The 270175-nt window shown below is 39.3% G+C and overlaps 5 protein-coding genes across 7 annotated transcripts; 1 reads left to right on the top strand and 4 right to left on the bottom strand.

The window, feature by feature from the left end:
• Positions 1-52263: 52263 nt before the first annotated feature.
• LOC108042177 lies at positions 52264-81974 on the bottom strand. The gene is given in 9 exon segments (XM_044460547.1): positions 52264-52314; positions 52316-52685; positions 52744-53154; positions 70358-70474; positions 70541-70782; positions 78885-79004; positions 81059-81205; positions 81330-81441; positions 81645-81974. Coding segments are annotated over 6 exon segments (1212 nt in total). The 5' UTR covers positions 78906-79004; positions 81059-81205; positions 81330-81441; positions 81645-81974.
• Positions 81975-101098: 19124 nt separating this feature from the next.
• LOC108043473 (osmotic avoidance abnormal protein 3) lies at positions 101099-256030 on the top strand. Its single transcript, XM_044460656.1, has 6 exons — positions 101099-101170; positions 183976-184200; positions 212277-212891; positions 212946-213766; positions 250173-250374; positions 255986-256030. The coding sequence occupies exons 1-6, from the start codon at positions 101099-101101 to the stop codon at positions 256028-256030; spliced, it is 1980 nt and encodes a 659-aa protein (XP_044316591.1).
• On the bottom strand, positions 201224-201826 carry LOC108043472. Its single transcript, XM_017122197.2, has one exon. The coding sequence runs from the start codon at positions 201824-201826 to the stop codon at positions 201224-201226; it is 603 nt and encodes a 200-aa protein (XP_016977686.2).
• Positions 219547-220026, bottom strand: LOC108049491 (high mobility group protein D-like). The gene has a single exon (XM_044460639.1). The coding sequence runs from the start codon at positions 219918-219920 to the stop codon at positions 219582-219584; it is 339 nt and encodes a 112-aa protein (XP_044316574.1). The 5' UTR covers positions 219921-220026; the 3' UTR covers positions 219547-219581.
• A 3172-nt stretch (positions 256031-259202) lies between the features above and the next one.
• LOC108040057 (polycomb protein PHO) lies at positions 259203-269266 on the bottom strand. 3 transcript variants are annotated; one of them, XM_017117289.2, is made up of 7 exons: positions 269031-269266; positions 268602-268858; positions 261715-261883; positions 260916-261655; positions 260553-260850; positions 259664-259783; positions 259203-259610 (listed from the first exon to the last, which is right to left on the bottom strand). In XM_017117289.2, exons 2-7 carry the CDS (start codon positions 268789-268791, stop codon positions 259460-259462), a joined length of 1668 nt encoding a protein of 555 aa, XP_016972778.1. In that variant the 5' UTR covers positions 268792-268858; positions 269031-269266; the 3' UTR covers positions 259203-259459. The 3 variants fall into 3 exon arrangements, with proteins under 3 accessions (XP_016972778.1, XP_044316581.1, XP_016972779.1); XM_044460646.1 differs by having other exon boundaries at positions 259203-259607; XM_017117290.2 differs by having other exon boundaries at positions 260916-261652.
• Between the last annotated feature and the right edge of the window lie 909 nt (positions 269267-270175).

Raw genomic sequence — 270175 nt, 5'->3', positions numbered from 1 at the left:
AATACCCTCTGCAAGGGTATAACAAACTTGCCTCCCGACATATACTCCCGACATAAACTACTTCATCAGAAATAAGTGGTAAAGGATTATTTTCCGCCATGATACTTGCGTTTAGTTCCCTGTAGTCAACGCATAGGCGAACTAGCAAAAGGGAACTACTCGGGCGTATAACTTTGGCAGACAATAGCTCGTCTATCATTTTTCTTACATTGGCCTTTTCTTCTTCACTTAGCCGGCTCACTAAGACGTATACTAAGTAGACCTGTTGTTACTTGTCTGTGTAGAATGCATTCAAAAAAGGACTTAGAATGTTTTCCCAATATTTCAGTTAATCTTTCCTTTTTTTATTCACTTAAATCATTATTGAAATTGATTTAATTTATTAAACTAAAATCGTACGACACCGCTTGAACTATTTTTAATTTATGACTTTCGAATTTATTTGCTTCGATTACAACTCTAAAGCTTTGTCTTAGAATCTCTCGTCCAATAAGAATATAAAAATTTAGAAACTTATACATTATAACATGAAGCATTATTTCTAGAAAATGTTCGTTAATATTAACATTACAAAGGATCTGCGTCGTACTCCATACAGAATCACTCCCAATACCCTTGACCACTGAGCTAGACAGAGGTTTTCCTTGTAATTTTCCCGCTAGGTTCTATGGCCACCAAGTTCACACGTTTCCCAGCTTCAACTTCTTGCAGGTTTTGACGATGGATACGACGATATCCAATTCAATAAAATTAAATTTAGAGACGTCATAAGGCGGCTATCGTATATTCCAGCTACCTGATGGGTTTCTTATCAGAGTGACTGTTTCGATTGGAGAGCTCAGATTTGGGTGAGCCCTCCACAGAGGATGTTTTGTACTGGTTGGCGAAAGTTTTCCGATGTACCGCAGTTGTGCATTTTCAGTGTCTTTCTTCAGGGCTCAGTTTAGTGTGCGAGTTGCTTCCTTAAGACGTTGTTTTGAAGATGGCGATCTGTTGGTTTTTTCCAGTACAAGCTGTTCCAATTGCAGATTAGTTTTGAAATGGTTAGTTTGCACGTCCTTCAATTGTGGTGTTGAAATAGTGGCTGCTGTCACGAGTACATCTTCAAGAGCATCAGTGGATCTTTCGATGTCCGCTTCGATGCGGGGTTAGTTCGATGTGGGAACTTACATACATTATATATTTTAACTAGTTTGTTCTATGCCATGTCACTCTCTGGGGGTGATCTGTAGTTTCTGGGCTTTGAAGAAGAGTTATTAGCACTGGCGAATGGTCAGATGAAAGGTCCGAAAGCGCTTTGGCGCTTATTATATTGCATGGAATGTTTTTTGTCACCGCAAAATCTATTAAGTCTGGGGCCTTTCTGGGGTCTGCTATCCAGTATGTGGGGCTACCTGGGGAAACATAGTCCAATTTGTTGCTCAGGCTTAAATTTGCATATAATTGCCTTCCTTTGGGAGTCACGAGGCGTTATAATCTCCTGTCGCTCTTTGATAGACGTGGCCTGCAAGTAATTAGTTGCCGATTCCGCCGTGGGCTTTACCGTCTGGATGATCTGTGCGGTAGAAGGTAGCCTCTTATTTGAAAATTGTATTTGTTTGTGAGGTGCGTCTCTATCAGTAGCATAATGTCGATATGATTTTCATTCAGGAACTGTCTTATTTTATGTTTGTGCCGGGAAACGCCATTGGCGTTCCACATGGATATTCGTAGATTTGCCATCATTTATTTGGACTGCTTTGCTGCAAGCAACTGTAACACCATGTTCTGGTTTTGAACCAGTGTTTGCATGGTCGTTTTCATGAAGGACATAAATTCCATCATACTTTGTTGCATAGTAACCATCATAGCTTCCAGTGGGCTTTGTGACTGTCCTGGGACCTAATGAACGTTTCCTAGATAAGACTGGAGTTGGTTTTCCGTTCCTGTTCAAAGGGCATCGGCGTATGAGAATCCCAAATGAGGATCTTGCAGCCGTCCCGAAAAATATTTCCGGCGTCGTTTTTCAGCAAGTGTACACGTTTTGAGTGTTTTGGTGGCGCGTTGTTGTCACTTGTCGCATGCGGTCTTTCAACTCCTTGTAGACCACACAGCCCCTGTAGTTTGCCGTGTGATTTCCACCGCAGTTTCCACATTTCTTCTTTTGGGGTCTTCTTTGTTGGCAGGACAATTAGCGGAATTGTGAAAGTCTCCACAAACTACACATACTGATCGAAGTGTGCAGTATTTTCTGGTGTGTCCATACTCCTGACAGTTTGTACATTGGGTTGTTCCTTTTATGTGGTTCTTCCACCTTAATGTTTCGGTGCAAAAGGTATGGCAGGTAATAGATGGGGTGCACTTCTTTTTTCTTCAAGACTCTGCTGTCCGGCTCCAGCTCTACTTTGAAGAGTGGTTGCGGATTTTTGTTGCCGTTAATGATGTTACTAACGTTCCTAGCAGAAAAACCATTTTCTTTGAGTGCATCAATAGCTTCATTGGGGGTTACGTCGGGCTCGATCCCTTTTAGTCGGGCTCGATCTCTGCAAGCCTTTGCTGCTTTTTAGTTGGTACATGTAGTAAATTTTCTTAGCTTCCTCCAGGTATTGAGACACGGCTCGGAAATGTTCTTCGGATTTGGTCTGAAGTTTGGTTTCGTGAACATTCCCTTTAGTGATCGGAACATTATGAAAATTTCCGTCTCCGACCAGCGCAACAATTTTGTTGACCATTACCTTCAAGCTTTTTTCCCTAATGTAAATTGGTGGGGTCTTTGGATTCGGTTGGGTCCATTTACCCAGTTCTGGTTGAGTTTCAGCTAGGAGGGCAAATCTGTTGTTATTGGATCTCCCGGGTAATTCGTTGTCTCTTTGGACTCGGTTTATTTTTGGCTTATTACCCACCGCGGTGTTCTTCGGGCTAAGCTTACGCTTAATTTGGATGTAGCGATCCATGCTGGTATGTATGGCCGGGTCCACTTGTTGAATATTTACTTGGTTTTGTTTTGTCATAATTTTATTTGACGTTATATTTGTCGATTCCGCGGTAAGAGCCGTTGTTACTTTTACTTTTGGTGCGATTGCAGAAGTTTTACCACTGCATGTTGCTGATGTGCCAAGGGTCGATTCTGATGGTGGGGGCGTTTTACATTGAGAACTCCACGCCGTTGGAGTGGGAGTAACAGTGAGTAAAGAGGGTGACAACGATCGTGCTCTTTGGGTATCGACTGACAGTAGAGCCGGGTGGGTCTTTGTAGACGTTTTTTGCACTTCACTATCGCGCGTAGAGATATACGAGAAGTACCCGTCTCTTCGGCACACCGAGCTTAAGCGCTCTTTATTTGGTTCGTCGGTCATAAAACTTTTAGCGTGGCACTATTATAAAATAATTTGCACTTGATTTAATCATATCACTGATTTTTTTTAGCGTCTTTTTGCCTATTTTGTCATACACCAATTTAGTTTTTTTTTTTTAAATTTGATTTGTCTTTAATACATCCACTTTCTTCAACTTTTCCCGGAGCTCGCGCAAAGCACGTCTGCTCTCTTCGGGTCTTAAATTATAATATGAAGTACAGACAAAAAATATTTGAAGTGATTTTCTGAAATTTGTATTACTATTTTAAGTCAAGAAGTAAGCCTTTAATGATTTTTAATATATTTAAATTTCAATCGAAAACAAAAACAATGTAAAAGTTTATTTATCCAATTTTGTTATTGGTAGGATAGCATTATAAAAAGGATAATTTTCGTATGCTATGTTCTTTTCGAGCGGCGAAACAGCTATTTTTGTTTCTGCCAACTCCCCTAAAATTCAATCGTCGGTAGGGTATGCAGGCACCATCGGCTCGCAGAACAACAACCAAAGCGGATTTGGTTTGAAGTTTTCTCAGCCACTAAGCGCAGACACCGACTGCGATATGCCCTGTTCCTATCTCAATAGATTGATTTCTATTAATTAGAATACATACATATATGCAAAACATTTTACTGCTACTACTGATTTCAATTTGTAAACCGAAATGAAATTCTTGCCGCTTCGAATTAAAATAAACGCACACATGCACCCCTGTATAAGAATGCATGAACACGCATACATATAAAGACCAATTCAAGCGCAGGCGCAACCTTCTTCAAAATGCGCCTCTCTGCGACTGAACGACCGAACTCGTGCAATGAGTGCGCGAGCATCAAAATGAGAATAAAAATGAGAGCGCAAAAAACCCGAAGGCACACGAAGTGTCCGGGGCCTGCCCTACACAGGGACTGAATTTATACATTGTAATTGTGTGTCGTAAGTCAAGTGGCACAGCGTCACAAATATTCGTCAAGAGTCCGATACTGTGGTATAAGCGAGGTGGTATCCAAATGGTTAAGTTTATGCATTAAGGTGCGTTGTACTCTAATTTGTATGTGAATAGCCTGCAAAACTAACCTTTGTTGATCAGTGAATTGATATCCAAACGATTGAGCTTGGGCGGAAGAGAGCTTGTACTCTTTAATGTTATGTTAAAGGATTATCCTGCCAAGTTAACGTCTGATGAAATGTTTAGCGGATATCCAAATCGATGTATTTGTGCGGAAGAGAGCTTGTAACCTAGTAAACAAAAACTGTGAATGATTAGCCCGTCAAACTAACATCTGAGAAATTATAGAAATGTAAGCAAATTTGTTCTGGAATATTAAGTTAAATAGCATAAATAAAGAGGTCAAGCGTTGAACTGAAAGATTTTGAGCAATGAATGCCATTCTAATGATGTATTGACTAACACGAGGTCGTGTTATAGTCAGGAAGGCCGTGTCGGAGATTATATTGAAATATTAGATTAAATTATTATTTGCAAGTCTCTCAGTGTATGAGTTATGTAAAATAAATGATGATCAAAAGAGATTGCAGAAAGATAGATATTTTGTGTAAGAGATCGAAATCCCTGCTGAGCGTGGCGCAATGAGGAGTAGAGGAAAAAGAGCAAAGGTTCGAGTTAACCCTTCTGAGTGAAAAGACGAACATGTGCTGAGACAAGCCCGAATTAATAATGGCCGAGGAACCTGACCCTATATCTCCTACATATACACCTCTAAAGTTACTGGCCTCTATCTTGTTACCTTTCTTGTGGAGAGGAATTAAAAATGATTCCTTTCAATTATGGGGAAATTGGGAAGTGTTATATATGAGGTAAATAATTTGTGAAAGGGCTTGCACTAGACTTTAGCCTATACAAATAAACGCAGCCAGACATACCATCCGGACCTTACGAGCAAAAAAGAGAGCTTTCGGTTAAAGTGTGACATATTTCTGCATAGATAGCCTCAGAAAGTCTGCCTTGCGAAAACTTTGTATTCGTTTGGATGAACTCGTTGATTTCTCTTATATTACGGACTTGTGTCTATTGTCACTTCGATTTAGGGTGATATGGATCTTCAGGTTGTGTAAGTACCCTGGACAGAATCACACCTTCAGGATCTGTTATAAAACACAAGTCAAGAAGGCGACCTAGTGAATTTCGAACATGGTTTACCTGAGATAACTATGAGCTATAGGTAGTAAGACACTCAATCCATTCTCTGTGGGCCACGTAACTCCAGGTATATTAAAATCTCCTAAAACTACCAACTGATCCCTATTCGAATGCTTGTTTGCAACAGACATCATAACGGACAGGTGGTTTAAATACTCAGGAAGTTCAGACAACGGGGGTATATATGAGCAAGTTATGTTTATAGAGTTATCAGAAACCGATAACTTTACGCACATAATTTCAATAGTATTGAATTGGTGAAAAAATAACTCCGGAAGTAAAGTTTGAGTCCACTCCAATTAAGACTCCATCTTCCCGTCTAGAGGGACGGTCATACGTATATATTGTGTACTTATCAGGAAAAACTTAAGAGCATTGGGTTTGGCTTTAACCAGCTTTCTGTAAACACAATAGTATGAGATGCAAAGAAAAGGCTATCAGAATACAATTTAATTAGCTTGTTTTGAAGATGGTTCGCTTGGTCTCGACTGGGAGGTCTTACTCCCACGGGCCGTTTTTTTATCCCAGCTTCGAAGTCTTTTAACACCATATTTTCGGGCCTTCAAAAAGTTCGATTGAAACAGTGATCTTAAAATATGAAATGTTTCCAGCTCAAGAAAAGTTAAACTTTTCCATCTTCTCGTATTATCATTGGCTTTAGTTTTGTCATGTATATAAGACAATACATCAGAAGATGTTTGATCAAGAGCAAGCCGAAACACAAACTTTTGTTTCTTCAGTGGAACCACTGAAGACGATTTTGGTAGAGCAGACATTGCTTCTGCAGAGCCAACTTAAGCAGGTATGCCGGACTCAGTAATCCTTTGTGGGGGTGTAGGAATATAATGAGGGAAAGGTGGCTCCACTAATTGAGAATCCACAGCGAACAAATCGGAATTCTTAGAGTCCCTGGTTGCATACATTCCACTGTTCATTTGCTTGAGATTGCGGGTTGTTCCCCTTTTGCTATTTCCCACCGCCTGCTTATTTGCGCTTAGGGGACTCCTCTTACGGCTATTAAGCTTCGAGTTCAGCGCAGAGAGGACTTCATCAGCTCGGCGAAAACTATCTTTAGCAACTCCGAAATAGCTAATCAGTCCAGCGTGACAACAGAACTTTAAGTTCTGAAAGGTACTTACTTCTCCAATCAATATCGCATAGATGGATAGAAAGGGGGTATCCTCATAGGTACATGAATTCATCTTTTTACACATATATGTATGACCTTGCATTTGTTAACCTGATCATAAAGTATTACCACTTGAGCAATATATAAAACATACAGCAAAGACTCAGACTTAAATAGTACAGTAGAATATTTGTTATCCAGAAACAAGCTATATCTATCAATGAATTCGAGCAAATATATACAGAGGATTTAGATTTGCCCCTATTAAATCATTGTACTAACACTCAAAAAGCAATAGTTATATCAGCACTGTCATTTATTCAGTAATCGTCATTATCAGTAATAAAAACAGATTCCTTTGTAGAATCACGAATTGGTAATTGCACAACAATAGCCAAATAAACATACAACGAGGTTATCCCATCTGTCTGAGCTGTCTGACCATCGGATGCTTCTACTTTGGCACAATGTCTTTGTAACAAAATTTCCAAATATTCTATTTAAGTTTCAATTATTGTTACCAAGGCGGAGCTGGCGCAAATTAAACAAGAAAGGAATGCTAATTTCGGGCGGAGCCGAAGTTGATATACCCTTGCAGAATATTCTGTAAATTATATTCTCCAGAATTATTCATATGATGCACTCTTAAAACTCATAAAAAGTCCCAACTTCCTAACTTTAAAAACACCAAAGTTATGGCATTTGCAATCGTTCAGTTATATGGCAGCTATAAGATATATATATATACTTTATAGGGTCGGAAATGTCTCCTTTACTGCGTTGCAAACTTTTGACTGAAATTATAATACCCTCTGCAAGGGTATAAAAAGGAGTACATTATTGTACAAATTAACGCCATCACAAAATTCGTCTATCTGAAATTTAGACTCTGTAAATTGCATTCAGTCAGTGAAGTCCGCAATATCGATATTTTGCAAGACTCTAAATTCAAAGGACCATTTGTTATTGTTGAACTGCTTGATGATGAACGTTATATGTTTAAGTCATTAACTACTAAGCGAATGTATAAGTATCCACATGATAATATACGAAGTCTACCTGATGAGCGAGAGACTTGTGAGTTGATGGAAGAGCTTGACTACGTCGAAAGAGGCGTACGTACAAGCACTAACCATACAACATATAGACTGGTTATTTCATACAACGAAAATGGACACAAAAATTATTTTGCGACAGGTCCCCGGGCTAGTAGCGGCAGGCCCCGGACACTTCGTGTGAATTCGGGTTTTTTCGCTCTCATTCTTATTCTCATTTTGATGCTCTTTATATGTATGCGTGGTCATGCATTCTCATACAGGGGTGCATGTGTGCGTTTATTTCAATTCGAAGCGGCAAGAATATTTTGTGTTTTGATACTTTTCAGAATCAAAATGGGCGTATGCACCATTGGGTTAATGATTAAAATAAGAATATTATATGTTATAATATATTTTTAATATTTCAGCATACATTTTATTTTGGTTTACAAAATTAAAATCAATGGTAGCAGTAAAATGTTTTGCATATATGTGGGAATATGTCTGGCAGCTCCGTTCAGCCCAACCCATCTCTTATGAGGAGATATCAAAAAGTATTCAGGAAGAGAAAAGAAGTATTGAACGAGCATTAAGATCGAGAGAAGCGAATAAGCAAGACGTGCGAAAAAACGAAGTTAAATAACGACGCGATCGACCAAAAAACGCAGTTTAACACGATTTAAATTCATTAAAATACCTAAAATTATTATCAGAACTACTTATCACTAATTTCATTTAAATAAAACGATCAACTTATTATAATAAAACAACAAATAGTGGGACTTCTTATTTAAATAGGAAAACCAATCCCACAAATATGGGGGCTCAACCTACGTGAAAAGTAGAACGACGTGTGCTAGAAGCAAAGATTTACAACGACGAAGCCTGTGGAAAACGAAAAGAAAAGCTTGCAAAAACGACGTACGAGTGTGTGAAAAAGACGCTACAAACACCACGGTAATCTGCACTATACATACTTTTAACGACGCGTATGTGTATTTAAGCGACGAGTAGAGACTGTGAGTGTGAACGACGAATACGAGTAGAAGGAAAAACAACAAGTACGAGCAAAAAATTTAAAAAAAAAAAAAAAAAAATTGTATTTGCAACTATGTCGACCCTTGCTGACTTTGAATCGGTTTTACAGGCGTTGAAAACTGAAAAAAAGAAGAATGTAGACCTTTTGCACAAGTTTGTCTACGAATATGACGGTGATCGACATAATCGAAAACGGCTACGTAGTTTTGAAGGTTTTGATTTTGTGGAAAGTGATGAACTCTTCAACCAAAAAGTGTCTTACGTTGCGCAAAATTTGTCAAACAACGACCTTGCCATAATTTGCAACATTTTGGGCTTGCAACACGACAAAAATGATCTGATGCTTCACATTTTCCGAAATTTGCGTGTTAGAAAATTACTAGAAGACGCTGATGAAGAGGACTCGGAAGATGATGAAATAGACGAACAAGAAGAGAATGACAAGGACAACGACGAGAAAAGTTCGAACGATGAAGACGACGAGTTTCGTTCTGTACGCAGCAACGCAGAAAAGCAGGCCATAGCGAACAACAAAAACGCACAGGCTGGTACAGTAGCGTCGAGGAATAGCGATTCCGCTTCGGTACAAAGTTTCGCTGTGAATTCGCCGCGATTTTCAGTAAATTTCCGAGATGTTGAAGATTCTATTCGGCCATTCAGTGGGGATGATACCCTTGCAGTTGAGGTGTGGGTTGCCGATTTCGAAGACATGGCTTCCATTATGTACTGGGATGACCTGCAAAAATTCATTTTCGCGAAACGTTCTCTAAAAGGTCTCGCTAAAATGAACATTATGAGTACGCGCGGTATAAGAAGTTGGCAAATGTTGAAAAACGCATTGATCAAAGAGTTCAAAGCCGAAGTAAATGGTGCACAATTACATAAGTTGTTATCCGAAAGAAAAATCAAAAACAATGAAAGTGTTCTCAAAATGAAAGAAATGGCTTCCCGTGGCAGTGTAGATAACAGTGCTCTTATGCAATACGTGATTGATGGCATCAATGATTTGAGCGTCAATAAATCGATATTGTACAACGCTAAAGACTTAAAGGAGTTCAAGAAAAAGTTAAAGTGCTACGAGAAAATTCGTGAAAAATCCGGAAAGCCAAAATATCAAGACGACAAGTTGAAATATGCGATTGGCAAAGACAGTGCAGCCCATAAAGACGTATCCATGCAAAGAAAGGTACATTGCTACAACTGTGGTGTAATTGGCCATACATCAAATCAGTGCCCTAATCGAAGCAGCGGTCGGAAATGCTTTAAGTGCAACAATTTCGGACACATATCTGGAGACTGCCCCACAGGCAAAATTGAAACGGTTGAAACTCCGAAAAATACGCGCAAAGTATCGGATGATAAATTGTCGATGTGTAAAGAAATTTCTATGAAAAACAACATGTACACAGGCAGCAAATACAATATTATCAGTGAAAAAACGTACGTAAGCTTGAATAAGCCTGAATTAAGTGCAGTTAACATTTTTCTTGTCGGTTTTGGTAACAACAACAGGGTGAAACCATTCGGTTCTTTTAAAGAAGAATTCGAAATTGACGATCATGTGTTTGAAGAAAATTTTCTAGTCGTTTCATCTTACTTTTTTGATGTACAAGTTGTGTTAGGCGCAGAATTTGGAGCAACGCCGAAATACTTACAAATCTTGACGGAATAAAAATACAAAGCCGAGACATACAAAACACTGAAAGTGAATTAAGTTTACTAATGAAAATCAACGTCGAAAGTGCCGAAAGTGTAAACATAAACATTGACGAGAGTGCAACCACTCAAGCAAAACGCGAAGTTTACGACCTGATCAAAAACTATAAGCCGACGAGTACAAAAACAACAAACGTCGCGATGCGTATTGTTTTAAAGGACGATACTCCGGTGCACTCGCGTCCGCGTAGATTCGCGTTCTCCGAGCGGTGTATTATCGACGATTTTTCCACGTTAATGTAGATGCAGAAAGCCGCAAGTTCACGTCCTTTGTTACTCACAGTTCGAAGTTTACTCGAAGTTTTCTTTACCGACAAGCCAGAAGCTTTCCGACAACTAAAAAGCTTTCTGGGTCTGGTTGGATATTTTCGGAAATTTATCCTGAACTTCTCCATCATAGCCAAGCCTTTGACTGACCTGATGAAGCACGACGCCAAGTTTTATTTTGCTGACAGAGAGATAGATGATTTTAACATGCTGAAGACTTTTATTACCCAGAAATCAGTTTTAAAGATTTTTCATCCGCCACACGAAACAGAGCTTCATACAGATGCAACGATTTTGGATCAGTTCTGCTCCAAAAGTCGCTCAATGATAACCAGATACATCCGGTGTACTACATGAGCAAGAAAACAACCGACGTAGAAAAAAGTATTCCAGCTAGAGATCCTGGAAATTCCGAGATTACCTTTTAGGTATGAATTTCAAGTTGGTCAGCGATTGCAATGCTTTTACAAGAACGATGAAAAAAGAGGAAGTCTGTACTTGAGTCGCACATTGGATCCTTGCACTTCAGGAGTTTGACTTTGAAGTTGAACACAGATCAGGTAAACGCATACGTCATGCAGATGCTTTAAGCCGTTATCCTGTTATGATGATCTCTGACGAAAGCTTGCACAGCAAACGAGCAACTAAAAGCTATAATTGACATCCTTGCTGAAAAATCTAGCCACAACAATTTCTTCTTGAGGTAGGATCTGTTGTCCAAATTGGTAAAAGACGATGAACTGATAGTTGTACCACCAGTCCTTCAACGCGAAATCATTCGACAGGCACATGAAAAAGGACATTTTTCTGTGAAGAAGACCAAGGAGATCGTCGGAAAGGAATATTACATCCCAAATCTCGAAGACAAGATTCAACGACAAATCAAATGCTGCATTCCATGGATTATTTCAAACCGCAAGCTTTCACATCGATTTTTTGGGGCCTCTCAAATCGACTCACAAGGCATACAAGCACATTCTTGCTGTCATTGACGGATTCACCAAATTTTGTTGGCTGTATCCCACAAAAACAACGTCTTCCAAGGACGTCATCACCAGACTGGAGGCTCAGAGCGCAATATTTGGCAATCCTGTTCAAATAATATCCGATCGAGGCACAGCGTTCCCTTCAGACGACTTCAGAAACTATTGTAAGAACGAGGGTATTGCACTACATGCAGTTACTACAGGAGTTCCAAGAGCAAATGGGCAGGTTGAACGCCTCAACGCCACAATTGTTTCCGTTTTGTCCAAACTGTCCATAGATGACCCAAGCAAGTGGTACAAGTTTGTGGGCCAGGTTCAGCAGACAATCAATTCCATTCGAGCTTCTTGTAGGCATCAAGATGCGCACTAAAGCTGACATCAAGCTGAAGGCAATGATTTAGCAAGAACTAATCCAAATGTTCCTGGACAATCGAGACGTGATCCGTAAAGCTGCCAAGCAACAGATCCTTGTCATGCAAAACGAGAACAAACACACGTATAATCTCAGACGTAGACCAGCAGCAACATATAAAGTCGTTGATATTGTTGCTATCAAACGCACTCAACTTGGTGGAGGGCTTAAGTTAAAACCTAAGTATTTGGATCCCTATCGAGTTACAAAAGTCAAGGCTAAGGACACTTACGATGTTGTGAAAGAACCTCTATCTTCTGACGGGCCAAGATGCACTACTTCTTGCTCCCAATATATGAAGCCATGGATTCAAATATCCTCCGAGGACGACGACGATACATTTGGGACGAATGTTTAGGAAGGATGGCCGAGTTGTGGGAATAGGTCTGGCAGCTCCGTTCAGCACGACCCATCTCTAATGAGGAGATATCAAAAAGTATTCAGGAAGAGAGTATTGAACGAGCATTACGATCGAGAGAAGCGAATAAGCAAGACGTGCGAAAAAACGAACTTAAATAACGACGCGATCGAAATATCCAAAAAACGCAGTTTAACACGATTTCAATTTATTAAAATACCTAAAATTATTATCAGAACTACTTATCACTAATTTCATTTAAATATCAACCTATTATAATAAAACAACTTCTTATTTAAATAGGAAAACCAATCCCACATATATGTATGTATGTATTCCAATTAATAGAAATCAATCTACTGAGATAGGAACAGGGCACTTAAAACACCGACTGCTTTTAAGTGGTTCAGAAAACTTAAAACAAATCAGCTTTTGTTGTTGTTCTGCGAGCGGATGGTGCCTGCATACCCTACCGACGATTGCATTTTAGGGGTGCGGGCAGAATCAAAACAGCTGTTTGGCTTTTGTTTTGTTTATTTTTTAGGACACTTGTTTTGAATGTTATGTTTAATGAGCTTTGGTTGATTTTTTTTGATTTGCAGTGTAATTATACCCGTTACTCGTAGAGTAAAAGGGTGTATTGTATTCGTGCAAAAGTATGTAACAGCTAGAAGGAAGCGTTTCCGACCCTATAAAGTATATATATTCTTGATCAGGATCACCTCCTGAGTTGATATAGCCATGTCCGTCTGTCCGTCTGTCTGTCCGTCTGTCTGTCTGTCCGTATGAACGCTGAGATCTCGGAAACTATAAAAGCTAGAAGATTGGCATTTTGCATGTAGATTTTAGGAGTTCCTACGCAGCGCAAGTTTGTTTCAAAATGGTGCCACGCCCCCTCTGACGCCCACAATCGCTTATATACGATTTTAAAATTTTAAATATTTCGGAAAAGTAAAAATGCAGTTTTATTGTGTTTATCAATACCTATCGAAATGTAGAAGAAATTTTTCAAATCGGACCATTCGTTAAAAAGTTATGCATGATCAAAGTTTCTATCTCCATCTCCCTCGCACTCCCTTTACCTGAGTAACGGGTATCTGGTAGTCGGGGCACCCGACTATAGCGTTCTATCTTGTTTTGTTTAATGTTGTTATTTAATGATCTAGTTGTATATATCCGCTGTATATAGGATGAACAGCTTCGATAATTAGTCGTCAGATGTTGTTGTTTTGCATACAGTTTTTGTATACAGATACGACTCAAGTAGTTTATGAGTGTATGTAGGCAAGTGTGTTTTGATCTTTACATGAGGCCATCGAGCCAGACTCGATCAAAAGCTTGAGATACATCGAGGAATATTGCGCTGCAATATTCCCGATTCTCAAAGGCAGTGCGGATTTCTGATGTTATTCTGTTAACTTGTTCGAATGTAACATGTCTTTGACGGAAGCCAAATTGATGTGCCGGGATAACATTGTGTGCTTCCAGATATGGTATTATGCGTGTAATAAGGCATTTTTCGAACAATTTAGACAGACACGATAGTAAACACATTGGTCTGTAAGTTGAAGGAGTTGTGAGGTCTTTTCCGGGCTTTGGTATCATTAGTAGGTAGATTTTTTCCATTGGCTCGGATAGTAGCCGAGACGTATGATCCCATTGAAGAGTTTACAAATAGCCTCAATAGCAGAGTTTGGAAGTTCAATTATAATTTTTGGTGTTATTAGATCACCGCCCGGAGCCTTTTTCGCTTTCGCGACCTCTTTTTGGCTGAAACAATGTTGGTAAGGATATAGTTTCTGATTCGATTTGTTGTAGGAGAAATGGACCAGTGGCAGGGTTCGGCTGGAAAACGCTTCGGAGATATCTTCGTCGCAGCGGGTCCAGCTACCTGATGGGTTTCTTATCAGAGTGAATGTTTCGATTGGAGAGCTCAGATTTGGGTGAGCCCTCCACAGAGGATGTTTTGTACTGGTTGGCGAAAGTTTTCCGATGTACCGCAGTTGTGCATTTTCAGTGTCTTTCTTCAGGGCTCAGTTTAGTGTGCGAGTTGCTTCCTTAAGACGTTGTTTTGAAGATGGCGATCTGTTGGTTTTTTCCAGTACAAGCTGTTCCAATTGCAGATTAGTTTTGAAATGGTTAGTTTGCACGTCCTTCAATTGTGGTGTTGAAATAGTGGCTGCTGTCACGAGTACATCTTCAAGAGCATCAGTGGATCTTTCGATGTCCGCTTCGATGCGGGGTTAGTTCGATGTGGGAACTTACATACATTTTATATTTTAACTAGTTTGTTCTATGCCATGTCACTCTCTGAGGTGATCTGTAACTTCTGGGCTTTGAAGAAGAGTTATTAGCACTGGCGAATGGTCAGGTGAAAGGTCCGAAAGCGCTTTGGCGCTTATTATATTGCATGGAACGTTTTTTGTCACCGCAAAATCTATTAAGTCTGGGACCTTTCTGGGGTCTGCTATCCAGTATGTGGGGCTACCTGGAGAAACATAGTCCAATTTGTTGCTCAGCTTTGGGAGTCACGAGGCGTTATAATCTCCTGTCGCTCTTTGATAGACGTGGCCTGCAAGTAATTAGTTACCGATACCGCCGTGGGCTTTACCATCTGGATGATCTGTGCGGTAGAAGGTAGCCTCTTATTTGAAAATTGTATTTGTTTGTGAGGTGCGTCTCTATCAGTAGCATAATGTCGATATGATTTTCATTCAGGAACTGTCTTATTTTATGTTTGTGCCGGGAAACGCCATTGGCGTTCCACATGGATATTCGTAGATTTGCCATCATTTATTTGGACTGCTTTGCTGCAAGCAACTGTAACACCATGTTCTGGTTTTGAACCAGTGTTTGCATGGTCGTTTTCATGAAGGACATAAATTCCATCATACTTTGTTGCATAGTAACCATCATAGCTTCCAGTGGGCTTTGTGACTGTCCTGGGACCTAATGAACGTTTCCTAGATAAGACTGGAGTTGGTTTTCCGTTCCTGTTCAAAGGGCATCGGCGTATGAGAATCCCAAATGAGGATCTTGCAGCCGTCCCGAAAAATATTTCCGGCGTCGTTTTTCAGCAAGTGTACACGTTTTGAGTGTTTTGGTGGCGCGTTGTTGTCACTTGTCGCATGCGGTCTTTCAACTCCTTGTAGACCACACAGCCCCTGTAGTTTGCCGTGTGATTTCCACCGCAGTTTCCACATTTCTTCTTTTGGGGTCTTCTTTGTTGGCAGGACAATTAGCGGAATTGTGAAAGTCTCCACAAACTACACATACTGATCGAAGTGTGCAGTATTTTCTGGTGTGTCCATACTCCTGACAGTTTGTACATTGGGTTGTTCCTTTTATGTGGTTCTTCCACCTTAATGTTTCGGTGCAAAAGGTATGGCAGGTAATAGATGCACTTCTTTTTTCTTCAAGACTCTGCTGTCCGGCTCCAGCTCTACTTTGAAGAGTGGTTGCGGATTTTTGTTGCCGTTAATGATGTTACTAACGTTCCTAGCAGAAAAACCATTTTCTTTGAGTACATCAATAGCTTCATTGGGGGTTACGTCGGGCTCGATCTCTTTTAGTCGGGCTCGATCCCTGCAAGCCTTTGCTGCTTTTTAGTTGGTACATGTAGTAAATTTTCTTAGCTTCCTCCAGGTATTGAGACACGGCTCGGAAATGTTCTTCGGATTTGGTCTGAAGTTTGGTTTCGTGAACATTCCCGTTAGTGATCGGAACATCATGAAAATTTCCGTCTCCGACCAGCGCAACAATTTTGTTGACCAGGACCTTCAAGCTTTTTTCCCTAATGTAAATTGGTGGGGTCTTTGGATTCGGTTGGGTCCATTTACCCAGTTCTGGTTGAGTTTCAGCTAGGAGGGCAAATCTGTTGTTATTGGATCTCCCGGGTAATTCGTTGTCTCTTTGGACTCGGTTTATTTTTGGCTTATTACCCACCGCGGTGTTCTGCGGGCTAAGCTTACGCTTAATTTGGATGTAGCGATCCACGGTGGTATGTATGGCCGGGTCCACTTGTTGAATATTTACTTGGTTTTGTTTTGTCATAATTTTATTTGACGTTATATTTGTCGATTCCGCGGTAAGAGCCGTTGTTACTTTTACTTTTGGTGCGATTGCAGAAGTTTTACCACTGCATGTTGCTGATGTGCCAAGGGTCGATTCTGATGGTGGGGGCGTTTTACATTGAGAACTCCACGCCGTTGGAGTGGGAGTAACAGTGAGTAAAGAGGGTGACAACGATCGTGCTCTTTGGGTATCGACTGACAGTAGAGCCGGGTGGGTCTTTGTAGACGTTTTTTGCACTTCACTATCGCGCGTAGAGATATACGAGAAGTACCCGTCTCTTCGGCACACCGAGCTTAAGCGCTCTTTCTTTGGTTCGTCGGTCATAAAACTTTTAGCGTGGCACTATTATAAAATAATTTGCACTTGATTTAATCATATCACTGATTTTTTTTTTAGCGTCTTTTCGCCTATTTTGTCATACACCAATTTAGTTTTTTTTTTTTAATTTGATTTGTCTTTAATACATCCACTTTCTTCAACTTTTCCCGGAGCTCGCGCAAAGCACGTCTGCTCTCTTCGGGGCTTAAATTATAATATGAAGAACAGACAAAAAATATTTGAAGTGATTTTCTGAAATTTGTATTACTATTTTAAGTCAAGAAGTAAGCCTTTAATGATTTTTAATATATTTAAATTTCAATCGAAAACAAAAACAATGTAAAAGTTTATTTATCCAATTTTGTTATTGGTAGGATAGCATTATAAAAAGGATAATTTTCGTATGCTATGTTCTTTTCGAGCGGCGAAACAGCTATTTTTGTTTCTGCCAACTCCCCTAAAATTCAATCGTCGGTAGGGTATGCAGGCACCATCGGCTCGCAGAACAACAACCAAAGCGGATTTGGTTTGAAGTTTTCTCAGCCACTAAGCGCAGACACCGACTGCGATATGCCCTGTTCCTATCTCAATAGATTGATTTCTATTAATTAGAATACATACATATATGCAAAACATTTTACTGCTACTACTGATTTCAATTTGTAAACCGAAATGAAATTTATGCTGAAATATTAAAATATATACTATAACATATCATGTTCTTATTTTTATCAATAACCCAATAATGAATACGCCCATTTTGATAGGGTACCAACTCTGAAAAGTAGCAAAAGACAAAATATTCTTGCCGCTTCGAATTAAAATAAACGCACACATGCACCCCTGTATAAGAATGCATGAACACGCATACATATAAAGACCAATTCAAGCGCAGGCGCAACCTTCTTCAAAATGCGCCTCTCTGCGACTGAACGACCGAACTCGTGCAATGAGTGCGCGAGCATCAAAATGAGAATAAAAATGAGAGCGCAAAAAACCCGAAGGCACACGAAGTGTCCGGGGCCTGCCCTACACAGGGACTGAATTTATACATTGTAATTGTGTGTCGTAAGTCAAGTGGCACAGCGTCACAAATATTCGTCAAGAGTCCGATACTGTGGTATAAGCGAGGTGGTATCCAAATGGTTAAGTTTATGCATTAAGGTGCGTTGTACTCTAATTTGTATGTGAATAGCCTGCAAAACTAACCTTTGTTGATCAGTGAATTGATATCCAAACGATTGATCTTGGGCGGAAGAGAGCTTGTACTCTTTAATGTTATGTTAAAGGATTATCCTGCCAAGTTAACGTCTGATGAAATGTTTAGCGGATATCCAAATCGATGTATTTGTGCGGAAGAGAGCTTGTAACCTAGTAAACAAAAACTGTGAATGATTAGCCCGTCAAACTAACATCTGAGAAATTATAGAAATGTAAGCAAATTTGTTCTGGAATATTAAGTTAAATAGCATAAATAAAGAGGTCAAGCGTTGAACTGAAAGATTTTGAGCAATGAATGCCATTCTAATGATGTATTGACTAACACGAGGTCGTGTTATAGTCAGGAATGCCGTGTCGGAGATTATATTGAAATATTAGATTAAATTATTATTTGTAAGTCTCTCAGTGTATGAGTTATGTAAAATAAATGATGATCAAAAGAGATTGCAGAAAGATAGATATTTTGTGTAAGAGCGTGGTAGGGAAGGAGATCGAAATCCCTGCTGAGCGTGGCGCAATGAGGAGTAGAGGAAAAAGAGCAAAGGTTCGAGTTAACCCTTCTGAGTGAAAAGACGAACATGTGCTGAGACAAGCCCGAATTAATAATGGCCGAGGAACCTGACCCTATATCTCCTACATATACACCTCTAAAGTTACTGGGGTCTATCTTGTTACCTTTCTTGTGGAGAGGAATTAAAAATGATTCCTTTCAATTATGGGGAAATTGGGAAGTGTTATATATGAGGTAAATAATTTGTGAAAGGGCTTGCACTAGACTTTAGCCTATACAAATAAACGCAGCCAGACATACCATCCGGACCTTACGAGCAAAAAAGAGAGCTTTCGGTTAAAGTGTGACATATTTCTGCATAGATAGCCTCAGAAAGTCTGCCTTGCGAAAACTTTGTATTCGTTTGGATGAATTCGTTGATTTCTCTTATATTACGGACTTGTGTCTATTGTCACTTCGATTTAGGGTGATATGGATCTTCAGGTTGTGTAAGTACCCTGGACAGAATCACACCTTCAGGATCTGTTATAAAACACAAGTCAAGAAGGCGACCTAGTGAATTTCGAACATGGTTTACCTGAGATAACTATGAGCTATAGGTAGTAAGACACTCAATCCATTCTCTGTGGGCCACGTAACTCCAGGTATATTAAAATCTCCTAAAACTACCAACTGATCCCTATTCGAATGCTTGTTTGCAACAGACATCATGACGGACAGGTGGTTTAAATACTCAGGAAGTTCAGACAACGGGGGTATATATGAGCAAGTTATGTATATAGAGTTATCAGAAACCGATAACTTTACGCACATAATTTCAATAGTATTGAATTGGTGAAAAAATAACTCCGGAAGTAAAGTTTAAGTCCACTCCAATTAAGACTCCATCGTCTAGAGGGACGGTCATACGTATATATTGTGTACTTATCAGGAAAAACTTAAGAGCATTGGATTTGGCTTTAACCAGCTTTCTGTAAACACAATAGTATGAGATGCAAAGAAAAGGCTATCAGAATACAATTTAATTAGCTTGTTTTGAAGATGGTTCGCTTGGTCTCGGGCCGTTTTTTTATCCCAGCTTCGAAGTCTTTTAACACCATATTTTCGGGCCTTCAAAAAGTTTGATTGAAACAGTGATCTTAAAATATGAAATGTTTCCAGCTCAAGAAAAGTTAAACTTTTCCATCTTCTCGTATTATCATTGGCTTTAGTTTTGTCATGTATATAAGACAATACATCAGAAGATGTTTGATCAAGAGCAAGCCGAAACACAAACTTTTGTTTCTTCAGTGGAACCACTGAAGACGATTTTGGTAGAGCAGACATTGCTTCTGCAGAGCCAACTTAAGCAGGTATGCCGGACTCAGTAATCCTTTGTGGGGGTGTAGGAATATAATGAGGGAAAGGTGGCTCCACTAATTGAGAATCCACAGCGAACAAATCGGAATTCTTAGAGTCCCTGGTTGCATACATTCCACTGTTCATTTGCTTGAGATTGCGGGTTGTTCCCCTTTTGCTATTTCCCACCGCCTGCTTATTTGCGCTTAGGGGACTCCTCTTACGGCTATTAAGCTTCGAGTTCAGCGCAGAGAGGACTTCATCAGCTCGGCGAAAACTATCTTTAGCAACTCCGAAATAGCTAATCAGTCCAGCGTGACAACAGAACTTTAAGTTCTGAAAGGTACTTACTTCTCCAATCAATATCGCATAGATGGATAGAAAGGGGGTATCCTCATAGGTACATGAATTCATCTTTTTACACATATATGTATGATTATGCATTTGTTAACCTGATCATAAAGTATTACCACTTGAGCAATATATAAAACATACAGCAAAGACTCAGACTTAAATAGTACAGTAGAATATTTGTTATCCAGAAACAAGCTATATCTATCAATGAATTCGAGCAAATATATACAGAGGATTTAGATTTGCCCCTATTAAATCATTGTACTAACACCCAAAAAGCAATAGTTATATCAGCACTGTCATTTATTCAGTAATCGTCATTATCAGTAATAAAAACAGATTCCTTTGTAGAATCATGAATTGGTAATTGCACAACAATAGCCAAATAAACATACAACGAGGTTATCCCATCTGTCTGAGCTGTCTGACCATCGGATGCTTCTACTTCGGCACAAGTCCAGTAGGACTTGAGCACTAATTTGTCTTTGTAACAAAATTTCCAAATATTCTATTTAAGTTTCAATTATTGTTACCAAGGCGGAGCTGGCGCAAATTAAACAAGAAAGGAATGCTAATTTCGGGCGGAGCCGAAGTTGATATACCCTTGCAGAATATTCTGTAAATTATATTCTCCAGAATTATTCATATGATGCACTCTTAAAACTCATAAAAAGTCCCAACTTCCTAACTTTAAAAACACCAAAGTTATGGCATTTGCAATCGTTCAGTTATATGGCAGCTATAAGATATATATATATACTTTATAGGGTCGGAAATGTCTCCTTTACTGCGTTGCAAACTTTTGACTGAAATTATAATACCCTCTGCAAGGGTATAAAAAGGAGTACATTATTGTACAAATTAACGCCATCACAAAATTCGTCTATCTGAAATTTAGACTCTGTAAATTGCATTCAGTCAGTGAAGTCCGCAATATCGATATTTTGCAAGACTCTAAATTCAAAGGACCATTTGTTATTGTTGAACTGCTTGATGATGAACGTTATATGTTTAAGTCATTAACTACTAAGCGAATGTATAAGTATCCACATGATAATATACGAAGTCTACCTGATGAGCGAGAGACTTGTGAGTTGATGGAAGAGCTTGACTACGTCGAAAGAGGCGTACGTACAAGCACTAACCATACAACATATAGACTGGTTATTTCATACAACGAAAATGGACACAAAAATTATTTTGCGACAGGTCCCCGGGCTAGTAGCGGCAGGCCCCGGACACTTCGGGTTTTTTCGCTCTCATTCTTATTCTCATTTTGATGCTCTTTATATGTATCTGTATACAATTTACACTTCGGATCTTCCAAACCCAGTTGCTCGTGGTACACTCCTGGCCACATATGCAGATGACACTGCATTTCTTGCAGCTGGTAGCACCACTACGTCTGCGTCCCGACGTGTCCAGACATTCTTAGACGAATTTGAGTGCTGGGCCTCTCGATGGAACATTGCGCTTAATGTTGACAAAACGCAACATGCCACTTTTGCTCTCCGCCCTGGCCGTTCGCGTAGCCTTTACATTGATGGGAATAGGCTCAAGCACGAAGATAAGGTGACGTACCTCGGAGTTACCTTAGACCGTCGCCTTTGTTGGAAGGGACAAATTGATCGAGTTTGTGGATCAGCAAGAACAAAACTTGACAAAATGGACTGGCTCCTTCGTCCAGGCAGCGGCCTATCCCTTGAAGCTAAGGTGCGGCTTTTTAAGGCCATTGTCCTCCCAACCTTAAACTGGGGAATCACTTGCTGGGGCACGGCCTGTGATTCGTCACTAAAAAGGGTGCAAACATGCATTACAAAGGCTCTCAGGCGGATGCTAGGGGTGAAGTGGCACCATTATGTAGAAAACCGAGTTATGTTCCAGGACACGGGAGTGCCGACGGTAACAGAGACGATTTGCAAATCCTCAAGTCGATACCGGGAACGTTTGCTCACACATGCAAACTGTCTGGCAAGACATCTTGCAACACCACTGGGTCGACGGCGTCTCCGCAGACGACACCCGGCAGACTTATGGATTCTCGGCCGTGACAGACGCGGTCGCCTTCTGTAATAACACATCTTGATTAACTTTTGACCGGCTATGACCACACCTGATTTGCTCAAGAATGGAGCACCCGTTACCCGCATTTTTTGGGATCTTTAGAAATAATTAGTCAATACACGAAAACAAGGTCCATCCTTGTGTAGCGTGTTCAATAAACTATAAAAAAAAAAAAAAAACTTTATATGTATGCGTGGTCATGCATTCTCATACAGGGGTGCATGTGTGCGTTTATTTCAATTCGAAGCGGCAAGAATATTTTGTGTTTTAATACTTTTCAGAATCAAAATGGGCGTATGCACCATTTGGTTAATGATTAAAATAAGAATATTATATGTTATAATATATTTTTAATATTTCAGCATACATTTTATTTTGGTTTACAAAATTAAAATCAATGGTAGCAGTAAAATGTTTTGCATATATGTGGGAATATGTCTGGCAGCTCCGTTCAGCCCAACCCATCTCTTATGAGGAGATATCAAAAAGTATTCAGGAAGAGAAAAGAAGTATTGAACGAGCATTAAGATCGAGAGAAGCGAATAAGCAAGACGTGCGAAAAAACGAAGTTAAATAACGACGCGATCGACCAAAAAACGCAGTTTAACACGATTTAAATTCATTAAAATACTAATTTCATTTAAATAAAACGATCAACTTATTATAATAAAACAACAAATAGTGGGACTTCTTATTTAAATAGGAAAACCAATCCCACAAATATGGGGGCTCAACCTACGTGAAATGTAGAACGACGTGTGCTAGAAGCAAAGATTTACAACGACGAAGCCTGTGGAAAACGAAAAGAAAAGCTTGCAAAAACGACGTACGAGTGCGTGAAAAAGACGCTACAAACACCACGGTAATCTGCACTATACATACTTTTAACGACGCGTATGTGTATTTAAGCGACGAGTAGAGACTGTGAGTGTGAACGACGAATACGAGTAGAAGGAAGAACAACAAGTACGAGCAAAAAACTTAAAAAAAAAAAAAAAAAAAAATTTTATTTGCAACTATGTCGACCCTTGCTGACTTTGAATCGGTTTTACAGGCGTTGAAAACTGAAAAAAAGAAGAATGTAGACCTTTTGCACAAGTTTGTCTACGAATATGACGGTGATCGACATAATCGAAAACGGCTACGTAGTTTTGAAGGTTTTGATTTTGTGGAAAGTGATGAACTCTTCAACCAAAAAGTGTCTTACGTTGCGCAAAATTTGTCAAACAACGACCTTGCCATAATTTGCAACATTTTGGGCTTGCAACACGACAAAAATGATCTGATGCTTCACATTTTCCGAAATTTGCGTGTTAGAAAATTAAAAGAAGACGCTGATGAAGAGGACTCGGAAGATGATGAAATAGACGAACAAGAAGAGAATGACAAGGACAACGACGAGAAAAGTTCGAACGATGAAGACGACGAGTTTTGTTCTGTACGCAGCAACGCAGAAAAGCAGGCCATAGCGAACAACAAAAACGCACAGGCTGGTACAGTAGCGTCGAAGAATAGCGATTCCGCTTCGGTACAAAGTTTCGCTGTGAATTCGCCGCGATTTTCAGTAAATTTCCGAGATGTTGAAGATTCTATTCGGCCATTCAGTGGGGATGATACCCTTGCAGTTGAGGTGTGGGTTGCCGATTTCGAAGATATGGCTTCCATTATGTACTGGGATGACCTGCAAAAATTCATTTTCGCGAAACGTTCTCTAAAAGGTCTCGCTAAAATGTACATTATGAGTGAGCGCGGTATAAGAAGTTGGCAAATGTTGAAAAACGCATTGATCAAAGAGTTCAAAGCCGAAGTAAATGGTGCACAATTACATAAGTTGTTATCCGAAAGAAAAATCAAAAACAATGAAAGTGTTCTCAAAATGAAAGAAATGGCTTCCTGTGGCAGTGTAGATAACAGTGCTCTTATGCAATACGTGATTGATGGCATCAATGATTTGAGCGTCAATAAATCGATATTGTACAACGCTAAAGACTTGAAGGAGTTCAAGGAAAAGTTAAAGTGCTACGAGAAAATTCGTGAAAAATCCGGAAAGCCAAAATATCAAGACGACAAGTTGAAATATGCGATTGGCAAAGACAGTGCAGCCCATAAAGACGTATCCATGCAAAGAAAGGTACATTGCTACAACTGTGGTGTAATTGGCCATACATCAAATCAGTGCCCTAATCGAAGCAGCGGTCGGAAATGCTTTAAGTGCAACAATTTCGGACACATATCTGGAGACTGCCCCACAGGCAAAATTGAAACGGTTGAAACTCCGAAAAATACGCGCAAAGTATCGGATGATAAATTGTCGATGTGTAAAGAAATTTCTATGAAAAACAACATGTACACAGGCAGCAAATACAATATTATCAGTGAAAAAACGTACGTAAGCTTGAATAAGCCTGAATTAAGTGCAGTTAACATTTTTCTTGTCGGTTTTGGTAACAACAACAGGGTGAAACCATTCGGTTCTTTTAAAGAAGAATTCGAAATTGACGATCATGTGTTTGAAGAAAATTTTCTAGTCGTTTCATCTTACTTTTTTGATGTACAAGTTGTGTTAGGCGCAGAATTTTGTAGCAACGCCGAAATACTTATAAATCTTGACGGAATAAAAATACAAAGCCGAGACATACAAAACACTGAAAGTGAATTAAGTTTACTAATGAAAATCAACGTCGAAAGTGCCGAAAGTGTAAACATAAACATTGACGAGAGTGCAACCACTCAAGCAAAACGCGAAGTTTACGACCTGATCAAAAACTATAAGCCGACGAGTACAAAAACAACAAACGTCGCGATGCGTATTGTTTTAAAGGACGATACTCCGGTGCACTCGTGTCCGCGTAGATTCGCGTTCTCCGAGCGGTGTATTATCGACGATTTTTCCACGTTAATGTAGATGCAGAAAGCCGCAAGTTCACGTCCTTTGTTACTCACAATGGCCAGTACCAGTTCTTGAAAGTCCCTTTTGGCCTTACGAATTCTCCAGGCGTATTTCAAAGGCACGTTAACGCAATTTTCCGAGACTTGACCCGATCTGGTATAGCGATTCCTTATGTCGATGATATAATATTCCCAGCTACAGACGAAGTCGAAGCAGTAGCCAATCTCAAGACAGTCATCAAGCGTTGTGAGGATTACGGTTTGGTGATCAATCTAAAGAAATGCTGTTTCCTCAAAAAGAAAATCGAGTTCCTAGGCCATAGCATTGAAAACCAAAAGATCTGTATCTCAGATGAAAAAACAAAGGCTGTGACGAAGTTTTCTTTACCGACAAGCCAGAAGCAACTAAAAAGCTTTCTGGGTCTGGTTGGATATTTTCGGAAATTTATCCTGAACTTCTCCATCATAGCCAAGCCTTTGACTGACCTGATGAAGCACGACGCCAAGTTTTATTTTGCTGACAGAGAGATAGATGATTTTAACATGCTGAAGACTTTTATTACCCAGAAATCAGTTTTAAAGATTTTTCATCAGCAGCACGAAACAGAGCTACATACAGATGCATCGATTGATGGTTTTGGAGCAGTTCTACTCCAAAAGTTGCCCAACGATAACCAGATACATCCGGTGTACTACATGAGCAAGAAAACGACCGACGCAGAAAGAAAGTTTTCCAGCTACGAATTAGAAATCCTGGCATTGGTAGAAGCATTTCGTAAATTCCGAGTTTACCTTTTAGGTATGCATTTTAAGTTGGTCAGCGATTGCAATGCTTTTACAAAGACGATGGAAAAAAGGGAAGTCTGTACTCGAGTCGCACGTTGGATCCTCGCACTTCAGGAGTTTGACTTTGAAGTTGAACACAGATCAGGTAAACGCATACGTCATGCAGATGCTTTAAGCCGTTATCCTGTTATGATGATCTCTGACGAAAGCTTGCACAGCAAACGAGCAACTAAAAGCTATAATTGACATCCTTGCTGAAAAATCTAGCCACAACAATTTCTTCTTGAGATAGGATCTGTTGTCCAAATTGGTAAACGACGATGAACTGATAGTTGTACCACCAGTCCTTCAACGCGAAATCATTCGACAGGCACATGAAAAAGGACATTTTTCTGTGAAAAAGACCAAGGAGATCATCGGAAAGGAATATTACATCCCAAATCTCGAAGACAAGATTCAACGACAAATCAAATGCTGCATTCCATGGATTATTTCAAACCGCAAGCTTGGGAAAAAAGAAGAAGAGTTACACCCATTGCCGAAGGAAGCGGAGCCGCTTCAAACATTTCACATCGATTTTTTGGGGCATCTCGAATCGACTCACAAGGCATACAAGCACATTTTTGCTGTCATTGACGGATTCACCAAATTTTGTTGGCCGTATCCCACAAAAACAACGTCTTCCAAGGACGTCATCACCAGACTTGAGGCTCAGAGCGCAATATTTGGCAATCCTGTTCAAATAATATCCGATCGAGGCACAGCGTTCACTTCAGACGACTTTAGAAACTATTGTGAGAACGAGGGTATTGCACTACATGCAGTTACTACAGGAGTTTCAAGAGCAAATAGGCAGGTTGAACGCCTCAACGCCACAATTGTTTCCGTTTTGTCCAAACTGTCCATAGATGACCCAAGCAAGTGATACAAGTTTGTAGGCCAGGTTCAGCAGACAATCAATTCCATTCGAGCTTCTTGTAGGCATCAAGATGCGCACTAAAGCTGACATCAAGCTGAAGGCAATGATTTAGCAAGAACTAATCCAAATGTTCCTGGACAATCGAGACGTGATCCGTAAAGCTGCCAAGCAGCAGATCCTTGTCATGCAAAACGAGAACAAACACACGTATAATCTCAGACGTAGACCAGCAGCAACATACAAAGTCGTTGATATTGTTGCTATCAAACGCACTCAACTTGGTGGAGGGCTTAAGTTAAAACCTAAGTATTTGGATCCCTATCGAGTTACAAACGTCAAGGCTAAGGACACTTACGATGTTGTGAAAGAATCTCTATCTTCTGACGGGCCAAGATGCACTACTTCTTGCGCCGAATATATGAAGCCATGGGTTCAAATATCCTCCGAGGACGACGACGATACATTTGGGACGAATGTTTAGGAAGGATGGCCGAGTTGTGGGAATAGGTCTGGCAGCTCCGTTCAGCACGACCCATCTCTAATGAGGAGATATCAAAAAGTATTCAGGAAGAGAGTATTGAACGAGCATTAAGATCGAGAGAAGCGAATAAGCAAGACGTGCGAAAAAACGAACTTAAATAACGACGCGATCGAAATATCCAAAAAACGCAGTTTAACACGATTTCAATTTATTAAAATACCTAAAATTATTATCAGAACTACTTATCACTAATTTCATTTAAATAAAACTATCAACCTATTATAATAAAACAACTTCTTATTTAAATAGGAAAACCAATCCCACATATATGTATGTATGTATGTATGTATTCCAATTAATAGAAATCAATCTGTTGAGATAGGAACAGGGCACTTAAAACACCGACTGCTTTTAAGTGGTTCAGAAAACTTAAAACAAATCAGCTTTTGTTGTTGTTCTGCGAGCGGATGGTGCCTGCATACCCTACCGACGATTGCATTTTAGGGGTGCGGGCAGAATCAAAACAGCTGTTTGGCTTTTGTTTTGTTTATTTTTTAGGACACTTGTTTTGAATGTTATGTTTAATGAGCTTTGGTTGATTTTTTTTGATTTGCAGTGTAATTTTGTTTAATGTTGTTATTTAATGATCTAGTTGTATATATCCGCTGTATATAGGATGAACAGCTTCGATAATTAGTCGTCAGATGTTGTTGTTTTGCATACAGTTTTTGTTTACAGATACGACTCAAGTAGTTTATGAGTGTATGTAGGCAAGTGTGTTTTGATCTTTACATGAGGCCATCGAGCCAGACTCGATCAAAAGCTTGAGATACATCGAGGAATATTGCGCTGCAATATTCCCGATTCTCAAAGGCAGTGCGGATTTCTGATGTTATTCTGTTAACTTGTTCGATTGTAACATGTCTTTGACGGAAGCCAAATTGATGTGCCGGGATAACATTGTGTGCTTCCAGATATGGTATTATGCGTGTAATAAGGCATTTTTCGAACAATTTAGACAGACACGATAGTAAACACATTGGTCTGTAAGTTGAAGGAGTTGTGAGGTCTTTTCCGGGCTTTGGTATCATTAGTAGGTAGATTTTTTCCATTGGCTCGGATAGTAGCCGAGACGTATGATCCCATTGAAGAGTTTACAAATAGCCTCAATAGCAGAATTTGGAAGTTCAATTATAATTTTTGGTGTTATTAGGTCACTGCCCGGAGCCCTTTTCGCTTTCGCGACCTCTTTTGGCTGAAGCAATGTTGGTAAGGATATAGTTTCCGACTCGATTTGTTGTAGGAGAAATGGACCAGTGGCAGGGTTCGGCTGGAAAAAGCTTCGGAGATATCTTCGTCGCAGCGGGTCCAGCTACCTGATGGGTTTCTTATCAGAGTGAATGTTTCGATTGGAGAGCTCAGATTTGGGTGAGCCCTCCACAGAGGATGTTTTGTACTGGTTGGCGAAAGTTTTCCGATGTACCGCAGTTGTGCATTTTCAGTGTCTTTCTTCAGGGCTCAGTTTAGTGTGCGAGTTGCTTCCTTAAGACGTTGTTTTGAAGATGGCGATCTGTTGGTTTTTTCCAGTACAAGCTGTTCCAATTGCAGATTAGTTTTGAAATGGTTAGTTTGCACGTCCTTCAATTGTGGTGTTGAAATAGTGGCTGCTGTCACGAGTACATCTTCAAGAGCATCAGTGGATCTTTCGATGTCCGCTTCGATGCGGGGTTAGTTCGATGTGGGAACTTACATACATTTTATATTTTAACTAGTTTGTTCTATGCCATGTCACTCTCTGAGGTGATCTGTAACTTCTGGGCTTTGAAGAAGAGTTATTAGCACTGGCGAATGGTCAGGTGAAAGGTCCGAAAGCGCTTTGGCGCTTATTATATTGCATGGAACGTTTTTTGTCACCGCAAAATCTATTAAGTCTGGGACCTTTCTGGGGTCTGCTATCCAGTATGTGGGGCTACCTGGAGAAACATAGTCCAATTTGTTGCTCAGCTTTGGGAGTCACGAGGCGTTATAATCTCCTGTCGCTCTTTGATAGACGTGGCCTGCAAGTAATTAGTTACCGATACCGCCGTGGGCTTTACCATCTGGATGATCTGTGCGGTAGAAGGTAGCCTCTTATTTGAAAATTGTATTTGTTTGTGAGGTGCGTCTCTATCAGTAGCATAATGTCGATATGATTTTCATTCAGGAACTGTCTTATTTTATGTTTCTGCCGGGAAACGCCATTGGCGTTCCACATGGATATTCGTAGATTTGCCATCATTTATTTGGACTGCTTTGCTGCAAGCAACTGTAACACCATGTTCTGGTTTGGAACCAGTGTTTGCATGGTCGTTTTCATGAAGCACATAAATTCCATCATACTTTGTTGCATAGTAACCATCATAGCTTCCAGTGGGCTTTGTGACTGTCCTGGGACCTAATGAACGTTTCCTAGATAAGACTGGAGTTGGTTTTCCGTTCCTGTTCAAAGGGCAACGGCGTATGAGAATCCCAAATGAGGATCTTGCAGCCGTCCCGAAAAATATTTCCGGCGTCGTTTTTCAGCAAGTGTACACGTTTTGAGTGTTTTGGTGGCGCGTTGTTGTCACTTGTCGCATGCGGTCTTTCAACTTCTTGTAGACCACACAGCCCCTGTAGTTTGCCGTGTGATTTCCACCGCAGTTTCCTCATTTCTTCTTTTGGGGTCTTCTTTGTTGGCAGGACAATTAGCGGAATTGTGAAAGTCTCCACAAACTACACATACTGATCGAAGTGTGCAGTATTTTCTGGTGTGTCCATACTCCTGACAGTTTGTACATTGGGTTGTTCCTTTTATGTGGTTCTTCCACCTTAATGTTTCGGTGCAAAAGGTATGGCAGGTAATAGATGGGGTGCACTTCTTTTTTCTTCAAGACTCTGCTGTCCGGCTCCAGCTCTACTTTGAAGAGTGGTTGCGGATTTTTGTTGCCGTTAATGATGTTACTAACGTTCCAGCAGAAAAACCATTTTCTTTCAGTACATCAATAGCTTCATTGGGGGTTACGTCGGGCTCGATCCCTTTTAGTCGGGCTCGATCCCTGCAAGCCTTTACTGCTTTTTAGTTGGTACATGTAGTAAATTTTCTTAGCTTCCTCCAGGTATTGAGACACGGCTCGGAAATGTTCTTCGGATTTAGTCTGAAGTTTGGTTTCGTGAACATTCCCTTTAGTGATCGGAACATCATGAAAATTTCCGTCTCCGACCAGCGCAACAATTTTGTTGACCAGGACCTTCAAGCTTTTTTCCCTAATGTAAATTGGTGGGGTCTTTGGATTCGGTTGGGTCCATTTACCCAGTTCTGGTTGAGTTTCAGCTAGGAGGGCAAATCTGTTGTTATTGGATCTCCCGGGTAATTCGTTGTCTCTTTGGACTCGGTTTATTTTTGGCATATTACCCACCGCGGTGTTCTGCGGGCTAAGCTTACGCTTAATTTGTATGTAGCGATCCATGCTGGTATGTATGGCCGGGTCCACTTGTTGAATATTTACTTGGTTTTGTTTTGTCATAATTTTATTTGACGTTATATTTGTCGATTCCGCGGTAAGAGCCGTTGTTACTTTTACTTTTGGTGCGATTGCAGAAGTTTTACCACTGCATGTTGCTGATGTGCCAAGGGTCGATTCTGATGGTGGGGGCGTTTTACATTGAGAACTCCACGCCGTTGGAGTGGGAGTAACAGTGAGTAAAGAGGGTGACAACGATCGTGCTCTTTGGGTATCGACTGACAGTAGAGCCGGGTGGGTCTTTGTAGACGTTTTTTGCACTTCACTATCGCGCGTAGAGATATACGAGAAGTACCCGTCTCTTCGGCACACCGAGCTTAAGCGCTCTTTCTTTGGTTCGTCGGTCATAAAACTTTTAGCGTGGCACTATTATAAAATAATTTGCACTTGATTTAATCATATCACTGATTTTTTTTTAGCGTCTTTTCGCCTATTTTGTCATACACCAATTTAGTTTTTTTTTTTTTAATTTGATTTGTCTTTAATACATCCATTTTCTTCAACTTTTCCCGGAGCTCGCGCAAAGCACGTCTGCTCTCTTCGGGGCTTAAATTATAATATAAAGTACAGACAAAAAATATTTGAAGTGATTTTCTGAAATTTGTATTACTATTTTAAGTCAAGAAGTAAGCCTTTAATGATTTTTAATATATTTAAATTTCAATCGAAAACAAAAACAATGTAAAAGTTTATTTATCCAATTTTGTTATTGGTAGGATAGCATTATAAAAAGGATAATTTTCGTATGCTATGTTCTTTTCGAGCGGCGAAACAGATATTTTTGTTTCTGCCAACTCCCCTAAAATTCAATCGTCGGTAGGGTATGCAGGCACCATCGGCTCGCAGAACAACAACCAAAGCGGATTTGGTTTGAAGTTTTCTCAGCCACTAAGCGCAGACACCGACTGCGATATGCCCTGTTCCTATCTCAATAGATTGATTTCTATTAATTAGAATACATACATATATGCAAAACATTTTACTGCTACTACTGATTTCAATTTGTAAACCGAAATGAAATTTATGCTGAAATATTAAAATATATACTATAACATATCATGTTCTTATTTTTATCAATAACCCAATAATGAATACGCCCATTTTGATAGGGTACCAACTCTGAAAAGTAGCAAAAGACAAAATATTCTTGCCGCTTCGAATTAAAATAAACGCACACATGCACCCCCCCAAGAATGCATGAACACGCATACATATAAAGACCAATTCAAGCGCAGGCGCAACCTTCTTCAAAATGCGCCTCTCTGCGACTGAACGACCGAACTCGTGCAATGAGTGCGCGAGCATCAAAATGAGAATAAAAACAAGAGAAACCGCGCTATAGTCGAGTGCCTCGACTATTAGATACCCGTTACTCAGCTAAACAACTTAATATAAATATGCCTTCTTGTATGTTTTTTGCCGCTGTAAATACATACATATGTTTATGCTTACATACATATACACATACGCCATTGTTTGACTCAGACCTCCAATTTGGCTAACTTGATTTGATTTGCATAGTTCTTGGGATATAGTTCGGTATTGACAAATGAAAACCATCGCAATTTCCTTTAATAGAAATCCTTATCGAGAATTAACGTTGACTCTGTTGAGCACCTTGGCCAGCTGTTCCAAAGTCATCCGTTAGATGGCGCCATGAAAGGCGGAAATGTAGGCGCTAGCCAGGCTTAAGCGTTTACTGGGTTTTTGGGCGTTAGAGTGGGCGTGGCAAACTTTTATTACGCCAATCGATATTTATTGACGAAACAAATACATTTAAATTAAAATTTTCATAATAGCATCAAAACTGTGGCCACAGCTTGTGGCTTGTGGGCGTCAGAGGGGGCGTGGCACTATTTTGAAATAAACTTGCGCTGCGTAGGAACTCCTAAAAACTACATGCAAAATGCCAATCTTCTAGCTTTTATAGTTTCCGAGATCTCAGCGTTCATACGGACAGACAGACAGACGGACAGACAGACGGACAGACGGAGAGACGGACAGACGGACATGGCTAGATCGACTCGGCTAGTGATCCTGAACAAGAATATATATACTTTATAGGGTCGGAAACGCTTCCTTCTACCTGTTACATACTTTTGCACGAATACAATATACCCTTTTACTCTACGAGTAACGGGTATAATGAGAGCGCAAAAAACCCGAAGGCACACGAAGTGTCCGGGGCCTGCCCTACACAGGGACTGAATTTATACATTGTAATTGTGTGTCGTAAGTCAAGTGGCACAGCGTCACAAATATTCGTCAAGAGTCCGATACTGTGGTATAAGCGAGGTGGTATCCAAATGGTTAAGTTTATGCATTAAGGTGCGTTGTACTCTAATTTGTATGTGAATAGCCTGCAAAACTAACCTTTGTTGAGCAGTGAATTGATATCCAAACGATTGATCTTGGGCGGAAGAGAGCTTGTACTCTTTAATGTTATGTTAAAGGATTATCCTGCCAAGTTAACGTCTGATGAAATGTTTAGCGGATATCCAAATCGATGTATTTGTGCGGAAGAGAGCTTGTAACCTAGTAAACAAAAACTGTGAATGATTAGCCCGTCAAACTAACATCTGAGAAATTATAGAAATGTAAGCAAATTTGTTCTGGAATATTAAGTTAAATAGCATAAATAAAGAGGTCAAGCGTTGAACTGAAAGATTTTGAGCAATGAATGCCATTCTAATGATGTATTGACTAACACGAGGTCGTGTTATAGTCAGGAATGCCGTGTCGGAGATTATATTGAAATATTAGATTAAATTATTATTTGTAAGTCTCTCAGTGTATGAGTTATGTAAAATAAATGATGATCAAAAGAGATTGCAGAAAGATAGATATTTTGTGTAAGAGCGTGGTAGGGAAGGAGATCGAAATCCCTGCTGAGCGTGGCGCAATGAGGAGTAGAGGAAAAAGAGCAAAGGTTCGAGTTAACCCTTCTGAGTGAAAAGACGAACATGTGCTGAGACAAGCCCGAATTAATAATGGCCGAGGAACCTGACCCTATATCTCCTACATATACACCTCTAAAGTTACTGGCCTCTATCTTGTTACCATTCTTGTGGAGAGGAATTAAAAATGATTCCTTTCAATTATGGGGAAATTGGGAAGTGTTATATATGAGGTAAATAATTTGTGAAAGGGCTTGCACTAGACTTTAGCCTATACAAAAAAACGCAGCCAGACATACCATCCGGACCTTACGAGCAAAAAAGAGAGCTTTCGGTTAAAGTGTGACATATTTCTGCATAGATAGCCTCAGAAAGTCTGCCTTGCGAAAACTTTGTATTCGTTTGGATGAATTCGCTGATTTCTCTTATATTACGGACTTGTGTCTATTGTCACTTCGATTTAGGGTGATATGGATCTTCAGGTTGTGTAAGTACCCTGGACAGAATCACACCTTCAGGATCTGTTATAAAACACAAGTCAAGATGGCGACCTAGTGAATTTCGAACATGGTTTACCTGAGATAACTATGAGCTATAGGTAGTAAGACACTCAATCCATTCTCTGTGGGCCACGTAACTCCAGGTATATTAAAATCTCCTAAAACTACCAACTGATCCCTATTCGAATGCTTGTTTGCAACAGACATCATAACGGACAGGTGGTTTAAATAGTCAGGAAGTTCAGACAACGGGGGTATATATGAGCAAGTTATGTATATAGAGTTATCAGAAACCGATAACTTTACGCATATAATTTCAATAGTATTGAATTGGTGAAAAAATAACTCCGGAAGTAAAGTTTGAGTCCACTCCAATTAAGACTCCATCTTCCCGTCTAGAGGGACGGTCATACGTATATATTGTGTACTTATCAGGAAAAACTTAAGAGCATTGGATTTGGCTTTAACCAGCTTTCTGTAAACACAATAGTATGAGATGCAAAGAAAAGGCTATCAGAATACAATTTAATTAGCTTGGTTTGAAGATGGTTCGCTTGGTCTCGACTGGGAGGTCTTACTCCCACGGGCCGTTTTTTTTATCCCAGCTTCGAAGTCTTTTAACACCATATTTTCGGGCCTTCAAAAAGTTCGATTGAAACAGTGATCTTAAAATATGAAATGTTTCCAGCTCAAGAAAAGTAAAACTTTTCCATCTTCTCGTATTATCATTGACTTTAGTTTTGTCATGTATATAAGACAATACATCAGAAGATGTTTGATCAAGAGCAAGCCGAAACACAAACTTTTGTTTCTTCAGTGGAACCACTGAAGACGATTTTGGTAGAGCAGACATTGCTTCTGCAGAGCCAACTTAAGCAGGTATGCCGGACTCAGTAATCCTTTGTGGGGGTGTAGGAATATAATGAGGGAAAGGTGGCTCCACTAATTGAGAATCCACAGCGAACAAATCGGAATTCGTAGAGTCCCTGGTTGCATACATTCCACTGTTCATTTGCTTGAGATTGCGGGTTGTTCCCCTTTTGCTATTTCCCACCGCCTGCTTATTTGCGCTTAGGGGACTCCTCTTACGGCTATTAAGCTTCGAGTTCAGCGCAGAGAGGACTTCATCAGCTCGGCGAAAACTATCTTTAGCAACTCCGAAATAGCTAATCAGTCCAGCGTGACAACAGAACTTTAAGTTCTGAAAGGTACTTACTTCTCCAATCAATAACGCATAGATGGATAGAAAGGGGGTATCCTCATAGGTACATGAATTCATCTTTTTACACATATATGTATGACCTTGCATTTGTCAACCTGATCATAAAGTATTACCACTTGAGCAATATATAAAACATACAGCAAAGACTCAGACTTAAATAGTACAGTAGAATATTTGTTATCCAGAAACAAGCTATATCTATCAATGAATTCGAGCAAATATATACAGAGGATTTAGATTTGCCCCTATTAAATCATTGTACTAACACCCAAAAAGCAATAGTTATATCAGCACTGTCATTTATTCAGTAATCGTCATTATCAGTAATAAAAACAGATTCCTTTGTAGAATCACGAATTGGTAATTGCACAACAATAGCCAAATAAACATACAACGAGGTTATCCCATCTGTCTGAGCCGTCTGACCATCGGATGCTTCTACTTCGGCACAAGTCCAGTAGGACTTGAGCACTAATTTGTCTTTGTAACAAAATTTCCAAATATTCTATTTAAGTTTCAACTATTGTTACCAAGGCGGAGCTAGCGCAAATTAAACAAGAAAGGAAAGCTAATTTCGGGCGGAGCCGAAGTTGATATACCCTTGCAGAATATTCTGTAAATTATATTCTACAGAATTATTCATATGATGCACTCTTAAAACTCATAAAAAGTCCCAACTTTCTAACTTTAAAAACACCAAAGTTATGGCATTTGCAATCGTTCACTTATATGGCAGCTATAAGATATATATATATATACTTTATAGGGTCGGAAATGTCTCCTTTACTGCGTTGCAAACTTTTGACTGAAATTATAATACCCTCTGCAAGGGTATAAAAATCGGGTCAAGAACAATGACATATCTTTCGACTGATGACATTGATAATTGGAATTCAAATTTCAGTGTCCGGCAGTGATCCACATGGCATACGGAATGTTTGGAGTGGCAGGCTAAAACAGCCACATGCTGCCGATCGAAATTCTATGCATTTTCCTTAGGCACGATAAATTAATTTTCGTTATATAGGGAAGGGGGTGGTTTTCAAAGAACCTACCCCAAATACGACGAGCTTAGCCGTCACCAAGCGTGCCTAGCCAAGAAGCAAATCCCTCGGCCCAAGACCTTTAGACTGGGCACTAATACACCGGCGTAACAATCACTAATAGTCCTGTTAACAGTAATCAATGGCAAAAGCCATGCTTAAATCGGTACATACATATATAATCAGTCTGCATTTTATTATTAAATACTTTTACTACAACGATGTGAATTCAATTAGGTTTGTGGTTGTGAACCTTCCCTTAACCAAGCCATGTTGACAAGGTGTTACCCGTCAGAAACGCATTTTCCATGCATTTACGGAAGCATCTCGTTATATACTTGCAGATATACTTGCAGGTATTATAATTTCGTTCCTTTGCACGCATTATATAACTCGGAACAGCCGGGATCGACCGTCCTATAGCTGCCTTATAACTGAACGGAAATGCCATAACTTTGGTGTTTTTAAAGTTAGAAAGATGGGACTGGCAATATCGTATAGCTGCTATATTCCTGAACAATCAGAAACGCTATAACTTTGGTGTGTTCTTCAGACTTAGCTTTAAACCTAATTTAAAATTGTTATTGAGCACTGGTACAAATTTTTTGTTAGTCATAGAATATGTCATAGAATGTGGCTATAATAGCTGTCATCATCAATAAATCAATAAAATCGATCAATAAAGTTCCACGCCCCCGAACTTTTCCTTAATGGTAATGCCAAATTTTTATACCCTTGCAGAGGGTATTATAATTTTGGTCAAAAGTGTGCAACGCAGTGAAGGAGGCATCTCCGACCCTATAAAGTATAAAGTCCAGTTATTCGCAGTAGATGGCAGAACTATGTGTCTGGCCATATGGGAGCAGCTCATCAACTATTCCCTTCCAAACCCACCAAACACAGAGCAAAACTTTCCTGGCCGACAATCCCGGCTTGGCCACTGTCTTGGACGATTCACCGGCCTTCAACCACGACCGTTTTCGCTTGATATTTTCGTATGTGATCCATTTTTCGTCGCCAGTCACCATACGCTACAAAAATGGGTCGAGTTCATTCCGTTTCAGCAGCTTATCGCAGGCGTTGATTCTGTCTAACAGGCTAATTTCGGCGTTAGCGAACTCCATGTTTACACATGTATAACTTTTCAACGCAATAACCAAACTTGTTATGAATAGCGTCGTTTTGTAGGTTATGTCAAGACATTTCAATCGATATATAGCATTGCCTGATACCGATATGTAGCGCTTTGCACAAAGCCGGCAAATTCCAAAACCAAAAAAAGCGGAAGGGAGATATTTGACAACCTGATATGTATAATTACTGTTACTATTATTTTGGCAACAACAATTTTTTAGATATTTTAAAAAGCTTTCTGTACTGAATCTGGGGAGCGAATAATTGGATGGGACTGATATTTTGAGCTTACAACTTTGAAACACCCTTTATTGCAGCTCTGGTTTGCCCCAAATCCTGGTCAATAATATCGAAAGCACTGATATCGAGAGCATGTTGGGTTCTACAGCACATTAGGAAAGCTACATCGCTTTTTTGCCGACGTGTATAAATTCATCACGCATCACGACTTCATTTAATGCTAAAAAAACATCTATTTCACGAATTTCGGCGAGAGGTATAAAGTGCTAATTTTAAAAGGATCGCTGTCTTCATAACCAAATGACGCTTATTATGCCCGCTTTTTGTTTCTGCCAGCTTCCCTAAAATACAATCGTCGGTAGGGTATGCAGGCACAATCCGCTCGCAGAACAACAACCAAAGCTAATTTGGTTTGAAGTTTTCTCAACCACTTAAGAGCAGTCGGTGTTTTAAGTGACACCGACTGCGATATGCTTTGTTCATATCTCAGTAGATTGATTTCCATTAATTGGAATACATACATATATGCAAAACATTTTACTGCTACCACTGATTTGAATTTGTAAACAAAAATTAAATTTATGCTGAAATATTAAACAAAAAAGGAAAGCTAACTTCGGGCGGAGACGAAGTTGATATACCCTTGCAGAATATTCTGTAAGTTATGGCATTTCCGATCAATCAGTTATATGGCAGCTATAGGATATAGTCGGCCGATCCTTGTGAAATTTGGTAGGTCGGATTGATTGGCCAAAAATAAAACCCATAGAAAATCCCATTTTCCTAACCTTACAAACACCAAAGAGTGCCTCGACTATTAGATACCCGTTACTCAGCTAAACAAGTTAATATAAATATGCCTTCTTGTGTTTTTTTTGTTGTTTTTTTTTAACATAATGTGAATTATAGTGACCATAGGAAAAAAGGACAAAAAGTTCAAACTATCAATTTGAATTCGGCGATCTCTTAGTGCTGGCAGCTTTACAGCACGAGCATCAGCACCAGCGCTGCTTTAGCGCTGCTTTAGAGCAGGCAGCTTTTGTCCCGCACCAGCAGCTGTGTTTAGGTTTATGTTTTTGAGTGCAATAAATTGACTAGAAATATTAAACATACATACTTATATTGGCTAAACACATACATTCTTAAATAGTATTATGTATATTAAAGTCTAAATGTTTGCACAACACGAGTAACGGGTATAGCGAATAGCTATCTTTGAAAGGAGTTATCTTTGCCGGGCAATTGCAACTGTGTACAATGTAAATACATACATATGTATATGCTTACATACATACACACATACGCCATTGTTTGACTCAGACCTCCAATTTGGCTAACTAGATTTGATTTGCACAGTTCTTGGGATATAGTTCAGTATTGACAAATGAAAACCATCGCAATTTCCTTTAATAGAAATCCTTATCGAGAATTAACGTAGACTCTGTTGAGCACCTTGGCCAGCTGTTCCAAAGTCATCCGTTAGATGGCGCCATGAAAGGATGAAATGTAGGCGCTAGCCAGGCTTAAGCGTTTAATGGGTTTTTGGGCGTTCGAGTGGGCGTGGCAAACTTTTATTAGGCCAATCGATAGGTATTGACGAAACAAAAACATATCAATTAAAATTTTCATAATATCATCAAAACTGTGGCCACAGCTTGTGGCTTGTGGGCGTCAGAGGGGGCGTGGCACCATTTTGAAACAAACTTGCGCTGCGTAGGAACTCCTAAAATCTACATGCAAAATGCCAATCTTCTAGCTTTTATAGTTTCCGAGATCTCAGCGTTCATACGGACGGACATGCAGACGGACAGACGGACATGGCTAGATCGACTCGGCTAGTGATCCTGAACAAGAATATATATACTTTATAGGGTCGGAAACGCTTTTTTTCTACCTGTTACATACTTTTGCACGAATACAATATACCCTTTTACTCTACGAGTAACGGGTAAAAATATATTATAACATATAATATTCTTATTTTTATCATTAACCCAATAGCGAATACGCCGATATTGTTAGGGTACACATTATGAAAAGTAGCAAAAGGAAAAATATTCTTGCCGCATCGAATTGAAATATACGTACACATGCACCCCTGTATGAGAATGCACGCGTCTCTGCGACTGAACGACCGAACTCGTGCAATGAGTGCGCGAATAATAAGAATAAGACTGGGAGCTCAAAAAACCCGAACGCACACGAAGTGTCCAGGGCATGATACAATAACATGATATTGTATCATGGTCCAGGGCCTGCCGCTTAGAACCCTGGGGCCAGTGCTGCCAACTTTTGAAAAAAAACTGTTTTTATCTGGAGAGGAGGAAAAAAAGCTGAAAATAATCAGAAAAAAGCGCCAATTTTTTTTTTTTTTTTAATCTTTTTTAATTTTGTTATTTATAAGATATTTAGCAAGTCATCTAATTCGTCGCGAATATTATTAGTTTCGCTATCGTACGACATGTTTGTTCCGATCTTGCAGTAGCTGCAATAGACTCTTTTCTTGTCAGTCTCATCCCTGCGAAGCCATGCCTTGAATTCGTCGCTTTTCCGAAAAACATCACGGCACTTTTGCTTATACATTTTGGGCATTGTAAAATACGTGTAGATCACCACTTACGCGCACTTTTTATATTGTTATGGTAGTTTAAGGTAAAACAGCGTTGGTGGTATTGGCAAATATTGACAAGAACATATGATAATGTTGCCACTTCTATACACATTTGGTACATTTGTAAGAAAACTGGTAGGTGTTACCGCGTTAGTACACTTTTTATCCACAGCTTCATCAAAAATTGTATTTTTTGTCTTTTCATGAAATTTGTGGCAGCATTAAAAAATCCGGAATTCCCGCATTCCGCAAATCCCAAATTTTTGCCACATTTCGAATTTGAAAAAAGCCAGATTCGACGGGAAAAAAGCTAAACTGGCAGCACTGTCTGGGGCCGGTCGCTACGAAATTTTTGTGTCCATTTTCGTTGTATGAAATGACCAGTCTATATGTTGTATGGTTAATGCTATGGGTCTTTGTCAGGAATGATTCTCCCTCTAGCGGGCCGTTCTTTTTTTGGGGAATATTTTAAGTAACTTTCAATAACCTTTTCCCATAGAGTCCATCCGTTTGAAACGGTAGGGATTTTTGACAAATGCTAAACTCCGATTCCTACAAATGCAATATCTACCATCCGATAACCGCTGATCTGGTCAAAACATAAGCAAACATTGTTGAAGTGGACTATGAAACATTGTTGAAGTGGACTAAAATTAACAATTTAACAACTATTTTGGCTGTTGTACATCAGCAAAATGTAAAGTTTTTTTTATTTTTTTTAACATTTGCATTTTATTTATTGGATCTTCTCTGAATTGAGACTAACAATAAGTATATAGAATCTTAAATTAAAATGCTATCTGACAGTCAAGGTGACTGGCGCGAAAATTATGGGGCTCTAATAACTATTGCTGAGCTGGAAGGTCATTTCGTTGCAATCGGGTCCGGATGGAAGCCCTGGCTAGGCCCCTGGCGAGCTGGTTTGGATGAGAAGTTAGCTTGGTGTGGTAGGACGCTTTTTGTTTTGATATTTCATCTTTTACGGGTAGAATGCCAAGATCAAGGTGCCCCAATGATAGTTCTCAGGATTTTTGATTGTGCTCGCTGAATAATGTCGATGTTGCTGCTGCTCGCGTTTCCTCACAATTGGGAGCCGTAGGTCCAGACTGGCTTAAGCGTTGAATTGTAGAGCAGGACCTTGAAGTCCAGGCAGAGGGGGGAGCGCGCGTTTAAAAGCCAATGGAGACTGTTTGATTTTAGTTTTAGGTGAATTTTCTTAGCTTCGATATGTCTCCGCCATGTAAGTCTCCTGTCTAGGTGGATGTCAAGGTACGTTACATCGTCAGCTTGTGGAAGTGGCGTGTTATTCAGGGTTAGCGGGGGACACGTTTGTCTGTTAGGAGTAAACGTTATGTGTTTACACTTTTGCGCATTTATTTTTATACGCCAGTCTGATAACCACCTCTCCACTACAACGAGATGATCAGCTAGTAGTGCTGTTGCCTGAGTTGGGCATTTGGACCGACTTATGATTGCGGTATCGTCTGCGAATGTAGAAGTAGTTAGCCGCTCGTTCGTGGGAATATCTGCGGTGTAGAGGAGACCAAGGGCGCTACCTTGGGGAACTCCAGCCTCTATAGCGTAGTCATCGGATGTTGTGGTGTTGCATCTCACGGCGAAGGCTCTGTTGTAAAGGTACGATTCCAGTATCCTGTGAGTGTTTCCTGGCAGGATCGTTCTGATTTTATGGATAAGGCCATCAAGCCAGACTCGGTCGAAAGCCTGTGCAACGTCAAGGAATACCGCACTGCAGTATTCCCGAAGCTCGAATGCAGTCCTTATTTCTGTTGTTAATCTGTTGACTTGCTCTATTGTTCCATGGCTTTCTCGAAAGCCAAATTGATGTGCTGGAATAACGTTGTGCTCTTTCAGATATGGAATGATGCGCGTCAGAAGGCATTTTTCGAGCAGTTTTGACAGACACGAGAGTAAACTTATCGGTCTATACGAAGCTGGTATTGTGTGATCTTTCCCTGGCTTTGGGATCATTATGATTACCGATTTTTTCCATTTTTTTGGGAAATAGCCAAGTCGTGTAATCCCGTTGAAGAGTTTACAAATAACCTCAACTGCACAGTTTGGAAGTTCGATTAACATTTTGGGAGTTATTTGATCACCGCCTGGGGCCTTTTTTGGTTTCAATTGCTCGCTGATTACTTTTGCAATTTCATTTGGTTGAAACAGAATTGGCTCCGTCTCAGATTCAATTCGAATTGACGGCGACGGTAGTGCGAATGAATTAGTTGCAGGGTTTGGCTGAAAAACATTTCGAAGGTGTAAAGCAAATGTACAAGCTCTGTCTTTGTCGCTTCTGGCCCAGCTGCCTGAAGAGTCTCTTATGGGGATTACTGTTTCGGCCGGCGCACTTAGTTTTGGGTGGGCCCTCCACAAGGGATGCTTAGTGCTGGTGGGTGAAAGTTTCTCAATGTACTGGCGTTGTGCTTTTTCTTCTTCTTGCCTTAGAGCCCTGGTAAGTCTGCGACCAGCTTCTTTAAGACTTTGTTTTGAGGATGGCGATCTGCTGGTTTGCCAAGTACGTCTCAAACGTCTTTTCTCCAGAACAAGCTGTTCGATTTCATGGTTAGTTTTGTGTTGGTGTGTGTGCCCATCCCTCCCTTGCGGTGTTGAGACTTTGGCTGCTGCGACGAGTACAGACTCCAGGGCATCGGCGTAGCAGTCGATGTCCTCCTTGATGTTGAGCTGTGGAGTTAGTTCAATGTGGGAACTTACGTACTTTTTGAACTTCAGCCAGTTGGTTCGATGCGACGTCAGCCTGCGAGGGTGCTCGATTAATTCCGGGCTTTGAAGAAGAGTTATTAGCACTGGTGAGTGGTCCGATGATAGATCCAAAAGCGATTTTGCAGATATTAGATTGCGAGAGATGTTTTTTGTCACAGCAAAATCAATTAAATCAGGTAGTTTTCTAGGATCTGTAGGCCAGTATGTAGGGCTGCCTGGTGAAACGTAGTCCAGTTTGTTGCATGTTTTAATGAGTGCATTATATAGTTGCCTTCCTTTGGGGGTCACAAGGCGGGATCTCCAGTGCGTGTGCTTGGCGTTGTAATCTCCTGCTGCTATGAATCGCTCTCCAAGCGAATTGTAGAAGTCCATGAATTGGTCTTCGGAGACTGTAAAGCGGGGTGGGCAGTAGACAGCGGCAATGGCAAGGTTGCAGTTGCCCAACTGTAGTTTTATCGATGTAGCTTGCAGATGATTTTTAGCAAACCGTTGGTGAAAGTGGTGTTTGACGCGGTCTCTTATTAAGATTCCAGTGCCGCCATGCGCTTTACCATCTGGATGATCTGTGCCATAGAACGTGTATCCCCGTATTTCAAAGTTATATTTGCTGGTGAGATGCGTTTCTGCCAGCAACATAACGTCGATGTGGTTTTCGTTCAGAAATTGAGTTATTTCAGGTTTATGCCGTGAAACACCGTTGGCGTTCCCCAGAGTTATTCGAAGGCTAGGCATGGTTTATTTGGACTGCTGAGCTGAAAGCATTTGTTGTAAGATATTTTGGTTTTGCATTAGGGTTTGCATGGTGGTTTTCATGAAGGACATAAATTCCATCATATTTTGTTGCAAAGTAATCATCATAGATTCCATGTTACTTTGTGGCTGTCCCATGGCCTGCTGGATGTTATCAATTTTCGGCTCTATGTGAGCTGTGCCTGATCTTAGAGCACTGGCGTAAGAAATTCCGTTGGTGGTAATTGAAGGGCCAAATGATGATCTGGCTGCTTTTGCGAAGAAAACTTCCGGTGTCGTTTGTGATCTCATGTAAGTGTTTTGTGTGTTCAGGGAGCGTGCCGTTGTTGCTCGTTGCATCCGACTTTTCATCGCCTTGTAGACTGGAAAGCCTCTGTAGTTAGCTGTGTGGTTTCCTTGGCAGTTTACACACTTTTTAGTGAGAAAGTCTTCCTTGTTGGCAGGGCAGGGTTCGAAGCCGTGGCAGTTTCCACAAGCTACACATACTGACCTGAGGGTGCAGTAAGCCCTGGTATGACCGTATTCCTGGCAGTTTGTGCATTGCACTGGTCCGGTCCGTTTGTGCGGCTCTTCCACTGTGATCCTACGGTGCAGAAGGTACTGCAACTTGTAGATCGGGTGCACTGCGTTTTTTTTCAAAGTTCTGCTGTCTGGCTCCAGCTCGACCTTGAAGAGTGGTTGCGGCTTCTTGTTTTTGTTCATAATGTTTATAACATTTTTGCGCAAAACCCGTTTTCTTTTAAGGCCTCTGTAATTTCGCAGGGGGTCACATCGGGTTCTATTCCCTTAAGCACAACTTGCAAACCTTTGCAACTTTTCAGCTGGTACGTGTAGTAATTCATTTTGGCATCGTTTAAGTACTTCGACACTGCTCGGAAATCGTCTTCGGTTTTGGTTTGGAGTTTAGTTTCGCTTATATTCCCTTTCATAAGCGGAATAACATGAAAGTTATCTTTTCCGACAAGCTCAACTATTTTGTTGACTAGGGCATTCGAGATCTTCTCCCGAATAAAAATAGGTGGGGGCTTTAGTTTCCTTGGCTAATTGTTCAGACTCTGTTTCAGGCTCCGCCAGAATGGAAAATCTGTTTTCATCTAATGGCCCGGGATTTACAGGACCTTTGTTGGAACGATAAATGTAAAGTTGCATCAGCTTTTATTGGCAGCCACTTCAGAGGATTGAAATGACGACGAATTGGAACGATCGGGTCAAATTTGAATTTAAAGAAATTTCCATATTTTTGCTTTTTTGTCTAATAAAAATCGGATGACTATATTAATATATATATACATTTTGTGATTTTCGAAGAATTATGACAATCTTTCGCTATTTTTTAAAGCTTGCTGAAGCTTCGGTTCTCGTTCAAATATTATTTTTTACTTAAGCCTAGTATCCAGATCGACAAACGATTACGCTAGCGTAAAAACTTTAATCTTTCCAGTGTGACCAACATTTTGAGAGTTCATCAGATTTAAGCGTGCTACGGTCGTACTGTCAATCAGCTGGGTTTGTTGACAAGCAGTTAAAATTCAAATATCGTATTTGCGAGAAAGAGCCTTTAAAAGATATTATCAAATACCTTGGCAAGACAAGTCTGCCGCTGTACAAAGAAATTAAAAAATAATACAATTTAAATTTAACAGTTGGTTTTTTTAATTTACTGATAATTATTTGCTAATTTAAAGTTCATAGCTGCACTTTTATTGTGTTTTTTCGTACATTCTGGACCTAAAAAACATTTTGCTCTGACAAGAGGCACCCCAGATAGTATTAATGTTATTTTGTCCTCACATGTAAACACCTGCAATCGACTTTTGTGAGTTTTTTGAGTTTTTCCCTCCATTTCTTATAATGTTCAGTGAGAAGCGTACGCCAAAAGATTAAATTTTTTAATCTTTTCGCTAGGGTTCACCCAAAGTTCATTTCCGCAGACTGGCAACGCTATGGAATTTTCTGGTATTTTTTTCGTCGATCAGGGGACCGACGTGAAAAAAAGGCCGACGAAAAGCTAACGCCAGCTGTTTGCCTCTCGCTCTCTCTCATGACTGGCGTACGGTTTTCGTCAATCTGGATACTAGGCTTTACACTGCATATTATATCAACAATAGCTCAGCTGTTTTAAGCGAAACTCAAAATGGCGACAAAATACGGATGACGGGCAACCACTTTTATATCAACCATTTATATCAACCATTTTATAATTCTAAACAATTAACAGCTGTTCGTAACTCGAGTTATGGTGTTAGTCAAAAGTGGACAGTATGAAGTTGAGCAATCGATAGCTGACTCTATAGAAAACTAGGGTCAGTATGAAGTCCACATATGTAAATATAAAATTCAAAAATTATAAGAATATTATTTCTACATTTTTCATACTTTTGGGTGGGCTTCTGCACTATGTAGACGGCCGCGCACGATGATGGCTAAAACGAATATTCGTTTCAAAAATTATCCAGAAATAGAAGGAGGTGCCCAAAGTTCAATATATATATATCATTTTATTTTGTTACAATTTATAATGTACACCATATGTTACAATAAACTTTTTCGTATAATTAATTTTAATATTTCGCTTTCGATTTTTTTAACACCAACCATGCGTAGACAATTTCAGGAATTTGTAATGATATTTAACTGCCGACTTATATTACCTTTTTTTGTAAAGTATTCTATTGTCTGCTTTGTATATTATTAGGTTATAAAATTCTAAGTTATTGTCTTGAAATTTACAACTATGTTTTCAGTATTTATGAATTTAATATAAGCACTACAAGCATGTACAAGTGTAATTTTAATATTGCATGCGTTTACCAGCACACATAAATCAATGTTGATGTTATTCATGATCTCTGATAAAAAATTGTAGTTTTTTTAACTTGTCGCCTTTTGTAATCAATGCCACCGATTCTACTATAATATAATCATATATGGTAGAAATAAGCTATATTTTTCCAAACTTTTTAATTATTAAAAAAAGGGAATCAGTACAACATTTTCAAATTATCATTTCCTAATTCAGGGGGTCGAACTGCATCAGAAAACCATAGTGATACGTGGCCACCAGTACGTTTGTAACATTCTTTCCAATCATGTAAAGGTGAATTAAGCTTTAATTAAAAATAAATAAATATGAATAACAAATGAATTTATGTATATTAACTAAAAATGTGTACAAATACATATAAGATTTGAAAACCAGACCATTTTAGATATAATATATCTCACCATGTGTCGTCGTACATAATTATGTTTGTTGCTATAGTTTAATGTATATACATTTAAATAGTTAATAATAAGCCAATAAAGTTCATATTTTTATTAAAAGTTTGTATAATAATTCGATATGTAAAATTTTACATGCGTTTTTGCATACATACATTAGATCTCTTTTTGTAAGCTAGCTTAAACCATCCAGGAAAATTAAAATCGACATCTTAAAAACTTGGAATAATATCATATTTGCAGCGTTTTCCAAGAAATAGACTTTGGAGTTAGATAAGTTTTACTCTACATTATTATTAACGATTGTTGGCACGGGCTTAACAATTGTGTATCTTATGTGTGTATAACGAAAGATATGGATATATTTGTTGTGCCTGAATATTTTTGGTTATTTCCGTGGGTTTTAATAGTTACATATATGCTGATTGTATTGCATTCGTCGGATTATGTATGTAGTTTTTGAGCAGGTAAGTACGAATCTATATATTTATTTTCGTTAGTATCTGGGGTGTCACAAAAATCCCTGGAGATGTTGTCGTCGGCTTATGCTTTAAAGCCTACTAGCTTAAGGTTTTAAAATTGGTTGATCAAATAAGAGGAATGTTTTTGACACCCAGTATTGGCTACAGGTTTGATTTATTTTTATTTTTAGTAATTATAAGCATCTGAAAAGTAATGTCTACTTATAGATCGTGATATGTTTTCAGTTAATGATTAGTAAACTTTAGTTTTGTATAATTTGTATGTAGGTACTTCCGTGAAAGTGGAATTCTTAAGCATTTAAACCATTTTAATAATGTGATTTCCGAAATTCCGAATTTATATTGACTGAATAGGCCCATAATATCTTATTTGCAATTGATTGTTATTGGTTGGAAGCATTTTGTTAGTGGAATTTCAAACGTAACATTACTTAGTACATATACATGTATCTAACGAAAAATATACATATGACACATATATGAATACAGTTTTTACATTGATCGACTGGCATTTTAAACTTCTCATAATACCTCTAAAAGGTGTATAGACTCAAGTTATTAAGGTGTCCATCTTTAGAGTTGAACAAAATGTAAAACGTGGTCTTACTAAAATGCTCCTAATAATAAAGAATTTAAAAAAAATAAACTTTTTTTAAATTTTTTTCGAATTATTGTTCCTGTTTAAGACCGTTTTATAGGGTAAAATATACTTTCTATATTTAATTTTACATGACAAATTTATGTTTAAAGTTGCATTGGATTTTTTGTAAAAATGTTAAATACTTTTTCTAAAAACATTGAAATAAGATAAATACAGTAAAAATATATGTTTTTAATATTTTTTGGTAATTCAAACGGTCAGACGAAGATATCGGTAAAATTTATTTTTTAATTATGTTATTGTTTCAAAAAGTATTTGGAGGGCAACAAATTATAAAGACGCACGAATTGATTACTTGACTAGCCGTAATACTTTTCATATGTGAAAAGCTATCTTAATTTCTGTTAATTTGAAGCCAAGTTTTCATATTTATATTTCATCATTTATGTTTAAAAGTATCCTTGGTCTTTTGTATTATAGCCTTTGAGAGTACATGCGATAAAATCCCTTTAAATAACAGCAAAATCGAAAAATATCAATGTGTGAACAGCATATAAAAATTAAATACAATTATTTTCTTCAATAAAGACGTTATGTATTTATCATTTGAGACGTAAAGTCTCGTAAAATATTCTGGATTTCTAAAATTGTTTTTCATTCGTTTTCTCCTGTGACGACTGACAAAATGTGCCTAAAGCTATTTGAAGTAATATACATATGTTCAGAAGGGCAATGCAATATTTGCTATGTCTTTATATACATGGACGTAGACTATACGTCTTTAATGGGGTTTAATTTCTTGCAGGGGAATAATGAGTAAAATAACACCGGTCGGAATTGTTTTGATGACTGTATGGTAATTTCCTCAACAACTTTTATTATTTAAACAACAATTTTATTTAGCTTTATATTATAAAGACTTTTTAAAGAAAAGAAAAAAATTTTAGACTTCTCAATCGATCAAACCACCTTAATATTTTTGTTTGCTTTGTAAACGCTGTTCACAAATTGATATTTTTTAAATTTGATCTTTTTTTAATTGGCATATATATTCTTTTCTGTTTAAATTAAGAAGCCAAACAAAAGACGACAATAAAGAAGACCCATAAGACTATTTATTTGCCAAAAATGCAATAATATTGTTTGAAAGAATATAAAACAATAAAAAAAAGATTATGGAATAAAGATGTAGTGGGAAACTTTGCTTAGATAAGCCTAATTTATCATAATTAATTGCCATTAAGTGTTCACAACGAAATTTTGTTGCCCTGTGTAGTCACTGGACTTTTATAACCGCGTTAGAACAAAAATGATTGTAAATTATTTGGTTTCTAAAATGGCTTTATAAAAGTGATAATACTTTAAACATTGAAATTTATTTACAATTTTGATTTAATTTTACTTAGGTGACTTTCAATTTATAATAAATAGACATATTTTTCCACAAACAAATGGAAACTAAGAAGGTACCACAGATTCTTTAATAATTATTGTAGTCGTATAATACCATCTCAAATTCTTTATTTTCTGGTTTTTGTTCCTTTATTTCATAATAATTCTCAAAAGATGTATAATAATTGTCATCTTTCGGCTTTCTGTATTGTCCAAGTATATCCAGTCGGTGGCTTAACTCATTTCCATTAGATGTAAATTTATTTCGTTCTAGTTTTGGTGTAGATTTTTTAAAAGGCCATGCTGTTAATCCCCTCAGAACGCGATGGAAATTTTCACTGACTTGCGGCTTTAATGAAGAACAATTTAAATTATTAGTTATGTTTTTAATTTGTATATTATATCAAGCTATCACACGAGTCATATTCCTGCATATTTGCATTGAGGTGGTTTTACTAAAATCGAAAATCCGAATACATTTTGAAACATAAACTAATTTAAACAAGAAAGGAAGCAAACTACGGCAAGCCAAAGTTTATATACCTTTTCAGTTATTACAAAATGACATTTCGATTGCTATGCCTACATTACTAAAAACCATGAAGCTACATATGTACATACATATGTCGATTTTGCGCTGCATTTTGGCATCGTTTCTTTGAGAGCTACATATGTACATATATGATATTGTAGTCCGATTTTGACAAAACTAAAAGCGTAATTCTGATATAGGAAATCCAAAAGGAATATTTTGATAAACAGAAAAACAGCAATATACAATTTTATTTCATCTTTTTTATACCCTTGCAGAGGGTATTATAATTTTGGTCAAAAGTGTGCAACGCATTGAAGGAGACATCTCCGACCCTATAAAGTATATATATTCTTGATCAGGATCACCTCCTGAGTTGATATAGCCATGTCCGTCTGTCCGTCTGTCTGTCCGTCTGTCTGTCCGTCTGTCTGTCCGTCTGTCTGTTTCTACGCGAACTAGTCTCTCAGTTTTAAAGCTATCGAGTTGAAACTTTGCACACAGCCTTCTTTCCTTTGCACGCAGTATATATGTCGGAACGGCCGGAATCGGCCGACTATATCCTATAGCTGCCATATAACTGATTGATCGGAAATGCCATAACTTTGGTGTTTGTAATGTTAGGAAGTTGGAATTTTCTATGGGTTTTATATTTGGCCAATCAATCCGACCTACCAAATTTCATAAGGATCGGCCGACTATATCTTATAGCTGCCATATAACTGATTGATCGGAAATGCCATAACTTTGGTGTTTGTAAGGTTAGGAAGTTGGGATTTTCTATCGGTTTTATATTTGGCCAATCAATCCGACCTACCAAATTTTATAAGGATCGGCCGACTATATCCTATAGCCGCCATATAACTGATTGATCTGAAATGCCATAACTTTGGTGTTTGTTAAGTTAGGAAGTTGGGATTTTCTATGGGCTTTATTTTTGGCCAATCAATCCGACCTACCAAAGTTCATAAGGATCGGCCGACTATATCTTATAGCTGCCATATAACTGAACGATTGGAAATGCTATAACTTTGGTGTTTTTAAAGTTAGGAAGTTGGGATTTTTTATGAGTATTAAGAATGCAACATATGAATAATTTTGGAGAATATAATTTACAGAGTATTCTGCAAGGGTATATCAACTTCGGCTCCGCCCGAAATTAGCTTTCCTTTCTTGTTTTGTTTATTTTTTTAGCTCCCAATGGGAGCTATATGATATAGATTTCCGATTTTAATTTAATTAAAACTTAATTAAAATTTAAAAATTATACTTTATAGGGTCGGAAATTTCTTTTTTACTGCGTTCCAAACTTTGACTGAAATTATAATTCTGCCCTCTTCACGGGAATAAAAATGTAGGGTTGTTGATAATATATCAAAATATCAATATATCGACATTTTTTCCTAAAAATTATATATTTATATCGTGATTTTTTATTTGCTCAAATATCGGAATTCCGACATTTTTTTTTTTTGATATTTTTTGATATTTTTGTCTTCGGTCACTCTGAATTCCAAAGCGACATCGAGTGAAAGAATTCAGGCGCGAAATAAGAAATTGAGTGTAAAATCAAACTATACGGATATAAAAATCGGAGTCCGCCATCAAATGTGTTGTGTGCGACTCAAGAAGCAGGATCACTGACGCACACATAACGCAAAGGGTGTTATTAATATCCCTAAACCATGCATACTGGTCATAAAATATACATATATAATAAAATACTATTGTTTTTAAAAAGAAACTTATTGTCTTTTTATTGTGGGCGGTCAATTTTTTCATTTAACACAAAAAAAATCAAATATATCGACATTTTTATGTGATATTTTAAATATTATTATTTTTTTTTTTATAAAAAAAATATCATCGATACGATATTTTTAAAATTTTCGACAACCCTATAAAAATGGCTTTTTAAAACAAATCAATTAATAAAAACTTAAAACAAAAATTGCTTACCTCTTTTAGAAGGGATCGATTTCTCTCTCTAAAGTGCGATTTTCGTATTGGGTATGTTCTTGGAATACCAATAACGGAATGATCTCTTTCGGTGGAATCGCTTGAAAAAAGCTTACTTGGTGGAATTTTAATGCGGCCTGATCTGTTGCCTAGACCAAAGCCATTAGTTGCAGAAAATAAGCTTTTTACTTCTTTATTTGCTTGACTTTCTTTTTTATTGTAAGAAGGCGAACTACCAATGCGACGTGTGCTTGCTCTAACGCCAGTTCTATGTCCATTTTTATTTGGTTTATCGATTTCGAAATTTTGCAGAATCGGCACACGATTAACGTCACTATATTGATAACTATTTCCGTCCGGACTTCTATTTTCATCCATTAAAATGGAATCAGTGGAGCTACCGGGGTGAGGAATATAACCTAGTATGCTGTTGATTGGAATTATTTTAGCTTAAAGTGGTTATATTGTTTTAACATTAGGCTTACTTTTTCCCGTTAGCAATTTCTTTAAGTGCAGCTGCACGTGCTTCCAACTCCTCGTCTCTACGTTGCTCTGTTAACTCTTTAGCTCTTTCAGTCCATATAAGTTCTTTGAGCTTTTGAAAACTGCCTTGTATGGCAACTGAATTCTGACTTTCTTTACCATTTGCTCCAGGACCACTTGGGACTCCCATGTATCGGTTTTTACTTGACCTACGTGATGAAGAAGAAGCTCCGTTTTGAGGTCTTGTTTCAGCACCATAATAACGAGATTGACTTGAACCAGGACCACTCGGTCCAAATTCAACCAATCTCTGGTGGTGTTCAAATGGAATGCGTTGGGGCGTATTTGGCTCTCGGTTAACAACACGGCCAAAAACTGGAGATCTGGCTCTTTCCCTTGCGCTCATCTGCACTCTATTAATTAAGTAGAATAAATGGAATTTATAAATATATTGCGAGGACATTAATTATATTAAATAGGCAAGTCCGTCAGCTTTGTTGTGTGTCAAAACGATCTTAAATTTTATAAAAACACAAGAAAGGAAGCAAAAATAAATTGCAGCCCATTTCAGGTCGATTTTTATACCCTTGCAAAGCGTATTATTATTTCAGTCAAAAGTTTGCAACGCAGTAAAGGAGACATTTCCGACCGTATAAATATACTTTATCAGCATCACCAGTAGAGCCGGTCAAGCCATGTCCGTCTGTCCGTCCGTTCGATTGTTTTTACGTAAACTAGTCTCTCAGTTTTAAAGCTATCTGCTTGAAACTTTCCCAAATGTTGTCTCTCTATTGCTTGTAGTATATACATATGTATGTATGTCGGAACGAGACGGATCGGGCGGATCATATAGCTTCCATAGGAAAATAAAAAAATAAATAAAATTTTTGTTATTTATTTATTTGTTAATATGTTTATATGTTTATATGTTAATATGTTAATATGTTAATATGTTAATATGTTAATATGTTAATATGTTAATATGTTAATATGTTAATATGTTAATATGTTAATATGTTAATATGTTAATATGTTAATATGTTAATATGTTAATATGTTAATATGTTAATATGTTAATATGTTAATATGTTAATATGTTAATATGTTAATATGTTAATATGTTAATATGTTAATATGTTAATATGTTAATATGTTAATATGTTAATATGTTAATATGTTAATATGTTAATATGTTAATATGTTAATATGTTAATATGTTAATATGTTAATATGTTAATATGTTAATATGTTAATATGTTAATATGTTAATATGTTAATATGTTAATATGTTAATATGTTAATATGTTAATATGTTAATAAATGTTAATATGTTAATATGTTAATATGTTAATATGTTAATATGTTAATATGTTAATATGTTAATATGTTAATATGTTAATATGTTAATATGTTAATATGTTAATATGTTAATATGTTAATATGTTAATATGTTAATATGTTAATATGTTAATATGTTAATATGTTAATATGTTAATATGTTAATATGTTAATATGTTAATATGTTAATATGTTAATATGTTAATATGTTAATATGTTAATATGTTAATATGTTAATATGTTAATATGTTAATATGTTAATATGTTAATATGTTAATATGTTAATATGTTAATATGTTAATATGTTAATATGTTAATATGTTAATATGTTAATATGTTAATATGTTAATATGTTAATATGTTAATATGTTAATATGTTAATATGTTAATATGTTAATATGTTAATATGTTAATATGTTAATATGTTAATATGTTAATATGTTAATATGTTAATATGTTAATATGTTAATATGTTAATATGTTAATATGTTAATATGTTAATATGTTAATATGTTAATATGTTAATATGTTAATATGTTAATATGTTAATATGTTAATATGTTAATATGTTAATATGTTAATATGTTAATATGTTAATATGTTAATATGTTAATATGTTAATATGTTAATATGTTAATATGTTAATATGTTAATATGTTAATATGTTAATATGTTAATATGTTAATATGTTAATATGTTAATATGTTAATATGTTAATATGTTAATATGTTAATATGTTAATATGTTAATATGTTAATATGTTAATATGTTAATATGTTAATATGTTAATATGTTAATATGTTAATATGTTAATATGTTAATATGTTAATATGTTAATATGTTAATATGTTAATATGTTAATATGTTAATATGTTAATATGTTAATATGTTAATATGTTAATATGTTAATATGTTAATATGTTAATATGTTAATATGTTAATATGTTAATATGTTAATATGTTAATATGTTAATATGTTAATATGTTAATATGTTAATATGTTAATATGTTAATATGTTAATATGTTAATATGTTAATATGTTAATATGTTAATATGTTAATATGTTAATATGTTAATATGTTAATATGTTAATATGTTAATATGTTAATATGTTAATATGTTAATATGTTAATATGTTAATATGTTAATATGTTAATATGTTAATATGTTAATATGTTAATATGTTAATATGTTAATATGTTAATATGTTAATATGTTAATATGTTAATATGTTAATATGTTAATATGTTAATATGTTAATAATATGTTAATATGTTAATATGTTAATATGTTAATATGTTAATATGTTAATATGTTAATATGTTAATATGTTAATATGTTAATATGTTAATATGTTAATATGTTAATATGTTAATATGTTAATATGTTAATATGTTAATATGTTAATATGTTAATATGTTAATATGTTAATATGTTAATATGTTAATATGTTAATATGTTAATATGTTAATATGTTAATATGTTAATATGTTAATATGTTAATATGTTAATATGTTAATATGTTAATATGTTAATATGTTAATATGTTAATATGTTAATATGTTAATATGTTAATATGTTAATATGTTAATATGTTAATATGTTAATATGTTAATATGTTAATATGTTAATATGTTAATATGTTAATATGTTAATATGTTAATATGTTAATATGTTAATATGTTAATATGTTAATATGTTAATATGTTAATATGTTAATATGTTAATATGTTAATATGTTAATATGTTAATATGTTAATATGTTAATATGTTAATATGTTAATATGTTAATATGTTAATATGTTAATATGTTAATATGTTAATATGTTAATATGTTAATATGTTAATATGTTAATATGTTAATATGTTAATATGTTAATATGTTAATATGTTAATATGTTAATATGTTAATATGTTAATATGTTAATATGTTAATATGTTAATATGTTAATATGTTAATATGTTAATATGTTAATATGTTAATATGTTAATATGTTAATATGTTAATATGTTAATATGTTAATATGTTAATATGTTAATATGTTAATATGTTAATATGTTAATATGTTAATATGTTAATATGTTAATATGTTAATATGTTAATATGTTAATATGTTAATATGTTAATATGTTAATATGTTAATATGTTAATATGTTAATATGTTAATATGTTAATATGTTAATATGTTAATATGTTAATATGTTAATATGTTAATATGTTAATATGTTAATATGTTAATATGTTAATATGTTAATATGTTAATATGTTAATATGTTAATATGTTAATATGTTAATATGTTAATATGTTAATATGTTAATATGTTAATATGTTAATATGTTAATATGTTAATATGTTAATATGTTAATATGTTAATATGTTAATATGTTAATATGTTAATATGTTAATATGTTAATATGTTAATATGTTAATATGTTAATATGTTAATATGTTAATATGTTAATATGTTAATATGTTAATATGTTAATATGTTAATATGTTAATATGTTAATATGTTAATATGTTAATATGTTAATATGTTAATATGTTAATATGTTAATATGTTAATATGTTAATATGTTAATATGTTAATATGTTAATATGTTAATATGTTAATATGTTAATATGTTAATATGTTAATATGTTAATATGTTAATATGTTAATATGTTAATATGTTAATATGTTAATATGTTAATATGTTAATATGTTAATATGTTAATATGTTAATATGTTAATATGTTAATATGTTAATATGTTAATATGTTAATATGTTAATATGTTAATATGTTAATATGTTAATATGTTAATATGTTAATATGTTAATATGTTAATATGTTAATATGTTAATATGTTAATATGTTAATATGTTAATATGTTAATATGTTAATATGTTAATATGTTAATATGTTAATATGTTAATATGTTAATATGTTAATATGTTAATATGTTAATATGTTAATATGTTAATATGTTAATATGTTAATATGTTAATATGTTAATATGTTAATATGTTAATATGTTAATATGTTAATATGTTAATATGTTAATATGTTAATATGTTAATATGTTAATATGTTAATATGTTAATATGTTAATATGTTAATATGTTAATATGTTAATATGTTAATATGTTAATATGTTAATATGTTAATATGTTAATATGTTAATATGTTAATATGTTAATATGTTAATATGTTAATATGTTAATATGTTAATATGTTAATATGTTAATATGTTAATATGTTAATATGTTAATATGTTAATATGTTAATATGTTAATATGTTAATATGTTAATATGTTAATATGTTAATATGTTAATATGTTAATATGTTAATATGTTAATATGTTAATATGTTAATATGTTAATATGTTAATATGTTAATATGTTAATATGTTAATATGTTAATATGTTAATATGTTAATATGTTAATATGTTAATATGTTAATATGTTAATATGTTAATATGTTAATATGTTAATATGTTAATATGTTAATATGTTAATATGTTAATATGTTAATATGTTAATATGTTAATATGTTAATATGTTAATATGTTAATATGTTAATATGTTAATATGTTAATATGTTAATATGTTAATATGTTAATATGTTAATATGTTAATATGTTAATATGTTAATATGTTAATATGTTAATATGTTAATATGTTAATATGTTAATATGTTAATATGTTAATATGTTAATATGTTAATATGTTAATATGTTAATATGTTAATATGTTAATATGTTAATATGTTAATATGTTAATATGTTAATATGTTAATATGTTAATATGTTAATATGTTAATATGTTAATATGTTAATATGTTAATATGTTAATATGTTAATATGTTAATATGTTAATATGTTAATATGTTAATATGTTAATATGTTAATATGTTAATATGTTAATATGTTAATATGTTAATATGTTAATATGTTAATATGTTAATATGTTAATATGTTAATATGTTAATATGTTAATATGTTAATATGTTAATATGTTAATATGTTAATATGTTAATATGTTAATATGTTAATATGTTAATATGTTAATATGTTAATATGTTAATATGTTAATATGTTAATATGTTAATATGTTAATATGTTAATATGTTAATATGTTAATATGTTAATATGTTAATATGTTAATATGTTAATATGTTAATATGTTAATATGTTAATATGTTAATATGTTAATATGTTAATATGTTAATATGTTAATATGTTAATATGTTAATATGTTAATATGTTAATATGTTAATATGTTAATATGTTAATATGTTAATATGTTAATATGTTAATATGTTAATATGTTAATATGTTAATATGTTAATATGTTAATATGTTAATATGTTAATATGTTAATATGTTAATATGTTAATATGTTAATATGTTAATATGTTAATATGTTAATATGTTAATATGTTAATATGTTAATATGTTAATATGTTAATATGTTAATATGTTAATATGTTAATATGTTAATATGTTAATATGTTAATATGTTAATATGTTAATATGTTAATATGTTAATATGTTAATATGTTAATATGTTAATATGTTAATATGTTAATATGTTAATATGTTAATATGTTAATATGTTAATATGTTAATATGTTAATATGTTAATATGTTAATATGTTAATATGTTAATATGTTAATATGTTAATATGTTAATATGTTAATATGTTAATATGTTAATATGTTAATATGTTAATATGTTAATATGTTAATATGTTAATATGTTAATATGTTAATATGTTAATATGTTAATATGTTAATATGTTAATATGTTAATATGTTAATATGTTAATATGTTAATATGTTAATATGTTAATATGTTAATATGTTAATATGTTAATATGTTAATATGTTAATATGTTAATATGTTAATATGTTAATATGTTAATATGTTAATATGTTAATATGTTAATATGTTAATATGTTAATATGTTAATATGTTAATATGTTAATATGTTAATATGTTAATATGTTAATATGTTAATATGTTAATATGTTAATATGTTAATATGTTAATATGTTAATATGTTAATATGTTAACACCCTACGCGTAAAGTGCAGACTTAAACCCTTGCTCGAAGTTCAAAGGACAATAGCATTGAGGATAATCAGCGCCTATAGAACGGTATCAGGATCAGCAGCTCTAGTCACTGCGGGTGTAATACCGATCGATCTCTTAGCAAGAGAATGCCAAAAAGTCTACCAGCTAAAACAAAGTGGAGTAGCGACAAGACAAACAAAAGAGCTGTGCAGAGAAGAGACCCTGAACTTGTGGCAAAATAGGTGGGAGCATGAATGCTCGGTAAAATGGACAGCTAGGCTTATACCCAATCTCAAGGGGTGGACAAAAAGGAAACACGGAAACGTTGATTACTACCTAACTCAAATGCTGACCGGCCACGGCTATTTCCGGGCCTTTTTGCACACTATCGCGAAAAGCTCACAAGCTACGTGCATTTATGAAGACGCCGAGAGGGACAGTGTAGAACACACTATATTCCATTGTGAGCGGTTTCGATCAGAACGCACCGGACTAACGGATGCCATTGGAGAAATATCGCCTGAAAACATAGTTGATCGAATGATAAGCAGTGAGGCGGCCTGGAATCACGTAAAAGCCTATGTTGGAACGATCTTAAGGTCAAAGAAAAACGATCTTGATAGACGAAAAACGGACGCGTCGTAGAGCTTTGCATTGAGACGAGAGCGCATGTCGCGCAGGAGGCCCCACTTCGAAGTAGCCAAGATGTGCGAAAGCGAAGAGAACTGGAGAGCAGTAGCCGCTTTTATCGGAGACATTCTGCGCTTGAAGAAATTAGACCTTGATGCAAGGGTATAAAAAGGGCAGGCTGGACGCAGACCATCAGACGGGCTCTGGGGATCGCCTCTCCTTGGGTGCCAATGGATATTTTCTACGGTATATATTGGCATTTAAGTAGAGGCGAGCCTTAGAGCTTTGTATGAGTAGATGAACGCGCATCGCGCGCAAGAGGCCCCACTTTGAAGTAATGCGGAAGCTTTTCCGAAGTGGATACAGGCCTGATGAGGAGGGGTTTTTAGTGGGTGCAAGCCCCACATACCACACATACGACGGTAGTGTGAGATGCAAAAGGCATTTTCCCCCCTCAGCCCAAAAAAAAAAAAAAAAAAAAAATATGTTAATATGTTAATATGTTAATATGTTAATATGTTAATATGTTAATATGTTAATATGTTAATATGTTAATATGTTAATATGTTAATATGTTAATATGTTAATATGTTAATATGTTAATATGTTAATATGTTAATATGTTAATATGTTAATATGTTAATATGTTAATATGTTAATATGTTAATATGTTAATATGTTAATATGTTAATATGTTAATATGTTAATATGTTAATATGTTAATATGTTAATATGTTAATATGTTAATATGTTAATATGTTAATATGTTAATATGTTAATATGTTAATATGTTAATATGTTAATATGTTAATATGTTAATATGTTAATATGTTAATATGTTAATATGTTAATATGTTAATATGTTAATATGTTAATATGTTAATATGTTAATATGTTAATATGTTAATATGTTAATATGTTAATATGTTAATATGTTAATATGTTAATATGTTAATATGTTAATATGTTAATATGTTAATATGTTAATATGTTAATATGTTAATATGTTAATATGTTAATATGTTAATATGTTAATATGTTAATATGTTAATATGTTAATATGTTAATATGTTAATATGTTAATATGTTAATATGTTAATATGTTAATATGTTAATATGTTAATATGTTAATATGTTAATATGTTAATATGTTAATATGTTAATATGTTAATATGTTAATATGTTAATATGTTAATATGTTAATATGTTAATATGTTAATATGTTAATATGTTAATATGTTAATATGTTAATATGTTAATATGTTAATATGTTAATATGTTAATATGTTAATATGTTAATATGTTAATATGTTAATATGTTAATATGTTAATATGTTAATATGTTAATATGTTAATATGTTAATATGTTAATATGTTAATATGTTAATATGTTAATATGTTAATATGTTAATATGTTAATATGTTAATATGTTAATATGTTAATATGTTAATATGTTAATATGTTAATATGTTAATATGTTAATATGTTAATATGTTAATATGTTAATATGTTAATATGTTAATATGTTAATATGTTAATATGTTAATATGTTAATATGTTAATATGTTAATATGTTAATATGTTAATATGTTAATATGTTAATATGTTAATATGTTAATATGTTAATATGTTAATATGTTAATATGTTAATATGTTAATATGTTAATATGTTAATATGTTAATATGTTAATATGTTAATATGTTAATATGTTAATATGTTAATATGTTAATATGTTAATATGTTAATATGTTAATATGTTAATATGTTAATATGTTAATATGTTAATATGTTAATATGTTAATATGTTAATATGTTAATATGTTAATATGTTAATATGTTAATATGTTAATATGTTAATATGTTAATATGTTAATATGTTAATATGTTAATATGTTAATATGTTAATATGTTAATATGTTAATATGTTAATATGTTAATATGTTAATATGTTAATATGTTAATATATTAATATGTTACATATCAAAAAATAAATAAGAAAAATACATTTTTTTTTATTTTTTGTTTTTCTTATGGGAGCTATATGATAGTAAGATAGATAGATATGATAGTCGCCCGATCCGACTCGTTCGGACATATATACTACCTGCAAAAGAAAGACAACTTTTGGGAAAGTTTCAAGCAGATAGCTTTAAAACTGAGTTGACTAGTTTGCGTAGAAACGGACAGACGGACGGTCGGACAGACGGATGGACAGACGGACGTGGCTAGATCGACTCTCCAAGTGTTGCTGATCAAGAATACATATACTTTATAGGGTTGGAAATGTATCCTTGCAACACAGTTGCAAACTTTTGACTGAAATTATAATACCCTCTGCAAGGGTATAAAAATAAATATGAAAAAAATGTTATTTTACTGTTTTTCTATTTATCAAAATTTTCCTTTTAGATATAGTTATTATTTACTATATCACAACTACGCTTTTAGTTTAGTCAAAATCGGACAACGTTAGGAAGGAGACATCTCCGACCCTATCTATATATATAAAAATGGTGCCAAAAATGTACGCCATCACAAAACAAGAGAACGGCTGGGCCGATTTGGCTCAAATTTTTTTTCAGTTGTTTGTAATTGCCAGAAAAAAGGTTAATACATAAGAAAATATTGGAAAAACCTGCCGGAAAAGTCGCTATCGGCTCAAGAGATGTATTCATTGTTGTACATAAAACTGTTAAAACAGCAGTCTTTGGAAATAATGCCTTCATTGTTGTACATAAAACTGTAAATAATGCCTGCTTTTAGATCAAGACTTGGAAGGCGTTCACGCAATGCGATACATTCTCAGAATGTCCGTAATAATCGAACGCAAGGCTACAATCCGAGTTATAAGGTAATGGCCCGCTTTTGTCGAAAACGTTCTCAACGCATTGCAATGTTGAGTACTGCAACTCTATCAAATCCATCAAATACGTTTGCAAATATGTGAACAAAGGGAGCGACATGGCGGTGTTTGGCATTGCTGATCCGAATGCAAACGATGAGGTGACGAAATTTCAACTTGGACGCTAAGTTAGTTGTAACGAGGCCATTTGGCGGCTATTTTCATTTCCGATTCATGAACGTCACCCGACTGTCGTGCACTTATCTGTTCACTTGGAGAACGGCCAGCGTGTCTACTTTACGGACGCGAACGCAGCGCAGTGCAAATAGCAGAACGGCCACCAGCGACAACGTTGACAAATTTCTTTTCGACTTGCGAAAGCGATCCGTTCGCAAGGACTTTACTCTATTCAGAGATGCCACGCTATTATACATGGAACGCTGCATCGAAGAAGTTTCAACGCCGGAAGAAAGGTGATGCTGTTGCTGGCTTCGCTGGTTTCTATTCGACTGATGCGCTCCCACGAATATACATAGTTCATCCACGCCAAGACGAATGCTTCTAACTTCGCTTGCTTTTGGTGAACATTAAAGGGCCTACATCCTTCGAGTCCCTGCGTACTGTGGGTGGTGTGCTGTGCGCCAGTTTTCGTGAGGCTTGCCAACGTGTTAACTTGCTCGAAAACGACGCTTATTGGGATTCAACGCTCGCCGATGCCATTGTTTCTGCGTCAACGAATCAAATCCAATCATTATTTGCAATAATCATAGCCACATGTCATCCGTCGAACCCGACCGCACTGTGGGACAACTATAAGGACCACATGGTTCGCAGGACAACAGATAATTTTACCATTACTGAAGAAATGCGCAACAAAGCGTTAATACAGATCGAAGACAATTGCATGCTCATGTGCGGCAGTCTACTAGCGACATTGAGAATGCCAGCGCCAAATCGTTCAAAGCACGGTGCTTTCAATCGCGAGCACCACTTTGATCAAACTAACCTGGCCGAAAGAGTCCGAACAAATGTGATTCTGGCAACGATTCGGTCAAGAAGTTAAATTGCGTTGGCTGTTGCATCATCTGGCATTGCTGCTACATTGTTGGAATGCGGTCGAACTGCACATTCCGCTTGGAAGCTACCCATGAATCTTCTGACCAGCCAAAGTGCACGATGAGCAAGAATTCGGCGACAGCGAAATTGATGCGAGAATGCAAAATAATCATTTGGGATGAATGCACGATGGCGCATAAACGAGCTTTGGAGGCAGTTGACCGAACGATGAAGGATTTACGAGGTGATTCGAAACTATTTGGTGGGGCTTTGATATTGCTGTCCGGAGATTTTCGTCAAACGCTTCCCGTCATCCCGAAATCTACGGCTGCCGATGAAGTTAATGCATGCTTAAAATCGTCCTCTTTATGGCGATATGTCAAGAAGTTTAAATTGTCCACGAATATGAGAGTCGCATTGCAGAATGACCCCTCCGCTGCTGAATTCTCGAGACAAATGCTGACGCTTGGCAATGGCGAAATTCCTGTTGATGTTTCGACTGGACTAATATCGTTCACAGCAAATTTTTGCGAGTTAACATCGTCGAAAGAGGAACTCATCACAAAAGTGTTTCCCGACATTGTACAAAATTATAAAAATCTCGATTGGATTAGTGAACGGGCAATACTAGCAGCGAAGAATAAGGACGTAGATAGTTTGAATTTCGTTATTCAAAGTCAAATCGCTGGAGAACTGCATTCATACAGATCCGTTGACAGCGGGACCGACGAGGATGAAGCGACCAACTATCCGACAGAATTTTTGAACTCACTGGATGTGCCAGGAACTCCGCCGCATAATTTGCAACTGAAAGTTTGATATAATTTATATTTATTATAATGCTTCGGAATCTAAATCATCCGAGATTATGCAACGGGACGCGGTTGTTCGTTAAAAAACTGATGTACAACGTGATTCATGCGACGATTATTAAGGCAGGCTTGCACCTTGTTGGCGCCCAAAACCTTTTTTTCTGGAATTTATTTCTTGGAAAGTATGGTAGGTGTGGGAATAAAATTTTAGCCAGTTGAAGGGTACAGTTTATTGAAGCTACACAATTTTTTTGAGTGCGATCCAAGCGAAGGGGGGAGGGGGAGTACCCAACAATGGCGGCATGTCCGCGAAAAACTCGTCCTCATGGCGGATTTTTTGGAATTTTAAGAAATAATCTGAAACGCAAAAAACGAATATATTCTTAGTCTGTACACTTGCTCGCATGGCTTGAACTAGAATAATTAAAAAAAAAACATAAAAAATGCAAAAATTATGAGCTTTTGAAAAAAAATCGGTTTTTCCTCATTTTTTCGTTACTCATTATTTTTTTAAATAAACAATTTTTAATATTATACATACTTCTGAGGAACATGTATAAAAAATTTCATGATGATTGCTCAATTTTTGCGGCTTGTACGACTTCCGCCAACTCGGAAAACATGGTTTCGAGAAAAACGCGTTTGAAAATTTGAACTATAATGGCAACGCGCTTGACACCGGTCCACCAAACGGCCGGTAACTTTCGTAATTCAAGAGATTTCGACTTGAAATTTTAGGAGAGTAAAATTGAAACATGTATGTATCCGAAACTGCAAAATTGATTTTTTTGACCTCACAAGGTGCAAGTCTGCCTTAAGGGCAAATTTAAAGGAGAGGAAGTTTTTATCCCACGAATTCCGATTATTCCCACAGATCTTCCATTCCAATTCAAGAGGATTCAGTTCCCAGTTCGATTGGCATTTGCGATGACAATCAATAAATCGCAAGGCCATCGTTGGATGTCTGCGGGATTAATCTGGAATATCAATTTTTTTCACCTGGGCAGTTATACGTAGCCTGTTCGCGTGTGGGAAAGCCGTCATCATTATTTATTTTTGCACCGGATAACAAAACAAAAAATATTGTTTATCACATCGCTCTTCACTGATTTCGAGTCAAATAAATTTTTATGAAATTTGAATTACCAGTGTTTTATTATTACTCTGGGGTTATATGAAGTCGTGAAATTGGGGCGAGACAAAGTTCGCCGGGTGCTCTAGATCGTGTAGCGTATCATCTTTGTGAACAAAGATTTCAAAAAGGCTTATACAATTTTTATATTCGGAGTCTTTTCCGCTAAATGTTGGAAGAGCGACGCTCGGCAGGCGACATTGAGGCGGGCCTGCGGAGCTGATTTTTCGACAGTATTTCGTTTAGCCTCATTTAAAATGGAAATAAGTAATGATTTTGTTTAAAGTGCACTCTCTTCCAACTCATCGCGAAAGACATCTTTTGCATCTCTCACTTCTATTTGGTTTTGAAGAAGTAAAGCATTTTCAATGTGCGTATAAAGGATTTCCAAACGTCACTCTAGCTCAACTGGATTAACAGACAATTTACTGTCATTTAAGATACGATACGTTCGGCCTATACTTTTCATGCAAATATCTCGTTTGTGTTTAAGCTCTTCGATATCCTTGGTTGCCATTGCGTTTTCTTTTTAAATTTATTTATTTTTGTAATCGAAGTGGTATCTATATATATAAAAATGGTTCAAAAAATGTGCGCCATCGCAAAACAAGAGAACGGCTGGGCCGATTTGGCTCAAATTTTTTTTCAGTTCTTTGTAATTGCCAGATTCTTCTGGTTAATACATAAGAAAATATTGGGAAAACCTGCCGGAAAAGTAGCTATCGGCTCAAGAGATGTATTCATTGTTGTACATAAAACTGTTAAAACAGCAGTCTTTGGAAATAATGCCTTCATTGTTGTACATAAAACTGTAAAAAATCGAGTTAGCGAATCATTGCCAAAGTTTTAATTGGAAATAATGCCTGCTTTTAGATCAAGACTTGGAAGGCGTTCACGCAATGCGATACATTCTCAGAATGTCCGTAATAATCGAACGCAAGAGGTAAGTGCAGAAATAAATGGATCGGCACGTGCCCGAATTGAACAGCTTCGCGCTGCACAAAGACCAAGCCCGACAAAATGTGAGTAGAAGAAGACCAGCCGCAAATAAAAAATTGAATCGCGCTGCATTCGCATACAATTCCGAAACACCCTACAAAGATCATAGCTGCGTTGTTATTGGTTCATTGTCTGTCGTATGTCAGCATTGCAATGCACTGAAGTTTCGATTGGAAACCCCCGGCTTATGCAGTGCAGGTGGCAAAATTAAATTGCCCGTTTTGGCTCATCTACCAGAGCCATTGTATTCGCTACTATATGGAAATTCAGCCCAATCAAACAGTTTCCTAAAGCTTGCACAAAAATATAACGGTTGCTTTCAAATGACGTCATTTGGAGCGGAGGTTGTTCATCAACCAGGCTACAATCCGAGTTATAAGGTAATGGCGTCTCTTTATTATCTCATTTTTTTCAAAATTGCATCCCAACATTCAGATTCAAGGACAAATTCACCACCGAGCAGGCGCTTTGTTACCGCCACCAAACAAATATCATAAATTCCTTCAGATCTACTTCATTGGTGATTCGGAAGATGAACTAAATCAGCGTTGTGCACCAGTACTGTGTTGACATGTACGTAAAAGTAGAAACGGAGCGTCTCAATTTCATTCGTTTCAATCAGTCGAATTTGTGCTCAGACGAGTACATCCACTTGCGTGACGCCATCGCTATGGAAGGACACGCGGCCAACATCGGTTGTTTGACCATTCTTCCAGCCCGCGCCATATGCATGAGTAGGCTCAAGATGCGATGACGTATGTCCGTAATTACGGACGCCCGGATTTATTCATCACGTTCACATGCAAACGAAATGGCCCGAAATTACGAATCTGTTGCTTCCAGGACAAACATCTAGCGATCGACCTGACATCACTGCACGAGTATTCAAGCAAAAGATCACAGTACTTATGAATTACATCGTTAAGCAGAAGGTTTTTGGCGCAGTTCGTTGTTGGATGTACTCGGTTAAGTGGCAGAAGAGTGGCTTACCACATGCGCACATTCTGCTTTGGATGTTCGACAAGATCCGACCAAATCAAATTGATTCGATTATTTCAGCCGAAATACCATTGTGACAACGAGCATGATCCATGGCCCTTGCAGAGTCCACAACCCAGAATCAGTATGTATATATAACGGAAACTGATAAAACGATTTCCCCGTCCGTTGACGGCTGAAACAATCAGTGGACACGATGGATATCCATTGTATAGGCGTCGTCCTCCAGATGACAACGGCAAATGGATCGAAGTAATGGTGAAACAAACGTAACAGTAGTCGTGAATAACCGCTGGATCGTTCCATATTGCCCGCTTTTGTCGAAAACGTTCTCAACGCATTGCAATGTTGAGTACTGCAACTCTATCAAATCTATCAAATACGTTTGCAAATATGTGAACAAAGGGAGCGACATGGCGGTGTTTGGCATTGCTGATCCGAATGCAAACGATGAGGTGACGAAATTTCAACTTGGACGCTACGTTAGTTGTAACGAGGCCATTTGGCGGCTATTTTCATTTCCGATTCATGAACGTCACCCGACTGTCGTGCACTTATCTGTTCACTTGGAGAACGGCCAGCGTGTCTACTTTACGGACGCGAACGTAGCGCAAAGAGCAGTGACAACGTTGACAAATTTCTTTTCGACATGCGAAGGCGATCCGTTCGCAAGGACTTTACTCTATTCAGAGATGCCACGCTATTATACATGGAACGCTGCATCGAAGAAGTTTCAACGCCGGAAGAAAGGTTATGCTGTTGCTGGCTTCGCTGGTGTCTATTCGACTGATGCGCTCGGACGAATATACACAGTTCATCCACGCCAAGACGAATGCTTCTATCTTCGCTTGCTTTTGGTGAACATTAGAAGCCCTACATCCTACAGAAGAACGTGTACGATTCGATATTGAAGGTTGTTGACGATGAAACGGGAGGCTTATACTTTCTCGATGCTCCTGGTGGAACAGGCAAGACATTCGTCATTTCGTTGATTCTGGCAACGCTTCAATCAAGATCTCAAATTGCGTTGGCTGTTGCATCATCTGGCATTGCTGCTACATTGTTGGAAGGCGGTCGAACTGCACATGCCGCTTTGAAGCTACCCATGAATATTCTGACGGTTGACCAGCCAACGTGCACGATGAGCAAGAATTCGGCGACAGCGGAATTGATGCGAGAATGCAAAATAATCATTTGGGATAAATGCACGATGGCGCATAAACGAGCTTTGGAGGCAGTTGACCGAACGATGAAGGATTTACGAGGTGATTCTAAACTATTTGGTGGGGATTTAATATTGCTGTCCGGAGATTTTCGTCAAACGCTTCCCGTCATCCCGAAATCTACGGCTGCCGATGAAGTTAATGCATGCCTAAAATCGTCCCCTTTGTGGCGATATGTCAATAAGTTTATATTGTCCACGAATATGAGAGTCGCATTGCTGAATTCTCGAGACAAATGCTGACGCTGAAATTCCTGTTGATGTTTCGACTGGACTAATATCGTTCACAGCAAATTTTTGCGAGTTCACATCGTCGAAAGAGGAACTCATCACAAAAGTGTTTCCCGACATTGCACAAAATTATAAAAATCTTGATTGGATTAGTGAACGGGTAATACTATCAGCGAAGAATAAAGACGTAGATAGTTTGAATTTCGTTATTCAAAGTCAATTCGCTGGAGAACTGCATTCATACAAATCCGTTGACAGCGTGGCCGACGAGGATGAAGCGACCAACTATCCGACAGAATTTTTGAACTCACTGGATGTGCCAGGAACTCCGCCGCATAATTTGCAACTGAAAGTGGGATCAATTATTATAATGCTGCGGAATCTAAACCATCCGAGATTATGCAACGGTACTCGGTTGTCCGTTAAAAAACTGATGAACAACGTGATTCATGCGACGATTATTAAGGGCAAATTTAAAGGAGAGGAAGGTCTTATCCCACGAATTCCGATTATTCCAACAGATCTTCCATTCCAATTCAAGAGGATTCAGTTCCCAGTTCTATTGGCATTTGCGATGACAATCAATAAATCGCAAGGCCAATCGTTGGATGTCTGCGGGATTAATCTGGAATATCAATTTTTTTCACATGGGCAGTTATACGTAGCCTGTTCGCGTGTGGGAAAGCCGTCATCATTATTTATTTTTGCACCGGATAACAAAAGGGGCGCGACAAAGTTCGCCGGGTGCTCTAGTAAAGTATATTTATTCTTGATCAGGATCGCGTCCTGAGTTGATATAAGCATGTCCGTCTGAAAAAACTATGGAATTACGCTTTTATTTAAATTAAAATCGGACATCTCTGTTTTTCTATTTATCAAATAGTAATTATTTACTATATCAGAATTACGCTTTTAGTTATGTCAAAATCGGACAACAATATCAATTAGCAGCCATAGAAACGATTGCTTCATTGTTTTTAGTAATATAGGCATAAAAATCGAAATGTAGTCGATTTGTAATAACTGCAAGGGTATGTAAACTTCGATTTGCCAAAGTTTGCTTCCCTTCTTGTTATATAAGCTAAAACCGTTAAGGATATTTTTTAAATTCAAACAGCAAGGGAATATTTTTGTTATATAAATAAATACCGCATAACAATTTTGAAGGAGGGCATTTAATATTTGTTGGTAAGAAGTACCTGCAGTTTTTGGGTGCATTTTGAGGGTTTTATGTAAGTTTTTCCTTATAAAATTTTGTTAGTGTCCATTGAAGAAGAAAAATACTTACGATCCCAGCATTCGTGAGTTCAAAAAAAGAGGTTCCCAAACATTATAAGTAAAAGGATCCCGATATGTTGGTATTTCATTAGTGATTTCTGCAGCTCGGGATTGCCGTTTAGAAAATCTGTGTAGTATTTAAAAAAGTTAGACTATAATCTTTGCTTAAAATTGTACATTTTGATAAACTTACATCCACATGGCGCGAAGTTGTTCGCATGTTGGCTCCTGTGAATTTAATGAAAATGTTTTTGGCACAAAAACTTCCCCAACTGTCCTTACACCACCGGAATTTACGATATGTGATGATTCTTCAGTTTTCACTCCATTGTTGTTACTCAAATTTCTTTCCCGACTGCGAGTACCAATATAGTTTGCATTTGCAATCCTAATTGTTGCCAGTATGACCAATATATCAAGTCGTATATACTTAATCTGAAAAAATATAAAAAATAAATATTTTTTCCTTCAACATTTTTTAATTACAACATTCTCAAAGACCCTAAACCTACTTTAAAGGCGTTTATATGTTAGCGACAAAAGTCGTGGTGATCGGACATTCAACATCCAAAATATCAAAAACCAAATTTAGCTACGAAACATTTTCCCATTAGCCATTAATTAATTAATACTGTCTACAAAATTAATTTCGCTAAATTTATGGATATCTAGTTATATTTTTTAATTTACAAGTAAAATCAATAAAATCAAGAAAACGCGCCGTCAACCGCGGGTGACTTCGACGAATCTGTATCTTCTAATTTTGTATACCCTTGCAGAGGGTATTATAATTTTGGTCAAAAGTTTGTAACGCAGTGAAGGAGACATTTCCGACCCTATAAAGTATATATATTCTTGATCAGCATCACCAGGAGAGTCGATCTAGCCATGTCCGTCTGTCCGTCCGTCCGTTTCTACGCAAACCAGTCCCTCAGTAAAGCTATCTGCTTGAAACTTTCCCAAAAGTTGTCTTTCTATTGCAGGTCGGAACGAGCCGGATCGGTCCACTATATTATATAGCTGCCATATAACTGAACGATCGGAAATGCCATAACTTTGGTGTTTTTAAAGTTAGGAAGTTGGATTTTTTTTATGAGTTTTAAGAATGCATTCTACGAATAAATTTTGGAGAATATAATATACAGAATTATTTTATTTATTTTTATTTTGTCAAATTAAAACTAGTATACAATACTAAAATTAATGGAAAGAGAAAATGGCACTGGAAACTGAAGTCCTTCGGCCGGGTTATTAGAGTTTATTTATTATGTCTATATTCGGAGATGGGTTTTATTAACAAAATCTTTAATTCTTTTAATATTTGATTTGGAGGAGGATTTGAGTAGGGAAGATGGGAGGGTGACGGATCCAAAAATGGAAGTGCGTATGGGCTTTAGGGCCTGACAGCTGTCGAGAAGATGGTCGGTTGAAAAAGTCCTGTCTCCGCAGAAGCGGCAGGGAGGGCAAGCAGATCCTTGAAGTAGGTGTTCGTGCGTTTCCTGTGTATGTCCAATGCGAAGGCGGGTGTAAATCCTGCGATCGAGTTTGTTGAGGTCTTTTGGAAATATAGTTTTTTCGCAGGCTGTGTTTAGCGCTTTATATCTGTGGGTAAAACCTTCCAAATCAGCCATTATCTTTTGTTTGTTGGTGGTTTTAATTAGCTTGGAGATGTCTCTGGCATTGATGGGTGTGAACTGAACGGTTGGGGCTGTGCTCATAAATCGAGCAGCCGCGTCCGCTTGTTCGTTCCCAGGAATACCCTTGTGGCTGGGGACCCAAACGATGGTTATTTTGGATTTGCTCAGGGTAACGATGTTCCGTATTTGGCTTATTGTGGGATCTGTTTGCCAGGGATTTTCCAACGCTGAGATGGTGGAAAGGCTGTCGGTGCAGATGACGAATTTTCCTTTACCTTTTGTATACGCAGGCCTGAAGTACTGCGAAAGCCTCAATGGTAAATATCGAGTTGATGTTGGGAAGGGATCCTCCCGCGATGATGTTGTTATCCTTGTCGACGACTGCGAAGGTAGATGAAGATTCGGTTTTAGAACCATACGAGTAAAGCCAATTCCTTGGGCCCAGTTGGCTTCTGAGAAGACTAAATTGGGCTTGGAAAATTGAGCTTGGTGTGTCGTTTTTAGTATAGAAGTGAAGATCCTTTTTGATGTTTTCCGATACGTCTTTCCAGGGTGGAAGAGACGTAGTTATTTTTCTCTGCTTAGGGACTGATAGCCCAATGAAAGCTGCATGCTTGGCGCATCTATGAAGGGTTGAGGGAACCCTGGGAGTCCGTGTTTTCCTGAAGGAAGCTTTGAAATTCCTTACCAACGATTGATTTGGGCTTGTGAAAAGCCTGGGTATTAGATTGCTGGTGGCTTCGGTTAATCTGTCGGAAATGCTTAGTAGCTCAGCTTCGGCCAGAATGCACCGTACTGGCGATGTTGGAAATGCATTAATTGATCTACGAACTGAGGAGTTGTAGGGTGCTTGAATTTTCTTCAGGTGTGTTGCTGCACACCAACCATATATTGGGAGTCCGTATTCGATTTTGGAGAGAATTAGGGCACGGGTTATGTTTGTTAGGATGTTGGGATGGATATGCGAAAATTTGGAACTTAGAAATTTAATTATGTTAGCCCGGACTTCAAGTTGTTTTCTTAAAGTAATACAATGTTCCTTAAAGCTAAACCTAGAGTCAAACGTGATTCCAAGTATTTTTAAATCCATGACTGGTTCGATGGTCTTATTTCTAAGCTCCAAAGTTGGAAAACAACAGTGGATTTTGCGACAAATGTTAGGGGTGAGCCTTGTGGGATTCCGTTTGGCAGGTTGGCTGAACCAGAGGTTTTGTCGTTGACTCTGACTTTAAAGGTCCTCTTCGTCATAAAGGCTTTAACCAGGTTGTAAAGTCTTGGACCAATGCCCCAAAGCTGGAGTCTTGAGAGAACTGCATGTAGTCCCACGCGATCGAAAGCCTTTTCGAAATCCGTCGCCATGATGGAGACGTGATTTTTGGTTGAAATGGCATTCGACACGAAATGTTGAATTTTGAGTAGAGCGTCCATAGTGCTGTGGTTCCTTTTGAATGCAACTTGGTTTCCGCTGATCAGTTTGTGGCGGTTAGTAAACCACATGAGTCGGAGGGCAATCATTTTTTCAATTATTTTACTTAGGCAGGATATTAGGGAAATTGGGCGATAGCCATTAATTTCTGAAGATTTTTTATTGGGCTTTGGGATGGGAATAACGATGGAAGATCGCCAGGTATGGGGGTAATTGCCAGTGGATAACATGCAGTTATATATGTCAAGTAGTCTTTGCTTAAGGCATGGAGGAATCTGTTTTAAGATGGGATAGGAAATTCTATCAGCGCCAGGACATTTGCCCTTAGCTGTTTGGAGAGCTGCCTCGATTTCATGCAGTCTAAATGGAGTGTCCAGACTTAGTGCTGTAGGAGATATTTGGGTAGGGTTGTATGTGGAGGACAGATATGATTCTTTGAGACCTATGTAAACGTTGCTAAAATTTTCATCAGCTCCGTATTTGGCCCAGACTTCCCTGAATTCTTCTGATATGCAACTGGAGTCAGTTAACAAAGCGTTTGTGGTTTTAATGCATTTTATGGGTATTTTAGGAGAGCCAGCCAGAAGATTAATGTCTGACCAAATCTTCTTGGTGGTGGAAAGGGGAGAAATACGTGAGGTGAAGTTTTCGAGGGATTTTCGTTTTTCAAAAAGAACATTCTTTTTGAAAATGGCATTGGCTCTTTTGTAATTTATGAGGTTGGTGGATGACATTTGGGAATTAAACGTATGAAAAAGCTTTTGCTTTTTATCCCTGAGCTGTTGAAGCTCCGGGCTCCACCATGGAATTTTCGCTTTATGGGGAATCCGTTTTGTTTGGGGGATGGAGGAGTTTGCTGCTGTTCTAATGAATTTCGAGAGTAGAGCGACCTGATGGTTTAGGCATCCGGCGGTCCACTTGGTCTCGAGTTCAATGCAGGTTTTGCCGAAAGTATTCCAGTCAGCGAGATCGGTTTTATATTTTGGGATGGGTTGGGTTATGTCTGGGGAGAATGGAAAAGATAAGGAAATAAATATGGGGAAATGATCGCTACCATGTAATTGATCACAAATGCACCAACTGCTACGGTGAGCGAGTATTGGTGAGATTAGTGAAATATCTATGTTGGTTATGGTGTTGTGGGTAGAGAGATGGGTTCCAGATCCGTCGTTTAGGACAACTAGGTTAAATGTTGATATAACTCGCTCAACTTTTTTCCCGCGGGAATTAGCGTGAGGCGAACCCCACATAGTGCTCCAGGAGTTAAAGTCTCCTATTAATAGTATAGGACCGGATATTTGATTTAGAGCATGAGAAATGTCGGAGCTTGAAAAGCCTTGACATGGTGGAATGTACATATTTATGATAAAAACGGGATTAGTGAGTTCAAGTTTAATACCAGTGCAGAGAAGATTACAATTTATCAATATTTGGGAGGGTGGAATTTGCTGTTTTATGAGTATAGCTACGCCTTGTTTTGCAGAAGTATTATTGGGGAAATTCCAAAAATACCCTTTAAAACTCGGCGGGCATCTAAAGTTTTTAAAGTTATGTGGTAAGTGGGTTTCCTGAAGGCATAACACGTCAGGAGAGCGTTCGGCTATAAGTAATTTTAATTCGTGATAATTATTGAAAATTCCTTTTATGTTCCATTGTAAGATTTTAATGACCATGGTTAAAGAGAATCAGGGGAAGCTGACGCGGGGTCAACTTCTGAGTCAGATGAGTTTTTACTAGAGTTACTATTTGATTTCATTTCGTTTAAGAGTTCATCTGCTTCCAATCTAAGAGAGCGACTGTGTTTCAAGCGCTCTTTATAATCAGAATACATTAAAGGGAGTGATAGCTGTGAGTGTTCACTATTTATGCTGTAGGTGGGTGAGAGAGAATTGCTTGTGCGATTGTGATTTTCGAGGTCTTCAGTTGTTTTTATGTTGGGGCTTTTTAGTACGATTTTGTTAGATGTTGAGGGTCTTGGAGAGGTAATCACCGAATGGTTATTAGATTTACTTGTGGAAGGCGAAATTGAGAGAGATTGGGATTGAGGGTCTGGGTTGGCAGACTCTTTAGAATAATTGTCGTTGTTTTCATTAATAGTAATCTCTTTTTGAGTATTACTGTTTGTATTGGGTGTAGAGTTTGAGTTTGACACAGCATGTGCATAATTAGGTGAGAGATTGGTTGTTATGGGAGATTGTTTTTTGAGAAACAGTCTAGCTTCTCTTATACTGCATTTTCGTGTAGTTTTAATTCTGATGAGTTCTTTTTGTTGTATATATCTTGGGCAAGATGGGGAGGAGGAAGGGTGGTCGCCTAAGCAATTTGCGCACTGCGTTCGTGTACAAGGTTCAGGGCTGTGAGGGGGGAGATTACACCTTTCGCACGTGGCGGAATTTTTGCAAAATTTGGTTGGATGACCAATAAATTGGCACCCCTTGCACCTCATAGGATTGGGAATGTACTCCCTTACCTTGACTGTGTGCCAGGAAACGTCAAGTTTGCTTGGTAGGTTGTATTGGTCGAAGGTTACGAGTATAACACCAGAAGGTTTTGGTTTGCCGTCTATTTTCCTAGAGAATTTATATATGGAATGCACATTTTGGTCAGCCAGTTCTTTCACAATTTCGTCATCGGGAACGTTTATAAGGAAGGGAGCATATATAGTGCCCTTGACAAAGTTAAGGGATTGATGAAGTTTGCAATCAATTTCGCATATACCTGCGAGACTTTTAGATTTCAGGAATTTTTCTGCAACATTTTTGGTTTTCACCAGAATTAGGAGGTTTCCATCGCGAAGGGTAGAAATAGATAATATTTCTTTGCTTATAATATTCAACGCACGGTAAACTGCGAAGCAGGAATATTCCGAAATGGTTTTCTTGGGGACTTTTGATGAAATAATGACGAATTTAGGGTTTTCTTTTGTTGTTTCCGGAAGTTCTGGGAACTCTTCTTGAATTTTACTAAAGGGTCTTTTCTTTTTTTTCTTGGGGCTTTCGCTAAGCGATGCAAAGCGATTGTCCCCTAATCTGGGTGGGCCTGGGCCCATGGTTACAAGAGCTTGGACCTTTGATTAATAATCAGCGGAACTTGCACGTGAAAAAAATAAATAACTGTTTATAAGCGAAGAATGGGTGTGGATCAAAACCCCGAAAAAATAGAGATAAGGCACGGGATTAGGCACGGACGTCTGCGCTCGATGAGAGTTAGTCGGTGACTGAAACACAAAATATTCTGCAAGGGTATATCAACTTCGGCTCCGCCCGAAGTTAGCTTTCCTTTCTTGTTGAAAATATGATATTATAAAACATCAATCAAAAACTTTTACCTTTTAAGGGGACCCCCCATTCTCTGTTTCAAAAAATCGATTTTTTTTATTTAATTCAAACCTATAACTATTCAAGAATGTTCCTTTAAAATTTAAAGTAATTATTTCAAAAAAAAAAAAAAAAACTTTTGAAGATATAGCCGATTTATGGTGGAAGCGTCAGGCGACTGCGAGAGCTTCTCAAAACTTTAAACGCGTTTTTTCGAAACAGTATTTTTACGACTGGCGCATGAGGTTACTCAAAAACTATTAATCCAATCGGTTGGAATTTGTTATGGGTTTTATGTTTGGTCAATCAATCCGACCTACCATATTTCGTAATGATCGGCCGACTATATCCTATAGCTGCCATATAACTGAACGATCGGAAATGCCATAACTGTAAAGTTGGAATTTGTTATGGGTTTTAAGTTTGGTCAATCAATCTAACCTACCAAATTTCATGATCTATTCATTCAATTTCATACCATATCCTATAGCTGGCATATAACTGAAGGATTGGAAATACAATAACTTACAGAATATTCTGCAGAGTATATCAACTTCGGCTCCGCTCTAAGTTAGTTTTCCTCTTTTGTTTGAACAAATTCAGCACCAAAATTGACTACTTTTACGAAATATTTTTATATTTTTAAGAAAACTTGTCCTTATTACACCCTTGCAGAGCGTATTGTAATTTTGGTCAAAAGTGAGCAACGCAGTGATGGAAACATCTCCGACCCTATAAAGTATATATATTCTTGATCAGGATCGCGTCCTGAGTTGATATAAGCATGTCCGTCTGTCTGTCCGTCTGTCTGTCCGTCTGTCTGTCCGTCTGTCTGTCTATTTCTACGTGAACTTGTCTCTCAGTTTTAAAGATATGGAATTCAAACTTTGCACACACCCTTCGTTCCTATGCACGCAGTATATAAGTCGGAACGGCCGGGGGATCGGCCGACTATATCCTATAGTCGCCATATAACTGATTGATCGGAAAAGCCATAACTTTGGTGTTTGTAAAGTTAGGAAGTTGGAATTTTCTATGGGTTTTATTTTTGTCCAATCAATCCGACCTACCAAATTTCATAAGGATCGGCTTACTATATCCTATATAATTAATTTGATCGTTATTGCCCGTTACTGTCACTCCCTTGCACCCTTCGTTCCCTTGCACGCAGTTTATAAATCGGAACGGCCGGGATCGGCTGACTATATCCTATAGCTGCCTGTTCGGAGCAGCCCGCCAGCACCTAGTCTAGTGCGCATAGGTGTATGGCTGAGCCTGCAGCGCTCTTGCGCTCTCCTCTTTATTATTTGCCTTATCTCGCTAAGCTGTCGCGCTACCTATTCAGCGACTACATTGTAAAACCCGAATTAAAATATGAAGCCAGGCTTTCGGTTGTTGCAGTGCAGATTCGACTGGCAGAATAAACACGACACGTACATAAACTGATTAAATTAAAAAGCGTTATTATTACATAACATAAGGGTGGCATTTTTGTTGTCTTCCCCCAAACACTGCCATATAACTGAACGATCGGAAATGCCATAACTTTGGTGTTTTTAAAGTTAGGAAATTGCGATTTTTTATGAGTATTAAGAATGCATTATTTGAATAATTTTGGAGAAAATAATTTACAGAATATTCTGCAAGGGTATATCAACTCGGCTCCGCCCGAAGTTAGCTTTCCTTTCTCTTTTTTAATTTTTTTGTTGTTCTTTGGGACTGAGTAATATTTAAATATTAGGGAATTACGGTTTTAATTAAATTAAAATCGGATAACAATATCATATAGCTGCACTGAAACGATGGCCAAATGCAGCGCAAAATTGAAATAGATTAATTGTTTTTAGTAATATAGGCATATTAATCGAAATGTAATCGATTTGCAATTACTGTAAGGGTATATAAACTTCGGCTTGCAAAAGTTTGCTTCCTTTCCTGTTAGGGTTAATTTTAGAAAACATTTACGCAATAAAATAGAGAATATTTTATTTTTTGAACAGCGATAAAAACATTTACACAATAAAATTATTCTGTATTTTGAACAGCTTCAAGGGTGTAAATAGTACAAAAAATAGCGAAACCGCTGAGGGCTATATAGCTTAGTTTAATATCAGATAAAAACAATATCCACTCTATTCCTATTAGTCTTATACATACCAATATGCGGCTGCAATGCATTTTCGTGTTGTTAAATTAGAATTCCGGAATGGCCACCAAATGTAATATCGCCTCCTTTATTTACATCGGATTGATATGTATTTATTTACGTGGTTGTCTCTGTCATTTTAAAAAGAATTTTAATAATATATGCATAAGAAAGTAATACCTTTATAGATTAAAATGTTTAACAAAAATCATGCAAACGGAGAAAAAACCCCAATATAAACTATTTAAATATTTGTACACCCTTTTAAAAGAAATTTCGTTGGAGTTTTTGATCTTTCTATGGCACCTATATTTTTTCATGAAATTTAAGCAGTGCGTCTAAGTATAAGGTAATTAAGTAATAATTAGGTAATTAGTACATTTCTGATAGTTCCTATAGCAGCTTTTTAATGTAGTATTCCGTTTCAGCCCGCTCCGACTTATATACCACTTTCAAAAAAAAAACGACCTTAACAAAAGTTTGCATAAAAACGGATGGACAGTCCATTTTAAAGATTAATTGCTAAAATATTAACAAAATATTTTTAATTTCCTTACTACTTAACTATTTTCAAGATATATACAGTTGTATAGATTTTTTGTCACCTCTACAACATCAAATCGTTTATACATAATTAATACAAATCTTAGGCTACCTTTACGTTTGAAAATATTTTAATATTTTTCATTGGAATATGAAATTTACAGAAGAATACTTTTTTTTAAAGCTTTTTTAAAAGTTTGTATGTGATACGAAAGCAAAATTCGGAAAGTGAACTTTATGTACCCTTGCAGATATAACTATATATATACATAGATTTGTTTGCGTTAATTAAAAAAAACATTACAGGATTGTCGATTTTCCGTTAATTTTTTAATGGGAGAGCAACAAGATAAAGGCGTCTGAATATTTTTTTAAGTAAAGCCCCATTTCTCGTGAAAAAAAATATGTTTTAAAGTCTATGCGTATAGGTTCAAAAACAAAGCATTTAATTTTCTCTCTTTTCATATGGCAGCTTCGGACGGACAGACTTACGACATACATATATGTGCGTGTGTGTTTAAAAGCAAAGAAGTTTTGTTTATTTAATTAATTTTGCGAAATTAACCATGGCAGATTTGTTCTGCAATATAAATACCGAAAGACTTATTTTCGTAGAAACGATAGGACAGCATTACAGAATTACGGGGAAAAAAAGTGTGGCACGAACTAGAACGAATTAGCGGCCCTGTATAGTCTGGAATTATTCTGATGGACCTGTTATGAAATCAGCTTAAATTAGTTTGTTGTATGCAATATGGCAACAATAGTATTTAAGAAACCATAGTACGAAGAAACTTTGCTTCTAAAGGCATTTGATTTTTGGAGCACGTCGTGAGAATTCAAAGATTTTAAAGATCATTGAGATCATTTCTCTACCATCAAAATTTTGGGCGCCACAAGTGGCTTTCACATTCTTACATTTTATCAGATTTGAGTACTTTTTATACCCTTGCAGAGGGTATTATAATTTTGGTCTAAGGTGTGCAACGCAGTGAAGGAGACATCTCCGACCCTTAAAGTATATATATTCTTGATCAGGATCGCGTCCTGAGTTGATATAAGCATGTCCGTCTGTCTGTTTCTACGCGAACTAGTCTCTCAGTTTTAAAGATATCAAATTGAAACTTTGCACACACCCTTCGTTCCTTTGGACTATATCCTATAGCCGCCATATAACTGATTGATCGGAAAAGCCATAACTTTGGTGTTTGTTAAGTTAGGAAGTTTGGATTTTCTATGGTCCTTATTTTTGGCCAATACCTACCCAATTTCATAAGGATCGGCTATATCCTATAGCTGCCATATAACTGAACGATTGAAAATGTCATAACTTACAGAATATTCTGCAAGGGTATATCAACTTTGGCTTTCCTTTCTTGTTATTTTCTAATAATGTTATTTTTTAATTTTACTCTACACATTTCTCTACAAATTGGCTTCTATCTAATGCAGGAAACAACTAATTTAAGATTTGAACATATTTTTTAGCATTTATTTACATAGAATTGCATTGTAATTTTTTTAAACTTATTTATGTGCATTTTAAAGTGCAGGTGGGGTGCTCAGTAAATAATTTATTAATGGTGCAATTAGCTTGAAAAATGTGCAAATGCTCGTGTTTCCGCATAAGTTTTTCATTTACTTTTTCCGGCATTTTTTGTATTTTCCAATTATGCAATTACGCATTTTAGGAAAGATGCATAAATTAGTCCAGGAACAAAGAAAACGTATGTATTTTGGATGCCATGTTTTATAGAAACTCCACGAGTCATGAGAAGGTCTCATCCTGCTGAAAAATACTGTATTTTTAAAATAACTAAAATAGATACATATAAAATACTTTTGGCAGTTTGTTATTAATCTTTAATTATGGACTTTTTAAGACAATTTAAATAATAACAATTTTGTTTTACCTTTAAATCCAGTTCCTTTGCATGCCCCAGCCAACTAACAACACTTTAATGAATGTTAATGCGTGTAAGTGTATGATTTTGGGTGTTTACTTTAATATTTAAATTAAAGAACCTGAAATGATAATATTATACTATAGTTTTGTAAAGGGTCATCAATGTTTTAAAACTGCTAGAAAACTGTATAAGTATTTTATGAATGAATCACATATGCTTTCGTGTTTATATATACCGTTTTCTTTAGAAAAAAGAGAATTATGTCATGCGCAGAAAAGAACTCGCGACATTTTTAAAGCTTTAGCAGGAACGAATACTTACAAAATATTATTTTTAATAATTTATTGTATAAACTCTATTAGTTGGTTATATTTACAGACTTTGTTTAAAACAAATTAAGCATACGCATTTATGTTTTTCATTTAATTTAGTTAAATTAAACAGACCATATAAACAAATTAGTTTAATACCCAAATAGGTTTTTCGGATGTTCAAGAAAGCTGGAAAGCAATTAGTAAAATGTTGTACAAATAACTGAAATCACTGTTGGGAGCAACAAGCGCGATTTAAGTAAAATAAATGGTATATTCACATATATTTAATATGATGTTTCCAACACTCGGCGTAAATTGAACTAAATGAAGCTTAACTTGTTTGCAGCTTGCAATCTAACTTTACGCTTGCGTGTGTGAAGTTGCGACAAAAGTTAGCTCTCTTTTGGGTTAAGCCCGTTTTAGCTACAAAGTTGAGAATTCTGAACTAAAAGCTTAAAGCTTACATACCTTGAGAAATAATTAAAAGAGTCGTCTCAAAAGCTATTTTTCCTGGGGTAGGATTAAATGTGAAAGTGTGTGCTTATAACACATTTTCCTCTGAATGATATGTAATGAACAAATTTAATGGTTCAGGTCTGAAATAATTAAAAAATAGTATAGTTAAAGATTATTTAATACATATTTTGGGACACTCACGGTCCCAGAGGCTATCTCACTTACGTCAAGCTTTACAGTCAAATTTCAATAGTTTTGCTTTTCTAACAAACAGTACTTCTTAACACTTTCAAACTTATATAAGTTTACACTGACAAACAGTGTTGAACAATTTCGATTTAATTTTAACAAACGGATTTCAAATGAACTGGTTTTTCAAATTGAACCGTTGGCGCGCGACCCAGCAATCCTTGTCACTTTCGCAACAACATATATAAGACCAAGAGTAGTAACAAATATTAATTTTATTCACAAAACTGCTTAACTTCTTTTTTATATTTTAACTTAAAAATCAAAAAATAACTGTAACTTCAAGAATTGTATTTTATTCGTTTCACAGAAAATAACTGTATTAGGAACATTTAAATAAACGTAAACTAATTATAAAAAGTTCTTAGATGAATTTAATTTATAAACTTTAAAATAAACGTCTTTGTAAGTTTTAAATTTCCTTTTGTAATTTATAAATTCAGAATGAAATAAAATAAAAAAAAATGTTTAGTAATGGCAAAATAATATACATATATTTATTTGCACTATTAAATAAACAAGATAAAAAAGTGGGACAAAACTTCTTAAGAATTAGCTGAACAAGTCCTATCAAAGTTGGGTTAACTATTCAGTTAGTGCAAGTGTTGATAAAAGCTAATACGTTGTGTTCTAGAAGTACTTGTGGGTTGTTACATAGCATGCAACTGATAAGTTGTCTGTTGTGTCTTTAATCATTCCAGTGTGACCAAAATTTCGAGAGTTTATCAGATTTAAGCGTGCTACGGTCGTACTGTCAATCAGCTGGGTTTGTTGACAAGCAGTTAAAATTCAAATATCGTATTTGCGGAAAAGAGCCTTTAAAAGATATTATCAAATACCTTGGCAAGACAAGTCTGCCGCTGTACAAAGAAATTAAAAAACAATACAATTGAAATTAAACAGATGTTTTTTAATTTACTGATAATTATTTGCTAATTTAATTTGATAGCTGCAATTTTATTAATGTTTTATCGTACATTCTTGACCTAAAACCCCAGATAGTATTAATGTTATTTTGTCCTCACATGTAAACACCTGCAATCGACTTTTGTGAGTTTTTTGAGTTTTTCCCTCCATTTCTTATAATGTTCAGTGAGAAGCGCACGCCAAAAGATTAAATTTTTTAATCTTTTCGCTAGGGTTCACCCAAAGTTCATTTCCGCAGACTGGCAACGCTATGGAATTTTCTGGTATTTTTTCGTCGATCAAGGGACCGACGTGAAAAAAAGGCCCGACGAAAAGTGAACGCCAGCTGTTTGCCTCTCGCTCTCTCTCCATTTCTTATAATGTTCAGTGAGAAGCGCACGCCAAAAGATTAAATTTTTTATTCTTTTCGCTAGGGTTCACCCAAAGTTCATTTCAGCAGACTGGCAAAGCTATGCAATTTTCTGGTATTTTTTTCGTCGATCTGAGGACCGAGGTGAAAAAAAACGTTGACGAAAAGTTAACGCCAGCTGTTTGCCTCTCGCTCTCTCCCATGACTGGCGTACAGTTTTCGTCGATCTGAGTACTAGGCTTTAGCAGGAATTATGGTGGGAGAAACTGTCTGCGTTGCAATCGGCCCTTAAGGCACGTTAGCCAATTTATATAAATGAACTAGCTGTACCCGGCGCGACTTCGTTTGCTTAAAATTAGTTTTGAGTACGGTTGTCTAGACTTTCCCATTTCCACACCACCTTTGAGGTAGAAAAAATGGCGCGTTTTTTTTCCACTGAAACTTTCTAGGTTTAATAATGTTAATTAATATGATTACTTGAAAACCTCTGTGTAAACAACATTTTTAGAAGATCCTTCAGGAGCGAGAATAATAAGGCTACTGGCAGAGCTAACTCTTGAGCATGCGACATAAAATTGTCCATGAGAGAAGCAATCTTCTCTAAGATCTAGTCCAGCCAGCTTCAAAGTTAGTTATTGCAAAGCAAACTTTTAGAGGGAATTGTAGCCTTTTAAACTGAAACGGCAGACTGGATGGTATTAATGGGATCCTGGGTATAAACACTGTTTCCCCCTTCGCGCACCCCGTAAATACTGTTGCTTCGATTACATTCTTATGAAGACCTTTTATCTGCAATCGTGTCCCATTGCATAACTTTGGGGGACTTAAATTTCGAAATAATATTACGGGTGCTCCAATCCTAAGAGACAGATTATGCTGAGGAATTCCTGGAGGATTCAAAGAATTTTAAAATTCAACAGGGTAATGAACAGCATTATCAGCATCAGGAACAGAGTCGACCGATTTAAAGGAGACTTCTAAACCATCAAATGAGTTTAGCAATAAATTATTAATAGTGGTTGCTCTTTCATTTTTCGTTGTCAAGGAAGTATTTTGGATGTAAGGTATTGAACGTTTTTGACTACATTTCCTAAGCGTGATGTTATAACTATTTTTCCATCAACTGTTGGATGGACGCCATTCCCAATTTTTAAAAGAGTTTCGGCAAAAATTCCTGCAGAACTGTCTCCTTTTAAGTGCACTTGCATATTTTTCGTGAGCGCTAGTTTTTTTATCTGTGGCCATAAAAATTAAGATTTTAAAAAGGCCTTTATTTCGTCAGGTCTTGTAGCTCTTGGCACAACAGGAAGGGTTTGGCGAAGGTCTCCAGCTAGCAGGACTGTAATACCACCCATCAACATAGTATTCTCATTAATATCTTGCAGGGTTCTATTTATGGCTTCAAGCCCACCTTTATGTGACATTGTGCACTTATCCCAAACAATTAACTTACAATCTTTAAACACCGCAGCCATATTACATTGCTTTGAAATAGAGCAATGAGGTGTTTCTAAATTAACTAAATCCAAAGGAAGTTTAAATGTAGAATGAGCAGTTCGACCTCCATTGAGCAGGGTAGCAGCTATACCGGAAGATGCTACAGCTAGGGCTATTTTTTTTGAACTTCGAACTTTTGCCAACAATAAGTTTGTCAAGAAGGTTTTACCTGTCTCTCCAGGTGCATCCAAAAAAAAAATTTCACCCATCTCAGCCCCAACGCTTTGTAAAATTGTATTGTATACGACTTTTTGCTCGTTCGCTTAATATTAGTTTGGAGGTAGGAAATTGGGTTGTCAGGACTTTCTTATTTCTTATTTGCGCGTTTTTTGAAAACCTTTGTGTAAACAACCTTTGTAGAAGATCCTTCAAGAGAGAGAATCAGAAGGATACTGGCAGAGCTATGTTATCAATGCAATTTTAATTTGCGCACAAATATGTATACTTGTTTGTAAATTGGAATTTGTTGTTTTCAAATTTCTTGTTTTGAATGAAACGAAAACCTTTGTACACACAGTAAAAGATTGGCATCCAATACAAAAACAGCAAAGTAACGTATTATTTTCAGACTCCACATTTGATCGATAAACGGGTATAATAAATCATTTTATTTGTATTTAAGCACATTATCTACTTTCGAATAGAAACATACACACACATTGTATGTATGTACATGTATTGTACATATAAGCAAATCAAAACATATCCAAATATACATATGTACATACGTATTTGGTCAAAAGTTCGAATCTTAAGATTAATATTTAACTTGGAAACATTTTGGCTTTGCTTACAGAATTTGTAGTAATTTTCTATTTTCTTCCATGGTGGAAATTAAATAAGGCTCTTACTTCTGCTACAAAATGAAAAATAAAACCTAAGCATTTGATCCAGAGGACTGACTATTGATCGAAAATCATCCAAAACAAATTTAACTTAAATTGCCTCTTTCCCCTCCCCTTTCCCTGCAGCACTACCCCTCCCCCTCATCAGTTTTCTTGGTTGTTGCTCTGTCGGCCGTCGCTCTCTTGGCATCCGCTCTCTGGGTTTCGCTCTCTCGACAGGCTCCCGCAAAATGCAACGCAATAACTTAGAAAATCTAAATAAATTCGTTAAAAATACTTAAAAAAATGTTAAAAACTTGAAAAATTAAACTTAAGCATTTGGGCCATAGAATAACTATTGAGCGAAAAATCATCTTGATCGGAGCAGCGGTTTAGATTTTTTAAATCGAAAAGTTAATTTTAAATGTAGCCCCCAAATTATGGGGGATATCAAAATTTCTTTTAGATTTCTAATTAGGCCTTTTCAAAACCTAAAATTCGGAAAAAACCAAATATCGAAATTCCAACCAGTTTAGAAGTTAAGCTTAAATACATCAACTTTTTTTGCTCAGAATAATGGATGTTGGAGCTGTTTGGGGCCACTGGGGGGACATATCGGATCTTAGTGGGCGCCCACGCCCCCAATGGAATACTGTGAAAAAATTTGGTTGCTCTTGCTCTTACGGTTTGGGCTGTGGCCGTATCCCCTTAAAAATCGGTCTTTCATTTTATAATCTTTAGGGATTGCCTCTTTCCCTTTCCCTTTCCATGCAGCACTACCCCACCCCCTCATCAGTTTTCTTGGCTGTTGCTCTCTCGGCCGTCGCTCTCTTGGCTTCTGGGTTTCGTTCTCTCGACAGGCTCCCGCAAAATACAACGCAATGACTTAGAAAATCTAAATAAATTCGTTAAAAATACTTAAAAAAATGTTAAAAACTTGAAAAATTAAACTTAAGCATTTGGGCCATAGAATAACTATTGAGCGAAAAATCATCTTGATCGGAGCAGCGGTTTAGATTTTTTAAATCGAAAAGTTAATTTTAAATGTAGCCCCCAAATTATGGGGGATATCGAAATTTCTTTTAGATTTCTAATTAGGCCTTTTCAAAACCTAAAATTCGGAAAAAACCAAATATCGAAATTCCAACCACTTTAGAAGTTAAGCTTAAATACATCAACTTTTTTTTGTTCAGAATAATGGATGTTGGAGCTGTTTGGGGCCACTGGGGGGACATATCGGATCTTAGTGGGCGCCCACGCCCCCAATGGAATACTGTGAAAAAATTTGGTTGCTCTTGCTCTTACGGTTTGGGCTGTGGCCGTATCCCCTTAAAAATCGGTCTTTCATTTTATAATATTTAGGGATTAATTGTAACGGTAATGCCGGAGTTTCTGATATGAGCGAATGCTCTTTATTGAAAAATCGAACTAAAACTTAAAGTTTACAAAAAGTCGAATGCATGGCCGGATGCCCGTGGTAGACCGCTAAGCACGAACAAATTGAAGAATTCATAAGACCGCTGGCCACCAATGAGACAAAGGCCCGGCCCATAGCGGCGCACTTTGCTGGCTCAGCTCTCGGGCACCGTAAGGGTGGTGCAATATTAAGGTTATGCGTTAGTGAATATAAAAAATATAATATATGTAATATATAAAATATATAAAGATGAAAAAATATAAGAATGAGATTTATTTTAATAAAAATATATAAAATGGAATTAATAAAATATAAGATTGGCTGCTTACTTTGTATTTTATATAACAACAAGAAAGGAAAGCTAACTTCGGGCGGAGCTGAAGTTGAAATACCCTTGCAGAATATTCTGTAAATTATATTCTCCAAAATTATTCTTAACACTCATAAAAAATCCCAACTTCCTAACTTAACAAGAAAGGAAAGCTAACTTCGGGCGGAGGCGAAGTTGAAATACCCTTGCAGAATATTCTGCAAATTATATTCTCCAAAATTATTCATATGATGCATTCTTAATACTCATAAAAAATCCCAACTTCCTAACTTTAAAAACACCAAAGTTATGGCATTTCCAATCGTTCAGTTATATAGCAGCTATAGGATATAGTCGGCCGATCCTTATGAAATTTGGTACGTCGGATTGATCGGCCAAATATAAAACCCAAAGAAGGTCCCAACTTCCTAACTTAACAAACAGCAGAGTTATGGCATTTCCGATCAATCACTTATATATGGCAGCTATAGGATATAGTCGGCCGATCCCGGCCGTTCCGACTTATATACTGCGTGCAAAGGAAAGAAGGGTGTGTGCAAAGTTTGAATTCGATATCTTTAAAACTGAGAGACTAGTTCGCGTAGAAACAGACAGACGGACAGACGGACATGGCTGTATCAACTCAGGAGGTGATCCTGATCAAGAATATAAATTAAGTTATTTAAATATCCCACGGGTCGTCCCTCGCAGTTGCAGCTTATCCAGGGGGGTGCGGGTGGCAAGGTTCGTCGCTGTGGTGGTTGGCCGGCTGGCCGTAGAATTCTCCAAGATGAATTACGAAGATTATGTTGGAAGGGTGACTGCCCTTCTTTACCTGCTGGCCTAGGGACTCAGACAGTTTTTCAATAATAAGAATTTAACGACGGTAGTCGGAGTATAAATTGTATGAGCGACAGCTCTTTATTCATATAAAGTCAAATCTAAACTGAAACTTAAAGCTAACAAAAAAGAGACTCATAGCGGCCGCTCCAATGGGTAGTCTTTGCCGGCTATGCACGAGCTTCCGGCCAGACGCTGTGTCAGCAATTTGGCCGGAGCGAGCCTTCGGACGATCGGTCATTGCCGTCGCCCGGTTAACTTAGTTAACTACTCCCCCCTCAGAATTAAGGCCGCCCTCGGCCGACCCTATTTGGGCAATCACCTGCCTTAGTTGGGCCGTGGATCTCCTGGCCTGGGTGACTCGCCGATAAGTGAGACCGACGTAGATCAACGCGCAGCAGATCGCTCCTGCGATTATCTGGTGTGAACGATAGCCGTTGATATCTTCCCCGAATTGTTTAATATGTTCCAAGTTACGTTCACTCAAGCGGTGAAGGTATGGAAGGCTGAGAATGTTGTGCTCCAGAGTGATGTTCAGGGAAGGCGAGCTAGCCACTCCTGGTACCCTTTTCCGGGCCACGTCGTGATTGACGTATCGGGTTTCGTTAACCATGGCACTCTCAATGAAGGTGATGAGGTGAGTTCCTCGTAAGTGGACGTAAGTGCCGTTGTCCACCCTCACACGAGCTAGACGATCGTTTATGATGATAATGCCTTCATCTACGTGGGTGATGGGATGCAAATCGCTATGCTGGATATCGCAGTGCGCAATACGCCCAGCGTGGAGTTCTTGGGCGCATGATCTTCTCAGCGCCAGTTGACAAAATGTGGCTCCAGGTGACACGGAGCAGTTTTTCACTGTGTGAATCTCTCCGTCGCAATCTGCTATGACCTTGTCCTCCAGCCTGAGTACTGTGTCATGGTGTGACACGGGAAAAACTGTGATCTTGACACATGCTGACTTAATTTTTGGAAATTTAATAATAAAATGTAAAATGTTAACGGATTGTAATATTTTGACAGACGCAACGGACAGTATATCTCTAATGGGGGTATCTGTGGGCTCCTCTATCCACACACTTTCCAGGTCTGCATGATCTAATATGCTGGGGCTAACTATATTGATTTTGGCAAGAGCTATTGCTAGCAATAAATTCTGCAGCTCCATCGCAATCATCCTATTCCGAGATAATAACATCTCGTATAGGTGTCCCGTATCAACTTGGGATTTTTTAGCCGACCTCAGAATTTGGTTGACAGTGGTGGTAATACTATTGATTTGTTCCTGTACTTTGTTGTTAATATTTATCTGTCTATTGTTTGCATTGATAAGTTGAAATTCAGTAAGTTTAATGTTTTCGAGGTCCTCCGCGTCTGGCGTTCCCGCCACTACTTTTAACGCCGCTCCCAAGAAGTCTAAACTCCTGGCTACCCTATGGTGGATGCTTAGTGATTCGAGAAGGTCACGCAGGTGACCGACATCTACGATCAAAAGCTTTTGCATGTGGGACTGGGGAAACATGTTAATCATGCCACCAGTTTCCTCCACCACGCGCCTATACTCTGAGAGATTCGCTGAGTGTCTCAAAAATGCGAATTCTTCCCATACTAAAATTCGTCCATCAATGATGGGAATGTATTTGGCTTGCGAGTAGTCCGTGACTTGCGCCGATGTCAGGGCAAAAAAGAACAGCAGAGGTATGGGTTTAAACCTGTAATTTTGGATTCGTTGTAGTATTTTATAACATTTGGGTAGTCCACCACCAAACATATGAGATAAAGCGTAAATGAGTTATGAGTACAAATAATGGTAATAAAACATGATAAGGACAAAAACTTATGCCAAGGGGCTAGAGATAAAAAATGGAAAAAATAGTAAAAAATTATCAAGCGAATGACAACATGTTTGTGTCTCGCCTACCTAAGGTTGTCCTTGTGGACCACCCTCCCCTTAATGCGGACTGTGGTCTCCATGTCCGCTTCCACAGTTTTTTCTTCGCATAACGGTGAAAGCTTGTTTCCTAGTCTCCTGTTGGATTTCACTAGAACTTTGTCGCCGACATTGAACACTCGGTTTTGTCGGGAGGTATTTTCCCTGCTTCTCAGCTTATTTTGGCAAGTCTTATCTTATCCTGTATATCGCAATGCGGGTCACTTGCTTGTGTGACTACCACGTCGGCCGGTCTCCTATCGATGACCGAATGGATAGACTTGTTGTACTTAGACGTAGCCAGCAAGATCAACTCTACAGTGTCGCTAATGCCTTTGTCGATTTTAAGGCATCTGGCAAGCTCCACCAGAGTGCTGTGGAATCGCTCCACTTGTCCGTTCGAGACGCTGTGGAGTGGCGGTGCATTTGAAATGCTAACCCCGAAGTGATTTTCCAGCATGGCCCGAATAGTGTGCGAGTTCCATGAGGGTTCATTGTCGCAGTAAATGACTCTGGCTTTAGGGAAGACGTTAAGAAGTTGTAGTAAAGCCGGTTTGAGATCCTCTATTGTTCTAGAGGGAATTGGTTGGACCATTGCAAACTTTGAAAATTTGTCAATGCATGTGAGGAAGTATTTCTTATCAGTGGAGAAAATGTCTATGTGTAGCATTTCTCCCACATGCGACGGTACTGGCGTTTCGCCGAGTTCGTGTTTTTTAGGATGCCTGTCATATTTTGCTTTAGCGCAGGTCTTGCAGTTAGTGACGATTTCATTCGCTAACTTGGTCATTTTCGGGAAATAGTATTCCGAAAGTACCTGCTTGACATTCTCCTGTGCAGATCTGTGAGCCCTATTATGCTTAGTGGTGAGGATTTCTCGTCTCTCAGCGACTGCGAAAATATCTGTAATACGGTTTTTACAGTGCCAGAATTTGGTGGCTGGGAATTGCCGGACCAATTCATCCTGTATCATTGCCAGCGTATGCAGATCGCAATGAATGGCGTTTACGCCTTTGGGGACTATAACGTCCGCGAGCTCCTCAAGCAGTGACTCCTTGCATATGAAGTCAATGCTGTGCCGTCTCTTGTTTCCGAAGAGCACGAAGCTGCGTTTAGAAGGAAAGCGTGCTTCCTCCAGAGTTATCTGGTTCTGAAAGCAATTCAATGGCTTATCCGTGGTTTCGATGGTGTGTGTGAGCGACACTTCACTGTGAATAGTGGCCGCACACGAATAAGCCTCTTCCGCCTCCACAACGTTAAGTTGCTGTCTGGAGAGGGCATCCGCAACGAGATTCTCTTTGCCGGGCTTATAAAACATTTTGGCGCCGGACTCGTCGATGCGAGCTTTCCATCGTTTGGTTTTCGCATTCGGATTGGATTCCGATACTGCGAAAGTCAATGGCTGGTGGTCAGTATAGATATTTATATCTTTTACTGCATATAAGTAATGGCGTAATTTTGCCAGTGCCCAGACTATGGCTAACAGTTCACGCTCGTTAGCGTAGTTAACTTCTCGGTCTTTTAGGGTCCTAGATATCATGGTGATGGGTCTTCCCTCTTGGGATAGTACCGCGCCAATGCCAAATGCCGAGGCATCCGTCGTTAGATCGAATGCCTTCTTGTAATCAGGGTAGTTGAGGATGACATCCTCTGAAGCCAGAATGTTACGCAACTTTTGGAAAGCAAGCCGTTGCTGTTCGCTAAATTGCACCTGAATATTTTTGGATCTGTGCCTACTGACACTTCCATGCTCCCCTTTCAGGATATCGGAGATGGGCCTAGCTATTGATGCAAAATCTTTAATGAAGCATCGGTAATAACTGGCCAGGCCAAGGAACGATCTCACCTCGAATATATTTTTGGGTTCGGGGAATTCCTGAATGGCCTTAATTTTTTCTGGGTCAGTTGTGGCACGCTTTTCTTAAAAAAACGCGATTTCTGCGTTGATACCCTCATGTTGGCGTCGTGCAGGCTCTTAAGAACCCAATCCACGTGCCGTATGTGGGCGTTTTCGTCTTCTGAGAAGACGATGACATCATCAACATAGACATAGCAAAATTTGCCAATCTGCTCTCGCAGTATGTCGTCGATGGTTCTTTGGAAGATGCTGGCAGCATTCTTCAAACCAAACGGTAGCCGGCGAAACTCGTACTTTCCTCCGTTAACGGAAAAGGAAGTTTTTTCACGGTCACGCTCTGCCAGAGTGATCTGGTGGTAGCCAGACTTCAAATCGAGTGTTGTGAAGTATTTGGCTTTGCCTAAATTCCCTAGTATCATAGAGATATTTGGCATAGAATAGCGATCAGGTATCGTCCTCTCGTTCAATTTGCGAAAGTCCAATACGAGCCGCATTTTGCGGTTGCCCGCTTCGTCAGTGCCCTTTTTGTCTACTACCCATATTGGGTTGTTTTAGGGGGACTTTGACTTTTGTATTATGCCATTTTTTAGCAACTCTTGGATTTCGTTATTTACAAAATCAGCTGCCCCCATTGGGTATGGGTAAAGCTTGACATAAATGGGCTCCTCACTAACCGTCCTAATGGTAGCTACCACCGACGTGTTGTAAGGTAGAGCCTCGTTGGCGTTTGCAAAGGCTTTTTTTCGTTCGCCGAGCATTTTTATAAAGGCCTCTCTAGCTAGAGGCGGGGCGTCCGAGCAATCAATGTTGGTAAAATTGACGTCGGGGCACGATTGGAATTCTAACTGTTCTACTTCGGAGCCCCATTTGAGGTGACCGGAAGCTAGACAAAGCGATGCCCCTGCCTGTTTTAACAGGTCAAGGCCAATTATGGCATCGAAGGAGGACAAATCTGGTAATATGAAGAACGTGGCCTTCAAGTTGAATAGGGAGACAAAGCACTTCCTAGTGATGGTGGTGACGCCATGGATAGAATGTATCGTAAATTGCGATTCTACAGGGCAGATGCCTTTCAATCCTTCGTATGGACGGATGAAATTTTTTGATGCGCCCATATCTACCAAAAGCTTCATTTCTACTCCTGCTACTCTTCGTCTGATGACGGGTAGCAGGGATTTTCCCCTAAAAAATTAATAACGTCTGAATCATATTCATGAATGGCGTCGTCATTGATTTCCTGGACCGCGCCTGAGGCTGCGGCGGTGTATTTGCCCTCGGTTTCGCCCTCGCTCTGCGCAATATTGTTAACTCTCTGCCTCTTGTGCGGGCCAGGTCGATCGGACACGGCCGGTTTCCTGTTTTGGTAGGCCGGCGCTTGAGATGGCTTGAACATCCTCGACAGCGAAGGGTCGATGTCCATGGGCTCGGGAGTATTCTCATGAGGCCTATCACCGCGTGGAGCAGAGTGGACCTGAACTTTGTGCTGCTTTGTGAAATACGGATTCTTGCTAGCACCTGTTTGCGAATTGTTTTGAGGAGTGGCCTGTTGGCGCTCCTGCGTCCTTGGATATTGTTTTTTTTCTATATCCTCCTGGCTTCTTGCAAACGAAGCCGCAAAGGAATACCTCTCGTGGTTTGCCTCCACTTCTTGGGCCAAAGCAAGCGCTGTTGGCATGTCCTTCGGCTTTGCCGAGAAGAGGACATCTGTGAGGCTGCGTTTTAATCCCGAGATGAATACTCGAAGGGCATCATCCCGGAATTTTTCGCATAAGACCCTTGCCGCCGAGGCGTCGTGCGACATGGTGGCTTTGTTTGTGAGGAGGGTCAATTTTTTCTCGACCTCATCATAATATTGTAGCAGAGAGAGATTTCCCTGCCTGAGGGTGCCCATCTCTTGTTCTATGACATGCATCGGTCGCTTGTCACTGTATGTGAAATCGAGGCGATTTATAATCGCATCAAAATTCAATACAGTGCCAAACGAAGATAGCACGGCATCAGCAGGGCCCCTAATTTTCCTCCTAATAATAATTACCGCCTGGTAATGGCGTGAGCTATTTACAAAATTTCTAAATATATAATACGCAGCTACTGCCGCTTGCCGCCAAGAGACATATGTCTCTTGTGCCCCCGTAAATTCGGGAAGGCATTTAACGGCGTCTAAGGGCTCGTTGCATTGAACATTGCCTGAGATGTCAATCGGTTCATAAACTTTAATCTGGGGGGTTTCCATCTGGGCGGGTGATATCCGCGCCTCTGCCACCTGCCTAGCTAAGTTCTCTATAGTTCGGCGCATTTCATTCTCCCTGCGCTGGTCCTCGCCAGCCTTTTCTATTAGGGCGTTGGCGATAGCCGCCTGGATGACAGCCTGGAGCTGATCCGCGTTTATGGACATGTTTGTATTGGGAGCGGCACTGGTAGCCGCCTGCCTCGGTGTAGAAGTAATTAGAAGTCTCTCAGAGTCTGACTCTGAGTCGCTATTTTGTTTGGTATCCCTATAATCTAGGAATGACATGGGCAGCAATGTTAAATTCCATCTACCAAGAGTTGCATGCCTAAGCAGCTTTACATAAAAAAAATTGTACAGCAAAGGGGCCGTGGCAGCTGGGCTGCCGCTATGGTAAACAAAGAAGCGAAGCTAACAGAGCCGAAATGTGAATGCGCGGTGTCGGGTTCGCGTACCGGCGCGGAGCGGGGAAGCAGTAAAAAAACAAAAAAACCCCAAGATTGTTGCAAAGCTAATACAGAGAATTTTAAGTATAAGCAAAAAACACAACGACATAAAAGGGCTAAATTAAATGCCCACAATTGGATGTGACAGCTCTGTCGCCAATAAAATTATTTAAATAAATTAACAATTTATTTATTTCCCAGCGGCGCTCTTGCGCCGAGGCCGAGATATTTAATACTATATTTATATTTTATGTGTCTGATATATTTATATTTTTTTAGCAATTAAAAATGCAAACAACACACAGAAGCAAATATAATAATAACGCATATAATTTCACAATTTAAGATTCCACAATGTCATCAAATAATGAGTATGTTAATTAATATTGTATTTATTTTTTTAAATTAACACCAAACAAATTATGGAAGCGGAGCTGCAGAAAGTATTCTGGCAGTGATTTACTTGTTTTATTTATTCGAGCTGCAGAAGAATATTCTGGCCGCGATTTATTTCTTTTATTTATTATAAGTTACACACAAATGCAGATGCCGGGAAGTATAAGGACTGAGGTGCTCACTTACATGATCCCTATTATACCGCTGTGGGTACTTTTGCGTTGAGCGCCAATTAAGTTATTTAAATATCCCACGGGTCGTCCCTCGCAGTTGCAGCTTATCCAGGGGGGTGCGGGTGGCAAGGTTCGTCGCTGTGGTGGTTGGCCGGCTGGCCGTAGAATTCTCCAAGATGAATTACGAAGATTATGTTGGAAGGGTGACTGCCCTTCTTTACCTGCTGGCCTAGGGACTCAGACAGTTTTTCAATAATAAGAATTTAACGACGGTAGTCGGAGTATAAATTGTATGAGCGACAGCTCTTTATTCATATAAAGTCAAATCTAAACTGAAACTTAAAGCTAACAAAAAAGAGACTCATAGCGGCCACTCCAATGGGTAGTCTTTGCCGGCTATGCACGAGCTTCCGGCCAGACGCTGTGTCAGCAATTTGGCCGGAGCGAGCCTTCGGACGATCGGTCATTGCCGTCGCCCGGTTAACTTAGTTAACTTATATACACTTAATAGGGTCGGAGTAGTCTTCTTCACTGCGTTGCACACTTTTGACCAAAATTATAATACCCTCTGCAAGGGTATAAAAACACCAAAGTTATGGCATTTCCAATCGTTCTGTTATATGGCAGCTATAGGATATAGTCGGCCGATCCTTATGAAATTTGGTAGGTCGGATTAATTGGCCAAAAATTAAATCCATAGATAATCCCAACTTCCTAACTTTACAAACACAAAAGTTATTGCATTTCTGATCAGTCAGTTATATGGCGGCTATATGATATAGTCGCCCGATCCGACTCGTTCCGACTTATATACTACCTGCAATATAAAGTCAACTATATCCTATAGCTGCCATATAACTGATTGATCGGAAATGCCATAACTTTGGTGTTTGTTAAGTAAGGATATAAGTTAGCTTTCCTTTCTTGTTATACCCTTGCAGAGGGTATTATAATTTTGGTCAAAAGTGTGCAACGCAGTGAAGGAGAGATCTCCGATCCTATAAAGTATATATATTCTTGATCAGGATCACCTCCTGAGTTGATATAGCCATGTCCGTCTGTCCGTCTGTCCGTCTGTCTGTCCGTCTGTCAGTTTCTACGCGAACTAGTCTCTCAGTTTTAAAGATATCGAATTGAAACTTTGCACACACCCTTCTTTCCTTTGCACGCAGTATATAAGTCGGAACGGCCGGGATCGGCCGACTATATCCTATAGCTGCCATATAACTGATTGATCGGAAATGCCATAACTCTGCTGTTTGTTAAGTTAGGAAGTTGGGATTTTCTATGGGTTTTATATTTGGCCAATTAATCCGACCTACCAAATTTCATAAGGATCGGCCGACTATATCTTATAGCTGCCATATAACTGATTGATCGGAAATGCCATAACTTTGATGTTTGTTAAGTTAGGAAGTTGGGATTTTCTATGGGTTTTATTTTTGCCCAATCAATCCGACATATCAAATTTCATAAGGATCGGCCGACTATATTCTATAGCTGCCATATACATAACTGAACGATTGGAAATGCCATAACTTTGGTGTTTTTAAAGTTAGGAAGTTGGGATTTTGTATGAGTATTAAGAATGCATCATATGAATAATTTTGGAGAATATAATTTGCAGAATATTCTGCAAGGGTATTTCAACTTTGGCTCCGCCCGAAGTTAGCTTTCCTTTCTTGTTTTTTTTTTATTTCTGTTAAATAAATTTATTTTTAAAAATATTTTTGTATCACTTTTTAGTTTAAAATGTTTTTTAAGTACCAAGACTTCTTCTTCACCAAATTGGTTTTGGATAGTTTTACTCATTTTCAAATTAACACCAAGAATTGTAGTATTATTGGATTACTCGAGGTCACACGTTGGTTATATTTTAATTTCTTCTATAACACAACGATTTTTTCCAGCTAACTTTTATCACACTTGCACTCATTGGGGAGGGAACCCGAATATGATAGGACTAGCTAGTTTCGTCTGCACGTCACCTCAGACTCATCAGCTATCTACGGGGATGGAAGCAGAGCGTCAGAAACTCCCCAATGTTACGATCAGTTAAGCTTTTTGCAATTGTGGGATGCCAAACTTCATTGGTTTTAACATAGGTAAAGTTCTGTCGTGAAAGCTTCTATCAGTGTGTGAAAGTTTTTAGGTTTTTCTGTGCAGTTGGACTTTGTGATAAAATTACGAATATACAGCGTATAATTCAAGCAATTGATCCGAAATGTTATCGCATTTTGATTGAATTCAAAGTATTGGTTTCAACATCGAGTAAAACAAGAAAGGAAAGTTAACTTCAGGCGGAGCCGATGTTGATATACCCTTGCAGACTATTCTGTAAATTATATTCTCCAAAATTATTCATATGATGCATTCTTAAACACCAAAGTTATGGCATTTTCAATCGTTCAGTTATATGGCAGCTATAGGATATAGCCGATCCTTATGAAATTGGGTAGGTCGGATTGATTGGCCAAAACTAAAACCCATAGCCAAATCCCAACTTCCTAACTTTACAAACACCAAAGATATGGCTTTTCCGATCAATCAGTTATATGGCGGCTATAGGATATAGTCGGCCGATCCCGGCCGTTCCGACATATATACTGCGTGCATATGAACGAAGGGTGTATGCAAAATTTCAATTCGATATCTTTAAAACTTAGAGACTAGTTCGCGTATAAACAGACAGACGTACATGCTTATATCAACTCAGGACGCGATCCTGATCAATAATATATATACTTTATAGGGTCGGAGATGTCTCCTTCACTGCGTTGCACACTTTTGACCAAAATTATAACACCCTCTGCAAGGGAATAAAAATACCAGAGTTTGAATAAAGCGTAGGGAAAGCTGCTGGATTAGTTATTCGAGCAGATGGCTTTCCTCATTATCAAGTGTTTTCGGGAAGCTTTTATAAAACTTTTGGTTTCGCACCTACATAGAGTCCTTACAAAAATTATATTAATTAAAATACATATAATTTTATCTTAGCAGCTTCAATGCGAACTATAATAAAAATTGTTAAATAAATTTCTGCTAAATACATGTTACACAAAAACAAATGTAAATGTGGAACTGATAAACCCTTTCAACTTAAACAAGAAAGGAAAGCTAACTTCGGGCGGAGCCGAAGTTGATATAGCCTTGCAGAATATTCTGTAAATTATATTCTCCAAAATTGTTCATATGATGCATTCTTAATACTCATAAAAAATCCCAACTTCGTAACATTAAAAACACCAAAGTTATGGCATTTTCAATCAGTTATATGGCAGCTATAGGATATAGACGGGCGATCCTTATGAAATTTGGTAGGTCGGATTGATTGGCCAAAAATAAAACCCATAGAAAATCCTAACTTCCTTTCATAGGGATCGGCCGACTATATCTTATAGCTGCCATATAACTGAACGATTGGAAATGCCATAACTTTATTGTTTTTATACCCTTGCAGAGGGTATTATAATTTTGGTCAAAAGTGTGCAACGCAGTGAAGGAGACATCTCCGACCCTATAAAGTATATATATTCTTGATCTGGATCACCTCCTGAGTTGATATAGCCATGTCCGTCTGTCCGTCTGTCCGTCTGTCCGTCTGTCTGTCCGTCTGTCTGTCCGTCTGTCTGTTTCTACGCGAACTAGTCTCTCAGTTTTTAAGCTATCGAGTTCAAACTTTGCACACTCCCTTCTTTCCTTTGCACGCAGTATATATGTCAGAACGGCCGGGATCGGCCGACTATATCCTATAGCTGCCATATAACTGATTGATCGGAAATGCCATAATTTTGGTGTTTGTAAAGTTAGGAAGCTGGGATTTTCTATGGCTTTTATATTTGGCCAATTAGTCCGACCTACCAAATTTCATAAGGATCGGCCGACTATATCCTATAGCTGCCATATAACTGATTGATCGGATATGCCATAACTTTGGTGTTTGTAAAGTTAGGAAGCTGGAATTTCCTATGGGTTTTATATTTGGCCAATCAATCCGACCTACCAAATTTCATAAGGATCGGCCGACTATATCCTATAGCTGCCATATAACTGATTGATCGGATATGCCATAACTTTGGTGTTTGTAAAGTTAGGAAGCTGGGATTTTCTATGGCTTTTATATTTGGCCAATTAGTCCGACCTACCAAATTTCATAAGGATCGGCCGACTATATCCTATAGCTGCCATATAACTGATTGATCGGATATGCCATAACTTTGGTGTTTGTAAAGTTAGGAAGCTGGAATTTCCTATGGGTTTTATATTTGGCCAATCAATCCGACCTATCAAATTTTATAAGGATCAGCCGACTATATCCTAAAGCTGCCATATAACTGAACGATCGGAAATGCCATAACTTTGGTGTTCTTAAAGTTAGGAAGTTGGGATATTTTATAAGTATTAAGAATGCATCATATGAATAATTTTGGAGAATATAATATCAAGAGTATTCTGCAAGGGTATATCAACTTCGGCTCCGCCCGAAGTTAGCTTTCCTTTCTTGTTAAAGTTATGAAGTTGGGATTTTTTATGAGTATTAAGAATGTATCATATGAATAATTTTGGAGAATATAATTTACAGAGTATTCTGCTTTCCTTTCTTGTTTTTACACAGACATAGCATAAGGACATATTGGTCAGGAAAAAGTACACTAACCTGGAAGAGTTTGTTAAATTTTTGAGGAAATAGTATACTAATTAGACAATTTTTAGTAAAATCATCACCATCAAAAGCTGTTCTAAGTGAATTATATCTTTGCGAAGAAAGTGGTAATTGAAAATAAAAATCTCAAAGGAATATTTTGATGAATAGCATTTTTTGATTCTCCTATGGGAGCTATTTTAATTTAATAACAACCTTAAACATTACCAAATCTAAAAGAACGAAACAAAATAATTAAAAACAAGAAAGTTATACTTTTATTTGTTCCTATGGGAGCTAAATGATATAGTTGCCCGATCCGTCTCGTTCCGACTTACATATATACTACCTGCAATAGAATGGCAAATTTTGGGAAAGTTTCAAGCAGATAGCTTTAAAAGACTAGTTTGCGTAAAAACGGACGGACGAACAGACGGACGGGTGGACGGACGGACAGACTGACATGGCTAGATCGATTTCCTGGAGATGCTCAAGAATATACATACTTTATAGGGTCACTGCGTTGCAAACATTTGACTGAAATTATAATACCCTCTGCAAGAATATAAATAAATTTAAAAAAAAAGGTTGCTCTTTTATCAGATACGAGTTTTGTGTGGACTCTAGTGCCTCTATTGTACTTTCGGAAAAATTATATTAAGAAACTACGCGGTGTGTGACCATAAAAAGCATTATTATTGACAATTTTCAAAACTTTAATCACATTTTTTCTTAGTTATGGAGTTGCGCTCCTAAACAATGACAAACTCGCGGTACTAGATTAACATTTTTTAGTTCAGGCACGAGCAGCCTCAAAACATTATTTCGAATTTGAAGCTTTACATGAGCTTCTAGTAGCTTTAGTTTAGTACCTGCTATTTCGTTCACACAATTGGACATGTTTTGTCTAACGACCAAAAATGAGCGAAAATATAAAGGTTGTAGTTCGATGTCGTCCCATGAACCAAATGGAAAATGAAAGTAAATGTGAGGTACGTTTTTAAGCAGGTAAAGTTTGCTGCTATCTTCTTTATTTTAGGAGCTGTTCATATATTACATTATTAAAGGTCTGGCGACAAAATTGTGAACTGACCGACCTAACCTCCTCGATGAATACGTAATATATGAACGACTCTTTATTAGCAGGCAAACTTATGAATACACATCCTATATTATCGATTTATATAGAATAACATTCATATATAATATTTGTGCTCGGTGCTGCAGTATCCGGGTAGATTTCAGACTTTTTACTGTTTTCGTTGAAAAAAATTTAAGTGAATCATTTAAATCAAAATATATACTCATTCATTTTTAACTAAGCTGTAAGGCCTAAACAGCGAAGGCATTAAAACGGGAAACAATTATGAAATTCAATTACTCCATAATGGCGTTCTTATACCACATTGTTGGGCATAGACATAAGACAACTCCAATGAGTAATGAATGATAATAATGTAAAAACAAAATGTTACCCAGGTTCGGTGTTTAAAAATAGTTCGATAACGTACAACCGGGGCCAATACATCAATTACTCAAATTTTATAAAAACAAAAAGGAAGAGTTTATTAAATATTAAAGGGAATAGTAGACTAATTAGAAAATTTTTAGTAAAATCTTTGCGAAAAAAGTGGCAATTGAAAATAAAGTTCACATAAAAACAAGAAAGAAATCAATATTCGGCAAGCCGAAGTTTACCCTTGCAGTTATTACAAATCGACTACATTTCGATTTATATGCCTATACTACTAAAAACAATTAAGCTATGTCGACTTTGCGCTGCATTTTGCCATCGTTTCTATGGCAGCTAAATGGTATTGTTGTCCGATTTTGATTTAATCAAAACCTTAATTCCATAATATTTAAAAATTACCAAATCCCAAAGAATAAAAAAAAAATAACAAGAATGATAAGCTAATAAATTTAATATAAAACAAGAAAGGAAAGCTAACTTCGGGCGGAGCCCAAGTTGATATACCCTTGCAGAATACTCTGTAAATTATATTCTCTAAAATTATTCATTTGATGCATTCTTAATACTCGTAAAAAATCCCAACTTCCTAACTTTAAAAACGCCAAAGTTATGTCATTTTCAATCGTTCAGTTATATGGCAGCTACAGGATATAGTCGGCCGATCCATATGAAATTTGGTAGGTCGGATTAATTGGCCAAAAATAAAACCCACAGGAAATCCCAACTTTCTAACTTTACAAACACCAAAGTTATGGCATTTCCGATCAATCAGTTATATGGCAGCTATAGGATATAGTCGGCTGATCCTTATGAAATTTGGTAGGTCGGATTGATTGGCCAAATATAAAACTCATAGGAAATCCCAGCTTCCTAACTTTACAAACACCAAAGTTATGGCATTTCCAATCGTTCAGTTATATGGCAGCTATAGGATATTGTCGGCCGATCCTTATGAAATTTGGTAGGCCGGATTGATTGGCCAAAAATAAAACCCATAGAAAATCCCAACTTCCTAACTTTACAAACAGGATTAGTCGGCCGATCCTTATGAAATTCAAGGAAAGCCAATAAACCGAGAAAAAAATGTATTTTCCCTTTGTAAATGTTCTTTAAAATTAATGTAAGCCAACGAACAAATTACTACTGTGTTGGAAAACATATTAAAACAAGAAAAAAAAGCTAGCTTCGGGCGGAGCCGAAGTTAATATACCCTTGCAGAATATTCTGTAAATTATATTCTCCAACAAGAAAGGAAGCAAACTTCGGCAAGCCTAATTTTAAAACGACTACATTTCAATTTATATGCCTATCAGAGATCTGCAACGAGTATGATCGAGTCAACTCAATCAGCGTGCCCAAATTCAATTCAGCTCAACTCATTCTGCAGAAATGTGATCGTGAGTGATGCACACCCGAAATAAAAATTCGGAGAATAATCATGCTCGTGCATCATGTTCGTGTTCGAGTCCATGAAATGAACGTTGCCGAACCCGCAATCATCTCGAACAGATCGTGATCGATTCGATTTAGTGAAGGATGTGAATGAGTTGATTGTGAGTAAGACTAAAATACTCGAGTTTTTTCTTGTTTTCATATGTAAGTTAATCACAGAAATATTTCTACATTTTTTCCGAGAAATATTGCAACATTGTCGATGGCAACATTGCAACATTTCAATACAACGGTCAAGAGCCCGAAAGTTCAATAACATAAACACACCAAGAACCCCCAAGTTCAATAACATAAACACACGCATCCGGTCAGCAGCCACAGCGCAGTACCAAAATGCCGATTCTGCAAACCTTGCAGTTTCAGCCGCTCCACCAGAACTAGGCCACCGCCGCGGTCTCTTCCGCGACGTCGACGTCGCTGCCCCAACCCACAGCTTAGATCAGTCTCAAATTGAACTCCGAATAAATCAAACGTTTAAAACTTATTTTTTGGGTTTTTATTATCCTGGAAATTTATTATCCTACTATTTAATTAAAATTCGAATTAAATTCACAAAATTAATTTAAGCAAATGAAACATTCATTCCTTATCATTTAAAAAAAAAAATAATAATTAATTTTGAAACTTAATATTTATATGAATTATACTTAACAATCATTTTTATCGTAAGACAGACCCATGAAAAAAATCTCCTATGGCCAATCGGCATAATCTTATACGACCACCCGTCATTGATTTACAACCTCAAGAACAACCTCAACATCAGCCAAAACAACTTCAAAATAATAATTTAAATCAGGTAGAACAACATCAAGCTAAAATAGTTCAAAATCAAAGACAAATTCATAGACAGGAATTACATCAGGAACACAGAGACAATATGGCAGCATTAGAGTTACAAGAAGCAGTCAGACAAATAATTGCTGAACAATTACCGGTCCTATTACAACAAGCTCAAAACACAGGATTCGATTTTGCACAGATTCCAAATCAGGAAATTTCCTATGAAAATCGAGCTAACCTCGAAAGTTTGGATAGGGTACCAGACATCGTAAAAAGCTTACGGGAATTTTCTGGCAACCCAACAGAATTCAGTTCTTGGAAAAAGGGTGTGGATAGAGTTCTTGAAACATATGAACACACTGTAGGCACATCTAAGTATTTTGGGATTCTACATACCATACGTAATAAAATCACGGGAAACGCAGACACTGCGTTAGAATCTTATAATACTCCACTCAACTGGAATGCCATTTCTAAATGTCTAATTTTGCACTACGCAGATAAGCGGGATTTAAGCACTCTTGAATACCAAATGACAACTCTATGTCAGGGACAAATATCTAGGGACAAAGCCTTAGACACTTTTGTGCGCGGACTTCGCGGAGATTTATCTCGTCTTCTCGGTATGAAGGAACCAACCGATCTTCCTTCAGCTTAACATCTTTGTTTAAAGTTAGAGAACCAAGCGTTCCGTGCAAACCATGCAGTTAATAGAGGGCAACAATCCGGATTTATAAACGTGCCTTCCCAAAACTAACCACATTCACAACCAACCAGACCACAGCCAAGCAGGCCACAGTGGTCATTCCCCATTAATAACCAGTATCAAAATCCTCTAGTTCCACCTAGACAAAATAATAATATGTTTAATCAACCACGACCCCAGTTCTACAATAACAATCAAATTCCACCAGTCCCACAATATACTGCAGTTCGACCTTCAGGAAACTTTCCTCCGACTCGACCTTTGGCTGTAAAGCCACAACCACGACCAGAACCCATGGACATCGACAGGACCATGCAATCAAAATAATCAATTATATGAACAAACCCATACGTTTCGAAGCTGGTAAAAGACCACCAATGCCTCTAAACGAAGCCGTAAAAAAATCCAGAAATTTTAATATTCAAGCAGCTCCTTACACTTCTTCAGAAGTGGAAGATGAAACACCTTCCCTTAACGAATATAACGAAACCATAAAATCACAGGACGAATCACAATCTGAATATCCCGAATCCCAAACAGAATATTCTGAATCCATAAACCAAGCCGACCAAGAATACCAATATGATTATACCTCCCTTAATTTATAGACTAACAAACTCCTCATTGCCATATTTTGAATGCAAACTGAAGAGTGGAGAAATTTTAAAAATATTAATTGATACCGGTTCAAACAATAATTACATCTTGCCAAAATTCGTAAAAAATCCTATAGAAAATAAATCCCCGTTTGACGCCATCTCGGTTGGCGGAAGTATTAAAATTACACATCACAAATCAGCCAATTTATTTAACGACCCTAATACAATAATTAAATTTTTAATATTAAAGAAAAAAAATTCAAAGCTGTAAATTTAATTATTCCTCGGACAGATCATCTTACTGGGACACAAAAATCAGATCTTAACCAACTTATTCAGAAATATCCGAATCTTTTTGCCGAACCAAACGAAAAATTGACTTACACAACAAACGTGAAAGCTGAGATACGTACAAACACTGACATACCAGTCTACTCGAAATTCTATCAATATCCAATGGCACTCAAAGACGAAATTGACCGACAAATAAAAGAACTTTTAGGCACCAATATAATACGACCCTCTAGATCGCCTTACAATTCACCAGTGTGGATTGTACCAAAAAAATTAGATGCCTTAAATGTAAAGAAATATAGAATGGTAATAGATTACAGAAAATTAAATAGTGTTACAATAGCAGACAGATACCCGATACCAGACATAAATGCAGTTCTTGCACAACTGGGAAATAATAAATGTGTTAGATCTCAAAAGTGGGTTCCATCAAATTCTTTTAAAAGAAAGCCATATAGAAAAGACAGCCTTCTCCGTGAATAACGGAAAATTTGAGTTCACAAGACTTCCATTTGGACTGAAAAACGCACCATCTATTTTTCAGCGTGCCCTAGACGACATTCTTAGGGAAGACATAGGGAAAATCTGTTATATTTATATCGATGACATAATTGTCTTCAGTCCAGACGCACAATCTCATTCAAAAAATTTAGATACAATATTTGAAACCTTAAATAATGCTAACATAAAATGCCAATTGGATAAATGCGAATTTTTCAAAAATAAAGTTGAATTTTTAGGATTTGTAATTTAAGGGAATAGAAACTAATCCAACAAAGGTAGAGGCCATCGCTAACTACCCCATTCCCAAAAACATTACGCTGCACTAGCAAAACCACTCACCACATTACTTAGAGGCGAGGATGGGAGAATTTCGAAGAAAGCTTCATCGAAGAAATCTATTCACTTCAACAATGAAGCCATTCAGGCCTTTAATAAATTAAAAAGCACCCTAATTTCAGAAGACGTAATATTACAATATCCAAATTTTAACGAGGATTTTATGTTGACAACAGACGCCTCCGATCACGCAATTGGAGCAGTACTTTCACAAAAAGACAGACCTATAGCTTTCATATCTAGAACTTTATCTCAAACCGAAGAAAACTACGAAACGGCAAAGAAAGAAATATTAGCCATTTCATGGGCAGTAAAAACACTTAGAGGATATCTCTACGGTGGAACCAAGGTTAAAATCTATACTGTCCACGAACCACTTACACACGATTGTAATTGGAAGGGAGGGATAGCGATCAAGAGATGGAAATCATATCTTGACGAATATAATAAAGAATTACTTTATAAACCCGGAAAGGAAAACATAGCGGCCGATGCTTTGTCTAGGATCCCCATATGCAACCAAATTAACTCATTAACAGCAACACAACACAGCGCGCAGAGCTCTGGTCATAACCTTATCCCCAGCGTCGAAGTACCAATAAATGCCTTTAAGAATCAGATATTTATTTACAAAGAAAACCCCCCCGACTACAAATTTACTATTCCGTTCCCCACCTTTCATAGACACGTTATAACTCGATCAGACTTTCAGAATATTGATCTTATTGAAATATTAAAAAACATTTAAGTCCGTCAATCCTAAATGGAATTTTGACATCAGAAGAGATAATGGGAGAGATACAGCGAATTTATCCGGAACATTTCGGATCCATTAAAATCAGATTCACACAAAATAAAGTAGAAGATTTGACAGAAGAAACTAAGCAGGAAGAATTAATATTAGAAACACATAACAGAGCACATAGAAACGCAGAAGAAAACAAAAACCAACTTGCAGAAAAATATTATTTCCCCAAAATGAAACAAAAAACAAGAAAGGAAAGCTAACTTCGGGCGGAGCCGAAGTTGATATACCCTTGCAGAATACTCTGTAAATTATATTCTCCAAAATTATTCATATGATGCATTCTTAATACTCATAAAAAATCCCAACTTCCTAACTTTAAAAACACCAAAGTTATGGCATTTCCAATCGTTCAGTTATATGGCAGCTATAGGATATAGTCGGCCGATCCTTATGAAATTTGGTAGGTCGGATTGAATGGCCAAAAATAAAACCCATAGAAAATCCCAACTTCCTAACTTAACAAACACCAAAGTTATGGCATTTCGGATTAATCAGTTATATGGCGGCTATAGGATATAGTCGGCCGATCCTTATGAAATTTGGTAGGTCAGATTGATTGGCCAAATATAAGACCCATAGAAAATTCCAACTTCCTAACTTTACAAACACCAAAGTTATGGCATTTCCGATCAATCAGTTATATGGCAGCTATAGGATATAGTTGGCCGATCCCGGCCGTTCTGACTTATATACTGCGTGCAAAGGAAAGAAGGGTGTGTGCAAAGTTTCAATTCGATATCTTTAAAACTGATAGACTAGTTCGCGTAGAAACAGACAGACGGACAGACAGACGGACAGACGGACATGGCTATATCAACTCAGGAGGTGATCCTGATCAAGAATATATATACTTTATAGGGTCGGAGATGCCTCCTTCACTGCGTTGCACACTTTTGACCAAAATTATAATACCCTCTGCAAGGGTATAATAACAACATTAGTCAAACAATGCAGGGTATGTAAAGAAGGCAAATATGATAGATATCCCCCCAATCCAGAAATTAAAGAAACCCCAATTCCTGAATACCCTGGACACATAATCCACATTGATATCTTTTCAACAGAAAAGAAATTAGTATTGACCGCAATAGATAAATTTTCCAAATTAGCACAGGCAAAAATTATAAAATCCAAATCCACTGAAGACATTAAAAAACAGTTACACGAAATAATATTCTACTATGGAGTACCCAAATTTATAGTAATGGATAATGAAAAAGCTTTTAATTCAGCATAATCAATTAAATATAACCATTTTTAAAGCTCCTCCCTACAAAAGTTCAGTTAACGGACAGATTGAACGATTTCATTCGACCCTTTCGGAAATAATGAGATGCCTTAAAACCAAACAAATATACAACACCTTTGAAGAATTATTAGACAGAACCATTTACGAATACAATTACACAATACATTCAGTAACGAAGAAAAGACCATTAGAAATTTTTTTGGCAGAAATATTAATACCGACCCAGAACAATATGAAAAAAGCAGGCAGGATAACATAGAAAAACTTAAACAAAAGCAATTTGCAAAAATTGTCAAAGAAAACGGGAATACAACTATTTTAACAGAAGCATGAAGGGTAGTTCATAAAAGTAATATTAAAGGTAACTAAGTCCGAAAACTCCTTAGAAAATTTTTGTCCACGTCAGTCCGAAACTAAAAAACTTAAAAAAAAAAAAAAATATAATAAATAAGATTACCTATAACGTTTACAGCTGTTGTCCGCTTGGGGTTATCAGTCCGTTCGTGAGTGATCGGCCCATAACCCTACAATACCGTTGTTTAATGAGACATTTTTGTAATTACAGGATGTTGTTTTTAATAACGCTGATACCAATGGCAATCGCGACCACCGACATAACAAATTATACCGATGCACATACCATAACAATTCATAAGGGTATAGGAAAATTACAGATATCAACAATAAAATTAATTCATGTCATAAATTTAAAACAGATTGAAACGGAACTATTACAAATAAGAGAACACACAATAAACAGATTACAAAATAGTTTACATTATCACACTCTGACACACGAAATAATTCAATCACTTTCTGCTCTAAGCACACTTACCTTAACAACAAAAAGCCGTCAAGCTAGGTCAATAAATATGATTGGCTCAGCTTGGAAATATATCGCAGGTAACCCAGATCACGAAGATTTAGTTATAATAGAAAGTAACATCAATAATTTTATTAAAAATAACAACGACCAAATTATTATCAATAATCAGCTTCAAGACAGAATAAATAATTTAACAACCACTTCTAATATGCTAGCAAATTCAATTCAAAAAGACAGATTTTTTAATAATGATATTGCGTCGAGCTTGCAAACGCAAGTTAGTCTTATGAAAGAAGAAATAGGAAACATTAAATTTGCAATACAATGGGCTAAAATTAACGTAATTAATACTCTTTTATTAAAGGAACCTGAACTTAACGAAATAAATAAAATATCTTAAAAAAATAACATTACCTCGTTTTCAATTGAGGAAACACTGGAATTTGTTGATGTGTCTGTCTTACATAATAAAACAACCATAATTTACTTAATAAAAATACCTGAACTCGAACCAACTAACTATGAAAATCTTCTTTTAAAGCCTGTCATCAGAAACCAATTAATAATACATTTAGAAACTAATGAACTTTTTATATCAAACAATGTAATACTAGGCCTACCCCATGATTGTAAAACTTCAAACTATGTTAAAATTTGTAAAAAATGAAAAATTGTTAATTTAAGTAATTCAAAATGTATTTCAAAACTAGCTCAGGGAAAGGAATCGCTGTGTGATTATAGTAACTCGGACCACATTGAAACAATAGAGGAAATAGACGATGGCATACTACTCTTAAATGACTTTAACGGCAGCCTAATTTCAAACAATATTTCACATCAACTCAGAGGAACTTTCTTCATGGTTACATTTTTAAACGAAACTATAAATATAAATGGAAAAAATTTTACAAACAAAGAAAAAGTAATAATGAAACCCGAAATCCCACGAATTCAAATTACCCCATTGCAAGCACAACGCATTCAAATTCTGTCATTAGAAGCATTGGAAGCTCTACATATCAAAAATAGAAAGCACTTACAAACCTTACAGAATGATTCTACAATAAACCGAATAACCACAGTTACATTTATTTGCGCCATATTTCTTGCTTTGATCGTATTAAAAAACTGTATTTACAGAAAAGAAAAGTAATCCTACCGCCTCCACAAATTTTAAACAACAAAACTAATATTATATCAATGCCTAAAAAAAATAATACCAGAAATTAATAATATTCCCTATTTCTAACAGCTCTTGAGGACAAGCAGGCTTTTAAGGAGGGAGAGTTAATCACGGAAATATTTCTACATTTCTTCCGAGAAATATTGCAACATTGTCGATGGCAACATTGCAACATTTCAATATAAACACACCAAGAACCCCCAAGTTCAATAACATAAACACACGCATCCGGTTAACAGCCACAGCGCAATACCAAAATGCCGATTCTGTAAACCTTGCAGTTTCAGCCGCTCCACCAGAACTAGGCCACGTCGACGTCGCTGCCCCAACCCACAGCTTAGATCAGGGAATTTTTAAATGAATAAAATCAGTCTCAAATTGAACTTCGAATAAATCAAACTTTCAAAACAAACTGTCAACTGATCCTGGCTCCAATCGGTTTCGTTTTTCTGTGATAATGTTTCCAGCCAATGAGCTGGCATTGAATGTATCTGGATCGCTAGTTTTGAAAACAAGGAGTATTTTTTTTTTTACTTTGCCACCATTCAATTAAACTAAATTTGTAGTCTATTTCAACGAATTCCTTGCAATACTTTTCAAGTTCGTCCTCGGGCGTTTCTTGGATTTTTAAGTTTGATTGTTTTATTAAATTTGGAAAAAAGAAAGCGTCGTTGTTTTTATCAGGTGCTGCAGCTTGTATAGTCGAATTTAAATCAGTTATCTCACTGCCGATAGCATCAAAAGAAAAATTTGATGTCGAAGCAAGTGAAGGTGTGGATTGACACAAAGACCCAGTTTCTGTAAGCAACGCAGTATATGAATTGTCTATCATGCGCGAAACACAGAATCTTTTAATTTCGGCGATGTCATCTGGTTGCATATTTAAAGCTGGTGGAAATAAGAAATATGCAGCTTTATGCCACAAACATAAATTGGGAACCTATATTTTATCAATGTTAACAAGGATAATCTCCTTTTATATCGAAATTGATATGACATCTTCAGAATTTGGCGCACAAAGGCTTTGAATTTTTAAAATAGATGAAAGGACATAACACAAAGATGGGGAACTACAAAGTTGAAGTTTCTTAAAAATGATTTCAAAATTCTCACACATTTCCACCAAAGCTGTAGTGGTGTTTATATCTATAGGCAGCAAAAGCTGACTGTGATCATTATTTTTTAAGACGCTGTTTATTTCACCCCAATTTTAGATTATAGATTTAAGCATTCTATAGTGCGAGTTCCACCTTGTCGGTTTTTAACGAAGTAGGTAAAAGATGCTGTAAATTCGCTTTCTTAAAATATTTAACCACCTTTTTGCACGATTCTAAGATACCTGTTAGCTCTTTGGTGCCATAAAAAGATTTGTCTAACACATTCGAGAATAAGTGGCTGCTACAGTTTAGGCGAATATTTTGTTCCAAAGCTTTGACCATATTGGAGCCTCTATCAGTAATGAACTTAATATTATCAATACTTTGAACATTAAATTCCATTAACAGGCTTTTAAGTTTTCGCAAGACATTGTCACCTGTGGATCTTTGGAAATCCATTGATTTTATGCCCAAAACAATATCGAAAAATTAAAACTCCTTTTGGTAATGAAATGTAACGCCTAGAAAATTCCTTTTTACGTAGTTGTCGGTCCACATGTCGATTGTAGCTGAGGCTCCACCGCTGCTTACAATGTTAATTATTTCCTCTTTAATATTTTGTTTTTTCGCTGTGACGCACTTTTTGACCTTTCGAGAAATTGTAGAAGGATCCGGTAATAAAAATTGTACTAGCTTAAGAAAGCCAGATCTACGCACAGCTGTAAATGGTTATCCACGATGTACATTTTTCTATGGCCTCAGACTTGTCCAAAGCGAAGAAACATTTTAAAGGTGATGTCTGCTTAGTTAATTTGCAGCAGCTATGTCTGTTTAAATTAGATGTTTGGCTTGCGGTGTACTTTAGAACCTTGGAGCAAGTGCGGCAGAATACGAATCCGGTCAATATAGTGTTGTCTGGCTTTACAATTTGTGCCAAGACATTCCAAATTAAACTGCGTCCTTTACGTTTGGCAGATAGTGTGTATGTGCCATGTGTAATTTGCTTAGCAACACTTTTCATGTCCATTTTTTACAAACTTTACAATCTAATGCGTGCCGGCGAAAAAGTCAAACAAAACGTGCCACAAAACTCAAAAAGTGGCACGATCCAAAGTCGATCAAACCGATCTCAGACGAAAAGTAGCGTACGAAAAAAACACTCATGTAAACCATCTGAACACAAGCGAACCCAAATATTTTTTATTTATTTTTTTTTTTTTTGCGCGGAGTCCCACGGCCCACTTACCCGCCCAACCGACCGAGGGGCGCAGCCGTGTATCGTACGGCACGATTCGCGATAAGATAGACGCGAGATAGGAAAATAAAGGTAAAGGTCCTGGGAAAAAAGTAATAGTTAGATCAATCTTGTGCCAATGAAGCAAGTATCAATCGTTTTAGGAGCGGCAGAGAGTCACGATTTGATATTACAGGAAAAAGTCTATTATAGTCAGAACATAATACTCTGAAAGGCTCATGCAAGGCATAGTTAGATCTACAATGATTTAAAATTAGGGGAATATAATTTCTAGTTAATCTACTTGGCACAGAAAAGTTTAGCCGACTTAACAAGTCGGGGCAGTCAATATCACCATGTATAAGGTTATAAATAAAGATAGTACCAAGCATCGTTCTACGGTTGGCTAGGGTTGGTAAGTTTATCAAAAGAAGTCTACTAGAATAAGAAGGTAAGATAAGATTTGCATCCCAGTTTAGGCGCCGTAAAGCAAAAAGAAGGAAGTTTTTTTGTACAGATTCAATACGACCAATATGTATTCCGTGTTGTGGGCTCCAGACGGGAGACCCATACTCCAGAATCGGACGGACTAGCGAAATAAATAAAGTTTTAGTCAAATAAGGATCATCGAATTCTTTTGACCACCTTTTAATAAATCCAAGCACTCCTCTGGCTTGATTAACCATGGACGAAATGTAATTAGAAAATTTTAGATTAGGGTCCAAGAGAACGCCAAAATCGTTTACAAGAGTTATTCTATCCAAAGAGCTGCCACTTAACGTGTAAGTCGCGTATATCGGATTCGCCCGATAAAAAGTCATCAGCTTGCACTTGGAACCGTTTAAATTTAGTAAATTATCTCGGCACCAGTTTTGATAATTATCTAGATCGGATTGCAAGTCTAAATGGCAGGAAATGTCCTTATACTGCAGGCACAACTTAACATCATCTGCGTACATAAGTACGCGAGAACGATGGAAGATCGTTAATAAATAATGTAAAAAGTAACGGACCCAGATGGCTCCCTTGTGGGACACCGGAGGTAACACGGAGAATTTCAGAAATTGAATTTTTAAAAAGGACCCTTTGTGACCTGCCATTTAGATAACTTGAAATCCATTTAAGCAGATCAACTGGAAAACCTAAAAGGTCAAGTTTTTGAATGAGAAGTAAGTGATTTACAGAGTCAAATGCTTTACTAAAGTCAGTGTAAATGACGTCTGTTTGAAAACTACTATTGAAGCCTTTTATCACAAATGAAGTGAGCTCTAGAAGGTTTGTGATTGTGGATCTACGTTTTATAAATTCGTGTTGACACGGAGAAATGATTGATCTGCAAAGGTGCTGCAAATGAGGAGTAATAATTTTTTCAAAAAGCTTAGGAATAGCTGACAACTTATAAATACCTCTGTAGTTACTGGCTTCTAACTTGTTACCTTTTTTGAGAAGAGGAATAACAAATGATTCCTTCCAAATATTTGGGAATTGGGAGGTTTCTAGAGATAAGGTAAAAAACTTGTGAAGAGGTTTGCACAGGGCCTTAGCGCAATACCTAAGCACGCACCCAGGAATACCATCGGGCCCTGGCGAATAAACAGGCTTAATACGAAGAAGATCCAAAAGAAGAGAGCTTTCTGTTAAAGTGGGACAGAATATGAGGTTTGACTTGGACATGATGTAAGAATAAGGCTGTGATGAATAATCTAAAGTAGAGTAAGTCGTTTGAAAAAATTGGGCAAATAAATCGGCTATTGCCTGATCTGTGGTTGCCGTCATGTTTTCGAACGACAGCGAGGAAGGAAAAGAATAAGATTTACGCTTGGTGTTAACAAAATTATAAAACTGTTTCGGGTCCTGAGAGAACTGGACCTTACAACGGTTTAAGTAACTATTATAACACTGAGCATTAAGCACGGTAAATCTTGACCGAGCATCTTGATCACAACAATCATGTATGAGAAATGTTGCACTCACAAACGATCATGCCTGCGGTTGAGAACGATCACACACGGTCATTGATAATAGGGTTGTTGGATTTTGAAAAAATATCGTATTGATGATATTTGCTGTTTAAAAAATATCACTCGATGATATTAAAAAATATCGTAAAAAAATATCGATATATCGAGTATTTTTGATATTTTTTAATGTTCAGCTAAATTTCAATAAAGGTTTCCTGTTGGGTCTTTTATAGGCCTAAGAATATGTATAATCAACCATGAACTGCAAATAAGAGCAATTAGAGCAATAGACTATTTTTTATTTAAAAAGTGAATAGAAATCATTGATCTTAAAAAAAAAAATATTATACCCACTCTCAAGCAACTCTCCAGCAAACCACTCAATCGCTTTTCTGATATTTTTAGAATGGTATCTTTTGTTTGGATGCCCTCAGCGGTAAAGCCTAGTATCCAGATCGACGAAAACCGTACGCCAGTCATGAGAGAGTTCGAGAGGCAAACAGCTGGCGTTCCATTTTCGTCGGGCCTTTTTAGCCTAGTATCCAGATCGACGAAAACCGTACGCCAGTCATGAGAGAGAGCGAGAGGCAAACAGCTGGCGTTCACTTTTCGTCGGGCCTTTTTTTCACGTCGGTCCCCTGATCGACGAAAAATACCAGAAAATTCCATAGCGTTGCCAGTCTGCGGAAATGAACTTTGGGTGAACCCTAGCGAAAAGATTAAAAAATTTAATCTTTTGGCGTGCGCTTCTCACTGAACATTATAAGAAATGGAGGGAAAAACTCAAAAAACTCACAAAAGTCGATTGCAGGAGTTTACATGTGAGGACAAAACAGCATTAATACTATCTGGGGTGCCTCTTCTCAGAGCCAAATAATTCTTAGATCAAAAATTTACGAAAAAACACAATAAAAGTGCAGCTAGGAACTTTAAATTAGCAAATAATTATCAGTAAATTAAAAAAAAACATCTGTTAAATTTAAATTTTTTTTTGTTTTAATTTCTTTGTACAGCGGCAGAATTGTTTTGCCAAGGTAGTTGATAATATCTTTTAAAGGCTCTTTCCCTCAAATACGATATTTGAATTTTAACTGCTTGTCAACAAACTCAGCTGATTGACAGTACGACCGTAGCACGCTTAATTCTGAAGAACTCTCGATATGCTGGTCACACTGGAAAGATTAAAGTTTTTGCGGTAGCGTACTCGTTTGTCGATCTGAGTACTAGGCTTTACGCTAGCATACTCGTTTGTCGATTTGAGTACTAGGCTTTAAGAGTGACCAAACATAAAATATCGGAAATATCCTCTCAAAAAATATCAATATCGAGGAAAAATATCGATATATTGATATTTTGATATATTTCCGACATCGTTAATAAATAATGTAAAAAGTAACGGACCCAGATGGCTCCCTTGTGGGACACCGGAGGTAACACGGAGAATTTCAGAAATTGAATTTTTAAAAAGGACCCTTTGTGACCTGCCATTTAGATAACTTGAAATCCATTTAAGCAGATCAACTGGAAAACCTAAAAGGTCAAGTTTTTGAATGAGAAGTAAGTGATTTACAGAGTCAAATGCTTTACTAAAGTCAGTGTAAATGACGTCTGTTTGAAAACTACTATTGAAGCCTTTTATCACAAATGAAGTGAGCTCTAGAAGGTTTGTGATTGTGGATCTACGTTTTATAAATTCGTGTTGACACGGAGAAATGATTGATCTGCAAAGGTGCTGCAAATGAGGAGTAATAATTTTTTCAAAAAGCTTAGGAATAGCTGACAACTTATAAATACCTCTGTAGTTACTGGCTTCTAACTTGTTACCTTTTTTGAGAAGAGGAATAACAAATGATTCCTTCCAAATATTTGGGAATTGGGAGGTTTCTAGAGATAAGGTAAAAAACTTGTGAAGAGGTTTGCACAGGGCCTTAGCGCAATACCTAAGCACGCACCCAGGAATACCATCGGGCCCTGGCGAATAAACAGGCTTAATACGAAGAAGATCCAAAAGAAGAGAGCTTTCTGTTAAAGTGGGACAGAATATGAGGTTTGACTTGGACATGATGTAAGAATAAGGCTGTGATGAATAATCTAAAGTAGAGTAAGTCGTTTGAAAAAATTGGGCAAATAAATCGGCTATTGCCTGATCTGTGGTTGCCGTCATGTTTTCGAACGACAGCGAGGAAGGAAAAGAATAAGATTTACGCTTGGTGTTAACAAAATTATAAAACTGTTTCGGGTCCTGAGAGAACTGGACCTTACAACGGTTTAAGTAACTATTATAACACTGAGCATTAAGCACGGTAAATCTTGACCGAGCATCTTGATCACAACAATCATGTATGAGAAATGTTGCACTCACAAACGATCATGCCTGCGGTTGAGAACGATCACACACGGTCATTGATAATAGGGTTGTTGGATTTTGAAAAAATATCGTATTGATGATATTTGCTGTTTAAAAAATATCACTCGATGATATTAAAAAATATCGTAAAAAAATATCGATATATCGAGTATTTTTGATATTTTTTAATGTTCAGCTAAATTTCAATAAAGGTTTCCTGTTGGGTCTTTTATAGGCCTAAGAATATGTATAATCAACCATGAACTGCAAATAAGAGCAATTAGAGCAATAGACTATTTTTTATTTAAAAAGTGAATAGAAATCATTGATCTTAAAAAAACAAATATTATACCCACTCTCAAGCAACTCTCCAGCAAACCACTCAATCGCTTTTCTGATATTTTTAGAATGGTATCTTTTGTTTGGATGCCCTCAGCGGTAAAGCCTAGTATCCAGATCGACGAAAACCGTACGCCAGTCATGAGAGAGTTCGAGAGGCAAACAGCTGGCGTTCCATTTTCGTCGGGCCTTTTTAGCCTAGTATCCAGATCGACAAAAACTGTCCGCCAGTCATGAGAGAGAGCGAGAGGCAAACAGCTGGCGTTCACTTTTCGTCGGGCCTTTTTTCACGTCGGTACTCAGATCGACGAAAAAGAACCAGAAAATTGCATAGCTTTGCCAGTCTGCGGAAATGAACTTTGGGTGAACCCTAGCGAAAAGATTAAAAAATTTAATCTTTTGTCGTGCGCTTCTCACTGAACATTATAAGAAATGGAGGGAAAACTTAAAAAACTCGCAAAAGTCGATTGCAGGAGTTTACATGTGAGGACAAAATAACATTAATACTATCTGGGGTGCCTCTTCTCAGAGCCAAATAATTCTTAGATCAAAAATTTACGAAAAAACACAATAAAAGTGCAGCTAGGAACTTTAAATTAGCAAATAATTATCAGTAAATTAAAAAAAAACATCTGTTAAATTTAAATTTTTTTTTGTTTTAATTTCTTTGTACAGCGGCAGAATTGTTTTGCCAAGGTAGTTGATAATATCTTTTAAAGGCTCTTTCCCTCAAATACGATATTTGAATTTTAACTGCTTGTCAACAAACTCAGCTGATTGACAGTACGACCGTAGCACGCTTAATTCTGAAGAACTCTCGATATGCTGGTCACACTGGAAAGATTAAAGTTTTTGCGGTAGCGTACTCGTTTGTCGATCTGAGTACTAGGCTTTACGCTAGCATACTCGTTTGTCGATTTGAGTACTAGGCTTTAAGAGTGACCAAACATAAAATATCGGAAATATCCTCTCAAAAAATATCAATATCGAGGAAAAATATCGATATATTGATATTTTGATATATTTCCGACATCGTTAATAAATAATGTAAAAAGTAACGGACCCAGATGGCTCCCTTGTGGGACACCGGAGGTAACACGGAGAATTTCAGAAATTGAATTTTTAAAAAGGACCCTTTGTGACCTGCCATTTAGATAACTTGAAATCCATTTAAGCAGATCAACTGGAAAACCTAAAAGGTCAAGTTTTTGAATGAGAAGTAAGTGATTTACAGAGTCAAATGCTTTACTAAAGTCAGTGTAAATGACGTCTGTTTGAAAACTACTATTGAAGCCTTTTATCACAAATGAAGTGAGCTCTAGAAGGTTTGTGATTGTGGATCTACGTTTTATAAATTCGTGTTGACACGGAGAAATGATTGATCTGCAAAGGTGCTGCAAATGAGGAGTAATAATTTTTTCAAAAAGCTTAGGAATAGCTGACAACTTATAAATACCTCTGTAGTTACTGGCTTCTAACTTGTTACCTTTTTTGAGAAGAGGAATAACAAATGATTCCTTCCAAATATTTGGGAATTGGGAGGTTTCTAGAGATAAGGTAAAAAACTTGTGAAGAGGTTTGCACAGGGCCTTAGCGCAATACCTAAGCACGCACCCAGGAATACCATCGGGCCCTGGCGAATAAACAGGCTTAATACGAAGAAGATCCAAAAGAAGAGAGCTTTCTGTTAAAGTGGGACAGAATATGAGGTTTGACTTGGACATGATGTAAGAATAAGGCTGTGATGAATAATCTAAAGTAGAGTAAGTCGTTTGAAAAAATTGGGCAAATAAATCGGCTATTGCCTGATCTGTGGTTGCCGTCATGTTTTCGAACGACAGCGAGGAAGGAAAAGAATAAGATTTACGCTTGGTGTTAACAAAATTATAAAACTGTTTCGGGTCCTGAGAGAACTGGACCTTACAACGGTTTAAGTAACTATTATAACACTGAGCATTAAGCACGGTAAATCTTGACCGAGCATCTTGATCACAACAATCATGTATGAGAAATGTTGCACTCACAAACGATCATGCCTGCGGTTGAGAACGATCACACACGGTCATTGATAATAGGGTTGTTGGATTTTGAAAAAATATCGTATTGATGATATTTGCTGTTTAAAAAATATCACTCGATGATATTAAAAAATATCGTAAAAAAATATCGATATATCGAGTATTTTTGATATTTTTTAATGTTCAGCTAAATTTCAATAAAGGTTTCCTGTTGGGTCTTTTATAGGCCTAAGAATATGTATAATCAACCATGAACTGCAAATAAGAGCAATTAGAGCAATAGACTATTTTTTATTTAAAAAGTGAATAGAAATCATTGATCTTAAAAAAACAAATATTATACCCACTCTCAAGCAACTCTCCAGCAAACCACTCAATCGCTTTTCTGATATTTTTAGAATGGTATCTTTTGTTTGGATGCCCTCAGCGGTAAAGCCTAGTATCCAGATCGACGAAAACCGTACGCCAGTCATGAGAGAGTTCGAGAGGCAAACAGCTGGCGTTCCATTTTCGTCGGGCCTTTTTAGCCTAGTATCCAGATCGACGAAAACCGTACGCCAGTCATGAGAGAGAGCGAGAGGCAAACAGCTGGCGTTCACTTTTCGTCGGGCCTTTTTTTCACGTCGGTCCCCTGATCGACGAAAAATACCAGAAAATTCCATAGCGTTGCCAGTCTGCGGAAATGAACTTTGGGTGAACCCTAGCGAAAAGATTAAAAAATTTAATCTTTTGGCGTGCGCTTCTCACTGAACATTATAAGAAATGGAGGGAAAAACTCAAAAAACTCACAAAAGTCGATTGCAGGAGTTTACATGTGAGGACAAAACAGCATTAATACTATCTGGGGTGCCTCTTCTCAGAGCCAAATAATTCTTAGATCAAAAATTTACGAAAAACACAATAAAAGTGCAGCTAGGAACTTTAAATTAGCAAATAATTATCAGTAAATTAAAAAAAAACATCTGTTAAATTTAAATTTTTTTTTGTTTTAATTTCTTTGTACAGCGGCAGAATTGTTTTGCCAAGGTAGTTGATAATATCTTTTAAAGGCTCTTTCCCTCAAATACGATATTTGAATTTTAACTGCTTGTCAACAAACTCAGCTGATTGACAGTACGACCGTAGCACGCTTAATTCTGAAGAACTCTCGATATGCTGGTCACACTGGAAAGATTAAAGTTTTTGCGGTAGCGTACTCGTTTGTCGATCTGAGTACTAGGCTTTACGCTAGCATACTCGTTTGTCGATTTGAGTACTAGGCTTTAAGAGTGACCAAACATAAAATATCGGAAATATCCTCTCAAAAAATATCAATATCGAGGAAAAATATCGATATATTGATATTTTGATATATTTCCGACATCCCTAATTGATAAGCTTTGATCGTTTGATGCAACAGAAATGTTCACTCACAACGTTCGCTCACCGCTCATACTTTTTGGATCAAGCAAAGTAATTGAATCATACCAGATAGGAGTCAATGGGTGTACCCAAAAACGTTTGACTCGTTGCAGAATTCTGATGCCTATATTACTAAAAACAATGTATCGTTTCTATAGCAGCTATATGATATTGTTGTCCGATTTAAATTTAATTAAAATTGGAAAAATGGAATTACCATTATACTTAATTATTACCAAATCAAATAATTTTTTTGGAATTCTCTTTTCCGATTGTTCCTATGGGAGCTATATGATATCGTCGCCCGATCCGGCTCGTTCCGACTTACATACAGTGGCGTGCAAGTCTGAGTACATGTTTGCAACTATTGACTTTGGGTCCGCATAAAAAAGTTAATAGTTAGGTAAATGAATCCAAATTTTTTGTGTTTTTTCTTTGTATATTTATAAACAAATCCTTATACAAAAGATAACAAAATAAACTAATTGGTTTCCATAAGAAATAAAAAACAAAATAAACTCGCATGTACTCTGTTATGCTCAATTTGAATTTTTTAACAAAAGTTGCACAGCTGATTCAATTGAAAGCTTAATTACCAAATTTTACCGTTTGTTTTTGAGAAGCTTCTATTTTAAAGTTCTTTATGAAAGAATTTAACTAAAAACATACAAAATCTCACGTGTTTTTGCTGTTTTGCATAAAAAATAAAAAAATGAAGAATTTGTCAAGAGGAAAGCTTCAAGCAGATAGCTTTAAAACTAGGGACTAGTTTGCGTAGAAACGGACGGACGGACAGACGTTTTTCATTTAAAACATGGCCCGAATTGAAAAATGCCTTCCGCTCGTAGACGAACTGGCTGGAATAGCCAGAATGGTACGAGCTAATTCGAGAAGGTAATATAAGTCCCTTGCATTTTTCCAGAATTCTAAAATATGTGTGCCATAAGCTACTGGACAGGCCAAATATTTGTCAAGCTCTATGTCGATAGCGATTTTCTCAACTTTTCGTTTTTTTACATAACTAAGTCTAAAAATTCAGCAAACATCCCTTTTTCGGAATTATTCGGGTTTATTTTATTAGTTATGTCATCAAAGCTACTATTTTCATGATCTCCTATAAATTCGGAGAGCAAATCAAAATTGTTTTCAGGCCTATTTCGGGCTTTTATGGGCCTATTTCGGGTTTTTACGGGCCGGGCCTTTTTGCTAAGGCGAAACCTGCACGAATCTTAATTTTAGGGCCCGGGCCCGCTTCGGGCCTGTGTAAGCCCGCGGACCATTAAAAAAAGCCCGGCCCGTACCCACCTTTAGCCAGAATCATTTGCTTTCCATGTTTCGACCTTGGCAGTGGACTGACTCATGAGTATACCGTCGCCCATCTCTCTGGGTCAGCATTTTTCCCGCTGCCGGCAGGTTTATACATCATGCATACCTCGCACTTCCTGGCGTGGTCTCGAGTATCTCTGTACATTTCTGACTAGTAATATGGTGCTTGGGGACCCTGAGGTCAGCCGCAAGAGAGAGAAGTCAGCCGGTGAACCGTGCTGTAAGGAGGTGTGATCCTAAAATCAGCCGTCTCCTAGGGATACCTTCAGCTATGCAAGACGGGAAGGTTAGAGGGGGAGGAAGTAGTGCGGGAACTAACTACAATGTATAGAAGCGGACTTTGATCGAATGATCTAGTCCACCAAAAAATGACTTTGCTGCTTACCACCACTGGGGAGATGCCTCTGCACCCTTAGACGGTTGGCTGCTAAGTGCCTTTCCATGGCCCGTGGCCCGTCTTATATAGGGCTCGGCGAGATCTAGTGTGCCCGTTGTCTGTGGGATATGCCGGGCTAAGTGTGACCATCTCTCTCTCGGTCTAGTGTGCCCCTATATGCGCGATCGTTGGCGCGCGCGCGTTCTCGGTTTGAATTTGAAATTAAATACTTCTTTTGTTTCATGCTTTTATTCTTATTTGTATAATTCATTTAATTCATGCATTTATTCTTATTTATTGTGCGCGCAGCGTCACACTCCCCCCGTCATGGATTCGAGTGGTGTCGTAAAATTGTTACGTAATGCTGTGGAGTAGTGGCATTTGTATAATGTTTGGTTATGGGTATTCAATGATAGATTGTGCTTTTTATGCGGTGATAGTGCATCGTGTTCGTTCTGTATTGTATTTGTTCCTACGTACTGTTTGATGTTTCCGATGTATACTCTCTTTGTTTTTCGGGTGTTCTGGTCTCTCACTGTCATGATCACTGGTGACACGAAATTGGTTACCTTCCAGGGGCCGTCGTACTTTGGTGCTAGTTTGGCGTTAAATTTTTCTGCCGCTTTTGACAGATAGTGCGTCTTGCACCATACCAAGTCCCCGATATCTGGTTTCCAGTCCCTTTTCCGTAGATTGTAGTGATGTTTTTGTTGTTCCGCGGCTTCTTCTGTATACTGCGTTGCCTCTTTTCGTACGCCTTTTAACCTGTTCCATCTTTGTTTTGTACTTTCCTCCTGTAACCCCGATCCTTTTGTTACCCTGTCGAACATCGTGTTTGGTAATCTTAACTCTTTCCCGAATACTAGCTGTGCAGGACTATATTTTGTAGATTCCGAGACACTACTATTGTATGCTAGCATTAGCTCTGGTAAATGTTCGTCCCACGTGGTCTGATCTTCTCCTGCTAACTGTGCGATCATCGTTTTAACTGTTCGATTCGTTCGCTCGGTAGGGTTCTCCTGGGGCGTGTACGGTGCCGTCAACTGTTGCCGTATCCCCCATTTTTCCATGGCCTTTCTTGTTTTTCCTCCTGTGAACTGGACCCCATTGTCCGAGATCAGAGTTTTTGGTGATCCAACTCTCGCAATTACCCTTTCTCTAAAGACTCGTAGGAATGCGTCCGCTGTAGCCTGTCTGATTGCTGCAAGTTCTACCCACTTTGAGAATTTGTCCACGATTACTAATAGTGTGGTGTTCCCGTGCTTTGATCTGGGTAGAGGTCCCACGAAATCCACACATATGGTTTCCCACGGTGCTTCTGCCACTTTTGTCAGCATCTTCCCAGCTTTTTTCTGTTGCGACACCTTGTATTTTTGGCAACACTCGCATTTCTGTATGTATTTCCTTACGTCCTTGTTCATTCGTGGCCAGAAATATCGGTTCTTTACCCTCCTCAGTGTCTTGAACATGCCTAGGTGTCCTGCTTCAGCTGTACTGTGGCTTTCCGTTAACACCTGTTGAATTTCAGCTTCAGTTATGCACAATTTCCATGGTTGTGTGTCTCTCCGATTGCTACCCAGTTTATATAGCCTGCCTGCCTCTATTTTGAATTCCGTGTTTTTTGGGTCTCGTTCCAGTTCCTTGTATTTTTCCTCAATCCATGTCTCCGTGTACTGTATTGTTTTTAACTCGTTCTGTGGTGCTCTGGATAAGGCGTCTGCTACCGCATTCCATTTTCCCTTTCTGTACTGGACTTCAAACTGAAATGGTTGTAGGCCTAGCGCCCATATGGCTACTCTTCCCGACGGGCTTTCTATTGAGTTTAGCCACTTCAAAGCCATGTGGTCTGTTATCACTAAAACCGTTTGTTAGGCTCGTTTTCAGTTGGTCAAACGATTTTTGTTGTTCCTTGGTCCATTCAAATTTTTGTCCTTTCCTGATTAAACCTTGCAACGCTCCTGCCTGTTCGGTGAAATTTGGTATGAACCGTCGGTAGTATGACGCCATTCCTAAAAAGCTGTGTACTTCCTTTGTGGATCTCGGTGCTGGTAAGTCTCGAATTGCCGCTACTTTGTCCGGGTCTGTCCGAATGCCCCGATCGCTTATGACGTGTCCAAGGTACTTTAGCTCCTTTTGGAAGAAGTGGCATTTGTCTGGATTAATCCGCAGGTTCGCGTTCTGTAGTCTCCTGAATACCTCTGTTAGCTTCTCCAGATGTTCACGTTTGCTCCGGCCAATAACCACTATGTCGTCCAGATATGCAAATGCAAACGGTTCCATTTCTGGCCCTATTATTGAGTCCAGTGCTCTTTGAAACGTTGCGGGAGGTGTGGTTAGCCCAAATGGCATAACTTTCCACTGGAACAGTCGACGTCCTGGGACTGTGAATGCCGTGTATTGTCTACTATCCCTATCCATTGGGATCTGCCAGTATCCTGACTTGAGATCAATTGTACTTATGAACTTTGCCTCTCTTAACTGGTCCAATATGAAATTCATTCTTGGTACCGGATAGGCGTCTTTTTCTGTCTTGTCGTTCAGTGGTCGATAGTCAACACACATTCTCCACTCGTTGTTCTTCTTTCTCACTAGCACTACTGGCGCGCTGTACGGGCTACGTGAGGGTTCTATGAGTCCCAGTGCCAACAACTCATTCACCTGTTCATTGATGATTGCCTGCTGTTTCGGATTTCGAGGATAGTACCTCTGTTTAATCGGTTTATCATCCTTGAGGTAAATCTTATGCTTTGTTATATTACTTGTTCCCTGCATTCCTTCAAATACTTGCCTTTGTGTCTCCAGAAAGTCCTGTACTTCCTTTTCGGATGGTTCCCTGTCGTGTCTTCTTGCTCTGTACTCGTCTCCGGTTGTTCTTCGTCGCCTCCGGGCTCTCTTATTTCCAGCTCTAAGTTTCCACACCTCAGCGTGCTGTGTACCCCTGCCAAAAAGTCCATCCCTAGCAGTATTCCTCCTACTACTTCTGTCAGTATCATAAACGACACCCTGAACAATTTTCCTCCAAATTGGACTTCTGCTGTGAATTCTTCTATCGCCTTCTGCGTCGTTCCGTTGGCCATTGTTATTTCTGCACGGGCTCCACACCATTTGCCCTGGTGTTTCAGATCTTGATATCTGTTTCTGCTTATAGCGCTCCTGGATGCTCCTGTGTCCACGACTCCTTTCGCTGTCCTGTTTCCGACCCTTATCCGGGCTACTATTTGGAACCCGTCGCAACACAACTGTTCCCCTGCTGCTGGATCTTTTGTTGCCCCCTGAGCTGCCAGCTTTATCTGCTCAGGCCTCCTGCGTGGCCCTGCCCTGCAGCACTCCGTGGTTCTCGTACCGTTTTTTCCACAGACCCAGCAAAACAGCTTCGGTGGATTGTTGCACGTGCGTGCACCATGTCCGGTTCCTCCGCAGCGCATGCATATCTCTGGTCTTAGCTGCTGCACAGGTTGGATTGCCAGTGCCCGGTCCTCTGCCTCTATTCCTTCTACCTCCTCCGCTAGTTTAAGGAACTCTGTCAACGAGTTGAATCCTGCCCTCCTAGTTTTTGTACACTCGGTCCAGTTTGGCCTCTTCTGAGAGTTTCGTGAATTGCATCAGTTTTCGTAGCCCCATTGCGTATTCTCTTACGGGCTCCGTTTCTCTCTGTTTCATCTGTGCAATCTGATTCTCCAACTGTTCCTCATACCTCGGCGGCAAAAAGTATTCTAGAAGTTCTGTTCTGAGCTGAGTCCATGTTACGATCCTGCTCGGCGTGGTGTTCCACCAATCACTCGCGATCCCCTCCAGGATGAATGGCATCGTCTGTATCAGCTGGTCCTTCCGTATTCCGTATCCGCCTGCCCACTGTTCCATTTTGCTTAGGAACTCCAGTGGGTTTGTTGTTCCTTGGTACCGGATGCTCCATCCGCGTACCCGGTCTATGACTTCTGTTTCCATTTTTATTTCTGTCTTTCCTTCCGTTTCGTCCCCTCGACTTGCTCCTTTGGTGTCCATTATCTCCTCCCTTTCCCTGGTTACCACGATCGGCGGAATTGTTTCCTTCGCCGGGCTTTTTTCTCTCCTATATTTCTCTGTCAGTTCTGCGAGTCTTTGTCTGACCGTTTCCGTATGATCCGCTCTTTTGGCGAACGCTGCCAACAAACGTCTTAAGTCTTCACTTTTTTCTGCCGTTCCTAATCCGAACTCTTCCGTGTATTTCGTTAGTTCGCTCTTTGGTGCCAGATATACCCAGCTCGACATTACTCCGCTGGTGTCGGTTTATCTCTTGCAACCACTTTAACCTGTTCGGGCGCCACTGTGACGGTTTGTCGTTGTCGGGTGGCTCAGGGATGGCCAGGATTCGTCACAAGAATTTTTTTGTGTCAGGCGTGGTTGCTGAAAGAGAGTTCCGACTCAGCCCAGAGTAGAAGTCGTGGGGAAATTACTTAGTAATTGAATTAGAACTAGGTTTTATTTCAGTAAGTATCTTGACAATTTATTAACAACTAACGAATTCACCGGTTTGGCGGGATGCCGCCCATGCAGCCTTCTCTTCCTTCTTACGCTTAGAATACCTGGTCTCGGGAGCCGTCCAGCTGCTCGATAGGACCAGCACGGGTTGGGTTACCTGAAATGAGAATAGGGTGCCTGGGGACCCTGAAGTCAGCCACGAGCGAGAGAGATCGATTCAGTGCTTGGGGACCCGAAAGTCGACCGCATGAGAGAGAATGTTTGCTTGGGGACCCGGAGGTCAGCCACAAGAGAGAGAATTTGTTGCTCGGGGACCCTGAAGTCAGCCACAAGAGAGAGAATTTGTTGCTCGGGGACCCTGAAGTCAGCCACAAGAGAGAGAGAATTGGTTGCTTGGGGACCCTGAAGTCAGCCACAAGAGAGAGACTTTGTTGCTCGGGGACCCTGAAGTCAGCCACAAGAGAGAGAATTGGTTGCTCGGGGACCCTGAAGTCAGCCACAAGAGAGAAAAGTTGGTGCTTGGGGACCCTGAGGTCAGCCGCAAGAGAGAGAAGTTGGTGCTTGGGGACCCTGAGGTCAGCCGCAAGAGAGAGAAGTTGGTGCTTGGGGACCCTGAGGTCAGCCGCAAGAGAGAGAAGTCAGCCGGTGAACCGGTGCTGTAAGGAGGTGTGATCCAAAATCAGCCGTCTCCTAGGGATACCTTCAGCTCGGCAAGCCGGGAAGGTTAGAGGGGGAGGAAGTAGTGCGGGAACTAACTACAATGTATAGAAGCGGACTTTGATCGAATGATCTAGTCCACCAAAAAATGACTTTGCCGCTTACCACCACTGGGGAGATGCCTCTGCACCCTTAGACGGTTGGCTGCTAAGTGCCTTTCCATGGCCCGTGGCCCGTCTTATATAGGGCTCGGCGAGATCTAGTGTGCCCGTTGTCTGTGGGATATGCCGGGCTAAGTGTGACCATCTCTCTCTCGGTCTAGTGTGCCCCTATATGCGCGATCGTTGGCGCGCGTGCGTTCTCGGTTTGAATTTGAAATTAAATACTTCTTTTGTTTCATGCTTTTATTCTTATTTGTTTAATTCATTTAATTCATGCATTTATTCTTATTTATTGTGCGCGCAGCGTCACAAAATCATTGTGGTCGAGAATCGTGGTTGGATCTAACAATCGTTATGGCTAGCAATAAATTTTGAATTTTTGTGATTCACTTTCTATTTATTGCCAAAATCATTTGGTATAAATGTGTCTACAAGTTCTCTTTTTTTGTTTTAATAATTTTATTGATGGTTTCGGTGAGTTGGTTTATCTGCCTTTGCTTTACTAAATTAATTAATAGTTGTCTATTATTTGACCCTCTCAATTGAGCTTCGGTTTTTCTAATTTTTTTCGAAATCTGATGCGTCCGGGGTACCGGTAACGACTTTTAATGCTGTGCCTATAAAATGGGATTGAGGGAATAGTTCATACATTCGTTCTGTGATTTCCTTGTAAAGTTACTTAAACTAGTAGAGTGTAATACAAAAAAGTTGCCATCCGCTATGGGGATATAGGGGATCACCGAGAAAAATCGGTGATTCGATCATTTGTAGTGGTCATGAGTAGAAGAATTTAATAACTATCTCAAGTTTTCTTTGTGGGCGACCCTTCCCTTAATAAGAACAGACGTTCCTAGGTCAGAATGAACTTTTTCTTCAGAATATAATGGGATAATTTGTTACCCAATCTTTTATTTGTTTTAAGATATACTTTATCGCCTACATCAAATGCTTTGTAAGGGTGCTGTGGAAGCGCTCCACCTAACCATTTGAGCTGTTATGAAGCGGTGGAGTATTGACAATGTGTATGTATTTTTGAACAGAGAGATGACTGTTTCTAAATTGAATGACGGTTCATTTCGCAATACATAGTTTTAATGTTGGGGAATAAATTGACTAACTGGCTCGAGATGCTTATGGTTGCACCATAGCTATTTTGAAAATTTGTCAATGCAGGTTAGAACAATTTTTGTCTGTGGAAAATTGTCAACGTGTAACATTTCCCCGGGGTAAGATGGTTTTATAGACTGTTGAACATGCCACACAAGGATGGACCTTGTTTTCGTGTATTGACAAATTGCTTGCTTCATTCTTGGGCAAGTCAGGTGTGGTCATAGCCGGTCAAAAGCTAATCAGGATGTGTTGTTACAGAAGACGACCGTCTGCGGCGACGCCGTCGACCCTGTGGTGTTGCAAGATGTCTTGCCAGACAGTTTGCATGTGTGAGCAGACGTTCCCGGTATCGACTTAAGGATTTACAAATCGTTTCCGTTACCGTCGGCACTCCCGTTTCCTGGAACATAACTCGGTTTCTGTAAAGTATACGCGAACGGCCAGGGCGGAGAGCGAATGTGGCATTCTGCGTTTTGTCAACATTAAGCGCAAAGTTCCATCGAGAGATCCAGCACTCAAATTCGTCCAAGAATGTGTGGACACGTCGGAAGGCAGACATACTGGTGCTACCAGCTGCCAGAAATGCAGTGTCATCTGCATATTTGGCCAGGAGTGTAGCAACTGGGTTTGGTAAATCCAAAGTGTACCAAGGACGTTTCTCTGCGGGACACCAGCACGAATTGGGCGAAGTCCAGAACGATGTCCACGAATATCTATAGCAAACTCCCATTATCTAAGAACGATACAATGAGATTCCAGAGCCTTTCAGGCAAAAGCGGCATTAGCTTGCCACCATTGTGACTAATGCTCGTTTCCAAGGTGATGGAAAATGACCAAGGTCCAGGCAAGCATTAAAGAGGAGAAAGAGCTGTGCAATGACAGAGCTAGGCAGAGCCTTTTCTACTTTGCCATCAATCGCGTCCATGCCAGGAGCTTTAGTAGTAACCAGTCGCTTTATATTTATTTATTTATTTCATTAAATTTAACAAATATCTGCCAACATAAACATAGTACCCGACTCAAATCAAGTGGGAGGGGGCAAGGACAGGTGAGTTAGGATGTTTGTTACAATTAAATTAACAGAGTATTCAGAATGCCAGATGTAACGAACTGTTTTTTTATGTTTTGCTCGCTACGAAATTCGTGCGGCTAGCTCATTAGAATTTGTGCGTTTGTCCCACCAAATTTATATTAAACGTGACCGCCCGGTTAACAGTAACAACACTTCAGAATTCTTAAGGAGGCGTTTATTTACGGCTCTGGTTTACAATATTTGTATATATCTTGTGCGGGTGATGCTCCTGCGACGCCGCTCGGTGATTCCTCGCTGCTGGTGGTCCTAGCCGCTCCGAGTACTTTCGTTGCCACTCGTAGACGAGGGCGTGGAGTTGGACCGTTGGGCTTAGGGAAGCGTCACCGTTCTCAGACTAGGGTGAACAGGCACCACGCTCGCAAGACCTTCGTCCTGCCAGCCGCAGCCTCCTGTCCCTTGCTCTGTCCCGGCCGGTCCCGCTAGACGCTCACTCAGTTTCCTTTGACGCTCCGGTACTACGGCCAGATCACGTCAGCAGTCCCTGTAGCCAGCGCCCAGAGAAAGACGAACGTTCCATCCTGGCCTTCCCTCCCGACTGTTGCGATCGTACCTGAGGCTTGGCTCTTGTTGCGGTATCTGGCGGCTATTACAGCCGGCACAGCTAGTCTGATCGGTATCACAGCCAATGCAGCTAACTGACCTACCGGTCAGTCAGCCAACTTAGTCGCACACAGTTAGAATAAATCGGTATTACAGCCAATGTAGCCAGACTGGTTGGTATTACAGCCGGCACAGCTAGCCTGATCGGTATTACAGCCAATGCAGCTAAACTGACAGGTATTACAGCCAACTTAGTCGGACTAATCGGTATTACAGCCAATCTTGATGTTCTGCAGACTTGGCCGTGTGTTGCCGTTCGAGGACTCAGCTACCTGTGTCTCAATTTGGTGACTTGCTCGGTCCCGAACGTCTTGACGTAGCGATCTTGTTCCCGGCTGGTTCTCACGGTGGTATATTCTTGACTTTGACTTTTACCAGACGATGCTTACTCGCAGTTTGATGCTCGATGACTGGTATAAATATATAAATATATCAAAAATACAGTTCGTTATATTGCGAACATAAAACGCGAAATGGGTCATGTACTTCAAAATTCGTCTTACAAATATCAAGGGCAATAGGTCGAAAGTAACGAGTAGACCTTACAGGGATGGAGAACCGTATTTGACCCAGTAGTTAGCTTGAATTTACAAGACCAGTTAATAATTTATGAAGGAACATGACACCGTGACAGGTTCGACGATCCTTGAGGGAGGCTGCCCTCCAGTAGACTAAGTCTATCCGCGTAAGATGGTAGGTGACGATGTGTTTCCCAGTTTAAACCACGTAAAGCTAACAAAAGGAATTGTTTCTGTACCGATTCGATAAGGTTTTGATGATTGGTATATTGAGGAGACGAAACACACGAGCAGTATTCCAGAATTGGACGAACCAAGGAAATATATAACTGTTTCGTGGTATAGGGATCCTCAAATTCCTTAGACCAATGTTTAAGAAAGGCAAAAACAACTTTAGCTTTACTAACAATAGTGCCAATGTGATCAGAGAAGTTTAAGTTGTGGTTGAATAACACTCCAAGGTCTGTTACGGAATTTATGCGTTCAAGATCATTCGACCCAATAGAATATGACGTGAGGAGAAGCCTCTTCCGATAAAAGGACATCAATTTACATTTCGACTTATTTAAAAAAGGCAAATTCTGGATGCACCAAGAATGAAAGTTGTTCAGATCGGCTTGCAAGAGATCATGGGAATTGGGGTTCGATAATGGCAAACAAAGCTTTACGTCATCAGCATACATCATAACATAAGAAGAGAGAACTACTTGAGGCAAGTCATTTATGAAAATTCGAGACAGTAGGGGTCCTAGGTGGTTCCCTTGCGGAACACCAGAATTCACGTGAACAGAGTTTGAGATTGTGCTTTTAAAACCTACTCTCTGAGTCCGGTTCGAAAGGTATATTGAAATGCACTTAGTCAATATGATCGGGAATCCCAGTAATGTTAGTTTTTTTAATAATAACTGATGGTTCACGGAATCAAAAGCCTTACTGAAGTCCGTAAAAATAACATCAGTTTGAATTTTATTTTTAAAAGCGCTTAAATTCCAGAAGATTTGTAGTCGTTGACCTACGTTTCATAAAACCATGCTAAGTTGGGGACATTACTGAGCTGCATTGGTGCTGTAGCTGAGCGGTAATAGGCTGTTCAAAAAACTTGGGGAGTTCTCTTAAATTTCTTAAAAAGTCTAGACATGAAATTTTTCAGGAAAGAGAGTCTACGAGAGAACCAAGGGGGCTTTCGATGCGCGTTTGCAGAGGGAAATGAGGGAACGAACATATCGAAAGCAGAGTAGAGTATACCATAAAACTGTTCTACAATATGTAAGGGATAATCTTTTGAATCCATAAAAGACCAGTCGAGTTCCGATAAATGCCTATTCAATTCTGCGAATTTAGCTCTTCTAAAACAGCGAAAAGATGCTGGTTCGATTTCGGAACATGACTGTAATGAAGCAAAAGCTTCTAAAGTAACCTCAAGTGAAGGATGGTAAGCGTCTTCAGGATTTTCTTCAGAATATAATGGGATAATTTGTTACCCAATCTTTTATTTGTTTTAAGATATACTTTATCGCCTACATCAAATGCTCTGTAAGGGTGCTGTGGAAGCGCTCCACCTAACCATTTGAGCTGTTATGAAGCGGTGGAGTATTGACAATGTGTATGTATTTTTGAACAGAGAGATGACTGTTTCTAAATTGAATGACGGTTCATTTCGCAATACATAGTTTTAATGTTGGGGAATAAATTGACTAACTGGCTCGAGATGCTTATGGTTGCACCATAGCTATTTTGAAAATTTGTCAATGCAGGTTAGAACAATTTTTGTCTGTGGAAAATTGTCAACGTGTAACATTTCCCCGGGGTAAGATGGTTTTATAGACTGTTGAACATGCCACACAAGGATGGACCTTGTTTTCGTGTATTGACAAATTGCTTGCTTCATTCTTGGGCAAGTCAGGTGGGGTCATAGCCGGTCAAAAGCTAATCAGGATGTGTTGTTACAGAAGACGACCGTCTGCGGAGACGCCGTCGACCCTGTGGTGTTGCAAGATGTCTTGCCAGACAGTTTGCATGTGTGAGCAGACGTTCCCGGTATCGACTTAAGGATTTACAAATCGTTTCCGTTACCGTCGGCACTCCCGTTTCCTGGAACATAACTCGGTTTCTGTAAAGTCTACGCGAACGGCCAGGGCGGAGAGCGAATGTGGCATTCTGCGTTTTGTCAACATTAAGCGCAAAGTTCCATCGAGAGATCGAGCACTCAAATTCGTCCAAGAATGTGTGGACACGTCCCAATGAGAAAATTCGTCTTACAAATATCAAGGGCAATAGGTCGAAAGTAACGAGTAGACCTTACAGGGATGGAGAACCGTATTTGACCCAGTAGTTAGCTTGAATTTACAAGACCAGTTAATAATTTATGAAGGAACATGACACCGTGACAGGTTCGACGATCCTTGAGGGAGGCTGCCCTCCAGTAGACTAAGTCTATCCGCGTAAGATGGTAGGTGACGATGTGTTTCCCAGTTTAAACCACGTAAAGCTAACAAAAGGAATTGTTTCTGTACCGATTCGATAAGGTCTTGATGATTGGTATATTGAGGAGACGAAACACACGAGCAGTATTCCAGAATTGGACGAACCAAGGAAATATATAACTGTTTCGTGGTATAGGGATCCTCAAATTCCTTAGACCAATGTTTAACAAAGGCAAAAACAACTTTAGCTTTACTAACAATAGTGTCAATGTGATCAGAGAAGTTTAAGTTGTGGTTGAATAACACTCCAAGGTCTGTTACGGAATTTATGCGTTCAAGATCATTCGACCCAATAGAATATGACGTGAGGAGAAGCCTCTTCCGATAAAAGGACATCAATTTACATTTCGACTTATTTAAAAAAAGGCAAATTCTGGATGCACCAAGAATGAAAGTTGTTCAGATCGGCTTGCAAGAGATCATGGGAATTGGGGTTCGATAATGGCAAACAAAGCTTTACGTCATCAGCATACATCATAACATAAGAAGAGAGAACTACTTGAGGCAAGTCATTTATGAAAATTCGAAACAGTAGGGGTCTAGGTGGTTCCCTTGCGGAACACCAGAATTCACGTGAACAGAGTTTGAGATTGTGCTTTTAAAACCTACTGTTGAACATTTATATATTTATACCCGTTACTCGTAGAGTAAAAGGGTATATTGTATTCGTGCAAAAGTATGTAACAGCTAGAAGGAAGCGTTTCCGACCCTATAAAGTATATATATTCTTGATCAGGATCACTAGCCGAGTCGATCTAGCCATGTCCGTCTGTCCGTCTGTCCGTCTGTCCGTCTGTCCGTCTGTCTGTCCGTCTGTCTGTCTGTCTGTCTGTCTGTCTGTCCGTATGAACGCTGAGATCTCGGAAACTATAAAAGCTAGAAGATTGGCATTTTGCATGTAGATTTTAGAAGTTCCTACGCAGCGCAAGTTTGTTTCAAAAAGGTGCCACGCCCCCTTTAACGCCCACAATCGCTTATATACGATTTTAAAAATTTAAATATTTCGGAAAAGTAAAAATTCAGTTTTATTGTGTTTATCAATACCTATCGAAATGTAGAAGAAAATCGGACCATTCGTTAAAAAGTTATGCGTGATCAAAGTTTCTATCTCCATCTCCCTCGCACTCCCTTTACCTGAGTAACGGGTATCTGATAGTCGGGGCACCCGACTATAGCGTTCTCTCTTGTTTTAGTTTAAATTTAAACATATAACAGACGATCAGTGTTGAAGAATGCATTTATAATTTAGCTCTTTTAAAATAAGAATTTTTGTAAAAACCGAATTGGCAACGCCGACAGAAGAGGCGACTACTTGCGAAATAAAGTGTCTATGTGAACGACGTACAAATCTGAGACGCGCATTTTAAATTTGGTCTTTCGATCGGATATTAATAATACAACTTCAGGTAAACCCTCAACATGGTCTTTCGATCGGATATTAATAATACAACTTCAGGTAAACCCTCAACATGGTCCTTTGATGACAACTTCAGCAAATGGATTGAAAAATAGTTTTCGCAACCTCAGTTTTCGCTTCCTCAGGACTTCACATACACGCTCACATAGACGACGACTTGAGTTGTGTGTGTGTATTCGCGAAAGCTTGCAATATATCGTAATATTGTGAAATTCGGAATCTACGACGCAATAAATGATTTCTCTACGATCTCTGTGAGGTGAAAACAAGACGCAGACAGCAATCATGGCACCAACAGGACATAAAAAGAAATCGCAAGGAAATCAACAACAAAAAACTTCAAACACAAAACAAATTAAAGCGGATAGACCTGACGACACACCGCGACCCGATCTTTCGACCACAAGGGACACAATTCTAGAAAATCGCAACCAAACACTGGTTGCATCTACACCGGCGATTATAAACGCAGTGAATGAATCCGTACATCCGCATGGAAACCGCATACACTTCGGAGGAAGTCAATCCTCCCGCAGTTCAGCCAAGGTGCAACGACTTCAGGTACAGCTTGAGTTCTCTAAGAAACAACAGGAGCTACGTGATCAACTGGCAAAACAGGAACAAGAGCGAGCACGGCTACAATTTCAACAGGAACAATTGGATCTCGAGCAGCAATTATATTTGGCCCAATTGGGATCCGATGCAGGCAGCCAAATAGATGACAATAATCTGGACAATCTGGAACAATATGACGACGACAACAAAGATTTCCGTACGCGTGAGTGGGTCAATGGAGCTCAACGTAAGCTTAAGTTTCAAAACGATACTATGTCTGAAAACAAATTATCTAACCATAACGATATCGAAACATTCATGGCCAGGCAGACGATCAAACAAGATCTTCCATCGTTTTCAGGGGACCCATTAGAGTGGCCCATATTCTATGCAGAGTTTGAAAATAGTACTAAAATTTGTAATTTCAATGACTATGAAAACTTAAGTAGACTCAGAAAAGCTTTAGGAGGACGTGCCAAAGAATGTGTTCAGGCACTTTTAATTTTACCAGAAAATGTCGACACCATTATTGAAATCCTTAAAGAGCGTTTTGGAGACCCATGTTACATAATAAGATTGCTCCTTGACAAAATCAAACAGTTCCCAGTTATTAGAGACGACAAATACGACAAACTTTTTGCATTCTATGACATAATCACCAATCTGGTTCACACTTTGCTGAATATCGGTGATATAGATCAAATACGAAACCCTTTAATTTTCGATGAGATTTTAGACAAGCTTCCCATGCATCAACGTATTGCCTTCGTAAAATACTATCAAAAGTTAAAAGAAAAAATTGACCCAAAAATAATCATTTTTCATTCGTGGCTAGGTGAGACTATCAAAGCTGCCACCACTTTAGGATTTGGCCACATTATCAGCAAGTCTAGAGACACCACTTTGACGGTTTCGGGTATTCGGGATGGCACAGGCAAAGCTCAGGTGAAAGGTTTTTGCAATTTTTGCAAACTGACTGATCACTACGTGAATACTTGCACTAAATTTAAAGATTTAAATGTTGACAAACGCTGGGAGCATGTAACTCAAAATAACCTGTGTATTTCGTGCCTTGGTAAAAACCATTTACTTAAAGACTGCAATCGTAAAAGGCAATGTAACAGAAATAATTGTAGTTACAGTCATAATAGTCTTCTACATAAAGACAAATCTCAAAACATACAATCATGCAAGTCTGAGGGTAGTGAACAGACAGTCTCAAGTAACACAGAAAAGAATTGCAACGTTAACTGGAATACAAACAAAGTTTTGTTAAAAGTGGTACATGTCACTCTTATGGGACCACAAAATACGATTGAAACATATGCTCTTCTTGATGAAGCATCCACCATTTCCTTAGTTGATGAAAAGTTAGCTAACGATTTAGGTCTTGACGGTCCAACAAAGCCTTTGAAAATGCAATGGACTAACAATGAAACATATGAACAAGATAACTCTAAAGTAGTCAGCGTACGCATCAAAGGCAGTGGTTCTAATTCTAAGACACACACGATGAGAAGGGTAAGGACTGTTTCTAGTCTCAATTTGCCGCTGCAAACCTTAAACATAGACGACATGACAGACAACTTTCAGTTTTTAAAGAACTTTACCCATTGCTCTTACGATCGGGCACATCCTAGAATTCTAATAAGACAAGACAACTGGTCTCTTATTGTATCACGCAATTTGAAGTACGAATCCTTTGACGGTCCGGTTGCTAGCAGCACATGGTTAGGTTGGGTCGTGCATGGTTTAACACAACCTGAAAGACAGTCGAACGAGACAAATCATACACTACATGTAACCAACCATTTTACAGAAACTGACGATTTGGATGAGCTTCATAACCTAGTAAAGTCTTACTGGTCAATCGAAAACGAACTCTCAACTCAAAAAGACTTTCCAATGTCTGTAGACGACAAAAGATGCATAAGTATTGTTGACAATACTTTAAAGCGAGTAGGTGACAGGTTTGAGTGCGGTCTTTTCTGGAAAAAAGATAACCTACAGCTTCCTGAAAGCTATAATAACGCTATGTCTAGGTTACTATCATGCGAACGTAAAATTGACAAGAATCCCGACTATGGACAAAAATATTCCGAAGTAATGGAATCTTATATTTCAAAAGGGTATTTAAAAAAGCTAAGCTCGACAGAAGCTAACATTAAAACACCACTGACTTACTATCTTCCGCATTTTGGTGTACAAAACATCAACAAACCAGGAAAACTGCGAATAGTGTTTGATGCCGCTTCTAAAAGCCACAACTATTGCTTGAATGATTTTTTACTACCTGGACCTGACCTCTATAATCAATTATCTTCCGTTCTTATGAACTTCAGAGAAAAGAAAATAGTTTTCGTAGGAGACATTAAAGAAATGTTTCTGCAAATCCAAGTACCTGAGACAGATAGACATGCTCAAAGAATTCTATGGAGAGGGGATAGAAGACAGGGCCCTCCGGACGTTTATGAAATCCAAGTTATCTTTTTCGGAGCCAAATGCAGTCCGAGTATAGCTCAACAAGTAAGAAATTACAACGCGAATGATTTCCAACAGAAGTATCCCAAGGCCTGTCAAGACATTATAACCAAGCATTATATGGACGATTACTTAGGCGGAGCAGATGACATTGACAGTGCTGTTCAACTGATCAAAGACATTTCATTTGTACATCAAAAAGGTGGCTTCCAAATGTGTAATTGGATATCAAATTCAGCAGAGGTTCTGAATCAAATAAATACTGTCAATGGTCAAAATAATGCTCAGGCTTCTCATAAAATCAAAACACTTACAGAAGAACGTGTGCTAGGGCTAATGTGGAATTACGAAACCGACACATTCGCCTATAATCTTCAATTTACAAAAGCACATCATGAAATAATTAATATGTCCAGGCGACCCACTAAGCGAGAGATTCTAAAGATTACAATGTCGATTTTTGATCCATTGGGTTTTCTCTCAAATATTCTCATAACTAACAAAATACTTTTGCAAGCTATATGGGATAGCGGTATTGGCTGGGACGACCAAATCATTGACGAACATTTTGCGATTTGGAAAACACTCTGCGATTCTTTTCGAAAAATCCGAAACTTTGCAATTCCCAGACTTATGACAACATTGCCAATCACAGAATGCGACATTCAGTTGCACATATTTACTGACGCATCAAAATTTGCATATGCAGCATGCGCTTACATTCGATTTGAAAAAAATGAGACAATCGATTGCATGTTGATAACAGCGAAGTCACGAGTCGCTCCTCTTAAGCCTATGTCGATCCCAAGATTGGAATTACAGGGTGCTTTATTAGGTGCAAGAATGAGCAAAGCACTACTAGAAACATTAAATTTGAAAATAAATAAAATATATTTGTGGACTGACTCTCAAATTATTTTGTACTGGCTAAGGTCTAGCAGTAAGAGATTTAAAACCTTCGTATCCCAGCGGTTAGGTGAAATTCAAGAACTAACCAACGTTCGTGATTGGAGATATGTTCCGTCAAAAATCAATCCCGCTGATGAAGCCACAAGGGTCGTAAAGGTAGATTTGGAAAAGAACAATTCGTGGATAAAAGGCCCAGAATTCTTGTATACCAATATTAAAAAGTGGCCAACAAGTCAAATAACCTTTGAAGATGACGACACAAACGAATACGTAAATGTAATATCTGAAGCAAAACGTACATTTGTTTTACCTGATGTAAGCAGATTCTCCAGTTGGACAAGGTTTTTACGAACAACCGCTTGGCTACTTCGATTTGTGAAAAATCTCAGGAGCAACAAAGAACTTCGCCTTTATGGCGAACTTACAGCTAATGAGTTAGTTGATGCCGAAAATATAATTCACAGAAAAATTCAATCGGATTCCTTTCAAGCTGAAATTCAAAGTCTACAAAAAGGAGAGTCAATAGGGAACTCAAGTCGCTTAAAAGCTTTACCATTATATTTTACAACCGACGGACTACTCAGATTAAATGGGAGATTGGACAATTTGAATGACGTGGACTATAACATGAACGCAAAGAATCCGATACTTCTTAGTAACGACCATCCAATCACTGCGCTGCTGATCTTTTTTTACCATAAACAAAATTGTCATATTTTTACTGAGACGGTAATTTCTAATCTTAGAATGAAATATTGGATAATTAGATGTAGAAATACGGTGAAGAAAATAATTCGTGAGTGTCAATTTTGTAAGAATAGACGTGCTAAGCTACAGACAGCTCTAATGGGACAGCTTCCTAAATGCAGAATTGAACCAACAGAAAGAGCTTTCCTAAAAGTTGGAATAGATTACTTCGGTCCCATCGAGGTATTGGTAAACAGAAGTCATGTAAAAAGGTATGGTGTAATTTTTACTTGTATGACCACTCGTGCAGTTCATTTAGAAATAGCAGAGGACTTGTCTTGTAATGCATTTATGCATGTGTTTCGTCAGTTTGGTTGCCGTCGTGGCTTTCCAATAGAATTATACTCAGACAATGGGACCAATTTTAAACGAGCAAGTAAGGATCTTAAGATAATAATTGACAATTGGTCAAATGACGAAATGACAGAGTTCTTGGCACAAAAAAATTGCACATGGTCGTTTAATCCCCCGTTGTCGCCTCATATGGGAGGAGCCTGGGAGAGATTAATTCAATCTATTAAAAAATATTTATGTTTTTTACTTAAAGAACGGTTCCCAAATGAGTACACACTTAAAACTTTGTTTTGCGAAATTGAATTCATGATGAACAGTCGTCCACTTTTGTTTGTGTCATCTGATTTACCAGATGAAGAGCCTTTTACGCCAAATAATATATTAATTGGTCCAAATTTTCGAGAATCTTTCCATTCTGATGTGTCGGATGGAGACCTAAAATTGTTAAATATGTGGAAGGCTTCTCAGAGACTGGCTGATATTTTTTGGGTCAAGTGGAGAAAAGAATACAGGCAATATATTCTGTATAGCCGTAAATGGGTTAAAAAATTTGATAATTTAAAGGAAGGAGATATTGTGCTGGTTATGGATGCAGATTTACCAAGAAACGTTTGGCCAAAAGGTATTATTGTAAAAACCTATCCTGCCAAAGATAACACTGTTCGAATTGTAGACGTTAAGATAAAAGGAAACATCTACAAGAGACCCATTGTTAAGTTAATTAAATTAGATGTTAAGAAAACAATGTAAGAGCTTAAGTATGCCAACTTAATTATAATGCAATATTTGGGAGGAGAATGTTGAACATTTATATAATTTTAGTTTAAATTTAAACATATAACAGACGATCAGTGTTGAAGAATGCATTTATAATTTAGCTCTTTTAAAATAAGAATTTTTGTAAAAACCGAATTGGCAACGCCGACAGAAGAGGCGACCACTTGCGAAATAAAGTGTCTATGTGAACGACGTACAAATCTGAGACGCGCATTTTAAATTTGGTCTTTCGATCGGATATTAATAATACAACTTCAGGTAAACCCTCAACACCTACTCTCTGAGTCCGGTTCGAAAGGTATATTGAAATCTACTTTGTCAATATGATCGGGAATCCCAGTAATGTTAGTTTTTTTAATAATAACTGATGGTTCACGGAATCAAAAGCCTTACTGAAGTCCGTAAAAATAACATCAGTTTGAATTTTATTTTTAAAAGCGCTTAAATTCCAGAAGATTTGTAGTCGTTGACCTACGTTTCATAAAACCATGCTAAGTTGGGGACATTACTGAGCTGCATTGGTGCTGTAGCTGAGCGGTAATAGGCTGTTCAAAAAACTTGGGGAGTTCTCTTAAATTTCTTAAAAAGTCTAGACATGAAATTTTTCAGGAAAGAGAGTCTACGAGAGAACCAAGGGGGCTTTCGATGCGCGTTTGCAGAGGGAAATGAGGGAACGAACATATCGAAAGCAGAGTAGAGTATACCATAAAACTGTTCTACAATATGTAAGGGATAATCTTTTGAATCCATAAAAGACCAGTCGAGTTCCGATAAATGCCTATTCAATTCTGCGAATTTAGCTCTTCTAAAACAGCGAAAAGATGCTGGTTCGATTTCGGAACATGACTGTAATGAAGCAAAAGCTTCTAAAGTAACCTCAAGTGAAGGATGGTAAGCGTCTTCAGGATTTTCTTCAGAATATAATGGGATAATTTGTTACCCAATCTTTTATTTGTTTTAAGATATACTTTATCGCCTACATCAAATGCTCTGTAAGGGTGCTGTGGAAGCGCTCCACCTAACCATTTGAGCTGTTATGAAGCGGTGGAGTATTGACAATGTGTATGTATTTTTGAACAGAGAGATGACTGTTTCTAAATTGAATGACGGTTCATTTCGCAATACATAGTTTTAATGTTGGGGAATAAATTGACTAACTGGCTCGAGATGCTTATGGTTGCACCATAGCTATTTTGAAAATTTGTCAATGCAGGTTAGAACAATTTTTGTCTGTGGAAAATTGTCAACGTGTAACATTTCCCCGGGGTAAGATGGTTTTATAGACTGTTGAACATGCCACACAAGGATGGACCTTGTTTTCGTGTCGAACTCAAGTCGCTTAAAAGCTTTACCATTATATTTTACAACCGACGGACTACTCAGATTAAAAGGGAGATTGGACAATTTGAATGACGTGGACTATAACATGAACGCAAAGAATCCGATACTTCTTAGTAACGACCATCCAATCACTGCGCTGCTGATCTTTTTTACCATAAACAAAATTGTCATATTTTTACTGAGACGGTAATTTCTAATCTTAGAATGAAATATTGGATAATTAGATGTAGAAATACGGTGAAGAAAATAATTCGTGAGTGTCAATTTTGTAAGAATAGACGTGCTAAGCTACAGACAGCTCTAATGGGACAGCTTCCTAAATGCAGAATTGAACCAACAGAAAGAGCTTTCCTAAAAGTTGGAATAGATTACTTCGGTCCCATCGAGGTATTGGTAAACAGAAGTCATGTAAAAAGGTATGGTGTAATTTTTACTTGTATGACCACTCGTGCAGTTCATTTAGAAATAGCAGAGGACTTGTCTTGTAATGCATTTATGCATGTGTTTCGTCAGTTTGGTTGCCGTCGTGGCTTTCCAATAGAATTATACTCAGACAATGGGACCAATTTTAAACGAGCAAGTAAGGATCTTAAGATAATAATTGACAATTGGTCAAATGACGAAATGACAGAGTTCTTGGCACAAAAAAATTGCACATGGTCGTTTAATCCCCCGTTGTCGCCTCATATGGGAGGAGCCTGGGAGAGATTAATTCAATCTATTAAAAAATATTTATGTTTTTTACTTAAAGAACGGTTCCCAAATGAGTACACACTTAAAACTTTGTTTTGCGAAATTGAATTCATGATGAACAGTCGTCCACTCTTGTTTGTGTCATCTGATTTACCAGATGAAGAGCCTTTTACGCCAAATAATATATTAATTGGTCCAAATTTTCGAGAATCTTTCCATTCTGATGTGTCGGATGGAGACCTAAAATTGTTAAATATGTGGAAGGCTTCTCAGAGACTGGCTGATATTTTTTGGGTCAAGTGGAGAAAAGAATACAGGCAATATATTCTGTATAGCCGTAAATGGGTTAAAAAATTTGATAATTTAAAGGAAGGAGATATTGTGCTGGTTATGGATGCAGATTTACCAAGAAACGTTTGGCCAAAAGGTATTATTGTAAAAACCTATCCTGCCAAAGATAACACTGTTCGAATTGTAGACGTTAAGATAAAAGGAAACATCTACAAGAGACCCATTGTTAAGTTAATTAAATTAGATGTTAAGAAAACAATGTAAGAGCTTAAGTATGCCAACTTAATTATAATGCAATATTTGGGAGGAGAATGTTGAACATTTATATATTATACCCTTGCAGAGGGTATTATAATTTTGGTCAAAAGTGTGCAACGCAGTGAAGGAGACATCTCCGACCCTATAAAGTATATATATTCTTGATCAGGATCACCTCCTGAGTTGATATAGCCATGTCCGTCTGTCCGTCTGTCCGTCTGTCCGTCTGTCTGTCCGTCTGTCTGTCCGTCTGTCTGTCCGTCTGTCTGTTTCTACGCGAACTAGTCTCTCAGTTTTAAAGATATCGAATTGAAACTTTGCACACACCCTTCTTTCCTTTGCACGCAGTATATATGTCAGAACGGCTGGGATCGGCCGACTATATCCTATAGCTGCCATATAACTGATTGATCGGAAATGCCATAACCTTGGTGTTTGTTAAGTTAGGAAGTTGGAATTTTCTATGGGTTTTATTTTTGGCCAATCAATCCGACCTGCCAAATTTCATAAGGATCGGCCGACTATATCCTATAGCTGCCATATAACTGATTGATCGGAAATGCCATAACTTTGGTGTTTGTAAAGTTAGGAAGGTGGGATTTCCTATGGGTTTTATATTTGGCCAATCAATCCGACCTACCAAATTTCATAAGGATCGGCCGACTATATCTTATAGCTGCCATATAACTGATTGATCGGAAATGCCATAACTTTGGTGTTTGTAAAGTTAGGAAGTTGGGATTTTCTATGGATTGTATTTTTGGCCAATCAATCCGACGTTCCCAATTTCATATGGATCGGTCGACTATATCCTATAGCTGCGATATAACTGAACGATCGGAAATGCCATAACTTTGGTGTTTTTAAGGTTAGGAAGTTGGGATTTTTATACCCTTGCAGAGGGTATTATAATTTTGGTCAAAAGTGTGCAACGCAGTGAAGGAGACATCTCCGACCCTATAAAGTATATATATTCTTGATCAGGATCACCTCCTGAGTTGATATAGCCATGTCCGTCTGTCCGTCTGTCCGTCTGTCCGTCTGTCCGTCTGTCTGTCCGTCTGTCTGTCCGTCTGTCTGTCCGTCTGTCTGTTTCTACGCGAACTAGTCTCTCAGTTTTAAAGATATCGAATTGAAACTTTGCACACACCCTTCTTTCCTTTGCACGCAGTATATATGTCAGAACGGCTGGGATCGGCCGACTATATCCTATAGCTGCCATATAACTGATTGATCGGAAATGCCATAACCTTGGTGTTTGTTAAGTTAGGAAGTTGGAATTTTCTATGGGTTTTATTTTTGGCCAATCAATCCGACCTGCCAAATTTCATAAGGATCGGCCGACTATATCCTATAGCTGCCATATAACTGATTGATCGGAAATGCCATAACTTTGGTGTTTGTAAAGTTAGGAAGGTGGGATTTCCTATGGGTTTTATATTTGGCCAATCAATCCGACCTACCAAATTTCATAAGGATCGGCCGACTATATCTTATAGCTGCCATATAACTGATTGATCGGAAATGCCATAACTTTGGTGTTTGTAAAGTTAGGAAGTTGGGATTTTCTATGGATTGTATTTTTGGCCAATCAATCCGACGTTCCCAATTTCATATGGATCGGTCGACTATATCCTATAGCTGCGATATAACTGAACGATCGGAAATGCCATAACTTTGGTGTTTTTAAGGTTAGGAAGTTGGGATTTTTTATGGGTTCTATAGTTGGCCAATCAATCTGACCTACCAAATTTTAAAAGGATCGATCGACTATATTCTATAGCTGTCATATAACTGAACGATCGGAAATGCCATAACATTGGTGTTTTTAAAGTTAGGAAGTTGGGATTTTTTATGGGTTCTATAGTTGGCCAATCAATCTGACCTATTAAATTTGAAAAGGATCGGTCGACTATATTCTATAGCTGCCATATAACTGAACGATCGGAAATGCCATAACATTGGTGTTTTTAAAGTTAGGAAATTGGGATTTTGTATTGGTTTTTATACCCTTGCAGAGGGTATTATAATTTTGGTCAAAAGTGTGCAACGCAGTGAAGGAGACATCTCCGACCCTATAAAGTATATATATTCTTGATCAGGATCACCTCCTGAGTTGATATAGCCATGTCCGTCTGTCCGTCTGTCCGTCTGTCTGTCCGTCTGTCTGTCCGTCTGTCTGTCCGTCTGTCTGTTTCTACGCGAACTAGTCTCTCAGTTTTAAAGATATCGAATTGAAACTTTGCACACACCCTTCTTTCCTTTGCACGCAGTATATATGTCAGAACGGCTGGGATCGGCCGACTATATCCTATAGCTGCCATATAACTGATTGATCGGAAATGCCATAACCTTGGTGTTTGTTAAGTTAGGAAGTTGGAATTTTCTATGGGTTTTATTTTTGGCCAATCAATCCGACCTGCCAAATTTCATAAGGATCGGCCGACTATATACTATAGCTGCCATATAACTGATTGATCGGAAATGCCATAACTTTGGTGTTTGTAAAGTTAGGAAGGTGGGATTTCCTATGGGTTTTATATTTGGCCAATCAATCCGACCTACCAAATTTCATAAGGATCGGCCGACTATATCTTATAGCTGCCATATAACTGATTGATCGGAAATGCCATAACTTTGGTGTTTGTAAAGTTAGGAAGTTGGGATTTTCTATGGATTGTATTTTTGGCCAATCAATCCGACGTTCCCAATTTCATATGGATCGGTCGACTATATCCTATAGCTGCGATATAACTGAACGATCGGAAATGCCATAACTTTGGTGTTTTTAAGGTTAGGAAGTTGGGATTTTTTATGGGTTCTATAGTTGGCCAATCAATCTGACCTACCAAATTTTAAAAGGATCGATCGACTATATTCTATAGCTGTCATATAACTGAACGATCGGAAATGCCATAACATTGGTGTTTTTAAAGTTAGGAAGTTGGGATTTTTTATGGGTTCTATAGTTGGCCAATCAATCTGACCTACCAAATTTGAAAAGGATCGGTCGACTATATTCTATAGCTGCCATATAACTGAACGATCGGAAATGCCATAACATTGGTGTTTTTAAAGTTAGGAAATTGGGATTTTGTATTGGTTTTTTATTTGGTCAATCTATCCGACATACCAAATTTCATAAGGATCTTTGGTGTGTTTTTCAGATTTAACTTTAAACCTAATTATACCCTTGCAGAGGGTATTATAATTTTGGTCAAAAGTGTGCAACGCAGTGAAGGAGACATCTCCGACCCTATAAAGTATATATATTCTTGATCAGGATCACCTCCTGAGTTGATATAGCCATGTCCGTCTGTCCGTCTGTCCGTCTGTCTGTCCGTCTGTCTGTCCGTCTGTCTGTCCGTCTGTCTGTTTCTACGCGAACTAGTCTCTCAGTTTTAAAGATATCGAATTGAAACTTTGCACACACCCTTCTTTCCTTTGCACGCAGTATATAAGTCGGAACGGCCGGGATCGGCCGACTATATCCTATAGCTGCCATATAACTGAACGATCGGAAATGCCATAACTTTGGTGTTTGTAAAGTTAGGAAGTTGGGATTTCCTATGGGTTTTGTATTTGGCTAATCAATCCGACATGCCGAATTTCATAAGGATCGGCCGACTATATCCTATAGCTTCCATATAACTGATTGATCGGAAATGCCATAACTTTGGTGTTTGTAAAGTTAGAATGTTGGGATTTTCTATGGGTTTTATATTTGGCTAATCAATCCGACATGCCGAATTTCATAAGGATCGGCCGACTATATCCTATAGCTGCCATATAACTGATTGATCGGAAATGCCATAACTTTGGTGTTTGTAAAGTTAGGAAGTCGGCATTTTCTATGGGTGTTATATTTGGCCAGCCAATCCGACCTACCAAATTTCATAAGGATCGGCCGATTATATCCTATAGCTGCCATATAACTGAACGATTGGAAATGTCATAACTTTGGTGTTTTTAAAGTTAGGAAGTTGGGAATTTTTATGAGTATTAAGAATGCATCATATGAATAATTTTGGAGAATATAATTTACAGAGTATTCTGCAAGGGTATATCAACTTCGGCTCCGCCCGAAGTTAGCTTTCCTTTCTTGTTTTAGTTTAAATTTAAACATATAACAGACGATCAGTGTTGAAGAATGCATTTATAATTTAGCTCTTTTAAAATAAGAATTTTTGTAAAAACCGAATTGGCAACGCCGACAGAAGAGGCGACCACTTGCGAAATAAAGTGTCTATGTGAACGACGTACAAATCTGAGACGCGCATTTTAAATTTGGTCTTTCGATCGGATATTAATAATACAACTTCAGGTAAACCCTCAACACCTACTCTCTGAGTCCGGTTCGAAAGGTATATTGAAATCCACTTTGTCAATATGATCGGGAATCCCAGTAATGTTAGTTTTTTTAATAATAACTGATGGTTCACGGAATCAAAAGCCTTACTGAAGTCCGTAAAAATAACATCAGTTTGAATTTTATTTTTAAAAGCGCTTAAATTCCAGAAGATTTGTAGTCGTTGACCTACGTTTCATAAAACCATGCTAAGTTGGGGACATTACTGAGCTGCATTGGTGCTGTAGCTGAGCGGTAATAGGCTGTTCAAAAAACTTGGGGAGTTCTCTTAAATTTCTTAAAAAGTCTAGACATGAAATTTTTCAGGAAAGAGAGTCTACGAGAGAACCAAGGGGGCTTTCGATGCGCGTTTGCAGAGGGAAATGAGGGAACGAACATATCGAAAGCAGAGTAGAGTATACCATAAAACTGTTCTACAATATGTAAGGGATAATCTTTTGAATCCATAAAAGACCAGTCGAGTTCCGATAAATGCCTATTCAATTCTGCGAATTTAGCTCTTCTAAAACAGCGAAAAGATGCTGGTTCGATTTCGGAACATGACTGTAATGAAGCAAAAGCTTCTAAAGTAACCTCAAGTGAAGGATGGTAAGCGTCTTCAGGATTTTCTTCAGAATATAATGGGATAATTTGTTACCCAATCTTTTATTTGTTTTAAGATATACTTTATCGCCTACATCAAATGCTCTGTAAGGGTGCTGTGGAAGCGCTCCACCTAACCATTTGAGCTGTTATGAAGCGGTGGAGTATTGACAATGTGTATGTATTTTTGAACAGAGAGATGACTGTTTCTAAATTGAATGACGGTTCATTTCGCAATACATAGTTTTAATGTTGGGGAATAAATTGACTAACTGGCTCGAGATGCTTATGGTTGCACCATAGCTATTTTGAAAATTTGTCAATGCAGGTTAGAACAATTTTTGTCTGTGGAAAATTGTCAACGTGTAACATTTCCCCGGGGTAAGATGGTTTTATAGACTGTTGAACATGCCACACAAGGATGGACCTTGTTTTCGTGTCGAACTCAAGTCGCTTAAAAGCTTTACCATTATATTTTACAACCGACGGACTACTCAGATTAAAAGGGAGATTGGACAATTTGAATGACGTGGACTATAACATGAACGCAAAGAATCCGATACTTCTTAGTAACGACCATCCAATCACTGCGCTGCTGATCTTTTTTTACCATAAACAAAATTGTCATATTTTTACTGAGACGGTAATTTCTAATCTTAGAATGAAATATTGGATAATTAGATGTAGAAATACGGTGAAGAAAATAATTCGTGAGTGTCAATTTTGTAAGAATAGACGTGCTAAGCTACAGACAGCTCTAATGGGACAGCTTCCTAAATGCAGAATTGAACCAACAGAAAGAGCTTTCCTAAAAGTTGGAATAGATTACTTCGGTCCCATCGAGGTATTGGTAAACAGAAGTCATGTAAAAAGGTATGGTGTAATTTTTACTTGTATGACCACTCGTGCAGTTCATTTAGAAATAGCAGAGGACTTGTCTTGTAATGCATTTATGCATGTGTTTCGTCAGTTTGGTTGCCGTCGTGGCTTTCCAATAGAATTATACTCAGACAATGGGACCAATTTTAAACGAGCAAGTAAGGATCTTAAGATAATAATTGACAATTGGTCAAATGACGAAATGACAGAGTTCTTGGCACAAAAAAATTGCACATGGTCGTTTAATCCCCCGTTGTCGCCTCATATGGGAGGAGCCTGGGAGAGATTAATTCAATCTATTAAAAAATATTTATGTTTTTTACTTAAAGAACGGTTCCCAAATGAGTACACACTTAAAACTTTGTTTTGCGAAATTGAATTCATGATGAACAGTCGTCCACTCTTGTTTGTGTCATCTGATTTACCAGATGAAGAGCCTTTTACGCCAAATAATATATTAATTGGTCCAAATTTTCGAGAATCTTTCCATTCTGATGTGTCGGATGGAGACCTAAAATTGTTAAATATGTGGAAGGCTTCTCAGAGACTGGCTGATATTTTTTGGGTCAAGTGGAGAAAAGAATACAGGCAATATATTCTGTATAGCCGTAAATGGGTTAAAAAATTTGATAATTTAAAGGAAGGAGATATTGTGCTGGTTATGGATGCAGATTTACCAAGAAACGTTTGGCCAAAAGGTATTATTGTAAAAACCTATCCTGCCAAAGATAACACTGTTCGAATTGTAGACGTTAAGATAAAAGGAAACATCTACAAGAGACCCATTGTTAAGTTAATTAAATTAGATGTTAAGAAAACAATGTAAGAGCTTAAGTATGCCAACTTAATTATAATGCAATATTTGGGAGGAGAATGTTGAACATTTATATAATTTTAGTTTAAATTTAAACATATAACAGACGATCAGTGTTGAAGAATGCATTTATAATTTAGCTCTTTTAAAATAAGAATTTTTGTAAAAACCGAATTGGCAACGCCGACAGAAGAGGCGACCACTTGCGAAATAAAGTGTCTATGTGAACGACGTACAAATCTGAGACGCGCATTTTAAATTTGGTCTTTCGATCGGATATTAATAATACAACTTCAGGTAAACCCTCAACACCTACTCTCTGAGTCCGGTTCGAAAGGTATATTGAAATCCACTTTGTCAATATGATCGGGAATCCCAGTAATGTTAGTTTTTTTAATAATAACTGATGGTTCACGGAATCAAAAGCCTTACTGAAGTCCGTAAAAATAACATCAGTTTGAATTTTATTTTTAAAAGCGCTTAAATTCCAGAAGATTTGTAGTCGTTGACCTACGTTTCATAAAACCATGCTAAGTTGGGGACATTACTGAGCTGCATTGGTGCTGTAGCTGAGCGGTAATAGGCTGTTCAAAAAACTTGGGGAGTTCTCTTAAATTTCTTAAAAAGTCTAGACATGAAATTTTTCAGAAAAGAGAGTCTACGAGAGAACCAAGGGGGCTTTCGATGCGCGTTTGCAGAAGGAAATGAGAGAACGAACATATCGAAAGCAGAGTAGAGTATACCATAAAACTGTTCTACAATATGTAAGGGATAATCTTTTGAATCCATAAAAGACCAGTCGAGTTCCGATAAATGCCTATTCAATTCTGCGAATTTAGCTCTTCTAAAACAGCGAAAAGATGCTGGTTCGATTTCGGAACATGACTGTAATGAAGCAAAAGCTTCTAAAGTAACCTCAAGTGAAGGATGGTAAGCGTCTTCAGGATTTTCTTCAGAATATAATGGGATAATTTGTTACCCAATCTTTTATTTGTTTTAAGATATACTTTATCGCCTACATCAAATGCTCTGTAAGGGTGCTGTGGAAGCGCTCCACCTAACCATTTGAGCTGTTATGAAGCGGTGGAGTATTGACAATGTGTATGTATTTTTGAACAGAGAGATGACTGTTTCTAAATTGAATGACGGTTCATTTCGCAATACATAGTTTTAATGTTGGGGAATAAATTGACTAACTGGCTCGAGATGCTTATGGTTGCACCATAGCTATTTTGAAAATTTGTCAATGCAGGTTAGAACAATTTTTGTCTGTGGAAAATTGTCAACGTGTAACATTTCCCCGGGGTAAGATGGTTTTATAGACTGTTGAACATGCCACACAAGGATGGACCTTGTTTTCGTGTATTGACAAATTGCTTGCTTCATTCTTGGGCAAGTCAGGTGGGGTCATAGCCGGTCAAAAGCTAATCAGGATGTGTTGTTACAGAAGACGACCGTCTGCGGAGACGCCGTCGACCCTGTGGTGTTGCAAGATGTCTTGCCAGACAGTTTGCATGTGTGAGCAGACGTTCCCGGTATCGACTTAAGGATTTACAAATCGTTTCCGTTACCGTCGGCACTCCCGTTTCCTGGAACATAACTGGGTTTCTGTAAAGTCTACGCGAACGGCCAGGGCGGAGAGCGAATGTGGCATTCTGCGTTTTGTCAACATTAAGCGCAAAGTTCCATCGAGAGATCGAGCACTCAAATTCGTCCAAGAATGTGTGGACACGTCCCAATGAGATTCCAGAGCCTTTCAGGCAAAAGCGGCATTAGCTTGCCACCATTGTGACTAATGCTCGTTTCCAAGGTGATGGAAAATGACCAAGGTCCAGGCAAGCATTAAAGAGGAGACAGATCTGTGCAATGACAGAGCTAGGCAGAGCCTTTTCTACTTTGCCATCAATCGCGTCCATGCCAGGAGCTTTAGTAGTAACCAGTCGCTTTATATTTATTTATTTATTTCATTAAATTTAACAAATATCTGCCAACATAAACATAGTACCCGACTCACATCAAGTGGGAGGGGGCAAGGACAGGTGAGTTAGGATGTTTGTTACAATTAAATTAACAGAGTATTCAGAATGCCAGATGTAACGAACTGTTTTTTTATGTTTTGCTCGCTACGAAATTCGTGCGGCTAGCTCATTAGAATTTGTGCGTTTGTCCCACCAAATTTATATTAAACGTGACCGCCCGGTTAACAGTAACAACACTTAAGAATTCTTAAGGAGGCGTTTATTTACGGCTCTGGTTTACAATATTTGTATATATCTTGTGCGGGTGATGCTCCTGCGACGCCGCTCGGTGATTCCTCGCTGCTGGTGGTCCTAGCCGCTCCGAGTACTTTCGCTGCCACTCGTAGACGAGGGCGTGGAGTTGGACCGTTGGGCTTAGGGAAGCGTCACCGTTCTCAGACTAGGGTGAACAGGCACCACGCTCGCAAGACCTTCGTCCTGCCAGCCGCAGCCTCCTGTCCCTTGCTCTGTCCCGGCCGGTCCCGCTAGACGCTCACTCAGTTTCCTTTGACGCTCCTGTACTACGGCCAGATCACGTCAGCAGTCCCTGTAGCCAGCGCCCAGAGAAAGACGAACGTTCCATCCTGGCCTTCCCTCCCGACTGTTGGGACCTACCGGTCAGTCAGCCAACTTAGTCGCACACAGTTAGAATAAATCGGTATCACAGCCAATGTAGCCAGACTGGTTGGTATTACAGCCGGCACAGCTAGCCTGATCGGTATTACAGCCAATGCAGCTAAACTGACAGGTATTACAGCCAACTTAGTGGGACTAATCGGTATTACAGCCAATCTTGATGTTCTGCAGACTTGGCCGTGTGTTGCCGTTCGAGGACTCAGCTACCTGTGTCTCAATTCGGTGACTTGCTCGGTCCCGAACGTCTTGACGTAGCGATCTTGTTCCCGGCTGGTTCTCACGGTGGTATATTCTTGACTTTGACTTTTACCAGACGATGCTTACTCGCAGTTTGATGCTCGATGACTGGTATAAATATATAAATATATCAAAAAATACAGTTCGTTATATTGCGAACATAAAACGCGAAATGGGTCATGTACTTCAAAATTCGTCTTACAAATATCAAGGGCAATAGGTCGAAAGTAACGAGTAGACCTTACAGGGATGGAGAACCGTATTTGACCCAGTAGTTAGCTTGAATTTACAAGACCAGTTAATAATTTATGAAGGAACATGACACCGTGACAGGTTCGACGATCCTTGAGGGAGGCTGCTTTCCAGTAGACTAAGTCTATCCGCGTAAGATGGTAGGTGACGATGTGTTTCCCAGTTTAAACCACGTAAAGCTAACAAAAGGAATTGTTTCTGTACCGATTCGATAAGGTCTTGATGATTGGTATATTGAGGAGACGAAACACACGAGCAGTATTCCAGAATTGGACGAACCAAGGAAATATATAACTGTTTCGTGGTATAGGGATCCTCAAATTCCTTAGACCAATGTTTAAGAAGGGCAAAAACAACTTTAGCTTTACTAACAATAGTGCCAATGTGATCAGAGAAGTTTAAGTTGTGGTTGAATAACACTCCAAGGTCTGTTACGGAATTTATGCGTTCAAGATCATTCGACCCAATAGAATATGACGTGAGGAGAAGCCTCTTCCGATAAAAGGACATCAATTTACATTTCGACTTATTTAAAAAAAGGCAAATTCTGGATGCACCAAGAATGAAAGTTGTTCAGATCGGCTTGCAAGAGATCATGGGAATTGGGGTTCGATAATGGCAAACAAAGCTTTACGTCATCAGCATACATCATAACATAAGAAGAGAGAACTACTTGAGGCAAGTCATTTATGAAAATTCGAAACAGTAGGGGTCCTAGGTGGTTCCCTTGCGGAACACCAGAATTCACGTGAACAGAGTTTGAGATTGTGCTTTTAAAACCTACTCTCTGAGTCCGGTTCGAAAGGTATATTGAAATCCACTTAGTCAATATGATCGGGAATCCCAGTAATGTTAGTTTTTTTAATAATAACTGATGGTTCACGGAATCAAAAGCCTTACTGAAGTCCGTAAAAATAACATCAGTTTGAATTTTATTTTTAAAAGCGCTTAAATTCCAGAAGATTTGTAGTCGTTGACCTACGTTTCATAAAACCATGCTAAGTTGGGGACATTACTGAGCTGCATTGGTGCTGTAGCTGAGCGGTAATAGGCTGTTCAAAAAACTTGGGGAGTTCTCTTAAATTTCTTAAAAAGTCTAGACATGAAATTTTTCAGGAAAGAGAGTCTACGAGAGAACCAAGGGGGCTTTCGATGCGCGTTTGCAGAGGGAAATGAGGGAACGAACATATCGAAAGCAGAGTAGAGTATACCATAAAACTGTTCTACAATATGTAAGGGATCATCGTTTGAATCCATAAAAGACCAGTCGAGTTCCGATAAATGCCTATTCAATTCTGCGAATTTAGCTCTTCTAAAACAGCGAAAAGAGTCTGGTTCGATTTCGGAACATGACTGTAATGAAGCAAAAGCTTCTAAAGTAACCTCAAGTGAAGGATGGTAAGCGTCTTCAGGATTGGAGAGAGGGCTAATTCGAGTAACGAATGCATTGGCGAACTCCGAGACAAAAATAAGGTCTAAAACTTTTTTGGAGCAGTTCAAGATTGAGTTCAGTTGTCCTAATGAAAGATCAATAAGACCGTGAACAAACTAATGGGCCGTGGTGGGAACGAGAGCGTTGATGTCATCCAGGAAATGTTAGGGAGGTTAAAGTCGCACATTACAATAAGATGATCGTTATAACCGACGGTTGAATGAATACTCTGTATTTGTTCCTCAGGAAGTCAAATTTTAAACGAAGATATTTCACGTCTCTGCTTAAACTTGAACTTCAAGACGGTTAGTTCGGCTCGAGAAAAATTCAGTTTGCTGCTCAGGTAGTTTTTGACGTCATCTTCAGAAGCTCCAGGGCTAAGGCGAGAGACAAAAATGAGCTTTTTTGTGTGAAACGCCCGATAAGGGCTTAGGTTCCATACGAGCAACTACAGATAAGGTTGGCTGCGATGATCCCCTGTTCGTATTAGGAGACGTCCAATTTATACCAGAGCCAGCTGCAGCAGCACGCGGCGTAGATGCCAGGTCATTGTTGACAAGTTGCAGATCAGAAGGTGGGACTCGATTTGACCACGTACCTCATTTTCGTCTACTGGACGAACAGTAACAGGAGGGCCAAATATAAGCCCTAACCTAGAGATTGTTGTCTGGACTTCTTAGATTGTTGCAAATTCAAATGGAGTAAAGCGATTTTCAAGATCATCAGCAAAAACTTCAGCAATCTCGGAATCACTGTGGGCCCAAGTCCCATCACTACGTTTAAGGGAAAACCTCTGAAGCGGCTGTCTTTTAAGGTGGCGGGTGCATTTCCACAGCGCAAATCCGTGATTCTGGTAAGGATCAATTGCAATGAGCTTGTCCATAAAAAATTCTGACTTGGCCGAACGGAGAACTTTTCTTAGCTGTGACACAGTAGCCAACCTTGCCATATCAATGGTATGCCTCGTCCTCATCCAGTCACGGCGAAGTGCATGACCTTTTCTGGCCAAGGTAGCAATTTCTGGCTTTGAATAAGCTCAAGATGGAGGAGGAATAGGTATACTTCTAGGAGGAGGGGCAGCTTGTTGGATCTGTTCAACTAAGACCTCAGCAAAGGAATCTACTTCGGCCACAGAAAGAAGAGAAGGTTGTTCCTGAGTCAGATCAGTAAGTTGCGCACTGAATCTTTTTGGATCCGAACCGCGAGGAAGAACCCTGGATTTGGTTACGATCGTATAATCAGCCAATCAAAAATATATCAGGAGCGGAATATGATCAGAGGAAATTACCGGGCACTCTGAGATTGTAAGGTGGTTGCACGGGCCTTTGTACACAGCAAAATCAATGGCCGTCGGGAGGTGGTCATTGATCCAAGGAAAATGAGTGGGTCCGCCAGTAGCCAAATTCTGCATATTTGAGTCAGCAATAACTGACATCAGGGTGTTTCAATTCTGCGAATTTAGCTCTTCTAAAACAGCGAAAAGATGCTGGTTCGATTTCGGAACATGACTGTAATGAAGCAAAAGCTTCTAAAGTAACCTCACGTGAAGGATGGTAATCGTCTTCAGGATTGGAGAGAGGGCTAATTCGAGTAACGAATTCATTGGCGAACTCCGAGACAAAAATAAGGTCTAAAACTTTTTTGGAGCAGTTCAAGATTGAGTTCAGTTGTCCTAATGAAAGATCAATAAGACCGTGAACAAACTCATGGGCCGTGGTGGGAACGAGAGCGTTGATGTCATCCAGGAAATGTTAGGGAGGTTAAAGTCGCACATTACAATAGGATGATCGTTATAACCGATGGTTGAATGAATACTCTGTATTTGAGCCAAATGCTGAAGGTAGAGGCTAATATCTGAACGAGGGGGAATATACGAGCATGATATAAAAACGAAAAAATCATGAAGCTTTATCCGAACTGCAACAAACTCTAATATGCTGTCCGTACCAATTATCGTAATACGTTGAGAGACAAGATCGGACTTGACGGCAATAAGAACACCACCGCCAAGGCGCATTGATCGGTCACATCTATAAATAACATAACCACTATCAAATATTTCGCAGTCAGACACAGAGGAATTAAGCCACGTTTCGGTAAAAGCAATCACATTGGCATCAAATGAAACACTGTTGACGTGCAGTTTACTAAGTTTGCCCAATAAGCTGCGAACGTTCTGGTAGTGTAGGGAAAAATAATTGTTTAGTTTTTTGGAACGTTGGTTGAAGGAAACTGAGGCCCGTGGACCCGAGGACTAGGCATGTTTACATACTCGTGAACGATAACAGCCTTAATAAGATGTTCCTCAGGAAGTCCAATTTTAAACGAAGATATTTCTTTACCCTCCTCAGTGTCTTGAACATGCCTAGGTGTCCTGCTTCAGCTGTACTGTGGTTTTCCGTTAACACCTGTTGAATTTCAGCTTCAGTTATGCACAATTTCCATGGTTGTGTGTCTCTCCGATTGCTACCCAGTTTATATAGCCTGCCTGCCTCTATTTTGAATTCCGTGTTTTTTGGGTCTCGTTCCAGTTCCTTGTATTTTTCCTCAATCCATGTCTCCGTGTACTGTATTGTTTTTAACTCGTTCTGTGGTGCTCTGGATAAGGCGTCTGCTACCGCATTCCATTTTCCCTTTCTGTACTGGACTTCAAACTGAAATGGTTGTAGGCCTAGCGCCCATATGGCTACTCTTCCCGACGGGCTTTCTATTGAGTTTAGCCACTTCAAAGCCATGTGGTCTGTTATCACTAAAACCGTTTGTTAGGCTCGTTTTCAGTTGGTCAAACGATTTTTGTTGTTCCTTGGTCCATTCAAATTTTTGTCCTTTCCTGATTAAGCCTTGCAACGCTCCTGCCTGTTCGGTGAAATTTGGTATGAACCGTCGGTACCATGACGCCATTCCTAAAAAGCTGTGTACTTCCTTTGTGGATCTCGGTGCTGGTAAGTCTCGAATTGCCGCTACTTTGTCCGGGTCTGTCCGTATGCCCCGATCGCTTATGACGTGTCCCAGGTACTTTAGCTCCTTTTGGAAGAAGTGGCATTTGTCTGGATTAATCCGCAGGTTCGCGTTCTGTAGTCTCCTGAATACCTCTGTTAGCTTCTCCAGATGTTCACGTTTGCTCCGGCCAATAACCACTATGTCGTCCAGATATGCAAATGCAAACGGTTCCATTTCTGGCCCTATTATTGAGTCCAATGCTCTTTGAAACGTTGCGGGAGCTGTGGTTAGCCCAAATGGCATAACTTTCCACTGGAACAGTCCACGTCCGGGGACTGTGAATGCCGTGTATTGTCTACTATCCCTATCCATTGGGATCTGCCAGTATCCTGACTTGAGATCTATTGTACTTATGAACTTTGCCTCTCTTAACTGGTCCAATATGAAATTCATTCTTGGTACCGGATAGGCGTCTTTTTCTGTCTTGTCGTTCAGTAGTCGATAGTCAACACACATTCTCCACTCGTTGTTCTTCTTTCTCACTAGCACTACTGGCGCGCTGTACGGGCTACGTGAGGGTTCCATGAGTCCCAGTGCCAACAACTCATTCACCTGTTCATTGATGATTGCCTGCTGTTTCGGATTTCGAGGATAGTACCTCTGTTTAATCGGTTTATCATCCTTGAGGTAAATCTTATGCTTTGTTATATTACTTGTTCCCTGCATTCCTTCAAATACTTGCCTTTGTGTCTCCAGAAAGTCCTGTACTTCCTTTTCGGATGGTTCCCCTGTCGTGTCTTCTTGCTCTGTACTCGTCTCCGGTTGTTCTTCTTCGCCTCCGGGCTCTCTTATTTCCAGCTCTAAGTTTCCACACCTCAGCGTGCTGTGTACCCCTGCCAAAAAGTCCATCCCTAGCAGTATTCCTCCTGCTACTTCTGTCAGTATCATAAACGACACCCTGAACAATTTTCCTCCAAATTGGACTTCTGCTGTGAATTCTTATATCGCCTTCTGCGTCGTTCCGTTGGCCATTGTTATTTCTGCACGGGCTCCACACCATTTGCCCTGGTGTTTCAGATCTTGATATCTGTTTCTGCTTATAGCGCTCCTGGATGCTCCTGTGTCCACGACTCCTTTCGCTGTCCTGTTTCCGACCCTTATCCGGGCTACTATTTGGAACCCGTCGCAACACAACTGTTCCCCTGCTGCTGGATCTTTTGTTGCCCCCTGAGCTGCCAGCTTTATCTGCTCAGGCCTCCTGCGTGGCCCTGCCCTGCAGCACTCCGTGGTTCTCGTACCGTTTTTTCCACAGACCCAGCAAAACAGCCTCGGTGGATTGTTGCACGTGCGTGCACCATGTCCGGTTCCTCCGCAGCGCATGCATATCTCTGGTCTTAGCTGCTGCACAGGTTGGATTGCCAGTGCCCGGTCCTCTGCCTCTATTCCTTCTACCTCCTCCGCTAGTTTAAGGAACTCTGTCAACGAGTTGAATCCTGCCCTCCTAGTTTTTGTACACTCGGTCCAGTTTGGCCTCTTCTGAGAGTTTCGTGAATTGCATCAGTTTTCGTAGCCCCATTGCGTATTCTCTTACGGGCTCCGTTTCTCTCTGTTTCATCTGTGCAATCTGATTCTCCAACTGTTCCTCATACCTCGGCGGCAAAAAGTATTCTAGAAGTTCTGTTCTGAGCTGAGTCCATGTTACGATCCTGCTCGGCGTGGTGTTCCACCAATCACTCGCGATCCCCTCCAGGATGAATGGCATCGTCTGTATCAGCTGGTCCTTCCGTATTCCGTATCCGCCTGCCCACTGTTCCATTTTGCTTAGGAACTCCAGTGGGTTTGTTGTTCCTTGGTACCGGATGCCCCATCCGCGTACCCGGTCTATGACTTCTGTTTCCATTTTTATTTCTGTCTTTCCTTCCGTTTCGTCCCCTCGACTTGCTCCTTTGGTGTCCATTATCTCCTCCCTTTCCCTGGTTACCACGATCGGCGGAATTGTTTCCTTCGCCGGGCTTTTTTCTCTCCTATATTTCTCTGTCAGTTCTGCGAGTCTTTGTCTGACCGTTTCCGTATGATCCGCTCTTTTGGCGAACGCTGCCAACAAACGTCTTAAGTCTTCACTTTTTTCTGCCGTTCCTAATCCGAACTCTTCCGTGTATTTCGTTAGTTCGCTCTTTGGTGCCAGATATACCCAGCTCGACATTACTCCGCTGGTGTCGGTTTATCTCTTGCAACCACTTTAACCTGTTCGGGCGCCACTGTGACGGTTTGTCGTTGTCGGGTGGCTCAGGGATGGCCAGGATTCGTCACAAGAATTTTTTTTGTGTCAGGCGTGGTTGCTGAAAGAGAGTTCCGACTCAGCCCAGAGTAGAAGTCGTGGGGAAATTACTTAGTAATTGAATTAGAACTAGGTTTTATTTCAGTAAGTATCTTGACAATTTATTAACAACTAACGAATTCACCGGTTTGGCGGGATGCCGCCCATGCAGCCTTCTCTTCCTTCTTACGCTTAGAATACCTGGTCTTGGGAGCCGTCCAGCTGCTCGATAGGACCAGCACGGGTTGGGTTACCTGAAATGAGAATAGGGTGCCTGGGGACCCTGAAGTCAGCCACGAGCGAGAGAGATCGATTCAGTGCTTGGGGACCCGAAAGTCGACCGCATGAGAGAGAATGTTTGCTTGGGGACCCGGAGGTCAGCCACAAGAGAGAGAATTTGTTGCTCGGGGACCCTGAAGTCAGCCACAAGAGAGAGAATTTGTTGCTCGGGGACCCTGAAGTCAGCCACAAGAGAGAGAGAATTGGTTGCTTGGGGACCCTGAAGTCAGCCACAAGAGAGAGACTTTGTTGCTCGGGGACCCTGAAGTCAGCCACAAGAGAGAGAATTGGTTGCTCGGGGACCCTGAAGTCAGCCACAAGAGAGAAAAGTTGGTGCTTGGGGACCCTGAGGTCAGCCGCAAGAGAGAGAAGTTGGTGCTTGGGGACCCTGAGGTCAGCCGCAAGAGAGAGAGTTGGTGCTTGGGGACCCTGAGGTCAGCCGCAAGAGAGAGAAGTCAGCCGGTGAACCGGTGCTGTAAGGAGGTGTGATCCAAAATCAGCCGTCTCCTAGGGATACCTTCAGCTCGGCAAGCCGGGAAGGTTAGAGGGGGAGGAAGTAGTGCGGGAACTAACTACAATGTATAGAAGCGGACTTTGATCGAATGATCTAGTCCACCAAAAAATGACTTTGCCGCTTACCACCACTGGGGAGATGCCTCTGCACCCTTAGACGGTTGGCTGCTAAGTGCCTTTCCATGGCCCGTGGCCCGTCTTATATAGGGCTCGGCGAGATCTAGTGTGCCCGTTGTCTGTGGGATATGCCGGGCTAAGTGTGACCATCTCTCTCTCGGTCTAGTGTGCCCCTATATGCGCGATCGTTGGCGCGCGTGCGTTCTCGGTTTGAATTTGAAATTAAATACTTCTTTTGTTTCATGCTTTTATTCTTATTTGTTTAATTCATTTAATTCATGCATTTATTCTTATTTATTGTGCGCGCAGCGTCACAAAATCATTGTGGTCGAGAATCGTGGTTGGATCTAACAATCGTTATGGCTAGCAATAAATTTTGAATTTTTGTGATTCACTTTCTATTTATTGCCAAAATCATTTGGTATAAATGTGTCTACAAGTTCTCTTTTTTTGTTTTAATAATTTTATTGATGGTTTCGGTGAGTTGGTTTATCTGCCTTTGCTTTACTAAATTAATTAATAGTTGTCTATTATTTGACCCTCTCAATTGAGCTTCGGTTTTTCTAATTTTTTTCGAAATCTGATGCGTCCGGGGTACCGGTAACGACTTTTAATGCTGTGCCTATAAAATGGGATTGAGGGAATAGTTCATACATTCGTTCTGTGATTTCCTTGTAAAGTTACTTAAACTAGTAGAGTGTAATACAAAAAAGTTGCCATCCGCTATGGGGATATAGGGGATCACCGAGAAAAATCGGTGATTCGATCATTTGTAGTGGTCATGAGTAGAAGAATTTAATAACTATCTCAAGTTTTCTTTGTGGGCGACCCTTCCCTTAATAAGAACAGACGTTCCTAGGTCAGAATGAACTTTTTCTTCAGAATATAATGGGATAATTTGTTACCCAATCTTTTATTTGTTTTAAGATATACTTTATCGCCTACATCAAATGCTCTGTAAGGGTGCTGTGGAAGCGCTCCACCTAACCATTTGAGCTGTTATGAAGCGGTGGAGTATTGACAATGTGTATGTATTTTTGAACAGAGAGATGACTGTTTCTAAATTGAATGACGGTTCATTTCGCAATACATAGTTTTAATGTTGGGGAATAAATTGACTAACTGGCTCGAGATGCTTATGGTTGCATCATAGCTATTTTGAAAATTTGTCAATGCAGGTTAGAACAATTTTTGTCTGTGGAAAATTGTCAACGTGTAACATTTCCCCGGGGTAAGATGGTTTTTTTAGACTGTTGAACATGCCACACAAGGATGGACCTTGTTTTCGTGTATTGACAAATTGCTTGCTTCATTCTTGGGCAAGTCAGGTGTGGTCATAGCCGGTCAAAAGCTAATCAGGATGTGTTGTTACAGAAGACGACCGTCTGCGGAGACGCCGTCGACCCTGTGGTGTTGCAAGATGTCTTGCCAGACAGTTTGCATGTGTGAGCAGACGTTCCCGGTATCGACTTAAGGATTTACAAATCGTTTCCGTTACCGTCGGCACTCCCGTTTCCTGGAACATAACTCGGTTTCTGTAAAGTCTACGCGAACGGCCAGGGCGGAGAGCGAATGTGGCATTCTGCGTTTTGTCAACATTAAGCGCAAAGTTCCATCGAGAGATCGAGCACTCAAATTCGTCCAAGAATGTGTGGACACGTCTCAATGAGATTCCAGAGCCTTTCAGGCAAAAGCGGCATTAGCTTGCCACCATTGTGACTAATGCTCGTTTCCAAGGTGATGGAAAATGACCAAGGTCCAGGCAAGCATTAAAGAGGAGACAGAGCTGTGCAATGACAGAGCTAGGCAGAGCCTTTTCTACTTTGCCATCAATCGCGTCCATGCCAGGAGCTTTAGTAGTAACCAGTCGCTTTATATTTATTTATTTATTTCATTAAATTTAACAAATATCTGCCAACATAAACATAGTACCCGACTCACATCAAGTGGGAGGGGCAAGGACAGGTGAGTTAGGATGTTTGTTACAATTAAATTAACAGAGTATTCAGAATGCCAGATGTAACGAACTGTTTTTTTATGTTTTGCTCGCTACGAAATTCGTGCGGCTAGCTCATTAGAATTTGTGCGTTTGTCCCACCAAATTTATATTAAACGTGACCGCCCGGTTAACAGTAACAACACTTCAGAATTCTTAAGGAGGCGTTTATTTACGGCTCTGGTTTACAATATTTGTATATATCTTGTGCGGGTGATGCTCCTGCGACGCCGCTCGGTGATTCCTCGCTGCTGGTGGTCCTAGCCGCTCCGAGTACATTCGCTGCCACTCGTAGACGAGGGCGTGGAGTTGGACCGTTGGGCTTAGGGAAGCGTCACCGTTCTCTGACTAGGGTGAACAGGCACCACGCTCGCAAGACCTTCCTCCTGCCAGCCGCAGCCTCCTGTCCCTTGCTCTGTCCCGGCCGGTCCCGCTAGACGCTCACTCAGTTTCCTTTGACGCTCCGGTACTACGGCCAGATCACGTCAGCAGTCCCTGCAGCCAGCGCCCAGAGAAAGACGAACGTTCCATCCTGGCCTTCCCTCCCGACTGTTGCGATCGTACCTGAGGCTTGGCTCTTGTTGCGGTATCTGGCGGCTATTACAGCCGGCACAGCTAGTCTGATCGGTATCACAGCCAATGCAGCTAACTGACCTACCGGTCAGTCAGCCAACTTAGTCGCACACAGTTAGAATAAATCGGTATTACAGCCAATGTAGCCAGACTGGTTGGTATTACAGCCGGCACAGCTAGCCTGATCGGTATTACAGCCAATGCAGCTAAACTGACAGGTATTACAGCCAACTTAGTCGGACTAATCGGTATTACAGCCAATCTTGATGTTCTGCAGACTTGGCCGTGTGTTGCCGTTGGAGGACTCAGCTACCTGTGTCTCAATTTGGTGACTTGCTCGGTCCCGAACGTCTTGACGTAGCGATCTTGTTCCCGGCTGGTTCTCACGGTGGTATATTCTTGACTTTGACTTTTACCAGACGATGCTTACTCGCAGTTTGATGCTCGATGACTGGTATAAATATATAAATATATCAAAAAATACAGTTCGTTATATTGCGAACATAAAACGCGAAATGGGTCATGTACTTCAAAATTCGTCTTACAAATATCAAGGGCAATAGGTCGAAAGTAACGAGTAGACCTTACAGGGATGGAGAACCGTATTTGACCCAGTAGTTAGCTTGAATTTACAAGACCAGTTAATAATTTATGAAGGAACATGACACCGTGACAGGTTCGACGATCCTTGAGGGAGGCTGCCCTCCAGTAGACTAAGTCTATCCGCGTAAGATGGTAGGTGACGATGTGTTTCCCAGTTTAAACCACGTAAAGCTAACAAAAGGAATTGTTTCTGTACCGATTCGATAAGGTTTTGATGATTGGTATATTGAGGAGACGAAACACACGAGCAGTATTCCAGAATTGGACGAACCAAGGAAATATATAACTGTTTCGTGGTATAGGGATCCTCAAATTCCTTAGACCAATGTTTAAGAAAGGCAAAAACAACTTTAGCTTTACTAACAATAGTGCCAATGTGATCAGAGAAGTTTAAGTTGTGGTTGAATAACACTCCAAGGTCTGTTACGGAATTTATGCGTTCAAGATCATTCGACCCAATAGAATATGACGTGAGGAGAAGCCTCTTCCGATAAAAGGACATCAATTTACATTTCGAGTTATTTAAATTCTGGATGCACCAAGAATGAAAGTTGTTCAGATCGGCTTGCAAGAGATCATGGGAATTGGGGTTCGATAATGGCAAACAAAGCTTTACGTCATCAGCATACATCATAACATAAGAAGAGAGAACTACTTGAGGCAAGTCATTTATGAAAATTCGAGACAGTAGGGGTCCTAGGTGGTTCCCTTGCGGAACACCAGAATTCACGTGAACAGAGTTTGAGATTGTGCTTTTAAAACCTACTCTCTGAGTCCGGTTCGAAAGGTATATTGAAATGCACTTAGTCAATATGATCGGGAATCCCAGTAATGTTAGTTTTTTTAATAATAACTGATGGTTCACGGAATCAAAAGCCTTACTGAAGTCCGTAAAAATAACATCAGTTTGAATTTTATTTTTAAAAGCGCTTAAATTCCAGAAGATTTGTAGTCGTTGACCTACGTTTCATAAAACCATGCTAAGTTGGGGACATTACTGAGCTGCATTGGTGCTGTAGCTGAGCGGTAATAGGCTGTTCAAAAAACTTGGGGAGTTCTCTTAAATTTCTTAAAAAGTCTAGACATGAAATTTTTCAGGAAAGAGAGTCTACGAGAGAACCAAGGGGGCTTTCGATGCGCGTTTGCAGAGGGAAATGAGGGAACGAACATATCGAAAGCAGAGTAGAGTATACCATAAAACTGTTCTACAATATGTAAGGGATCATCGTTTGAATCCATAAAAGACCAGTCGAGTTCCGATAAATGCCTATTCAATTCTGCGAATTTTGCTCTTCTAAAACAGCGAAAAGATGCTGGTTCGATTTCGGAACATGACTGTAATGAAGCAAAAGCTTCTAAAGTAACCTCAAGTGAAGGATGGTAAGCGTCTTCAGGATTGGAGAGAGGGCTAATTCGAGTAACGAATGCATTGGCGAACTCTGAGACAAAAATAAGGTCTAAAACTTTTTTGGAGCAGTTCAAGATTGAGTTCAGTTGTCCTAATGAAAGATCAATAAGACCGTGAACAAACTCATGGGCCGGGGTGGGAACGAGAGCGTTGATGTCATCCAGGAAATGTTAGGGAGGTTAAAGTCGCACATTACAATAAGATGATCGTTATAACCGACGGTTGAATGAATACTCTGTATTTGTTCCTCAGGAAGTCCAATTTTAAACGAAGATATTTCACGTCTCTGCTTAAACTTGAACTTCAAGACGCTCGAGAAAAATTCAGTTTGCTGCTCAGGTAGTTTTTGACGTCATCTTCAGAAGCTCCAGGGCTAAGGCGAGAGACAAAAATGAGCTGTTTTTGTGAAACGCCCGATAAGGGCTTAGGTTCCATACGAGCAACTCCAGATAAGGTTGGCTGCGATGATCCCCTGTTCGTATTAGGAGACGTCCAATTCATACCAGAGCCAGCTGCAGCAGCACGCGGCGTAGATGCCAGGTCATTGTTGACAAGTTGCAGATCAGAAGGTGCGACTCGATTTGACCACGTACCTCATTTTCGTCTACTGGACGAACAGTAACAGGAGGGCCAAATATAAGCCCTAACCTAGAGATTGTTGTCTGGACTTCTTAGATTGTTGCAAATTCAAATGGAGTAAAGCGATTTTCAAGATCATCAGCAAAAACTTCAGCAATCTCGGAATCACTGTGGGCCCAAGTCCCATCACTACGTTTAAGGGAAAACCTCTGAAGCGGCTGTCTTTTAAGGTGGCGGGTGCATTTCCACAGCGCAAATCCGTGATTCTGGTAAGGATCAATTGCAATGAGCTTGTCCATAAAAAATTCTGACTTGGCCGAACGGAGGACTTTTCTTAGCTGTGACACAGTAGCCAACCTTGCCAAATCAATGGTATGCCTCGTCCTCATCCAGTCACGGCGAAGTGCATGACCTTTTCTGGCCAAGGTAGCAATTTCTGGCTTTGAATAAGCTCAAGATGGAGGAGGAATAGGTATACTTCTAGGAGGAGGGGCAGCTTGTTGGATCTGTTCAACTAAGACCTCAGCAAAGGAATCTACTTCGGCCACAGAAAGAAGAGAAGGTTGTTCCTGAGTCAGATCAGTAAGTTGCGCACTGAATCTTTTTGGATCCGAACCGCGAGGAAGAACCCTGGATTTGGTTACGATCGTATAATCAGCCAAGCAAAAATATATCAGGAGCGGAATATGATCAGAGGAAATTACCGGCCACTCTGAGATTGTAAGGTGGTTGCACGGGCCCTTGTACACAGCAAAATCAATGGCCGTCGGGAGGTGGTCATTGATCCAAGGAAAATGAGTGGGTCCGCCAGTAGCCAAATTCTGCATATTTGAGTCAGCAATAACTGACATCAGGGTGTTTCAATTCTGCGAATTTAGCTCTTCTGAAACAGCGAAAAGATGCTGGTTCGATTTCGGAACATGACTGTAATGAAGCAAAAGCTTCTAAAGTAACCTCACGTGAAGGATGGTAAGCGTCTTCAGGATTGGAGAGAGGGCTAATTCGAGTAACGAATTCATTGGCGAACTCCGAGACAAAAATAAGGTCTAAAACTTTTTTGGAGCAGTTCAAGATTGAGTTCAGTTGTCCTAATGAAAGATCAATAAGACCGTGAACAAACTCATGGGCCGTGGTGGGAACGAGAGCGTTGATGTCATCCAGGAAATGTTAGGGAGGTTAAAGTCGCACATTACAATAGGATGATCGTTATAACCGATGGTTGAATGAATACTCTGTATTTGAGCCAAATGCTGAAGGTAGAGGCTAATATCTGAACGAGGGGGAATATACGAGCATGATATAAAAACGAAAAAATCATGAAGCTTTATCCGAACTGCAACAAACTCTAATATGCTGTCCGTACCAATTATCGTAATACGTTGAGAGACAAGATCGGACTTGACGGCAATAAGAACACCACCGCCAAGGCGCATTGATCGGTCACATCTATAAATAACATAACCACTATCAAATATTTCGCAGTCAGACACAGAGGAATTAAGCCACGTTTCGGTAAAAGCAATCACATTGGCATCAAATGAAACACTGTTGACGTGCAGTTTACTAAGTTTGCCCAATAAGCAGCGAACGTTCTGGTAGTGTAGGGAAAAAGAATTGTTTAGTTTTTTGGAACGTTGGTTGAAGGAAACTGAGGCCCGTGGACCCGAGGACTAGGCATGTTTACATACTCGTGAACGATAACAGCCTTAATAAAATGTTCCTCAGGAAGTCCAATTTTAAACGAAGATATTTCTTTACCCTCCTCAGTGTCTTGAACATGCCTAGGTGTCCTGCTTCAGCTGTACTGTGGTTTTCCGTTAACACCTGTTGAATTTCAGCTTCAGTTATGCACAATTTCCATGGTTGTGTGTCTCTCCGATTGCTACCCAGTTTATATAGCCTGCCTGCCTCTATTTTGAATTCCGTGTTTTTTGGGTCTCGTTCCAGTTCCTTGTATTTTTCCTCAATCCATGTCTCCGTGTACTGTATTGTTTTTAACTCGTTCTGTGGTGCTCTGGATAAGGCGTCTGCTACCGCATTCCATTTTCCCTTTCTGTACTGGACTTCAAACTGAAATGGTTGTAGGCCTAGCGCCCATATGGCTACTCTTCCCGACGGGCTTTCTATTGAGTTTAGCCACTTCAAAGCCATGTGGTCTGTTATCACTAAAACCGTTTGTTAGGCTCGTTTTCAGTTGGTCAAACGATTTTTGTTGTTCCTTGGTCCATTCAAATTTTTGTCCTTTCCTGATTAAACCTTGCAACGCTCCTGCCTGTTCGGTGAAATTTGGTATGAACCGTCGGTACCATGACGCCATTCCTAAAAAGCTGTGTACTTCCTTTGTGGATCTCGGTGCTGGTAAGTCTGGAATTGCCTCTACTTTGTCCGGGTCTGTCCGTATGCCCCGATCGCTTATGACGTGTCCCAGGTACTTTAGCTCCTTTTGGAAGAAGTGGCATTTGTCTGGATTAATCCGCAGGTTCGCGTTCTGTAGTCTCCTGAATACCTCTGTTAGCTTCTCCAGATGTTCACGTTTGCTCCGGCCAATAACCACTATGTCGTCCAGATATGCAAATGCAAACGGTTCCATTTCTGGCCCTATTATTGAGTCCAGTGCTCTTTGAAACGTTGCGGGAGCTGTGGTTAGCCCAAATGGCATAACTTTCCACTGGAACAGTCCACGTCCGGGGACTGTGAATGCCGTGTATTGTCTACTATCCCTATCCATTGGGATCTGCCAGTATCCTGACTTGAGATCTATTGTACTTATGAACTTTGCCTCTCTTAACTGGTCCAATATGAAATTCATTCTTGGTACCGGATAGGCGTCTTTTTCTGTCTTGTCGTTCAGTAGTCGATAGTCAACACACATTCTCCACTCGTTGTTCTTCTTTCTCACTAGCACTACTGGCGCGCTGTACGGGCTACGTGAGGGTTCCATGAGTCCCAGTGCCAACAACTCATTCACCTGTTCATTGATGATTGCCTGCTGTTTCGGATTTCGAGGATAGTACCTCTGTTTAATCGGTTTATCATCCTTGAGGTAAATCTTATGCTTTGTTATATTACTTGTTCCCTGCATTCCTTCATATACTTGCCTTTGTGTCTCCAGAAAGTCCTGTACTTCCTTTTCGGATGGTTCCCCTGTCGTGTCTTCTTGCTCTGTACTCGTCTCCGGTTGTTCTTCTTCGCCTCCGGGCTCTCTTATTTCCAGCTCTAAGTTTCCACACCTCAGCGTGCTGTGTACCCCTGCCAAAAAGTCCATCCCTAGCAGTATTCCTCCTGCTACTTCTGTCAGTATCATAAACGACACCCTGAACAATTTTCCTCCAAATTGGACTTCTGCTGTGAATTCTCCTATCGCCTTCTGCGTCGTTCCGTTGGCCATTGTTATTTCTGCACGGGCTCCACACCATTTGCCCTGGTGTTTCAGATCTTGATATCTGTTTCTGCTTATAGCGCTCCTGGATGCTCCTGTGTCCACGACTCCTTGCGCTGTCCTGTTTCCGACCCTTATCCGGGCTACTATTTGGAACCCGTCGCAACACAACTGTTCCCCTGCTGCTGGATCTTTTGTTGCCCCCTGAGCTGCCAGCTTTATCTGCTCAGGCCTCCTGCGTGGCCCTGCCCTGCAGCACTCCGTGGTTCTCGTACCGTTTTTTCCACAGACCCAGCAAAACAGCCTCGGTGGATTGTTGCACGTGCGTGCACCATGTCCGGTTCCTCCGCAGCGCATGCATATCTCTGGTCTTAGCTGCTGCACAGGTTGGATTGCCAGTGCCCGGTCCTCTGCCTCTATTCCTTCTACCTCCTCCGCTAGTTTAAGGAACTCTGTCAACGAGTTGAATCCTGCCCTCCTAGTTTTTGTACACTCGGTCCAGTTTGGCCTCTTCTGAGAGTTTCGTGAATTGCATCAGTTTTCGTAGCCCCATTGCGTATTCTCTTACGGGCTCCGTTTCTCTCTGTTTCATCTGTGCAATCTGATTCTCCAACTGTTCCTCATACCTCGGCGGCAAAAAGTATTCTAGAAGTTCTGTTCTGAGCTGAGTCCATGTTACGATCCTGCTCGGCGTGGTGTTCCACCAATCACTCGCGATCCCCTCCAGGATGAATGGCATCGTCTGTATCAGCTGGTCCTTCCGTATTCCGTATCCGCCTGCCCACTGTTCCATTTTGCTTAGGAACTCCAGTGGGTTTGTTGTTCCTTGGTACCGGATGCCCCATCCGCGTACCCGGTCTATGACTTCTGTTTCCATTTTTATTTCTGTCTTTCCTTCCGTTTCGTCCCCTCGACTTGCTCCTTTGGTGTCCATTATCTCCTCCCTTTCCCTGGTTACCACGATCGGCGGAATTGTTTCCTTCGCCGGGCTTTTTTCTCTCCTATATTTCTCTGTCAGTTCTGCGAGTCTTTGTCTGACCGTTTCCGTATGATCCGTTCTTTTGGCGAACGCTGCCAACAAACGTCTTAAGTCTTCACTTTTTTCTGCCGTTCCTAATCCGAACTCTTCCGTGTATTTCGTTAGTTCGCTCTTTGGTGCCAGATATACCCAGCTCGACATTACTCCGCTGGTGTCGGTTTATCTCTTGCAACCACTTTAACCTGTTCGGGCGCCACTGTGACGGTTTGTCGTTGTCGGGTGGCTCAGGGATGGCCAGGATTCGTCACAAGAATTTTTTTTGTGTCAGGCGTGGTTGCTGAAAGAGAGTTCCGACTCAGCCCAGAGTAGAAGTCGTGGGGAAATTACTTAGTAATTGAATTAGAACTAGGTTTTATTTCAGTAAGTATCTTGACAATTTATTAACAACTAACGAATTCACCGGTTTGGCGGGATGCCGCCCATGCAGCCTTCTCTTCCTTCTTACGCTTAGAATACCTGGTCTCGGGAGCCGTCCAGCTGCTCGATAGGACCAGCACGGGTTGGGTTACCTGAAATGAGAATAGGGTGCCTGGGGACCCTGAAGTCAGCCACGAGCGAGAGAGATCGATTCAGTGCTTGGGGACCCGAAAGTCGACCGCAAGAGAGAGAATGTTTGCTTGGGGACCCGGAGGTCAGCCACAAGAGAGAGAATTTGTTGCTCGTGGACCCTGAAGTCAGCCACAAGAGAGAGAATTTGTTGCTCGGGGACCCTGAAGTCAGCCACAAGAGAGAGAGAATTGGTTGCTTGGGGACCCTGAAGTCAGCCACAAGAGAGAGACTTTGTTGCTCGGGGACCCTGAAGTCAGCCACAAGAGAGAGAATTGGTTGCTCGGGGACCCTGAAGTCAGCCACAAGAGAGAAAAGTTGGTGCTTGGGGACCCTGAGGTCAGCCGCAAGAGAGAGAAGTTGGTGCTTGGGGACCCTGAGGTCAGCCGCAAGAGATAGAAGTTGGTGCTTGGGGACCCTGAGGTCAGCCGCAAGAGAGAGAGAGAGAAGTCGGTGCTTGGGGACCCTGAGGTCAGCCGCAAGAGAGAGAAGTCAGCCGGTGAACCGTGCTGTAAGGAGGTGTGATCCAAAATCAGCCGTCTCCTAGGGATACCTTCAGCTCGGCAAGCCGGGAAGGTTAGAGGGGGAGGAAGTAGTGCGGGAACTAACTACAATGTATAGAAGCGGACTTTGATCGAATGATCTAGTCCACCAAAAAATGACTTTGCTGCTTACCACCACTGGGGAGATGCCTCTGCACCCTTAGACGGTTGGCTGCTAAGTGCCTATCCATGGCCCGTGGCCCGTCTTATATAGGGCTCGGCGAGATCTAGTGTGCCCGTTGTCTGTGGGATATGCCGGGCTAAGTGTGACCATCTCTCTCGGTCTAGTGTGCCCCTATATGCGCGATCGTTGGCGCGCGCGTTCTCGGTTTGAATTTGAAATTAAATACTTCTTTTGTTTCATGCTTTTATTCTTATTTGTTTAATTCATTTAATTCATGCATTTATTCTTATTTATTGTGCGCGCAGCGTCACAAAATCATTGTGGTCGAGAATCGTGGTTGGATCTAACAATCGTTATGGCTAGCAATAAATTTTGAATTTTTGTGATTCACTTTCTATTTATTGCCAAAATCATTTGGTATAAATGTGTCTACAAGTTCTCTTTTTTTGTTTTAATAATTTTATTGATGGTTTCGGTGAGTTGGTTTATCTGCCTTTGCTTTACTAAATTAATTAATAGTTGTCTATTATTTGACCCTCTCAATTGAGCTTCGGTTTTTCTAATTTTTTTCGAAATCTGATGCGTCCGGGGTACCGGTAACGACTTTTAATGCTGTGCCTATAAAATGGGATTGAGGGAATAGTTCATACATTCGTTCTGTGATTTCCTTGTAAAGTTACTTAAACTAGTAGAGTGTAATACAAAAAAGTTGCCATCCGCTATGGGGATATAGGGGATCACCGAGAAAAATCGGTGATTCGATCATTTGTAGTGGTCATGAGTAGAAGAATTTAATAACTATCTCAAGTTTTCTTTGTGGGCGACCCTTCCCTTAATAAGAACAGACGTTCCTAGGTCAGAATGAACTTTTTCTTCAGAATATAATGGGATAATTTGTTACCCAATCTTTTATTTGTTTTAAGATATACTTTATCGCCTACATCAAATGCTTTGTAAGGGTGCTGTGGAAGCGCTCCACCTAACCATTTGAGCTGTTATGAAGCGGTGGAGTATTGACAATGTGTATGTATTTTTGAACAGAGAGATGACTGTTTCTAAATTGAATGACGGTTCATTTCGCAATACATAGTTTTAATGTTGGGGAATAAATTGACTAACTGGCTCGAGATGCTTATGGTTGCACCATAGCTATTTTGAAAATTTGTCAATGCAGGTTAGAACAATTTTTGTCTGTGGAAAATTGTCAACGTGTAACATTTCCCCGGGGTAAGATGGTTTTATAGACTGTTGAACATGCCACACAAGGATGGACCTTGTTTTCGTGTATTGACAAATTGCTTGCTTTATTCTTGGGCAAGTCAGGTGTGGTCATAGCCGGTCAAAAGCTAATCAGGATGTGTTGTTACAGAAGACGACCGTCTGCGGCGACGCCGTCGACCCTGTGGTGTTGCAAGATGTCTTGCCAGACAGTTTGCATGTGTGAGCAGACGTTCCCGGTATCGACTTAAGGATTTACAAATCGTTTCCGTTACCGTCGGCACTCCCGTTTCCTGGAACATAACTCGGTTTCTGTAAAGTCTCATCGAGAGATCCAGCACTCAAATTCGTCCAAGAATGTGTGGACACGTCGGAAGGCAGACATACTGGTGCTACCAGCTGCCAGAAATGCAGTGTCATCTGCATATTTGGCCAGGAGTGTAGCAACTGGGTTTGGTAAATCCAAAGTGTACCAAGGACGTTTCTCTGCGGGACACCAGCACGAATTGGGCGAAGTCCAGAACGATGTCCACGAATATCTATAGCAAACTCCCATTATCTAAGAACGATACAATGAGATTCCAGAGCCTTTCAGGCAAAAGCGGCATTAGCTTGCCACCATTGTGACTAATGCTCGTTTCCAAGGTGATGGAAAATGACCAAGGTCCAGGCAAGCATTAAAGAGGAGACAGAGCTGTGCAATGACAGAGCTAGGCAGAGCCTTTTCTACTTTGCCATCAATCGCGTCCATGCCAGGAGCTTTAGTAGTAACCAGTCGCTTTATATTTATTTATTTATTTCATTAAATTTAACAAATATCTGCCAACATAAACATAGTACCCGACTCACATCAAGTGGGAGGGGGCAAGGACAGGTGAGTTAGGATGTTTGTTACAATTAAATTAACAGAGTATTCAGAATGCCAGATGTAACGAACTGTTTTTTTATGTTTTGCTCGCTACGAAATTCGTGCGGCTAGCTCATTAGAATTTGTGCGTTTGTCCCACCAAATTTATATTAAACGTGACCGCCCGGTTAACAGTAACAACACTTCAGAATTCTTAAGGAGGCGTTTATTTACGGCTCTGGTTTACAATATTTGTATATATCTTGTGCGGGTGATGCTCCTGCGACGCCGCTCGGTGATTCCTCGCTGCTAGTGGTCCTAGCCGCTCCGAGTACTTTCGCTGCCACTCGTAGACGAGGGCGTGGAGTTGGACCGTTGGGCTTAGGGAAGCGTCACCGTTCTCTGACTAGGGTGAACAGGCACCACGCTCGCAAGACCTTCGTCCTGCCAGCCGCAGCCTCCTGTCCCTTGCTCTGTCCCGGCCGGTCCCGCTAGACGCTCACTCAGTTTCCTTTGACGCTCCGGTACTACGGCCAGATCACGTCAGCAGTCCCTGCAGCCAGCGCCCAGAGAAAGACGAACGTTCCATCCTGGCCTTCCCTCCCGACTGTTGCGATCGTACCTGAGGCTTGGCTCTTGTTGCGGTATCTGGCGGCTATTACAGCCGGCACAGCTAGTCTGATCGGTATCACAGCCAATGCAGCTAACTGACCTACCGGTCAGTCAGCCAACTTAGTCGCACACAGTTAGAATAAATCGGTATTACAGCCAATGTAGCCAGACTGGTTGGTATTACAGCCGGCACAGCTAGCCTGATCGGTATTACAGCCAATGCAGCTAAACTGACAGGTATTACAGCCAACTTAGTCGGACTAATCGGTATTACAGCCAATCTTGATGTTCTGCAGACTTGGCCGTGTGTTGCCGTTCGAGGACTCAGCTACCTGTGTCTCAATTTGGTGACTTGCTCGGTCCCGAACGTCTTGACGTAGCGATCTTGTTCCCGGCTGGTTCTCACGGTGGTATATTCTTGACTTTGACTTTTACCAGACGATGCTTACTCGCAGTTTGATGCTCGATGACTGGTATAAATATATAAATATATCAAAAAATACAGTTCGTTATATTGCGAACATAAAACGCGAAATGGGTCATGTACTTCAAAATTCGTCTTACAAATATCAAGGGCAATAGGTCGAAAGTAACGAGTAGACCTTACAGGGATGGAGAACCGTATTTGACCCAGTAGTTAGCTTGAATTTACAAGACCAGTTAATAATTTATGAAGGAACATGACACCGTGACAGGTTCGACGATCCTTGAGGGAGGCTGCCCTCCAGTAGACTAAGTCTATCCGCGTAAGATGGTAGGTGACGATGTGTTTCCCAGTTTAAACCACGTAAAGCTAACAAAAGGAATTGTTTCTGTACCGATTCGATAAGGTCTTGATGATTGGTATATTGAGGAGACGAAACACACGAGCAGTATTCCAGAATTGGACGAACCAAGGAAATATATAACTGTTTCGTGGTATAGGGATCCTCAAATTCCTTAGACCAATGTTTAACAAAGGCAAAAACAACTTTAGAGAAGTTTAAGTTGTGGTTGAATAACACTCCAAGGTCTGTTACGGAATTTATGCGTTCAAGATCATTCGACCCAATAGAATATGACGTGAGGAGAAGCCTCTTCCGATAAAAGGACATCAATTTACATTTCGACTTATTTAAAAAAAGGCAAATTCTGGATGCACCAAGAATGAAAGTTGTTCAGATCGGCTTTCAAGAGATCATGGGAATTGGGGTTCGATAATGGCAAACAAAGCTTTACGTCATCAGCATACATCATAACATAAGAAGAGAGAACTACTTGAGGCAAGTCATTTATGAAAATTCGAAACAGTAGGGGTCCTAGGTGGTTCCCTTGCGGAACACCAGAATTCACGTGAACAGAGTTTGAGATTGTGCTTTTAAAACCTACTCTCTGAGTCCGGTTCGAAAGGTATATTGAAATCCACTTAGTCAATATGATCGGGAATCCCAGTAATGTTAGTTTTTTTAATAATAACTGATGGTTCACGGAATCAAAAGCCTTACTGAAGTCCGTAATAATAACATCAGTTTGAATTTTATTTTTAAAAGCGCTTAAATTCCAGAAGATTTGTAGTCGTTGACCTACGTTTCATAAAACCATGCTAAGTTGGGGACATTACTGAGCTGCATTGGTGCTGTAGCTGAGCGGTAATAGGCTGTTCAAAAAACTTGGGGAGTTCTCTTAAATTTCTTAAAAAGTCTAGACATGAAATTTTTCAGGAAAGAGAGTCTACGAGAGAACCAAGGGGGGCTTTCGATGCGCGTTTGCAGAGGGAAATGAGGGAACGAACATATCGAAAGCAGAGTAGAGTATACCATAAAACTGTTCTACAATATGTAAGGGATCATCGTTTGAATCCATAAAAGACCAGTCGAGTTCCGATAAATGCCTATTCAATTCTGCGAATTTAGCTCTTCTAAAACAGCGAAAAGATGCTGGTTCGATTTCGGAACATGACTGTAATGAAGCAAAAGCTTCTAAAGTAACCTCAAGTGAAGGATGGTAAGCGTCTTCAGGATTGGAGAGAGGGCTAATTCGAGTAACGAATGCATTGGCGAACTCCGAGACAAAAATAAGGTCTAAAGCTTTTTTGGAGCAGTTCAAGATTGAGTTCAGTTGTCCTAATGAAAGATCAATAAGACCGTGAACAAACTCATGGCCTGTGGTGGGAACGAGAGCGTTGATGTCATCCAGGAAATGTTAGGGAGGTTAAAGTCGCACATTACAATAAGATGATCGTTATAACCGACGGTTGAATGAATACTCTGTATTTGTTCCTCAGGAAGTCCAATTTTAAACGAAGATATTTCACGTCTCTGCTTAAACTTGAACTTCAAGACGGTTAGTTCGGCTCGAGAAAAATTCAGTTTGCTGCTCAGGTAGTTTTTGACGTCATCTTCAGAAGCTCCAGGGCTAAGGCGAGAGACAAAAATGAGCTTTTTTTGTGAAACGCCCGATAAGGGCTTAGGTTCCATACGAGCAACTACAGATAAGGTTGGCTGCGATGATCCCCTGTTCGTATTAGGAGACGTCCAATTTATACCAGAGCCAGCTGCAGCAGCACGCGGCGTAGATGCCAGGTCATTGTTGACAAGTTGCAGATCAGAAGGTGCGACTCGATTTGACCACGTACCTCATTTTCGTCTACTGGACGAACAGTAACAGGAGGGCCAAATATAAGCCCTAACCTAGAGATTGTTGTCTGGACTTCTTAGATTGTTGCAAATTCAAATGGAGTAAAGCGATTTTCAAGATCATCAGCAAAAACTTCAGCAATCTCGGAATCACTGTGGGCCCAAGTCCCATCACTACGTTTAAGGGAAAACCTCTGAAGCGGCTGTCTTTTAAGGTGGCGGGTGCATTTCCACAGCGCAAATCCGTGATTCTGGTAAGGATCAATTGCAATGAGCTTGTCCATAAAAAAATTCTGACTTGGCCGAACGGAGGACTTTTCTTAGCTGTGACACAGTAGCCAACCTTGCCATATCAATGGTATGCCTCGTCCTCATCCAGTCACGGCGAAGTGCATGACCTTTTCTGGCCAAGGTAGCAATTTCTGGCTTTGAATAAGCTCAAGATGGAGGAGGAATAGGTATACTTCTAGGAGGAGGGGCAGCTTGTTGGATCTGTTCAACTAAGACCTCAGCAAAGGAATCTACTTCGGCCACAGAAAGAAGAGAAGGTTGTTCCTGAGTCAGATCAGTAAGTTGCGCACTGAATCTTTTTGGATCCGAACCGCGAGGAAGAACCCTGGATTTGGTTACGATCGTATAATCAGCCAAGCAAAAATATATCAGGAGCGGAATATGATCAGAGGAAATTACCGGGCACTCTGAGATTGTAAGGTGGTTGCACGGGATGCCTTTGTACACAGCAAAATCAATGGCCGTCGGGAGGTGGTCATTGATCCAAGGAAAATGAGTGGGTCCGCCAGTAGCCAAATTCTGCATGTTTGAGTCAGCAATAACTGACATCAGGGTGTTTCCCCGAGGGCATGATCGCCTGCACCCCCAGAAACTGTGGTGCGCATTCCAATCCCCTCCAATGAGAAAGCGGCTACCTAAAGAGCCAAACAGACGCAGATATTCTCCAGTCGTCCAAGAAAGGCGGTGACCAGGTGGACAGTAGACAGCACCAAATGAAATTCTTCCAAACCCAGTGACCAAACTTATGGCAACTGCTTGCAGGTGAGGCTCCAATATTGTGGCGCTTAGGTGATAATCTAAACAGGATTTGACGATGACTGCAGCAGATGTCGATCATCAGGGTGGTTGGCAGAGTGTACAGCATATCCATTAATGTGGCAGAATGAACGGCTGGTAAAATGTATCTCTGAGGTCATTAAGATGTCAATGTTGCGTTCCTGGAGGAGGAGCTCAATCTCGAGTGATTTGCCAACTAAGTTGTTGGCGTTCCAAATAACGATATTTATACCGTAATTAGTCATCGCATTGCGTTGACCCTGATAGATTGGTGTGCTTAGAAATCACGCTCTGCAACATTTGTAGTGTGGTCGTCATTACTGACATCATTTGATCAAAGCGTAACAACAACTTATCAATTGCAGCTGCTTGGGCTATCGCAGCAGCCTCTTGCTGCTTCCTTAATCCATTAATAATTTCCAGAAGCCTGTCGTGAGTAGGTTGTTCAATCAAATAGGTCTTTTCACTTGGATGTGAATTATACACTGGCGAAGTCTGACTTGAGGATGCAGAAAGACGCGTAGTAAACCAATCATTTTGAGCTGGGGCATAGCAGGCTTAAAAGTACGTCTTACTTCTTTCAATAGCCTTTAAATAGGCAGGACATCGACGGGAGGACACACTATGATTAGAACCACAGTTAATGCACTTGAGTTGTTCCTCATTTATGGCCAAGCACCTCTCCTTGTCTTTTGTCTCATGGTCACCAGCACATCTGGCACACTTTGGCAAGAGTAAATTTTTAGAATGCCCAAATTCTTAATATATTGTATATATTGTGTACTTACCTGGAAAAACATCGGAGCTAAAGATCTCCGGCTTTAAACAGGTTTCTGTGAACACAATAATATGAGATGCAAAGGAAAGGCTATCGGAATACAATTTAGTTTTATTCTGATAGGAAAGAAGGAGGTTAGAAGTTAGTTTTTTGAAATTGGTACACTGGTTTGGCCTCGACTAGGAAGTTTTACTCCCACGGGCCCCTTCTTCTTTATCTTAGCCTCGAACTCTTTTATAACCATATTATCCGGCCAAAAGTCGCCCGAGCATATGGCTTCAAAAAGCTCGTTAGGGAAAGTTATCTTGAAAGATGAAATGTCTCTAGCATAAGAAAACTTAAACTTTTCCACCTTTACACTATTACAATCGGCTTTAGTTTTGTCTTGTATATAAGACAATACATTAGAAGATGTTTGATCAGGGGAAAGCCGAGAAACAAAAATTTGTTTCTTTAGTGGAACCACTGAAAGGGATTTTGGTGGAGCAGACATTGTTTCTGCTAAACCAACTTGAGCCGGTGTCCGGCCTCAGTAGTCCCTTGTGGTGGTGATGCTACATTCTGAGAGATAGGTGGATCCACTAATTGTGAAACCACTACGGACAAATCGGAATTCTTAGAAGTCCCTGGTTGCATGTATTATGTAACGGATTGTTCGGATACCGAATCTTTTTTAGCTGCTGATCTTAGCAACATTTGAGGGTTTGATGAAATCAGCTGCTGATCCGCCGGAATGCTCTGTTGTTCTTTTGATTTCGGTTTTGGGGTGTTCCCCTTTTGCTCCTTACCACCAGCGGCCTTTTTGCGCTTAGGGGACTCTTCTAATAGCTTACGACTATTAAACTGCGAGTCCAGCGCAGAGAGGAGATCATCAGCTCGGCGAAAACTATCTCTAGCAACTCCGAAACAGCTAATCAGCCCCATCAGGCCGCCTTTAGTTTGGCGCATGAACGATTTCATCTCGTTCACAACCTCGACACAAGCGTCACAACAAAACTGCAAATTGGGCCCCTTTGAAAGGTCATCACTTGTCCGGCCAGTAAAACCGGCGCACTTGGTGTGCACCATATTTTCACACAGCCAGCAAGTCATATTAGACTAGTATTACGAGGCTGCATTTTTTGCAGAAGCAGACTAAATTTTTATTATTCATTTTATCTATTGGGACCACTGTACCAAGAAAGCGAATTGAAATTTATAAGCGAGCAGTTATAAGTACCGCAAGAGCGCAGAAACTGCACGCTTAGAACTTTCAAAGCAAAGAGAGCAAGAGAGCGGCAGCGTAAATAAGTTAAAGTGCATGCACAAAAGAGAAAAGGCGGGGATATAAGAAAAGAAAACACAGATAAGAATTACGAAAAACTAAAACACTTTATTAGTATTAAATACAAAGTGCACTCGCGAAGCGAACGGAGTTTAAATTTATGTTTGAATAACCGGAAGAAAAGTAAAATTGTTTTGATAAAACCCACCGATGGGAATAAACGAAAACAAAATACAAAATTCGAAGCGCAGAAAAAAACACGACCGTTCACTTTGAAAGTCAGATACAGCCAATATACATTTTTGTTGTTTCTAGCTGGTTCCAGTTCAACAAAGAATATATCCCCCTGTTCGCTTTCCCATTTTCACCAGGGGGTTGAATACATTCCGAGGGTTGTGTCCCAGAGCTTTAAGTTTCGCAATAATTTCGGCTATTTCAGTGGAAGCGTGAAGTCCCTTGATGACGACTCGAAAGGCTCGTTCATTTTTAAACTGAAAAGTGCTGACAGGAATTTCATTATCCTTGAAAAGCTTCTGGACTACACGGTAAACATTGCCGTCATCCACAGTAGCCCTACAGGAAGATTTACCAGTTGTCACAAAAGATAGTAAGGGAATTAGTTGCCTAAAATCAGTGATTCCCCTCAAAAGGAAGGGTGGCGGATGGGGATCTCGTTTCTTGGTTTTACCTTGAGAAGAGGCATTGCGTGGGGACACCAAATGCAAGGGTTTGGCAGCGATAATTTATTTATATTACTACCTCCGAGTATGTCAAGATTTCGTCTTTTCCTTAGGTTATTTACCTGAGTAAAGCGTTCTTCATCGGCAGAATTCTTGCTAATTCACTTGGGGGTAAAAATGGTCGGGACAGATGAGGTGTCTAAATAAATGGAATCATCAAATTCATCAGAAGTATCTAGCCTTGGCATTCCTAGAGGCTTTCATAACAGCAACTTTAGCAGCTTCGTCTGTATTGATTGGTGGTCGCGTGACTTGGTCCTTAGCAAAGACCGAGTGCTTAGCCACATGAGAGTCCTGATTGGTTTCACGACAACCTTTCGTCGAGATGGCTTGAAATTGGAAGACATCTTTTTTGGGAACTATACCAGTTCTTGCGTAAGGAACTGAGAAAATAAAGAAAAAGAAAGTTTACCGAGCAGGCCGGCTGCTAACCGAAGGCAAGGCCGGCAAATATTTTGTTAAGAAAGTCAAAAGAAAAATCGTAAAGACACAGTAAAACAAAATTTTGTATAACATTTTTTTTTTAAGTACTGGAGCTCTGAAATAAACACAACCGGTTAGTCTGACACATAAGTCGAGACTTCGGGGTAAGATGGTATCGACGTTTTCCCCAGTTCTGTTTTGGCACAATTTCTGGTTACAACGAACCCTAAGTATTCGACGCTTTCTTTAAAAACCTTAGTTTTTTTTGAACATTCTCATGTTAGCGTCGCACAGGCGCTGAAGTATGATGTCAATGTGTCGAATATGATTGTTTTCGCCGTTCACGGAAAATTAAGTCTTTTCATGATCTTTCGGCTCTGTAGATCTAAGGGTAGACTGACTTTATTTTTAATGTAGTGAAAACCTTGAAATTTCCCAAGATAGCGTTCCCCGATGGTTCGTTCGTTTAACTTCCTGAAGTCAATAACGAGCCTCTTGTTTATGTTGCCATTGCTATTCAACCCTTTCCTATCTACTACCCAAGCCGTACTGTTGTAAGCGAACCGAGACGGCCTGATAATGCCATCATTTAATAATTGATTTGTATCGTTGTTGTCGAAATCTGCTACCCCATTTGAGTAAGGGTATAGTTTTGAATACACCATATTATTGTCTTCCGTGGTTATTGTGGTGATGATTGAAGTATTAAAAGGTAGAGGTCGAAAACGCCTTAATTCTTTTTGATCATACCCTAACTGCATTAGGGGCTTGACTTTCCCTAAAAACTTCAGTAGGTCGTTGTCACCTAGTGAATCATTCTCTTCAGCTGCAGCCACGTTCGCGTATTCTCGATCTTCCTGGCCCGACGCTTTTGAGACATTTGCCTCGCGGGCAAAAACCAATGCAGATGAGTCATGACGATTTTGTTCGTGACGAGGGTCAGTTTTTTTTTCCACCTCGTCATGGTACTCTATTAGGTTTAGGTCGGCTTGCCGATCTGGTGATAATTGCATCAAAATTTATGGTCAGCGTCGATTGTATTTTCTGTTTGGCAAATTTGAGGTCTGAATCCTATTTCTATGATCTCGTCGTCACTTTCGTGTTATATTTTATCTTCCCTATATTTCCAACTCATTGACGGCTAACCGAGGGATTTTTTGTATTGATACAAACGGCACTTTAAAGTATTGTAAGGATATGTTTTATGGGATTCAAGTCCGATGATTAAAGAGCTGTTTTTAACTTTTGCAGTGATGTAATAGCCACTCTTGCACCAAATACGAAGAATGTTTCGGGTGATTTGTGATTTGCAGCTAATTATCCCGTTGTTAAGAATTTTTGGATTACACTTTGTATTATGACCTATCGTTTCAAAAAACACAGCGAAATTTACAAAAAAACAAGAAACATTGCTAGATCGATTCTCCTTGTGATTCTCATAAAAAATATATTTACTTTATGTCGGAAATTTCTCCTTCACTGCGTTGCAAACTTTTAAAATTAAATAAATTATTATACCCTCTGCAGGGGTATAGAATAGACGGAAAACACAACAAAAATTCAAGAATATTCGACTGCAAGAACGTGGTGAATTAAAAAAAAATGTTAAATTTAAATTTTATTGTTTCTTAATTTTTTTGTACACCGGCAGACTCGTCTTGAAAGGGTGAATGAGAATATCATTTATAAGCTCTTTCCTGCAAATAAGTTTTTTGAATTTTAACTGCTTATCAACAAACCCAGCTGATTGATAGTACAACCGTAGCACATTCAATTCTGATGAAGTCGTTTTTCGATCTGAGTACTAGGCTTAAACTTATAATATGTAGGTCATTTACATATTTGGTGATAAATTAATACTGATATTCTTTATACTGCCAGCAGTTTTTTCTTAAATCAATTTGAAACTAAAAATGTAAATTTATTTGGTTTAGAAATTACAATTGTAGATTCTTCTAAACTATAGTACTATGTATACTTTAATGGTATACACTACTCTACAGTTTATTTTGAGAACAAGCTTATTAAAATTAAGCTTTCGGGTTTTCCACAGAAAAGAGTAGAAGATAATAGAAAAATCTGAATAGCCTCGTTCTGTTTCAACATATTTGCATATAGTCGTCACAACATGGATTGTAGCTTTATGCTTCATTCGCTCTTTTTGCTTGGCACTGACTTGATTGACCAAGCCTTTAAAATTTAATTTTCTTTTTGTAAACCCATGCAGAGGGTAATATTTCCTAATAACTTATAACTATATTAAACGAATAAATATATTCAGGCCAATAACTATATTAAACGAATAAATATATGCTGGCCAAAATCTTGTTATAACTGCTAGGGTAAGCTTTTGCTTCTTTTCTTTTTTTTTATACCCTTACAGATGGTATTATAGACATTTCCGACCCTATAAAGTATCAGCATCACCAGGAGTGTCGTTAATATTGAAATACTATGGAATTACGGTCTTAATTAAATAATAATCGAACATCTCTATCATAAAGCCATTAAAATCAGAAAATTGAAAAAAATAAAAACTAAAAAAAATTATTTTGCTGTTTTCTATTTATCAAAATATTTTTTTGAGATATATTAATTATTTACTATATCAGAATTACGCTTTTAGTTTTGTCAAAATCGGACAACAATATCATATGGCTGCCACAGAAATGATAGCATAATGCAGCGCAAAATCGACATAGCTTCATTGTTTTTAGTAATATAGTAATAACTTCAAGGGTATAAAAAATAAGCTTCGGCTGTTTACTAATAATTCATAGAGTCAGTATCGGTTCATTCCTTTCATACATGCCCAAATTGTTTAAAAGTACGGAGCTTATAAACTACAAATTTTTAAAAAAATAATAAATTCAGTAATATGAAATTTTTTACTTTATTTCAGAACATTGTTGAAATTAATGAATACGCTGTTTCCGTCATAAATCCTTTGGCTCGCCACATTCCCAAAAAAATGTTTATTTTTGATAGTGCTTATAATATGATAACAAATACTGATGAGATTTATAACGAAATGTGCTATTCATTAGTAGAGAGTACTATCGACGGATATAACGGAACTATTTTTGCGTACGGCCAGACAGGCTGTGGAAAAACACACACAATGCAGGTACAAGTGTTACAATACATATGTAGTATAAACGAAACTCATTTATGAAAAGAAAATATGATACATTTACTCAAAACATAATTCAAAACAAGAGAGAACGCTTTAGTCGAGTGCCTCGACTATTAGATACCCGTTACTCAGCTAAACAACTTAATATAAATATGCCTTCTTGTGTTTTTTTTTTTTTTTTTTTTTTAACGTAATGTGAATTATAGTGACCACAGGAAAAAAGGACAAAAAGTTCAAATTATCAATTTGAATTCGGCGATCTCTTAGTGCTGGCAGCTTCACAGCACGAGCATCAGCACCAGCGCTGCTTTAGCGCAGGCAGCTTTTGTCCTGCACCAGCAGCTGTGTTTTTTGAGTGCAATAAATTGACTAATTGATACGAGTAACGGGTATAGCGAATAGCTTTCTTTGAAAGGAGTTATCTTTGCCGGGCAATTGCAACTGTGTACAATGTAAATACATACATATGTATAGACCTCCAATTTGGCTAACTAGATTTGATTTGCACAGTTCTTGGGATATAGTTCGGTATTGACAAATGAAAACCATCGCAATTTTCTTTAATAGAAATCCTTATCGAGAATTAACGTTGACTCTGTTGAGCACCTTGGCCAGCTGTTCCAAAGTCATCCGTTAGATGGCGCCATGAAAGGAGGAAATGTAGGCGCTAGCCAGGCTTAAGCGTTTAATGGGTTTTTGGGCGTTAGAGTGGGCGTGGCAAACTTTTATTCGGCCAATCGATATTTATTGACGAAACTAATACATATCAATATCATCAAAACTGTGGCCACAGCCTGTGGCTTGTGGGCGTCAGAGGGGGCGTGGCACCATTTTTAAAACAAACTTGCGCTGCGGAAGAACTCCTAAAATCTACATGCAAAATGCCAATCTTCTAGCTTTTATAGTTTCCGAGATCTCAGCGTTCATACGGACGGACATGCAGACGGACAGACGGACATGGCTAGATCGACTCGGCTAGTGATCATGAACAAGAATATATATACTTTATAGGGTCGGAAACGCTTCCTTCTACCTGTTACATACTTTTGCACGAATACAATATACCCTTTTACTCTACGAGTAACGGGTATAAATATAATACGACTAGAGCACACGGCGAACTTTGTCTCGCCCCAATTTCACGACTTCATATAACCCCAGAGTAATAATAAACACTGGTAATTCAAATTTCATAAAAATTTATTTGACTCGAAATCAGTGGAGAGCGATATGATAAACAATATTTTTTGTTTTGTTATCCGGTGCAAAAATAAATAATGATGACGGCTTTCCCACACGCGAACAGGCTACGTATAACTGCCCATGTGAAAAACATTGATATTCCAGATTAATCCCGCAGACATCCAACGATTTGCCTTGCGATTTATTAATTGTCATCGCAAATGCCAATCGAACTGGGAACTGAATCCTCTTGAATTGGAATGAAAGATCTGTTGGAATAATCGGAATTCGTAGGATAAGAACTTCCTCTCCTTTAAATTTGCCCTTAATAATCGTCGCATGAATCACGTTGTTCATCAGTTTATTAACGGACAACCGCGTACCGTTGCATAATCTCGGATGATTTAGATTCCGCAGCATTATAATAATTGATCCCACTTTCAGTTGCAAATTATGCGGCGGAGTTCCAGTGAGTTCAAAAGTTCTGTCGGATAGTTGGTCGCTTCATCCTCGTCGGTCACGCTGTCAACGGATCTGTATGAATGCAGTTCTCCAGCGATTTGACCTTGAATAACGAAATTCAAACTATCTACGTCTTTATTCTTCGCTGCTAGTATTGCCCGTTCACTAAACCAATCGAGATTTTTATAATTTTGTGCAATGTCGGGAAACACTTTTGTGATGAGTTCCTCTTTCGACGATGTGAACTCGCAAAAATTTGCTGGGAACGATATTAGTCCAGTCGAAACATCAACAGGAATTTCGCCATTGCCAAGCGCCAGCAGTTGTCTCGAGAATTCAGCAGCGGATGGGTCACTTTGCAATGCGACTCTCATATTCGTCGACAATTAAAACTACTTGACATATCGTCACAAAGAGGACGATTTTAGGCATGCATTAACTTCATCGGCAGCCGTAGATTTCGGGATGACCGGAAGCCTTTGACGAAAATCTCCGGACAGCAATATCAAAGCCCCCCCAAATAGTTTCGAATCACCTCGTAAATCCTTCATCGTTCGGTCAACTGCCTCCAAAGCTCGTTTATGCGCCATCGTGCATTCATCCCAAATGATTATTTTGCATTCTCGCATCAATTTCGCTGTCACCAAATTCTTGCTCATCGTGCACATGGGTAGCTTCCAAGCGGAATGTGCAGTTCGACCGCCTTCCAACAATGTAGCAGCAATGCCAGATGATGCAACAGCCAACGCAATTTGAGATCTTGACCGAATCGTTGCCAGAATCACATTTGTTCGGACTCTTTCGGCCAGGTTAGTTTGATCAAAGTGGTGCTCCCGTTGAAACTCGCGATTGAAAGCACCGTGCATTGAACGATCTGTATTAACGCTTCGTTGCGCTTTTCTTCGGTAATGGTAAATTTATCAGTTGTCCTGCGAACCATGTGGTCCTTATAGTTGTGCCACAGTGCGGTCGGGTTCGACAAATGACATGTGGCTATGATTATTGCAAATAATGATTGGATTTGATTCGTTGACGCAGAAACAATGGCATCGGCGAGCGTTGAATCACAATGAGCATCGTTTTCGAGCAAGTTAAAACGTTGGCAAGCCTCCCGAAAACTGGCGCACAGCACACCATCCACAGTACGCAGGGACTCGAAGGATGTAGGGCCTCTAATGTTCACCAAAGGCAAGCGAAGATAGAAGCGTTCGTCTTGGCGTGGATGATTTGTGTATATTCGTCCGAGCGCATCAGTCGAATAGACACCAGCGAAGCCAGCAACAGCATCACTTTTCTTCTGGCGTTGAAACTTCTTCGATGCAGCGTTCCATGTGGCATCTCTGAATAGTGTAAAGTCCTTGCGAACGGATCGCCTTCGCATGTCGAAAAAAAATTTGTCAACGTTGTCGCTGGTGGCCGTTCTGCTCTTTGAGCTGCGTTCGCGTCTGTAAAGTAGACACGCTGGCCGTTCTCCAAGTGAACAGATAAGTGCACGACAGTCGGGTGGCGTTCATGAATCGGAAATGAAAATTGCCGCCAAATGGCTTCGTTACAACTAACGTAGCGTCCAAGTTGAAATTTCCATAGGGAAATGTGCGCATGTGGTAAGCCACGCTTCTGCCACTCAACCGAGTACATCCAACAACTGCGCCAAAAACCTTCTGCTTAACGATGTAATTCATAAGTACTGTAATCTTTTGCTTGAATACTCGTGCAGTGATGCCAGGTTGATCGCTAGATGTTTGTCCTGGAAGCAACAGATTCGTAATTTCGGGCCATTTCGGATTGCATGTGAACGTGATGAATAAATCCGGGCGTCCGTAATTACGGACATACGTCATCGCATCTTGAGCGTACTCATGCATATGGCTCGGGCTTCCAACATAAGTAGCTGGGAGAATGGTGTCCTTCAGTAGCGATGGCGTCACGCAAGTGGATGTACTCGTCTGAACGCAACTTCGACTGATTGAAACGAATGAGATTGAGACGCACCGTTTCTACTTTGACGTACATGTCGACACAGTACTGTTGAAACAAACGGCGGTATCTCAATAGATGATTGTCAACATCTAGTCGAATCATCAATCCATACGCATAAAAATTCATATAGCTGACCTTCTTATTCGTTTCTTCTCCTAAAATTTGAATTCAAACTTAGTTGTAGAATCAAAAAGAAGTAATGACTTGTAAACAATGTTGAAGTGATCTTCTCCACGACAGAACATCAACGGGTATTGAAGTGCATCATATGACCGATGAGTCTCATAAACTCGCTGCAATTGGCCATAATCCCGACGCTTGAGAACAATATCGCGTGATTCCATATTCTCGCCAACAATCACCACTGCGACTTCATTAATAGTGGGAGCATTAAATTCTCTTGCATGGCATCCAGTGGGCCTTTTGTCAGCGCTGATAATGATTTTGTGGTCGTCATAATGGGGTTTTGAACAATCTGACCAATTCATTACGCTCATGCAGAAGATTTTGCAATTGTTGTATAATTTCACGTTTAGTTGCATTGAAAATTGCACAACGCTGATTTGTTCATCTTCCGAATCACCAATGAAGTAGATCTGAAGGAATTTATGACCTTTGTTTGGTGGTGGTAACAAAGCGCCCGCTCGATGGTGAATTTGCCCTTGAATCTGAATGTTGGGATGCAATTTTGAAAAAAATGAAATAATAAAGAGACGCCATTACCTTATAACTCGGATTGTAGCCTGGTTGATGAACAACCTCGGCTCCAAATGACGTCATTTGAAAGCATCCGTTATATTTTTGTGCAAGCTTTAGGAAACTGTTTGATTGGGCTGAATTTCCATATAGTAGCGAATACAATGGTTTTGGTGGATGAGCCAAAACGGGCAATTTAATTTTGCCACCTGCACTGCATAAGCCGGGGGTTTCCAATCGAAACTTCAGTGCATTGCAATGCTGACATACGACAGACAATGAACCAATAACAACGCAGCTATGATCTTTGTAGGGTGTTTCGGAATCGTATGCGAATGCAGCGCGATTCAAGTTTTCATTTGCGGCTGGTCTTCTTCTACTCACATTTTGTCGGGCTTGAGGTGGTCTTTGAAGCTGTGCAATCGGGCACGTGTCGATGCATTCATTTCTGCACGTACCTCTTGCGTTTGATTATTACGGACATTCTGAGAATGTATCGCATTGCGTGAACGCCGTCCAAGTCTTGATCTAAAAGGAGGCATTATTTCCAATTAAAACTTTGGCAATGTTTCGTTAGCTCGATTTTTTACAGTTTTATGTACAACAATGAATTCATCTCTTGAGCCGATAGCGACTTTTCCGGCAGGTTTTCCCAAAATTTTCTTATGTATTAACCTTCTTCTGGCAATTACAAGCAACTGAGAAAGAAATTTGAAATTTGAGCCAAATCGGCCCAGTCGTTCTCTTGTTTTGCGATGGCGTACATTTTTTGCACCATTTTTATATATATAGATAAGTTCAATTCTTTCTGGGAAATTGGCTTTGAAAATTTCACTCTTAAGGTTATTTAGACTAACGCGCCCCAGTACAAAAGCGTTTTTCTTGAAATAACTTTTTGTAGTCCTGGAACCAAAATGTATTATTTTTTTTTAATTTTATTCTTAGTCAACATGACAATCTCTATTAATGGAACGACATTTTATTTTTTTGTGCTAATTATTAAGATTAATTATTCAACAAGCGGGCTCGGTCATACAGACCGGCATGGATCGATACATCCAAATTAAGCGTAAGCTTAGCCCGCAGAACACCGCGGTGGGTAATAAGTCAAAAATAAACCGTGTCCAAGGAGACAACGAATTACCCGGGAGATCGAATAACAACAGATTTGCCCTCCTAGCTGAAACTCAACCAGAACTGGGTAAAGAGCCCCAACCGAAACCAAAGCCCCACCAATTTACATCAGGGAGAAGAGCGGCTGCAAGATCCTCATTTGGTCAGATAATATCCAGAAGGGATTCTCATGATGCCCTTCGAGTCCAGTCTTATCTAGGAAACGTTCAACAGGTCCCAGAACAGTCACAAAGCCCACTGGAAGCTATGATGGCTATGCAACAAAGTATGATGGAATTTATGTCCTTCATGAAAACGACCATGCAAACACTAGTTCAAAACCAGAACATGGTGTTACAGTTGCTTGCTGCTAAGCAGTCCAAATAATTGATGGCCAATCTACGAATAACCAAGTGGAACGCCAATGGCGTTTCTAGGCACAAACTTGAAATAACACAGAGCCGGCATCCTTATCAAGGAACGAACCAAACACGACTTTCACCAAAGGTTTGCAACTAATGACTTGCAGGCCACGTATATCAAAGGGCAGTCAGGTAACGGACACCTTTCCATAGCCGCTGTTTACTCCACGCCTCGCTTTACAATTTCTAAAGGACCATTCATGGATTTTTACAACTCACTTGGAGATCGCTTCATAGCAGCAGGAGAATATAATGCCAAAAATAACCACTGAGGATCACGACTCGTGACTCCCAAAGGAATGCAATTATATAAAGCAATTATAAAGCTGAGCAACAAATTGGACTATGTTTCCCCAGGTAGCCACACATACTGGATAGCAGACCCCAGAAAGGTCCCAGACTTAATAGATTTTGCGGTGACAAAAACTTTCCACGCAATACAATAAGCGCCAAAGCACCAGTGCTAATAACTCTTTTTCTAAGTCCAGAAACTACAGATCACCCCCAGAGACTGAAATAATAAAATGTATGTAAGTTCCCACATCGAACTAACCCCGCAGCTCAAAATCGAAGCGGACATCGACTGCGGTGGAAAAGAGGCGTCTGCGGCGTGTTTGGCAAACCACCAGACCGCCATCTTCAAAACAACGTCTTAAGGAAGTAACTCGCTCACTAAACCGAGCCCTGAAGAAAGACGCTAAAAATGCACAACTACGGTACATCGAAAAACTTTTCCCAACTAGTATAAAACATCCTCTGTAGAGGGCTCAGCCAAATATGAGCTCTCCAATCAAAACAGTCATTCCGATAAGAAACTAATCAGGTACCTGGGCCCGCAGCGACGAAGATAGAGCCGAAACTTTTGCTTCACATCTTTGAAGCGTTTTCCAGCCGAACCTTGCCAGTGTCCATTTCTCCCACCACAAATTGAGTCTGAAACTATATCCTCACCAACATTGCTTCAGCTAAAAGAGATCGCGAAAGTTATCGGGAATCTGAAACCGAAAAAGGCTCCGGGCGGTGACCTAATAACACCAAAAATGATAATTGAACTTCCAAACTCTGCTATTGAGGCTATTTGTAAACTCTTCAATGGCATCATACGTCTCGGCTACTATCCGAGCAAATGGAAAAAATCTAATGATTCCGAACCCCGGAAAAGACCACACAATTCCTTCATCCTACAGACCAATAAGTTTACTATCGTGTCTGTCTAAATTGTTCGAAAAATGCCTTCTTACACGCATAATACCATATCTGGAAGGACACAATCTTATCCCGCCACATCAATTTGGCTTCCTACATCAGAAATTGCAGCGCAATATTCCTCAATGTATCTCGAGCTTTCGATCGAGTCGATGGCCTCATGCATAAGATCAAAACACACTTGCCTACATACACTCATAAACTACTTGGGTCGTATCAGTAAGGTGCAACGCAACAACATCTGACGACTACATTATCAAAGCTGGAGTCCCGCAAGGAAGCGCACTTGGGCCTACTCTGATCGTCCTATATACAGCGGATATTCCCACGTACGAGCAGCTAACAACATCTACGGTCGCTGGAGTCCTAAGTCGCGCAACAACACAACTAGCCAATCACCTCATCGTACTTGAGAGGTGGCTATCTGAATAAATGAACAGAAATGTAAACACATAACGTTTACTCTCAACAGGCAAACATGCCCTCCACTATCATTGAATAGTACTCCGATTCCCCAAGTCAACGATGTAACGTATCTCGGCGTCCACCTAGACAGACGACTAACCTGGAGAAGACACATCGAATGTAAGAAACTACATATATAACTAAAAGCCAGGAGCTTCCATTGGATATTAAACATTCTATCGCCCCTGCGTCAGGACTACAAGGTCCTGCTCTATAACTCTACTCTCAAGCCTATCTGGACATATGGCTCCCAGCTATGGGGGAACGCGAGCAGCAGCAACATTGACATCATACAGCGCGCACAATCGAAAATCCTGAGGACTGTCACTGGGGCACCGTGGTATATTCGCAACCAAAACATCCACAGAGACCTCTGGATTCTCGCAGTAAATGATGAAATAGACAAACAAAAGACGACCTACAAAAAAACTCTCCGTGCACCCAAATCATCTCGCAAGAGGCTTGTCTCGGATGTGCAGCAGAACCCGCCTACAACGCAACGACCTTCCAACCCAGCAATAATACTCAGGGCCGCAGGGACTCTCTAGCCATGTCCGTCCGACCGTCCGTTTCTACGCAACCTAGTCAGTCAGTTTAAAAGCTATCTGCTTGAAACTTTCCCCAAAGTTGTCTTTCTATTAAAGGTAGTATAAAAGTCGGGACGAGCTGGATCGGGAAACTATATCATACAGCTCCCATAGGAAAAATCGGAAAAAAAAATTTTAACAAGAAAGGAGGCAACCCGAAGTTTATTTACCCTTGCAGTTATTACAAATCGACTACATTTCGATTTCTATGCCTATATTACTAAAAACAATGAAGCTATGTCGATTTTGAGCCGCATTTTGCCATTGTTTCTATGGCAGCTATATGAAATTGTTATCCGAGTTTGACAAAACTAAAAGCGTAATTCTGATATAATATTTAATTATATTATATTTAAGTATAGTGGAATTACGGTTTTAATGTGCCTTCTTTTGGAAACGTCTCCATTTTATCACCCCAACTGATCCACTTAGGGCGACATATGCACTTATGTGGTGATGTTGTAGAACGACGATCTCGTTTGGCAATTTTTTTTTATTCTCGGAATCAAATCTTTACTGAGCTCATTTAATTCATTATAACTTAGCTTCAATGAATTTTTTGGGTGTGAAACTTTAGGAAGCGGTGTTAAAGATTCATTCAGACTGCCAAATCGAGCATACGATAATTTCAATGTTCCAGTAGAGGTTACCTGATGGCCAATTACGCTCAGAAAAGGATTTCTTAGAGTGCACTTCGGATCCAATGATAAAAGTCCGATATTATCAATTGTAATTGTTGATAATTGATCATCACATACTGCTGATAATTCCATTGGTGATTTAATTGAAAATATCCATTGATATTTGTTCTTAATCTTTGCCATGAGAATGATTTCGTCGAACTTTTTGTTTGGCACAATGACGATGATTTGTTATTAAACATTTGAAACTCGCTATGATTTTCAATAGAAAACATGGATTACTTATCTGAGCAAATATACCCTTCGTCATTAATTGAACTACAAAGATCAAATTCACTTGATGACATAGTAATGAATTGATCTCGATGTTGATTCACAGCCATGATTGGAAATTCAATATCAAGGGAAATCATTTTATTGTTGATGATTACCGGTATTGGAATCAAGTTTCAATATTTAAAATTTGTTTACGCCGCTCTCCCCTCTTTTAAACTGCCCGCGCTTCCCTCGTAGCGAATGCCCACTCGCCCGCACTGGATGCTCGCGACTCCAGGCTCTCCCGCTCTCCCGCACTGGACGCTTGCGATTCCAGGCTCTCCCGCCTTCCCGCTCCCGGAATCTCTCCACTGCGCTTTGAAACGCAGCGCTCAATTAGGTTTAAGTTAGTCTTTCATTGTCTCATTAGTGAAATACATCGCCCGGCCGGTCCGCGCTTTTACCGAAAACCACATCGAGTTTTTTTCCTTCCTTTGCGCACCGCGATCGTCGAGTGTTTCTCTTCACCATCTCTTCCAGCTTGCTACCCGGCTACGTGCAACAGCCGCAACGTCCAACGAAGCTGCCCCCAAGCGACGATCATCCCCGACGCCCCATCTCTTCATTTTTTGGTCCTTCGAGCCGGATAAGTGCCAATTTATTAAATTTTTTTATTAACTGCCGGTCGACAGTCAGCCATTCGAAGAACATAATTCGTTTGACTTTCAGAACGATTTGTCTAAAATCCAAGTCCGATTTAATCCTACGACGGCAGTTAGTAAATTACAATTCCAATTCCGTCTTTCATTTCTTCGTTCTCTTTTAACGTGGCCTATTTTCTAATTCCTTTTCGTGTGCATATTGATGTACAAGTTTCATATTCGCATTTGGCCGTACATCCACTAAATATACATCCACCATCAAATCGAAGAAAATAAAAAATATAAATCCAAATTAAAGTGCAAATAAAAAGTCAAGCGTACAGTGAAAAATAAATTAATTTCAAAAATTCAGTGAACAGTGAAAAATAAATTAATTTCAAAATTGAGTTCCAATTAATTTTCCACAAAAAGTGAAACAAAAATTAAGTGTTCCGCCAATTTCGGCCCGCAAATATTTTTGATATTAATTTTTTATTGTACATCCGCTGTGACAATATTTGCTTACATTATTAAAAATCCAAATACAGTCCACAATAAATCTAAAATTTACAACACATACCCGCCGGCAAAATTTACAATAAAATTTTCCGCCATATTGATTACATATATTACATCCATATTACATATATTACATCCATATTACATATATTACGTCCATATTACATATATTACATATTCCATATATATATACATACATACATTTATACATATTCTTCTACATAACTACACCCAATTCCGAAAGCTCAAGTATTTCCGTCGGCCATCCAATAAATATATATTAAATAAATTCCTAAAGCCGACGTGAAATAACTTTTGTGTCTCAGTGTGTTTTTCTTAGTTACATATTTTGGGCACTATCTATCCATACATCTACACATACACGCGAATTGCAGTACCACAAAAAGCTCGATAATCCCGCGCATTCCAGCGTCACCAATACACAGCCCGCAAAAGTTCGGGCAGTTGTTTTTCAATCATCCCTTAAATAAATTCCAACAAAATTAATAAACACCAAGTTTAACTCCAATAAAATTAAACAAATACTAAAAATTACTGCCAGTTCCAAAAAAAAAAAAAAAAAAAGGGGAGAAATATAAAATACTGTCGCCATCGCGGAACTAGTGGAATCAATTTATTAATTTATTGATTTATTAATTTGTTTCTTCGGTTTCACATTTTTTCCAAAAAAAAAAAATGGCCCTTTCCAGTATTTTTTTTCTTATTTATTGAGCTTGGTAAATCTGCATATATATCGATACTCAATTCTTTCTTTTGGGGATAAAAAAGAAAAATTCGAAAAATATACCACCCGCATACCACTGAAAGGTATTATTTTTTGTTTTTTTTGTCACCGAATATTTTTAAAATAAAGAAAAACAAAACCAATAAACTCCAAACACTGCCGGGGACATCCAATCCCATCCTAATTCGGCCAACTACCCCCTATAAAATACTAAACGACAAATACCTCATCAAATACAGTATTTTTTCAGTATTTTTATTTTGTGGTATTTTTTTGGTATTTTTTTCCATTCTTGCTCCATCGTTCCACCAAAAGCCTGGGGAATATTTTAACAATAATTCAGCCACGCATAACGACTATTGTCGATACCCTATTTCCACCGGTCCATAAGTGGGTCCGTAATTGTTCCTCTGATTTTTGTCCGAAATATCAGCGCGCACATTCCATCCTAACAGCATCCTAGTTTGGTATGTCCAGGGAAAGTTCCAACAAACTATCCCCTGTTCCATCACCGAAAATACCAAAAATCACGGTGAGGACGCCCACACCTAAAAAGGTCAAGACGCCACCTCCCAAAAAGGCTCCTTCTTCCATCGAAAGAACCACGCGAGCCAGCACAAAAATGGTTGCAACGGCTGCCGACCTCGCTATGAGCCAGTTTATTGAAGTCTCGGATCGACTGTCCGAATTGGAATCGCGAATAAATATTCCCTCGGCGGTCCCTCCTACGTTATCCGTCCTCAATATTCGCCGAGACGAAATCCGAGAGGTATGGGTCCGCATCAAAAAAGAATACGATGCCTGTACCGCATGCCTTGTAGCAGCCGGAGAAGGTGCAGCTGACAGCTTGCCAGTCCTCAAGGCTAAGTACGGGTATTGCTACAGCGCGTACGAAAGGTGCGGCGCCCAGATAGCAGATATGATAGCGCAAACTCCGCAACTTCCGCAACCTCCCCCAACGCCAGCTGATCCTTCTCAGACATACATTCCGTCAGGCTGCCGGCTTCCGCCGTGCGATACCGAAGTTTTTACCGGCGACTATCTTCGTTGGCCAACCTTTAGGGATCTATTCACGGCAATTTATATCAACAATCCCAGACTCACTTCTGTCGAAAAATTATTAGCTAAAACGAGTGGCGACGCTCACAATATAGTTTCAAATTCACCCCTTACTAATGATGGCTTTCGATCAGCGTGGGATAACCTCACTGAGCACTTCGAAAACAAGCGATTGTTAGTAAACAGTCAATTAAAGATACTTTTCAATGTACCGTCCGTCACACAGGAGTCTGGGTCAGCTTTGAAAGAACTTCAAAGTACCATCCATGGTTGCCTTACTGCACTAGAAATGTCCGGTATTCAGGTCGAAACTTGGGATTGCCTCTTGGTGTATATGTGCTCGTCCAAACTCCCAAAGCTTACGCTTTCTTTATGGGAGCAGTCCCTCCATAACAAAGCCGAGATCCCTACGTGGCACGAGCTGAACGTTTTCCTAACGGAGCGTCACAGGACACTAGAAGCCATAGATGATGTTCGACCATCAGGTTCTAGTCAGACTCAGCCCAGGGCATCCACTTCCAACTCGGCGTCTCGAAGAATAAATTCATACGAGACAAGGGTAGCACCTAGCCAACCTAGAGGGTGCGATCTCTGTAATAGAGAGAACCATCCTGTACGCACATGCGCCAAATTTCTCCAGATGACGGTCGACCAACGCATCGCATATATAAAAAGAAAACAGCTGTGTTTAAACTGCTTTGCGCGGACACATCAGTTGCGCGACTGCGAAAGCGCACATAACTGCTTCACGTGCCGCGGCCGCCATCACACCCTCCTACACCGAGGCAGCCCATCCAAAGCCAACGACCAGATCCAGACCAAATACTCTCGGTCCCTCGGCTGCCAGTGTCACGCAGTCAACGCTTCAGAATTATTTTGCGGCAGGCACTAGGTCAGTCCTCCTAGGCACCGCTATAATTAATATATGCCATCGAGGTTCCAATTTCCAAGCGCGAGCCTTAATAGACTCCGGATCTGAGGCGACCTTCATCACTGAGCGCCTTTTCAACCTGATTAAACTGCCGTTCCAGGTTATCCGAGCACAGGTCTCAGGACTTAATCAAACGGTCTCCGCTGAGACCAAAAAGATCTGTCAATTCACGATCCGTTCTCCGATCCGGCCTAGCTTGCAGTTAAACACCACTGCCTACGTGCTTCCACAAATAGCCGGAAATCTTCCTTCATGTCCGCTTCCGCAACATTTCCTGCGAGACCTTCCCGAACTTCCGCTAGCGGATCCAAAGTTTTATGAGAGCGCACAAATAGATATTCTAATCGGGGCCGATATACTTCCATCCATTCTACTAAGCGGTACCCGAGCGAACATCTGTGGCTCGCTTCTCGGTCAAGAGACCATTTTCGGCTGGATTCTAACAGGACCAGTACCCGCTCCGAGGCATGATCAAATATCATCCTTTTCCACGCAAGTTGCACACACGTATGAAGCGTCTCTCGATAAACTCCTCACCAAATTCTGGGAGGTGGAGGATCTGCCAGTAAAAGTGGCAAAAGAATCCGACGTGATTTGTGAGGACAATTTCCTTCGGACCACCACAAAAGACGAGACCGGCAGGTATGTCGTGAGTCTTCCTTTTCGAGATCCTGAGAACATTAATTGCTCCCTAGGACATTCCAGATCCCAGGCGCTGGCTCAATTCTTAAGAAACGAGCAGCGGCTAAAAAGGGACAGTACGTTAAAATCCAAGTACGACTCAGTTATTCAAGAATATCTCGACCTCAATCACATGAGAGAAGTCCTTCCTACCTACGATTCAGCATGTTACTACCTGCCACACCATGCAGTGTTAAAACCGGAGAGTACGACCACCAAGCTTTGAGTGGTATTCAACGCCTCCAGCCCTTCAGACAATGGGGTCAGCTTAAATGATATCCTTCATGCTGGCCCGGTCCTACAGTCCGATCTAACCATCCAGATCCTGAAGTGGCGATATTTCCGATTTCTGTATAGTGCTGACATCGAGAAAATGTACCGGCAGATCTGGGTAGATCCGAAGCAGACAGCGTTCCAACGTATCTTATTCCGCGATAGGGAAGGATACATTCGAGATTTTGAGCTAAAAACTGTTACGTTTGGGGTCAATTGTGCGCCGTTCCTGGCAATTCGGGTTCTGCAACAGCTGGCGACCGACGTCCAACTAACCCATCCGAGGGCGAGTAAAGTTATTCGTGGTTGCATGTATGTCGATGGTGTCCTTTCGGGAGCTGACTCTGCAGAAGAGGCTCACCTCACCATTCGCGAGTTGCAGAGAGCCCTCGATTCGGCTGGTTTTCCATAGAGGAAATGGACCTCCAACCACAAAGAAGTTCTGGCTCATATCGAAACCGATCATCTTTTAAATGCCGATTTCTTCGAAATAGATACGGAAAGCACGGCGAAAACTCTCGGAGTCCGTTGGAAAGCAACATCCGATGAGTTTTTCTTCAGAGAGCTTTACGGGTCTTTGCGTATGTCCACCGTTTTGTCCAGCGATGTAGGAAACAGTCGCCGATTCCGGAAGTCCATCTAGAAGCCCAAGGACTTGTCGCCGCTGAACGGCTCATGGTCATTAGCACTCAGCGCAGATATTTTGCTAATGAATATCGCTGCTTGAGTCAAAAGCGTCCTGTGTCCGCGACAAGTTCCATCCTCTCCTTGAACCCCTTTCTAGATGAGAAAGGGCTTATAAGGGCGTGCGGCCGAATAACGGCCTCCGAAAATTTGCGATATGATGAACGACATCCTATAATCCTCCCGTAAGAATGTGCACTCTCGCGACTACTGGTAAACTTTACGCATCTCATAACGTTGCACGGAGGTAACCAGTTAGTCTTACGTCTCACCCGGTCAAGATATTGGGTTCCGAAAATAAAGAACTTGGTAAAGGCCGTTATTAACTCCTGCAAGGTCTGCGTTATCCATAAGAAGCGATTGCAAGTTCAGATGAAAGAGCGAGTCTCTTTTTCCCGGCCATTCACGTACACAGGGATGGACTACGCTGGCCCTTTCGACATAAAAAATTACACAGGCAGAGCTTGCCTAATTACAAAAGGGTATGTGTTGGTTTTCGTGTGTTTCTCTACAAAGGCCATCCATCTAGAGCCTACATCCTATCTGACGACCAAGAAATTTCTCGCCGCTTTCGCTTGGTTCGTATCCAGAAGAGGTTGTCCCCGTCAAGTGCAGTCCGACAATGGGAAAACCTTTGTCGGCGCTGCTCTCTCGAGATTTTCTACAAGCCGTAAAAGAGTCTGTGACTGATGCGTATAGTCATCAGCAGCTCAACTGGCAATTCATTCCTCCGGGGGCACCCCATATGGGAGGCCTGTGGGAAGCGGGTGTCAAAAGCTTCAAAACCTTGTTTTAAAAGTCCACCGCTACTCGAAAGTACACTTTTGAAGAACTTTCAACCCTCCTAGCGAAAATTGAAGCTTGTCTGAATTCCAGACCGCTATCTCCTATGCCTGAAGATCCCAATGATCTCTTAGCATTGACACCAGGACATTTTCTAGTCGGCGGACCTCTTCTGTCCATAGTGGAACCCGAATTAAAAGGGGAATCCAAGTCCATTGTGAATCGGTGGCAACACTTAAAGGCGCTCCATCAACAATTCCAAGCTCGATGGAAAGAGGAGTGGTTCTTCTGCCAGGAGAACACTCCAACCGTCTTCCTCAACCAACATCCTCCACATAATTCCCCAACAATCCTCACCACATCTAAGCAGTTTCAAATCATCTTTGGTTCATCATGGTTCCTCGTCCACGCAGCGCTCAGGCATTGGAAAGCAGACGTACTCGAGGTATACATTCCTACCGATGCCGAGTCTGCCGTGGAATCCATCCGCTTCGAAAGTGCCAGAGGTTCCTAAAGCTGAGCGCAGAGAAGCGGCTTCGGGCAGTGCTTATTAATAAGTACTGCTCAATTTGTCTCGCCCACGAGCACTCCGACGGGAGTTGTCGCAGTGGCGACAAATGCAAAACGTGCAACGGGAAGCACCACACGCTCCTCCATATGCACGAGCGTCCCCTGCCGTCGGCTACTCAACAGCGTTCGCGCCGGCAGAATCCGCCAACTCGCCAAGCGCTAGCCCCGGCGAAGCGCTCGGCATCCGCCAACTCGCAGAGCGCTTGCCTCTCCGCCGCGCTCAGCCTCCTCGGCACCGGCTCTGTCACTTGCGTCCATCCTTCAACGGCACAGCGTGAATGTCCTGCCGACGGCCATGGTCACTTTGGAGACCGGGCTGAAGACCTTTGACACGGCCGCCCTCATCGACCCGTGTACGCCGACGAGCTGCATCGACGCATCATTGGCGTCCGCATTCCGCTTGCCGACTACGACCGTCGGCGACGAGAGCATCTGCACGGCGACAATTCGGTCGAAGTGCGACAACGGCTTCAAGCTAGAGGTGGTCTTGAAAGTGGAGCCGAACGTCCGCATCCGCACCCCCATCCGAGAGCTCTCGGACACCGTGGTCGGCAGATACGGAGACCTCCCGTTGGCCGACAAACGCTTTTACTTGCCGGCAACCATCTCTGTAGTCCTGGGTGCGGATGTCTACGCCAAGGTCATCCGACCGGGCTTCCATCTGGTCGACGAGGGACTCCCAGTGGCCCAGAAGACGGTATTCGGGTGGATCCTGTCCGGCGCCTGCAGTCAAGCCTAGACGACAGGAAAGGGCTTGTTTTTCTTTTGCAACGCTAGCGATTGCAAGGGGGGCGGAATGTTTACGACGCTCTCCCCTCTTTTAAACTACCCGCGCTTCCATCGTAGCGAATGCCCACTCGCCCGCACTGGATGCTCGCGACTCCAGGCTCTCCCGCTCTCCCGCTCTCCCGCACTGGACGCTTGCGATTCCAGGCTCTCCCGCCTTCCCGCTCCCGGAATCTCGCCACTGCGCTTTGAAACGCAGCGCTCAATTAGGTTTAAGTTAGTCTTTCATTGTCTCATTAGTGAAATACATCGCCCGGCCGGTCCGCGCTTTTACCGAAAACCACATCGAGCTTTTTCCTTCCTTTGCGCACCGCGATCGTCGAGTGTTTCTCTTCACCATCTCTTCCAACTTGCTACCCGGCTACGTGCAACAGCCGCAACGTCCGACGAAGCTGCCCCCAAGCGACGATCATCCCCGACGCCCAATCTCTTCATTTTTTGTGGTTCTTCGAGCCGGATAATATTTTCCTCCAGGAAGCTTAAGTCCGGAAGCTCCAGTTCTGGGCAAGACTTTTCTTCTGTATGGTTTAGAGAGAAGAGATCTGCCATTGAGCTGAGATTCATATTTGATTCAGCAGAAGATTCAACTGAGTTCGTGTCTGTGCTAGGAGTCAGTTGTTGCAGCAATTGTAGTATGAACTCGTCGTCATCATCTGAAGGAGGATCAGCCAATGAAACTGCACCAGAGGGAGGAGGTAGCGTAGGGCCTGGAGATTCTACAACATGAATAGCTGACAATGGATCAATAAAGGGATCTCCTGCCTCCAAGTCTAGCTCCTCATCCGAGGAGACCTCGTCGTTGTGTGGCCACAGACAACTCCGCGACTCGCACTTTAGCAGCTGCTCCTCAAGATTTATGTAGAAGAAGCGCAGCTTGTGATTCCTGCCCAATCCTAGGCACTCCAGGCATGCGTCTCCCGGCTGCAGTTGTTCCATTGTGTATGGCGATTGTGGGGTTCGCCTGGCCGGAAAACTCAATGTCTGCCCCCGAAATGGGTATGCTGCTCCCTGCTTTTGTGGTTTAATGTGCGAGAGCTCACCTGACCGAAGGTTAAACGGAAAGCGTACAGGCCGAGATTGGTTGTTTTCATGGTCCGTTCCAGTTCCAAATCCAGCAATTCGGGACGATTCGGGTGGCGAGTGAAAATTGAGTTCAGCGCTCTCTAATTATCCGCGGGCGTTGCAGCCGATTAAACCAGCAGCGTTGCTACAATTTGGTAAGCAAATAAAAATCAAGAAAATGAAACGATCTAGAACGCATGTGAGCAGCAGAGCGAGAGCGAAAGGGATCGTTTTATTTTCTTGATTTTTATTTGCTCGTGTGTATTGATAATAATGGCAGTGTTAATTTAAAGATTACTAATCCTTTACCACCTTTGCTTCTGCCCTCATTAACTTATATAATTGAAGTATATCATCGTTGATGAGAGGGAGCTTTTTTCCTTGAGGCATGTGAATTTTTAGTTTGTTTAAAAGTTGTCGAAGTTGCTTGGGAGAAACGAGCAGTGGGCTAATTTCATTGTGATGGACGTTTGCCAGAACATATGAAATTTCTGTCTGAATTCTTTGAAGATTTGCCGCCAATATAGATAATTGAGTTGCCAATGCAATATACCATTGAAAGGCCTTAAGAGAATCTAGACGAGCATTGGCTATATCCTCCATTTGATGAGTCATTATTTTAATCCTTTTATCGATAGAATCAATTATTGAAGTTTGATTCTTAGCTAATTCTAAAATGTAATCTTTATTCGATTCCAACCTTAAGTGTCCCCGTGTAAAATGTCTTTACATCTTCGGGATACGGCTTAAAATCATAATAAGCTATGATTGTGCAGTCTGCAGTTGCTAGTCGAGTAGATCTAATTTTCTCGTAATAAATTCCTGGCCTCGAACCAAACCTGGTTATGTTAATTGGACCGGCGGTAGCTAATGGTAAGCTGCAGCAAGATTTTTCTTTTTGGCTCTTGATCTTCCTTTGTTTCTTCTTCAGCATCTTCTTCATTAATTTCCTTGCGTTTTTCTTCTGGATCTTCTTGACGGAATAGTGGAGCAAGCTTATGAATTGCTCTTTTAAAGGCTCCTGTTGCAATTTTTACGTCTGCAACTCGCACATATCCATCTTGACCTGGATAAATTTTTATTATTCGTCCTATGGCCAGTGAAGCATAAGCACCTTGTCTTCCTTGACAATAACCAACATGCCTTCTCTTACATTTTTATGGGCCTGTTTCCATTTTGAGTGTTGTTGCTGGCTTGTTAAATATTCTCTGGACCATTGCGTCCAGAAAGTGTGCTTGAGTCGCTGCACCAGTTCCCATTGTTCAGGTAGTGATTTTATTCTAAGTGGTTCTGGGTCTGGCTGAGCGACTAGTGCTTCTCCAATCAATAAATGACCTGGTGTAAGGACTGTAAAGTCATTAGGATTTGAGTAAGTGGCCGAGAATTTAATACTGCCTCGACATTTGTTTTGACAGTGCTCAACTGCTCAAAGGTGAGGTTTGCAGTGGAAACATTTTTTAATAACAACGTCTTTGCTGACTTTACTGCAGCTTCCCATAATCCACCAAAGTGAGGGGATCTCGGTGGAATAAATTTAAAGTGAACACCCTTCGTATTGCACAGCTGGAGTATGGAGTTATTAGCCTGCTGTGAGTGGATTGTTTCCTTTAACTCATTCAATTTAACTCATTCAATTATATATACAGATTTTAGTAAGGCCTTTGACTCCGTCAACCACTCTCTTCTCTTATTCAAATTAGATCTGCTTGGGTTTCCTGGTAATCTATTATCTTGGATTTCAAGTTACTTGAATGGTAGGACTCAGAGGGTTATATTCAAGAATTCTGTTTCAAAATTGATCTACGTGACATCTGGAGTCCCTCAGGGAAGTCATCTGGGCCCTTTGCTGTTTACTTTGTTTATCAACGATCTTCCCTCTATCATAACACATTCTAGTGTACTAATGTATGCTGATGATGTTAAGCTTTGTTTATCATATAATGATATAGCGTCGGGATTAAACTTACAGTCAGATATTGATTGTTTTCATGAATGGTGTGAGTACAACCTTTTAAAGTTGAACTACCTTAAATGCAACGTTATGACTTTTTATAGGGGTACTCCTACGTTTATTAGTTATTTTCTTAAAAATACGTCACTCGACTGTATATATTCAGTTAACGATTTTGGTGTTCTTCTGGACCCTAAACTTAAATTTGACTGCCATATAATGTCCACTGTTAATAAAGCCATGAGTGTTCTTGGCTTTATAAAGCGTTGTTCAAAAGAATTTGATGACCCTTATACGACCAAATTATTATTTACCTCCCTTGTCCGTCCTATTTTGAAATATTGTTCGTCGGTTTGGAGTCCACAATATCAAGTGCACATTGACCGTATTGAGTCGGTACAAAAAAATTTTCTTCTATTTGCTTTTCGTAGTTTGAACTGGGATCAAAACGTAAGGCTACCTTCCTACCAGAGTAGATTACTGTTGCTTAATTTACCTACACTTTGTAACGAACTGTTTTTTTATGGTTTGCTCGCTACGAAATTCGTGCGGCTAGCTCAGTAGAAATTTGTGCGTTCGTCCCACCAAATTTATATTAAACGTGACCGCCCGGTTAACAGTAACAAAACTTCAGAATTCAGTTAAGAAGGCGTTTATTTACGGCTCTGGCTGACAATATTTGAATATATCTTGTTGATGCTCCTGCGTCGCCGCTCGGTGATTCCTTGCTGCTGATGGTCCTATTCGCTCCGAGTACTTTCGCTGCCGCTCATAGACGAGGGCGTGGAGTTGGACCGTTGGGCTTAGGGAAGCGTCACCGTTCTCAGACTAGGGTGAACAGGCACCACGCTCGCAAGACCTTCGTCCTGCCAGCCGCAGCCTCCTGTCCCTTGCTCTGTCCCGGCCGGTCCCGCTAGACGCTCACTCAGTTTCCTTTGACGCTCTGGTACTACGGCCAGATCACGTCAGCAGTCCCTATAGCCAGCGCCCAGAGAAAGACGAACGTTCCACCCTGGCCTTCCCTCCTGACTGTTGCGATCGTACCTGAGGCTTGGCTCTTGTTGCGGTCTCTGGCGGCCAATGTAGTCGGCCTGGTTGGTATTACAGCCGGCACAGTTAGTCTGATCGGTATTACAGCCAATGCAGCTAAACTGACCGGTATTGCAGCCAACTTAGACGCACACAGTTAGAATAAATTGGTATTACAGCCAATGTAGCCGGAATGATTGGTATTACAGCCGGCACAGCTAGCCTGATCGGTATTACAGCCAATGCAGCTAAACTGACCGGTATTACAGCCAACTTCGTCGGACTAATCGGTATTACAGCCAATCTTGATGTTCTGTAGACTTGGCCGTGGGTTGCCGTTCGAGGACTCAGCTACCTGTGTCTCAATTCGGTGACTTGCTCGGTCCCGAACGTCTCGACGTAGCGATCTTGTTCACGGTTGGTTCTCACGGTGGTATATTCTTGACTTTGACTTTTACTAGACGATGTTCACTCGTAGTTTGATGCTCGATGACTGGTCCTGATTCCAGCGCTGGGCCCGTTTATATAGGCCTCCGGGTCCCGTTAATCCTCGGCCATTCCTTTTCTTCTCTCCACTCCAAGGTCCAAAGTCCACGGTTTTACCGTTTGACCTTTCGCCCTCTGCACACGGCACCACACTGAAGTCCACAGTGCAGCGCTGTACCGTTCCTTCCTTGCTCACGGCACGCCTGCGCTCTCTGGGCTCTCGCTCTGACTAGTGCCGTCTCGCTCTGGCACCTCTCTCCGCTCCGTCTCTCCCAATCTCTCCAAACTCTCTTTGGGTTCGTACTTTGTACTTTCTCTCCTCGTACTCTCCAACTGTTTTCTCCAAACTCTCTTTTCCTGCGTTGCCGTTACTACGCGAAGTAGTTGCGTAAGTACCAACTGGCAGGTTTTCCATGCAGTTATTTTTGAGATATTTTGTGTGGAGTTATTTAACTCCTCACAACTTGTAAATCGTAGAAAAATGCTTGGTACTATTTTTATGCATAATCTTATAAGAGGTGATATTGATTCTGCAGAACTTGTAAGCCGCCTAACTTTCAATGTTCCTGTTAGACTAACACGAAATTATATCCCTCTAAATTTGCCACGATGTTCATCAAATTTTTGTCTGCACGAGCCCTTTCGCGTTCTATGCAATACTTATAACAACCTTTATCATCTAATTTGCATTTCCACTTCTATCCCGTTATTAAAAACTAATATTTTAACTCATTTGCTTTTCTCTTAATTGTGCCTTTTATTTTCACTTGTGTCTTGTCTCTATTTAATTTATGTATTTTCCTCGCGAACTCGCATTTTTTGCCCAAATTTATAATAGGGCCCGCGCGTAACAAGCACGTGCTTGGTGTCGTTGGGCCACTTGTTTGTACTGCTCGTAGTGCATCAACGTCCATCAGAATTGGTTGCTGGCTTCAACGAAATTTGTTGCATTGTCGCAGTAAAGGGTCTGACACGACGACTTATAAATCGCTGTAATGCTCCAAGGAATGCTGCAGTCGTTAAATCTCCGACAAGTTCCAGATGGACAGCCTTTGTGGAAAAACAAACAAATACTGCTATGTATGCTTTATCAGGTCGCTTGCCTCGGACTTTGTGATGTATCCAGAAGAGTCCGCAATAATCAACTCCGGTATTTAAAAATGGTCTGTTTTGTGAGACTCTATGCTCAGGTAGTTTTCCTATTATTTGAGAAAGTAATTTTGGACGAAACCAACGCATTTCATAATTACGTTCCTAACCATAGGAGTGATTTTGATAATGTGATACTGCTGTCGTGCAATACCTTTTAAGGTATTTTGACCACAGTGCATATTTTCCTGATGAATTTGATGTAGCAGCATTTGTACGATGTTGTCATTGTATAGGGATATGATATGATTCATTGCATCCCGGGAAATTGGGGCATTTTTCACCCTTGTTCCTACTCTTATGATAGAGTTTTCGTCTAAATGAAGATGAAGAGATGCGACCTTGCTGCTATTGGGTAATGGGCGTTCGGAATGACGTCGAAGGTGATTAAATTCATTTGTCAAATCAGCCTGTTGTATACAACGTATTATAATGCACCTAGCTTGTTCTAATTCGTCAAGCTCTAGTAAGACGGTTTGTTTTCTATTTTTACGATAACAAAATCGTAACTTGTATGCAATTATACGTTGCAAGCGACTGCATGAATTTCCGTGTTTAATTTCATATATTTCTTCTCCAAACGAAACTGTTGCCAAAGTTGTGACGGTTTGTCGTTGTCCGGTGGCTCAGGGATGGTCAGGGTTCGTCACAAGAATTTGTTTGTATCAGGCGTGGTTGCTGAAAGAGAGTTCCGACCCAGCCCAGAGTAGAAGTCGTGGGGAATTACTTAGTAATTGATTATAACTAGGTTTTATTTCAGTAAGAATCTTGACATTTGATTAATAACTAAAGAGTTCTTCGGATGGGAGGGCGGGGTGCTGCCTTCGCTTCCTTCGTACACTTCGAAAACCTGGTATCGGGAGCCGTCCAGCTGCTCGAGAGGAACAACACGGGATCTCGGCTGCGGGAGAATAGTCCCTGGGGTGGGTTGCCACGTAGCGAGCCTGAAATGAGAATGGGGTGCTTGGGGACCCGAAAGTCAACCGCAAGAGAGAGAATGTTGCTTGGGGACCCTGAGGTCAGCCGCAAGAGAAAGAGAATGTTTTGCTTTGGGACCCTGAAGTCAGCCAAAAGAGAGAGAGAATGTGTTGCTTGGGGACCCTGAAGTCAGCCACAAGAGAGAGAGAATGTGTTGCTTGGGGACCCTGAGGTCAGCCACAAGAGAGAGAGAGAGAATGTGTTGCTTGGGGACCCTGAAGTCAGCCACAAGAGAGAGAGAATGTGTTGCTTGGGGACCCTGAAGTCAGCCACAAGAGAGAGAGAGAGAGAGTTGCTTGGGGACCCTGAAGTCAGCCACAAGAGAGAGAGAGAGTTGCTTGGGGACCCTGAAGTCAGCCACAAGAGAGAGAATTCGGCCGGTGAACGTAAGGACGTGTGATCCTGAAATCAGACGTCTCCTAGGGATACCTTCGGACCGGCAAGCCGAGAAGGTTAAAAGGAGGAGGAAGTACTGCGGGAGCTAACTATTCTCGGTTGCTCGGCGAGATCTAGTGTGCCCGTCGCCTGTGTGGGATTTGCCGGTCTAAGTGTGACCATCTCTCTCGGTCTAGTGTGCCCCTACGCGCGCGATCGTTGGCGCGCGCGCGTTCTTAGTTTGAATTTTAAATTAAATGCTTCTTTCGTTTAATTTTTATTCTTTTTATTTATTCATGTCATGCTTTTTTTGTGCGCGCAGCGTCACACTTCCCCCCCGTTATGGATTCTAGTGGTGTTGAATTGTAATTCTAATTCGTCAAGCTCTAGTAAGACGGTTTGTTTTCTATTTTTACGATAACAACATCGTAGTTGATATCACTCGCCAGGTCGTTTCTCCATCCTTTATCAGCCATCGCTGCTGTCTTCCGGGTTTTTTCCCTGCGAGCTTCTCCTTGATGTTGTTTCTTGCTGTTCTGGACAGTATTGCTCGTCGTTGGGCTCCTCCTCATGTCTCTGTCCGGTGTCTCGGTTGCTCGGCTCTCCTGGGCGGTTTTGGCTGTTTGGCTGTTGCCTTGCCCGGACTGGATGTTCCTGGTTGGTGCCGTGGTCTTCATCTTCGCCGGTGCCGTCCTTTTTCGAGTGGTTCCCGCCATCGGTATCGGCTCTATAAACTTCGCCATAGTTTGCACTGCTCGTAACTTTGTGTGCTTGTCTCTTAATTTTTGTGCTGCCTCCGTGAATTTGTTCGTCTTTTCTGTAATGAGACAAATGTTTGTGTTAGGCTTAACGTTTAGTGTTGGTGTAGGGTGTAGTGTTGTATGGTGTATAAAGCAGTGTAGTATTGTGTTATGGTTATGGTGTAGTGTTGGTTTACGTTTGGGGTGTGGTGTAGTGTGATGACTAATGTTATGTGAGTTGTGTGGTGTGGAGTAGTGGCATTTGTGTAGTGTTTGGTTATGTGTAGTATTCAATGATAGATTGTGCTTTTCATGTGTTGCTAGTTTACAGTGTTCGTTCTGTATTGTATTTGTTCTTACGTACGGTTTGGTGTTTCCGATCTATACTCTGAATTCTTTGAAGATTTGCCGCCAATATAGATAATTGAGTTGCCAATGCAATATACCATTGAAAGGCCTTAAGAGAATCTAGACGAGCATTGGCTATATCCTCCATTTGATGAGTCATTATTTTAATCCTTTTATCGATAGAATCAATTATTGAAGTTTGATTCTTAACTAATTCTAAAATGTAATCTTTATTCGATTCCAACCTTAAGTGTCCCCGTGTAAAATGTCTTTACATCTTCGGGATACGGCTTAAAATCATAATAAGCTATGATTGTGCAGTCTGCAGTTGCTAGTCGAGTAGATCTAATTTTCTCGTAATAAATTCCTGGCCTCGAACCAAACCTGGTTATGTTAATTGGACCGGCGGTAGCTAATGGTAATAGCAGCAGCAAGATTAATAATGGCATCGATATCATTGGTAAGGATGGGCTTTTCCGTCTTTTTGGCTCTTGATCTTCCTTTGTTTCTTCTTCAGCATCTTCTTCATTAATTTCCTTGCGTTTTTCTTCTGGATCTTCTTGACGGAATAGTGGAGCAAGCTTATGAATTGCTCTTTTAAAGGCTCCTGTTGCAATTTTTACGTCTGCAACTCGCACATATCCATCTTGACCTGGATAAATTTTTATTATTCGTCCTATGGCCAGTGAAACATAGGCACCTTGTCTTCCTTGACAATAACCAACATGCCTTCTCTTACATTTTTATGGGTCTGTTACCATTTTGAGTGTTGTTGCTGGCTTGTTAAATATTCTTTGGACCATTGCGTCCAGCAAGTGTGCTTGAGTCGCTGCACCAGTTCCCATTGTTCAGGTAGTGATTTTATTCTAAGTGGTTCTGGGTCTGGCTGAGCGACTAGTGCTTCTCCAATCAATAAATGACCTGGTGTAAGGACTGTAAAGTCATTAAAATTTGAGTAAGTGGCCGAGAATTTAATACTGCCTCGACATTTGTTTTGACAGTGCTCAACTGCTTAAAGGTGAGGTTTGCAGTGGAAACATTTTTTAATAACAACGTCTTTGCTGACTTCACTGCAGCTTCCCATAATCCACCAAAGTGAGAGGATCTCGGTGGAATAAATTTAAAGTGAACACCCTTCGTATTGCACAGCTGGAGTATGGAGTTATTAGCCTGCTGTGAGTGGATTGTTTCCTTTAACTCATTCAATTGGTTGCTGGCGTCAACGAATTAAGAATTCTGAGTATTCAGAGTATTCTGCAAGGGTATATCAACTTCGGCTCCGCCCGAAGTTAGCTTTCCTTTCTTGTTATATTTTCTCCAACTCTTCTTGACTTATGCTGACATACTTCATTCAGTCTTTCATTCATTATTTCTTCTTTATTTATTTCTAGGATATCATATTCATAATTGCGTCAAGGATAAAAAAACTTACGTGCTCCCGATCATGACGAGCTTTCACTCTACAATCATCTCCACCTCGAAATATATGGCTTTCTTCAAATTTTAAGGATACCTCTAATATTCAGCATAGTTTATTAGGTTGTTGTATGTTGTAAGCTGTTTGGACTTGTATTGGAAAATAATATTTTATGACAAGAAGCATCTACATTTTATACGGAGCAATAAAATACAATATTTTAGGTGAACCTTTTCAAAATATAATTTTTTAAGACCGTTTTTATAGCCGCTATAGGATATAGTGACCCGATCGCCTTTAAGGAATAATAATCACACAAAATTATACTATTTGTGAGGCTTTGTTGTCCATTTATATGGCTTTTATGAGAATCGAGGACATCAGCGATTTCGATTTAATATGCCTTTATATGAGAATCGAGAAGGAGAGTTCTGAAAAATCTGAAAATAGTACTCAAGCATTATTTATATGCAATTACTCACTAAATAAATAAAATATTTATTTGGACAATATATGACAGCTAAGTAATATGTATGTATATTGGGGTTTGATCATAAAATTTTACACGATCGTTTCTATCACATATAGGATTTTGTGACCCGAATAAGTATAAAAATAGAATTTACGGCAAAAAAAAGCGATATATACCTTAAATTTAAAATAAATCAATTTCTTATGGCAGGTAGTTGTGTGATAGGCAATATTTTTCAACATGATCATATAGGCTCATGGTCAGTATTATAGATATATAGCTGATATAGGATACAGTCAACCGATTTTGATCAAAAGCCAAGGGATAGGTTCTAAGCAAAGCTCATTTAGGGCAAAAATCATCGTATCGTATCGATGATAAAAATGTCGATATATTTGATATATTTGATATTTTTTGTGTTAATCACTTTTTCACAGAGTTGGCACTTTGCTGTGCCGTTATTTATATGATTTTATTATTTTATTTTATGATTTTACACTTATTTGTTTATGTCGCGTCTGAATTCGTTCACTCGATGTATCTTTGGAATTCTGAGTGACCAAAGACAAAAATATCAAAAAAATATCGGAATTCCGATATTTGGGCAAACAAAAAATCATGATATACATATATAATTTTTAGAAAAAATATCGATATATTGATATTTTGATATATTATTAACAACCTTATTATTTACTTACAAATTCCTGACCAATTTATAAAACCAAATCTCGGTTACCAGCCCAGATGTAATTAACCATATATATCTTATAGAAATTGATGGGTATACGGTTGTAAGTAATAGTGTTATTTAACTGGATTTGGCTGTGCATTGATGTTAAAATTGTATGCAGGCAAATGAAAAGGTTTTTGCTTGTCGAGCTGATCAAATAACAAATTCTAAGCCATTTCGAAACATTTTGAAGCAACAAAAATTAATTTTAAAAAGTCAATTGAAAATAGTATTTTGAATATTTCTCGAAATGGTTTTGCTCAATCGAGCTAATCGATTGGTTAAACTGTTTATCGTTTGTTCGTCGATTTTCTTCAATTGGAACGGATTAGAGCCTTTTGCGCTACCAGACTAATTTTAGCTTCCGCTGGCCAAAATTTAGTTATTTTTAGGTTAGATAGACTCGTCTGTTGATGATGAACAAGAACTTAAATACTTGATTGGGCCGGAAATGTTGCAAATTGTTGACAGCATTATAACAACCTCTCCGAGGGTAATTTGTGCTGATCAGACATTTTTACAAAATATGGAAAGCAAATTATTTTAAGGCAGCACCTTTTATATTTCAGACAAAAAACATATTATTGCAAATTGATTATTTTGTCCATTATTAATGTATTATCTTCTTTTTTCTTTCGAATATAAGGGCGACGGAAATTGGAGCAATAGCAAGAACAGTGGAATAATTCCTAAATGTTTCGAACACATATTTGAGAGAATATCAATGGCAACAGATGTTAGATTTTTGGCATTTGTAAGCTATTTAGAAATATACAATGAAAATATTCGAGACCTGCTAAATACAAATGAAAGTACTAGCATGCTAAATCATTCTCTCAAAGAAATACCAGGCATTGGTGTCTCAGTACCAACGTTGACTACGCATTCCGTTATAAATGCAAAGCAATGTTACGACTGGTTAAACTTGGGAAACAAAAACCGCGTTACTGCAGCTACTTTAATGAATAAAAAAAGCTCCCGCTCCCACACTATATTTACTATCACTTTGGAACAATCTCCATTTTTCACTAGTATTGTAGCGGAGAATGACTTAGGAGGAATACGTCGAGGAAAATTAAGCTTAGTTGACCTAGCAGGTTCAGAAAGACAGCTTAAGACAGGCGCTCGAGGAGAACGGCTTAAAGAAGCGTCTAAAATTAATTTATCACTTTCTGCATTGGGAAACGTTATTTCTTCATTGGTTGACGGTAAATCAAAGCATGTACCATTTAGAGACTCAAAACTTACACGAATGCTTCAGGTAGTTGCATATGAAAAAAAAAAATTATTTTCCAATGAAGTATTTTTAATTTAGGATTCCCTTGGAGGAAATACAAAAACCCTTATGATATCTTGTATTTCGCCATCGAACACAAATTATGACGAAACTATATCTACACTCCGTTATGCAAGTAGAGCAAAGAAGATTTCTAATAAACCTAAAATAAATGAAGATCCAAAAGATGCGACGCTACGCCAGTACCAAAATGAAATATTACATTTAAAAAGAATGCTTGAAGAGACTCAACAAAAAAATCTGGTTGAAAAGGATGAAAAAATGAAATCAACCGAGTTACCCATGGTAAATATAGATATTCAAACCATCAAATCAAAAAAAAATATTGAAACAATTGAATCCGAAAAAGATGCAGGAATATCTCTAAAAACAATTAACTCAATATTAACAAAGCCAATGCTACCAGATGTAAAGTCGAATGAAGATGTACAACTGCAGGCACGAAGACGCATAGACTTTATTAAACGTATTTTAATTGGCGGTGAGCGTGTTGATGATTTGAAGCTTAAGGAACAGCACAAGGCCCGTAGATTTGCAGCACAACAACACTTAAGTGCTATAGCCTATGCCCTAAGCAGAGTCAAATATGAGGACCGCGACCTTTTGCAGGGACATTATGCTTCTATTGCACAAGAAATAAATATAAAAAATGATCATATTGCAAAGTGCAAAAACAAAATTAAAATGCTTGAAATGGAAGTTTCTGATTTAAATTCAGAGTTTCAGATGGATAGAGAGGATTATTTGGACGAAATTCGAAATCTTGGACGTAATATAAAGTTTTATCAACAATTGCTTTATAAATTTCAGCCAATTTTTCGAAATCATAGCAAAAACTGGTAAGAACTTACACTAGTTTGAAAAATTAAATCGACAACATCCGTTTATTTTCTCTGTTGTTGTCACTGTTAATTATTATACCCGTTACTCGTAGAGTAAAAGGGTATATTATATTCGTGCAAAAGTATGTAACAGCTAGAAGGAAGCGTTTCCGACCCTATAAAGTATATATATTCTTGATCAGGATCACTAGCCGAGTCGATCTAGCCATGTCCGTCTGTCCGTCTGTCCGTCTGTCTGTCCGTCTGTCTGTCTGTCTGTCTGTCTGTCTGTCCGTATGAACGCTGAGATCTCGGAAACTATAAAAGCTAGAAGATTGGCATTTTGCATGTAGATTTTAGAAGTTCCTACGCAGCGCAAGTTTGTTTCAAAATGGTGCCACGCCCCCTTTAACGCCCACAATCGCTTATATACGATTTTAAAAATTTAAATATTTCGGAAAAGTAAAAATGCAGTTTTATTGTGTTTATCAATACCTATCGAAATGTAGAAGAAATTTTTCAAATCGGACCATTCGTTAAAAAGTTATGCGTGATCAAAGTTTCTATCTCCATCTCCCTCGCACTCCCTTTACCTGAGTAACGGGTATCTGATAGTCGGGGCACCCGACTATAGCGTTCTCTCTTGTTATACCCTTGCAGAGGGTATTATAATTTTGGTCAAAAGTGTGCAACGCAGTGAAGGAGACATCTCCGACCCTATAAAGTATATATATTCTTGATCAGGATCACCTCCTGAGTTGATATAGCCATGTCCGTCTGTCCGTCTGTCCGTCTGTCCGTCTGTCCGTCTGTCCGTCTGTCTGTCCGTCTGTCTGTTTCTACGCGAACTAGTCTCTCAGTTTTAAAGCTATCGGATTGAAACTTTGCACACACCCTTCTTTCCTTTGCACGCAGTATATAAGTCGGAACGGCCGGGATCGGCCGACTATATCCTATAGCTGCCATATAACTGATTGATCGGAAATGCCATAACTCTGCTGTTTGTTAAGTTAGGAAGTTGGAATTTTATATGGGTTTTATATTTGGCCAATCAATCCGACCTACCAAATTTCATAAGGATCGGCCGACTATATCCTATAGCTGCCATATAACTGATTGATCGGAAATGCCATAACTTTGGTGTTTGTAAAGTTAGAAAGTTGGGATTTTCTATGGATTTTATTTTTGGCCAATCAATCCGACCTACCAAATTTCATAAGGATCGGCCGACTATATCCTATAGCTGCCATATAACTGATTGATCGGAAATGCCATAACTTTGGTGTTTGTAAAGTTAGGAAGTTGGGATTTTCTATGGATTTTATTTTTGGCCAATCAATCCGACCTACCAAATTTCATAAGGATCGGCCGACTATATCCTATAGCTGCCATATAACTGAACGATTGGAAATGCCATAACTTTGTTGTTGTTAAAGTTAGGAAGTTCGGATTTTTTATGAGTATTAAGAATGCATCATATGAATAATTTTGGAGAATATAATTTACAGAGTATTCTGCAAGGGTATATCAACTTCGGCTCCGCCCGAAGTTAGCTTTCCTTTCTTGTTTTTATATTCTGAATGTCAGAAATTCCATTTTTGCTTTGTAGTTACTGTGATTAGGAGCTTTATCAATGCAGCATATTTTGAATAAACGTCAATACATGATAGGAATTGATTGTTAACGATCATATAAAAATCAATAATGAATTTATCTCTTGGATTAAATGTTTCTGGGGTAACTTCAAATGAAAGCTAGCTTAGTATTTCTGTGCTCGGTCTAGGCAATGTTGCAAACCTCACACTTATTTATTTTGTTTTGAATTAATTTTTGCCAGTCAAGGTAATAATACTTTTCCTTGAAGAGTTGTATTTGTTTTTCGATTCCTGCGTGTAGAGGATCTTTATGGGATCGTTTTGTACGTCGGCCACGATAGTATTTGTTTCAATTGTTTTTGTCAAGTTATCTAGAATAATTATTTCTAGGTAAGCGGTTTGAAATATTAAAAAATCTGCTTCATTTTTATACCCTTGCAGAGGGTATTATAATTTCAGTCAAAAGTTTGCAACGCAGTGAAGGAGACATTTCCGACCCTATAAAGTATATATATTCTTGATCAGCATCACCAGGAGAGTCGATCTAGCCATGTCCGTCTGTCCGTCCGTCCGTCCGTCCGTTTCTACGCAAACTAGTCCCTCAGTTTTAAAGCTATCTGCTTGAAACTTTCCCAAAAGTTCTCTTTCTATTGCAGGAAGTATATAAGTCGGAACGAGCTGGATCGGGCGACTATATCATATAGCTGCCATATAACTGAACGATCGGAAAAGCCATAACTTTGGTGTTTTTAAAGTTAGGAAGTTGGGATTTTCTATGAGTTTTATTTTTGGCTAATCAATCCGACCTACCAAATTTCATAAGGATCGGACGACTATATCATATAGCTGCCATATAACTGAACGATCGGAAAAGCCATAACTTTGGTGTTTTTATACCCGTTACTCGTAGAGTAAAAGGGTATATTGTATTCGTGCAAAAGTATGTAACAGGTAGAAAGAAGCGTTTCCGACCCTATAAAGTATATATATTCTTGTTCAGGATCACTAGCCTAGTCGATCTAGCCATGTCCGTCTGTCCGTCTGTCCGTCTCTCCGTCTGTCCGTCTCTCCGTCTGTCTGTCCGTATGAACGCTGAGATCTCGGAAACTATAAAAGCTAGAAGATTGGCATTTTGCATGTAGATTTTCGGAGTTCCTACGCAGCGCAAGTTTGTTTTTAAAATGGTGCCACGCCCCCTTTTGACGCCCACAGGCCACAAGCTGTGGCCACAGTTTTGATGCTATTATGAAAATTTTAATTGATATGTATTTGTTTCGTCAATACCTATCGATTGGCCTAATAAAAGTTTGCCACGCCCACTCTAACGCCCAAAAACCCATTAAACGCTTAAGCCTGGCTAGCGCCTACATTTCCGTCTTTCGTGGCGCCATCTAACGGATGACTTTGGAACAGCTGGCCAAGGTGCTCAACAGAGTCAACGTTAATTCTCGATAAGGATTTCTATTAAAGGAAATTGCGATGGTTTCCATTTGTCAATACCGAACTATATCCCAAGAACTATTTAAATCAAATCAAGTTAGCCAAATTGGAGGTCTGAGTCAAGCAATGGCGTATGTGTGTATGTATGTAAGCATATACATATGTATGTATGTATTTACATTGCACACAGTTGCAATTGCCCGGCAAAGATAACTCCTTTTAAAGAAAGCTATTCGCTATTACCGTTACTCGTGTTGTGCAAACATTTAGACTTTAATATACATAATACTATTTAATACTTAATCTTATATTAAGTTGTTTAGCCGAGTAACGGGTATCTTGAAATAAGTTTATTCTGTTTGGTTCCAATTTGTGTTTTTTATTTAGTAGGAGCAGCAAAGGTGCCGCTCCAACGATCAAAATGTCTCTGTTCTTTTACAATATTCTTTAAGTCTAATTAAGGCTAAGTCCCGTAGCTGCGCTGCTCGCAGGCGGCGGCAGAGAGACGGCTATGTACCTATATATTATATGTATTAAATTATGCTCTCTTAAGCTGGAGCGCGAGGGTATATGCATGCTCTTGAGTTCGGCCGGCGCGTGTAACAGAATGCTGACACTTGCACTTTCTGTGAGCGCGCCGATCGACTCGTGTTCGGCCACTTGTGTTTTTTGACCGGGCCTTTATGAATGCACTGCAACAAAGTGTTACAGTGTGTTTACAGTAGATATTCAATATATGCGCATACTACATCTCCCTCCTTTTGAAAAATAACGTAATATATTATGAAGTTATTTTATTGGTATATTTTACTTAAAGGAATAATAATAATTTTTTTTTTTATAAAAATTTTTTTTAAAATTTTTTTTTTTTAATTTTTTTTTTTGATATAAAGAGAATGGTATTTATAATAGTATTCTTATTTAAGAAAGAAGTATTTCTATGCATGGCCATGCTAAATGCAATTATGAAATAAACGTTTTTAATCTATCCTTATGAACTTTTTGTTTTTTGTTTTTGTTATTCATTATTATAATGTTATTTCTTTCTCCTATTTCCGTTACTTTATACGGACCTGTATATTTAGGATCTAACTTATGACCTGTCTCGTTTTTTAATAAAACTTGGTCACCTACTGATATATCTATATCCCTTACTTTATGATCGTATATTAGTTTATTTCTATTCTTATTTGCTTCTAACATAACTCTAGCTCTTTTATAGGCTACTTCTAATCTATACTTACTCTCCTTAGCATAGTCATCTATATTATATAGTGCTTCTACACTGTCTATGCTATTAAAATGTTTCGGTAAATTACTTGTTTTACCGAATACTAGCTCATATGGACAATAAGTATGTGCCATAGAGGGGGTCGTGTTGAAACAAAAGACAAAATATTGAAGCCATACGTCCCAATCAGTTTTATCCACCGATATGTAAGATCTTATGTACTCATTGAAAGTTCTATGACTTCTTTCTATTGTTCCAACTGTCTGGTGGTGTTGTGCTGTGGATGTAATATTTTCAATATTTAAATATTTGCACAAATCGTCTATAATTTTAGACATACTTTTCCAGTAATAGTGTCTTTTTACTTTGGCCAAAGTTTTTGATATGCCAGTATAACCTCCTTGAATTGGATCATCATGAAATGTAGACAAAATTGCTTCTTTTTCTTTTAAATTTGTTATTTGGGTCACCGGGTTGAGTAGCGCTACTCTTAATGTTTTCAAGATTTTATTGCCCATTAATTTGAAATTATCTATTGAAGTATGTTCAAAGATATTTTCCCACGGTGCCACTTTGAGTTGGCTGATTTTATGTATACCGGCTTGCATTTCAAGCCTTTGGAAAAATTGATCTAAGTCAATAACTCCATTAGTATATAAAACGCTAACATCATATCTTGCAGTAATTTTTCTGCCTTGTTTAAATAAACATATCGTATTTTTTATCTGCAAGGTCACTACTTTACGTACTTCATCATTGTTTATGACGTCGTATACGTTGGTCTTGGAAGCTTTATTTAGAGATTGCATAGGCAATTCTTGTTCTTGATTTTCCGCGCGGAATTTTGGCTACTTTGATATCTAGTAGTGACTTTCAATATATTTCCAGTTATATTTTGTAGATCTTTGATGGTTATCCTTGATAACGCATCAGCTACATAATTATCTTTTCCCTTTAAATATTCGACTGTAAAGTCGTATTCTTCTAGTTCGAGACTCATACGTGTCAGTTTAGAACTGGGGTTGATCATTATCGAATCGATTTCATCCAACTACCGAGAGAACAACTAGCAATTTTTGTATCTTTTTTTATTTTTAATGGAATTATGTTATCGTTTACTTTACAAATTTTATATGCAAGATATATTTTCTCTCCAATTTCTCAAACACATCGCTTATCTTAGCGAAACGTCTCAGAATCGAAAAAAATAAACACCTCAACGTACATCCTTCTTCTCTTTCCTTTTTCTCCTTTCCTGTTGGCTGTCCTCTTTGTTTATGGGTATTATAAAAGAAACGACTACTATAAACTGAAATTCATATGTATAAATACAGATTTGCTTATTTTCGCGTATTTTTGTTCTCTCGTGTGTATAATTTTAGTTGCAACCTCAACAGATCTTGTTTGTTGATGTTGTTGATGAGATGACAGATTGGGCTTTCTGTGCTATTAAGGGGGATTGTGGATGTTGATGCTGAATGTGGTGTTGCCACCAGTGTTTTTGTATTGTGGGATCTGGCTGGTTGTGTGAGACTTGGTGATGGATAATAGAGGTTGGGTGAGCAGTCTACTCGCTCTCATCATCATCGTTCTCGTCGGACTCATCCTTCTTGCTCTTCTTGGATGGTTTTTTCGCTGGTTTCGCGCGCTTTTTGGCTCCACCGTTGGCAGCACAGTCACCGCCGCCGTTGGCCTCGAACTCCTTGACAGCCCGATCGTAATCGTCCTTGGCCTTGGCAGCCTTGGCCTCCCACTCCGACTTGCCCTTCATTGCCCTCCATAATTCACCACCGCGCTTGGCCACCTCGGTGACTTTAATGCCGGGTGACTCCCGTTTGATCGACTCGCGGGCACTGTTGAGCCACAGCATGTAGGCGGAGAGTGGGCGTTTTGGTTTATCGGCCATTTTAGTTTGTGTTTGTTGATACTATTTAACAAGTGTTACAACTAGGTCTTTGTGCTTCGAGCTTTGTCGTTTAATTTTAAAAGAAAACTGTCATTACTATTGCTCTACCTAGTATTGGGTGCTCGTCTACTACCGATCTAACTTGTACGCCTGGAATAGTGGATAATACAATTCCCTTTTGGATGCTTGTGCAATGTATTAGTGGAGAAGTATCTAAATTAAATGTTTCAATATATAAATTTTCTAAACCATAAATGCTCACTGAAGTTGCTGAAACTAATTGCAGAATTCTTTCTTTAAAGTGAATGTCCCTATCATACGTGTCACTAATTGCCTTTAGTGTAGCCATTTTTATTTAATATATATTTTTTATTTTTATTTATTCATTTTTATTGTATTCCATTTTCTTATATTTTAGGTGTTAACATTTATGAAATATATTTATGTGTAATCACTGTTGTTTGTGCTGTTTTTATTTTATTTTATTTTTTTTTATTTATTTATTGTGCTGCTTATATTTTATCCAGGTCATTTCCCCGGCTCATATACCTTTTTTTCATACAATTAATATGCAGCTTGTAAATTTTGTAAAAGAGAGTGACGCACATGATAACAACAATGATTATCAAGAGTATATGTACCCAATATAGATTGATGTTGCTAGATTCTACCTTGTTGATGACATTGGCAGTGGAATCCACTGTTTTTATGTCCAAAGTCATTTTGGTGGGTTTTGCATATACTTTTATTTTATGTGTATAAAGTGTTTTATTAAAATTATTATGATCTTCTATTGAAAATTTACTTATCGCATTACTGCGCATTTAAATTAACAAACTTCCTACCTAGTTTTTTCAATAGCTTTACGGGCTACACATCTAATCGGGCAGAAAAGGTTCCGCTCAATTTTACAAAATATTATATTATTGAAAAAAAATATGCATCGTAGTGCAATCAAAAAAATTATGCAACGCAGTGAATGGGTAGAAAAAAAATTTTTGCTTCCAGCTTGGTTGATTTCTCTTTCTTCCTTCTACGTCAACTGGTCGTCGCCGGTTTGGCTACGCTGACGCTCCTTCGAAGGCGCAGGTGGCGGTCGTGCCTCCCACGCTTGATATCTGCTGCTGCTGTCCTGGGCCTATGGGCTCAGGCGGTACCGGTGCTGGTCTTCGCACTGGTCTTCGGCTTCATGCATGCGGAATTGCATGCCGCAGAGTTGAGAGGTCCGGGGCAGTCGGTCGGGCAGACTTGTGGTCGTTTCGGCAGTGGCTTGGGAATATTTGGTTTCGTTATTAGTTTTTCATTTATTATTTGTATTTGGGTTGCTGAGTGAGTTGTGCCTTGTGGTACTCTATTTTGGAGGGTTTCCTTTAAGAATTCAAGCTCATTATAAAGTTTTTGCGCCGTCGTCCACGCGGGCGGTGTTGATTGAGCAAATAGCGGCCACTTTATGCGGGCTATTCTTTTATTAATTTTATTCTTCTGACCTCCACGTACCATCACGCACACTCTACTCACTCAGACGTGTTTTTTGTGTATATCCTCCTTGTATCCTCATTGTATTATTAATCTTCCCAATTCGCTGCTCCTTGTGGTCCTGTCACGGTCGCCATGAAATAAGTTTATTCTGTTTGGTTCCAATTTGTGTTTTTTATTTAGTAGGAGCAGCAAAGGTGCCGCTCCAACGATCAAAATGTCTCTGTTCTTTTACAATATTCTTTAAGTCTAATTAAGGCTAAGTCCCGTAGCTGCGCTGCTCGCAGGCGGCGGCAGAGAGACGGCTATGTACCTATATATTATATGTATTAAATTATGCTCTCTTAAGCTGGAGCGCGAGGGTATATGCATGCACTTGAGTTCGGCCGGCGCGTGTAACAGAATGCTGACACTTGCACTTTCTGTGAGCGCGCCGATCGACTCGTGTTCGGCCACTTGGGTTTTTTGACCGGGCCTTTATGAATGCACTGCAACAAAGTGTTACAGTGTGTTTACAGTAGATATTCAATATATGCGCATACTACAATCTAATAGTCGAGGCACTCGACTAGAGCGTTCTCTCTTGTTAAAGTTAGGAAGTTGGGATTTTCTATGAGTTTTATTTTTGGCTAATCAATCCGACCTACCGAATTTCATAAGGATCGGACGACTATATCCTATAGCCGCCATAAAACTGATTGATCGGAAATGTCATAGCTTTGGTGTTTGTAAAGTTAGGAAGTTGGGATTTTCTATGGGTTTTATTTTTGGCCAATCAATCCGACCTACCAAATTTCATAAAGATCGGCCGACTATATCTTATATAGTTATGTCATAACTTTGGTGATTTTAAAGTTAGGGAGTTGGGACTTTTTATGAGTGTTAGGAATGCATCAATGAATATTCTGCAAGGGTATATCAACTTCGGCTCCGTCCGAAGTTAGCTTTCCTTTCTTGTTAAAATATATAACGCTTTTCTTAGAGCAAGAATAATATTTTAATTATTCTTTTGAAAATTTAAGTGTAATTTCGTTGTATATTATGTTTATTTTCAGTTTATGATGGTTATTTATATCTTGTACATTATTAGATTCTTCTCGAACAAATTCTATTTGCACGTTAAAATAACATAGTTGTCTTCCTGTGATAGATATGCTATTTTCGTTATTTTCTTTATCTTCTTCTCACTATTGGTTTCTTGAAAGAGCATCTGCTACATGGTTTTCTTTACCTGGTAGATACTTTATTTTTAAGTCATATTTATTCAACGGCTCTTATCACGGATTCGACTGCGATGTAGTCGACTGCAGCGCTTCCAATTTACAAAAGGGATAAAAGCTCGAACGCCCTGGTCAACAAATATTCACGAAACCAAACTTTTAAGAACATTTCCGAGCTGTGTCTAAATACCTGGAGGAAACTAAGAAAAACTACTACACGTACCAACTAAAAAGCAGCAAGGGCTTGCAAGGAATCGAGCCCGACTTAACCCCCAATGAAGCTATCGATTTCCTCAAAGAAAACGGGTTTTCTGCAAAGAATATTAGTAACAGTATTAAGAGCATCTGCTACATGGTTTTCTTTACCTGGTAGATACTTTATTTTTAAGTCATATTTATTCAACGGCTCTTATCACGGATTCGACTGCGATGTAGTCGACTGCAGCGCTACCGATTTACAAAAGGGAGAAAAGCTCGAACGCCCTGGTCAACAAATATTCACGAAACCAGACTAAAAAGCAGCAAGGGCTTGCAAGGAATCGAGCCCGACTTAACCCCCAATGAAGCTATCGATGTCCTCAAAGAAAACAGGTTTTCTGCAAAGAATATTAGTAGTAACAGCATTAACAAGAATAAAAACCCCCAACCACTATTCATGGTTGAGCTGGAGCCAGACAGCAGAGTCTTGAACAAAATTGAATTGCATCCCATTTATAGCCTGCAATACCTATTTAACCGAAGAATTAATGTGGAAGAGCCACATAAAAGGAAAAGGCCCAGTGCAATGTTCAAACTGTCAGGAGTATGGACATACCAGGACATTCTGCACACTTCAATCAGTCTGTGTTGTTTGTGGAGACTTTTCCAACAAGGAAGACCCCCAAGAGAAGAAATGTGGAAACTGCGGAGGAAATCACACGGCAAACTACAGGGGCTGTGTGGTCTGCAAGGAGTAGAAAAACAGCATGCGACGAGTGACAAGAACGCGCCATCAAAATACTCAACCATTTTTCGGGTCGGCCCTTCGAAAAGGAACGGAAAACCCACTCCAGTCTAATCTAGGAAAAGTTCACAAAGCACACTGCAAGCTATGATGGTTTCTCTGCAACAAAGGATGATGGAATTTATGTCCTTTATGTAAACGACCATGCAAAAACTGGTTAAAAACCAGAACATGGTGTTACAGTTTCTTGCAGCTAAGCAGTCCAAATAATTGATGGCAAATATATGTATAACCATGTGGAACGCCAATGGCGTTAATAGTATAAAATAATAATAGTATAAAATAATTGGCATTTGTTTTAATCATATCACTGATTTTGTGTGCTGATAACTATTTTTTTCCGTTTAAGCATCTTTTTGCCTATTTTGTAACACAGCCATTTAGTTATATTTTTTTTGTCTTAAATACATCCACTTTCTTTAACTCTCTTTAGCTGCACTAGAACACGTTCTTCGCTTACGATACCCCGTTATCCACGACTTTAAGGGGTACCACATGGCTAGTCCGAGTACGGCAAGATGCTGCCCCAATTGTCAGTCGCCCTCTTGCAGAAAGGGGCCAAATTGGTTAACACAATCAAAGACGGTGTTGTCTTCCAGTTGAAGTATGGTGTGGAAATGTGCAACAGGGAAGAGCAGGACCTGCTTACAAATAAACTTAACCTTAGGTTACTGAACCACAACATCTATAAAAATATTATATTGAAAAATTTGTATTCTAGATACATCCATTAGAATAAATATGGGGACCTCAGTAAGCTGTTCGTTAAAGGTAGACTTTAGGTCAGCATGATTGAATATAATTGGATTTATAATGTTGCTCTTAGTAAGAGTAATAAGGAGCATGCAATTTTGGATTTCTGTAATGAACATTAGTTCTAATCGTAGAATCAATTATGCTCGAGAACTTGGACAAATTAGTCGAGTCATTCACGAAGGACCTTCTTGCCGCACTTTACTTGGCATCTAAATGCGCATTCGATGTCTGATCCTGATAGCTCATCCTGGATTCTTTATGGCTCGATCACGTCACCAAATCGCTGTGAGCAGCTTATGAGGAGCGCCGACAGACGAAATTCCTGATGGCAATTATACAAAAACCGTTGACAGATCGATCATGATGTTACTGACCAAAAGACCCAGTATTCTTGAACGGCCATCTAACTGTCTAACAACATTTTCTTTCATATTCAGAAACCAATATGTCTTCACAATGACGTTTATGACTTTATGTCTTCCAACATTTACTAATTCGTTATGATATTTAAACATTGCCATTGCCTCCGGAGCATAAATTAATAATCTACCATCATTTGCTTTTCTATACACGACACCATTTCGCAAACCGTTGGTCTTTTAATTTCTCAAATTTTTGTATTTCTTGTATTAGTATCTCTGTGTTGGCAAATAATTAAATTTTCCTCAAAGATATTAGTTTCAGCTTTCAGTTTCACAAAATCAAACTATGAAACTTAGCTTAATATATTCTAGTAGCTTTCGAACAACATAAGTTTATCTTCTTTTCCTTGAAACAAAACCACATAAAATCCCAATTTGCTGGCATCTGTGTGTAATTCTACTTCATCCTTATAATGGTATAATGGTTAAAGTGGTGCTTCTACCAACTTGTCCTTAAGATTAATAGACCATTCTTCCTATACCATTTCTCCAAACGTAAATTCTCTGTCCTTTCCAATTAAGGGTCCTTCTGGTTAGTTTTGTGAAAAAAAATCTAAATTTGTTGTTGCATTTTTCGATAGCTACAAGTGTCTGGAATATCATACTAAAAGGGCAAATTGAAATACGAAATAGTTTAAAAGTTATGAGCCTCCGAGCCGACCGACTCAAAGCAGGTAGGGAGCGTACATAAAACTTTAAACGCGTTTTCTGGAAAACTACGCGTAATTAAATTATCCACGGAATGGACTATAATTACATAGATGGCTTATACATTCGATTTTTTATCGACAAAAAAGTGAAGAAAATGTTAAAAAAAAACGACTCAAAATTTTTCAAACGCTGCCATTTTGAAATTGTTTATTCAATTTCGATAAAAGTAGTCTATTCCATAATGACACTCCTACTAAAAAAAAAAAATTTTTACGACCTGTAGCTTCCGGAAATACATCAACATTTTTAAAAATTTTTACAAAATCATATTTAAAGTATCAGAAATATAACTGAAAAGTTTGTTGTACCTATGTATATTTCTTTGGCAAAAAAAATTCTGAAGATTGTCTATTTTTAACATTCTTAGAATGGGGAACCTCAGTAAGCTGTTCGTTAAAGATAGACTTTAGGTCATCTTGATTGAATATAATTGCATTCTTAATGTTGCTCTTAGCAAGAGTAATAGTGAGCATGAAGTTTTGGAATTATTATCAATCTATTTCTAGCATGAAGTGTTAACAACCCCGCCCTTCTTTGACACCTTTTTCTATTGTAGGACTCAATGAGCGATGTCTCAGTTGTTTTAATTTGATCGAGGTCAGACGCGTCGGGCGTGCCCGCGGCGACCTTAAGTGTTGTTCCAGGAAATCCAGATTGTGGCCAGACTGGCCATTCTGTGGTGCATTGTTAATTGAGCCAGTATGAGCATGGTCAATTCGACTTCTAGTAATTTCCTCTTGTGCGATTCTGGGAACAGCTCGAGCATTCTGACCGTAGCACAGTGGGTCCAAAAGCGGAGTTAAAGACCTCTGCACAAATAGGGAATGGTCACCAAGAAGGGGGCCAACCTGTTACCAGATATGCGGAGCGGCGAGAGAGTGTGGTGCCATTTGCACAGAAAAAAGGAAGACGTTAAAGCGAGAGAGCAATATGGGAGAATCCACGTGCCGTATGCAAAAGGGAATAACGGTATGCCACGGACTTTGGACTCTAGCGTAGTGCCGAGAGCCAGGGGCAAAGGTCGAACGGTAAAACCGTGGACTTTGAACAAGTAGGCAAGGAGACGCCGAGAATTAACGGGATACGTCGGCCTATATAGGCAGGCCGAGCGCTGGAAGCTGGATCAGTAAACAAGCTACCGAACGCGAGTTAACAACACAAGTCAAGTCAATATCAGTAAACAAGCAACAGAACGCGAGTGAACAACACAAGTCAAGTCAACATCGGAAGGCAAGCAACAGAACGCGAGTAATCACTACGCATCAAGTCAACATCAAGAGCAAGCAGAGCCGTGCCGAGACAACAAGGAGCATGATCGCTACATCGAGACGTGAGATATGATGTCAACAAAGAACAAGATTGCAAATCTCCGAATTGAGATACAGGGAGCTGAGCTCCTTAAGGCATCACGCGGATAAGTCCAGAAACAGTCCAAAACAGCTGATCTGCGCAGGCTTCACCGGGAATGGCACTTATCGACAGATAAAGCTTTATCCAGAGATATCATCCCTAGTTCCCTCTCTTCTGAACGAGTCTCGACGAGTAACGCAACTTGCTAAAATTAATCCTCATTATAATCAAGCACCATCAGTGAATAAAAAGATTGCTGTGATACCGAACTCCTACATTGGTGACCCCGACGTGATCTCTGATCGAAAATCGTGCGGAGATCGCAGTAATCCGCGCAAATTCATTATCACTGATTGGGAAGCGAACACGTTGTTCTTACATAACCTCGAAACATGGTTAACCACAGCGATGATGAGGACGCAGGCACATCAAGCGCCGCCGCTACAGGCGCCCCTCCTAATACAGCAGCAGGAGGACCAATTGCAGTTGCCACTTCAACCGCAATTTCCGCTTCAACCGGCAATTTTTGAGCCGACTGCTCTCCAGTAGCCCGTTGCATTTAACTCGTCCGCTCCGCTGCAATCGAGCACACCCAAGCCGGAAGTCGACGAGCAGACATCAGTTGAGATCAGCCGAGTGTCGTTAAAGGCTCCACCGCACTTGAAAGGGCACCCGGACGTATTCTTCACCCTGCTGGAGTCGCAATTTGCAAGTCTCCGCATTACGGTGGACGACACAAAATTTCACCTAACTTTCAATATACTGCCTGCAGAATACCTGGAAACGATCATGTACATCTTGCGAAATCCGCCGCCTACTGGAAAATACGAAGCGATCAAGGCAAAAATTATTGATGAACACTGGCCCTCTACTCAGGCCCAGTTCGCGAAGTTGGTCCGGGCGTTGAAGCTGGGCCATAGCAAGCCATCTGTACTGCTGCGCCGCATGCGCGAATTGGCCAGGGGTAGAATGGGAGAAGACGCCCTGAAAGCCATGTGGTTGGAGCGGTTGCCCGAGGGCTTGTGACTCGTAGTGGCGATGGCACAAAGCGAGCTCGACAATCTCGCGCTAATGGCTGACCGCACTTGGGAGTATGCGCACCACCACAACGGAAAACTAACCGCCACTTCGCACGAGGCAGCATGTGAAGTGGACGCGATCCAATCCTGCCGTCTATATTCGACAGAAATACAAACACCGAATATCTGATTGACACAGGTGCGGACATATCAGTTCTGCCCGCCAACGCGTTCCCACACCTCAAACCATCTTCAACCCATCGCCTATGCGCCGCCAATGGAACACCAATTAGTTCCTACGGGACAAGAACCGTGACTCTAACACTTGGTCTCCGACGATGTTTCAACTGGACGTTCATAGTGTTCATAGTTCATAGTGGCCAACGTGTCCAAAGCCATCATCGGTGCCGACTTCCTCTCCCGATACGGTCTCATCATCGACGTAAAGCGACGCACAATCATCGATGGGACCACATCACTGTCTACCGTCTGTGAGCTTCGCCATGTCCAGTACTCACCCATATCTACCGTTCCCAACGCATGTGAGTACCACGACATGATATTACTATATAAAGACCTGACTCTGCCTCCGTTTTTCAACGAGGAGCTCGTGCAAAACACCCGAGAACAGCACTACATTGCGACGAAAGGCCAACCTGTCTTTGCTAAGGTCCGCCGACTGAATGCTAAGGCTCTGATCATCGCCAAGGGCGAATTCACACGTATGCTTGGAGCGGGGATATGCCGACCGAGCAGCAGGAGCTGGGCATCGCCATTACATATGGTAAAGAAAAAGAATGGCGAATGGCGGCCATGTGGTGACTATCGACGGTTGAACGCGATCACTGTCGCCGACCGATACCCACTCCCACACATCCACGATATCAACCAGGTCTTCGCCGGCAAGTCCATATTCTCTACCATCGATCTGGTCAGCGCCTATCACCAGATCCCGCTCGCCCCGGATGACCGAGAGAAGACAGCCATCATCACACCGTTTGGGCTTTTCGAGTTCAATGTGATGACTTTTGGACTCCGCAATGCATCGCAAACGTTTCAACGGCACATGTGGCAGTGTATATCGACAACATTTGTGTGGCTTCGACAAATAAAGCCCAGCACAGTCAACACCTTAAGATTGTTTTTGATCGCCTGCGGCAAGCCAACCTACGTATCAACGTGGCCAAGAGCGTATTTGGAAAGACTAACGTAACTTTTCTAGGACACTCTATCACGGCATCCGGCGTATCCCCAACGGTCGAACGAGTGAACGCGATAAATGAGTTCCCGAAGCCGACAAAGATGTGCGAATTGTGCCAATTCATTGCCATGCTGAACTACTACCGCCGATTCTTGCCGCATGCAGGCGTCGTCCAAGGCATTCTCCAAGCGCTCATCCCTGGCAACAAAAAGAACGACCAATCGCCGTTGGAGTGGACCGAGGATGCCAGTAAAGCATTTGCGCGCTGCAAATCCGACCTGGCCAGCGCAACACGGTTGGCGCACCCGCTAGCCAACGCACCCCTTGCACTTCAGGTCGACGCCAGCAATTATGCAGTTGGTGCAGCACTTCACCAAGTTAGTGAAGGGCATTTGCAGCCACTGAGCTTCTACTCTAAGCGCATGACGGACACACAAAAGCGCTACAGTACGTACGACCGGGAGCTCTTAGCAATTTTCCAAGCTGTCAAATTTAATCGCTTCATGATCGAAGGACGCGACTGTACCATTTACACCGATCACAAACCACATCGCCACAACAGGCGAGACAATTGTCATTTATAGCCGAATTCTGCACGAAAATCGAGCATATTACTGGAGCCGATAACAGCAATGCAGACGCCCTATCCCGCATCGAGGGAATCGAGCAGATCGATATGAACGAATGCGCACGCCTACAAGAAGCGGACGACGAGCTAAACCGGCTGTTGAGAGACATCGAAACGGGCAAATCATCGTTGCAATTGCGCAAACTTCAGCTGCCTAACTCCAACATCAGCATGTATTGTGATATATCGACATCCCGTATTTGTCCATACATTCCGCCGCCAATGCGAAGTACCATATTCAACGTACTGCATGGTATGGCTCACTCTGGCAAACGTGCCACAGTCACATTGGTTACTGAACGCTTCGTGTGGCCCAGCATCAACAAAGACATCGCCTCATGGTCATCGTCCTGCCTTCAGTGCCAGCGATGCAAAATACACCGATACAACAGAACCGCCCTCAGCAGCTTCGACGTGCCCGATGCCCGATTCCAACACATCAATACCTGATCGGCCCGCTACCACCGTCCAATGGTTACCGCTACTGTTTGACGGTCATCGACCGATTCAGCAGATGGCCAGCTGTACTACCAGTGACTGAGATCACTGACACTCCTACTAAAAAAAAAAAATTTTTACGACCTGTAGCTTCCGGAAATACATCAACATTTTTAAAAATTTTTACAAAATCATATTTAAAGTATCAGAAATATAACTGAAAAGTTTGTTGTACCTATGTATATTTCTTTGGCAAAAAAAATTCTGAAGATTGTCTATTTTTAACATTCTTAGAATGGGGAACCTCAGTAAGCTGTTCGTTAAAGATAGACTTTAGGTCATCTTGATTGAATATAATTGCATTCTTAATGTTGCTCTTAGCAAGAGTAATAGTGAGCATGAAGTTTTGGAATTATTATCAATCTATTTCTAGCATGAAGTGTTAACAACCCCGCCCTTCTTTGACACCTTTTTCTATTGTAGGACTCAATGAGCGATGTCTCAGTTGTTTTAATTTGATCGAGGTCAGACGCGTCGGGCGTGCCCGCGGCGACCTTAAGTGTTGTTCCAGGAAATCCAGATTGTGGCCAGACTGGCCATTCTGTGGTGCATTGTTAATTGAGCCAGTATGAGCATGGTCAATTCGACTTCTAGTAATTTCCTCTTGTGCGATTCTGGGAACAGCTCGAGCATTCTGACCGTAGCACAGTGGGTCCAAAAGCGGAGTTAAAGACCTCTGCACAAATAGGGAATGGTCACCAAGAAGGGGGCCAACCTGTTACCAGATATGCGGAGCGGCGAGAGAGTGTGGTGCCATTTGCACAGAAAAAAAGGAAGACGTTAAAGCGAGAGAGCAATATGGGAGAATCCACGTGCCGTATGCAAAAGGGAATAACGGTATGCCACGGACTTTGGACTCTAGCGTAGTGCCGAGAGCCAGGGGCGAAAGGTCGAACGGTAAAACCGTGGACTTTGAACAAGTAGGCAAGGAGACGCCGAGAATTAACGGGATACGTCGGCCTATATAGGCAGGCCGAGCGCTGGAAGCTGGATCAGTAAACAAGCTACCGAACGCGAGTTAACAACACAAGTCAAGTCAATATCAGTAAACAAGCAACAGAACGCGAGTGAACAACACAAGTCAAGTCAACATCGGAAGGCAAGCAACAGAACGCGAGTAATCACTACGCATCAAGTCAACATCAAGAGCAAGCAGAGCCGTGCCGAGACAACAAGGAGCATGATCGCTACATCGAGACGTGAGATATGATGTCAACAAAGAACAAGATTGCAAATCTCCGAATTGAGATACAGGGAGCTGAGCTCCTTAAGGCATCACGCGGATAAGTCCAGAAACAGTCCAAAACAGCTGATCTGCGCAGGCTTCACCGGGAATGGCACTTATCGACAGATAAAGCTTTATCCAGAGATATCATCCCTAGTTCCCTCTCTTCTGAACGAGTCTCGACGAGTAACGCAACTTGCTAAAATTAATCCTCATTATAATCAAGCACCATCAGTGAATAAAAAGATTGCTGTGATACCGAACTCCTACATTGGTGACCCCGACGTGATCTCTGATCGAAAATCGTGCGGAGATCGCAGTAATCCGCGCAAATTCATTATCACTGATTGGGAAGCGAACACGTTGTTCTTACATAACCTCGAAACATGGTTAACCACAGCGATGATGAGGACGCAGGCACATCAAGCGCCGCCGCTACAGGCGCCCCTCCTAATACAGCAGCAGGAGGACCAATTGCAGTTGCCACTTCAACCGCAATTTCCGCTTCAACCGGCAATTTTTGAGCCGACTGCTCTCCAGTAGCCCGTTGCATTTAACTCGTCCGCTCCGCTGCAATCGAGCACACCCAAGCCGGAAGTCGACGAGCAGACATCAGTTGAGATCAGCCGAGTGTCGTTAAAGGCTCCACCGCACTTGAAAGGGCACCCGGACGTATTCTTCACCCTGCTGGAGTCGCAATTTGCAAGTCTCCGCATTACGGTGGACGACACAAAATTTCACCTAACTTTCAATATACTGCCTGCAGAATACCTGGAAACGATCATGTACATCTTGCGAAATCCGCCGCCTACTGGAAAATACGAAGCGATCAAGGCAAAAATTATTGATGAACACTGGCCCTCTACTCAGGCCCAGTTCGCGAAGTTGGTCCGGGCGTTGAAGCTGGGCCATAGCAAGCCATCTGTACTGCTGCGCCGCATGCGCGAATTGGCCAGGGGTAGAATGGGAGAAGACGCCCTGAAAGCCATGTGGTTGGAGCGGTTGCCCGAGGGCTTGTGACTCGTAGTGGCGATGGCACAAAGCGAGCTCGACAATCTCGCGCTAATGGCTGACCGCACTTGGGAGTATGCGCACCACCACAACGGAAAACTAACCGCCACTTCGCACGAGGCAGCATGTGAAGTGGACGCGATCCAATCCTGCCGTCTATATTCGACAGAAATACAAACACCGAATATCTGATTGACACAGGTGCGGACATATCAGTTCTGCCCGCCAACGCGTTCCCACACCTCAAACCATCTTCAACCCATCGCCTATGCGCCGCCAATGGAACACCAATTAGTTCCTACGGGACAAGAACCGTGACTCTAACACTTGGTCTCCGACGATGTTTCAACTGGACGTTCATAGTGTTCATAGTTCATAGTGGCCAACGTGTCCAAAGCCATCATCGGTGCCGACTTCCTCTCCCGATACGGTCTCATCATCGACGTAAAGCGACGCACAATCATCGATGGGACCACATCACTGTCTACCGTCTGTGAGCTTCGCCATGTCCAGTACTCACCCATATCTACCGTTCCCAACGCATGTGAGTACCACGACATGATATTACTATATAAAGACCTGACTCTGCCTCCGTTTTTCAACGAGGAGCTCGTGCAAAACACCCGAGAACAGCACTACATTGCGACGAAAGGCCAACCTGTCTTTGCTAAGGTCCGCCGACTGAATGCTAAGGCTCTGATCATCGCCAAGGGCGAATTCACACGTATGCTTGGAGCGGGGATATGCCGACCGAGCAGCAGGAGCTGGGCATCGCCATTACATATGGTAAAGAAAAGAATGGCGAATGGCGGCCATGTGGTGACTATCGACGGTTGAACGCGATCACTGTCGCCGACCGATACCCACTCCCACACATCCACGATATCAACCAGGTCTTCGCCGGCAAGTCCATATTCTCTACCATCGATCTGGTCAGCGCCTATCACCAGATCCCGCTCGCCCCGGATGACCGAGAGAAGACAGCCATCATCACACCGTTTGGGCTTTTCGAGTTCAATGTGATGACTTTTGGACTCCGCAATGCATCGCAAACGTTTCAACGGCACATGTGGCAGTGTATATCGAAAACATTTGTGTGGCTTCGACAAATAAAGCCCAGCACAGTCAACACCTTAAGATTGTTTTTGATCGCCTGCGGCAAGCCAACCTACGTATCAACGTGGCCAAGAGCGTATTTGGAAAGACTAACGTAACTTTTCTAGGACACTCTATCACGGCATCCGGCGTATCCCCAACGGTCGAACGAGTGAACGCGATAAATGAGTTCCCGAAGCCGACAAAGATGTGCGAATTGTGCCAATTCATTGCCATGCTGAACTACTACCGCCGATTCTTGCCGCATGCAGGCGTCGTCCAAGGCATTCTCCAAGCGCTCATCCCTGGCAACAAAAAGAACGACCAATCGCCGTTGGAGTGGACCGAGGATGCCAGTAAAGCATTTGCGCGCTGCAAATCCGACCTGGCCAGCGCAACACGGTTGGCGCACCCGCTAGCCAACGCACCCCTTGCACTTCAGGTCGACGCCAGCAATTATGCAGTTGGTGCAGCACTTCACCAAGTTAGTGAAGGGCATTTGCAGCCACTGAGCTTCTACTCTAAGCGCATGACGGACACACAAAAGCGCTACAGTACGTACGACCGGGAGCTCTTAGCAATTTTCCAAGCTGTCAAATTTAATCGCTTCATGATCGAAGGACGCGACTGTACCATTTACACCGATCACAAACCACATCGCCACAACAGGCGAGACAATTGTCATTTATAGCCGAATTCTGCACGAAAATCGAGCATATTACTGGAGCCGATAACAGCAATGCAGACGCCCTATCCCGCATCGAGGGAATCGAGCAGATCGATATGAACGAATGCGCACGCCTACAAGAAGCGGACGACGAGCTAAACCGGCTGTTGAGAGACATCGAAACGGGCAAATCATCGTTGCAATTGCGCAAACTTCAGCTGCCTAACTCCAACATCAGCATGTATTGTGATATATCGACATCCCGTATTTGTCCATACATTCCGCCGCCAATGCGAAGTACCATATTCAACGTACTGCATGGTATGGCTCACTCTGGCAAACGTGCCACAGTCACATTGGTTACTGAACGCTTCGTGTGGCCCAGCATCAACAAAGACATCGCCTCATGGTCATCGTCCTGCCTTCAGTGCCAGCGATGCAAAATACACCGATACAACAGAACCGCCCTCAGCAGCTTCGACGTGCCCGATGCCCGATTCCAACACATCAATACCTGATCGGCCCGCTACCACCGTCCAATGGTTACCGCTACTGTTTGACGGTCATCGACCGATTCAGCAGATGGCCAGCTGTACTACCAGTGACTGAGATCACACTCCATTATGGAGTGCCGGTGAGAATCACGACCGACCAAGGAAGACAATTTGAATCTGGCCTCTTTAAAGAGCTGTCGCGCATCCTAGGCGTAAAATTGAGCAGAACCACACCATACCACCCGCAGTTGAATGGCATCATTGAGCGTTTTCATCGCACACCAAAGGCAGCATTGAAATGTCACAATACCACCGACTGGTACAACCGCATTCCCATCGTCTTACTCGGACTACGAGCGACACTAAAAACAGACATCAACGCATCACCCGCCGAAATGCTATATGGCACTACCATACGCCTGCCTGGTGACCTCTTCGAATCAACCCGGATTGAAGATTGCAATTCCAACTTCGTCAAGAACCTGTGGAACATCATGACGCAGAGTCAGCATCGATCGACTTAAGCCAGCACACCTGTCTGACGACCGGGCCATCGGGGAGGATGCACGGAATCACGGACGACACCAGCGGCATCTCCAGCAATCGACGTCCCTCAGCCAACATCGACGACACCAGCGGCATCTCCAGCAATCGACGTCCCTCAGCCAACATCGACGACAACGCGAGGAGGACGGCACGTGCAGCTACCGTCTCGCTTCCAAAGCCAGTGGTCATCTTCCCGGTCCAGCAATCAGCCATACTGATTTCTGGGGGGAGTTCCAACCACATGTCAGCGTCTCTCGGTGAATACCAAAACAGCTGATCTGCGCAGGCTTCACCGGGAATGGCACTTATCGACAGATAAAGCTTTATCCAGAGATATCATCCCTAGTTCCCTCTCTTCTGAACGAGTCTCGACGAGTAACGCAACTTGCTAAAATTAATCCTCATTATAATCAAGCACCATCAATGAATAACAAGAAAGGAAAGCTAACTTCGGGCGGAGCCGAAGTTGATATACCCTTGCAGAATACTCTGTAAATTATATTCTCCAAAAATATTCATATGATGCATTCTTAATACTCATAAAAAATCCCAACTTCCTAACATTAAAAACACCAAAGTTATGGCATTTCCAATCGTTCAGTTATATAGCAGCTATAGGATATAGTCGGCCGATTATTATGAAGTTTGGTAGGTCGGATTGATTGGCCAAAAATAAAACCCATAGAAAATCCCAACTTCCTAACTTAACAATCACCAAAGTTATGGCATTTCCGATCAATCAGTTATATGGCGGCTATAGGATATAGTCGGCTGATCCTTATGAAATTTGGTAGGTCGGATTGATTGGCCAAATATAAAACCCATAGAAAATCCCAACTTCCTAACTTAACAAACACCAAAGTTATGGCATTTCCGATCAATCAGTTATATGGCAGCTATAGGATATAGTCGGCCGATCCTTATGAAATTTGGTAGGTCAGATTTATTGGCCAAATATAAAACCCATAGAAAATTCCAACTTCCTAACTTTACAAACACCAAAGTTATGGCATTTCCGATCAATCAGTTATATGGCAGCTATAGGATATAGTCGTCCGATCCCGGCCCTTCCGACTTATATACTGCGTGCAAAGGAAAGAAGGGTGTGTGCAAAGTTTCAATTCGATATCTTTAAAACTGAGAGACTAGTTCACGTAGAAACAGACAGACGGACAGACAGACGGACAGACAGACGGACAGACGGACAGACGGACAGACGGACATGGCTATATCAACTCAGGAGGTGATCCTGATCAAGAATATATATACTTTATAGGGTCGGAGATGTCTCCTTCACTGCGTTGCACACTTTTGACCAAAATTATAATACCCTCTGCAAGGGTATAAAAAGATTGCTGTGATACCGAACTCCCACAGTACATACCTTATTTCTAAGAAAACAAAATAATAAATAAATAAAATAATAAACTAAAATATATCCCGTTATTTGCATGAACACGTGCTGAAAATAGGTCAAGTTTCAAAGCTCGCAGCCGATCAGGGATGCACTTAAAAGCTAATTCAAAACCTTTTTTGAGCTTTGCAATTAAATGAAAACAAAACTTAACGTATTTTTCAAAAGTTAAAAATCGAATTTTATTCCGCTAGACTTGTATCCACTGTGAACCACTGTGCGCAGACTCAATTATGCTTGAGAACTCGGATAAATTAGTTAAGTGCCTCCCCAGGCCATATTGTTCCCATACTAAAGCATTCACATGCAATACCGGGATGTACTTCGCATGGGAGAAATTGGTGATCCGCGCGGTTGCGGTGCCGCATTAACGATATCAATGCTGTTCTGGGGTTTTCAGCAAGGACGTAATAGTTTCAGAGTTGAAGGAAGCCTCGTTGTCGCAATAGATAGTTTTAATATTTGGGTAGAAGTTTACCAATCGGAGTATCCGAGCTCGTAGTTCTACTATTTCCCTAGAAGATAAAACTGTACAATGGCAAATTTTGAAAACAAATTAAAACTTGTTTTGTCAGTTAAAAAAAATGGCGATGTGCAACATTTCTCCTGCGTTTGTGTTCTTGTCAGACACAGCGTATGTAAGGGGCTGATGGTCTGTGAAAATCCGTAACTCTTTAATACCGTACAAGTAGTTTTCGAGTTTGCCTATAACCCAGACTATCGCCAATAATTATGATTTTTTAGTTGCATAGTTTAGCTTGCGGTCCTTAATGGTACGCGAAATCATGGTAATAGGTTTTTTGTTTTGAGACAGTACTATTCCGCTCGCTGAAATCAGGGTACGTAAGTATGACATCTTCTGATTCCAGGATATTTCACAAGTGTAATAGTTTGCATCGCTCTGTCGACGGGTCTTCTTCAATAGGTTTTACCTTGTTCTAGTTTGCCGTTTCAGTTTCCCTACGTTTTAGCCAGGACATTTCCTCTTGTGGCTTGCTCTTTCCTTGTTTATGAACAAAGTGAGGATTTTTATACTTACCTTGCCATTTCTGGCCTTGGAAGCAAAACAATTTGTTTTGGTGGAGTCGCATGTCTGCAATATCAGCACAGGCACAGTGGATCAAATCTTAAAAATTCAATTAGAAAAGCGAGGACAATTTTTTTGCGGCTATATTGAAAACATCACTTAGAATATGAAAACGTTGAATTAATTTATCGCAAGAAAAATTGGACGTGCGAAACGACTGGGAGCGAATTAATAGACTTCGGTGAACTCACTTGGTTGCAATATTAACACAGATACACTGAATGAATTTCGTAGAAAAATGCATGCAATGGTGGCATAGATCATCCATTGGTTTCAAGGCACGACTTGAGTTCTCGTATAACTATGGCGTCCACTTTTTACGCTTGCAAAACGACAACTGACAACTCTTTCTCCTCCGCTCTTTCATTAACAGAGTTGCATTCCGCGTATACATCTTATTATACAACTTATTACTGTGGTCCAGTTATAATTGATGAGGGGGCCACGGTGTCGATAGCCGGTTGGCTAGATAACTTCAATGGTGAAATATGAAGATTATGTTGGGAGGGTGACTGTCCTCCTTTTTTAGCATAGAGGCTTAGTTAGCTAGAAAAAAAAATCGTTAATGGCGGAGTTGCAATATTATAAGCTTGTGATCTTTATTCTTACGAACAGCAAAACAATCTTAATACAAAATTATAGCTAACAGAAGATCACAGCGGCCACGCTGCCTGTGGACGAGCATTCGGCCCGGAGAAATTTGGTTGACGTAACTGTGGTTAACAACCCTCGGCCGATCCTAAATCAGCAACCTCTTCTCTAAGTTGGATCGCGGATCTTCTTCCTCTAGTGAGTCGTTGATAAATACGACTTTTTTTGTATTTTGTGTCGGTAGACTTATAAAAAGTACTGTTCAGCAGTTTGGAGTGTAACTATTGTTTTTATTAAATGAATGATTATATTTTCTGAAAGTTTAGATTGTTGACAATGTTTATGCAAAAAATTTTGAAAAAATATTTAATAGTTTTTTAAGGTGTGGCTGTTTCCCTTAAACGCCTTTTTTTAAATAGCCTTGCGGTGATAATTCCCCAGGACGAATGGGTCAACTGATACCGAAAAAATAAAAATATTTCATTAGTTTAAAGTAGTATCCTGTACTTGAACGAACGTTTGTAAAAAAATTTTTTTTTGTGCATACGGGAACGTTTAATGCAAAAAATGAAGTTTTTGGACGCAAAAATTCTTACAAAACTATTTATTTCGGCGAAATAAAAATTTTTACATGAAAAAACGATCGTTCAAGTACTAATAAAATTCATTACGAACATTTAAAAAAAAATTTGAAGAAAATCGGTTCAGTAGTTTTTCGCCAATCCATATCACCGCAAAGTCATTTTTATAAAAAACCATTTCGAGATATTCGCGTTTAAAGTTTCAAGTTTGGGTTTGGGAGGGGACGAAACATCCGTAAGAATCCCAACACCGCGAACCCTAATTTTTAGGCATCGCGTCCGCTTCCAAATTTTCCATGCTGATCAAAGCAATCTTAATCGGGAATTAACTTCGGAAACCAAGACTTCGGAAAATTACGAAGATAAACTTTAAAAGCTTAGATCCCGAGGCAACAAGAAAAGTGAACCAACTCAAGCTTGGGCAGTCGTGAAATTAGTCTAAGAATGATTGTATTGTACAAGTGAAATTAATTTAATAAAGAATTGATATTTATATCCTTGCAGAGGGTATTATAATTTTGGTCAAAAGTGTGCAACGCAGTGAAGGAGACATCTCCGACCCTATAAAGTATATATATTCTTGATCAGGATCAGCTCCTGAGTTGATATAGCCATGTCCGTCTGTCCGTCTGTCTGTTTCTACGCAAACTAGTCTCTCAGTTTTAAAGCTATCGAGTTGAAACTTTGCACACACCCTTATTTCCTTTGCACGCAGTATATATGTCGGAACGGCCGGGATCGGCCGACTATATCCTATAGCTGCCATATAACTGATTGATCGGAAATGCCATAATTTTGGTGTTTGTAAAGTTAGGAAGCTGGAATTTTCCTTGGGTTTTATATTTGGCCAATCAATCCGACCTACCAAATTTCATAAGGATCGGCCGACTATATCCTATAGCTGCCATATAACTGATAGATCGGAAATGCCATAACTTTTGTGTTTGTAAAGTTAGGAAGTTGGGATTTTCTATGGGTTTTATATTTGGCCAATCAATCCGACCTACCAAATTTCATAGGAATCGGCGGACTATATACTATAGCCGCCATATAACTGGTTAATCGGAAATGCCGTAACTTTGGTGTTTGTTAAGTTAGGAGTTGTTGGCCAATCAAACCCACCTACCAAATTTCATAAGGATCGGCCGACTATATCCTATAGCTGCCATATAACTGAACGATTGGAAATGCCATATCTTTGGTGTTTTTAAAGTTAGGAAGTTTGGATTTTTTATGAGTATTAAGAATGCATCATATGAATAATTTTGGAGAATATAATTTACAGAGTATTCTGCAAGGGTATATCAACTTCGGCTCCGCCCGGAGTTAGCTTTCCTTTCTTGTTTTAAATATATTCGGTAACGTTTTAGTAATTTGCATGAACCTTTTTGAGTACTGTGTAATGAATATAATACACAATACCATATTATTTCTACTACCGACTCTTCGCTAATCTTAAAAGGATTAATTATACCGTTACTCGTAGAGTAAAAGGGTATATTGTACTCGTGCAAAAGTATGTAACAGGTAGAATGAAGCGTTTCCGACCCTATAAGGTATACAAGTTAACACGGTCACCCGGCAACAGAGAAGTTGCCAACTGATCACGCGTAGCCGGCATGAGAATAATGCAAAGCCAGCGACACCTGCGGATATTGCACAACGACGGTAGCAGAAGCCCAAGCTTCGGTCAGCGCTATCAGCGGGCAATGCACTGCGACGCAACCGACGGCTACCCAACACCACACACGGGGCGCCGGGTCAGCACTTTCAGGGCATAGGGCTAGCTTTCATTATAAGAATTTATGTACTTAGTATTTAGTTGAATTTTGGAAATAAATCGTGACGGTCATCGCCTCCCGAAACCTAAGTCTTCTCATTCGCGCAGTACCGCGCGTCTTAAGTAAAAACCTGAATAAGGAAATAATTAATTGGCACCCAACGCGTTCGTAAGACCCTCGATCCGTTAAAATAAAATAAAAGATAAAAAACGCGTTCGTAAGACCCTCGATCCGTTAAAATAAAATAAAAAATAAAATAAAAAACGCGTTCGTAAGACCCTCGAACAGTTAAAAATAAAGAAATTTTAAAAACCAATTCGCCAACTCCGTCGTACCACAAGGAACCGGCAGCAGCAATTAAAAGAAGGAAGATAACGAGCACCAGCAGCAATTTAATTTTTTTACAATTAAATAAAAACCATGTAAGTGGAGTGTTCATTGATATCTTTCCCCGAATTTTTTTAAATCAGAATATTTTCCAAACATTACCCAGCTTTCGGGATACTAAGAAATAAAATAAAAAATTCAGCCGATATGGTTCTTTCGTCGTTCGACACACCTCTGAACTTTAGGGCCATAATAAACCGACTAGACTTCACATACGCAGACAAGCGGCCGGTATATTTAATAGAACAGGAGATGTCAACGCTCCGCCAAGGAAACATGACACTCTTACAGTACTATGACGAAGTAGAGAAAAAACTGACTCTGCTTATAAATAAGACAATTATGACCTACGACAACACCGTAGCTGCTCCACTGAACGAAAAATACAGAGCGGATGCGCTACGCGTTTTTATTTCTGGAACAAGAAAATCGCTAAGCGATATTCTTTTTTCAGCAAGACCATCTGATCTTCCTTCCGCTCTAGCGCTAGCACAGGAAGTAGAGGCTAACCATGAGCGATATATGTTCGCAAGTAATTTTGCCCGTAGCACGGAGGAAAAACTCCAAAGGTCCGAACAGAGACAACTGGACAGAGAAAGAAATCCGGTAACAGAATCTAGATTCCACCCGGAGGGTAAAAACCCCATTTTAATAAAAGGCCAAGACAGCCACTTAGACAAGATCCGGTACAGCCAATGGACGTCGATAGCTCATCTCGCTTTAGACAGCCAACTCAAAATCAACAAAGTGGTCCGTTTCAAAGACAGCCCCAAAACAGTCAATGGCAGACAAGTCCACAAAATTTCCATGCGAACGCTTACAATAACCAGGGACTGGCAAGTAAAAGACCTAATAATAGTAGCGCTAGGTACACAGGACCGAAACATCAAAGAATAAACCATTTAGCGTTAGACAACGATTTATCGAACGAAAACAATGACGAATACCCTACAGTAGCAGAGGAAGAAGTAGAAGATGTAGACGATGACCTTGTAGAATATGACGAAATAAATTTTTTAGGCATAACTCCATGCTCCCATTCATAGAAAGGGATATCGCAGGGAGGAAAATCAAACTTTTGATAGACACAGGGGCTTCCAAAAATTATATCAAGCCTATGAAAGAATTAAAAAACATTATTTACGTAAATAAACCTTTTTCTGTAAAATCAATCCATGGTCACAACACCATAAATAAAAAATGTATGATGCACCTTTTTAACACAACTACAACATTTTTCTTACTACCGAACTTAACGACCTTTGACGGAATAATCGGACTAGACTTACTAAAAAAAACTGATGTCGTACTCGACCTTAAATACAAGAAATTAATAACTAATAGCAGTGCAGAAGAAATTAAGTTTTTAAAATGTGCAAATGTTAATTTTACAAAGGTTGAGGATATTGAGGTACCCCAGGAAATTTCAGAAAAATTCCAGGACATGATGGGAAATCGCACAGGCGTATTCGCAGAGCCGAACGAGGCGCTGCCTTACAATACTAATATCATTGGTACTATCCGGACAGAGAACGAAGACCCAATATATTTAAAATTGTACCCATACCCGATGGGTGTGTCCGACTTTGTAAATAAAGAAACAAAAGCCATGTTACGAGACGGCATAATCCGACCATCTCGGTCTCCGTATAACAACCCTGTTTGGGTTGTAGATAAAAAAGGGACCGATGAGCAGGGAAACACAAAAAAACGCCTAGTAATAGACTTCCGAAAACTTAACTTAAAGACAATAGACGACAAATACCCTATCCCGAATGTTGTTTTTATCCTGGCAAATTTAGGGAGGGCGAAACACTTTACCACATTGGATTTGAAGTCTGGTTTCCACCAGATACTTCTCGCCGAAAACGACAGAGAGAAAACAGCCTTCTCAGTAGGAAATGGGAAATATGAATTTTGCAGACTGCCCTTTGGATTGAAGTACGCGCCCAGCATTTTTCAGAGAGCCATCGATGATGTGCTCAGAGAACAAATAGGGAAATCATGCTATGTCTATGTCGATGACGTAATTATTTTTTCAGAAAATATGCACGATCATTTGAAACACATAGCATGGGTCTTGGACAAATTATATGAGGCCAACATGAGGGTTTGGCGTTAAAAATCTAATTTCTTTAAAGAAAGCGTAGAGTATTTAGGTTTCGTAGTTTCACGAGGAGGCATAAGAACATGCCCTAGCAAATTAGATGCAATTCGTAACTACGAGCAACCAACCACACTATTTAATGTCAGATCATTCCTTGGATTAGCAAGTTACTATAGGTGTTTTATTAAGGACTTTGCATCTATTGCAAAACCTATAAAGGCGAGAATGGCAAAGTAAGCGCAGGTCAATCTAAAAAAATACCCGTTAACTTTGATGAACATCAGCGCCAGGCATTTGAGAAGCTTAAGAGTGTTCTCGCGTCAGAAAACGTAATGTTATTATATCCAAATTATAAAAAAACCTTTGATTTAACGACGGACGCTTCGTCTTTCGGTTTGGGAGCAGTCTTATCACAGGACGGAAAACCCATAACCATGATATCACGAACTTTAAAAGACAGGGAACTAAATTTTGCAACAAACGGAAGAGAGTTGTTGGCAATTGTGTGGGCCTTAAAGAACCTCAGAAATTACCTATACGGCGTAAAAAATTTAAACATTTTTACTGACCACCAACCACTAACTTTCGCCGTCTCAGATCGCAATCCAAACGCAAAAATTAAGCGCTGGAAAGCTTTCATTGACGAGCACAATGCACAAATTTTTTACAAGCCAGGAAAAGAGAACTACGTTGCTGACGCGCTGTCCCGACAGCACATTCACTCGCTAGAAGAAGATGCGCAGTCAGATATTGCCACAATACATAGCGAATTATCACTAACCTACACCATCGAAAAAACGGACAAGCCGGTCAACTGCTTTCGGAACCAAATAATAATAGAAGAAAGCGGAATTGCTTCAGTTAGAACGGTCATTATGTTTGGTGAAAAGACTCGACATCTCTTACATTTCTCGGATAGAGAAACACTTATGCATAAAATATGTAATGTGGTCAAGAAGGACGTAGTCAATGCAATTTTTTGCGAACTACCAGTACTGGCATTTATCCAACATAAATTAATAAAAACATTTCCGACAACCACTTTTCGTTACACAAACCGCATGGTGACCGAAATCTTAGAGAAAAACGAACAAAAGGAAATTACTGTGTCAGAACATAACAGGGCTCATAGAGCTGGACAGGAAAACGTGAAGCAGATCATGCAGGACTATTTTTTTCCCAAAATGACTCATATGGCAAATGAGGTCGTCGCCAATTGTAAAATTTGCCAGAAGGCAAAATATGATCGACACCCTCAGAAACAGATTCTCGGGGAAACACCTATTCCCTCATACACGGGCGAAATATTACATATTGACATATTTTCGACCGACAAAAAATACTTTCTTACTTATAATTAAGATAAATTTTCAAAATTTTCAATTGTCCAACCAATTGCTTCCAGAACCATTGCAGACGTACAAACCGCGATCTTACAACTTATAAATTTCTATCGACGACCAAAAACAATTTATTGCGATAATGAGCCTTCTATAAAATCCGAAACAATTAAGTCCCTTTTAAGTAACCGGTTTAACGTACAAATCGTTAATGCACCGCCTCTTCATAGTACATCGAACGGACAAGTGGAAAGATTCCACAGTACACTGACAGAAATTGCACGGTGCTTAAAAATTGAAAGAAGTATTGTTGACACTGTTGAACTAATACTTCTCGCGGCTATAGAATACAATAGAACTATTCACTCAGTAACAAATAAAAGACCCATTGACATAATACACTCATCGACCATTGAGCTCAACACAGAAATTAGGGATAAAGTCTTAAATGCCCAGAACATTCAACTACAAAGATTGAACAAAACAAGACAAGACAGAAATTTTCAGGTAGGAGACAAGGTTCTTGTGAAATCAAATAAGAGGTTGGGAAACAAACTTTCAGATTTGTACTCCGAGGAAACCGTCGAAGCAGACTTAGGGACCACAGTCTTAATAAAAGGGAGGGTGGTCCATAAGGACAATTTGAGGTAATTGCAATAAATCTTATTTTTCTTTTTATTTTTATCTTCGACACACTAGGATTTGGATGATTCTACTCCTCGCCGTACCAATAGCAGCTAAAATGACCGACTACACGACCTCAAATTACATACCAATCATAGACGGGCATGTGACTATTTGGAGAGACTTCCAATACCTCAAACACTCAACCAACTTAACCATGTACTCGGAAATAGTTAAAGAAACAGAAGAAATGAGAAACCATTTCCCCCAGTCACATATGAGGCAGATATTAGACTCAGATTTACGACACATTAAGACTCTCATAGATACCGTAAATGTTCATCATAGACACGCTAGAAGCATAAATTTATTAGGCACCGCATTAAAAATCGTAGCCGGTACTCCAGATTTTGATGACTTTGAGAACATTAAATTTAGGCAGAAAGAACTCATAGAATCAGTAGGTAGACAAATAAACATTAACACAAAGACCCAGGAACAAATAAACATCCTAACGAACACGGTAAACATTTTAGTAAAAAATGCAAAAGCCAAACAGATAAATACAGAAAATTTATATGAGAACTTGCTATCAAGAAATATAATTATTATTTCCGAACTCGAGGCCTTAATGTTGTCGGTTACTCTTGCAAAAATTGGAATAATCAATCCCGCGATTTTAGACTCAAATGACTTACAAAATTTAATCAATCAACATTCCACAAATGTTACTACAACCGATCTAATGGAAGTAGCTCAAATTAAAGTTTTATTAAATAATAACTTTTTACACTTTATATTAAAATATCCAAAGCCCTAAATAGCTTGTAAGAAAATAATCTTGCACCCCGTTGAACACAACGGCACTATTCTTAATTTTGCTGAAGGCGATAGTATAGCTGACTGCGGTAACAAAATCATGCCGATTGGAAACTGCAGCGCTGCCCTTACGACAACATTCTGCAGAGAACTGCCCTATGCAACATGCGCCCAACAACTCCACTCAGGAGGTAACGCACACTGTTCGACTCGCACCAGCCACCTCGAGCCACTAACAATCATCGATGACGGCGTTATTATTCTCAATGACGGAACAGCTACGGTCAATGGACAACTGGTAACTGGAACGTTCCTCGTTACATTCGACGAGGAGGTAAAAGTAAACAACACCTTATACCGAAACATGAAGAGCTACGTAAAAAAATTCCCAGCACCCGCTGCATCAACGGTCCTTAACATTACAGACCATCAGGAAATACTGAGTTTACCATACTTACAGAAATTAAACATAGAAAACCTACGATACATTGGCGAAATGGAAAAGAGACTGGAAAACCGGCCTAAAATATCTGGAGTGGCCGCGATCGCTTTCTTCGCCATCTGCTTTATCATTTTCAAGCTCTACCAAAGACGCCAGTGAGTTCGTCGCCAGCATGACCACCAAGTTATTATTGACGGTTTCAAGAAGTCCGAGGACGTCCTTCATCTAAGCGGGGGAGGAGTTAACACGGTCACCCGGCAACAGAGAAGTTGCCAAACTGATCACGCGTAGCCGGCATGAGAATAATGCAAAGCCAGCGACACCTGCGGATATTGCACAACGACGGTAGCAGAAGCCCAAGCTTCGGTCAGCGCTATCAGCGGGCAATGCACTGCGACGCAACCGACGGCTACCCAACACCACACACGGGGCGCCGGGTCAGCACTTTCAGGGCATAGGGCTAGCTTTCATTATAAGAATTTATGTACTTAGTATTTAGTTGAATTTTGGAAATAAATCGTGACGGTCATCGCCTCCCGAAACCTAAGTCTTCTCATTCGCGCAGTACCGCGCGTCTTAAGTAAAAACCTGAATAAGGAAATAATTAATTTACATATTCTTGTTCAGGATCACTAGCCTACGTTAATTCTCGATAAGGATTTCTATTAAAGGAAATTGCGATGGTTTTCATTTGGCAATACCGAACTATATCCCAAGAACTATGCAAATCAAATCTAGTTAGCCAAATTGGAGGTCTGAGTCAAACAATGGCGTATGTGTGTATGTATGTAAGCATATACATGCATATGTATGTGTTTACATTGTACACAGTTGCAATTGCCCGGCAAAGATAACTCCTTTCAAAGAAAGCTATTCACTATACCCGTTACTCGTGTTGTGCAAACATTTAGACTTTAATATACATAATACTATTTAAGAATGTATGTGTTTAGCCAATATAAGTATGTATGTTTAATATTTCTAGTCAATTTATTGCACTCAAAAACATAAACCTAAACACAGCTGCTGGTGCAGGACAAGAGCTGCCTGCGCTAAAGCAGCGCTGGTGCTGATGCTCGTGCTGTGAAGCTGCCAGCACTAAGAGATCGCCGAATTCAAATTGATAATTTGAACTTTTTGTCCTTTTTCCTGTGGTCATTATAATTCACATTATGTTAAAAAAAAAACAAAAAAAACACAAGAAGGCATATTTATATTAAGTTGTTTAGCTGAGTAACGGGTATCTAATAGTCGAGGCACTCGATGATGGAAAGGGAAGGGACAAAGGGTGGTCCCTTGTGGGACGCCTGAGGTAACTCAGATCGAATTAGAGATAGATGTGTAAACTATGCAGTTTGAATGTTATTTCTAAAGTCATTTATTAAAAAATACGTTACTTCCAAGAGGTTTGTCGTCGTAGACCTTTGCCTTATAATTGAAAAACAAAGATGTTGAAAGTGGGGTGTAATAACGTTTTTAAAAAGCTTTGAAACAATTTGGATATACCTCTGTAATTGCTTACATTTGATTTATTTACTTTCTTTTGAAGGGGAATAACAAATCAATCCTTCCAAATAAGTGGGAATTGAGAATTTCCAATGATAAAGTAAACAGTTTGTCCAGAGGATACTGCCTGATATCTAAGAAGGCAGACTGAGACTTCGTGTAGACTAGACTGGATTTTACTTTTTGGAGATCCAAGATACGGAAGCTTTTGCTTAAACTCGGACAAAAATTTAAGTTTAACTTGGACAAAACTGAATATGTTGTCTAGAAAAACTGGTCAAATAGATCGGCAACTGCCTGATCAGTATAAGCGCTGGAATTTTTAAATGATAGCGATGCTGGTTAAGAGGCTGACTTACGCTAAGTTTTAACAAAATTTTGTTTTTTTGAAACTGGACGTACAATGAGTTTAATACTAAGGTATCGGAAAAAGGCAGATCGTTTTACATTGTTTTACGCTTTACTATTTGTAAGGTCTGGACTTAACACTTTTTATTTAACCATGGAAATTTATTGAATAATTAAACGGAACACACATATAAAGGAATGAGTTCAACGCATTATAAAAGATATTAATGGCCTCAAGTTCGGACCAGACAATGCTGGGTATAAAAGTATTTAAGCGATGAAAGTTTGCCTTACGAAAGCAGCCTTGTGACGTTCGGCACGATTCGCGATAAAATAGACGTGAGATATGAACAAAAATGTAATGTCTAAATTCGTGCTAATGAAGTAAGTATTAATCGTTTTAAGAGCGGCTGGAAGTCAAGATTTGAGATTATAGGAAAAAGTCGGAGCATTATACTCTGAAAGGCTCAAGCAAGATTTACATCACAGTTTGGGCGCCGTAAAGCAAAAGGCAGAACGTTTATTCTACTTTTTGTCCTGCCACTCAGATAACTTAAGATACATATAAGGAGGCTGGAAACTTTAACAGGTGTACCTATATAACTACTGGCCTATAACTTGTTAACTTTCTTGTGAAGAGGAAAAATAGGGAAGTTAGCAGACATAAAGTGAATAATTTCTGAACAGGTTTGTACAGGGCTTCCCAATTTCCCCATAGTCGAAAGGAATCATTTGTAATTCCTCTTCACAAAAAAGTTAACAAGTTAAAGGCCAGTAATTATAGAGGGTTTCAGCAAGGTACGATTGGCCGGGCATGCACCGCGACATTAGGAAGTGTATGTGGCATTCTGACAGCTGCCTGAAGTACAAGACTAGCCATCTTCAGGCATCCGGGAGAATGATTCCATGGTAACGATGGAAAAAGCGATCTGGGAGGGAATCCTCGCAAGATACGGCGTACCAAAGGGGTTGATTTCCGACAATGGGGTGCGATTTACAAGCAGAGCGTTGAATAAATTTTTTGAAAAAAATTCAAAAGGTTTCTGGGAATTACGGGGAATACAAGTCGGGTTATAAAATTCGAATGGTCGAACATCAAGGCTTATTCCGCACTTTCATCACGATTCCGAATAAAGGGGGACGAATACTCCCGACGAAGGAGAGCGGCCTGCAACAGCAAAGGAGGAAAGATTGCCGGAGGAGTCATGGGCATCCAAATTAAACGGGAATCAAACAAACCTTGGGCCCACGCAAAATGGAGAAACCGTTAACTCACGGTACCGCGCTGGACGTTGAACACTCACAAGGCAAGGCCACCGATAGACCCGCTCAAAGAGAACGCAAATTAATTGACATTGGACCCGATCACGTGAGCTGGAGGAGTGAAATAACGAGACCACCAAGGAACGGTGCAATCGTAGCTCATGAGCCTACACCGAAGTTCGGGAATTAATACATAACACAATTAAAGTAAAGATATGTCCAGTAAGCCATCATTGTGCTATAAATAGTAAGACTTTCGATCCATCTTCCGTGGACCACGTAACGCCGGGTATGTCCAAATCTCCTAGAACTACCAACTAATTCAAATTGGAATGCTTATTTGAAACAGACTTGATAACGGAAAGGTGGTTTGAATAAATAGGAGGTGCAGACAACAGGGGAATATATGAGAAAGTTATGTATATATAGTTACCAACGATAACTCAACTCAAATAAATTCAATGGTATTGAATTCCTTAAAAAATGACTCCTCAGACGGGGGAAAGAAGTAGGTTGGTATTACGTTTTTTAAGAGAAAGCTAAAAATGAAATAATAGTTTTTTTTAGTGGAACCACGGATTTTGGTCGAGCCGACTTTGTTTTTATTTAATTATACACAACATTTTTTTTATTAATCTAGGACACCGGATACTATTATGCAAAACTCTTCATGGAATGATGACCTTAAAATGTGGAGAATCCCAGAGATCGACTCATTAAAACTTCCCCCGGCTTCTGTAAAATCAGGACTTAATCGAATTCATAGTTCAGTGATCGATAGTACTAACTATAAACTTATAAACCAAAACATTCGTCTTGATGCTAAGGAAACTGAAAAAAAAGTAAGTATTTAATTTGAATTATTAAGACCTTGCGGAGGGTATTATAATTTCAGTCAAAAGTTTGCAATGCAGTAAAAGAGTTTGTCCGTTTAGAAACACGAACTAGACTCTATGTTTTTAAACTATCTGGATAAATCTTTCCCAAAAGTTAAATTTCTCTTGCAGATAGTATATAAGTCGGACCAGGCAGGGTTGCTCATAAAGCTTTCATAGAAACGATAGAAAATTTAATTTAGCCGTTACTGCTAAAAAGTAGCAGATCAGCATTAATAGAATCCAACCGCAATGGAATACCGTTTGGCCAAGCTCCCTACCAGTAAACGATTGGAGTGGGCAAGGCTTATTGCGATGGTCAAACTTGCTTTAACCATGGTGGATTTTAGTGCGTGGTTGACGGATTTAGCGAAAGTGGTTGTTGATGGGCGTCTATCGATGCGGCCCTTCACCAACTGTTTGCCAATTATGGTCGACGGATGGCCTATCAAGCACACTCAAATGGATTCTTTTGGGCCACCGATTGTGACCATGGCTCGTCTCAAGGAGAAGTGATGGGTAGCCCAGTAAATGTGCTTGACGAAAATCGAGATACTTCAAGAAGCGGTGCATGACTTGTCGACTGATTCCTGTATAATAGCGATCACGAATTTCGCTTAGACATAAGCTGACGTGTTGAACCGGAAAAAATCAAGTTGGTATCAAGCAAAGGAATCGAATGGATTTGGAATTGCCCAGGGAATCCGTCTGAAGGAAGAGTTTAACAACAACGGCCTTGCAGTTTCAAAGCATATTCCCTTTTTATACCCTTTCAGAGGGTATTATAATTTTGGTCAAAAGTGTGCAACGTAGTGAAGGAGACATCTCCGACCCTATAAAGTATATATATTCTTGATCAGGATCACCTCCTGAGTTGATATAGCCATGTCCGTCTGTCTGTCCGTCTGTCTGTTTCTACGCAAACTAGTCTCTCAGTTTTAAAGATATCGAATTGAAACTTTGCACACAACCTTCTTTCCTTTGCACGCAGTATATATGTCGGAACGGCCGGGATCGGCCGATTATATCCTATAGCTGCCATATAACTGATTGATCGGAAATGCCATAACTTTGGTGTTTGTGAAGTTAGGAAGCTGGGATTTCCTAAGGGTTTTATATTTGGCCAATCAATCCGACCTACCAAATTTCATATGGATCGGCCGACTATATCCTATAGCTGCCATATAACCGAACGATTGAAAATGCCATAACTTTGGTGTTTTTAAAGTTAGGAAGTTGGGATTTTTTATGAGTATTAAGAATGCTAAAGCTAATTTCGAGCGGAGCCGAAGTTGAAATACCTTTGCAGAATATTCTGTAAATTATATTATCCAAAATTATTTATATGATGCATTCTTAACACTCATAAAAATCCCAACTTCCTAACATTAAAAACACCAAAGTTATGGCATTTCCAATCGTTCAGATATATGGCAGCTATAGAATATAGTCGGCCGATCCTTATGAAATTTGGTATGTTATTGATTGGCCAAATATAAAACCCTTAGGAAATCCCAGCTTCCTAACTTCACAAACACCAAAGTTATGGCATTTCCGATCAATCAGTTATATGGCAGCTATAGGATATAGCCGGCCGATCCTTATGAAATTTGGTAGGTCGGATTGATTGGCCAAATATAAAACCCATAGGAAATCCCAGCTTTCTAACTTTACAAACACCAAAGTTATTGCATTTCCGATCAATCAGTTATATGGCAGCTATAGGTTATAGTCAGTACCGACATATATACTGCGTGCAAAGGAAAGAAGGGTGTGTGCCAAGTTTAAATTCGATATCTTTAAAACTGAGAGACTAGTTCGCGTAGAAACAGACAGACGGACATGGCTATATAAACTCAGGAGGTGATCCTGATCAAGAATATATATACTTTGTAGGGTCGGAGATGTCTCCTTCACTGCGTTGCACACTTTTGACCAAAATTATAATACCCTCTGCCAGGGTATAAAAATTACGAAAATTTACACATTTATTTCAAAATTTAACGACAAAAATCAACATAAGCAAATACATATACAATTCTATATAAAGTAGTATAAAACTAAACATTTTTGTATATCTCAAGGGTTATATAAACATCGGCCACCCTTCTTTCTAATGAATCCGTTCGTTGTGTGGGTTTGATATTGCTAACTAAATCTGATTTAATTTGAAAGCACATCGAAACAAATGCGTTCTGTAAACTCTGTAAAAATATTGAAATTAATTAATTTGGGTTTCCGATCTTTAGCACTATTATAGGTATACCTTAGAGATATTTTTGACCTGCAAACACATCTAATATACTAATATACGTTCACTGCTTTGCAAACTTTTTTTTTTAATTTTTATTATTTATATTTTTGCCTTGTAAATAAATTTAAATAATAAAAATGAATAACAAAACACTTATATTTTTCGTTAAAGGCAAGCAATGCAATGCTATCAAAGGAAATGTATAATATCAATGTACAAAAAAACTATTTTCGATCAAGCCGTCCCCAAAATAAAGAAAATTGAGGAATTCGGAAAGACCTCGCAGCGGTTTGTGATGCCACAAACAGTTAATCATCAATTAAAATGTACACATTATATGTTTATTAATAAAAACAATTTTAAATACTCGAATTTTGTTTAATTAAATTTAGGGCCCGGTTACAGCGTAGGCTAGAATTGGTTTTATGCTGGGAAATGTTTGCAACGCAGTGAGGGAGACTTTTTAGATGTATAACATAATAACATATTCAGATCTTGTGCTAAGCCAACGCACAATCGGTCCGAGAACCTAACACCCCAGACACCAAATGTAAACAATAAACCCTAACCACTTGACCACTCCCACGATCCAAAACATATTGTAAACATTTTCACCTTCAAAATACCAAGCAGTTAGACATAAGGAAATGTAATCCAAACCCTGCTGGTGCCAACGGATATGACAAATCACCAATAACCCAAACATTTCACCCTTGTTTCCAACAGCCCAAAACTGCTGACCTCTTCAAATTTCGGCTAATGCAAAGTCCAATCTTCCCCAAAGAACTTTTTTTTGTTCTCGAAAGCTCGCAAAGCTTTCCACACACAATTTAAAAATATTTAATTGGCGCAGCCGGTACGATGATCTTAAAAACAGTTAAGGGATTAATTGAGAATCCTAATAATCGGGTAAAATATTTCGCTAATGCAATTGCAGCAAATATAATTAAAAAACGCGAGTAATAATCACTTAACATAGGCATATCTCCAAAAGAATCACGTGTAAAAATCCGAAAACTAGAGTACGTACCTGTTTTACTCTCTACGTCTAGGCTAATCAGCAACCGTGGAAATAAATGTATAATTTGTAGCCTTCTATCGCAGAGTGATCGCAACAGAACATACAAAACTGTAACAACAACTTGCCAGATTAGGCAAGTGCCTTTTATGTGAATCCACGCTGGAATTGTCAACTGTCAGCTGCCACAACAGGTACGAGCCCAAGTACTTCAAATAATTAAAAAAATCATAATAATTGGCAGCAAGAGAAGCAGTCAAATACAGCAACAATATCCTGAGTTTTTGCAGAGTTTAAATCAAGGTAGGGCCCAAAATCCAATGATTTATCCGCGACAAAGCAGGTCTAATAACCAATTAAATAATAATCACTAAGAAATACTGTATACAAAACCCCAAATCCACCCATGAAAAGGCGAAGGGACAGCTCTAGTGGGCAGTCTAGGATAAAGATAGAAAATTTTCAGAGTCGGAAAAGGAAAAAGAAAATTAAGAAATCCGTTCATCACCGCTTCTTGAAGTGTGTAATTGACACGGGAAGTTCTATAAATTTAATAAAAGAAACCCGTTTAACAAATTGTGTTATCCAATTAAAAGATGCATAATTCATAATTTCTCAGAAAATCACGATATGTTGATAGGTAGAGATTACCTAGAAGCATGTAATGCCATCATTGATTACATATCACTTCACTGGTTATTCGGTCAAAGTGAGGTATGATCATGACCATTTCAAAACAAATCAAGTCGACGAACAAAAAGATTGTTGCAATCCTCTAGCGATTTTAGTTTCTCCATTGAGAGTGAATTAAAAGAAAGCAATGAGTTCAGGCTAGAACATCTGTGCAGATGTAGAAGAGACCCAAAAGCTTATAAAAGTTATACAAGAATTCAGTGATTTACAGTACAAGGAAAGTGACTATTTGACTTTCCATATTATTATAAAACAAGAAATTCACACTGAGCACAATGATGCAAGAGGTAGAAAGCCAGATTCAAGAAATAGTAAAACAATTTCATCTATTTGTTGACTATCGGAGTCTCAATGAGATTACTGTAGATGATAAATTCCCAACACCCGTCATGGACGACTTAGCAAAGGATTTTTTACCAAATACAAATGGATGAAAAACAGCTTTCTCTACTAAGCATGGACATTACGAGGGCTGCTATATATATTTCTGGCCTAGGCCATACTAAGTGTTGCCTGGCGCCATCTGACGTTTTCATTGGGAAGCTTGACATGTTTTAGCAGAAACGTGCTCAGAACGTTTTGACATACGGCCATAATTTGTGTTGTTTACAATGACTTGAAAAAATCAATTTGGCGAAAAATGGAATTAACTCGTGAACATTTTCTCGCAATCATTTTTCACGGCTTTCGACGTGAATTAACACGACAAGAGTGCATCGATGAACTTAAATCTTTGTATGGCGATGGAGCACCATCTTATAGCACTGTGAAAAACTTGTATAATGAATTCAATCGTGGCCGACGCTCGCTCGAAGACGAAGGTCGTGAAGGTCGTCCAAAAACAGTCGTTGTTCCAGAGAACATTGACGCCGTGCATGAACTGATAATGCAAGATCGTCATGTGACATACCGTGAGATAGGAGCATCCTTGGGCATTTCTTCCACCAGCATACATTCGATATTGAATGAACACTTGGTCGTAAAAAAAATTTGTTCTCGTTGGATCCCGCACAATTTGACAATCGCTCAAAAAAAGACTCGTGTGGATTGGTGCAAAAAAAATTTGAAAAAATACAATCGCGGTGTTTCAAAAGACGTCACAGGTGACGAATCATGAATCTATGCTTATGAGCCCGAAACAAAACAGCAATCGACCGTGTGGGTCTTCGAAGACGAGCCAAATCCAACGAAAGTTGTTCGTGGAAGATGGGTCATCCGCCATACAGCCCTGACTTGGCACTTAATAACTTCTTTTTATTCCCGCACATCAAGAGAAAAATGCGTGGTCAACGATTTTCGACGCCAGAAGATGCTGTTGAAGCGTTCAAAAACCATGTTTTGGATGTGACTCAATCGGAGTTGACAAAGTGCTTGGCACAACTTTTATTTTTAAACTTATTCACGGGGATGTGGACAGTCCCGAGTTAGTGGCTTGCATAAACTTCCCTTTGCTATGGAAAGGTGTCCGTTATCTGACTGCACCTTGATAGACGTGGAATGCAAGTAATTATGATCTGTGCGGTAGAAGTAGCCTCTTATTTTGAAGTTGTATTTATAGGTGCGTCTCTATCAGTAGCATAATGTCGATATGATTTCCACTGAGTTATTTCCAGTTTGTGCCGGGAAACGCCATTGGCGTTCGACATGGTTATACATAGATTTGACATCAATTATTTGAACTGCTTAGCTGCAAGAAACTGTAACACCATGTTCTGGTCGTTTACATAAAGGACACAAATTATACTTTGTTGCATAGAAACCATCACAGCCTGCAGCGTGCTTTGGGAACGTTTCATAGATTAGAGTGTGGTGGGTGGGTCTTCCGTTCCTTTTCGAAGGGCCCTTCTGGGTATTTAGCTGATTAAATGAGGATCTTGCAGCCGTCCCGAAAAATACTTCCGGCCTCGTTCTCTGGCACGGTGTTGTCACTCGTCATGCTGTTTTTCAACTCCTTGCAGACCTCACAGCCTCTGTAGATTGCCGAGTGATTTCCTCCGTAATTTCCACATTTCTTCTTTTGGGGGTCTTCCTTGTTATTAGCGAAATTGTGAAAGATCAAAGTGTGCAGTATATCCTGGTGTGTCCATACCCCTGACAGTTTGAACATTGCACTGGGCCATTTCCTTTTATGTGGCTCTTCCACCTTAATTCTTCGGTGCAATAGGTATTGCAGGCTATAAGTGGGATGCACTTCATTTTTTTTCAAGACTCTGCCGTCTGGCTCCAGCTCTACCATGAAGAGTGGTTGCGGCTTTTTATTCCAGATAATGCTGTTACTAACGTTCTTTGCAGAAAAACCGTTTTCTTTGAGGGCATCGATAACTTCATTGGGGGTTACGTCGGGCTCGATTTATTTTAGTACAACTTGAAAGCCCTTGCTGCTTTTTAGTTGGTACGTGTATTAGTTATTCTTAGTTTCCTCAAGGTATTTGGACCGAACAACTCAAAAATGTTGTTGACCAGGGCGTTCGAGCCTTTCTCCCTTATGTAAATTGGTGGCGCTGCAGCCGACGACTTCAGTCGATTCCGCGATAAGAGCCGTTGAATGAATATGACTTTAAAATAAAGTATCTACCAGGTAAAGAAAACAATGTAGTGATGCTCTTTCAAGAAACCAATAGTGAGAAGAAGATAAAGAAAATAATGAATATAACATATCTATCACAGGAAGATCCCTAAGTTATTTTAATCTGCAATCGAATTTGTTAAAAGAGAATCTAATAATGTACAATTCGTCTTTGAATTTTAAAGTGAACGGTCGTGTTTTTTTTCTGCGCTCCGATTTTGTATTTTGGTTTGTTTAATCCCATCGGCGGGTTGTATCAAAACAATTTTCATTTTGATTCAGTTTTTTAAATATATATATAAATTCCGGTCCCGCTCTCTCGCTCTGTTTGTTTTGAAAGTTCTAAGCATGCAGTTTTTGCGCTCTTGCGATACTTTTAATTGCTCGCTTATAAATTTCAATTCGTTTTCTTGGCACAGTGGTTTCACTAGGAAAAATGAGTAACACTAGTCTGCTTTTGCAAAAAATGCAGCCTCGTAATTAGGGCTGACCAATCTAATATGACTTGCTGGCTGTGTGACTACATGGTCCACACCAAGTGCGCCGGTTTACCTTTCAGAGGACCAATTTGCAGTTCTGTTGTGATGCTTGTGTTAAGGTTGCAAACGAGATGAAATCAAACTAAATGCGGCTTGGTGGGGCTGATTAGCTGTTTCGGAGTTGCTATAGATAGTTTTCGCTGTGCTGATGATCTCGCAGTTTAATAGTCGTAAGCGCAAAAAAGCCGATCGTGGTAAGCAGCAAAAGGGGAACACCCCGCAACCGCAATCAAAAGAACAATAGAGCATTACGGCGGATCAGCAGCTGATTGCAGCAAACATCCGAACAATCCGTAGCAGAATGCATGCAACCTGGGACTTCTAAGAATTCCGATTTGTCCGTCGTGGTTTTCACAATTAAACTTCCTAGTCGAGGCCAAACCATTGTACCAATTTCAAAAAACTAACTTCTAACCTCCTTCTTTCCTCTCAGAATGCAAGAGGCTTGCGTAGCAAACTCACTAAATTGTATTCTGATAGCCTTTGCTTTGCATCTCATATTGTTGTGTTTACAGAAACCTGGTTAAAGCCGGAGACCTTTAGCTCCGAAGTTTTTCTAGGTAAGTACACAATATACAGGTATGACCGTCCCTCTAGACGGGGAGGTGGAGTCTTAGCTGGAGTTGATTTAAACCTCCCGTCAGAAGAGTTATTTTTTGAGGAATTCAATACGATTGAATTTATTTGTGTAAATAGATCAAACATTTATCCGTGTCAACACGGATTTATTAAACGTAGATCCATAATCACAAACCTTCTAGAGCTTAGATAGAGAGCTTCAATAGTAGTTTTCAAACAGACGTCATTTACACTGACTTTAGTAAAGCATTTGACTCTGTAAATCACTTACTTCTTGTTAAAAAACGTGACATGTTAGGTTTCCCAGTTGATCTCCTTAGATGGATCTTAGGTTATCTGAATAGCAGGTCACAAAGGGTGCTTTTTAAAAATTCAATTTCTAAAATTCACCGTGTTACCATGGTGTCCAACGAGGGAACCATCTGGGTCCGTTACTTTTTACATTATTTATTAACGATCTTCCGTCAATTATAAGTCATTCTCGCGTACTTATGTAAGCAAATTAAGTAATGCCTGCAGAATAAGGACATTTCCTGCCATTTATAGTTTTAAATTAGCAAATAATTATCAGTAAATTAAAAAAAAAACAACTGTTAAATTTAGATTGTATTGTTTTTTAATTTCTTTGTACAGCGGCTGACTTGTCTTGCCAAGGTATTTGATAATATCTTTTAAAGGCTCTTTCCTGCAAATACGATACTTGAATTTTAACTGCTTCTCAACAAACCCAGCTGATTGACAGTTCGACCGTAGCACGCTTAAATCTGATGAACTCTCGAAATTTTGGTCACATTAAAGTTGGAAAGATTAAAGTTTTTATGCTAGCATACTCGTTTGTCGATCTGAGTACTAGACTTTACATGTGAAGACAATATAACATTAATATTATCTGAGGTGCCTTTTGTCACAGCAAAATGTTTCTTAGGTCAAAAATGTACGAAAAAACACAATAAAACTGCATCTATGAACTTAAAATTAGCAAATTATTATCAGTAAATTTAAAAAAAACAACTGTTAAATTTAAATTGTATTGTTTTTTAATTTCTTTGTACAGCGGCAGATAACAAAGCGGCATTAACCGATACCGATATGTAGCGCTTTGCACAAAGCCGCCAAATTCAAAAACCAAAAAAAGCGGAAGGGAGATATTTGACAACCTGATATATGTCCAATTTTTATTAATGTTTACAAAATACATTACAAAATTATTTTTATAATAAATATAATATACACCCCTTTATTTTACTTTCTAATTTTAATCAAATTTGACGAATTCAAATATGATTTAATTAATTTTTTAGAAAATTCAAAAAAGGAGTTCTGAATCTTATTAGGAATCACGATTTCTATCTACATCAAAAATTTGATCGAGATAGATCTTGAAATAGGGTCAATACACGGTTTCAGTCTGCATACACCACAAAGGGAACATGGTTTTCTGAAACACTATCCCGTAACTCAACCTTAATAAATTTCGTAGAATTATCTTCACTCTGGGTGTTAGACTCATGGTTTAAACAACCACTTTTGCGCGAAATGCTTGTAGTATTCCTCCTTAAACGAAATTTAATTGAAAACCTTTAATTTACAATTATTTAAAAACTTACTTTGCTTTCGCATGAGTTAATATGTGAGATTTTAAATTGGTGGATTGAGCAAACTTTTTGTTGCAGGCATCAAACGGACATACAAATGGTCTATCTCCAGTATGTATTCGTACATGTGTTCTGTAAAAATAGAAATTAATAGCAACGTAAAGAATGTATAAAATAGAATGACATTTTTCGAGTTCAGAATAAAATCAAGAAAAAAGGTTTACTTTGTATTTTAGAAATAGGCTGATATTTTTTGTTATGGCTATAATTTGTCTTAGTCGTGGAGGGTACTCAAAAGTTGGCCTCATTGCTTTCAAGGTCTCCATCGGAGGGCTAGACAATGTTTCTATTCAAATTGGTATTCAATTGCTTTTAAGGTCTCCATCGATAATATCCTAAAAATATTTATAAGATTTAATTTAGTGTATGTTTAAAAGGAGAAATTTACAAAATTGTGATCGCCGTGACTTTTGTTTTAAATTCTAAGCCATGATTGCCGGATTATTCTTTAAGTTTTACTTTTGGATTTTGTATCTTTTTTTTTTAAGCATGCATAAAATAATTTTCCTTTGGCTTATAAAAATTTCGCATTGCAGTAAAGTTGGAGTGAACAGCAAATGAAGCAAAAAAAAGTTCTATAGTGGACTACTACTTCAAAAGGTTGTTGCATGTCATAATTTAATCTACAAAGATTCTAAAAAAGTCGAGTACAGTGCATAGCCATTAACATCGTATTTACAATTGTAATACATATACAAAAATACATATATGGTTGTTTTCCTTCATCTTGGACCTTTTATGCACCCTGCCCCACCCAGGCCATATCACTTTAATATTTGTGGTTTTTCGAAAATTTTGAAAAGCTATTTAAAGGTTAGTTAAAATAGACGTTTAACTTTACCTTAAATTAAAATCCAGTGAAAATCGTTTTCCACATCCTTCGAAAGTACACTGAAATGGTTTTTCTCCTGTGTGAACCAACTGATGTCTTTTGAGTTTTGAACTTTCTACGAAAGCTTTTCCACATTCTGCGCAAACATGAACACGTGGACCGTGAGTGTGTAAATGTTTGCGCATCGCAGACGAATCTCTAAAATTTTTATGGCAACCCTTATGAGGACAAGCAATTTTTTTATCGTTAGGATAGGCCACTGTGACTTCAGATACATTATAACCTTGATCCGTGCTGCCGTTCGAACCTAAATTTAAATATTAAAATTAAATTTTAAAAAATTTCGTATTGATCAATTCATATAGTTTTTACCTGTATTGTCGTTGTATGGCAATTGTGATAAGCAATCAGTTTGTTGCCTTTCCTGTAAGCGAAGACCAAATGGCACCGAGCTAGTGGAAGTATGAAGATCGCCGGTATTGTCATTACTTAATATTCTATGATTATTAATTGTCAGGGCGGCAGTTTCATTTACCATCTGTATACTTGTGGAATCAGAAATCAAGATTGGATCTTCGAAGCTTAAGGTTGATTTAGTCAAAATCTGAGTGGAAAGATTATTTTCATGAGACAGAACTCCTTTCCCTTTTATTAACGGTTCTATGATTGGAACTGAGCTTATAGGTGGCTGCATTTCAAGCGTCTGTGGTTCATGAGTAAATACCTCCTGCTGTAACATAGATTCTACCTGATCAAAGTCCTTGTTTTGTTGGGTCGTGACACGTTCAAAATCTTTTCCCTTCAAAAATTCGGACTCGCCAACATTTTGGTCCGACCCCGAGTATTCATCATCAGATATTCCGGAAGCCCACATTGTAACACTAAACTCTCCTTCCATAGTTTTAATTTGAACCAGCTTTTGTTCCCACCGCCTTGACTTTCCAGGTGGATTTAGTATTGTTGTATCTGAGGGTAGGAAAGGTGAATTACCGTCGACAGAACTACTTAGCAGGCTATTGGCCACGTTCTTTGAAATTTCCTGATTTTCCGCACAGCCGATATTTTTATAACAGTTGATATTCATTTGATATCCAATATTGGTATTCTTTCTTCTAAAAATAAATACATGCTAATATACAGTTATGTTAAAATTTTTAAAATGTTTACTTACGGTTTCGAGGCAAATAAATTCTCAGATTCTTTCAATTGAAATTTTCCATGTATATTAGAATTTGTTTCGTTGTCACTACTTTTCGGTTCTGCCTGAATAGCTGATTCAAATACTTTATTTCTGTGTAAGTTTACGTGACTACTAAGAGGTACACTATCTGAAAGTATAACTTTTTTCGAAAAAAAATGAGTTCATAAATTTGAGAGTATTATCAACACGGCCCTATCTAAAGCAGAAAAGAAAGTTTTTTGCCGACTGAGCAAAGGCTAAGCGCCGCACAGAAATCAGCCGCGGTCGTCATACACACATATGCAGTTTTCATCGATGAACTTCTACGACGCCCAATATAAAATCACTATTTTCAAAAATTACCAAAATGCATTTTTCGGTCATGATTCCCTATAAACGGTACAGCTATACAATATAGATAGCCTGCAATTCGAACTCAAGTATAAATTCCTTCCTGTTTAATTTTAAAAAAAAGTTATTCATTATACCCTTGCAGAGGGTATTATAATTTTGGTCAAAAGTGAGCAACGCAGTGAAGGAGACATCTCCGACCCTATAAAATATATATATTCTTGATCAGGGTCGCGTCTTGAGTTTATATAAGCATGTCCGTCTGTCTGTCTGTTTCGACGCGAACTAGTCTCTCAGTTTTAAAGATTTCGAATTGAAACTTTGCTCGCAGCATATAAGTCGGAACGGCCGGGTTCGGCCGACTATATCCTATAGCTGCTATAACGATTGGAAATGCCATAAATTTGGTGTTTTTAAAGTTAGGAAGTTGGGATTTTTTATGGATTTTATTACAGAATATTCTGCAAGGGTATATCAACTTTGGCTCCACCCGAAGCTAGCTTTCCTTTCTTGTTTTTCTATCGTCCCGTTTAGACTTATGCATCACCCACATACAGTGGCTTACAGCTTATTTCGTGCAGACGTAAACTTGAAGTTAAAACTCATTTAGTTAGCTACTATTCGGAATATAAAAAAGATATAGATGCAGTTATGTTTAATAGTATTTTGGCATTTATTAAGGCACTTCATTATATTTAAACTCCATTAGATTACACTAAAAACAAAAAAAATAAAAATACTGACTTTTTATGTCACATCTTATTTCGTTCAACTTAACTTTTTGTTACTAATTTTACAGCTAATAGTTTTTGTGTCCTCCTCTCTGGTTCAGAACTCCTCTGAGACGATTTCCACGGAAGAAACTAATTTTTTAGTGAACTCGACTGTAAATTTTCCCCTTTTCTCCAAAGTTAACACTTTTTAATTCATTTTTGCTAGATTTCTTCCTCTTCCCTATGGCTAGGTCCAATATTTCCCTAAATTCGATCATATTCAAGTCTGTGGACTGTGGTAACGTAATGACCACTTCATTGCAGTTCCAGAAAAGTCAATACCGATTTCGATCGCGTATGCCAAGTTTTTTAGCAGTTTTCCTTTAAAATTTGAATTCTTGATCCCATTCTAGTGAATCCACCTGCACAAGTTACCAGACCTTAACGTCATTGAAAATTTGTGGTCAAAGCAGACCACAGAAAATTTGGTATATTCGATGCTAACTCGATTGAAGGCTGTCATCGAACAGAAGGGAAGCCACATAAAGTATTAACTTACTTAATAGTCAATATATTTAACAGTTCCTTGCACGAAATAAGCTGTGACATAAAAAAAGTTAGTATTTTTAGTTTTTCTTAGTTTAAATGTTATCTAATGGAGTTTAACAATAATGAAGTGCCTTAATAAATGCTAAAATACTACAAAACATAACTGCATTTAAATCTTTTTCATATTCCGTATAGTTTACCAGCTATGAGTTTGCATTTCAAGTTTACGTCTACACGAAATACGCTGAGCCACTGTAGCTAAGAACTTAGGGTAGTTACGTAAAATCGGACAGACGAATGTGAGATCAAGAATATATTAACTTTATAGTTTTGGAAATATATTCTTCACTACGTTTCTAACTTCTGATCAAAAAAAAAATACATTTAGCAAATGTCCCTTTTCCGTGCTAAAGTCGACTTTCAAAGAACTAAACAAGTTCGCCAGCAGTCTTTCCAGTTTGGGTTTGTTTGTCAAACGATAAAAATTAAAAAACTTATGTACAGACGGACAGAGGGACATGGCTAGATCGACTCTCCTGGTGAGACTGATCAAGAATAAATATACTTTATATAGGGTCGGAAGTGTCTCTTTCACTGCGTTGCTAACTTTTGACTGAAATTATAATACCCTCTGCAAGGGTATAAAAACAATACAATTTAAAACAAACAGGTTATAATTTACTCATAATTATTGGGTTATTAAAAGTTCACAGCTGCACTAAATTCTTGCAGGCGATTTTTTTTAGTGGTAGTATAAAGTGAGATATGCATAGCCCCACAAACTTTAATGTACATTTCCACACAACCACGCAAACATAGTTACTTTTGAGACACCACCAAAAATAAAATAATCAAAAAACCTTGAAAACTAGTAACGAACCAAATATTAAAACTAACAAGAAAAGGTATATCAACTTCGGCTTGCCGAAGTTTGCTTATTACAAAATGGCTAAATTTCTGTTTCTATGACTAAATTACTAAAAACAAGAAAGGAAAGCTAACTTCGGGCGGAGCCGAAGTTGATATACCCTTGCAGAATACTCTGTAAATTATAATCTCCAAAATTATTCATATGATGCATTCTTAATTCTCATAAAAAATCCAAACTTCCTAACTTTAAAAACACCAAAGTTATGGCATTTCCAATCGTTCAGTTACATGGCAGCTATAGGATATAGTCGGCCGATCCTTATGAAATTTGGTAGGTCGAATCGATTGTCCAAATATAAAACCCATAGAAAATCCCAACTTCCTAACTTAACAAACACCAAAGTTATGGCATTTCCGATCAATCAGTTATATGGCGGCTATACGATATAGTCGGCCGATCCTTATGAAATTTGGTCGGTCAGATTGATTGGCCTAATATAAAACCCATAGAAAATCCCAACTTTCTAACTTTACAAGTAATGGCATTTCCGATCAATCAGTTATATGGCAGCTATAGGATATAGTCGGCCGATCCCGGCCGTTCCGACTTATACACTGCGTGCAAAGGAAAGAAGAAGCTTTAAAACTGAGAGACTAGTTTGCGTAGAAACAGACAGACGGACAGACACACGGACAGACGGACATGGCTATATCAACTCAGGAGGTGATCCTGATCAAGAATATATATACTTTATAGGGTCGGAGATGTCTCCTTCACTGCGTTGCACACTTTTGACCAAAATTATAATACCCTCTGCAAGGGTATAAAAATTAAAATTTTTTCCGATTGTTCCTATGGAAGCTATTTGATATAGTCGCCCGTTCCGACTTATATACTACCTGCAATAGAACAACATTTGGGAAAGTTTCAAGCCGATAGCTTTGAAACTGAGGGACAGACTGACATGGCTAGTTTGACTCTTCTGGTGATGCTGATCAAGAATATATATATTTTATAGGGTCCGAAATGTCTCCTTCACTGCGTTGCAAACTTTTGATTGAAATTATAAATACCCTCTGCAAGGGTATAAAAAATAAAAGTTAAACTTATCACTCGTTGGGCAAAAAAAATAAAAAAACAAGAAAGGAAAGCTAACTTCGGGCGGAGCCGAAGTTGAAATACCCTTGCAGAATATTCTGTAAATTATATTCTTCAATATTATTCATATGATGCATTCTTAATACTCATAAAAAATCCAAACTTCCTAACATTAAAAACACCAAAGTATTGGCATTTCCAATCGTTCAGTTATATGGCAGCTATAGGATATAGTCGGCCGATCCTTATGAAATTTGGTACGTCGGATTGATATAAAACCCATAAAAAATCCTAACTTCCTAACTTTAAAAATACCAAAGTTATGGCCTTTTCGATCGTTCAGTTATATGGCAGCTATAGGATATAGTCCGCCGGTCCGGCTTCGTTCCGACTTATATACTACCTGCAATAGAAAGACAACTTTTGGGAAAGTTTCAAGCAGATATCTTTAAAACTGAGGGACTAGTTTGCGTAGAAACGAACGGACGGACGGACAGACGGACGGACAGACGGACATGGCTAGATCGACTCTCCTGGTGATGCTGATCAATAATATATATACTTTATAGGGTCGGAAATGTCTCCTTCACTGCGTTGCAAACTTTTGACTGAAATTATAATACCCTCTGCAAAGGTATAATAAAAGGGCGAACCGCATCGAGGCAAAAGGCAGCGACTGAAAATGCTACAGGTCACCAAGTTATGAAACAAACACCCTAGTTCGCCAATGCAATGACCAGAAAAGAATGTGTCAAAGAAATTGATTCGCGAAAACAAATATTGGACACTGGGGCAATAAGCAATGAATATGAAGCCGCAAAAAGACACCTAGCAGAATACCGAACTAGGCTAATGAACAAGAAAGAGGGAAATTTATCTACTTATATTGAAACACATAGAGGCACTATTCCGATGACCCGGAGCCGGAAGGCAATCTAAGAAAAATATTTAACCTGTTATATCATAATTTTGGTTTCTACGGGTTTTTAAAATTTTTTCTGCCTACGAATAAAAGAAAAAGTTTTCAAAGTTCAAAATCGATTTCAACATTTTTAAGCTTAATCAGAATAAATAGGATTAGACGTCCTTTTTTTTTACCGGGCGGATAAAAAAAGGTTTCTAAGCAAAAAGATTAGGCAGGAAAGGGCGATAAAGAATATCGTCGAAAACAACAAAGCTTATACACATGCCAGAAAAAGTATGCGTTCAAACATGTCCCGCAAATTTTTTTAAATTAAAAAAGTGTTGACAAAATCTTACAAATTTAATTTTTATTTTAATAGATAGTACATTTATTCACCTTTCGTATGATGTAACTTAACCCTTCTAACACTTATTATTTTCCTAATATTAACAAAAATGTGCAAAATGGCCTGATTTCGCATCAGAAAAAGTATGAGTACAAAAACAAAAATCAAAAGGAAACTCCATATTTCTGGCATAAGGACTTAAATTTTATACGAAGTCAGGGACCCCTTTAGTTTTAGGAATTCAGCCAACCGATTTGGCATTGACTGGACCAATTTCGTTGTGTCCTCCACCATATTTTATTCCATTCCTAGACCATCACTTTTTTTACCATATCCTTTGATGTAATGGTGAGCTGGCGGATCCTGCGCTCCTGGAGCTCCCATGGGAGCTCAATGGGATTGAGATCTGGGGACTGCGATGGCGACTTTAACTGGTTTTTCACATTATAGATTACCCAAGGCTTCGTATTCATGGCATAATGCTTTGGGTCGTTGTACTGTTGGAACCAAAAGTTATCCTCCAGTCCCAGTTTCGTGACGCTTTGATGTAAAATTTCTTTTAGGATGTTGATATGCATCTTGTGATCCATTGTGGAATCAATGAAAACAAGATTTCCAACTCCACTGGCCGCCATACATCCCCAAACCATAACGACACCACCACCGTGCTTAACGGTTTTGGCACGGTTTTGTTTGTCGAGGGCTGTACCATTTTTTGCCACACAAGCTTACGGCCCTTAGTTCCGAATATGCAAAAATTGCTTTCGTCGCAAAAAATGATCTTTTTACGGAACTCCTGGGGCTTGTTATTAAATTTTCTGGAGAATTCCATTCGTTTGATTTTGTTGACTTGTGATATGAGTGGTTTCTTCCGGGCAGTACGGCCGTTATAGTCTTCATTTTGCGAACAGTGTCATCAAGATGACTTATAATTTTCCTTAATATCCATTGCCATTTGGGTGGCTGTTAGGCTTAAATTTATTTTTATTGTCTTCAAAACGCTTCTCTTCCCACGCTCAGAAAGTTTGGTGGTCTACCAGAGCGGGGTTTTGACCCACAGGAACCTGATAAATCGAAATTTTCAAGGACAGAGCAGTGTGCTCTGCCAAATATCCCACAAATTTCCCGAATAGTTTTCCCTTCATCACGTAGTTTTACTTTGACTTTTCTCAAATCATGGTCAATTTCTTTTATCTTTTTCCACATCATAAAAATAATTGCAGTTTTGGCATTGATACCTGTAAATAAAAGTTTGTTTACTTGTTTGTAATCAAATCTGGCATATTAATTTACAACATGAATATGCCAAACTTTGATTTACAGGTATCAATGCCAAAACTGCAATTTAAAAGCTTTTAATTCCGTTCTTTTTGATTTTTATTTTTTGTACGGATACTTTTTCTGATGCGAAATAATATCAGGAAAAGTATAAGTGTTAGAAATTAAAGAGTTACATCAAACGAGAGGTGAATAAATGTGTTACCTGTTTACCTAAAATAAAAATGAAAAGTTTAAGATTTTTTTCAACATCTTTTTTTAAAATCCAAAGTTGCGAGACATGTTTGTACGCATACTTTTTCTGGCATGTGTATGTGGACAGTGGAAACTTTCTAGGTTTTTCAACATCTGAATTATACTCGGAAAATTAATAATAATCTTACACTTCTTGCGAGCAAAGCCAGTAATTTTTAAATAAACCGATAAGAAGTATTCCCAAGAGACTAACTTGTGGCAATCCTTAAGCAACTAATTCGTTTTTTTGTAAACAGCAAGACATTTTGCGTTAATTTCACTTAAATGAATCTAAAATACGTATGGCTAACAAAAGCTTGATATTTTCGCTTAAATTCGCTATATATTTCTTGCATTAACGACTCCTGTTTACATTTACATTTGTACATACGAATATATATTGTAAATACGAATATATGTATATGTACATACAAATGTAATTATGTACATATGAATATTCAACTGAGCGACAGTGTCCAGTGTATAAGCCGGTTAATTTATTTATATTTCACCGCTTGTGAAAGCCATACTCACCATTGCTTATACTTTGCATATTCATTTTTTGAGCGCCTTTCGAGTTTACTAAATCATCTTCATATTGCTCATTCTGAAGAAGTATTCCATAACGTTCGTAAGCCATGTTTACAATGTTTTGATCCATTGAATGATTTAAGTTACAGGTCGTATAAAAGCATTTCATGTGCATGCATAAATGCAGGCACATGTGTTGGGTAAATTTTTTTTTTGATTTCCTGAGCTTTGTATTTCCTGAAGCAAACTATTTTTTGGATCTGAAAGTGGAGAAATTGTTGTTTTTTAGAGCAAGTTTTTACTATAAGTCCATACGCACATTTGTATGTACATATCTACAAATATGTAACCCATATCTACATGTTCTAGCATAAAAGCATGCTTTTTAGTAAAATTAATATAACAAAAGTGATGAAATTGACCGCAACTTACTCAGGAATAATATTTGTTATATTCATAATAGAACACAAATCAGTTTTATAGCTCCGATGCCGAACACTTTTAAAGGTATATGCAGTATATATGCACAAATGTCGGTTTGAAATTTTAGAAAGTATTTGTATTGTCTAAAAATTTATTGTTTATCTAGTTTTCATATTAAATAAACAAAATAAAACCAAAAAATGTAGCAATTTTTATAAAACCGATAACAGATGCCCTAAAATATTAATAATGGTATTCATGTTGTTTGGCATGGGTATTCAATTGACTAAGAATACGGTTTGAATAAAATACTAAACTTTTGTATATCGATGAAATAAGCAAATATAATGCTAGTTTTCACATCAACGAAAACTGTTACCTAAAGCCTAGTACTTAGATCGTCAAACGAGTACGCTAGCGTAAAAACTTTAAGTGATCAAAATTTCGAAAGTTCATCGGAATTAAGCGTGCTACGGTCGTACTGTCAGTCAGCTGGGTTTGTTGGCAAGCAGTTAAAATTCAAATATGGTATTTGCGGGAAAGAGCCCTTAAAAGATATTATCAACTACCTTGGCAAGACAAGTCTGCCGCTGTACAAAGAAATTAAAAAACAATACAATTTAAATTTAACAGTTGTTATAAGAAATGGAGGGAAAATCTAAAAAAACTCGCAAAAGTCGATTGCAGGAGTCTTCATGTGAGATCAAAATAATATTAATACTATCTGGGGTGCCTCTTGTCAGAGCAAAAAGTTTTTTAGGTCAAGAATGTACGAAAAAACACAATAAAAGTGCAGGTATGAACTTTAAATTTGCAAATAATTATCAGTAAATTAAAAAAAAACAACTGTTAAATTTAGATTGTATTGTTTTTTAATTTCTTTGTACAGCGGCTGACTTGTCTTGCCAAGGTATTTGATAATATCTTTTAATGGCTCTTTCCTGCAAATACGATATTTGAATTTTAACCGCTTGTCAACAAACCCAGCTGATTGACAGTTCGACCGTAGCACGCTTAAATCTGATGAACTCTCGAAATTTTGGTTACACTGGAAAGATTAAAGTTTTTACGCTAGCATACTCGTTTGTCGATCTGAGTACTAGGCTTTAATCTTTTCGTTAGGGTTCACCCAAAGTTCATTTCCGCAGACTGGC

The sequence above is a fragment of the Drosophila rhopaloa genome, unplaced genomic scaffold, assembly GCF_018152115.1.
Source record: "Drosophila rhopaloa isolate 14029-0021.01 unplaced genomic scaffold, ASM1815211v1 contig_203, whole genome shotgun sequence".
NCBI classification, from domain to species: Eukaryota; Metazoa; Arthropoda; class Insecta; order Diptera; family Drosophilidae; genus Drosophila; species Drosophila rhopaloa.
The sequence above is the reverse complement of the archived record's forward strand: the minus strand, read 5'-3'. Positions and strand labels throughout refer to the sequence as shown.

Excerpts from the sequence above, each read along its gene's own strand:
- LOC108049491 (XM_044460639.1), bottom strand. The coding sequence starts at position 219,920 with ATGGCCGATAAACCAAAACGCCCACTCTCCGCCTACATGCTGTGGCTC.
- LOC108043472 (XM_017122197.2), bottom strand. The coding sequence starts at position 201,826 with ATGGAACAACTGCAGCCGGGAGACGCATGCCTGGAGTGCCTAGGATTG.
- LOC108040057 (XM_017117289.2), bottom strand. The coding sequence starts at position 268,791 with ATGTGCCTGCATTTATGCATGCACATGAAATGCTTTTATACGACCTGT. Across the intron at positions 260,851-260,915 it reads GCCATACAACGACAATACAG|GTTCGAACGGCAGCACGGAT; the intron begins GTAAAAACTATA and ends ATTTAAATTTAG. Across the intron at positions 259,611-259,663 it reads TTAACTCATGCGAAAGCAAA|GAGGAATACTACAAGCATTT; the intron begins GTAAGTTTTTAA and ends ATTTCGTTTAAG.
- LOC108043473 (XM_044460656.1), top strand. The coding sequence starts at position 101,099 with ATGAGCGAAAATATAAAGGTTGTAGTTCGATGTCGTCCCATGAACCAA. Across the intron at positions 212,892-212,945 it reads AACTTACACGAATGCTTCAG|GATTCCCTTGGAGGAAATAC; the intron begins GTAGTTGCATAT and ends TTTTTAATTTAG. Across the intron at positions 250,375-255,985 it reads CTAAGGAAACTGAAAAAAAA|TTTGTGCCGGGAAACGCCAT; the intron begins GTAAGTATTTAA and ends AGTTATTTCCAG.